Source organism: Bactrocera oleae, chromosome 4, assembly GCF_042242935.1.
Source record: "Bactrocera oleae isolate idBacOlea1 chromosome 4, idBacOlea1, whole genome shotgun sequence".
NCBI classification, from domain to species: Eukaryota; Metazoa; Arthropoda; class Insecta; order Diptera; family Tephritidae; genus Bactrocera; species Bactrocera oleae.
In genome coordinates, this window is record NC_091538.1 from 18,795,479 (window position 1) to 19,083,836 (window position 288,358).

Consider the following 288,358-nt stretch of genomic DNA (forward strand, 5'->3'; position numbering starts at 1 on the left):
GTATTTCATCATTTCCTTACACCCAGCGCAGCCATATATGCCATGAAGCGGAGCTTGTGATTTCTATGTAAACATCGGCTAACGGTTTGTTGCCATTAACCAAAGAAGGCTGTGTCTGCCGCATGCTTGAACGCTTTTATTGTTGTTGCCGCTTTGATTGACCACTGGCATTCGGTCTTCATCCACTTTACCGTAATTGGGTATAATGACAAATTTCATTGCCGCATTTTTCATGGCACTTTATGCATTTGTGGCATGCCGCAAGGCAATGCAGTGACAAAAACTGAACAACCGCATGGTGTTGTAAGATGAATTGCAGGTGAAAATATTGGTTGAAAAAGTGTATTAATTTTTATTGGTTGCATTGCCCCATTCGTTTCTGAATTTTATTTGTAATTTTTGGATTTACTTATCGGTAGGCTAAAATGTGCGGGGGGATTCTAGGCTAAAACTACAGACTGAAACTTTTAAATGTCAAAAGGAGTAGTACGTATTATAACAAGGTTACAGATTTCAGTTGTTTGGTGGGTACATAATATCCACAATATGAACTCCTTCTATGCCTATGCGATTTTCAAATCTTCGGGATAAAAAGTTGTAAAGCTTGCCTATGATGTTGGTAGAACTCTGGCGGTTTCATGTTTTTGATCCAAAGCAATTGATAGACATTTCGATCTAAGATTTTTCGGAAAAGCAGCAAGGGATCGGCTGATCTTTTTGTGCTACCACTTCTCGTGGAGCTAAAGTTTTGTAAAATAGTTTTAGAAATTTCCAAATCGAGTGACTTCGAGTTCTCAAATTATCGCATATGACTATTTACTTCTCTATAATTAAATTTTTAAAATAGGAACTGCAATTCTAAGGAATAATTGGGTACACTTGTGAGGACCCTCTTCTTGAAATATTTAAAGTAAGCTTTAAACTATCAATCTCAACTGAAGACACATACTATGTAAATCTTTTCGTTATGAAGCTCTCGAATTACCCGCATTGAACAAACACTCACTATACCTGAAATTACCCACAATTTTCTACAACGAAAACCATTTTGACCACGACCATCATTTGGTATTCAGCGCACGAGCGATTTTGCGTTATGTGGCAACTTGGATAGGACAATAAACTTTTGTATCAGGTAAAACTAAAATTTAGCTGATATACTTTTTGTACTTTCCTTAGCTTGTTGACAATTAAAACGCGTTCGAAGTTTTCATGCACCAGCAATTTTCGCCTTCATTTGCTTTGATTTGTTTATGATCGTAACGCTTTGCGTGCAACACTTGCCACATGTGCTTGACCATGAATTGCGCTGGTGATCGAGTGGAAAAACCAATTATCAATTGACCGCCGTTGGCGACGATGAAGGCGTTTGTTTATCGGCGCTTTGCGTAAGCCGCCATGGGTTTAACGTTGTTGTTTTTTAAATATTTCTTTGACTTTTTCCTTTGTGGTTATTTACTCGTTTTGTTGTTAAGCTTTTGTTGTTTTGCTGTGAATGGTTTGTTGTATTTTTGATATGACTCAGAGACCTGAGTTTTGGAGTGTTTGGCAGATTTCAATTGCATATTCTGCTTCAAATTCCTCATAGACTTAATTATATTATATTATATAAATTTCTAAGAGAAGTTTTCTCGAATCTCCTCGAATATTTCGAGACGCGTTTTCTTTATTATTGTCGTCGTCATCATTTCTGAATCACAATCCTACCACAAATAAACTTAATTTCAAGTCTTTTGTCAGACAGTAACCTTGCTTTACAGCAACCTAATCTTTCTAAATACAATTTTTTCCCTTTGTAGAGGGATTTACAAATTTATATTCTTGTTGGTAGTGATGTCAGAACAAGCTCGGTTCTATATACCATTTCTTTCATTCTTCGAGGGATTTCTCGTTTAATATTATATTCTAGATCCTTAACAAAATTAAAGTTACGATCAGCTCCAGCACAGCCACCCTTTAATTTTATTTTTGAGCTCAAGAGATCTAAAAATATACGGCCTTATCTAAGGTAGAAATGAAAATTGGTATCACAAAGAAGGGAACTTAAGCATTGATTTGGGTTCAGGCATTTCGACTTTGCTTTTTTTTAACATTCCTAGAGGTCAGGTGAGATTATTATTTTTCGTATAATATGGCATTCACTTTTGAGACACTTTTTAAATATATACATTTTCCTTCCATAATTTGTCGCCTTTCGCCTACAAGTGACGCGTGCCGCTAGCAACCGGTCAGTCACGCACATATTATGGATGATCGGCTCGATCGGCAACATCACCATTATTATCAATGGCACTTGCTACACGCGCACCATTTACAGTTGCTCAATAATATGACTTGACAACTTGCCATTTCACCGTGTCTCTCTTAACCCCTGCTTCTCCCACTTCACACTATTAACTTCCCACTCCTCTCGCTTATTTTGGTAATCTGACTTTGCAAGCTGCCAGATCTAGTTTAGTTCATTTCATTTTGCCACTCACTTAACATTTGCGCTTTGTTGTTGTTAATTATATTTATAATTTGCAGTGGTTTATCATAGTTATATGTTTACAAGCAGTTAGTCTTCGAAAGCAAGCCTTGCTTGTGGGCAGCACGAAGTTCATTCCACTTTCCTTTAGTGGGACTCGGTTAAGTTTGCTTGCATCGCGCTGGGTTCGCTAATTGGTTTGATTTTTTACTGGTTAATTTTTATTGCTATTTATCACGCACGTTGTATGACAAAGAATGGTGTGGCCTTGCTCAGATGGCCAATGGACTTGAGATTTGTCAAAGTTGTGCCTGAAATTGGCAGTGGAAACACGAATACTAAACAGTACTATATATTTTGTACTTGACTCTTTATTTAGCACTAAATGCATATGTCTCTTTATTTTCTAGTTCTCATAAAACCTTTAATATATTTCTCATATCTGTGAACAATTTTTTGCGACAGCTTCCCTTATCTGCGGAAAATTGTATTTCCTTTGTACCGAAGTTAGAAAACCTTTCACAAATAATGAAATTTCCACACAATCATTTGATTCCGATCGTTCAATTGTATGAGAGCTATATGCTATAGTAGTCCGATATCAGCGGTTTCGTCAAATAAGGAGCTTCTTGAGGAGAGAAGGATGTGTGCAAAATTTTAGATCGATATCTCTAAAACTGATATTATATACATGTTATAGGGTTTCCGACGTTTCCTTCTGGGTATTATAAGCTTCGGGACAAACTTAATATACCCTGTTCAGGGTGTAATTAATGAATCGTAGGAGACTCAGGATTAATTTTTTACAATTGTGGCACAATGAAGTCATTCCGTATAAACAAAGTTTACTAAAATCATTTGTCGAAAATTCTTTACGAATTCCACTTCTAAGTTTATTTCCGATACCAAAAAGGTATATATATCTTAGGATATAATATCTGGGAAAACTTCGCTTCAATCGCCGAAGAAGAAGCTGCATAACCGACGTTCGCAGTCTATGATCTCCCAATTGCGACAGTGATTACCATGTAGTAAGGTAATACAGCGACATAAACTCTCGAATGTGATGAAAACCCAAGGAGTTAAAAGAAAAAAACAACTGACAACATTAACGAAGAACGAAGAGAGTCTTCCGATTAAGAATGTACAAGGAAATTCTATAGAAAAATTTAGGTGGAACGAGGATTTCAACTGAAGGTGATTAATTGATTTTAAATTATTGGTTTTAAACAAGCATTCGATAGCTTGAATTGGATGGCTATCATAGCAACATTTCGGAAAAGCGAGATACTAGAAAAATTGTTAGAATTGTAATGATGTCTGTACGCAAAACCGTATCAAAAGATATAATACAAGACGGTGTGTCCGAAACCTTTAGAATTATGTCTGGAGTAAGGCAAGGAGATACGCTGTCATTCACAATATTCTATTGTACATAATGCTGTGCTGCGCCATTGATGATGACTGACGTAAAAAGCACTAGACCCACATTAAATAGAACTATGCAAATATTCGCATACGCGGACGACATTGCTATAGTAAGCAAAAACATCCACCTCTTGTTCAAAACTTTCACTGATATTGAAGTGGCAGCTGTTCAAATTGGCCTAAAAATCAATGAAGATAAAAGGAAATATACATGTCTAGAAAAAACAAAGCAGTACCAGTAAAATTTTACCAATATGCACTTGAAACTGTGAAAGCCTTTATTTTATTGGGCTTCGACCTCAGTAGCGGTAACTCAACAAGCCGAAACAGTATCGAAACAGTTGTATCGAAACAGTAATACAAGCCGCCAATAGATCATACGTGTCCCTTATCAAACTGTTCAAATCAAAACTACTCAGTAGGCAATGTAAAGTGGCCCTGTACAAAACGGTCCTTCGACCAGTATTGCATTTGTGGAGTAGAATCATGGATGCTACACTAAAATGATAAAAGTAAGCTGGAATTCTTCGAAAGAAAGACCCTAAAAAATCTTTGGAGCAATAAAAGATAATGACGCGTGGCGTATAAGATGGATGCATGCGCTAGACCAACTTATAAGGAGTAGCCATCTAGATCTCCAGATTTGACTCCCTTTGAGCAAACAAAGTGCTGTTGTGTTAATTGTAAATCAAATTATACGATAGCAATCTCTTGACGAATTCGAGGCAAATATTCGCTCCAATGATCCGAGACGTTTAAAAAAAAAATTAAACACCATGTAAAAAGTGTAAATAGCATACTCTCGAAAGGACCGCTCTCTTTACCGCCTACCAAAAATAAAACACTATGTAATTTGTTTTTCATTTCTTTTATTTAAATTTGTGTTTGTTTTTGTTGGTTCATTTAAGTTATGTTCTGTAGTTATTTGAAACATTCGTCTTTGCTTTGTTATGTATTCGTCTGTTGGCTATTACGCACTGCTTCAATGAGTTATCGGCTTTTCTTTTATCTAAATTGGCTATTTTTCCCCATTTAAATGCAATCAATCTATTTATTTCATAACGGCGCGGTTTTTAGTGTTATTGTTGTTATTACTGCCTTACTGTTTGTTGTAGTTTTCTTATCTCACATTTTTATTGTTGCATACCAAAACATTTTATTTACCAAATTTTTTCTTTTTCGCGCTTTAAGTATTTTGTTTTTGTTATTATTTTTTATGTATATGCACAATTCTTTTATTAAATATAATTCTTAAATATTAAGCATTGTAAATAATTTACTTTTCATTCAACTCAATGTTTTATTTCTTTATTTTCAGCTTTTATTAATTCTTGTGTTCTTTTTTCATCAGTTAACATTACGACTAGCTTTTTGTTGTCTTTATCATTGAATTTGTGTACTTAAAGTCTATTATTTCTTATAAGTTATTAATAGCTACTTATGTTCACATTTAATTTTATTTAATATTTTGAATTTTGAATTCATTTGCTTTTCATTAACATCTACATAATACCTATAATCAACATCTTGTTTTGTATGTCTTCAAATTGGCGTTTTTTTGTATTCCGTTTTACGTTTGCTAACTAACTCCCTTAGCTTTTACTAAACACCTGTAATTAAGAACTTTCCTAGTCTTGAGAGATTCAGATTTTCAACTGCAGGTTTCGGAATTAAAAAATTTCCACAGTTGAATCGTGAGAGCTTTCACTTTATCCAAAATATTGTTTAAAATAATAAAATACCGATAAAGGTTTTCACTCACTGCCAGAAAACTACACTTATAATTGAGAGCTTTTATAATGTTGAGGGCTTTAGATGCTCATCTGCAAGCTTAGGAATTAAAGTTTCTTTACTATTAAATAATGAGAGCTTTACTTGCATCAGAAACTTTAAGTTATTGTTGCAAAAAAAATATATATATTGTATTTCAATGAAATAAATATTGTATTCCAATGTCAGAAATCTTCATCTATGAAATAAAATAACAGATTTGATGTAACTTGAAGGGTTATAGCCGCAATAGACTAGCAATAAAATTGCCATTGAAGCTTTGATTACAATATGGGGAAACTCTTAAGTTTAGACATCAAAACCTTTGAAATTATTTATGATTAAATTCCATAAAAATGTTATATATTGCAACCAAGCGAACATATGTACATTTTTGTAAAGCTTTTTTGCCCGTTAAATGATTCAAAGCATTAAATTGAGTTTAAAAAAATTTCATCGAAGCATCTTTTACGTTTTTGGCCATTTTCAGATAGGATAGGACTTTTACGCAGAAATTTTCCAAATTACTCACCAATTTCACGCTCAATGCTTTGAAATTTTGACCACCTTACTATGTTCGATTACATAACGTAGCAAACTTTCCTTAAAATAGCTTTCATTTTGGTCTGTTATAATCTTTATTAATTTACACCAAAGTTTTCGCTATAAAAAAAGTTAAATAAAAGCTCTTGTTATTTGGCGGAACATTGAAGTTTATGTAAATCGAGTCCAGTAAAAGCTAAAACAGTTTGTTGCTTCGTCATGGCTTCTTATACTACAGCTTCCAACTTCTTCTCCGCATTACGACTTTTTTCACCTTTATTTTGTTTCTGTCTTAAATACCAACATTCCTTTATAATAATTTCAAGGGCGAAATTAATTACAAAAGCGTTTTTTTCAAAGTTTTTTTTTCATTGTTATCTTATTGTTGCAACATCATTTGTTAACACATTTATGCAATAATTTAAAACTACTTTTAACCAACCATTTTACATGCTTTTTAATTAGTTTCGCACCGCACATTATACAAAAAGAAAAAAAATATGTATATATATATGTATGTATATTTCAATTGCCTTAAATAGCTTTTGATCGTTTGATTTTATAAAATCAGATTTGCAATATTTTCCCTATGAAATATTTTACAATAGCAGCTGTTTTTATCTTCTTATAATCCTATATATTTTATCCAGTGTGCCTATAGGTTTATTTTTCATGGCAATTAGTCAATTTTAAGTTTTACTATTAATTTTCATGTTACATTCAATACTTACCATTTACTCTTAACTACAGTTAATTTTTGTTCTTATTTTGCTTAAGTAAATATTTTTACAATTTCCATAAAGTAATTTCTTGTTGCTACAAACATGACTTTTGCGGTTTCCCTAGATAATTTTTGCCACACTTAACATTTGCTTGGAGTTTTATTTCTTTTGCTGTTTACGAGTATATTCACAATTATCATAAAAATAAATATTTTTTATTTTACTTATTTGCTAGACATAAACAACATTTAACACAATCCTGCAATGCACGCTTTTCCTCTATTTACAACTTTGGAACTTTTGTGACTTTTTTAAAGTTACAAACCAAAAATAACGTCTTTGGAGGGCTTAATTTCGACTGTTTTTATTAAAAGTCCATAAAGCAAAGTCTTTTATTTTATTTAGTATTTTCAAACCAGACATGAAAGTTTGAGCTTAAAAAGGTTTAACTCAGCATTTTTCAGAAGGCGTTATTGCAAAAGCTTTCTCAGAGAATTGTATAAAAAATTGTTTTCAAACTTTTAAAGTGTAAAGGTATTAAAAATATTAAGAATTTTATATTATTTATTATATTAGTATTTAATAGTAATGGGAATAAGAATTCATATGCTTACTAATAGGTTATGCGCACTGAAAATCAGACAAAGCTCTTTCTTACAGCTTTCACTTTACTTTTTACTTAGTTTAAAATAAATGAAAGCTTTCATTAACAAAGCGGGAAGAGGAAATTTTAAATAAATTGAAAGCATAATGCCAAACTGATGAGAATGCAGCGAAATTTCTAATTAACTTTCACTTTACTTTTAACTAATTTTAAAACAAATGAAAGCTTTCATCAACACTAGAAAAAATATTAAATAAATTTAACACTTAACACCAAACTGATGAAAATGGAATTAAAGCTGTTATGAATTAAAAAATGTCTGTTATTTTTAAAAAGTTAAGAAAGAGATTCCGAAGCACATTAAACGTGAAATTTATAATACAATAAAGTACAACATTAGACTTAGAAGAACACATTTGGAGGAGATTTAAAAAGTTGAGCAGAACTCGAAAGTTATTCTTAATACCTCAAGACTGTTGGAACTTTTCTGAAACATTGAGGATGCAATATTTGTCCAAAGTTTTTTCAAAAACTAGAAGCAAAGAAAGCTTAAATCAATTATTTGAGCCCTTTACAATTTTGTACCGATAAAAGTTCACATTTATTATGAATTCTTTTAATCGTAGATCTTGAACGGTTAATAAATATGGAAAGCTCATTTAGATGTTAAAAGCTGTTTATATATATATTAAGCTGAAGAAATGCAATTTTTAACTGAAAGTTAAAATTAAAATGAGCTTGAATTGAATCTTCTAAAGTGTTCAAAACAGACAACTCAAATATTATTTTTAAAAAAAATATGCTCTAAAACTTTTAGCGAAATTCATACTATTAGCAGTAAAAATATTGCTTTTATTTGGAAAGTAATTTGTATCAGTAATATTTTTATGCAATTATTAAGCAAACGTAAAATTAGCATTACCTGTATTATTCAAAAAAGTGTTCAATGTTTCATACTCCTTTCGTTATTTCTTCATATTTTCCTTTAATTTTTGTAATCCTACACAATTAAATCAAATTAAATTTTCTTGGAAGGAATTTCTTACCACATTTTGCGTATCAATTTATTATTTTTGTTTTTACCAATAACATTACAAATAACATTTTCTTATTATATACAAAATACACTAATATTATTTCTTTAATTATAATATGTTGTACGCCTAAAAGTATGCAATTTTCTTAAATGCGCTTAAATATACATTATTATTTTTTTAAATATTTTTCAAATTAAACTTACTTTTGTTGTAATTTACAAACGTACAATTTTAAAAAAATGCTTTAACAAAAATCAGTCAGTTGCTAAATCTTTTTTAATTAATTTTTCTTTTTGATATTTAATTTTAATTTAAATTTTTTAAATTTTTACCTTTCAACTTTATATATTATGATATAAAAATTTATTAAAGAATAACCATTCCAAAAGGGAACTCAACGATTATTACTTTTTAAATTTTGCAATTATTCTTTTTTATCTAATTTTTTACACATTACACGCGGTTAACTTTAAAACTTTTTCATTTCGCTTTAGAGGCAAATATATTTACAAAGTGAACTTAAGTATTTGGAGTTTTGGTATATTAAGGGCTTTTTATACAAAATGTTCATGAAAAAGTGGGAATAATATTGAAAAAGAAACTGGTTTTGTATATTTTGAAACTGTTTCGAAATTTAGATTTGTGCGAATTATATAATTTTACTAAAATTTTGTATAGTTTTATAGATAGTTTGATAACATATTACATTTTTTCATGTTTTTTTCTTTAATTAAAATTTAAAAAAATTTTATTCCAAATAGGTATGGTTAAAAGTTTTTTTGAAAATAACGAAATATGTAGCTTGCGTTAAAAATTTTGAAAAAATGTAATAAATACTACTAGATAGTAATTAATAAAAAATTTAAGTTTTCAAGTTTTCGTTTTTTTTACTTAAAACGCACAATTTAAATTTTTATAAAAGAAATAATATTCGTGATGTTTGTCTTTATTTAAAATGTAAAAAGTTTTTTTTAAAACAGGTGTAGTTAAAAGATCGATTGGAGATTTTGCAAATTACGAGAATTAAAATCTATGAAAAAAGGCATTCAATACTATACGTTACGTTTGTGAAGCTTGCAAAAAAATTCTAGCACAAAAAAATGTGTTTTTTGTTTAAAATTAGTTTTAAGAAATAAAAAAGTTTTATAAGCATACATAAAAGTTTAGAAACCTATAATGTTGATCTTTTTTGGTTTTTACGAAAATGTATAATCATATTTTTATTATGCAAAAAGTAGAAAAATTTAAAAAAGCACTAAAAATTCTCAAATTAAAAATTTTTTTTATAAATTTCAATACGATTTTATTTATAGTTTTGGTAAAACATAATCTGTTTTGAACCCAGCACTATTTATTTAAAGAGTTTTGATTTGAATTTAATAGAAACAAAAGATTGTTTAAAAAACTTTTAATTTTTTATAAACAAATTTTTATGAATTTTCCGAACGAAGTTTTAACTGTGAAATTCAACTCATTTTTAATTTAAAATTTTAAAATCTACATACTTAAATACTAATTTAAAAATATATTTAAAAAAAAATGTAATACGAAAAAATTAAATGAAACTGAAAAATATACGAGCACATATCCCAAAAGAAATGTGAATACATTTTAGAAATTTCGAAATTTGAAATTTTTATTTCGAAAAATATGTTTAAAATTTATACAGAACAATGTTTTTTAATTTTTTGAAATTTCGAAATTTGAAATGCTTAGTACGCAAAATATTTTTAAAAGTTATGATATATATTTGATATATTTTACAACTAAAATCACTATAAAAACTAATTTTTACACTACTTAATTTAATTTGGCAGCAACTTCGTTATACAGGAGCGTCCTTCAAGAGCATAGACGCTGGTATGTAGTAACAAACTGCACACAAAAATCTGCAGCCTACAACAATGCTTACTTGGTGCATAAGCTGAATATTGAAAATTGTAAACAAACAATTAAAAACTAATAGGCGAAGCGTTATTTAATAACGGCTTACAGCTATATGCAAATGATGTACGTACACAGTTTGCGATAAACTCAATGCTTGGCACACTTATGGGCGCCAAGCACGCCTTTTCTGAACACCGATGCGCTAGTCTAATAATAAAACATTTATTTGTATACGCAACTAGTAGTAAGTACTTTTGCTAGGTTGATAGTTAGTTTAGTAGCCCAAGAACCTAAACATAAAATGTCCGCAACCTTAGAAAACTAATTACCGAAGTCGTCACTTAACTAGGTAATGTACGTATGTGTAATGTAGTTAGCAAGTTCTTAGGTTGTAAGTAGTTACTGAAGTAGTTACACTTTGTTAGCGGAAGGGGATTAAGTTATGCATTTTTGATTTTTTTGTTTATGTTTTGAGCTACATAGTTCAATGCTAGTATATAACGTACTTAAGTATATACTTAGTTAACTAAGCATGCATGTATGTAATAGTTGGGGTATGTAGTATGTATACAATATAGTTTAGTAGAGGATAGGATAGCACACATATTCATTTTGGAAAATATCATGTTTTTCTTTTCTTTTTTGCTCAAATATACGCTTATATAGTAAGATTTAGGATATTCTAGCATAGTCATATATATATAAATATATATGTGTATGTATATATAGTTAGACGTTAGTAGTAATTTGATTTTATAGTATTCGCTAATACTTTTGCTTTTGACATACAGTTGGCATTACAAGCTAGTTTTGCAGTTGCATTAGTTAGAAATTAATAAAAAAAAACATAAAAATAAAAATATTTTGAAGAAAACACTAAATTAACACCCGCATCACCTAACTCCAGCCACGCCTACTTAGTGCGCGCCCATTGCATAGTAGCAACACAAATATCGCGAGTATGCACGCTATAGCGCCGGCGCCGTCATGCTGGCGACGCGCACTACGCGCCGCTGCACCCGCACCGAACACCGGAAAGTGTATCTCCTCGGGTTCGCTCAGCTCTTCTTCCTCATCGTCCACTGTATTGGAGACGGCGCGATAACGCATGGTAAAGTTCACTTTGAATGTCGCCTCGGCCACGCCACCCGGCGAAGAAACGATGAAGTAGAAAGTGCGCGGCACACGCTCGTGCATGCTGACGTAGGTGAGGCGCGCCTCCTTGCAATACGGTGTGGGCAGGTCCTGTAAATTAAGTAGCGAAATATTTTTGTTAGCTTTTAGTGGACTTTTGGGTGTTTATGCATATCAAATTTACCGTTACGCCATAAGCCAGTACAGTGCTGCCATATTGATTGCCGGGCGTGTAGACACGATCACCGTGCAGCCAGCGCGCGGCATGCGCGGAGGGATTGGCACAGAATTCTACGGCTAAATGCAGCGGCGAGCCGGGATAGGCGACTGGTGTGGAATTGCGTGCCACTACGGTGGGAGAGCCTAGAAAATTCAACAGAGAAATATTATTATTTAAAAAGTCTAATTCATAAATATAATTAATTAATTATTTTAATTACTATTATATATATGGTATTTGTACATATTTGCAATAAAATTTGGCTGTGGAAATTTTTATTGGAAAGTTAGTAAGTTGAACTTTTAGCCACTCTAATAGAGCTTTTATTTCTCTAATAGAGCTTTCAAAGCACACTTTATCTTGTAGTCTTGCTAATCATAGATTTTTCCAGTACATTTTTTGGAAAGGTAGAAAAATCGGTAATATTTTAAAGTTATGGAAAAGGGCAAAAAGAAGTACAGCAGTTAGTCCTGAGTTCGGAATGTTACGTATTTATTGTCACCCAAGGGAGATTGGTATTGCAAATGGGCGGTATCGGACCACGGCTACAAAATGCCATTAAGCGAAAATATATAAAAGGCTTTAACCAAGATTCAAATTAAGATACAAAATCGTTAATTAGTTTGGTGAGCATATCGTATACAACTACAATATTTCTACCAACTAATTCTTAATTTACTGTGAAAATGGGTTAAATCTAAAAATAAACACGCCCACTCCGTATATAACGATATGTTGAAAACTACTAAAGGGACGAAAACTCAATAAATAATCACGTCAGATACATTTTATTTTACACCCGCAACAGCACGGAAGGGTTTCATGGGACCTGGTATAAAAATTGGACAATGGGCATGACACCGACCAATTTTGGGCGAAGTCTTATATTTCAGGAACTAATCAAGTAATTTCGATCACATTTGGCGCATGACATTATTTTAACATTCGTTTAATATATTCTGAAAATAGGCGAAATCGGACAAAAACCAGCCTACTTTCTATATAACATATACAATTTTCAAATTCGATATAAGTCTTTATCAAGCGCCAATAAAGTGATGGTCATTTAACCTTGAACGGTGCATCCGAGGTAGGTTTTCTCACGTCCAAAAATAGTCCAAGTGGGACCATAACTTTTTAAGTTTCCTCATATCGAACATGTGATCCTCAGCGCTTAAATATGAGTCTATACCGCTAATGTCATTAAAACGCTCCAGTATATTATTGAAATTCATAGACAATATATTAATGATAATAGTAAGTGCTTGAGTTCAATCATAGTAAAATCGGGTAAATACCTACATTTGACCCAAATACCTATTATAAAGTTTTTTAAAGTTCGGGTTAGCTTTATACCCTATATAACGGTCAACATGTCAGATACTTTAAGGAAATGTAGAGAGAAACTCTCTCTCTCTAATAAAAATTTAATGAAATTGGCTTAGGGGGTATCCCTCTAAACCCCATATATCTAAAAAACGAGCTTCAAGCTCTCGGTAGAATTTATACCTCATATATCGATCACCTTCCGATCTCAGATCGCCCGCAAATTATTTTTCCTATCATACAATTCCTAGTTTATACACATGTATACAAATTAATTCTTTGGATAACGATTTCGTGGAAACGAAGTAGACTTATACCACAACTGTTTCAAAGTAAGTTTCACTTCAACTCAATTAACACAATAAATTTAAAAAACTGAAGAAGTAATAATTCCGATACATATTTGTATAGTTTTTTGATGTCTTTTACTCTACGGAAGCTTTTAAAGTAATTTAATTTCATACGTCTTGCTTTTGCGGTTTAACTTGGCGTACCACGAGCAAGAGACTTTTTATAGCTCCGATTCGCTGACGGTGGCAAGCAACTCAATCATACTATATATTTATAAACGTAACAGTACACATATATATAGAGTGATACACAGCTTAATGGGATTAAGCCCGCCTTATATACAACTTCATATAAGTATGTATATATGTAGGTATATATTATATACTAGTGCAATTCCACAATTTCTCGTGACAAAAATACACTTGGTAATGGAGTTTCGTAATTTTCTCAACTTTGACACAATAACTACACACACATAGGCAAACTAACATATACACTAACATTTACACATTTCTTATGTATATTCTCTGTGAAATGTTGAAAGATTTCAAACTTGAAAGTGAGTTGAAAAGTTTAAGTGAAAAACCACGACCACATTGTATTTTTACTCACATTTCTGATTTACGCTCGAAAATCTTAGTTGCTGTGTGCTTTTCTTGAACAGAAGAAGTCGTTTAAAGTGTGTCTACTAAATACTTTTAATTGGCGTGAAGTGCAAAACTTTGTAGGAGCTATCTATTAAGAAAGTATTATTCGTACAACAAAAGTTCGTAAGAGCTGTCTATTAAAAATTCATCATTATATAATTGCTGAGGATCTTTATAACAAATTTTTGTAGGAGTTGTAGCCTATCCCAATGGACTGGCGTTATGAACTGTCCAAGTGTGATCCGCCATATTTTTTAATATCGACTTAACCTATCCTAAATACAGTCATGAATACGAACTAAGTCTAGAAGCACATTTGGCTGGTATCTGCTTAACCATAACACTTTTTCGGCTCAACAGATGCGAAAACTCACGGCGTTCGTTATATTGAGCTTTTTCATCTGCAGTTTTTGTTCGAAACTCTAAATGTAATCGCACATCGAAAGTAGTGTGGACTATATGTGACAGCTGCTCTAGAAAGTTTTTGTGAAAGCTCGCTAAAGCTCCAAGAGTTGAAACTCAAATGAACAGAGCAACATTTAATGCCAAGTCCAATGTTTTCATTGTCTTTTTATGGCGTCTGTAAAAACTGCTCTAACAAGTTTTATGAAAGTTCAAATAAATATTTTGTAAAAGATTAAAAATTCAATCAATGTATCGGAAATATAATATATTTTATTTTTAGACGTTTTTTTAGCTTTATTTAAATTTTTTTAGCTTTGTTTAAATTCCAAATATTTTTTTTGGCAACCGTTGTCACTTTATCACCGTGGCGCAGGTGTTGGCAATAAGCGCTTAAGTACCATCAAAATGTCTGCACCTCAATTGACGTCAAACATTCACTTGAATAACAGCAATAACAACATATACAAATGTGCGCACGCAACCCTCTTATATGTATCGTTACTAATTGCTGTGTCGTGTGCAAAAATTCGTGTGTAAAAATTTAATTTATTTGCCTAAACTCCGGACCGCCATTATTTTGCAGTATTTCATACATATGTACATACTGGTATTGGTGCATGCCGGAAAGGCCTTAAATTACTATAAAATCATATTGGAAACCTTTGCATATGTTAGGGCGCAACAACGCTTTGCTGCTGCCCAACGAAGCATGTGGCAGCATTTCCAAATGGATGGTGGTTGTATCAAGGTTGGTTGGATCCGCCACTGCTAAGCCACCTTCAATGCACCCAAATACGCCAGCAATGCCCTCTGGCCTTGCAACAGCACTGCTCGTTCACTTTTGTCCATTGGTGAGATTTTTAATTTGATTTTCGGCAATTTGCGCGCGCGTACAACACCCCAAATACCCGGCACAGACACACGGCTGACCTCGGTCATTTTGCCCCTTCTCTTTCGTACAAAATATTATTAAGCCCACTCCGATGCGTTTGCTTTAGACTCTCAATCGCCGCACTTTCTCTTTGCTACCTTACAGTTTTCATTTTCATTTAGTTGTCTCGTTTGACTCTTGCACCATTTGCCTTTCGATTTCACCATTTTGTTCGATGAAATTTTTCATGCTGTAACTTCTGGCCACTGATTGCTTTCGGCTGGTGGTGGCTTTCCATCGTTGGTTGGATTCATTTGTTTATGCTTGATCGGCTAGCCTATAGTCTTTTACGGTAGTCCTTATGTCATGAACAAATTGCTCACTGGCTGTGTTTGCTTGCCAGTACATATATGACGGGAGTGCTACGAAATTACTGAAGTGCAACAGATAAATAAATACAAAACTATTTCATATATAACTTTGGAGGTGGAAATGGAAAACTCCAAGGGAAGATGAAATAGAATTTTCATTCAAATTTAGTTGAGTAATCACAACTGCTAAATGTGAAAGCTTTATTTAGGTAGTTTTATAAAATAAAAGATCATACTTTTGCAATGGAAATTCGAAATAAGTGTTTTGTTATGAAAGTGTTTGATTCATCTGGATACAGAACGAAAATGATTTTTCAAAATTTCGAATGAGTTTTCATAACAATTGGAGCTTTCGCTGTTTTAAAAAAAAATTTATATTTTAATGTTAGGAGTTTTTCGTTTAGTAATGAAATTGTTTGATTCATCTCGAATAAAAAATATTACCTTTTCAAAAATTTCCATGAGCTTTAACTTTTTTCAACAATTTTTGACATTTTATTGTAAAGATAATTGTGATTTGTTAAAGTAGCTTGTGTTGTACACATAAATACAAGTTATATATATATTTTTTTTTTTGAAAACTGGAATGTACTTACTATCCCTTTTTTTATTTATGAGAAGTATGCGAAAATATTGAAAGAAGAAAGCCATATAATTTGAAACGAATTTTATTATTTTATAGTAGATTTTTTTGATTTTAATACTAAATAATACTCCAACTTGACATATTTGGCAAAAAAAAATTTTGATTTCTGTTGTTAAAAAACGAAAGTTTTCACTTCTTTAAGCTTTGGTTTTTACCTTAGTCAGGGCAATTGTCGAACTCAATTAAACATTAAAAAAGGGATTAAATCATTAAGAAGAGTAACGTATCGTCCAAAAGACGCCATAAATTTATGAATTATTTTTGAAGAAAATATGAAAAGCTTACAATTCTTGTATAAGTATTTCTTTGAGACAATTGTGATTCTATGCTGATATAATGAAAACTGGCTGACAATTCTTATAAATGTTTAAAAAATGTAAGTGAAAGTTCCAAACAAAGCTTTAATAATACACCTCTAAAATCTTTAAGCTCGTAAAAAGCTTCAAAGCGTTGCACAGCTGCTGTGCCTTAGAGCTTGAATTAGCTATATCAGACTTCTTGTATACAATTAAGTGAAATGAGCACACACATACAAGAAATATGGCTATTATGAAATTAATTGATTTTAAGTACCCCAAAAAGCAGAAAGGCTTAACCGTCAGTTCAAAGTAATTAAAACTGGGGTCCCATAAGCATGTTATACTTCGCTAATACTCTTGCTGAAGTTTCTTTGCAAGCATTTCGCAATTTGAATTTTGGGTCGCAATAAAATCTGTTGTTGCTTTTTTCGGATAAACAACAGAAAAAATACGCAAAATGGTATGGAAAATATTCAACTTCTTTCTTATATTAATATGTACTTTCTCCCTTGTGAGTTGCTGATATGCTCGCATGTCAGCCACTAAATGCTAGACAACAGCAACTACAATAAAAATAATAATAACAACAATAGTAATAAAGAACAAGTGCAACTTGAGTATACACTAGCAGACACTTGAGTGATGGCTTAGTTTGTTGCAAGTTTATTTCTATGTGGCAGCAATACACATTTGAGCTTAACACTAGCAACCGTTTTGTTATTTTTGATATCTCAGTGTATTTGTGAGTCGGTGTATATGTATATATGTGTATGTGTGTACATATGAGTGCTCTTGCAACAAGAGTAATAATGAATTTTGTATATATACATATCTCTATTTCCAACTAATTGTAATTATTGTTGTTTTTCACTTTCTGCTTCTTCTTCTTCTTGCTTTTTGCAATAATTTTTACCACCCGTTATTATATACAGAAGCAGCAAATGAACAATTTATTTGTCTGCCTCTGCTGAAGCTTTTTTCAGCTTGTCTACTCCCTTTATTCTTCCGCTATGTCTCTCCTGCTCTGGTCTTTCACTCTCTAGCTCCATTTATTACTTTGCATTTATTTTGAATGCTCAATGTACTCAAGCTTGTACGCAATGATGTAGAAAATTGCAAATTTTTTGATTATCTAGTCACTATAGTTGTTTTTTGTTTTTATGCAGCTTCTTCTTCTCCTTCCTCCAAGCGCTTCTGCTTCATTGGTGTTGTTCGGCACTTGTGACCTCCCCCAAAAGTATGCTGCAATTTATTGCTTACTCTTGTTATTAACATGCGCACATATGCGATCACACATACACACACATACTCTCGTACACACTCCCTGACACACGAAATCACTTGTTTATTGTCAGCATTCAAATCATCTTGAAATATTCATGCTTCTTCTTCTTTTTCTGCTCCCGATCCGGTTTTTTGTTTTTCCACAAATTTGTGCGCTTGTATTTGTGCAAAGTTTAATGAGTTTTTGTGGGCAATTGATGGTTGCCAGCTTTTTTGACTATATTCAGCCATAGCTTGGGATTTGCTTATTACTCTCATTTCTTTTTTCATTTCAATTAATTATTATAGTTTGCTTGTTCGAAAAAATCCTATCTATTGGATTTGGAAATCAAAATGTTGTTTGTGTCAGTAAAATAACTTTTTAATTGAAATTCTGCATCTAAATCTTATGAAAGCACATATAATATAGATCTTTTGAAGCATTAACGATTTCTTAAAAAGTAAATATGGAATTATTTCGAACAAATTACAGTAGAATAAGTAAAAGCTCTGTTCAACATAACAATGTCGTTAAAAAAGCTTTTAAATTCAGCAACACTTTGATTGCAAAACTTTTTAAAAGTCATTCAACCATACCAAAGTCAACAAAATGAAAATTAAAAATTATGAAAGCACTGTAAAAGATCAATTTTGATCTCTATAACTGATATATGTTGACTCTTTCATACCCAAAGCTAGTTTATGATTAATTTGTTTATCTAGAAAAACTATAATATTCATAATATTCATGATATTTATACTTGTAGATTCAGCAGAGGTTCATTGAGTATACTAGTCATAATATATGAACTAAAACAAGCTTTAAAAATGTTTATTGACTAAAGAATTAGGGAAAGCTTTGTGATATCGCTGGTCCCGAATAAATTTTAACAACTGAAAAATAATTATACAAAACATTAATAACACATTTGGATGGCTTTTTGAAAGCATATTGTACAAAATATGAGTGGGGTGTGACAGGTTTTTCAAATAAGGAATTGAGACAGTTGAATTGAAGTTTCTGTGTTTAATTTAGTGCTCAAAAAGTTATCGAATTTTAAACTTTTATTTTTTGAGAATTTAAAGTATACATTTTATATTAGCTCAATTTAAAAGTGAAATTAAGGCTCAAAATTTAACAAAAGGTGTGAATATTATTATAACTTATTTCATTATGCGAGTCTGTTATTTAACTCATAATCAATATGCGCATAATCTTAATTTTTTTAGTGTACATTTATTTGTATAATTTAGGTTTATGTAGAAGCTTCGTAAGAGTTTTGCTATGTTATGGAAAAGCTTAATGTTTGTATAATTAAATGCCAACGGATTCGAATATAATTCTTGTTATCTAAACGTAGGTAATATGTTGTTTCAGTAACGTAAATTTTGTGGAAGCTTCCTGAAAGCTTACTACAACCAAGTATTTAAAGCAAACGATAAATGCGTTTGATTGTATGCAAAAGTCTCGTATACACTTTTGCATACAATCATGCACACATTATGGTGCATTATAAGGCCTCTATAATTACTTTTTCTTATATTTTGTCTTAATTACACATGAAAGCACAAAATATTAATAAAAGTTAAGCTAGTTTTAAAATTTAAAATTTTTTGTGATTGGAAATAATATTCGATTCATGAAAAGTTATTAATAATAAATGCATACATGTTTAAAGCATTTAAGCTGTCCTGCGCTTACTGTCTTTTAAGCTTCCGTTTAGAACAAAAGGCAAATTTCGGTAATATCCATACTGAATGACCTAATTCCTTCAGCAATCCGCCTAACTTTGCCAAACCATGTAAATGTCAGCAAATTCACTTAAATATGTGTTAAATATTCAGTTAGAAACAACCGTAACATAACAAAAACAATAATAATGCAACCACAACTTGACAGCGAAGAAATTTTTACAAGAATAAAACATTTCACCGTTATTCTCAACAGTTTCATTCCATTCGAGCAGGCAAATAGACAGAAATATCCACTGATAATTGTACAAACATACAAAAGCCATTATATACACGTAGTGTTTGTTGTTGTTGTTATTGCGTTTTGTTGTTATTATTTTTGTAGTTGTATGAAAATTAAATTTGGCATAGAAGGCTGGGCGGGGCAGCGTGTTGAAAACTTTGTTAAACGAGAATTGAGTAATTTGCTATGTTAACTTTATTCGAAATGCGAATGAGCGAGTGAATGGAATGGAAAATAAGTGGAAGTGGAAATTTTCGACAAAAAAACCAGCAGCAACAATAACAAAAACAAAGCGAGTAATTGCATGAAGATGAATGGCAGTACGAATAAGTGCAAGTATGTGACTGGCGAAGGAGAGCAAGTGGAGCAACAACAACAAAAGCAACAAGCAGTACGTTAAATGAAGGAAAATAATAATAGCAACAACAACAATCCCACTACGTACTGCCAAGAATACGAATAATAATAATAACTGCAACAAAAATAAACACAACAACAATAAACTGTTGGCATCTAGATATGCAAAGCAAGCGAGTCCGCGGTAGAGGAAAGAGCGGCGCGGGAAGCCGTTAAAGATGAATGAGTGAAGGAAAGTCGTGGCCGAAAATAGTCAAGTCAAATGAAAAGTTTTGCGCATAGTTGTTGTTGCTGTTATCTGAAGTGCGGATGCTTGTGCAATTGTTTGTTGTAATTGTTAGCGTTGTTACAATTTGTGTTATGCTCGTTGTATTTGTAAATATTTTATTGCTTGCTCTGGTCTTTTTTGTGACTTTTACACCCCCACCCGCTGCAGGCTTTCTAGCAATGTCTGTGTATATATGTGCGCGTATGTGTATGTATGTGTGCTAGTTTGGCAATTCCTCTACTTTTACGGCAATGTTATTGCTCTGTAAATTGTTAGTGCATGCAAAATACTAATGCTTCTGCTGTTTGCTTTGCTGTATTTGTGTATGTGTGTGTGTTAAACTGACTGTCTATTCATCTGTAAGTGTGTGTATACATGTACATATGTATCTCGCTTGCGCTCGTTCATGCAAAAGTTTCGTTGTTTCCAAAGTGGCAATTTGTTGTGGCCAAATTAAATTAGAGACTTCAGTGGCAATTTTCGAAAATGTTCTTTGAGCAGAATTGAAAAAAAAAACAACAACACAGAGCAGTAATAATAATAATGATATAAAGGAGATGGTGGGGAAGAGAAAACTGAAGATGATTGTTTAATGGTTTAGAATGAAAATTTTTGAAATATAACACATGTACATACATGTATTTATATACATATGTACACACATATATGTATGTATATCTCCAGCAGTAGTTTATTGTAGCAGGCGTATGAATTGCTGGCTTTCGAACGCGGCTTTGCGCTCTTATCCGAATCTCAAAGCAATCATAAATAATAGAAAATAAGTCATTCTACTTATGATCATGCTCATGCTTTCAAAAATCATTTCCTAACAATAAATTGTACCAAATATTTAAATAATCAAAAATGTTCCAAATCAAAGCTTTATTTTTATAATCAAACTTTTTGAAATAATTATATTATGAAGTTTGCCAAATTTGGATTAATATTTACTTAATAATTATATGAGTGTGCCAGCTTTGCTTTAGTTTTATTATTTTGTAATGATATATTACAAGATATATACATTTTAAAAGCACATAGTATCAACAATCAAAGCGAATAAATATTGGTTTTGTAAATATATATTTATTCAAAAAATGTGGCAACCATATGCCAAATTTTTATTTAAATAAATTTACTGAAACCGCTCTACTGAATTAAAAAAATTAAACAAATAGTTTGCTTTAAATGTTGTGTTTTCAAAAATTTACGGCTCCGGAATTGTTGAAAATGTTACAGAAGTGTTTTGAGGAGTCCACTTTATCACAAGCACAATAATTTGAGTGGCATAGAGCATTTAGTGAAGGTCGTCATTGAAAACTTGTATCAAGCACGTCGCCAATTCACCTCGGTTAATGACGATAAGATCGAAAAAGAAACAGTGTTTGGAAATGAAAAAATTGGCAACATCTTTTATGAATCGACTCAACACATTTCGGTTAATGTTTTAGGTATGAAGCAGTCAACGTAAGACTCGTACCAAATGACTTGAATCGTTTCTAAAAACGACGTCGAGTAGACGGTACAAAAAAGATGTTTGATCAGAGAACTTAGAAGAACGAGAAGATGCAGGTTCGATAGCGAACATTTTTAAAATTTTATCAAGGAGTTCACCTCACACGCAGGAGAAACAAATAACATTTCTCGCTTTTATAATAGCGGTGAATCTGTACACATACGCTCTCTTAACATAACCAACCGGCGAATATTGAAGAGAATATAATATGTATGCCAAACTGGGAATATTGATATGCCATTTGAAATATATTCCCTTTTATTAAACTATTAATTGTTTTATCAATTTTTATCATAAAAATCGTTTATATGACAAAAAATAATCATGCATATGTGAAGTGGCATTTGTATGTTTGTTTAAGGTATTTAATTTTTCTCTGTACGTTGGGAGATACGTATTTTGTCAGAGAACGTTGTTATAAATTCTCATTTCTGTTAAATAACTGCAAATATTACAGAAAATGGTAAACTCCTTGATCTCAATTTTTCAGCTCTGTTAGCCGTCCAATCGAGCATCGCACAAAATTCAATTTACACCTTCTCGTTCTTCTAAGTTCTCTGGTTCACCATGAACTCGTTCCACAGGGTCAAACGATCTATAAGGAATACCACTTGGCCATTTTGAGGTTTTTACGTCTGGTAACTCGATCCGATTTTTAGGCGGAAAATTCATTGATTTTTCATCACAATAAGGCGAACTTACATTCTACCATGATTATGACTGACTTTTTGGCCAAACACCAAACGAGAGTCATCGCTCCACCTGATTTGGCTTCTTGTGAGTTTTTTTCTTTCTTTTAAACTGAAAAATCCGCTTCATGGAACGTTCGACAACTCCATTGAAAACATTCGCTGAAGCTACTAATGGCGAGGCAAGCCGAGGGGTTAGGGGTAGTCAAAGGCACGATAAAATTAGAATCTTCATTAATCTTTTTTGCTATTAAATCACCTTATTTTACAAAAGTAGTAATATGGCATTATTACACAATGTTTTGACTTGAATTCACGAAAATTAAAAAAAAAATACATTTTAATTTCCAAAGTTATAGCTGTCTGTGTTGACCCAGTTTTAAAAAAGATATAAATAGATAATTCTGGGCCTGCTCGAAGCTTAAAAATTAATAAAACGGCGGCCTCATGAAATCTTTTTCAACATTTTTGGGAAAAAATCAACAGTTAATTGGTCTTAAAAATCCTTCGATCAGGCCCATCAGGAGTTTATTATGTATTCTAAAAGCTGTATAAAAATCATTAAAATCTACTGAGCGGTTTTCGAGTTACAGTTGTTACCAGTTCAAAAAACACAGCTTTGAGAAAAACGCATTTAAAGTTACACACTTGAGCTCCCGAAGCGCTTTGAAATGCCCGAGCGTTCTTTGTTATTTGTCGAAAGAAAAAGAAATACCAATACCTTATTGATAATAGTAACCGATTAGCTGATTTCATTTCTCTTAGATATATAGTTATATATTTTATTCGAAGCTTTTATTAACTGACTTAGCGACTGGTGTCGATCCCACTTGTACCAAGTCATCAGAGATCGTTTCAGCAGGTCAACGAAGTGGCTTTACTTAAAGGCTATATTACTAAAAGACTGACTGCATAAATTTTCTTAGAGGAACCACTCACAGGCTTTCGAAAAAATTTAACTGAATTCTAAAGTTTTGGTTATTGAAAATGCTCGTTTCGAAATCGAATTTCTTTAAGCATAATCGAGAGGAGAAGTTGCATTTTATGTCCTAGAATCCATTAAAGAGGCATATTTAACAAGGGCAAAAAACCAAAAAACTGAATCTTTTGTATGGGCTATCCTGGCACAATATAAATATTCTTAAAAAAATAGTTTATGGATTTCTGTCTTCTTTGACAACTGTTATTATTTAAAAGGAAAAAAGAAGGACGCGGTCACCTACCGACATGTCCAATGCCCACAGGGAGCAACATTCTTTCTAATAAATATGACAGCACTAGGTCTTAGAAAAAGCGGAAACTGCAAGCTTCTAACTGGCTTCTATATTCACAAATGGCTTTTCATATTCATTTGCTGCCCTTACGAACTCTTCTTAACACCGTAATACCGTTAAGCAAACTTTTTTCTAACTGTGCCACCAACTAAGTTTACTAATTGTAAATGTATTTTTGTTGTCGTGAAAATTGGTGTTCTCCATTTCTCTTTCACAACTCCCTTCGTAGTCGACTTTGTGACACTTTGGCAAAATGTTTCTCGCTTTTAAGGTCGTTTAATGTGCAGTCATGTTGCAACATTGGCATACTGCACTAATTCACTTTTCAAGTAGTTGCCACCAGAGTAAACGAACCAGTGAGCGGCGACAGTCAACTGTTAACCTACTAAAAGCCGCGCTCAACTGACCTAACCTAATAACAGAAGAAAAGTAAAGAAAAAAAATCAAACATCCAATGCACTGTTGTTGCTGACCTATCATGTATCAATGGGTCGGAGTGTGTCGCTCGGATCTCTTTTCGTCTATGGCTAGTTGCTGCAGCAGCGCTTAACTGTTTCTGCTGTTGATTACTTTCATAAGCTTGAACGCTTTTACAACCTTTTAGCCAAACCAAACTTATAGCAGTATGGTCGTCTCATACGAGCACATGCAGACTTTCATAGTTGTGTTTACATAGTACGAGTACAAAACTGGCAACTTGGCACTAACTAAATGCGAGCGCAACGATGGCACACTGTGAAACAGTTACAATTAACTTTTGGACTTCGAAATGGAACAAGTTAGAACTAGAGTAAAAGTAAAAATGGAGAGTATAGAAGAAAAAATAACGGACTGAGAATGCAAGTGGACTCTTCAACTCACCGCACGCGCCAAGGTCTTATGGAACTTTGAGTTGATAAAACTTAAGATGAATGAAAAGTAATTTGAGTAGTCGCTGTTTCAAAGTTTTTGAGCTGAAGAGTGCACCAAGAATCGACTTATCGATGTATCATCGGTGTCCTTCAAAAGTGAGCATGATATTGCAAAGTTGTTGGATTGAGCCAGAGCGGAAGTGACATTGAGCGTGGTCAATAATTGGTAGAATTCCCAAGTTTTTGCTTTTGGACACCAGAGGATTCGCCCGAAAATTCGAATTCGGAATAGAACATTCTACTTGTTGGAATTTTCGCAGTTGTATGGTTAAACTAAGGAAAATTGGCGTAGATTTGCTTCTAGATAATGCGATAAAGTTTCAGTATTGCATGCAATAAAATTGGCTTAAAACGATCACGTGTCTTGAAATCATATGCTGACTCTTGAATCTTTAAATCGCGCTCTCACAACTCAGCTACCAATGACTCGGGTGAAAGGTGTTTCATGTCAGCAACTAGGAGTGAATAGAGACTCATATTTAATTGCATACTCTTACAATGAACCTGGTAATGGCGAAACTTCCACTTGTTATCTCAGATACTTAGCTGAAGGTGATTTGAGGAGTACCTCTAAGTTGGCAGCCATTGACTTTGGATAAAAATATGTTGTTGTTGTGTTTGTAGCATGTTGACAGTCCTTAGCCGGCTAAAAGTCCGGGTTCATTCCGGCTACGTAGACCCGACTGTCGTAGGAACGGATGTATAAAAATTTAATAACTATGGGTTAGTTCAGATTACATAGACTCGTTTGTCGTGTGTATGGTTGCGAACAATATCGTTTATTCCGTTGAATTGATGGCTCGTCCCAACTCAAATTAAAATATGCTTAGGCGAGAGAAAGGTATTTGCCCCGATTGTCGGAAAGTTTGAGCTTTACTTCTAGTTAAACAGACTAAAGACGATTCACAGAACTTGAAACACAGCCACGATCAACTCTTGTAGGTATGCTTTAAATATTTTTTGGTACTTCACACAAAGTCTTAAGAAATGAAATTAAAATTTTTTGTATATTTTAACTATTAATCGCTCTTTTTTTGCAACTTTCTTATTGCATACAGCTTATTTTTATTTCGCCCACAAACAACTTAAGTGCACACTCGCACACACAACTTCCATTAACCATGCTCATGTAGCAAGGGAAGCGCCACAAAAATCAAAGAAAAAGCACCCACTACAACTGTTGCATACCCACCATACGCAGTTGGCTGGTTTGTGTTGTTTGCGCATAGCAACAGTTGCAATATATGTGGCAGCCACGCCACGCAGGCAACCGCAGCAAGCTCATGCATATGCCATACAAAGATAGCGCTATGCGCATAAAATCACACAAACATGCACACTTGCATAAATTTACGCATAGCGGCAGCATGTAGAAGCAGCTGTTGCCAAGTAACTGCCACGCAACGGCATAAAGATGTGCAAATGAATGAATGAATTTCAATGCAGGGGGCGCACAAAAAGGACACAAAATAAGGCAAGTTACAAGCACGTACCCACACCTATGCACTTGTATGTGCGTAAGTATGCGCAGTTATGTGAAAATGGCGATTCAAATAGGTAAAAAGTGAATTTCTAATAGGTTGGCGAAACTTCAGTGAGAGTGAGGACAAATTCATAAATATGCGTGTGTGCGGCAGTGCCGAAGATTGCATATGCAAAGTTGGGCTTAGTGCCGCACAGAAGAAATGTAAACTATGGGGTAAGTTCTCAAAAGAAACGGCTTATGAATAAAGAAGAAGAAAAATATTATGAAGAAGACTATGGTAAAGCAATTGGAACTAAAGAGCATTACGGTTAAGGTAAATACCATATTGCGTATTTACTACAAAAAAAATTTTAGGTTCAGTGAAAAAATTGAAAACAATGCTTGTTACATAATTTTTTAATTATTGACAAGATAACTGAGTTCCTAATAAAACTAGCAGAGCCTAAGAGTTGGCAAGTGAATATTACTTTCTAATAATTCAGCAAGCTTTTAAAAATAAGAAAAGCTTATTGTTTAGAGTTCAGTTTACTAACTCTATGTTATGTAAAACAACACAATTTGTAAGAGATGAGTAGCTTAAAATTAGGAAAAATGACAAAACTTGTTAAAAAACATTAATAAAAAAAAAACGATTTATCTTAAAAATGTGTCACTACGATTGCTTTAAAGGCTCAAGTGCCTAAAAGTAGCCTTCATGTAATATGATTATGTAATAATTAAACAAATTGTTCAACAAACTTGAGAAGTTTTTATAGCATACTTTTACAAATACATAAAATTGTTGAATAAAACAAAAAATTTTTAAAATTAACAAACTTTTTGTTTCAATAAATTTAATTTGTTTAATACTTTTTGTTGCATACTGAAAGGCTAGTTCGAAAATGTATGCAATTATTTGATCGGCCTCATTATTACAATTGTAGATTTCAGATCGATTAAAAAAGTATTATAATATGGCGGGCTTTCTGCTTGAAAAAGTGCATTTGCGGGAAGTTCGTCTTCATTACGTTAATAGAGAAGACCTTAGCTAAAAGCCATCGTATTTCGGTGGAAGCTTTTGGCAAATATACTTTAGCTGAGCGAATGTGTGAAAAATGGGTTGTACTATTTTAAAGTGGTGAATTTAGCTCGGAAGGCGAAGAGTGTCCTGGCCAAAAAAAAATTGAAGATGAGGAGCTGGAAGCATAACTCACTGAAGATTGTTGTCAAATCAAATAATAGGAGATCGCAAAATATTTGGAAGTCACTCAAGCCGTTTTAAAACGTTCAAATGCAGCCGGATATTTTCGAACCAAGGAAACTTGTTCCCTTTTTAGTTGAAGGTAAGAGATGTTGGAAAGCGCTTAGCATTTCGGAAATGTTTGCAAGTTACAAAAATAAGTCGTTTTTGCATCGGATGTTGACCCATATAAGAAACCTGACCAACCGGCGAAATCAGCGGCAAAGCCGGATACTCATGACACGAAGGCTCTATATTTGGTGGGATCAGAAGTGCGTACTGTATTAGAAGCTTCTAAAGTGAAAACATTAATGGGGGATGCTACCGAAAACAGTTAATCAAATTAAAGCGAGCGATTACCGAAAAACGCTCGGAATTTTCGACTAGACACGGCTGGGAATTTTTAACTCGCCTGCCTGTTAACCCAGAACTTGCCCTGTTTTATGCCCTGAACAGGGTATATTAATTTTGCCACGAAGTTTGTAACATCCAGAAGATAACGTCGGAGACCCTATAAAATATATACATAAATGATTAGCATGATAAGTTGAGTTGATTTAGCTTTGTCTGTCTGTCTGTCTGTATATACGCGAACAAATCTAGTCCCTCGATTTTTAAGCTATCGATTTTGCACCTGCCCTTTTCTCATTAAAAAGCTGCTCATTTGTCGGAACGGCCAGTATCGGACCACTATTGCATATAGCTGCCACACAAACAGAACGATCGGAATCAAGTTCTTGTAAGAAGCCTTTGTATTTGTGAATGGTATTATAGTTTCGGTACAACCGAAGTTAACGTTTTTTCTTGTTACTCCCAATTGTTCATCACACGAATACGCTTCATATAAGAACAGGTAACAAATGTTGGCTTGGCCGCCAAGCCGACGCAGTTTTTTTGGGATGGACTTCCCAAATCGTCAGAAAGATGATATAACTTCTTTGTATATGAAGTTAAAGAACTAATATTAAAACTAAAATTTAACCCACCATAAAAATATGCAGAGCTTTTAGTAAGCAAATTTAGACTAGTTTTATGGTTTTTAGTTAATTGCAAGCGTAAAATTTAAAATCATAAATTAGAAACTCATTTTCATCACAAATGCGAATGTTATCTCATCTGTATAACAAACTGAAGCGTTACTAATTAAAGTTTTTTTAATAGTTTACATACGCTTAGGCGTAAATAAAAATATGTGGCTCATAAATTGTACACTACTTCTCAACGGCAACGCTGGTAATAAATTGATCAGACCACTCACAACCAGTTACTCTAAGCTTTTTACGGCTTCCTGCTACAAAACGGCGCAAAAATGTATGCAACATATTTGCTAAGAGCACACTTACTTAAAATTATGACTTCAAAATGAAACTTCAGCGAAATTAAAAGTTTGATGCAGCACAACATTTAATTGCATGGCACTTCGAAACAGCTACTGTTGTAAGTAAATCTTGTTAGAAATTTCAATTTGTCACGTAATGATGCGCCTTAAAGTATACTACATAACTCACATGCGACGAGCGCTGCATACAGAGGCTGATAAGTGCTTACAACACGCTTACAAGTCATAAAAATTGTTGCAAAATCTAGCTGAGGCAAAAATGTGGAAACGCATGCAACAACAATAACTAGAGCGATAGTAGTGCCACTAGGACTACATAGTGCTTAATGTGTAAGCAACAACAACAAGACCACTTACACTTTTAGTCGCATTAGTAAGCTTCACATTGGCTGTGGCATAAGCATGACTGAGGGTGGTGGAGGTGGTTGAAGAGAAAGGCAGGTAGGAGTGCGCAGCATGAGAGAGGCAACAAAAATTATGACAATGTAACAAAAGCGTTGCCAAAGCCGGACATTGTGGTTGGAACTGGTTGCGGTTTTACAGTTTGCAGTTGAATTGTTGTCGACTGCTCTTTGTTTTTGTTGCTGTACAAATGTGTTCTCGTTGTTGGCAGCAGCTGCATGGGCGTTGGTGCTCATAAAATGTTGCATATTCTGCGCCAAACTGCCGGCGTCGACAACCAACTCTTTTGCAACGCATCATTTTATAACTACAGCCTGTAAGTATGCAACGTAAATTTACTGCCGCTGCTTAAAAGCGGCTGATGACGTTTGCAGATCTATGGCGTGCTGCGTAAGTGTGTCTGTATTTGTGTTTGCGCATTTGCGTGTGTGCGTTGGTGCAACTTGTGGTGGCAACACTTTATCAGCGGCGCAGCATTGTCGCTATTTAAGCATAAAATTGTCGGCTGATAACGCTGAAGCACATATCTCCACACACAAACGCGCATGTGTGCGTGTTGCAAGCCGACATTAACCGGTTTTCACAATGACGTTACAATGCGGTGTGCGCTTATGCAGGCTTTTAGGCACCATGACAGTGCGACTGCTGCTGCTGCTTAGGTCTTGTTCGCATTAAATGCGTTTGTGGCGAGTGTTGCAACAACTATAACGATCATGTTACTGCAACGGATGTCGACACACATAAATTCGCCTTTGTTTGCCCCACACAATAACAAATAAAGCCGAGTTCGCAAACACGGAATGGCGGCGCGGTGCGTTGCACAGCACTAGCTTAGCGGTGCTGTTGTTAGGAGTAGACGGCGCCCCAATGGAGGCGCTGAATGATTGTATTAGTGGCGCTGAAGGCACATAAATTTGGGGTTAAAGCCTAAGCACACTACACCCGCGTGGTAGATTTAGTTTGTTTATATATACAACTTTTTAGGTAGCTTAACAATTAGTTTACTAATTTTTGGCGATTTTGTACAATAATTCAATAATATAAATAATTGGTGAACATCTGTGAAACAAACGTTAATATATGTACATTATAAATGTTTGTTATGTCGCTTCATACTCTGAAAAATTGGTTGATAGACACCACTAAGAAAGGCTCTTCAAGTATGAGCTCTTAATAGTAACGGGAAGGTCGTCCACGGATTTCTAAATTTTGTAGAAAATTTAATGCTCTTAAAAATGGAATATTACGGGTTTTTCGTAAACCTAACTCTTTAAAGTTATTAACGGTTAAAATTTGACTATTTTAACGCATATTGGATTTTTTCTTTTGAATATTATAACTCAATGAAAAAACATCACTTTAAATTGCAAAGCTCATAGTCTAATATAATATAATTGTCTTCTAAAAGTCAAGACGAAAAATCTAGATGAGTTATTTTTTAAAAATTTCAGAAAAAAAATATAATAATAATTTTCCATTGAAGCTCTACTTAATTAGTTAAATATCATAAAAATCTAATTTTTTTTAAATTTATTTATTTTATTTAGTATTCCACATAGTTTCTTATAGATACATATAAATTAATTTTTTTATTTTAAAATTACTAAAAATTTTAATGACACGCTTTGAGACAATTTAACTTTTTGAAAAACGAGAAATCAAAATACTTTTGAAGGATAATACATCTCAACTAAGGTTTATTATTAGGCTTATAACAATATATTTCATGAGGTTTTTTGCTCAGGAATGGAAAATATTTCGAAATTTACTCAAAATCTTGCCTTAGAAAAGATTTAAATATTTAGGCTTAGTATGTTTGACTCCACTGCGACACTACTAATGATATAATTATACAATCAATGACGATCAAAATTATACCATATTTATAAAGATTTTAATTGCCTCTCTTAAGGCGCATATTTTTAAATTTTATTGTTTGCTAAATTTAATTTTTAGATTAGTTAAGTTATAAGTTGACAATTAATTCGATAAAAATATTGTACAACAGGCATTTTCCTACTAAACATTATTATTAAAGAAAAACTGTTAACATTTTAAAAGTTTAAACAAAAGCTGAACAATGCTGTCAAATTGCAAAATATTTAAAGTTTACCTTAAAGTGATACTCACTGTACTTAAATATAATATATTTATTACAACAAAATCGCTCCAACTAAAACACACACAGTTTTATAGATTCTCATTGCTTATCCTTAGGCATAAAACGTCTGTCAATTTTAAAAATTATTATTATAGATTTAATAACGATGTATGAACATAATTTTATAAATGAAACGACCGTGCGTTGTCTCAGCAATTTAATTTTCTCTGCGTTGCATAGCTAAAGGCGCACGAACAAGTGTTTTAATTTTAATTTCTTGCCTCAGCGCGCCATTACACATGCGGCGGCCATATTGGTTTTATAACTTTTTTATATGTATATATAGATATATATTCAAATATATATGTGTGTACGTGACCCTCACTTTCTATGACTGCTTACTGAAACTCATCAAATTAATGGCTGCCACCAATGCGAAAGCGACAGTTTGAATTGTTTTTGGCTTTTTTTTTTTGTTTTTTTCCAGAGTGTGAGTGTAAATTTTTGAATTGCTCTGGGACTTCTTGTGATTACACAAGTATCGGTTTATGGAGTATTTGCGTAAGTCTTGTCGCCATGACACAAACTTTGCAGACATCTCGCCGCAGCTCGGACAAATATGGAGCGGAAGACAGTGATTTGTTTGCTGACAGTTCAAAGCCAACTAGAAAAGGGCAGATCGAAAGGGAAAATTATCATAGTGTTATGTGAGGAGTGCGGGTTTAGTGGAAAGTAGATGGTCGTATTAGTGACTGAAATGCAAAAATGTTAGTTGCGGGTCTCAAAAGTTTTGAGCAGCACAGCAAAATCAGAATAATCGAGAGCTGATAAGAAAGGGCATTAGGCAGCTATTTTGAATAACGCAAATGCATTTTTGGACCTAAAAAACAATATATCAAATAAAATTATAGCGGCACATAAAGCCCTTTAAGCCACTGTGAGTACATGCAGCAAACGGAAATGAGTTCAACTGTCTGCAGTCGCGATGTCATTTTGCCAATTCTTTGTTTTGCCGGATGTGTGCAGTAAAATCTGTTTACGATTGGTATGACGCCGGTTTGTGCGCTATTAATTCAAAGCAAAGTGAGAAAATTTTTATAATTTCGTCATATTTCGGCGAAACCAAAAGAAGAGAGTTGGATGCAACCACTTTCCAATTTGTACGATATATAAAAGTTTTGTGGAAATTTTAATTATCTTCTTTAAATTCTAAAATTCTTCAATTAATTTTTAAAATTTTTATAAAATACATTTACTAAGAATATAAATTCATACTGCTTATGCGATTTTTCTTAATATTCTGAATTAAAATTTTAAACTCTCCAATAACATGACGCCAAAAACTGATCAAACTCAAATTGAGAAAATGAAATTGAAAAACAAAATAATTAAATAATAAAATAAGCTACTCTTATAACCGGAAAACCGAATATTCGAATCTCCAGTTTGTAAGCGTTCGTATGCGTTCTACTCCAACTATTCGAATAGTTGCTCTGCTGCAAGTATTTAAATAAATGAAAATTGTTTGAAATCCAAGCAGCCTTTTATTTTTGCACAAAATTTTAGTATTGATTGTTTTACCTTTTTTTGATAAAAATAAGAAAATGAATGAACGCTTACTATTCGAATAGACGTCAACGAACGGTTAACCGGAAAGTGAGCGGTTAATCGAATAGACCATATATAATATATTATTATTCGAATAATGCCCTATCTGGTTAATCCGCTTTAATTCAGATCTTCACTGAAAAATATACATATGTTAAAACCACTTAGCTCTTCTATTTTTCAAAACAATTTTCTAGATTCAACAAAATCAAAAATATTTAATTACAATTACATCCAGAATCTCTTTATGCACTTTTTATAATCTCTATTAAGTTATTGGTGTTTCATTTTTTGAAAAGATAAAAAATTAATTTAAATTAAATTTTTTTATCGTAAGAATAATGTTTTTGTAAAAATTAGAAATTTTTCAGTTTCGTTTTTGATTAGAAATTTGTAATTTTACCTCGTACTTTTCAACTTTTGTTTGACTCAAATTTTTTTTGGATTAGATTGAAAAAGAATAAAAAGCGAAAATTAATACCGTTCAAAAATAAAATTTTTCCTTGGCCCGATCTATTCGCGGAAAAATGTTTTTATTTCTTTTTGCAAATTAACACATGTTCAATTGCGATCACTGAATGGAGGAACCACGTGACAACTAAAAGCTATTGTTCTCTTTTTTGAGTAGAAACCACTGCTCAGTCTAAGAAAAGCTAAAATTAATTAAAAAGGGATATATCAAATAACACATTGGAAGAATGTTGCATTGGGCGCAGGAAAACATCAACAGTCATTGGAGCAATGTATTATTTACAGATGAGGAAATTTTGTATTATTAAACCCCTTGATATGTGTTTTGCGTTAAAAAAGGAAAACATTTCTTCAAAGAAGTGTTAAGCACCGCCAAAGGTGCTTCTTGATAGATACTTCTCTGATCATGGATTTGGGGGTTTAAGGTGCTTCACAGAAAACCTGAAAGCCGTTAGAATTATAAAATTGTATAAGGATGGTTTACTGAAGACAGCTGAAATGCCTAACAGTGCATGTTACCATGATCGGATACTAGAGTAAGATAATGATCCGAAACATAAGAGCAGACTCTCAATGTACTCAATGGAAACAAGGAAAGCATATTGTTACTTTAGATTAACCATCACAGTCACCAGACGCTAAAACAATCAAATATGAAGAAAGAATTTTATGTCAACGAAAGCATTCACTTCGCTACTCCGACATATTTGAAGGATACCTTCTGAGGAGTATGCGGAAAATTTAGTCGCAAGTTGCCAATAAAGTTATCAGGCTATAATAAACAACGCGGAAGATTGGAGCAATTATTCAATAAACGCTACAATAAAACAATGTGGTTTTGATAGGCTGTTTTCAATAAACTCGGCACTTTGGAAAACGAAAACGTAATTTTTTGAGCGAACTGCACATTAAAAATCATTTTTTTTTTATAATTTGAGAAACGTTCATTACGCATTATTCATTACGCAAGAACTGTAACAAATACAAATTCCCTTAATTTATAATTTAATAATGATACGAATTTTATGTTAGATAGCTAATTTTTCATGTTTTTTTTTTATTTTTATAATTTATTTTACTTTAAAATGCACTCTGTAAATTTTTCTATATCTTTAATAATTTTTTGGTTTGGTTTATCAAAATTTTTAAAATATTTAAATTTTTTATAATCTTAATCTAAAATTAAATTTTTTTGTAATAATTGGAATTTTTCACTTTTTACAACTTAAATTATTTTTAAACTCTATAAATTAAATCTTTTATAATGTACTCTTATCTAAATTATGAATTTACCGACTGAAAGTTGCTTGCTCGATATTGAAACACTGCACGAAAGACATTTGTGTTTCTCATATTTTAATTTTTTGTATGCGGAATGTCCCAACCGCAGGCATTCAGCAACTATTTCGGGTTCCACATTCCAGAGTATAACTTTCGTCAGTATTTATTTCAAGCTGTATTTTTCCTAGTTTTGCGCATTTTTAATACTTTTACAGTTATGTTGAATATATTTTGGAAGTTTGTTGTATTTATTTTTGCTTAGCGTGCGTTTAAAATACGAAAGTTGTGCAAACCCACAAAAATGAATTTTCGAAAAACATGCCAAAACACCAAGTGAGTGCAAAAGGAAGTGCAAACAATAAGCAAACATTTATTTTTCTAACAAAATAATTGCATTTGTGGTTAACCAAAATAAGCATGTGTGGCATTTCTGTTGCATACTTTTGGACATGCTTGGAATTAACGCAATGCAAGTTTTTGTTGCGTGAAAGCGAAAGTTAGGAGGAATGATGTAGAAAAAATATCACGTGAAATTAAAAATAAGGAACATTGAAAGACATTTTTAAAAAGCTTTTAAAATTAGTTTAGTTGCAAAAACATTTGAAAAATTTTAAAAATTTTTTAAATAAAAAATATTTTGTTTGATAATGTTATCTTTTGCTGCATGATTCTGATTATTCTATGTTTTAATGTAAAATTTTGCTTTGGAGATCTTTTATTTATGCCATAACAGCACATCCCTTACCACAGTGTTGTACAAACTCTTGACACTGCATGCTTTCAATTTGTCATTTACACATGCAATCAGCGACTCCACGTAACCAATTATAAATATAAAATTTTTGTGTGAGCGTATATGTAATTATTAACAGTACAATTTAGTGCAAAAAGCTTACACAAGCTGACCAGCGAATGTGGCAGCCTCCGGCGGCAATTGGTGGTGGAAAATTTTAAATACTTCAACATGCAGCACACACATACATAAACACAAGTATGCTTCAATGGAATTGTGAAAATAACTGTTTGCGTAATTACTTGTCATAATTTGCATGATTTCCGAGCAACCCTGCTCGTCATGCTCGATTAGACCGCGACGGCAGTGCACTTACGCCACATGAAGTCAAGCGTTTTGTGGCAGAAGTGGCATTTGTTTTTCTACTAGTCACTTAATTTGCTCTACTGAGTGCATACATATGTGGATAAATACTGTGCTGCACTTAAATTATGTCTAAACATCAAATGAAGCAAATTGGTGTGTTGCTTTTGTAGGCAATTGTCAGAAGTGGATACTTCGTTGAGTGGTGAACTGCGGCAAGGAAATTAGTTATTTTTCAATTTGCACTTAAATGAGAGAGAAGTTGAACTTAGAACTTCAGCGTAGAAATACTGTAATGTTTTTATCTAAAAATGGTTAAGTGTTGTTGGTGTAAAACAATCAATAACAGCTGTTAGACGCCTGCTGGTTTGTTACAATTTTACTTATTTTTTAAAGAAAATTCAGCTACAATTGGAAAAAAAAGTATGAATTGCGCTTTTATTAATAAAATATAATAAAAATATAATATTAAAAAATAATAATATTAATTTTTTGATTTTTTTGTCTTAAAGTTGTTTGGCACATTGAGAAAAACTTTGGAAAAGTGTGAATAACATTGAAAGCAATTCTAATAATTAAATATCTTACAGAAAAAACATGAAAAGGACACTAAAAGTAACTAAAGGTAGACTACGAATGTAATAATTTTAAATAATAAAGTGGATAGTGTGGAATTATTATATAAATTAAATGATCATCTAGGAAGTATTCAATAAGAGACAAATTTATGTTGATAAAAACTAGTAAAATATTTAACTTATATCAAATATACGGTTAAATCTAGCATATATCTGATGCTGACGGTATTGATTAGCTCTATTATATAGATGGGTTTACGCCTTCCACACATTTATATGAAATTATTAGTTTATTTTTAAACTTCCGGATTCTATCCAAGTCATACAAGGCAGCTGCGCAGCCCACATTTAGCACACTTTTACGACGCTTCGATTGAACATTCGCCTTCAAGTAAGAAATGAATTTATATCTGGTGGTATTTTGTGAAATTAAACCTAACTTTCCAAAAAATTATTAGAGACTATAAAAAAGTGATAAAAGGTGAAAATTATATAATTTTGAACTCTTGGACAAACCGCATGTTCTTGCGTTGTTGCGATTTTCATAGTAAACTACTGCTTTTCATATTTGTACGTGAAAGCACCAACTAACACCATTTACAGCAATTGTAAAGGATAAACCAACTTTTTTTTTAAAAAGGAACCACATTAATGTTGCCGTTGTCGCGTTTTGATCTCCTGAGCATACACATATTTGTTTTGAAAAAATAAATTGTTGGCTTCTTTACCAACTCTTTGAGAGTAGGCAAGTCAAAACGCTAATAGCTAGTTTATTACAATACATATTCTGTTTTGGTTTTGAAAATTGTTGCTGAATAATATCATATTAAAATAATATATGAGTAATTATTATTTAACAACTAGTCGATACTTATATATTTTAAAGCTCTTAAATTAGTTTTTATTCCTGTGAAATTGTAATTAATCCCAACTTATTTTTTTTTCCACAGAAGCGCACATCTCCACATATATATATATTATCGATGTAGGTGAATGTATAAATTTCAACATTTTCACGGCAACCTTTGACATGTACATGTGTCACTTTAATTAAATTTCATTTCATTTAACTATGAACTGTCTTCAATTTTAATACACTCGATATGTTAGATACTGATGTATATTATGTGCATATACTAGTATAGTATGCATATGTATGTGTAGTAGTGACCTACAAAATTAATGATGCTTTGATCTCTGCGCGGACATTGAACAAAATTTACTTTTACACACTTTAGTTTTTTATTTTACACATTTCTAACTTTTTCTACTTGGTTCTGCATCACACACGAGTGACCTGTGCACCTTGACCCGGAAATATTGACTTGCATTCTACAGCAGTGTGTAAGCGATATGCTTATAAAATGTATGTAGCTATATATAGATATGTATTGCATGTGTGGGTGTATATGTGGGTGTTGGAGGCCCAGCACAGGCGAAAAAAGTAATTTAGGTGCAACTGGAGCACAAGCGCATACTTATGCAAGGGCATGCAGCAGAGTGTACGTGCAAGTATATATTATACTTGTATGTATATTTATTTATATAGATATATACTTGTACATAGCATACTGCAATACATGGCAAGGCATACACCTTAATGACTGTTCACTGTTATGTTGCGGAGATCTCACACCTTCATAACACATATATTTGTGTGAATATCTGTTGTGCAGCGAGTAATTGCATACCATAGAATTGGAGACATTTGCAGCGTGTCAGGTTCAAAGGTGAAGTGGAGAGTGCTTGCATTTTCACTCCTACACCGCATTCACTAGGCGGTTGAAAAAGGGTATATTTTATTTGTCGGAATCTTTACAATTTAACAGAAATACTTGTACTGTAACTGTACTTAATACAATATAAACTCGAAACACTTCTGCTGGGAGAGGCACTTATAACAAAAAATATTGGTAAGCAATTAGTGGATTATCAATTATAATAAACTAAAATAAAATAAAATAAATCAAATTAGGTAAACCCAAATTAAATTCAAATTTTATTCCGCGTCTAAAGTCAATAAGTCAAATCAAAGCTTAATGGCATACATTTTGTTACATTAAGCATTTTCAAACCTTCTGATAACAATATTTTTGCAAGTTCTATCAGGGTGGAACGGATATTTCATTCTACATAGACTCAAGTATTTTGAAACTTTTTGATTTTTCAAAATAGAGTGCGACCGGACAAAATAGGCTTTTAAGGGTTTATTTAATTTATATAATTTATAACAAATTATTAATGCAAGTTTAAAAAGTTAGCTAAAATTTAAATACAAATTTATTAAGCTTGCTAACTGCGACAAAACTTATACAAGGTCTTACAATATTATATGAAAAGAAAAAAAAATATTTCTACACAAATATAAAAATAATAATAATACATGCTTAATTTTTTTAATTACTTAGAGTGGGAACACCATTTTGAATTTATACTTATAATAAATAAAATTAAAAAGTTTTTTATATATTACAACATTTTAGAAATTGTTAGGTTATTGTTTATCCATTTTATCCATCATTTACCATCGTTGATATCTATTTTGATATAGTATGTATATAATATAACGTCAGGTAGCTAATATATTATCTGAACAGAAAATATTTATCACAGGTACTGATTTTCAACAATTTCGGATTAAAAACCATAGGAATTAGGAATTAAAATTATTATTTTTTTAATCCAAGTTTTTGGGATTAAAAACTAGGTTTTTAGTTTATTTTATCTAATTTTAAACACAAGTTATTTGGGATTGAAAATGTAATTTTTTTAATGGGAAACTTTAATTAAAAATTGAAAATTTTATTTTTTAATTTAATAAAAAAAGTGAATGTTTTATTATTAATCCCAAAATAAGGCTTGAAATGAGATCTTTATAAAATATAATTTAAGCTCGCCGATCAGTGCTCTACAAGATGATAGACATAATTTTATAACATTTTCTGGTTATAATTCAGTATTTAGTATATTAATACAATAATAAAATTATTTCAAATGTTAATTCAATATCTTTTTAATGCAATATTATCGGAAGTGAATGACCTTGACTCTCGTTAGATTTCTTCAACTCAAGTCTCCGAATACTCTTTCCCAATTTATTATAATGACAGACGATTCTCAATTCGTAAACCCCGTTTTACCATTTTATTAATTCCTAACTTTAGTATTGTAATAACCAGACTTTTCCACTCACCTTTCACCGTCACGCCCACCGTCTGTAGCACCTCCAACTTCTTCTTATTCGCTGGCGATTGCCCGATGCATTTATAGGTGCCTGCATCGTGGTAGACAACATCTTTGAGTGAAAATTGACCGGTGGGTGTGGTTAGGCCGTGACCTAAACCTCGTAAGCGTGCGGTTACCGGATCTAAATGCGACCAGCAGCCTAAGGAACCTAAAAAGATAAAGTGAAAACAAATGATTTACAAGGTAAAAAAATGGGAAAAAGCTTTTTAAAAGAAGTATAGAAATATAAAGCTTGATACCCAATAATAAGAATAATATCTAACATAATTAATGATGCAATTTAGCACAGTAAGTGGATAATTCTGCATTACCTTGTGGACACTGTAAAGTCACTGCGCCACCTAATTGCACCTCCAACTGTCCCTTATTGGGATTATGTGATGCCGCTGCGACTGAGATATCCTGATCATCCGGCTCGGAAGTGACGTCAACTGAATCGTCTGTAAAATATAGAAAATATAATATTTAAATGGATATGTGGGCTTAAATTTTATTAAGGCGGGCCAAAAAAAAATTTTTTATTTATACTTATGAATACATATATTCGCAGACACTTCTCAGTTTATAGGGCATAAATTACTTGTATTAAATAAAGAAGATAAGCGGCAAACATTTTATTACAGCTTCAAGCGAATTCAATCAAACTTTTATAATGCAATTTCAAATAGTTCCTAAGTAATGTTAATAACTTTAAAGATTTTAATCAACGTAAGCTGCTTTGGCAGACAATATAAGGCCCATAAGTTGAAACGTAGCATACTTTTCTGCGCGCGAAATTACTTTCACCTTCTAATAAATATTTCACTGTGCCCTAATTTCCTTTAAGCAGATTTTCATATGCATAAAATGATAATACACACACACACACAAAGATATTGCCTAATCCTACATGCCCACGTTTAACATGCTGTTCACGCATAAATATTCCATGGAAATTCTAATACCACGCTTGAAGAGAAATGCAAATCCTTAAATGCTTCCCGAGTTGCAAAGTCAACTTATCGCTGCTGAAATATTATTTGTTAGAATTCCTTAAATTTTTTTCGACATTTTGAAATTTCTTTTGCATTCCTGTCACAATAATTCTAGCCTGAGTGATTTGATTGCCACTTGGCATCATAAATAAATACATAAGCATATGTCAAGAAGACATATAAATATTATTTGCATACATCCAGCATACTTTAAGGCGATACATATATATATATATATATGTAGTTGGGTACATATGTACGTAGAAGGCTGCTTGCCAGGAAAGCGCGTCAATCAGCGCGCGTTCAGCAGCTTTTCCTGCCTTTTCGCACGCTGCACAGGCGGAGCAAAGCAATTTCCGGCAGCAATCACATACTACGCAAGGCCGCTGCGAGGAGTCGCAGGTGTGCACATGTGCTGAGTTATTAGTAAATTTGTATGCTTAGCATTTTTGATAAATGTGCGTATGTATGTGTATGTTTATATGTGTGGGTATTGGTATATAATCTCTGCACCAAAGCATTCAACGTCGCAGACGCTCATATATGTAAATATGGCAACGCATAATTGTTGTTAGTGTAATTTCCGAAAACCAAGCACACAGTTGTCTACTTTTAGGCGCCCCACATTTACGCAGGTATGCAATATTTCAAAGCCAACCAGGTGCTACACTTTCACTGGCATTTTGCGAGTGTGTTCGCTAGATACAGGCAAATACATATGTACAAATACACACACACTAACATTAAATCAATATATTATATACACATTCAGATATTTATTCAAATTTCGGGGAAATGCTACAAAATGTTCGCGTCATGTCACAGACAAATTTGATTTACAATGATGAGGCTGTCGCGCCAGAAAATATGCAATATAATTTGTGTAAATATCCCTAAGTCTACATGTGTGCGCGAGTTGCTGTTTCAATGATATGGAAATATCTACACGGATAACGTGTGCGTGACATACTTGGCTCAGATTGCAGGTGGTCTCGACATATATTCAATTAATTCCGAAATTAAATTATAAAAAAAAGCGAAATGATATCGCGGCATTTTTCATTGCATACTTTCGTGGGGTTTAAAGTGGAAAATGGTGGCAGGAGGTCGAGATTGTTGGCTGCGATTGATACATTTAAAGGCACTTACTGAACTATTTTCGAAAAAAACATTTATATTTGTATTTGCATTCTCTACGATATTTACTGTTATTTGAAGCATACTTTTAGGTGCCATAAACAATAGTTTCGTTTACATGGTATATGAAAAACAAGAATTTCCCAGTCTCAATAACATGAAGAAATTGTAGGCTTGACGACGTTGCACAATATCTTGAAAACTTTGAGTTGTTTTGTCTTTAAAGGGGTAAAATATGGTTATGTTTTATGAATTCGAAGAATGTATGAGTTTCGATAAAAATGTGTAGGTATAAAGAAGACTCCTTTTCAGGTAATCTCATGATTTTCGAATGAGTTTGACGAGTCTAACCATTGGAATGTTTGTGAAAATAATCGAAGATTAGATAACAATAACAATATTTTTGGTAATTTGCATGTAACAGACTTTTTGTGTCTTTAGAGTAATCTCAGTAAAATATGACTCTTAGAAAAGTAAGAAGTATTTTAAGTGAACAATTCCTTCATTACGCCATATATGGTCACATTGCGAACGATTTTTTAATATTTTTTTACAAATTGTTCGATAAAGTATTTAAACTGAAAGATGACGGGTGGTACAGAAAGACTGGAAGACTTGCATACTATACTGGAACGCTTCGTTGCTTCCTTGGTCATTAATTGTAACGGTGAACACGATAACTTTAAAAATTACGTTATATGGGTAGTAGGCGTGATTGTAGCAAATACCACATAATTTCGACCTGAAAGTAGTATGTAGTATTATTAATATGCGTCAGATTTGGCTGAAATCGGTCAAACATCTTATGAAATTATATCCAAAATGTGCCATAATCACCGTCCAATTTTTCAACTGGTGCACATATAATTTTATACCTTCTAATTAAATTCAAAGCGTATATAGCTTGTTACCTTATACATAAAAAATTTTGCTAATTATGCCCTGAATAGGGTTTATTACTTTTGCCACGACTTTTGCAACACGTAAAAAAAACGACGGAGGCCTACAAAATATTTATGTATATAAATGATCAGCAGGGCGAGCTGAGTAGATTTAGCCATGTCTGTCTGTCCGTCCATGTATATATACGCGAACTAGTCATACAAACTGAACGATCGGAATAAAATGCTTGTGTTGCAAGCTTTTTCATTTCACAAGATATCTTCAAGAAATTTGCCATGTTTTATTTTCCAAAAAAATCGTACAATCTCCGAAGAAATAGTTCAGATCAAGTCACTATGGCATATAGCCGCCATACAAACTTACAGACCAAACCCGAGTTCTTATAAGGAGTCCTTTGTATTTGTAAATGGTATTTTATCTTCAATGCACCTGAAGTTAACGTTTTTTCTTATTTTTAGTATAATCATAAATAAAATACTATTTAGGATTAGTAAAAAAGACCAGTTTGGGTTCATATAAGTTATATCTATGCATAGTACATTTTAAATATTTTCTCAATATTTTCAAAAACAAAAATTTGCATACCGCTGCAATACTTTGATGATAATTATAATTTACATACTCCACAGCAATAAAATATTATAATTAATGAGCAAACTTATATAATTATTAATAAAAGTTGCATATCTAGAGCTTTTAAAATTCTGCTCGTTTACAATTTTGCTTTTCCATAACTAATTACTTGGTACTCCATAAAAAAAGCGCACAAAAAAGTTGCAGAGAAGTGCAATAAAAACTGTTTAATATGAATTACAGCATTTATGCTACCCGCTCAGCAGTGAAGTTTGCCAACTATAACTTAGGCAAATATTTAATAGCACAACAACCACTATTTCAGACCCCTTAAAGGAGTCAAGTTTTTCACTAGAAATTTGTGTACTCACCCGACTGCCACTACTACATAAGTATTGCACACTCGCTCATACATAACATATTATACATCAAAATATATATATATAAATATAAATATATATATATATATATATATATATAACCACACTCAAAGACAGCCAGTCAGCATTCAAACGCAAGTATTCGTTTTCATTTCCAAATACTCCAACTTTTTACATGATGATGAGTACTTGTGTATATATGTAAATGTGTGCGTGTGTGCTTTTCTTGTATATACATACGAACTACTTGTCTGCGCTTATGCACTTCATTTTACATACACGGAAGAGTACTTAGGCATGTTTGTGCACAAACAAGCAGGTATATCTTCTCACTTTTATTTCACTTTTGTAGTGCAACTCAACTCGTTGTTTTAAGTGCACTTTAATTATTTACAAATGACTCACTTTCTTAACTCATGAAGAGCGTATCTGGCGTACACTGTATGATAAACAAGTGCATAGACATACAAGATGCGATATGAGTAGTCATAAGTAAGTCATTTTTATATTTTGTGGCAGCACATATATGTATGTGTGTTGATTACAAATACACACACCTAACTGTAAGTATGTGTGAGAAGAACTTCTTTTGAGAGTGTTTCTGTGTATAAAAAGAGAAAAAACGGCATTTCAATTTAAGGAAGTACTTTTATGTAGCAAGAACTAACACATGGCCAAGTGAGTGTGGTCTACTTTTAGGCGTAGGACCTTCAGGCGCTTGTTGCATATGTAAAGAGCGGTTGCGATGCGCAATATGTGGGTTGACTAAGCGAAGGAGTTGAAAAGTTAAACGAAATTATCAAAGACATGCTACTTTGCATGCGCCTGTAAGTATGCAGCTGTATGTCTCAGCTAATCTGCACTTATGCGGGCTTTTGCTGCACTAGAGCTGTGCTAAGTAGCTATTTGCTTTACATTTAAATTATGAAATTTTATGTTAACCGTTTAATGTTAATCATTGCAGAAATATGTAGATGTAGTGTTGGACTAAGTTAATGTGGGTACCCTTATATGGAACTTATGCAGCTAGCATAAAATAAGTTAACTGTAGTAATTTTATTGTACTGCGTTCGATTGTTACTTAAAGTGGTTTTGCAGTACACAAATATATATCATAAGATTAACCAATAAATGTGGAGATCAAAAAAATATTTCGTTTCTACACGATAGAACCGTCTTTTGGATGCCACTAATACTATATTTTACCTTATTTATATATGATACACGCCTTAAATGTATGATTAATATATATTTTCAGAAATTATAATGTGGCATGTATTTGTTGAGCCCAAATATTAATTAACTGCAAGGCAGCACAATATTATATTATGTTAACAAAAAGTTTATGTGGGAGTTAGGCAGTGGATGAGGAGTTAATTAATTTAAATAATTAGAAATGTAATTCGGGTATACGATAACAGTTTATTGCACGTGTGATATATATACATGAGTTACTTGTGAACGACTACTATAGATATATAATATATATTTTGTCTTTTCCCTGTTTGCTGTTTCGGTAGATTGACGCCGTCGGGTTGCTCAGTAGCACTGCTCGCGGTAGTGTACGTGAATACGTTGCGTATATGTATGTGTGCGTATCACTATATTCCACAGTTTAAAATGTGATTAAATATGTGGAAAATAGCCTGTGGAACTTATTCATCAAAATTGTTATGTATCTACAGAATGCGCAAAGATTACCAAAAATAGTATTATATCAAATTAGTAGTAAAAGTATTTATAAAGGAATTTAACAGACATTAGTTTTTTCCTTTTTAAGAAATTATAGTTAGTCTTAACTCCATCCGTATCCAGTAATTACGTTGTGAAAAATGCACATGTGATATTATTATTGAGCTTCTTTGCGTTCAATTTTTCAATATGTTTTATCAACATTTTTGATAAAAATTAACTCAATATGTTGTTATCACAGCGGCTACTTAAAACTGTCTACTTAATTTTGTGGATTCTATTAATAATTATTTCAAATACTACACTTTAGTTTTTGTACAAATAACAAATTAGAAGTGAAATCTTGTGGAAACAAATTTTTTCAAAAACATTGATCAACGAGTATTCAATTCTTGAATTAATAATGAACTTCTGAAATAGAGATTTTAACTAAGTAGCAAGAGCTAAAGTAGCCTGGGATTATACTACAGTACAAGTAATTTCTTTACTAACTTTGTTTTTGGGAAAACAAGAAACCTATCCATAAACGGTGTTTAATACAGTCGGGAATGTTTGATACCAACTATTTTGTGGAACATACTTTGCGAATTCCATTTTTTGGAATCTAATTAAGAATTTCAATTTTTTTCAATTAAGTGATCCCGTGAATAAATTATGGTAATTTTTGTGGAACTTAATTACCTTCTTATTATTTAACGAGGAAGTGGAACGGTTTGAAAACCTCGATCTTCACACCGCTCGCTCAAATAGTTTCGTTGAAAAATATTTTATTTTAACGCAGAGTAAAATATTTGCTTAAAAAGCAACACATCTCCAGCTGTTAATATTCATCAACTAACGCTCTATAGCCATTTACACATATACTTGTATGTATATACTGGCATTTTACAGTTAATGACACACAGTGTGCGACGGGCGCTCCTGGCCTCGTTGCCAGTTGAAAGTGTGTTGCAACAGCACTCAATAACATTCAATAAGTTCCACAACCGATGATTAATGTCTGTCGCACAAATGCAAACAAACAAATCGAAGTGCAGGCTGACACACACATACAATCACTTCCGACACATCGTTCAACGCATTGAATATATCGGGTGATAACTGCAAGTGATGTGAATGACGTTAGTGAGACCCATATTTCAGCACAACAAGCAAGCAAGCAGAGCTACACCAATACACTCCACATTCCGATATTGCTATTTATGTTTGTGCTTATGGGTACTTCGATGCGACGATATGTGATTTTAACGTGCCTTACACAGCCGCTAGAGTGTGCTTGTGTTGTTGTAAGTATTCATTTGTTGCTGTTGTTGCGCCATAAAAAAGCATTTCATTGCCATTATGCACTCGCCCTAATGCCTTTTTATGCATTTGCGCTACTGTACACATAAGTGGACTTGGCGCACTACTGTGCACGTGTGTGTGTGTGCTTGCCATTCATGCTGACATTGAGTATTTTATGTATCAACATTTATTGGTATTTATGTTTGTTCACTATGACATTGTGGAATGTGGTAGTGATGACGCACTCAAAATGACGATGACTGATTCGAAAATTATGATGTACAGTTAACTACACACACAAACATACACAAGCACATAAAAATGTTTGTGTGCGGCTGCTGGGAACTATGCAGTTGTAAAAGCACGATTTTCACCATAAAAATTTATTTGCTCAAGTGAAATGGAAATTCGTGAAAAATATTGACAAAAATTCTTTGTTTATTTGATGGCGGCAAAAATAAATATTTTTATATGCATATTTTTATTAAATTTTGGGTTACTGGACATACATATATGTATTTATGTATACATTTCAAGATATTTCCAATAAGGAATTTTCTATGAAAATTTATTTTACTGCGAAAAAATGTAAAAAAATTCATAAAAATATAAGCTTATAAAAATTGTATGTGAAAAAAGTTAGGCTAAGTTGAAAACAGCTGCAGCAAAATAACATATTTAGTCAGCTACTATAACTATTGAAATCACAAGCTGCGCACATTTTGCAGGAAACATCCAAATAATAACGGAAAAATTTAAAAACTATTCAAAAAATTTTCATACACATATAAGGTACATATATTTTTTATAAAAAAAAGTCAAAAAAATGCAACATATATTTCATTGGCCGGCTAGTTGTTTTTAAAAAGTTAAAATTCATAACTCCAAAGTTTTTCATATTGAGTCGAAAGAAAAAAATACGTGTCGAATATTTTGGCTCAAAGAACCCAAAAAACGAAGTTTATTAAGAAAAAAAAATGGTGTATGTAAATTTTCGATGGAATGACCCTTATAGATACCATATATTATTTATACCAATGCATTGTTTTCCCAATTTTTTTACGTCGTTGGTAATGATACCGCTATGTGTTTAGCTTAACTGTGTTTAGCCTGGGAAGCGAAACTAGAAATGCTTTCACGATTTCATAATTTTTCTATTAAGGGGTAGCGTGGGTTTTAATGGTTCGAAAAAAGGGTATTTTTATTATTTTTTAAATATATACATCCACATATATAATTTCAGCAATTCAGAAAATCTAAGATACATATTTAAACAGTATTTTGTGAAATTTTTATTTAAAAGTTCCGAAATCTTTGCCATTTGTACCCAATCTCCCGTGACATCTCAAAAAAAAGAAAAGGTTCTTGCCGTAGACAGCATAATTCAATATTGTTTCATCTAAAATAAAAAAACCAAAAATATTCCGTTAGTATATGGATAAATCTCATAGAATTTTACTCAGATCGTTTTGAAATTTGAGTGAACCTTCTACACATATTGTACTATTTAATCAGACAAAAACAATAAATTTTTTTCATTTTTTTTTAAATTTTCAAAAACTCTTAACCCCTTGAATTAAAAGTCTGCCTAATAGTTCTTTGCTCTCTTAAACTAATTAAATAAACCCAAAGGGATTCAAAACCGACCGAGATCTGTTGCTGGAATTTAAAATAAAAGAAGAGCTTAGAGGTTTTCGCAGTCTCAGTCTCGGGGAAATATCTATTGGCGGAGGTTGCGTATGGCGCAGAAATTGGCGAAGGTCGGCCAACAATGCTTGCGGAGCTAGCAGAGAAACCTCGGAAAACACTGACCAACTGTAAACTCAACTGAAATCGTTGTTTTTGAACAAAGCAAAGATAGAACCATCTCTCGGCAGGAGCGAAGATTTTATCGCTTTTTTTCATTAACGCGATCTGAGGATCTTGTACTCTAAAAATTTGTGAGAGTGCTAGTTAGCAGCGCGAGTTTGCTAAGCAGTGAAAGTATCTCGAAGAAGGAAGTATCTAGAAAATAGCAGGGTTTCTCTTACACAGTCAATATCCCACTTCTTGCTTAGCCTCACGACAGCTTTACAGCTGAGTTCACCTTCCTAGAAGGAACTACTTATTCAGTTGACACATCTTCCTCTCCTCTGCCCGTTTGGGGAGATATTTGGCTGAAACCGAGAAGTCTCAGAAGACATTGGTTATCATTTCGGTAGGTTGATTTCTCGAATCCTTCTAGTGTATATTAAAAAGCTTTGATACAAATTTTGAGGATTTTCTTACACAATCAATGTTATCTCTATTGTTTTCGTCATATTTTTACTATGAGCAATCAAAATGATATAAAAACTCACAACCACTTTGCTGCATCACAACTTTGTGAAAATTCGATTAAACTGACTCAAATGCGTACTCACTCACCGCCAACACTGCAGACTCGTAAACAAAGCACCGCAGAATCATTTGATTCAGAAATTTGTCAAACCAATTTGACAATTTTACAACACAGCGACCCTAACCTCGAAACTTTATAATACCACCCAGCAGAACAGAAAAGAAAACGGCTTTGGAACTAGTTGTTTCAGATTTTATCATCGCTGTAATAAAGATTTTTTTGATTTTAAATTTCTTTCTCAACATTTATTGTCTTTTTTTGAGTAGCTATATGAGTGTGGGGATATGACATTTCGAAAGCGCCCACAAAATGATTCTCAAATTTATATAGAAATGTGTAAGTATGTGTGTGTATGTGTGCGTGTGTGTGCGTCACCAATTTTTGCTGATCTCAGCATCAGACATTCAAGCTAAAGTCCTCTGACAATTCAACCACTAACAAAAACCTCTGCTGAGTCACACGTACACATCATCTGCGCGTTATCCGATTCTTCATAATTTTCCCCTTCTCAACTCCTTTCACATCCCCTTTGGCCTACCTTCAACTTTGTCGCTTATGTCATCGCCTTTTAATTTGATTTTTTTTGGCTCGAGCGCTCAAAGTTATTCGCATCAAAACAATCAAACGAACAAATTGCAACCCCTCTTCGACGCCGCAAACGCACACAAACATATGTACTATAAATATATATATTTCTAAGTAACGATTGCAATGCGATAAGCAGCAATTGACATTTTATGAGCAACTGAGCTGTTGTGGCATTAGAGAGCGGAGGCAATGAGTGATTGACACGACGCACTGAAGCTGTTACGATTGAAAGTGCTTGAGCGAATTTCGGTTTAATGTACCTTCTAGGAAATTTACAACCCAAAATTGGAAGCCGAAAACTGCAATTAAAATCCCTCCTATTGAATCCACCTGCTTCCGAAAAAAATTCGCTGATAGTGTGAAATATATATATGTATGTATATATAGTGTCCTTAACATACGTAGATATCTCTTGGCATCCAGAGTTCCCGTAGTGTTTACAAAATATAATGGTTTAATATATTTTCATATGGTATCTTAAGTAGCTCCCGAAGTTTCTTATTTACAATCTTATACCTAGTACGTTTGTACAATATATCACTCTTTTCTTCAACTACTTCTCAATAGCGGCTTATCAAAAAGAAAGAAAATACACTTTAATCTCATTGTAATTGGGCTGAGAAAGAGTTCAGTATGTTGCTTGCTTAGAAAGGCTCAATGAGTGCTAATCAAAAATCAGAACAGTACTTGCGTGTTCGTCAGTTCCTTCTGTCACAAAGTGCCACGAGGTCGAACAGGTTCTTGCCTAAGTGTCTTTTCTCTATGGTTGTAGGAGGTTTGGCCGGCCATTGTACGATTTCCAGCGGAAATTTGATTTTATCTCAAATACATTTGTATCTTTATATACATGAAACATTTCATTCATTTGTATCTTTATATACATGAAACTTCTCTTGATGGTTGGGAAATTTTAAATCTTCATGGATGATTGGATAATGAGAGAAAAAAAAGTTCCTAAAGGGTTTCTTACTATAATGAGCTTTTGCGGTGAACTCCGCCCCTTGGTCTAATACTGCGTTTGTCAGCGCACCGCGTGTGGCCGTTTCCCGGTGGGTGTGCATATTTGCATGTGTGCGTGTGCGCTTGCATGACATACACGCCTTAATGAAGCTAAAATTTCAAATGAGATTTGCCAAATGAGACAGCCTTTCAACATTCATTTCAACAATTCAACAAAATCTTTTTTACTTTGATTATTTGCCTTTGTTTCCCTTGTATGGGTGTGTTTTGTATATGTATACTATATATGTAGTTGCGTGTGAGTACATAATAAATACAAAATTTAAATTTGACTTTGTTTCGGTTAATTGAGATCAAAGTGTTTTATTTCAAAACCAACAGACAAATGTGGGAAATGAATTGATAGAAGTGTCAATAGAACAGGCACAATGTGCAATTGTAGTGTTGTTGGTAAAATGAAAAGAGATTACAGTTAGATATACGAGTATATGGGAAGTAAATCTAAATAGCAGGTGTATACCAGTTTGGGGATATGCTTATTATATTATACTAACGGTATTGTAATGAAACGAGGGTTTGCCGACTTGTTACTGGTTTTTGGTTTGAATAGAGGAGTTATGGGATGGGAGATTGCAGGCTTGTATGTTGCAATAGTTGCAAAAAAAAAAAAATCAGTAAAATCAAATAAATTTTGGACGAAATTTATGCTGTTTATAAGAATGACAAGAATCTTGACTAAAATATGATCCCAAATTATACTGGGATATCCTCTATCCTGGTTATATGCTCATGATGAAAACTTTATTCACGAGAACAAATTGAGGCTAGTAGCACTATAATTGATTTCGCATATTTTTTGTAACCATTCATTTAGTTTTTAAGAGCGCAATCCAGGATTTTTCATGCCTCAGCTTTTAACAATATTTGCAATATTTTAAATTTTCCTTCAAAAGAAGCAAAAACAGCTGATTTTAACCACTATTGCTATTCAACGAATCGATAATGTATAAGTAAGGAGATATGCACTTACATAAGTCATTCAAGAAAGCTTTTGGTTCGACCAACGGGCTTATCTAATACCTTATTGTCAATATATTTCAAAAGAGCTAAGAGTATTTCTTGGAACAAACTTAATAGTATTAAAAGCCTGTACACGATGAGCCGGAAGTGTCAAAAGATTGTGGCTTCTTTTCCGGTGCAGATTTGGATCCTTAACCTTCTTAGGCTCTGTTACGACCTCTGGTATGACCTTCAGATTTCACTTTTCCCAGAAACTGTACAGACTGAAATTCCGATTTTCAGTAAAATTGAACAATAGAGTTTAAAAATTATATATACTTGAACTAAAAATATTTCAAAATTACCATTTTATGGTGTTGCCACTTTACTGTCCTTATTACTTTTTTTAAATAATCAGTAAGTTGAAATTGTGCAGATTTTACAATGTACCATAACTGTTTATTAAATCTTTAACTGGTGTAAAATTTGATATAGAGTTGCCATAATTATGCAATTTCTAACCTTTGAAAAAGTTGCCGTATATATGGTACATTATTTAATTACTATTATGCTATTCAATCAAAATTGACTATGGTATTCATATTATTGCAAATATAATATTTTTCGGAGTTGCCCCCTTACATTTTATAAAAAATATTTTAAAAATAATGTGAAATGTTTTTCATATAATACGATTGCTATAAGATGAATGTTTGCTAAATCTTGAACTAACTTCAAATTTTACAAAGGGGCCCATCATTATGCAATTACTAAATATGTCTTAATATAAGAATCAAATAGCACGTTCAGACTTTTTAGTATAGAAACTTTAATGGTGCATAACAGCCTTATAGTTGGCTAAATCTTGAGCTTACATATGCATTGTGGCATCATTATTCAATTTCAGAATGCTCATTTAATATATAATTTTTTTTTTTTTTGGGAATAAGCACTTGAGGTATCTAGAGAGATGCTTTTTCTTGGTCGATTAAAGGTTTCGATTGCTCCTGAAATCGAGGAACTATATTTTAGCGATCTTTCAACTTTATGAGTTAGTTGACGTAAAAGAACAATAATAATAAAAGTAACAATAAAATCATAGTTTTACAAGTTGGACTGAACGATTTGGTTCGCATATTTTTACTTCCAAGTCAATATCGAAAATATAGAATTCAAAAATTTCAAGGGTAAGCAAAGAAACTTGAACAATACCACTACTACACTGGCAATGCAGTGAATATTCGCATAATAGCAATGAGCTGCACTATGCAATGGAGCCCTGAGATTTCAAAGCACGTAATCGAAGCTTTATAGATATTTACACGCAAACATGGCGTCTGCACATTTTTATATACCTGCCACAGCAGGTGAGCGCGCAAATGTTGCGCAATACGGCTAAGCAATTTTCATTATTGCAATATTTTCGATTCATACAATTTCATTTCATTACACCTTGCAGTATTTTTTCTCTCTTTTTTTCTTTTTGTGTTCAATATTTTCTCATCTTCATCATCGCTTCATGCACACTGCTTATTATTTGCTCATCAAGAGCGCTCCGCAAGATAACTACAATATAGCAACGCCAAAACATCGGCAGCAACAGGGGCATGACAAAAATACAACAATAATTGTGCATAAACAACCAAAGCAAAGCGGTATTCCAAGCAAACAAATGCGAAATTGCAATATTCAATGCCGTAACCAGCTAAAAGTGTACGTGTGTGTGTGCAAAATGTTAACAGCGCTGATACTTAGAACTTATATCGGAAAATTGAATATTAGTTTGTATGTGTGAGTGGGCGTGTGTTTGTTGCAGCAATTGAACTGCATCTTATGAAAGTCTGTATTGATTACAGTTCCAGCACAATAATATGAAGGAGACGAGGCAAATCTGAGAAAATGCGAAAGGAAATGATTAATATTCGCTATTTATGCTTATTTCTTCCACAACCCTCTATCAATATTGTGCAAGCTATTTTTTTAATACAACTGCAAAAGATACTCTTGCAACATCGCTTGACCTAACGGGCAGATTAATACGTTTTTTCTTTACTGAAATGAGCAAATTAAATGCGATCGATGATTATGAGGCAATCAGAGAGTGGAAATTGCAGCAAAAGATATTACGCAACTATAAAACACACCCATATACATATATGCATGTGTGCAGAAGAGCAATATTTTATGTAAGGTAGATAATAAAAAAAATTTGACAAAAATGCATCAAATGAGGGTGGAGAAATGTGGATCATATTATGAGTTCAATTCTAGGAGAGCATATCTGTATATTTGAATAAATTGCATCAAGAATTTCTGTTAGCCAGTGTTGGTTTAATAACTGAAAGGTAAAAAAAAATGAGCATACCAACAGGGGCTGCCTATATTTTTCATAGCGCAACTAGCTTTTCAAAATTTCGAAAAACTCGATTCAGTATTTGCTTAAACGGAAAGAGCAAAACTGTCTTCTAGCAAATTTTAAACAATGATCATTATGTGATGAAGGTGCCACTTATATAAATCCTTTGTAATGTAACAAATCCTTTTGTAATTTAATTGCAATATATAATTTTTTTTTAATACACTACTTTACTCGCTTATATCAGTTTTTATATTTTTCTAAAATCGAAAACTTTCTAAACAAACTTTTGTAAACTGAATTAAAAAAAAAGTTTTGTTGCGGATAAAACATTATTGAAAGAGCATTCAGTAATTTCAAACAACAAAAATATTGAGAGTCTTTACTTTATATAATATTGAAATTTTGTCTTTGGTTTAAGTGACGTTACTTTAGCAGTGCCCTGCTCGACAACTAAGAGCAGTGTTGCAAATTTGTTAATAAAAAAAAAATATAATAATTTTTAATACAACATCGGAATTTTAAATTAAAAAATTCGCAATTCTGATCTTAGTTGTCGATCAGAAAGCTGCTTTGCATCAACGCAAAGACAAATGTGTGCGGCATTTATCATTGTAAGTTCGAAACGAATATAGCCAACAATATGTAACAAATTTGTTGTTGCATTGTTTGCCGAAACTAAATTTAATATAAAAGAAATCAAATCATAACTAACCGTTGGAGGTTTTTTCTTTTTAATATTAATTTAGATAAAAGATTCTGGGCACGGCACAAGGTTCGGCAAAAATCCCTCGCTGAAGCATCTACGATGGTGCCGTTTGATAATAGATACCACAGTATCACGTAACGTTGTCTGGCAACAACAATTCGGTACGACAGGAGCTTGGAAGGAGCTCCAGGAATCTGTTGACTGCGTACTAAACTTTAAACTTAAGCCCGCAGTAATGGCAGCCAAACGATAGAGGTGAGCTGAAGAGGCCAAGCCGTCAGCCAAGAATACCAAAGACAAAGAATGTAACGCCTGCAAAATCGTTTGCTGATGTGGCCCGAAACTGCATTGTGTGCTGGATGAGAAAAATCCCAAAGGAAGAATCCGCAAAGCGCAATGAAAATGGGTGCCAGCTGCGCTGACAAACATTGCGCTGCAGGCTAACTAGCAATCCGAGTCCGCCACCGTCATGTATAGATGCTGGCTGGTACCAGGGCCAAATCAAAATGCTTGCTTGCGACGACGAGAGATCGATCGCACTCTATAAAACTGCTAAAGCCAAGGTAGGGGAGGTATATCCCGGAGCTAAATTGGTAGCGGTAGATAAATGAGACATTCCGTCCAGACCAAGAGCAAGCCGGACCAGATAATGCAGCTCATAAGAACCTGTAATGCGAGTCTGCCTACGGAGGGGTGGAAATTAGGGCTTTCGAGGACCCCGTAGCAGAATCTGGAGACCAAATGGGCTACCGCTGGCGAAAAGTGGCGGGGAGTTCACCTACGGATTCGTGAAGGTAAAAATCACGGATAATCGGATGCCGATGCTGCGGACCACCTAGCATCGCAAAACGAGATGGGCGAGGTCGAGGAGGAGCCTATGAAGTCCTCGAATGATATTCAAAGTTTAGAACAAGAGCAAGGTGAGTGTTCTTCGGGGTCTGAGCTTGCTGACGGACAGACTCTCAAAAAAATATCTCAGGTAAAACATTTGGTTAAGCGTCTTCTACCAATTAATCTACAAACTAGCTTCATTGGCCCTAGTTAACCGCATGGCAACAGAACAGCCTCATGACGAGGAACAATTACCATCTCAGCTTTAAAGGGTGGCATCCGAGTGCATGGCTATACTTTGATGTGGCTTTAAAGCACAATCTGGGCCTGCCTGCCCCCTGTGTAACAAAGGCTGTATGCCAACGTTTATCACAAGAAACCGACGAGAAGTATTAGGTATCACACTTGTGTCGGTAGAACTGTTTAATTGGGAACTCAATGGAAAGTTCTTGAAGAACACTTTTTTCGGATCACCGATATATTGAATGTATTATTGAAGAAAGGGAGGATATAGTCAACAATTTCAGGAATCATAGGAAAGCGAACTGGCAGGTGCACATGCAAGAGCTGGAAAAATGTATTCCTATGATTCTGCCGTCTTAGCCTAAGAATAAGGAGGAAATCCTCAATAAACGATTCACGGAATCTTGCCGGCAAGCATTAGAGGTGGCTTGTCCAATAACATGAAGTAGGGTAGAATTAGGCCCTCATGGTGGTCTTCCGAACTTAAAAAATTACAGAAAGACTGCAGGATGAGGAAGATTGGGATAGTTATTACAACCTCCTAAGGCCATACAAAAAAGAGCATAGAAGAGCAAAAAGAAATTCTTGGAAGTATTTTTGCAATGATATCGAGAATACGGCCGAAGCGTCTCGGGTTAGTATACATGAGTAGTAGTATACACAGGACAGCGGCGCAGAAATGGACTCCACTCCTATAGATATAGAGTCAGAAAACAATGTAAGCTGGGCAATATATAGCTTCAAACCCTTCAAGTCGCTGGAGCAACACGGTTTTTTCCCGGCTCAATTACCGCAGTCGCAGAACTACGTAATAGGTTGATTAGTAACCATTCTTAAAGAGGCGCTGCAATTCAACTATATTCGTTCGTTATGTAGGAAAGTCAAGATAATATACATACCTTAGGCGGCCAGTAGTTCACATACAAGTCCAAAGGACTTTAGATCAATTAGTCTCTCCTTATTCCTCCTAAAAACGTTGAAAATAATAATAGAAATACACATAAGAAACAAAGTAAAACCAGAAAAGTTGACTGTTTCGCAGCATGCATATTCTAAAGGAAAATCCACAGAAACAGCATTATGGTGAAAATTGAAAAATCTCTGGAAGTTAAAGAAAACACTCAAACTGACTTCTTAGATATAGACGGAGCCTTTAATAATATCCAGCCAAGGGCCATACTGAGCGCGCTCAAGGATCTGAACATCTTTGAACCTCTTAGAAAATTAATTGGACAGATGCTCACGAGCAGGTCAATAATTTCAACGCTGGGAGCTTCAACGATGTGAAGGTCTGTTTAAAGAGGTACACCTCAAGGAGGCGTGTTAGCCCCACTTCTCTGGATCTTAAAATAAATAATGATTAAATTGCTGTTGGATTTAGAAAATAAAGGGGTAAATGTTGTGGTTGCTGACGAGGTGGCAGTTTCGGTTAGAGGTAAATTCTCGAACTTTCTCGTTAACCTTATGCAAACAATTTTAAATTTTATAAATCTTTGGGCCGTATCGTGCGTACTAAACTTAAATGCTGGAAGACAGAGCTAGTATGTTATATTACTGTTCACTAAGGGACACAATACTCCAGAAGAAATGGCGCCAGTATTAAATGGTATTAGACGAACGATTAGAGATAAGCTAAGCTAATTAGGACTAATCTTACACAGTAAGCTTTCATGAAAACCAAGCTTAGATGCTAGGGTGAAGAAAGCAGCTATAGCACTTTACTTCTGCAAAAGGATGGGAGGCCCCAAATTAGGGCTAACTCCTCGGGTAGCTCATTTGCTTTACACAGTAGTTATTAGATCGATCATGACATACGGTATATTAGTGTGGTGGTGCCAACAATAAAAATAAATACGCGATGAGGCGTATGAAAAGCATATAAAAAGCAGCCAGTATATGCATCAGCCCTAAACGTCATTTTACAATTACTGCCAACAGATTTGTTCTGTAAGCAAGTGCCAGCGAAGTCAGCTCTCAGACTGAGGGAATCCAACTAATTAGTCGCCTGTAATAAGGGGTATCCTAAGATACTTTATAAGTTCCCGTTTCTACCCTTTACCACGGATTTTCGAAATCCAATAGAATTGAAACTAAAGAGTGGGAAAGAGACAAGGTGGAAAGGAATGCAGCGATTGGCATTTATAATGATGGATCTAAACTAGATAAAATTAGATACCAAAATCGCCTTACGTTTAGCAGACCACTGCAGTGTCTTCCAAGCGGATGTCACAGCAATCAAATAAAGCCTTGTAGTTCTGACAAAAAGTGTGCTCACAACAAGGAGCTATTTATATATACGGATAGCCAAGCGGCTTTGAAATTCCTGAAGTCTCCTATGGTTTCGTCAAATATTGTGAAATATTGTCTTGATCTTAGAGGATCTAACATCCTACTTCACGATAGGGGGAATTCTTATGCCTCTGGCCATTTGTAAACATTTATTCGATGAACATGTTATAAACTTAGCTGCGGCTCGGTGGAGTCAATCACTGCCTTGCTCAACTAGCTGGCAAATGTGGCATGAATGGAACATGGGTTGCACAAGCCGACTGTTTATTTATTGATTCAAAAGTAATGACAGGTCACTGTCTAATTGGTAGACATGCCAGCAGACTAGGCGCACCATACAATGACTATTGTAAAAGCTGTCAGGAGGTATAAGAAGAGGAGACTGTAAAACATCTTCTTTGCAAAACATCTTTTTTGCGAAGTGAGGGAACATAAGTTCCGGTGGTCTCACAATGGCCATTATATAGGCCTAGGTGCGTCGTAAGACAGCCACTCTACCCACTTTTCTACTTACCCAGAAGATCGTCATTCTCAACTTTTTCCAACTTTTTTTCATCCGAAATTTGTCTCTTTCATTACAGTTGCCATAGCATCAATGCTTTGCTATTAGCAACATTATCACTGCTCATAACCACGCTTGCTTGCGCATAAACAAAGTTTTCACACATCAAACTAAATCCCAACCAAACATCGATTATTGGTCATAAATTTCGTTTTCATATTAAAGATAACGATGACAGTGGCATATTTAATAGGTTTTCATAAATGTTGGCAATTCACGTTTACACGGCAAGTATGTACTGCAGCTTAAGCTCAGCCACTTTACATGCAAGCGAAAACTTGTAAAAATCACTCATACGCTGTGTAGCACGACCCAACGCGCCGGCAGCGTAAAACTACTGTAAAAGCACCGTTATTATTAAGGCAAACAATATCGCTTTAACTTGCAATCAAATTAAATCGCACTTCATGTGGGATATGCATGTGTGTATGTGTGTGCGTGAAAGGGTTTGCGCTTAAACTTAATGTATTTCCTTATCATTTAATGCCGTGCTACAAGCAAACGGCGTGGCAGTTGGGTTTTAAGCTCGAGCAAGCGAAAGTTGTTTGCGCTTACATATTGCTACAATAATGGTAAATACATGCATACATACATAAATGCAAGTATTACACACACATGTTCGCGCATATGATAACATTTATTGCCGCTCATCGCTTGCCAATTTATATTGCTGTCTCATGTTGTTAGTTTTTATGCGCTCTTTTCGGCGCTTATCGGCGTTTCTGCGTTGTCGGTTTATGGCCCAATATTACACTTATGTCGGTTTGTCGGTTTTTGTCAACTCTGTTCGTGCGCTTGACCCATTTTCGACAGTTGCATCGCCAAAATACCATCAAACTTTACTGGCAAACATATTTGTATTTATTGTTATTTTAAGATTATTGTTTATTAGTGTGTGGTTTTATAGATATTTTTATTGTTGGTATGGAGAAGGGATGATTCAAAGAATTTATTTGTAAATTTATTTCGAAAGTATCGTTCATCCGAATTACTTGTTTATTGATACAATATTTATTAAATTTTTGTTCTATTTGAGGACCAGTCCATATTAAACAAACTCACCTTGTGTACCACTGTGTAAAACATCTTTTTAATGAATTGTTAAATTGCTCTAATTATCGTCGCAAACATCCTGATGGGTTTTCGTTGTTCAACTCTATGAAATTAGTTTCATTTGGTAGTTGTAAAGGACTGTTAATTTATAGTAGATTTCGACACAAGCTTTGATATAAAACCTCCTAATAACGCATTGCAGATAAACACAAGTTCCATGGTAATTAGATATGTGGAAGAGGTTATACTCAAGCCATCGTATAATAATTATGTAGTTAAAGGCAATTACAGAATTATATATATCAGTATGATAAAATATCAGTGAAAGGATATACCCAAATTATAAGAAAAAGTGATAATTCAATATAAGGTTTCTATCTATATTCCGCCATAGACTATATCTAAAATCCTACCACATTTTCCATGTACCATATATTTCTTTGAAGAAGCTTTCGTACTGAAATAAAAAAAAGATTTAGTAGTTTTAGAAAGAAATATTTAAGGAAAAGAAAGGATATTGAATTATTTCTGATGTCAGGGGAAGAATTTAGCTTCATTTACCAACACTTATATTTTGTCAAACTTAGTTATAAGGAGAAATAATTAGTCATATGACAACTTTTTGTAGCAGCTGTTTTTAAGGAAAGCTGATTTATGATCATTTTATGCTTGTTTAAGATTCTTAAAGACTTAGTTTAGGATATTTGAAAACTCTTATGAAATTTTAAGCTGCCAAATACGGTTCACAAGTGGTCAAGGATATAAAGATACTTATACAGCGAAGCTGAGAACTTATCTAATAGATCCGAGAGCTCCAACAAAACAAATAGAAAATTTCGAAAACATATGCATGCAACAAATCATCGAAATGATAGCCCATTTATTTGCAACACGTTGCACTCATTAAAAGAACAAGCAACATTAACAATGCTCTCGCGAGAGCCGACACTATGTGATGATAACGGAGAGTAGCAAGTGAACTGAATTAGAGAAAAAGTATTATTTTTGACATAACGACTTGGCAAAATGTTACACCACAAGTTTCATTGATTTATAGTAATTGTATGTGTTTTGTGCGCAAATAAGTAAAGGACGAGGGAGCTATGCCAGAAGGATGTGCCAGCGAAAAAAGCCAGAAAGCAGTCTCAGAGTGATAATAGCAAGAAATGTGAGTGACAAACATACGACCGATAAGCTAGAGCAAAGTGAGTTTTAGGTGTAAGAGTCGCGCGGGGTATGTGATACACTTTCTGCTGCACCCCTTATACGCTGCGTGACGTGAAGCTTGAACAACTTGAGCTCTATAGACGCTCAATCAGTCATACGAATGTCGCTAATGTGGCTCATTATCGTCAACCGGCAGGGAGAGTGAGATCCGAAATGCAGACCCATATAACGAGTAAATGCCTTATTAATATAAAAAATAGAAAGAAAGAAATTGCAAAGACACATACTTTTGCAACGCAAATGGAGGGGTGTGGCTATCAGATGTCGTTTATTACATTTTTTCTTTTGGACAGAAGTTTTGATATCTAAAACGAGTCATTATCCATGATTGATAGACGTCAACAGATGAAACTCAATGTAGTTAGTGAAAAGGAGGAAGAATATGAAAAAAAAACAAATATAGCTGAAATTATAAAAAGGAAAAAGACTAAGCAAGAACGAAAAAAAAGAAGAGCAGAAGACTGACGAAAGATATTTTATATAAACAAAAATAGATTTACGAATATATACTTGTGACGGAAACCTAATTTTAAGATATAAGACATGAATGACAGTTTTATAAAAATTTTCTGCTTATTTCTTCAGTTCCTTTAAATAAAAAAAAATAAAAAAAATTAACTAAAAATATTGTAACTAGCCTTAAGTATTTTTTGTATCCTCTTTAGTTTTTTCAGGCCAAACAAATCTAATTGTCTGCACAAAACTCGATTATATTAACACAAAAAAAATAATATAACAATAAAATCTCACAGAATGCTCGAATGTGGTTTGACAAACAACAAAGACAAAAGAATGGGGGTAGAAATTCGAAAAAATATTAGAGAATGCCTCATAAAACAAGAGGTGTGGTGATGTGAGCTGATAAGCCACCAGTTAGAATAATATGTCGAAGACATAAATCAATTTTTATAAGCATTTTGATGTGCCTTATTGGATTTTGTACCGAATTATTCAAACAAAAAGGGGGAGAAGATTTAAGCTCTCGTTGTTTGAGAGTGAGTGATGCTGACAAGGGTGATAATCTATAAGATGTTGGAAACACAACTAGTTTGTGTTATCTCTAGTATCAACAGGGTGCTACTATATACCGTATTCCTAACTGTATAGTACTTAGGTACTCGAAAGAGGAGAGAACTCCTAATACTTATCGAGCTATCTCGTCAATCGTTACTACCATTATCTTCGATTGTTTACCTATTAAATGAAAATCCTCATATTCCAATATTTTTTTTTGAGAGAGGTGGACTTAAGAAGCAATATCTATACACGTACTAATGTGTTTCGTATAAAAAGTGAACTGTTACTACATACTTGGATAATTGATCTCAACATATAAAGAGTAAGTAATAAACCATAAAAAGCTTATCTAATAATTATAGAAGACAAGATTACGCCAACGGTAAATACCGTCATTTTTTCGGTTTAGGCTATGACAGATGTGAACAAGAATTACAAAAACAAAATTGAGCGGTGACGTCATAAGCTATACAGATTTGTTTTTGTTTCCCTGTATTCTATTATTCCTCCACGTATTCTATATCTATAGCTTATGACGTCATGATGGCACATTTTGTTGAATACTAATCATCCATCTTGTAGGAGAAAATAACGCTAGGACTGGGAGTAATTTCAGCTGAGTCTTTATAATTATATCAAATGTTTTACGGGATTCGCTTGAGAAAGGGAAATATCTCAAAAAGGGTTTCCTTATGGGCTCGACTGTAAAAAATGAATAACGTACAAAAAGAGCTTGACTGAAATAATAGCGTATCTGATCACAAATTTTGCAGTGCTAACGAGAGTCGGGCCATGAGTTCTGAAGAGATCTTAGTTTAACTTAATTAGGAGAATGGTTTATTTTTTATGAGATCTCAAGTAACGTAGAATCGAAGATAAGCTGAATCTTGGCTAACTGGACTTTGTAAACACAGAAACCTAGATGGATACAGATTCTCGGAACAAATTTTTTTCTAAGGAGGCATAAAGATTGATTTCAGTTATTGGAGAGAATAGATTAAAAGGCTGCTGGAGAAAAAAGATGACTGAAGATAAAAACTTGGTGATAGAATGTCGTAGATATAAATGTGCCAGCTGACCTCCACAATCAGATTTCCTCAGAAGCTGGACAAATGAGTGTGGTAAGAAATGAAATAACTTGATAACTTGAAAAAAGGAGGATGATAATCACTTTGCAGACAAAAGTCTTATTGGTAAATGATCATCTCTGAAAAGCAAAAGGGGCAAAATATAGTCCTCTCAAAGCCATAACATACAAAGAGACTTGAATGTAAAAAAGAACTTCGAAGCCACTTCATGTGGTGCTATATATTAAAAGATCAAAAGGAATCAATGTAAATTTTTCAATACAATTACAAGTGAACTTGAATAAGCCACTCAAATCTTTGAGCAAATCAAAGTAGCAATAGAATAAAGCTATGATTGGGCGGCTAGGAGAAATCAAGCGGTAAGCACCTCGCTTCAAAGGGCAAAGCCACTCAAAAGTTTATGTGGTACTATTACTATTGTTATTGTTGTTGCGTTAACTGCCACGTGCTATTTTTATCGAATTTGAAATTCAAAATTAAAACAATTTCATCCACGGCACATCAATGTCTGGAAGATGGCAAACTGACAGGGAGCAGCTGGGGAGTTGGAACCGGCCCGCAGCCAAGGAATTTCGGAAACTTTTCAAAGCAATAAGCAGAAAAATAAGTTGTTGATGAGCGAGCAAGTAGAAGTTACGTTAAATCAACAATTGTGCTTTTCACAACGATTAGATGAGAGGGGAAGCGCGCTTGTGTATGTGTGCGAGGATGGGTGTGTGTTATGTGTGTAGGCACTTGCTTTCTGTCGTGCGAAACAAAAAGTTTAAGCAAGCAAATAAAAGAAGAAAAGAACTCAACAAAAACAATAATAAAACAACAGCAACCGACCGTTAACGGTGCTCTAATTTAATCTGATAAATTGCGATTTGATTTTAATTTGAAATTTCTGACAAGCTACAAGCGTTTGTCTAACAAATAGCTGCCTGATAGATACATGATTGTAAAACAAGTTGATAGAACATAGGTATTAAAAATTAAAAGGTACACACATAAGCACACATAAATACATACACACACATACATATGTATATGTTTGCTTCAATTTGATTGCTAGTCGATTTCTACTAAGTGGATGATTGGGCAAAAGAAAAATGATTGGCGTCGAAAATTTTGAGAGTTTGAAAAGTTTTGCTTTACAAATCAGGCATAGAAATCGGCGAGGATAGAGTAATCTAACGGCTGTTATGCACAATGCTCACTTTCATATCGTGATTTTAGCCATGGATAATTGCGTTCTGGATTAGGTCACTGAGCTGGAACGCAAGTTGGTGAGCAGAGGATTTTTATAATTTCTGCTATCTTCCGACGGACAAAATGCTGTAGGAATTTAATTTTGTTGCGGAATTTAATTGATTATAATTTTTGTGTTCTGCTTTTCGCTCAACGGTATTTAATGGTAATGTAATGCATGCCGAGTATACAGCTGGGAATGTTAAATTTGGTACTAAATTGTACTTTTAGACGCAGAAATATATAGTTCTGCAAAAGTCGGAACAAATTTTAAGTATTTGCAGGTGAAAAAAAATTAAAATCACCGATTCAAAAGCATTATTGGTAATCATTACTTTTTAAAATACTTTTAATTAGTTAAAATATTTACATAAAAAATAAATATAATAATATATTAATACATTTTTCGGATACTTAATATAATTAATTACATTTTTATTTACTTTTTATAAATAAATTTATGTTTTATTGGATAAAATGAATCAGGTTTTCATGTCTGTCAAAAAAAGGGCGTTTAGTAAATTTTGTCAAAATATAGGGTGTTAATATTTTATTATTATATATATAATTTATTATTCTTGACAAATTCAAAATCTTGCTTACTTATCAAAATTGACATTTTATCAAAATTTTTCTATCCTGTGTCTTAAACAATAAGTTCTTTTCTTCATAAATTGTCGCGACGTCAAATGCTTTTGACAGCGCTTCTTACAAAAGAAAAATTTGTTTTGCCTTTTGTGGATAGTTGTGAATGTCAATTGGTTAGAATGGCAGATATTTTGCTTTTATAGTTTTCGTTAAACAAAGAAGAAAATTGCGAAAACAGGCGTGACGTTTGTGCTAAATTTTTGTGGAGTGATAATACGTTAATGCGAATTTGTAGTCACTCTCTTCTTCTCTTTAATGATAAACTGCCCCTACATGCTAACCAAAAAACCTCACTGCCTCTGCATATAAGTATACGCTCGGCTCATACCAAAAAGTATAGGGTACAACAAACAAGCATAAAAAAGCTGTTTCTGTTTTCATTATTTTGCCACCATACGTGTGGGGAAAAATGCTGCGTACTAAAGCTTTACGGTTTATCAATACAGCCACAGAATAACAAAGCGCTTTCGACTTGATAAAAATCTTAGTTTTGAATATTTGCTTACTCTGTCAAGTGCACAGAAAAGAGGTGTAGATAAAAATTTTAAAATTATTTTATTAACACTGATTTAATAAGGTACTTTTCTCTAATTTGATTTATATAAATTTGATTTCGTTGAAAAAACATCATTTGACAATTTTCTTGAGATAAGCTCTTTTTCATGACAAATGAAAGCTAGTTGCAATACAACTTAATATATAAAAATCGATGTACCATATATAAAGAAATTATAACTGATAAGAAATGAAATAAAAAAACCAAAGGCAGCCTTAAAATTTACACTTTCAAAGGTTTAAAGTTTTATTCTGTGAAACTGATAAGAATAACAAAAACATAGGAATTAAATGATATGAAATATTTTTATAAAGGTTTAAAAATGTATTGTTTTTTATTTAACTGATATGTTTAAAAAAGTTTTTAAGATCTTTAAGATTTTAATTACTAAAAATTTTTAAGATAAATTAAATAAAACACTTTGGTTGTCAAAAATTAGATGTTTATAAACTTGTCAATAATCTGCAGAAGATACTAAATTTTTATCACATAATAATATATTTTATGAAAAAAAAGAATGAATGCACAAAAAGCAAGAAAAATTTTGACTTCGACCGCACCAAAGCTATAATACTCTTTACAGACTAATGTTTTTGGCATAAAAGGGTATAAAAAGATTTTTATCCTGATTGTAATCAGTCAGGTTGTATGGTAGTAAAAATGGCAACAGTGGCCCGGCCTAAACAATTTATTCGAATATTAAAGCGTTGTCTTGGGTAATAGTCTGTGCCAAATTTCGTGAAGATATCTTAACAATCAAAAAAGTTTCACATACAAGTACAAGAACTTGATTTTGTTTCTTTAGTTTGTATGGCAACAAGTAATTATTATTGACTCTAAACCATATAACTGTATATAAGCATGTGGCAACCCTATGAAAAACAAGTATCACTAAAATACTAATTTCATATTTGAAACAAGCTTCAAACGCTAACACATTAAACATCTATTCTCCATAAAAATCCGTTCAAATATTTTCGCTCAAATATTTACCAAATATTTAGTTTGTTCTCTTACTACCACAGCCTTATCGGCCTACAGAAAATCTAACAACAGCAAACGGAAACGACCTTAAAAATTCTCCCACTTCAAGTATTGACTTCTTTCATTTCGTGCTTATGCTTATATTTTGGCTACACACGTTTCGATTTGCCATTTACCGCTATTAGCGCAAGCATTGATTTGACGGCGCCATAAAAAGTGTTGTCGATGGCATTAAGCGCAATATGTTGTCTACAAGATGGCTCGAAATACGAAGTTGTAAAATTGTAAGGCAAAAGAGAAAAAAAAAAATTAAATTGATAAAAAATACCTATACCAGCGTTTCAACTGTCGGCAGCCGTAATGTATGCTATATTTTTTGTTCATTGTCAACAATTTTACTTCGCATGGCAGTTGGTGCGCTTAAAAAATGCTGCTGTCATCAAACCTACGTTTACGCCCTCGCAGCTTCTCCTACCCCACCGTGTTTGCTCGCGCCTACACCCACTCACACCCCTGCCAAGCATTTCGCTACATATATTCTGGCCGCTTGCGTCATTTCGCCGTTATCTAAGCGCTCGCTTTTGGTGGGGCTGATTTTTTTATGTATAAACATGTACTTTTTATGCATTGTTGTTGTTGTCTAACTACTCAAACGCACTTTTTGTCAATTTTTTGCCATTTCCCTATTTGGCGAATTTTGCATGGGCAATTTCACGCATTGGCGCTAATTTGCTTATAACTTGCGATTTTTACGCGTGTGAGGTGTTCAGCATAGTGGGGGACTTATGTATACTCACATATATAGAAATATACGCATATGTATAATTTTCTGTATGAAGCGAGTGCCTTGAGTCGGCTGGAAGGGAATATTTGTTAAAGGCCATTTTCGAATATGAATATCTGAAACCATTTTGTTATAGTAGAAATTGAATATTTATAATGTCGTTAAAGGTTCAAAGAAGGGGACTTGGGCGATTAATGTGTGGAGACAAGTTGAGTGAGAGCAGCACTCTTTTATATGTTCACCATCCTTTGCCAACATAATAGAATCTTTTCCAGATATATATGTATTTGCGTATTTATAAATGTATGTATGGATGTGTGTGTAAATATTTACTTTACTACCCTTGTTTGTATTTACTGCCATACCCTTTAGAAAAAAATAAAAATTTCGCCCTTGTGTCCTTCAGTGTCCCACACACACACAAACTTTTTTATAGTAAAAATTACATTTCATCTTCTACTTACATCGCACACTCAAATAATAGCCAATCGATGAGTATTGGAAGTTCAAATGTCGTGACGTGCATTTATACCAGCCGGAGTGTTCGTGACGTATCGATGTGAAATTCAGGAAACCATCACCAGTTTGTGGAACCTGTATGAAGAGGGAAAAGCAAAATATTTGTTTAATTTGCATGTTGGTTGGCCAAATAAAAAGAAAAAAAAAGTAAAAAAGGAAAGAAATGCGAAGTTTATAGAAAAATGTAAAAATGTTACTAAATACATGTGTACATATGTATGTACATGTAATAGTTTATGGTATTTAAAAATGAATACAAATGTATATCGTTTGCTTTTTAATCAAATATTTCAACTGCTATTTAAAAAATGCAAAAGTATAATGTAATTAATATAAAAAAAAAGTTTAAAAATTTCGACTACCTTTTCTACTTCTGTTTTTAAAAATCATTTAATTAACTTTTCTTTTCACACTATATTAAAAATATAAACAAAATACTACACAAAAATTTTAATTACTTTTTCTACTACTATTTTTATGGCCTCAACCTTTTCAATTCTACCCGCTAAAATATATAAAATACATTTATCTCCTCATTTTAGATTTAATGTTATTTTATTTATAAATTATATAATATGTATGACAGCTCTTGGCGGACATGTTTGTTTAGGAATTTATGTCAAATTTTGACAGTGTGTTCAATAACATTTGACATTGCATCATGTCAAGTTTTACATTGGTGCAAAGTTTATAAATTGTCCAACATTATTTAGCAAATTCACTTTCTCCGGTGGCTACTGTTTATCGAAAAATCATCTTAACTTGCCGCTATTGGGGTGAATAAAATGTTCGGGTGGTTCAGAAAAAGCAATTGTATTCCAAACAAATTGGCCATTTGGATTGTGGTATGGAAACATAAAAGGGCCTTATTTCGTTCGAAATGAGGCAGAAAATGTCGTTACATTCAATAGCGAGCGTTATAACGCGATATTGACCGCCTATTTTTCCCCGATATCGACTCGTTAATTTCACCATGATCAAGCGATTAAACTCCTCTAGATTATCTTCTCTGGGTGTATGTTAAATCAACCAACAACACTCAAGGAGCTCGAGGAAGGCAGTTACTACTGTACTTTTATTTCCCCCTGCGGGTAGGGGTAAGAATTTACCCGCGGTAAGGCATGCCTGTCGTAAAAGGCGACTAAAAGCCAAATGCACTATGACTGTCAATTTACTTTGCCCAGAATTATCAGCATACTAAATGATGTCAGAAATAGTGCTATAATACTCAGCTTGAACTGATATTATAGACTTTAAATGAAATCCCAAATAAAAAGACATTTGAAGTTCAAGCGACAAATGTCACCAGTCATTGAGTAATGGGTTGCTCAACTGGCAGTAGTTTCGGCTACACAGTCTTACCGGAGACTTTCTGGTACTACGGGGAGCAGAATGCCCTTGGACTTCGGTCCAATCTGCTTATTGGGTTATGGCCATTTTGGGGAGATTCGTGGTGGCTGTGGTTGAAACCTAAATGCAGGAAGAACTGAAAATTCAGCCTAACTGTTTTTCAGTTCTAAAAAGAAGTTGCAAAAAGCAACTGAGTTCCGTACCCGAAAACGGAAGAGGTTTTAGGTCGGCCTCGAATCTTACCAAGATGGTAGTGTGAGCACAGACACACTGCCACTGGTAACCAAATTAATACTTGCAAATAGCTCGTATTATTTGGGGCGCTTATCAACACATTGTATTGATACGTTGTGCTTTGGAGCACTGTGAGGTAAGGCCGTCGCCGGCAGGTACTCACGTAAATCAACAACGAAAGTTGTACTTTTATTATCCTTCAACTGAAACAAATTCAAAATAAAGTATGCTACTATTTAAAAAAATATTTTATTTCTTATTCTACTACACTTTTTTTACTCATAATAGAATTACCTCTGATTAATGCCGTTTTTATATCATTCCCTAATCCAGGCATCTTCCATTTGAATTACATTTTAAGTTGACTTAAAACTACAAAATTATTTGAAAAACTCTCAAAACTTCTACACAAGTGCACTCAAAAACTAAAATAACAGTTTCAACTAACCAAAACTAAAATATAAATACAAGCTAAGATAACAGACAGCCCACAAACAAGTAAAACCAACTGACTACAAATACAATGACAAAAGTGGAAAAGCAAATTTGTCGCTTAAATCAGGAATTGTTTATAGTCGGCTGTCGGCTGAATTTTGGGTTCACTCCTCGGACTTTTTTTTGTTGTTTTGTCGAAAAAAATTCCATGTTATTTAACTTTACCGCAAAGTACAAAAACTATCAGAGTAGAGAGGCTGAGTAGGCACATATGTAATCACATATAAACATACATAAGTGTGGGTAGATTTAGCCATATGTGCGTGTACTTAGGAGGAAATTTGGAAATTTGCATATTTTGTATAAACACTTGTAGTATTTGCTCGTACTTATCTATGTGTGTATATGTGTGCATACATTCGATGGCGAATGCCCGAAAAGATGAAGGGATAAATTGTGTATATTAGGGATGCTAGCGTTATGGTAGAAAGTGGTAGTTACTATTTGTCTTTCGGCATGGGGAGTAGACGAAGTCTCTTATTTGAGGACATATTTATACACTAATGTGGATGTTGTTGTGGAAGATGGTGGTGGTGTAAATTATCAAAATTTTGGGTAGACTTTGTACAAGTGAGTAAACTCATATATTATATATATACAAATATACAGAGATATGGTGGCATGGCTAAGTATATATACACAAATTTAACGGTTATTGACCGCCATGTCTACTCTTATTTGAAAATTTTTATTGCGAACTTTTGGTAAAAAGGGCGGAAATCACCGAATGTATTTGAATATTGTGAAATATAGCAATAAAGATAGCGATTTGATTGGATATCCCTTAATACAAGTACAAACATGCACAACGCAAAAACAATTTTTGGCAAAAAAAAGCTTTTTCTGCAGACGATTGACGTCACTACTACATATGCGTGCATTGAATAGTCGGCGCTAAGCTTACTCTATGAACCTGTAGCAACAAAAACAATAAAAAACGTTTTGAATAATTTCTTCGGAGATAACGCCAATGCCTTAGACAATTATTCGTGCCAAATTTCTTAAAGATATCTCGTCGAATGAAAAAGCACTTGATTCCGATCGTTCAGTGGTCCGATATCGGCATAAAAATCAAGTTCTTGTATGAAAAACTTCTTGCGTTTTGACGAAATATCTCATAAATCTTCACGAAATATGGCATGGATTATTTATTTTAACGCCTGTAATCTTTACGCTAATATATTAAAGAAACTATTTTAATTGTACAAACATAAATGCATGGTCTACTTACCGGCGTGTCACCATCGTCCTTCTGCCAACGAGGCGTGCTCGGCGGATTTGAGTCAACATCGCATTTCAGCGAAACTTCTATGCCTTCGCGCAGTGGATAGCCGAAACCGGGTGTGCGTGAAATGGCGAACGAAGGTGTGTCTGTGGAAAGGCAAAAGGAAAGGAAATTTATACTAACGTATGTTGGTGTGTAAGTAACAAGGGCTGCGGCAATAATATTAAGATGTAAAATTCAAATAACTACACGGGTAGACGTGAATGCGATAGAAAATAGTAGTTAAGACATTAAGGTAGAAGTGAAAGCAAACTTTCCAGCCTGCCAGCCGCTGTGTGGCTGTTTTTGGTCTTTTCGGTAGGTGTTGCCGTTAGTTGGCGCACACACGATGCGACTTTGCACCGTTTTGTCGCTTTTTAATTAAAAACTTTATTATTATTATTGTCACACACATACACACACGCATAGTTACATTGCTGCCGAAAAACTTTTATAATTAAAGTAAATGTAAATGCAGCGCGTGTTTAGCGCACAAAAAAACAAATACAGCGCAAAAACGCTGGTAAATACAAATACAAATGGAAAATCAAATAACAACAACAACAGTTGAAATCAGCGCGACAAAAGTTGTCTCCTCAACAATTTGCTTGAAGTTGTATTGTAAATTTTGGCCATAATGTCATCTCTCTGCACCAGAATGAGTGCGTGCCAACGTGTATGTGTATGCCGGATATCCGCCTACCGAAAAGTTCTATCGTAGTTGTTTTTGTGGCACTCATGTAATCGTTTCGCAAGCGTTCACTTTTGTGGGGCAGAGCGGAGCATTTCGGCACGACTGACAGAGCAAAGGTGCAGTCAAGTGGAAGGGTATAGAAATTAAATGAAATTGGTGTGATTACGAAGTTATAAATTCTTGTATTTTATGGATGATTATGAAATGAGTTTTGTTCGGAGTTACAACAAAATGGAATCTACTCGTCGCTAGTTAATGACAATGGCGTCAAGTTTTGACTTGGAAGTGACAGGAGATTGTGACACATCTGAATATTAGTTTCTTTAACTAAAGTCGAAGGCTCAGAATAAATACTTCAAGGCTTAGTGGACTTATTATCGAACTTTGATGCTACCTTTTGCTTTTGGAAGTTAAAATTTTTTACCGACTGAAATGGGTAAAATTAGCCCGAGTTCATATTTTTAAAGGATGCCTAACCAAACTTTAGCCCAACAACTTGAAACCTTCCTCTAGAGAAAATAAAATCTCTTAGTGATCCGCTCATTTAAAAATTTCAAGAATACACTTTCAACACACACTGAGGGCTTCACAAATTTTCACCATATCTGGAGCGAAACTGTCAGAAGAGATTACTAACAAGAAAAAACGCTTACTTCGGTTGAACGCTTACTTCTCGAAGCTATAATACCCTTCACAAATAACAAAGTTTCAATACAAGTTAGGTAAGTTTGAATGGCAGCTATATGCTATATCCGATCTAAACAATTTTTTCGCAGGTTGTACCGTTGCCCTAAACAATAATCCATGTCCAATTTGGTGAAGAAATTTCGTGAAATAAAAAAAACGTCCTCACAAAAAATTTATTTTGTTTGTTTAGTTTGTATGACAGCTACATGGTATAGTTGTTCGATATCGATTCCGATAAATAAGCAGCTTCTTGGAGAGAAAAAGACATGTGCAAAATTTCAGATCGATATCTCAAAAACTGAGAGACTCGTCGCGTATATGCAGACGGACAGACGGAAAGGGCTAAATCAACTCAACACGTCCCGCTGAACATTTATATATAATATATATATTTTATGGAGTCTCGGATATTTCCTTTTGGGCGTTACAAACATCGTGGTAAACTTAGTATATCCTATTCAGAGTTTAATAAAAATGTCACTTTGTGAAGTATGCAACTTCATAATGCCATTCCCATAAAAATCCTCGTTCCTGTTAGCAAAAACTTAACAAACTAAAAACCGCGCAGCTAAGCTCTCGCTGCTTCTGGCAAGTGACTATCGATAGAAAACAACTCCTAATTTATAAATCATACCAGTCTGAATTTCGGGTTAAGTCTGTAGTCTCAGTCATACAAATAAGTTGTGTGGTGGGGTGTGAACTTCCAAGTTAAGAGAGTTTAAAATATAGTTACTACTTAGATAGAAGCATAGAGTCAATACCAGTGTTTGGTATGGCTTATTTAGTTGTTTAGTATAATTTATATCGGAATGTATGTTAGAAATAGTTTGAGAATCATTGTTGCAGTTTTATACTTAGATATACCTTCAAAATATTAATTTTCAAGAGACTATTCATGATTTAAGGCTTCTGTCGAGTCAATTTGGTGAATTACTTTTCTTGAAAAAAAATTCTATAGAGAACAGAGAACGACCTCTCTGTAGTATTAAAATTGAGATAATGCCTTACTTTTTGTTATTTTGAATAACTTTCTGTTTTCAACTAATATTTGGAATAAGTCCCATATATCCAAATATTTGGATTGACCCTTTTCAATTCATTCATTAATTCTCTTAATCATCTCTAATCCAAAGGCTAGTCTGACTATTAGAGATAGTATTTTAGCAGCCACTTAACTCTTCCTATATCACTAATCAGATACTTGACGACCCTGCAACTGTTACTGTGCTTACTGTTTACTGCTTACTAGCACCTATAAAAACTACCTCTTCAATTTCCATTATCAAACAGCACTCACTACTTTGTAAGCTATAACATAACAATAGGGCCTTGTGTTGCACGCTAATGAGAGTTTAATAACTTTGCCACTTGCAACTTTTAAAGTCACTTGACTTTTCTTACAGATTTTTGTCACATTCTCAGTGACACATTCTGAATAAACTGTGACTTGCGTGGAGCCTGTCGATGATGTGAGAAGTTTACTTGCTATTATATGTTGCAAGTCGTCTTATGTGTCAAACTTGTTTTTATTTTCAGGGAAAAATGTGCTGGAGAAAAGTAGCAAATTGCTTTTAAAGTCACTTTTGTGAATATTTTAGTGTGGGAACTGTTGTGAGCACAAGTGCACATAAGTAGATGTGAGAATAACGGTATCATTAGCAGGCTTTTTTGCACATTTTCCGCTAGAGTTCGTTTACTTAAGACTTAAAGATTAGAGCTTCACAGAAAAAAGAACTCATTTCTTTTTGATAAAGCCTGATGTCGTTAAGTAGTACAAATTTTGGTTTTTTGTGTCGAAGAAAACCAAATAAGAATTTAGATATTTTTTAACACAAAAGAACATTAGCAGTTAAATTATTACAAACTGTTATATAATATAATATATTAAGTAAGCTTAACGCTTTTTGAAGAAAGCGCATTTATACCATTATATTAACAAGTTTTGCAATGTAAAAGCTAAAAGCTAATCAAATTTAATTATAATTAAAAGCTAAAGATTGTGGTAATAGTTGTACACGTAAAAAAATTGTTACCTAAATATATATAAGTAGATGTTATTTACATTTTCGAAAAGCTCTTATACTCTTTCAAGGCTTGTAGATAATGATCATATAATGACTTAGAAATATAATCTCATAAACACTTATGTATTTTGAAAAAATATACTATTGGTATATTTAACGAGCTTAAAGCTCCAGAACAAGTTGAGACATTTTTATAAAGCGTGGACTGTAAAACTGGCTAGCATTCTGCCGTAAAATGTCCATTAAATACTATAACAGACTAAAAGATTTGGTTCAAAATTTTTAGCTTTTGAAGCCATAAGCCTAGAGCTCAGAAAGGAAAGATATTTTCTAAGTTCTAGTTCTTTTTATATATTTTTGCGTGAGAACAAACACTTTAACTCGAGATTTGACATTAATAAAGCAACTAAGCCACTAGAAAACTTGTCTTTTCATTTACTTTTGTAGCTCCTGAATAGATTTTGCGTGTTTTTTTTTAATAATTATGGTATTTCTAATAAACAGAATACCGTTTAAGACAACTTCTGTCATGTCAATAGTAGAATTGATATTGTTTTAGTGAAAGCTCCCAAGTGCCATTTTTTTAGTTCTACATCTGTATTTTCGTTTTATCTAATGTTTGGAATCACTCCTTAGCAAATGTTTGCAACGTAGCCACAATTTAGATTTCGATGAAAGCTCTTTAAGTTCACTTTAGTCATTGAATTTATTTCTGTGTAAATTTTCAGTACTGAGAGTGTTACATTTTCAGTATTTTTTTTGTTTTTTTTTTTTGGAACGAAATACCAATCACCTGGCAGTGTTTGCGCCTAAAAATATGCCACAAACAAAAGAACTTTAGCTATTTCAAGTTTTCAAAAATGCATGCTTCTCTTCATCAATGCTTAACAACCCATTTTTAGTTGGCCCTCTCTCTACCCTTCTACTTACATTGCACATCGAGCAGCAGTGATGCATTTTGGCGTATCTTCAACGTCGGATGCTCCATGACGCACAGAATGCGAGCATTGTGATGGGCACGGTAGACAGCAGGCAAGCGGGCTTCACTTTTCGCGCCGCCATTGATTTTGTATGCGTTTTTATCCTGAAAAGAGAAGAGCACAAAAAGTAGCATAAAAACGGTGAGTAGTGCAAAGATAAACAAAGTACCGAAAAACAAAGAGAACCATAACACAAACACACACACTCACGTGTACTTGCGAGAATGCAGGCAGTGGCATGTGTGAAAATACTTTTGGTGTTGGGCAAAAATTTTCGGAAACATTTCGTATGCAGTAAAAACATTTACATAAAACACACTGAGGCCACCTACTTTGCCCACCTTGCACCCCCGGCTCGGGCCACCGCCCTGCTTTGGACTAACATTTGAGGTGTTTGCAAAATCGACATACTCTCCAGCACACATACTCATGCATTGCATTACTATGGTGCCACATGTGCATGCCACACACATCCCCGTACGCACGCTCTAAAACCAGGCACATTGCAAAATGCCAGTGTTGCATTTTGAAGGCGAATTCCTGTAAAGCCACATGAAAATGCAACTAAAAAAGGAAGTACAAAAAAAAAATAGTAAAGATCAGTGAGAGCGTGTGGGAAGCTGAATTTTCTGGCGTGGTGATGGGCGCAATGTTGTGGCACCAAATGAAAATAAATGACAGCGTTGAAATACTTTTGGCAACAATGTTGTATTTTTTATGTTACAGGTTGGTGTGTGGTCTTTTGAGAGCTGTTGGTATGGAAATTTGACAAAAGCCTAGCAAGAGGCGTGAAAGTGTGCCGCTTAATGTCAGACGAATATTTTTTTCACAGCATGTAAATAAATTATGGCACCGTGAGGAATGAGAGTAAAGTGAAAGCGAATGGTGGTGAGCGAGTGCAATAGGGTATTAAGTGAACGGTGGCGTTCATTGGGTGCGGAATACAGAAAGTAAAGGAATATGTGCATGTTAGGTACTAAAAGTCGCTCAACATATAAATTCAAAAACGTGCGTAAAATATTTCGTGCGCTGAAATGCGCTGAATTTAGCTGAATAGCGCCGTGTCGACCCCAAAGCTGCTTTGATAAGCATTAAGAGTAAGCTGAATTAAGCCGAGGCGCGCTGAATGATATAAATTGCCAATAACTAGTAATTTTATTGAATAAACATAAATATTTACCAAACAAATAAAATTTAAAACATAAAGTTTTATATAACTGCCTATCTTAGATATTTGAACTCTGGGAAATAGAAAGTTTTACTAAAAGTAGCTCAATATTAATTTCAAAGATGTTCGAAGAATGTTTCGTGCGCTTAATTGCACTGAATTTAGCTGAATAGCGGCATGTCGTAAGAAAGACTGTTCCGGCAAGCATTAAGACTATGTTGAATAAAACCTAGGCGCGCTGAATGATATAAATTGCCTATAACTTGTATTTTTATTTAATAAACAGAAATATTTAGCGATGAAATGAAATTGTACAAAATATAATATTATATAATTGGCTATTTAGTTTAGTTATTTACGCGATGTAAATTAAAGATTCCCGAAATAAGGAGGCTTATATACTGTTTCCTGATTCCTTTAGAGAGGGTAGCTATTTTTATTTAGTTGAATTTTAGATAAGCTATCTACCGAAACATGTAAAAATCGAAACATTTTGCATTGACAATGCTTCCAATTTTACCAAAGTCAAGTCAGAGTTCCTCCAATTGAATAGGTAGACACTGTGAGATCAATTCAGCCAACTTTACCGCATTTTGGCAGATTTATGAAACAGGATAATGTGAAAATTAGTGTTTTTTTCAACAATATATTTTAAAGAGAATTAGTCTGAAAAAAATGTATCAGATGTATGCGCATCATGTGTACTTTGTGAGTGGAAAAGTATATTTCGGCACTACATAGAATTTAATACGGCTTAAAACTCTATTGTAGTTTTTGTCCTCACTCTGGTTTCTGTCAAAATTAGAGCGCTTAATTGAAAATATCTGTACTGAATAGAGCTGCATAGCTTTATATTTTTAAATTGTGCACACTTTTTATTAACTGTAATTAGCCGCTGAATTTCATTTATTGCAGCTCAATTAAGCAGCTTTCATATATAAGCCATTCATTTTTCTTATTTCTACTCAGTTACAGTGGTTAGTATTAAAATATATATAAACAATTTTATTTTAATTTTACAGCTATGTTAAGATAAACACTTTAATTTAACTAAACAATTGAATTGAAAGTAATAAGGTTTCACTGCTTAGCTTATAAAATATATTATGTAACGTTAGGATATATTTAAGTTTCTGTTTGTGTTTTTGTTTTAGAGTATTTGTGGTTGTAGAACGACATTGTACACGTTGATTCACCACAATGAATTTTCATTAGTTAAATTCACCAAACTACAACCGCAACCAAACAATTTGCGAAAAACATACATTCAATTATATTAAAGAATATACTATAAATAGTGAGGGCGGAGAGATTCTCCTAACATCGGTTGCAAATTGAACGCAGTGAAGTTGTTACAAAAGGGTCCATGTGGCTTGCATCATATACTCGAGCATGTTTTAGGTTACGGAAAGAGTGGGATTGGTAATTGACTGAGTGAAAATGAAAGGTAGTTTGAGTTTGAGTCGGTCTTGTGTGCGTTTAATAAAAAAAACCTTGGGATTGGTAGAAGCCATACGATAGAATAGTCGACTAACTGATCAAACAAGATATATTGCTTTGAGTCGACTAGTGCAGCACTGAAAATAAGCCTTGCAAATATGAGCGAACACAATGTAGTTTGAGTTATTTTAAAGTTGAGTAGCCCTCATCTAATTATATCGAAAAATAAAACATTAATCGGGAAGTAGAAGCCAAAAACTATGCACGACCGATAGTTAACTTTTCGGAGTAATTTTTTTCTTTTCATATTAAGCTATCTGTGGTGAACTTCTAGCTTGGTTGCTTCTTAGAATGGAAGATGAGCGAATAACCTCGTATTGAAAAAGGCTTTATTAGTTCAAATCGAAAATAAGTACGAAGAGTTCAATCCAATAATCCAGCATTATTTTTTAGTATTTTTCATCAAAATGGTGTCTATGTTTTACGAGAATTCTCATTAGGAGCAGTTTCATTTACAAAACATATGTCTTACTAGTACCGAAAAGCGTCGTCGATATTGACGCCGCTTAGATAGAGTACTACAGAGCTCCTTGCGTTATAATAAGATGTTACTTCATGTTTCCTTCTAATTTTTTGAGATTCTACTTCTCTTATGAGCACTTTTGAGAATCTAATTCTTACAATTTAAGTCTTCATATTTATTAAATCATTAAAGGACTGAGATGATTCGCTAAGATAGCATAGACGAGCAGATCTATAACTGCAAATATCTATCAAAATATTCGAATATCTGGCAGCTCTTTTCACAGGAACTATTTGGAACTATCAGTATTTACAAAAATTATGAATTTATGAAGAGAAGTCCAGCTCTGATTATTTTAGATCAAAAAAATCTACTCGGGAATTGCTATTGACAACGAAATGGCCTACGGTTGAGATCGTCATGGCGACTTCTTCGGTATGTGAATCTAGTACATCACTGATTAAACGATTAGAAAGGACAGGAAATACAAATTTAATAAGGGAGTAAGTGAAAGTAAAAATTATCGGTTCAGTTACCTTTAGGTACATGTAAGAAATTTGTTGAGCGTGTGCGTAATTGTTTACGACACTGAAATTCCAAAAATAATAATCTTAGAATTATAGAAATGTGCGCTGTTGTACATATACATGTATATATTACCAATTGATAAATTCATTGAACTTGCTTGAGTTTTAATTTGAGCAACATGTGCACTGAGGAGACAATGTTTGTCCAGACAGCGTCGTTGCCACAGATTTGTGGCCAAGTATGCCAAATGATTTGTTTTACATAGAAAAACATTGCTAACTGGCAGTAACAAGTGGCGCGAAACACTAAGACATATTGTGTATGTCTAACTGTATATATACATATTTAATTGACTGTATCAACGGCAAAAGTGTGCGTTAATGGAAAAATAATGAAGTGGCAAGCCATGAAAACTAATAAATTAATATTCAAGCAAGTGGAAATTAGAGAAAGAAAAGTAATAAATTTCTAATTAGACATATTAAACGGGAATAAACTATGCTCATAGAATTTTAGTTAGTAGAAATATTTTCCCCATACACCAGCTTGCCATATACTTTGGCTCAATTAAAAGTTTTCTAACAATAATTAAATGAAATATAAGCGAAATATGCTATAAAGAGGTCATTGGTGTACAAGCTTATAAAACTTAGAGGATAATGAAAACAACAAGCACAAAGTCAGCGGTTAGCTGAATAAAAAAATATGTACAAACATATGACTACCTATATGTATGTATATTAGAATCAAACTTTTGCTTACTCTCTATGAAACTATGAACTTATCACTTTCATTCACTAAAAAATTACAGCTCTCATATGTTGCACGTTTCCTTTTAGGATCCTTCGGCGCCAAGCGATATATAAAACACTATGCAAATTAGTCACTTTATATAGTCATTTATGCATACAACCAAGCGACGCATACTTGAATAACCGCATATATACTAATGTAAATATACATATGACTTTACTTTATTATTTATATTATATATTTATACAAAGCCATACGGATATGTAGAAGTCGAATATGCCACATACAAGGTCGACCGCCAGCTTCGTTCACTAAATATTTGTATGTATCTAAGCCCCCCAGTACGTGCACTTTCATTTATGAGTTAACCCTTTATGTGCTGCGGTGACGTCCATTCAACTCTGCTTGGCTCTTGTCCATTCAACTGTATATCAGCTTGAATATGGGCATGGTGGCTTGTAAAACTCAAATTTTATGTGGATGTGTTTTTGAAAAGTTATGTGCAAATAAATATGGATCAAAAAGGCATGCCGGAACTTTTTCTGTAAATGTAAAAATAAACATTCAGCTTAATCTATACCAATTCAGCAGATCAATTAACGATAGAAGAAATTCACATTTAAGGCATGCTATTATAATTTACTTATTTAAAGCTATTCAGCCACAAATAAATTAATTCAGCGCATATTTGTACACATTGCTTATGATAAGAGTCTTATAATTTCTTTGTTTGCTAAAGTTTTACTTGCAATAAGATAAATTTAATGAATTTTTTAATTCAGCCCCTATTATCTGCATTCGACAGAAAGCATTAAGCTAATGCAAGTTTATTTGGAGCTATTTCAGCTCACATTCGCATTACATTTTTGAATTGTTTTAATCAAAAATTGTTTTAAATTACTGTATTACATCTATATAAATTTATTCAGCACCTTGAAATATACAAATTTTAGCTTTGCTCGAATTCAGCAAATTTGTTTAACTGTGTAATGCATTTATTACTACAATAGAATATTATCATTGCATCAATTTACATATTTAAAAACTCGGATAATAATTCAGTTAACCAATAAAAAAAAATATTTAGTAGCAAATTAAAAATACATTTTTCATATTCAGTAGTGGTAGTGATAAATAAAATGCATAAGATTTCCAATTTAATGCCAATTCAGCACCAAAAAAGAGCATTCAGCGCACCGCTTCTTTATCCCAATTCAAAAACTCGGCTTATAACAATAAGTTAACATAAGAGTTAACCTATTAATAAGAATACTCAGCAGATTTGGTACACAATTGTCATATGCAATAGTTCTAATGACAAATGAAATGCATATGATTTAAAGTTTAATTCCAATTCAGCACCATAAAAAGTATTTAGTGCGGTATTTTTATATAATTTTGTACATAAAAGTTGATTTAAGACTAAATTTTGAACACCTTCAAAAACGATTTTTTTAATAATATTCCACAACTTTTTAAGATATATTTTCTACATGGTTTGCAATAAAATATATATGTATGTACATTTATGTATTTACCACATTTATATCCAAATGTGTATGTGTGTTTATGTTATGTAAGATATACACACATATCGCCGCCCAGCTCGGTATTTATATTGCTGTATTATAAAATAAATAAAACCATAACCAGTCAGCCATTGAATCCGCACTAACTGGGACATAGTGGACATAAACATTTTCTCGAAAATTTGTTACATTTACATGGCAAATTAAAGTTGATAACATATGTTAACACAAATCTGCTGTAAAATGGAAATTCTTGCTAACCCACAGCTACACGGAGTAATAAGATCCCGGACATGATAGTTTATGGCATAGGCGCGCATATACACACACAGTTATGCAAATGCTTATGTGTCGGTGTAAGTATAAGTAATGGACATCCACCATATTTATTGACATGCCATGCGTCCATATATTCATCAACTGCTTTCAGTAACGTCAACTAGCAAATAATTCGCATCATCCGACGACTTCGGCTACGATGCTTCTACACACCCACATATACACACAGAAGTAAGTAATTTTGAATTTATATAGAAGTTTGTACACAATCATCTTCATTTCAGCTTTTTGCATGCGTTTAGTGAGCGCAAGTGCTGTTGCAATTTGCCATCCGGTCGTAAGTTGCAAGTATATACAATCTCTGGTGCGATTGTTAGTTCATTCAACTGCTGTATTGCCACTTAGTTGTTGGCAATTAAAATTTCAACTTTTACAACGAAATTGTATGATTTTTTGCGTATTCAAGACGCTAACAAAAGCAACAATTGGGAGCATGTAATTTGAAGTAGTCTGTTCTAATATAGCGTAGACTGTTGGGGGCGCCCTTGCGTATAAGCGAAGAGGAGTATATGAAAGGCTTATGCAAATACGAGCATAATATATAATACGGCGGTAGCAATAAAATATGTCTTGTTGATATAAGAGTATACGAAACTATATGTATATGCGTATTAATGTATACGTATGTATATACAAAAGCTTAATTTAAAAAGTTTATCACTGGCGAACTTTTGTAAGTGTTAATTCCTTAACTGAATTTAATAGAATAAGTATTAAAGTTTAGAAAGAAAATTTGCAAATAAGTAATAATTCAACGCACACTAACCACAGGTTTTGCGCTCTTCGTCGAAACCATTTTTGTAGAAAAAAAAAGTTCAATTCAATGCAAGAAAACGTAATTCAGCACAACTTTAATTGGTTAATATACTCGTATTATTTATGCAAATTCAGTCCTTTAAACATTAATTCAGCACCTGTTTTTCATGTGTAATTTTGCAGATTTTAATTTACTTTGCTAATTTAAATTACTTTACTACTTCGAATTTAACTCGCTATGGAATGGAGGGAAAATAATTTGCAAATAAATAATAAGTCAGCGCACAATAACTCCAGTTTTTGCATTGTGTTTAAAAATGTTCAATTCAGCGCCAGAAAACTCAATTCAGCACAACTTTAAATAATGTTATTGTTATAGAAAATCAGAGCTTTTAAACATGAATTTAGCAACTATTTTTTTATATAAATTTGCATCATTTAATTTATTTCAAATATCTTGAATGTGGTGTAAACTAAGTTCCAACACTAAACTTATTTCTTATTTACTGGTTTCTCTTTGTTTGACCAAAAAATATAATACAACTATTCTACTTAAAATCAGCTTACTGAACATAACAAAATATGAATGTAATAAGACTTGTTAGGATAAAAATATTTACTAAAAAGCTTTAAATTCTGTGGATAGGATTCGATTCAACTGCAAAGTGTTTCAATTCAGCGCATATATTTGAACGCTACGTATTACAATATAATAGTTGTTGCAAATTAACTTAAATGTGTTCAATCTGCTATTCAGCGGCCCATATTTCTATTCAGCACAATCTTGTTTAATGTTAATCATCTTATGCTTTTATTTTTTATACCGCTTACAACTTATTCCCCTACTCACCTTGTCATTCTTCACTTCTTCCAATTCCAACACTTCAGCGGACACTTTCTGCGCATGTCGATCCACGCCGGGGCTGAGTAACACCTCCCATGTGAGTGTCGGTTTAGGATTGCCACCTTCACTCACACAGGCCAAATTCAATTCAGAATTCTCTTTGACCGGTACAAAAATATTGCCTGCATCTAGGCGCCGTGAATCGATCAACAGATACGGTGGCTTGGGGCGATCTACAAGTAATTAATATGACACAAAATTAATTGAAGTTGAAATTTCAGTTTGAATGCGTTTTATAGCTAAAATAGTAAAAAAAAGGGTTATCTGGAAATCAAAAGATAAAATTAAGAATATGAAATCAGAAAAAGAAAAGTTTTCGAGGAAAATCTTTTTTCGCTTTGCATAATAAGACTAGAAAATGAAACACTCATAAGTTACATTGAAGTAAACCTGCTGCAGTGGTTGTGCAACATTGATGCGCCCAAAAGTATGTCAACCATAAATTTTGCTGAGATAGCTGGGACAAAGCTTCGGGTATAATTTTTGGTCATTTAAAAAGTTTTTATGGCTCACTTTTAATTTTACGTTTTTTTTTTTTTGCAACCCACAAGTTTCCAAACTTTAAGGGCATTTGGTGATGCCGTTTGTGCCGTTTGTGCTGCTTTTGATTATTTGTTTTCCAGCTTTTGGAAGCGTGGATATGAGAAGGTATGAGTAGGCGCTTAATGCGGCTACTAAATCCAACCAGCCATTCATGGAGACACCCCTGATTTTTACCAACTCGTCTGAATGACTGCTCGGTACACAAACTGGAAAAACTTTTCATGCTTTTCTCTTTTTCCAGCCTCATTTTGCAACTTGTACTTGAACAAGAAAAGTTTTCGCAACATGCCGGCACAGCGCGATTGTATTCGCAACAAAATGTGTATGGGTGCGCTTGTTGGCGGTGGCATGTCCTTTGCCGCGCTATGTGCGTCATTAACAACAACAGAAATCCTCGCCAGCACAAACGTTGACCGAACAGAAGTCAACACCAAGTGGCGCCAAAGTGCACGCTGTAGCCAACTTTTAATTTCAGGTCATTTCATTCAGCTACAGCAGCTAGCATGAGAGATTGAGGTCGGTTGGAGGCATATTTTCGAAGCAGAGCTAAAAATGTAGTGTATTCAGTGTGTTAATTGTCGTAGCTGATCGTAGACTGGTCTATTTTCCAGAAACGGTTTATTTTCTATAACTATTTTAGGATGTACTGAATGCCTAAACTTTTATTATAATATTTAAATTTAAATTTCAGGACTATTCAGCGAATTCAAATAATTTTGTAATTACTTGGTTTAAATCGATCGATTAATAATTTAAAAAATCTTAATATATTTCTTGCAAATGAAAATTGAAAACACATACATGTGTTATTATTATATTGGTTTAGAGAACTTTCGTTATTTCTTTCTCACAAAGAAAGTTTTTCACAAAGCATTATCGTTAGTCGCACTATATCAATACGAAGGATTAGGTGCGGAATGTCTTTTAAATAATACAAAATAAACAAATAAAGAAAAGTTTATTTCAAAATTGGACCCCAATATTATATGAAAATTAAGAAACTCAGTGGCCATGAAGGAATGCAGTGGGATGCCAACAATAAGTTTTGGCTACATTTTTCGAAATATGATTTTAAAATTATTAAATCTTTGTATTCAGTACATGATTTGCAAATTTCATTTCATTAGTTGAATTCAACAAATCTTATTGAGAAAAGTACAATTAGTTCATCGCAGCTGGCCTTAAAATTGCGTAGTCAAAGCCGCGCGGATGGCTACTTGGTGGCTGTTATGTTGGTATTAGCGAAAACTTGTGCCTTTTTTCTAAGCTCTCTTCTTATAAAACACTTACACAGCACAAGTATTACTCAACTTGAGTTTCAGCTTATTTAGGATACTCAGTATCACCCTCTTTCCTACTCTCCCTTTTATAACGCAACATAATTCACTTTGATACTCACCTAATACTACCAATTTGACGGGTCTCGCATTCTCCGTGTATCTGCGCGAATTCTCCGCCTCACATTGCCACTTGCCATCATCCTCGAGCATGACATTTGTGATGGTGAGCGCACCATTTGGCTCTTTAATGAAACGATAATCGGTGGCGCGTGAGGTGCGATCCATGGCATGTACCACCTGCGGATTAAAGAGAAGAGAAAAAGTTGTGAGTAGAAGAAGAGACATATGAAATTGCATAAAACAAACGGTATAGCCGGTATAAGTGCCGGAATTAGTAAGTGCGTGAAAATTCTAGGCGTCTCACTATCACGTTGCCGCTCGGCGCTGAGCACTTGTGTGCGTATGTGTATGCCGTGGTACGTGGGAAGCGTTTAATGCCGTAAAGTTTAAGTCATTTATGAGCTGCGTTAATACCGCTGTGTACACAATATTGCATTTGTTTGTGCTCGTGTTTTTGTAGCGCGACTTAGTCCTATCACTGTTTATTTGTTGCTTTAGTTTGGCTCATTTTCGTCCATTGTTATCTGTGTAACTGCAGTTGCTGGCGCTTGTTTTGCGAAAGTCTTTAGTTTATTGTGTGCAATTGCGCACTTTGCATAACTAAATAGTAATTACGGACGGTGGCATTAGTATTCCGCTCACAAGCGCCGAAAATTATGCAACGCATAATATTTTTGCAACTTTTTGGCTTAATTTAGTCTAGTATTTCCTGGCTCATTGAGTACTTTTAAGCCGTTTGATACAATAAAGCCAATAAGCTAGTGTTGTTTAGTAAGCTCTTCTTAAATTTTATAACTTTTTGTACACGCCTGCATATTTGCCAGCAACTACTTAAGTGAACTGAATAGCTGCTTTAGAAAATTTACGCCAGTGTTTAAGGATCAAGTTTTTCTTGAAACTATTTGTTTTGACAATATTCGCTTGCAGAGGAAACATCTTATTAACAACCTGAGATTATTAAAAAAAATTAACTTTAAAATGACATTCAGCGCCACTTATCTAAGCCTTGGTGTGATATTTGTGCTGCAAGAATGTATCCCATTAAATTTAAAAGATATTCAGCGGCTTGAAATATAATTCAGCGCACTTTTTCTTGTGCAAACGTTACGCATACTTCATTAAAACGTTGTCTATAAGCTTTAGTAATAAGAAGTCTGCTATAAGCACTGTGATGTTCAATTCAGCCTAGCAACAAAGTTGGTAGTTGATTTTGTGAACAGGGTATATTAAGTTTGCCAGGAAGTTTGTGACGTCGGCTACCCTATAAGCCACATTCTAGTATTGTAGTACTATATTCAGCCCAACTCAGCACGTCTACTGTATTTGGTTGCCAATCTAAAACCTCTTCACATTTTAAACTTTTAAAAATTCTTAGACGTCCTAAAGCAAATTTCGTAAATTCAGAGCTCTTTGACGTCATGTTCTTCTAGAAAATCTACATAAATTTAATGTTTGCTCCAGATTTACTTTCTATATTTTTAAAAATTTTGCAAATATCCAAGTTTCAGCTGCCACTTTTCTCATTATCATTTTAGCCAAAATTTTAAATGGAAATTGCATTTGCCCGAAGCGTAAAATCCCTGCGCCTTTTGGAACTGTGAGCGCACATAAGCATGTAATCCACATACATGTGTGTGTTGGCCTATGGCGCTGAATTTTGATAAGCCGCATTAGCGCGAATCGAATTAAAAAGTAAATTAAATTCTATTTATTTTTAAATTTAAATTAAATAACTGAGTTAGATACAAGCTTTTGAAATGCCTGTACGGTTATTCCGACATATTTAAATATAATACAAGTTCTAAATATATGTGAATAGTAGTATGTTAAGATCTGTTCCTAAAAAATCGATGGGAAATTGTTTAAAGGTATATTAATGCTCTGGAATGTATAGTAACCATAACTGTACATTTAAATATATAAATAATTTGATATTGACTTTGGTTGTTTAAGGCAAAATTTCGCGTAGATGTTTCTCTATGTGTTACGTTACGTTACATTTCCTCCCAGCAAATTAATAAATTACATATAGAAAAAATTCAGGTCTGCATAATACACGCATGACTTACAGAAGCTTAATTTTAATTTAAAAGCGAGAAAACTTGAAATGCCGCACTATTCAGCTCATTTAAAATTAATTCAGTGCTATTACTTTCACTAAACAATCTCTAGAAATAAAGAATTTATTGAAAATTTTGCTTCATTAGAAGTTTAGGTTATTATTAAAAAAATTTTTTGACGCTTAATTATGTCAACGGATAAAGTAATTCAGCTAATTGTTAGTTACAATATAAAACAGTATGCATTTTACCGAGTTCAAACTTACTTGGGTTTCGCCATTTTTAACGAGTTTGGCTGAATTCAAGAGCAGTTTTTTATAATAAAATAATATTTATAAGGCCAGAAATTTATTTCGTCTATCTGATTATATTATATTAAGCGGCAGCACGACCAATCTGTGTTCCAATTTTTGTTTACATAAAAAATTTCTATAATGATTTTTCTCATTCGCAATGATTTATTAATTTGGTTCTATAGTGCGCTATCTATTCAAACTTTCATTCAACTGCTTTTTTGAAGTTCATATATTTTCCAAAATCCAAAGACAAGACATTTTTTTTTGTTTTTTGAAAAAGTAATACTGTGCGCCCAATTCAGCGAGTTAATACAAATGTGCAATAAATAATATATAATTCAGCACAACTCTGCTACCAAGCCATACTATAACAAGTAAGGAAAGGTTAAGTTCGGATGTAACCGAACATTTTATACTCTCGCAACATCAAATGGTATACTCGTTTGAGATTTCTTTGTGGATTGACTGATATTTTCGGTAGAAGGTCAACTATAGGCAATGGGGTCCACATATTTAGTACTTATGGGCTTGAACAGTTTTGGTTCGATTTAGACAATTTTTGGTCACAAGGTGGCATACTTTAGACGTATTATTCACGCAAAGTTTTACCCCGATATAGTCATTGCTCGTTGATATGCATAGTGGAAAGTGAAAGAATCAGATGGAATTGAAAATGATGTTCTATGGGAAATAGGCGTGGTTGTAGTTCCGATTTCGCCCATTTTCGCACTATAATATAGATATGAGAAGAATGTTATGTACCGAATTTGGTTGAAATCGGTTAAGCAGATCTCAAGATATGGGTTTTCACCTAAAAGTGGGCTGTGCCACGCCCACTGTCTAATTTTGAAGCCGGTTCCTATAAAGTCATCTCATACCATCACAGAGATAAAATTTAATGTCTGCGGTGTGTTTAGTGGCCCGATTACGCCCATCTGCAATAGCAACCGTCTCACGGTACCAAGAAAAATGTCTACCAAGTTTCATAAAGATATATTAATTTTTACTCAAGTTAGAGCTTGGACGGATGGATGGACGGACGGACAGACAGTCACCCGGATTTCGACTCGTCTCTTCATCCTGATCTTTATATATTTATAACCCTTTATCTAACTCGATTAGTTTTAGGTGATACAAACAACCGTTGAGTGAACAAAACTATTATACTCTGTAGCAACAGGTTGCGAGAGTATAAAAACTAACTCAGCGCTATTCCGCGGCACTGCTCATAGCATTTTTATATAATTTGTTTCAATATTAGAAAGTTTTGCACAAAAATTATTTCAGCTACCATCATATTATGGTTGAAAGACATGTTGCTATTATTAGCTGCTAAACAAGATGGCCTCCAACGAAAAAAAATGTCTCTCAAAAAGCAGAGACAGTCCGATACGTCTTGCTGTATTGAAACGGAAGCGCAAATATATGCTTGTATGCATATCTGTGCGCACCATACATCCTGGTGGTGGCGGCATATGGCACTCATAGCTGCCACACCACTCATTAATGCAAATGCCCATCAATGCGTTCATCTGGAAATTTATGAGTACTAAATGTGGCGGCAACAGCAACAGCGGCGCTAACTCTATTGGACCAGCAGCGCCGCCACATAGCATACAGCATATCACATTTGCCACAAGTGCAAATAACTTGCAACATGGGGCTAGCAAGCAAGTATTTCACGTTAGTATTTCTACCACAGTTTCATGTTGCATACTTTTAGGCTGGCTGGCCAAGCATGGCTATGTGTTGGTCTAGCGCTTACAGCTAAAACAATACCAACAAATACACTGTTCGTGCAATACGTGATGTTGCGTAGAGTCCAGTGCCTAAATTTATGTATTATTAAATTTGTTGACATTTCGCGTTTCGCCTGGTTGTTGATGCAACAGAGTGAAATGTGGCAGCAAAGCGAAAAGAGTTCAATGCCTAAGGTATTTCAGCCGATCGAAGGGGTGTTGCGTTGCAAGTGTGGAGCTCAAATTGTTAGACGTCAGCTTTTTTCGGTATGCAGCACAGGCATAAGTAACTGTTTGAGTTGATGCGGTGTGTTGCATGTAAATTTATTGGCCGTTAGCCAGATGCTGTCAATTGGCAGCGCTGCAAAATTCACCTGCCACATGGTTAAAGCGTTAAATGAGCGTAGTAAATCGCTATTTACAAAAACAACAAACAACCGTTAGTTAGTGGAGCCATGTTGCATGTATGTGCCCAATGGCAGCACATGCCACATTTTTATGTGCAGTGATGTGTGCAGTAATGTTGCGGCAGATTGATTGCGTTTCACTTGGTGACAGCGCCGGGTTTTACTAGGCTATTGGTGGTAGCACTTCGGGCATATAGCATATTGGATGTGGATGCGGTTTGCGTTTTTCAGCGGATATTTTTCGAAAATAATAATATTAAAAAAAATTACGAAATACCAATCGCATACATGGCGCATGCGAGAGCGGTTTAACTGCAATGAAGCGCACTTAATAATGAGCTTATCAGCATAATGAGATGGCTGTGGAGTGCAAGAGTATTAGTGCGAGCGTTTATATTAACGCGGACAAGTGTGCAACACGTTATGTCTGTTAAATAACCTTAAAACCAATTACTGTATTGATTTGCTAAAGTATATGGAATATTGAAATATGCTGTGGAAATGCAATTCAGCGCAAATCGATTATATTCAGTTCACAGCTTTATGGCAAGTCGTGATAACAAAACATTACGTAAACTAAATAGATTAACTCGCTTAGTCACTATTCAGCCGATTTTTAGTTAATTTAGCGCACATTTTCCTTACAAAAAAAATAACGTTTACAGTATAGTTAAAATTTCTTAATGCAGCTGGGCCATAATAACAATAAGCATGCTACACGAACAGCAGATATACACAAGAATTCAGATTTTTTAGGAAAGTAATATCTATTACGTAACATGGCTTATATATATATAATATATATATATTATATTCTCAAATATTAGGTTCGGTTTTTTATTGATTTTTCAAAAGATGATAACTTTGTGTCCATTTGTCCGATTTAAGTCAAATATGCGTCATTTTGTTTGTAAATTTGGTGCCAACGAGATGCCAACTTCATTATACCCCTCTCGTAGAAGGCTGCGGCCCTATTGGCGAAAAACTCGGAGAGCCAATTTTCACAGGCCTCTTTTGATAATCACTTGGTGCCAGGTCCGGACTATGAGGTGGGTGGATTAGGACCTCCCATCCGAGCTCCCGAAGCTTCTGGCGCGTCACCAAAGACGTGTGTGGGCTAACGTTGTCCTGATGGAACACAATTCGGCCTCTGTTGATCAAAGATGGCCCCTTTTGAATGAGTGCTGCCTTCAAGCGGTCCAGTTGTTGGCAGTAGAGTGCCGAATTGAGTGTTTGACCATGTGGGAGCAGCTCGTAGTAGATGATTCCTTGCCCATCCCACCAAACACACAGCCAAACCTTCCTGGCCGTCAATTCGGTCTTGGCCACCATCTGGGCCGCTTCCCCGAGCTTTGACCACGACCGTTTGCGCTCGATGTTGTCGTAAGTGACCTATTTTTCATCGCCAGTCAAAATCCGCTTCAGAAATGGGTCGAGTTTGTTGCGATTCAGCAGCGACTCGCAGATTGAAATTCGGTCCATAACGTTTTTTTGCGTTAGTTCATGTGGCACCCAAACATCGAGCTCCTTTTTGAATCCAAGGTTATGCAAATGGTTCCAAAACGGTTTTCTGGCTTATTTTTAGTTCCTCAGCAATTAAATAAGTGCTCACGTGACGGTCTGTTTCCACTATTTCCATAATTTTATCGCAATTTTCGACGACAGGCCTCCCGACGCGTGGTGCATCTTTGACATCGAAATTACTGGAACGGAACCTAGCAAACCACTTTTGTGCTACACGTTCGTGTACAGTATCGGGACCATAAACTAAATTAATTTTTTCAGCCGCTTTGGCTGCTTTTACGCCTTGATCGAAGAAAAATTGTAAAATATAGCGAATTTTCTCTTTGCTGGTGTCCGTCTTTGACGAGCGCTCACAACGTACTGAGTCAATCAATCGAAAAACTGTCAAAGACAAACTTTTAGCGCGAATACGTTTTCAGCGCCGTATAGTATGACATGATGCGACACGTAACACTAGTACTATGAACAATAACGCCATCTCTCAGATAAAAACCGAACGAACTTTTTACTTGACCTAATATTAAGATAGGCAAAATATTATAAATGTCTTGCATTATAAATATTGTTTTATTAAAAAAACTTCTCTTGAATTCAGCCACTTTCGTTAAAAATGGCGAAACCCATTTAAGTTTGAACTCGGTAAAATGTATACTGTTTTATATTGTAATTAAAAATTAGCTGAATTACTTTATCCGATATCCTAATTAGCTTATTACTTTATATATAACACAATTAAACGTCGAAAAACATTTTTTAATAATAACCTAAACTTCTAATGAAGCAAAATTTTCAATAAATTCTTTATTTCTAGAGATTGTTTAGTGAAAGTAATAGCACTGAATTAATTTTAAATGAGCTGAATAGTGCGGCATTTTGAGTTTTCTCGCTTTTAAAGTAAAATTAAGCTTCCGTAAGTAATGCGTGTATTATGCAGACCTGAATTTTTTCTATATGTAATATGTGTAACGTTTAATGAAATCATATAGAGAAACACCTACGCGAAATTTTGCTTTAAACAGCCAAAGGCAATATCAAATTGTTTATATATTGTATTTAATTGTACATATATATAATATTTACGTTTTATTTTCAATATGTTTAGTAATCTTCGACAGTAGAGTAGAAATGTTTTAAAATATTTTAATAGTAAACTATAGTATAAAATATTGGCTTATTCAGCGCTTTATAAACATATTCAGGCAAAGTTTTCTAGTGAATAATGTTATGATAACGGGTAGAGTAATCACTTTCATTACCTAGTTTTCTAATATAGGGTTTTCAAATTCTATTCAGCGCACTATATATTATTTGGTTTTAAAGAATCTTTAAAATTAATTAAAGTTGGTAGCTATCAACTAAGCTTATAACATCCTGTGAAAACAATTTTAATTTCTTTCTGTACTCCGTATGTACCGCAATACTTTCAATTACATGCAATTCTCACTTGCCTCATCCATAGAAATCGTATTTTTTTCAACGCTCCCTTATCTGTTGCAAGAAGTCAATTTCTTACACAAGTTCCTTCTACTAAGGCTACATGCATCGCTGGCAGCAGATCAAATTTCACCACCCAAAACATGAAATTTAGAAGTTTTGCTCAATTTCACATTTGCCGCTCAGCGCAATGTGGCATGTGGCAAGTAACAAGTTAAGCAAAAACGTCAAAAAAAAAACCAACCCAATCTACGTGCCGTTCATTGCAATGTGTTGTGGCATATGAAGCAAACTATGCAATTGGCAGTGCTCGAACCCTGCCATAAGACAACAGGCGAGGCGAGGAAATCGAGTGAAAGGAAAAATGATAAAAAGAGAACATTAAAATAATCACAACAACAGTTGTTGTGTACAACGAAGGAAAATTCACGCATGCATTGCGCTTTAGTTGAGCGTAAGTTTTTGCGCTGCAATTCGGTGTATGCGCCTGCAGTATCTCCTTGAAGCTCTAACTCTACTTCTTTCCCTTCGGTTCTGCTTCTTCTTCTTCTTATGTTTCTTTAACCGCTTGATTGCTGCGCATTGTTTGTGAGTTTGTTGTTGTTTTGCCAAATTTTTCGTTTTTCCTTGGTTGTTATGCTTTTCAAGCTGACTGCTTGTTATCTGCTTGAGCATACAAAATATTGTGGCAAGTGTTGCAAGCGCATGTTGCCAAGGAGGCACATAGACAGATATATATATGTGTATATGGGCTTGATTTTATTTGTTGGCAGTTTTGCTGCTTGTTTCAATCGCTAAGGAATTGATGAGGCGAAAACTATTGGCATTAGATAGCGAAAACGAAGAAAAGATCAGCGGAGTTGAAAAAAAATGTTGAAGTCGCTACAAATGGTGGCATACCAATGAGGTAGAGCGTCACAACGAGTTTTATAGTTCTAGAAAATTGGTCTTTGTGCCACTTGAGGGAAGTAATGATACGTTATGCTATTGTGAATGAAATATATGCGCTGAATTTACTTTATTTTAGCTGACTTAATATACGGTACCACTATTGACGATATCTTGCCTCATACTTTATAATACACAAGATCCGGCTGAATTTCATATATATTTAAAATATTATATTACTTTAAAATATATGAAAAACTAACTGCTTAAAAACGCTCTATCAAGTTACTATTTTTTGTGATGAATTTATAATGTAATAATAATTTGCAGAAGACTGACGCAAATCAGATAAACATCTTATCTAAATTGATTGATTCATATTCAGCAATGACAGTTAAGTTCGATAGCGCTGAATTGTGTTTGCACAAAAAACAAAAGATTTGAAAAAGTGATGTTTAGTGTTAGCTGAAAGAAATAAGAAAATTATGAGGGAACTGCGATAAATGATGATTGAGTTTGTTTAAGTTCAAAAATCAGCACGGATGATGCACTGAATTTTAAAAAAAAGTGTATCTGTATTTATCTAAAGGGAACTGAATTGCTCACAAAACTGTCTTTGGAGTTGCTGAAAGCGCTGAATTATAAGGGAACTGCGATAAATATTGTGTCGAGTTACCTTTATTTCTAAAATAAGCGCATATGATGCGCTGAAATGTTGTAATATAATAATAAATAAATCAAAATATATATATTTTTTAATAGAAATGCCAAATTTTTCAATAAAGTTGCGCTAAATATATCTAAGGAGCGCTGAATTGCTCATATAACCTTGGAAATGGAACAGTTATGTACTCTTTTACATGTTGAAAGTAATTTTTCTTTGTTCAATATATAATATCTTATTAGTTGTTTCTCAGTTACCAACCATTATTCTCATAAATTGCCCCCACATTACCACAAGCACAGGTTACAAACATAAGCAAAAGCAGTACCATATTTCTACGGGTACAAAAATAAATTTAATTTTTAATTTTTTTTTTAAAGAATATGTTAATTTTTTGTTGATAAATACATATGTAGTTAACCATTTATGTATTTAAAAAGTTTCACTACAAGAAACTGCTGATGGGTTCTCCAATACATAAATTAACAAATGTACAGTAAAATTACTGTCAATGCTTACGACTTTTCCAAAAGCAACTTCTGTGAACGTCGATAAAAGACAGCATACGTTTCCACAGAAGTTTCGAGAAGTTGTGAAATACCTTTGTAGTTAAGCGATACACCAAAAGTGTTTCGTGCTCCTGTTCAATAACTCTTTTTGGGTGAAAAAAAAAATAAATAACGAAGGAGTTTTCAAATATAATACACGTAAGTTATTGTTAAGTTTTAAATAAAATTATATTTTCAGATAATTTTAATTTTTCTTTAGGAATTTTTAAACTCCGAAACATACATGAACTGGAGAAACACGTACAGCAGAGCTTTTGAGAGGAGCAAGCATGGAATCCAGTGAAAATTTCTTTTCATAATTTATTATTTAATTATATCTTTGTTGCACTTCTTTTTTATATTTATGTACTCGTAAAATATTATAACTAATTTTAAATAAAAGTTTTAAATTTATTAAAAAAATTAAAATTGTATTATATACTGCGCAAAAGAATTTTTCACTTTGGAAAAGCCATGTGAGTGAGCAGTATATATATATAGTGAATCAATTCTAAATATTCATGTGTTAAAGGGAGATGCAAAATCACACACATGCATATGTTTACATCAGTTTTTGCATAAGGCTCTTAAGAAAATGATAGAAACTTTGTTCTGCGCGCTAACAAAATTTTTTCAGCTATGACTGTCATAGTACCGGTCAGATTACTGTCAGTGTTCTTGTAGGGTTCCATTTGATTTTCACGAATTTAAGTTGCCATGACGCACACTTCTACTGAATTCCACCTTCTTTAATTTTAAATGTTATTTGCTTTATAATTATTTAATTTTTTTACCGCTACAAAAAAAAAATAACTAAATTCAACTTCGATACCTTCTGTACAAATACCCTACTGATTTGCTCGCGGCAAATATACGTCAATAGTCGTATTGCTGATCTGTTGAAAAAGTTACAGAAAACACTCCAGCAAATTCTCGAAGCAACAAAAAATAACTGAAAGCAGTTAAACTATCTCCAATTATACCACAAACGTTGTGTCAACTGCATACTTTTTGCAGCCACTGTCTGCTACATAAATTGTACCTGCAGCAGTTGGTGGCGCGTGTGATATGAAGTCATTGCAAAAACAAAATTTTGCCAAAAACAAAAACCATAAAAATAAAAATAAGCGAAAAAAGCACAAAACCTTTGTGGTGCCAACTGACCAACTGGCAAAAAACGCAAAGGTAAATAACGGTAAAGCATATGCGGGTGCTCAACGCCCACCTGAGTCATTATTACAGCGAATTCATTCATATTTCGACAATTGCCATGAGTTGCCAATTCGTTGAACGCCGCAAACTTTACAGCCAAATTTTCGTTTTTAACCCTTGCATTGTTGTTGTTTTCGCTTTGTTGCACACAATAAACTTTTCACCAACTAACAGCAGCACAATAAAAATTATACGAACGTACAGTTATATATATATTTTTTTTTTCATTTCACATTTGTTCAATGCATCAACGCAGTTACCACACTGAAATATAACTGTAATTACATTTACGCCTCGCTGCTGCGTCGGAAATTATGCAATATGCTCGTTTTGTTGCTAATATTTGTTATGATTTATTATTATTTTTGTTATTTCTATATTCCGTTCATTTATGCCTTTCCGTGTTTATTGCAGTTCAGCGCTGGTTGTAACAATTACAACTTGTTCACAATTTTTATTGAGTTGTTGAAAAACTAAGTGGAAATTTATTTGTCAGTAATTTTTTCGGTTTTATGGTACACTTTTGTTTTTGTTGTGCTATTCAGCCTCAGTAATGATTATTATTTTCGTAGTTGTTATTTGTTAACACTGATTTCCGTTGATTTCCTAGCTATGTTCAGTACATAAACGCAGCTAAGTATGCAATTCAATATTTAATTTGTGAAAATTTTCATTGGAAATTAAATTTTCTCGAAACGTTTGTTAGAAAAAATAAATATCAGTTGAAAAAGTTGGAAAGCGTATCAAACTATTAAAAAAACATTTTAATTATTTTGAATACAAAATTTTACAATTATTTCTAATAAAATAAAGACTATTCTACTGCACAACGAAAGGTCAAAAGATAACTTCACAAGATAGGGTTCTGTCCCCTTTACACTGGATCGTTGTTGTAAATGACCTTTTGAAAGAGCTCGTGGGATGAGCTTGTCAGGTGACAGCGTTTGCAGATGAATTTGCTCTCATTTCTAAATGAAAATTCCTAGATTCCGTTTACGAGTTAACCCAACCTCAATATGGTAGCTAGTTTGGCGGAAAGAAGCGGCTTAATTGTCATTCCATATGAAACTGTTCTGGTATTATTAACTAGGCGGCCAGATGCACACCTTCCTTCATTGTGGGGTTCTCGAATTCACCCTGTCGAAAAGGTAAGAGAAATACTTGGGCTCCATCCTTGATATAAAGCTATCATGGATGCCCAATGTGGAGGATAGAGTGAAGGAGGCATTGGTTGTACTATATTTTTGTGGTTTGGAAAGCGGTGGGTGAGTTGTGCTTTGGCTTTATGAAACCATCGTTAAGCCAATACTGTCCTGTGGTGTATTTGTCCGGTGAAGGAAGCTCAGAAAAATCCCACTCGCTCAACAGCTAGAACGCGTTCAACGAACGGATCTTATTCGTATCAGTGCGTCGCGCAGTCTATTTCTAGTTTCATTTTCTCTGCACACATATCCCCGAGGGATATGTGAGTGGGGCAGAGCGTCTGGAGAAGAGGCACAGTGGGCTTTTTCATGGGTGAATCGAAACTCAAGGGGAAGGTTGGAGGGAGAGTCTTCTATCGAAAGCTCTCAATCCGTTCATGTTGCAAACTGCCATACCACTGTTGTGTCTTTCAAACAGAAGTGGCAGCCATTAAGGTAGCAGCTTAAATACTTCTCTCAAAAGCGGCTTTTTTAGGGAGGTATGCATCTTCTCCGATAGCAGAGCTGTTATATAGGCCTTGAGATTAATGACAGTGAGCTTAAAGCTAGTCATGGAGTGCATGTTCTCATTAGCTGTAGCATCAAACCACTGCCAACTTGTCACCCATACCAAATTGAAAGATCTGTAGTCTATCTTAGAAACAGGTTTGCAAAATTATTAATATAAAGAAAAAATATTAAGAAAAAGAACTGGTAAATGCCTAGAAAGAGGCTGAAAATCTAACTAAACAACATTTGGTTTTCAAAAAATCCCTTCTCATACTCATTTTTATATATGTATATATATACATTATCTTCTATAACTTCTTAATTTACATTAGAAACTCACCTGTCCATTTTTGTACCAGGTGCTGGACGCAATATCCAAGTCCACTTCGCACATCAGCCGTATCTCGGAATGTTGCTCCGCATAAACTACTGACATTTCTTCATCCTCATACGGATTGGGCAGCACTGGACGTAGCGGCAACATACGCGGCTCAATTGGCTCATCGTGCGAGTAGTCTTCGCTTTTGTCATCTACTGTGGCCATAGCAGTTAAGTCGTGTTCACTATTTGTACCGCTATCGAATTCCTCCACATCATCGATAATGATAATCGGTTCTTTCGGTTTACGAAGCACTTCGGCGGGCACACTAACACTAACAGCCGAGCGTGCGCGCTTCGACTTGAGCGCAACATATTGAATTGGTTTAGCGGCATCAGCGACAAACTGATTCGTTGTTAAGTTGCGATAGATGGCGCTAGGCTGAGTTTCAACAACGGGAGAGGAGAAACTAAAATCCTCGAGGGAGGATGTAGTCAGCGAGGAAGAGGAAGAAACCGCAGCTGACGTAGACACAGCAACGTCAGTGGAAGCCGAAGAAGGGGCGGTATGGGCTGACGTTTCTACTTGTGTTGTGGCGCTCACAGCCGCTACACCGGCGCTCTCACTGCTGCTTAAACTAATTGAGCGACGCGCCAAATGCACACGCTCGTCGTCCAGTATTTCTGCACTCATACTGTCTGTTTGCTCATCAACGTCCAAATTAAGCGCAGGCAACAATATTATGGCTTCGGTGGAACGTCGTAGGCGACGTTTAATGGCAGCGCTAGTTTCATGCGCCCAGCGCAGTTTCTGCGCGCTCTCACGCGCTCTCCAAATTTCGCCAGGCGCGCCGTGCAGCTTCACCTCCTTATGTTGGCTTTTGTGTGCCACATGCACCTTCTGTTGTTCTTTAGATTTTGACTTCAGTAACTTCGACCATTGCGCTTGCACTGCTGGCTTCTTATTACTATTGCCCTCATGGCGCTCTTGTAAGTTGGCCGGAGTTTGAAGCGCAGAAAGCTTTTCGCTACGCCGCAGGACAGGCGCCCCTGTTGCATCTAAACGCGTGCGCAGCGCGGTCAATTGAGATGGCTGCAAATGTTCTTGTCGTATTTGGCTATTATAATTGTAGTTATTTGATTTTGTTGCTTGACTGCTGAACGCAGCATCTGCAAGAGAGTGCGCAGAGTTTGAAGAGGAAAGAGTGGATGCATAGTGTTGTGCGCCCACATTTGTCTTTTCGACGGCGACACAATTAAATTTGGCACATTTTTGTAGGGTTGGTTTTTTTTGCTGCTCGTCGACAACTAGCTGAGACACTGGCAGCTTATTGTCAACTACTGATTTCCACGGAACGGTTTCGCTGCTTGTCACACGATGTGCTGTTGATATGCTGTGACCTGTAGATGCCGCCGACGGCGACGCTGAAGCAGACGCCGCGACAGTTTGACCGTCTCGGCGTGCGCCTACGTAGATGTAGTGCGGCTGTTGTTGTAGGTGGAAATTCTGTGATTTGATGATGTTTTGCTGATTTGTAATAACAATACCTATAGTAGATGAGAAAATAGAAGTAGAAGGTAGAGTGAAGGAATCGGGAAATACTTTGACTATAAAATAATGTATTGATATATATATTAATGATTTTTTGATATTCTGATTTATGTAGCAAACTGCGTTGATTGCTGTCCTTTCATTATTTGCTAAATGTAAGAGAATGGGGATCAAAAAAAGATATATAATGTTACAATATTGGATTCAATACTATAACGTTAATGTGGTTAAGGATTTCAAATGGCATTAAAGGAAAAATAAACTCTGTTATAGGTAATGAAAAGATCTATAACTTTTGTGTATAATCTTTTTTCACCTAAACTCAAAATTCATGTGAAAAATTCAAATAGCCAACTTTTTGAGTTTTTTATTTTTACAATACGTTGTGCAAACATTTTTTTCATTCACAAAATTTGGTGTAAACTTACCTTCTTATGTCTCAAACACACTGCATTTCTTTCATTTAAAATATTTATATGGTCTCCTTATTTTGACACCCTTATTTTCGATAAAAAAAAATCTCATGCCAAAATTTCAGATTTGTTTTAAATGTTAGTAAGTTTTATGATTTCTGAATTTTTTTCTTTCTTATGGTATTGTATAAATTACTATGTTAAATTTGCTCAGAAAACACAAATAAAATGACCCTATTCAACGATTCAAACCTTCTTTTTTTCTTCTGCTACTACGAAATAACAGGTAGATGAAATAAAAAGCAGTTTTGAATCGTTTTTCAGCTGTTTAGTGGGGTATTTTTTGTTGCCAAAAGTTCAGAGAGGATCTATTTTAAGTAGAGTGTAGTGCTTACACAAGTTTTTCTTAACATTTACAGTAATCGATCGATCAAATTAAAAATTGAGCTGGGATGGCAATAGTAAGAACGCAACACCTCTGTCCGAATATGTATATATAATACACTCAGAGAAAGAAAAACCCACACAGTCGGAAATTTTCTAATATTCCATTTTTAAACTGTCACTATTTGCTCAAAATACGATATTTGCTTCATTTGAGTTTTTTGTTATGTGACTACATTAGTTTACCGTTGTTTCTGAAACCGTTAGTGTCTGCACGTGATTATTTCAGTACTTGCCGTATTTTCTTGTGAGTCTGTTGTAAAAAAAGCAAAGTTGAATTATTTCAATATTGACAACACCATGTGTCAATAGAGAATAATGCGAAAATCAAAGCTTTATATAAAAATAAATTACCCAAACGTCAAATAGCTCGTGAAATGAAAATAAGTGATTGGAGTGTGCGCAATATTATTATAAATTATACGAATTTTAATTCTAGGATAGCGTAGGAAAAAAGTAAAACCTCGTCATGAACGACAAATTAAACGGATGTGCTTTACTGATCGCTTTCAACAACTGTACCAATCAATTTAATTAATTTTAATATAAAAAAAAGTAAGGAAGAGCTAAGTTCGGATGTAACCGAACATTTTATACTCTCGCAAACTCAAGTGGTATACTCGTTTGATATTTCTTTGTGGATTGACTGATATTTTCGGTAGAAGGTCAACTATAGGCACTGGGGTCCACATATTTAGTACTTAGGGGCTTGAACAGTTTTGGTTCGATTTAGACAAATTGGCTTATCGCGTTTTTAGTATTTTTTAACAGTACCGTTATATGGGGAGTGGGCGGGCTTGTCACCCGATTTCACCCATTTTCACACCGTCAATAGAGGTGCTAAGAACATTTGCTCCCAGTGAATTTGGTTATTATCGCTTTAGCGGTTTAGGAGATATGCACATTAAACTTATTAGGGGCGGGACCACGCCCACTTAAAGACAAATTTTTTAACTGCAGATGCCCTTCCATAATGTGATTGTTGGGTCACCGATTGAGAGCCACTGCATTATACAGTGTTCTATATATTTTTGCCATTTCTTGTTCTCTACTTATTTGCCTAATATTCAAGGGCAAGCATTAGAAGGCATTCACCTCAATGCAGTTAATAATTGTATTTGCATTGTGTACATACTTACATATTTATTGCTTGCTTGCGCTTGCTTTGTACACTTATGCTACCGCTATGTTTTCGTCCACGCAATTACATGAATATTTGTTTGTGCACATTAGCTAGTCCCATTTAACATGTGCTAAGCTTTAATATGTAAGCAGCCTCTTGCAATGCTGCGTTCCCATTTTTTTATATTTCTCTTTTGTTATTAACTACATTATATACGAAGGAGCAATAGAGAAAATTATGTACTTGGGTTATTCTCCTTTTATGAACTGTTAAATTTATATAAGTTACATACTTATGTATATGTGAACTAATAGAAAACGAAACTATGTACTTAGCGGAAATTATGCATTGGACGGTATTGCAATATTGCTTAGAATATTATTTAAGGAGAAGAATTTTGCAAATAAAGTTAGTCTAATTGCCGACCACACATAGCAACATTACTCGGCCTTTTGTATTTTATCGCTGTTACAGCTTCGCTTAAATATTTCTCTTTTTCGATATTTGCGTGGCTACAAAAAATGCTTTGTAGCCCTTTGTACCAAATAACAGTCTTGTATCTTATTTCGGAGCTTAGTTATGGCAATTTATTTGTTTTTGATTAATGGCGTTTTGTGGGTGTGGCAGTGGTCCGATTACACCCATCTGCAATACCAACGGTACCAAAAATATGTGTACCAAGTTTCATGAAGAGATCTCAATTTTAACTCAAGTTACAGCTTGCACGGACAGACGGACGGACGGACAAATGGACGGACGGACAGACAGTCACCCGGATTTCAACTCATCTCTTCATCCTGATCATTTATATATATATAACCCTATATCTAACTCGATTACTTTTAGTTGATACAAACAACCGTTAGGTGAACAAAACTATTATACTCTGTAGCAACAGGTTGCGAGAGTATAATAACGCGACGTCGGACCAAAAAGCCACTTCTCATTATCCAAATGAAGAAACAGCGGCTATGGTGGGCAAAATAACACAAAAGTTGGATAGCAACAAACTGGGGAAATATTATATTTGCCGACGAATCCAAATTTAATTTGTTTGGACCCGACGGAAATGTCACAATGCGTCGTAGGAAAGGAGAGCATTTTTTGGAAAGCTGTGTTTTGCGCACCGTCAAGCATTCGCTCTATTTAATGGTATGGGGGGCTATAACTAATTTTGGGTTTGGGCAGCTTATTATTCTTAGAGGATCTGTGAATGCCGAAAAATATATTAAAATTTTGAGAAATGCGTTTTACCAACTATTGAACAGCTGTTTGAACATACTCAAAAATTTGGAAAAATTATTTAAGCTGTGTGGAATGTAGAAATTAATTAAAATTATATTTAACGGTTGTAAGAATCTATGTCTAAACGAATAGCCGAGGTTATTAAAAGGAAGGCGTGTTCCACAAAATACTAAAGCATTTTTTGTAACACATAATTTTATTTCGCTTTGTTATGTATTCTATTGTTACATACAGAACATATAGACTACTTTGCTTATAACTTGTTCAAAAATTATATTATTATTCGTAACAAATTCTGCGGTTTGTTATGTGTGTGTTTTTACTAAATACAGTGTTAAACTATTAATTTATTATATCATATAAAAATGATTTAAACATGAAGTGAATAAAACGGTTTGACTCTCAAAAAAAGAACTGTCTAACTTAAGATAACATAACCATAAGTTTTGCGCTATATATAGGCACTCTGTAAAGTGCGTGGGCTTTTTTCATTTAATTATCATTACATTATTTTTAAAAAATCTTATTTCCCAATCTTTCGTCGAAGTCTGATTAGGAAAGAGCACCAGCATACAATCAAGCCGCAGCCTAAAATCAAATAAATCTCGATAAATCACTTCAGGATTTCTTGATAGCTCTTTTAAGCAAGTCTTACAACATTATATACGACGTTTAAACTCTAAGACGAGCAACCGACTAGAAATTAAACTTAACTAGTGTTTAGATATAGTGAAATTTTCTCTCGTAACCGACATTCTCGATGAGAGCTAATAATTTAGTTAATGAAAGCATTTGTTAACGGATATACGAGTCTTGTAGTGTTTGGAAATTCCTCAATGCAATGCTACTTAAACCATACAAAGATATCTACAATTAGCATATGAGGATTTCATTGGTCTCTTTGGACAAGGCAAGGCTTGGAAGTGTCAGAAGTTGAAATCGTTAATTAAACTGTTTCGAATATTACATTTTTCTAAATAAAAAATCGAGTGAAATTATATTTTTAATTTCTCTTAATATTCAATATTTCTCAAATCTCTGCATATATGGTAAAAAAGGTATTATTTTACCTACCCAAAATCTAACCATTTAATTCAAAGCTCGAAATGTTTGTAAAGATTTATTGCTTTCTATGTCTTAATGCACAAATCGATGGTAATGCAATAAATAATCGCAAGAAAAGAGCAAACGACTGCAGTCCCTCTCTAGAGAGAGACAGCACGCCATCCCAGAGGACAGCTGAGGCACGCCACTCTCAAAGCTACACATGAAACACACACTACTATATGTAAATGCTAAAACTGCACCGAGTAGTAGAGCTGCCAAATGAGACTGATATAATACTTATATAAATATTTTAGATTTCATTTTTCATGCATACAATTTGTTGTTGTTGTTTTTGCTGTTGTCAGTGGCAAGGCCATTGCATGTCTCTGATGAATATTAATTACCATTTGAAAGCTTGTCATGCACTTGTGTAAATACTATCAGTTGCAAAGCAAATACTCCGTCAAGCCTATACATATACACAAACATACGGACACAGACAGTGCTTTATGCAATACATATTTATATATGTGTGCGCATTTGTAAGTTATGTGCTGCATCAACACTTTTCCACTTGCAATTGCCACTGCCGAATTCACGCAAGTCTATATAAATGTTGCACATGTCATACAGAAAAGCAATTTGTTGTGTTTGTTGTTATCACTACTTGCTGTGCTATTAGTTTTGGGATTTTACTGCAGTCTCCATACATTTCTCACTGTTACTATGGGATACGCCGCAGCGCCTGTTGGTATGCAATGAACATAGTGTTTAAGAATTTTAGATATATATTGATGCACATGCATATAACGATATATATTAAGAAATAATGCTTTTAAAGGGTGATTATGTGAGAGTTAGACAATAGGAAAGACAAAAAAATGTTTAAGGGAAAGAAAAATTGCAATACTGTTATCTAACTGATGCAATTTGAGGAAGATTACAATAATAGCTAACTTTCTCTGAATGTTGCCACCTCTTAGAGGAGTACTTTAATTAAGTGGTTTAAATAAATTATATGATGATATTATATAATATAGCTATCAAAATAAGAAGAGATTTAAGGGCATTTAAGTTGATAATATTTTTCTTAAGACTTGCCACCTATTTAAATTTTTTATTGACCAAATTTATAATGAGCTAACAAATATTAATGGTGATGTCAGTGATAGTTTTTACATAATATTGCCACCTATTTGCATCCTTTTTTACTTTAAATAAGGTGATAATATTATTAAATTTAATTAGATTCGTCAAATTAAACAGTTATTACTATATTGACATCAAATAAAGTCAATTATTTCGGAACAAATTTTGCCATATATTTAATATTTTCATTCAATTAAAGTCAAAAAAGTTATTAGGGCTGGAAAATATTTTTAGAATGAGGTTGCCATATAATATTTTTTTTTAGAGAATGAGATATAAAAACTGTTACAATTAATAAAATTGATATTGATGTTATAAACTATGAGGTGGTTTAAAGTTTGCAACGATTTTGTTAAGACGTGCAACTTGTTTAAAATGTTAACATTCCGTTAAATTACAACATACGTATACACATACATGCATATACAACCGGTTATTGACAGAAATATTTTTGAATGACGTTACCACCTGACTTTATTTTTTTGATTAAATCAAATGATACCACTATTAAACATTTTGAGCCCGTTGTTGTAAGAAACATTTTTGCGTAAGGCTGCCACATTGTTAAGAATTTTTGTTAAAAATGGACTCAAAATTAATTAATAACTATACTCTTTAATAAGTTTTGAAGAAAACATTTCATTTTCGTTTTTTGATGAAACTGTTTTTAATATTTTTGTTTTGCTATTGGCAACCTCTTTTGTTTTTACTATCCAACCAGACCAGACTGCACTTAATAGCAATCCGTATAATTTTCATATACCATACGATTTGCACGCAGTCATGCCATTTGAGTGGTTAACTGTTATATGAGCTGTCTATAGCACGTACACAAACGCACACGCATACATTGTTGTAGTTAAAAACACATACAAATGTTGTCCACGCGCTAGGCGTCTGAGTGCTGTTTACATAACAAAATGTATATAGCCGCATACATAAGTATGTGTCTGTGTGCGTATCCCTAAACTTATTTAGTATATACAATATATGATGATTGTTCATAAGTGTTTACACAGTTGCCGTTATTGCAATGGAAATCAGCCAGATCACGTGTGCAAACGCGTGGTCTTCAAAGCACTAACAGAAGCACACGCATAAATGTGCCTCTGCGTGGATTAAAATTCAATACTCAAAAGGCGCCGCTTCATATCTCATAGCAGTTAGCGCCAGTGGGTAAGCATTATTTTTTTACTCTCGCAACATGTTGCACAGAGTATAATAGTTTTGTTCACCTAACGGTTGTTTGTATCACCTAAAACTAAATGAGTTAGATATAGGGTTATATATATATAAATGATCAGGATGAAGAGAAGAGTTCAAATCCGGGTGACTGTCTGTCCGTCCGTCCGTCCGTGCAAGCTCTAACTTGAGTAAAATTTGAGATATCTTTATGAAACTTGGTAGACATATTTCTTTGTACCGTGAGACGGTTGTTATTGCAGATGGGCATAATCGGACCACTGCCACGCCCACAAAACCCCATTAATCAAAAACAAATAAATTGGCATAACTAAGCTCCACAATAAGATACAAGGCTGGTATTTGGCACACAGGATTGCATTAGGGAGGGGCATCTGCGGTTAAATTTTGGTTCCGCCCCTAATAGGTTTAATGTGCATATCTCCTAAACCGCTAATGCTATAATAACAAAATTCACTGGAAGCAAATGTTTTTAGCACTACTATTGACGGTGTGAAAATAGTTGAAATCGGGTGGCAACTCCGCCCACTCCCCATTAAACGGTACTGTTAAAAACTACTTAAATCGCGATAAATCAAGCACTAAACACGCCAGAGTCATTACGTGGCACAGCCCACTTTTAGGTGAAAACCCATATAACATAATATTCTTCTCATATTTCTACGTTATAGTGCGAAAATGAACGAAATCGGATTACAACCACGTCTATTTCCCATATAACAGCATTTTAAATTCCATCTGATGTTTTCACTTTCCAGTATGCAAATCAAGCAACAATGATTATATCGGCGTAAAACTTTGTGTGAAGAATACGTTTAAAGTATGCCACTTTGTTACCGAAAATTCTCTAAATCGAATCAAAACTGTTCAAGCCCTTAGGTACTGAATATGTAGACCCCAGTGTAGACCCCAGTGGCTATAGCTGACTTTTTGCCGGAAATATCGGTCAACATAGAACAAGGCGGCAAGATCCACAAAGAAATCTAAAACGGGTATAATATTTGATTTTGCGAGAGTATAAAATGTTCGGTTACATCCGAACTTAGCCCTTCCTTACTTATTTCATTATGGCTTGCAGTAAAAGGCTTTATATCACTTTCGGTTACATAAGCATTCATTGCACTTCATTTCTCTACGCGCACATACACATACACATTTTAATAAATATCGTTATTTCAAAAAACATTTTCTTTAAACATAAATTATTATTATTATAAAAATAATTTAATATAGAAAGCGAATAATTTTGAAAAGGTACAAAGCATTATTTAAAAAAAAAACATTTTCCATTTCCTTTATAATTTTTCAAAACTGAAAGATTAAATAAAAAATTCTCGAAGCAAAATATTTTTTTTTCTTTTAAATGCATCATTTCAGAAATTTCGAAGAACACATAAATTTTGTTTGTAATTTGGATTAATAAATAGGAAAACACAAAAAAAAATTAGGTTAATATTTTTAAAATTTCAAAGTAATTGTTACGATAATACATATACATATAAAACTTAAATATTTTTTTTAATACATTTTTGATAATTTGTACTGTATAATTTGTAACGAAATATTTGCAAACCACTTTTTAAACCCTGAACAGGGTTTGTCACGAAGTTTCAAACACTTGGAAGGAAACGGTGAGGACCCTATAAAATATTTGAATAAATGATCAGCATCACGAGCTGAGCTGATTAGCGATGTCCGTCTGTCTGTCTGTATATACGCGAACTAGTACGTCAGTTTTTCAGATATCGATCTGAAATCCAAGAAGCTGCTCAGTTGTCGGAACCGTCGATATCGGACCACTAAAGCATATAGCCGCCATATAAACTAAACAATCGGAACCAAGTGCTTGTATGAAAAGCCTTTTCATTTAACGAAATATCTTCAAGAAATTCCGCTAGGCAATAATTAAAATATTATATATCTACGTATTTGTTTTCACAAATTTTCGAAAAATTGGTTGATAATTTTCATAATAAATTAAAAGATTCCAACCGCTTTTCGTTTTGATTTCTTCTTTATACAAATGTCTACTCCTTTAGTTAAACCATCCTCTTATTGATTACATATTCATTATATAAGTACAACAGCTATCCAAAGCCCAAATCACCGATTTACTTATCTAGTCAAACACCAATCAATATTATTGAAGCATTCAAATATTGAATGGAAAAGCATAAATTCAAAATTCGACTGCCAAATGAGTGCCTTTGTGTAACAAATTAATTACCGGCGTCATATGAAAGTCAGGAATTTACATTTAATTATGTTATGTATATGTGTGTATGACAATGTGTGCCCACACACCTGGCATGCTTTTAGGCGTCGAAGCGCAGTAGTAAAGCTGAAGCAGTAAATGCATTGCCACATTAAATGCTCCCTTATGGATAATTTTGCCATTTCGTATAGATGCTGTTGATGTTGTTTTCTTTTACTGTTGTTTTATAGTGTTATTGTTGTTGTTGGCTGTTATAGTTGCCGTGCTTCGAAATTCCCAAACGCAATTAAGACTTAAAGCATAAATGAATTTAGCCAAAAGGCAAGGAATGAAATGAAATAAGCGAAGAGAGGTAAATGCGAAAAGAGAGATGAAAATGGCAAGGCACAGCACAGATGAAACGAGACAATAAGGGGCATTTGCTGCTCAATTGCATTAATGAAAGAAAGAGAGGGAGAAAGATGATGTGTGAAAGAGTGAGAGAGAGAGAGGGACAGCAAGAGAGAAATTCGGCAAAACTCTACACCATATGTGAGTACGTGTGACAGGTTGTTATAAATATGTATGTGCTTATGTCTGTATGTATGGCAGGGAAGAACAACAATTGTGGCATAAATTATTCCACTCGGCATGATTAACACTCAATTATGCAACCGCTAGTATGCATTAGTCAACGTGTGCAGGTGCATATGTATTACTCAAAAGCAACAGTATACAGTTGGCAACAACAACAATGGTATTGCTACATGGCAAGCAGCGCAGATTAGCATAGCAAATTTACAAACATTTAAAATCGATTAAAAGCTTTTTAGCATAAAAAGACTCTGAGGACTTCATATGTCTGTGTGGAGACAGAATTTTCGGGATATATTAGAAAAATTGTTTTTTGCTCTTGCAAATTAAGCGTTTACTTTGATGCCAGCATTAGAGAATGAATGTTTTCATAATTAAAAATTTGTTGTTTTGACTAGAGAGTATAGTAAGATAGGACGGAATATAGATAAAGCAGGGAAAAAAAAATCGAAAAGGTAAAAATTTAAATACTCAGCCTTAAAAATATTACATTTCACAGGCTTGTTACAGATGGATACCGAAAGATACGGACATTTACGACTTCAAATCTTAAAGTCTTTATACAGAAAATTTTGCTGAAATAAATTTAAATGGATCCGAGCTCCTTGTTCACTAATTACCGCTTGGAATAACTGAGAGTCTAGCAAGAAATAATTGAGTAAAAGTGAGTAATCGAGTATACTTATCTCTGTACCAAAAATACTTAAAAATTCACGCAAAAAGACTTTCAGTCGGATCTCTTAAATCTCTAAAATAATTCGTCATCAGAATATGGTATATTGTCCAAAATATTTTGGGAAATGCTACCAAATATACAGTTTTTGATCAGATACAAATTCCGATCCGATATGATACGACTATTGTTAAAATCGATTACGTGATCGAACCAGGCGATGAACCGACCACACAGTGGCTAACTACCTCGTCTCAACTCCCTAATATGGCTACATTCTAAGTGTTTACCTTGGAAAATCTGGTAATAGTCTCTAAGAGATTTATACAGATTATTTGCTAAAAAAATATAGAAAAAGAAGAACTTGAAAGGGAAAAGTTTAAATCTGCACTAAGATCAACCATTGTTACAAGCAAGGCTTGAGACTGGGCTACATCTGATTTTCAAGCACAGGTGTCTCTTCCTTACATATACGAAGCTTTCTGTCCCTCCCTGGCGAAACTACATACAATTACATTCCCTTTACTTTCACACAACTAACATACATATATCATTTACTAATGTCGTCGGCTCAGTTTTCACTTAGTGTCGTTTTGCCATCTACCCATAAACGGTTTAGGTGCTCGGCAAAGGCCACACTTACGACTTGTTGCAATGATGACAGTTCACAAAACAACTTGAAGATACATTCAATGGAGCGAAAAAGTTCGCAAAAATGTATATTAAAAGAGAATGTGGAGGTGTGAATAAAAGTGTTCAAGTGTAGCATAGTGTTGTTTTTGAAGAATTTTTTTGCTCTCTTGTTATGACACTCGTTGACAGTTTTAAGTCGTTCAACAAGATTTTCCAATCAAAGCTAAGTTTTTCATTTCTATTGCGAATCTCATGAGTGCTTACTTTGTTTAATTTAGAAGAACAGGTGCTGATATTTTAGCTTTACTTTTACTTTTATTGGAGAGAAATTCTTAAAATAAACATACGTATATTATATAATATTTGGAACACTAGAAAAGCTATGGCACTCCCTTGCTGTTTAATACAATTATTGAAAAAAGAGATCAAGTTTAGGCGATTAGTTCATTAAGTATTCAGTTCTCTACAAACAGGAGGTTGAGGAGCAAAAATAGAGAGGATAAGAACTATGCTTACTAAGCTCGACTGCGGTAACATCTTTGCATGTAATCTATATCTCCGAAGGTATTCAGTTCGGTACGACCTACTGGTACAGGCAAAATTCTAATGAAGAAGAACTGGGCTCTGTTGGTTTCTTTAAAAGTGGTCATCTTCAATCTGAGCTGATGTGTCCGAACTGCGCGGCTGTTGTCCCAGTGTTATATAATCCTCTCTACATCTTAACTGATTTTTTCCGGCCTCTTCAAGGTTATCTCTCCAGTCATTTTTGCTAAACTTCTGCAATACAGGTTTCACTGTGTGAGCTCTATACTCTTTTTATCCTCTCCTATGTCTCTCTTATATAACTTCGGAGAACTCTTAACGAACATATATTGCTATTCTTGGTAAATATTCGATAGAGTTTTATTTATTTAAAACTAAAAGCTTCTAGGAGCGAGGTTTATTGGCGCTTAAAGAAGAAGACAAGTTTCTAATTAGAGAAAACCCATACAAAGTATTTGAGGTGATCAGTTAAGCAGGGTATACTCGTACAACCTTAGTGAATATCTGAGTTGTACGCTTAACTATAAATAAATCAATTGAAAGCTAAGAATATACTCAGGGCTCAAATGCAATGAGCTGTGAAGACAATGAATTTATCAGAGAAAAACAAAAACACATTGAATGAAAAATGTTAAAAATTCTGTAAATAACCAAAGTAAGATTGATGGATCTCGCTTATTGACATTGTAGTTGGAAAGTGAAACAGAAGTTGAGAGTAAGGGTTGCCAACTGAAGGTAAGCCCAAAATTCGCTTAGAATGCGAAAGAGAAACGCTGCGTATGAGAAAGCACAGGAGGCAGTGACAAGGTTCACCAGCGGTAGAAAAGTTTACGACTGTTCAACTTTAGGTCGCTGTTATGATCCGTCAACTGAAGTGAAACAGCGAAAGGGTGTTAGGTTGCTGGTGTTTAAAGTATATTGATGCAAAATTTTGTAGTTTTAATTTCATTGATTGCAGTTTTTCGAAGACTTGTAGTGACTTCCAAGCTTCATCTACTTATCGTCATAACACTCTTACCTTGTGGACTGACCAACTTCAGTTTTCGTTTCAGCGCTGAAGCTATCTAGAGACCTGGCCGAATAATAATATGCTCGGATGCCCAAGGATCTGTTTCTTCATTTTTTGCGCAGAGCATATCATACCTTACCTCTCTGATAATAACATCTCCCGCGTTGAAGAACATTATACTTCAGTCAAGAAGTGATTGTCGTATACACTTAGCTCTAAATTTTCGTATATGATTCTTATTTGAAATGCCAATCTTGACTTCTCCAACTCTTGCTCTTTCCAATGTGAAATTGAGATAAGCAGTCGTTTATTATATTATATTTGTCCCAAAAGGATTTTAGATTTTTTTTAGCTCGAAAATTTAAAATTATCAAGTTTCGGGCTCCGTTATTATTCCTGAAAATTGGCTTAAATTTCTATTTTTGTCATATTTGCCAACCTACCTGACTCAACTTCACCTACACAACGAACTTAAGTGATACTCTCAGCCCACAGTAAAGAAGCACAGAACCAGCTTCTCCTGGCAATAGCGACCCAAATTAATGCCGCTTGATTAGACTTTCATCATATTTGCTTTTGATTTTTGCTTCTTTCGCTACCCTACCGTTCGCTTATGCTCGCGTAAGCACAGCCGAACACCCACACACAAGCACACTCATATAAACAGTAACTCTTGGTATTGCTTACGCTTGACTCTTTGTTGTCTGTTTTGTACGTTTTGCTTTTTTTTCCTGCCCTTAGTGCCTTTGTTGTTGCTCATCAACTTGCTGGGAAATTATCAGCGGTCGTGGGCACTATGTGTTAAGGCAGCGGAAGTGATTGAAGAAAAAAAGGTTAACAACAGTGTGTTGGCATTTGTGACAGCGATTTGAGTGTTGAAATGATTTATTGGCTGGCGACGACAAGATATGAGGATAGAACGGAGATAAGGAAATTGTGGAAATGATTTTTGAGTCTATGCGAGTGAAGAGTAAGATTTGTAGGGGAGTTGTTGTAAATTTTCTAAATTTTGCTTTCCATTTCGATAATTGTAGCGAATTTTCGTGAAAAGCTCTTTCAGTATGCGGAGTAAAGCGTAAAATGTCTGCCTGCTTTCTGTTACGGAAAGTTATTCTCAAAATTGCTTAAATTAATAACGCAAATGTAAGAGGAATTCCCTTCAGAAACCCATTAAAGCGATTTTCTTCGCCTTTATTCGTGTTTTGTTATGTCAAATTGCTTTGTTGTTGCACTATAATATTTTAATTGAAATTCTCACATACAAGTAAAGGTACAAATAAGTGAGTGTTCCTACAGTAGGTTGGAACTCAAATGTGGGAAAAAAATTTTTATATGAAGAGAAAAAAGCATACATTTTTTGGTAATTTTAAAGACGTTCGACCTTTAAGCACCTATTCAACTATTTGAAATTGGAAACTTAACTTAATTCAATAAATGACTGAAGAATTTTTTTGTTTTTAGTTTTTTGAAGAACCACCCTAATAGGAATTTATATCTATTTACAAACAAAAGTAATATTTTTTCTTATGTATAACATATGTTTGTCTGACTTTTTCCGCGAGCTATTTTCATCATTTGTTCTTTTTTTTTGGCCATTAAAGAAGAGAAATATCGTTATATGTAATTTGCCCATAGAAACACATTTAACGTTTAGCTCTAAGGATGCATTAGCAATGACACGATTACCTACATTATAGGGTTACAAAAATGTATAAATATAATAGATAAACTTGCGAAGAATGCAACAAAATTAGATATTCAAGGAAGGAGCGAAGAGAATATATGCTATAGTGTTCCGATATCAGCGGTTTTGACAAATTACAGCTTCTTGAGGAGAAAAGGATGTGTTCAAAAGGGCCTCTGAAGTATCTTCTGAGTGTTACAAACTCAGGGTATAAGAAATAAATAAATTGACACAAAAGTAAAGCGGATTAAAGAAAAAAATTGTTTAAGGGGAATTTCTTCGTATGAATTTTCATTGCACCAAGTTATAGCAGATAATCGTCGGTTATTATGAGCATATATAAGATTATGTGCTGTTTATTCATTTTCATTTTACCATCATTTACAATAAAGAGTTCTAAGAAATGCTTAGAGCCATTCCAAAAATAGTATCCAATAAAAATAAATAAGGAAAGCAATGCCGATGGAGTTCTTAAACATAAAAGAGGCAGCTCCAAAGTAGTAGATAAAGATTTGAAGCAAAATGAAAGTGGCTTTGTGGCATATTTTGCAAAGTTTTCATTGAAGGTGGTGAATATAAGTATATACAAAATAATTGCAGTTTCCTGCTATAAATACCATAAAGTGTCCAAAGAGACACAAAACAATTATTTTTGTGCTTAATTTCGAAAAATACTTTATTCGTAGTGCAGAAGGAGAGGGAAGCATGGTCTAGAAAAATAATGAAGAATAAAATAATAAAATTTGTTATACGATTTGTTTATGGAAATTAACTTTCAGATGAGCTGAAGAAAAGCTTTTTCTAACAATACACTTTACAATGCAAAATATTCGTTACAAGAACTTGATTTTGATCGTTCAGTTTGCATGGAAGCTATATGCTTTAGTTATACGATTTGAACAATTTCTTCGCAGATTTCAATATTGCCCTAGGCAATAACCCAAGTCAAACTTCTTGAAGAAATCTTGTCAATTGAAAAAGCTTTCCATACGAGACATAATTTCAATCATTCAGTTTGTGGTCCGTTATCGGGATAAGCTTAATATACTCTGTTCAGGGTATAAAAATAAATTGAATTGGTATTCAAGCATATTCAGGATATAATTCCGTATCTATCAATAGAGTCGCCGCCTATTGAATCATTTTTTGAAAATGTCCGCAAACGTAGCGTAACGTAAGGCGTTATGAAAACCACGTGGAAATAATCCTAAATTATTCAGTTGAGACATATTTTTGAATAGAGAAAGAGACAAAGTGCACGCGATGTTACACTATATTTGAAGCCTAAGAGAGCCTCGAGGAAAGCATTTGAGGAGGCTTTACAATGAACATATTTTGCAATAAAGTTAGTAAAGGCCAATTCCAACATGAAATCTACATACCCGCGGACAGATCAAAGGGTCAAGTAAAAATAGGATCGGCTTCTTCTGTAGAAATCTATATGAAGAGGTAGAAGATTGCAAACTACAATTCAGTCTGTTATAATTTTTAACAGAAAGTGCCAAGTGGGCTCCTACTAACCAGCAAATCCATTATCCTTATAGTGAACAGCCAATCGGCAATTAACGCTATAACAGCGCCAATAAAAAGTCTCATAGTGTTATGTTATGCAAGCAGGCAATAACTAGTCCTTCGGTAGATAACTCGATTAATAATATCTGGGTGCCCAGTCATATAGGAATATGAGGAAGAGAAAAGCAGACGAGGTAGGTTCGCTCGAAGGCAGCTGGAAACACAATTCCCCTAACCTTCCCCAGAGCATACATTTCCTTCAAGGGTTTTTCGAAGAAGTGTACCCTAGAGAAACACCTAAGGTCGTGTAACACTAGCAACACAGGGAATTCCACAAAGTTACTTTGGGGTACTGTTACTGTGGACAGCCCAAAAAACTCCGACTTCTAGGTAAAAGGGATCTTAGTGATATTGCAGGGGTCATCAAAGTTCACTTACCCGTAAGACCCCACCTAAAAAAAATTAGAAAAGTGGTTTCGGCGGAACGCAGAAGATGTGCGGATGATGGCGATATGCTGAAACATTTTCTTTGAGAATGCCAAGTCTTCAGGCGGATGAGACGGAAATATACGTCGAATATACGGCTTCCAATGCTCCTACTTAAGAGACATTGGGCAGCTGGGGTGGAAAAAACATTTTTTTTTTCCAAATCCACTGAGTTGTTGGATAAGTCTTAAATTTTTGATACCACACAGGCGCATAACGTGTTTAATGAAAACCTAATTGCCTGCGGTCTGGCACTCCTGTGCCTCCTTTTTCAACCAATCAATGAATAGAGTAATACATCGAGTTTCATTGGCATTAGTGCACGAAGCAATTTCACGAGGACTTTAAAAAGTGTCTTAAATACCTTACTACAGCTTAAATTTGGAAATTTGAAAATTTGGCTGTTTGAAAATATTAAAAACATACATCAAAATATGTATGTACATAAAATATTAGCAACCCTAAAAGCACGCAAACTTTTGACTGTGCTTTTAGTCGAAATCACTAAACATAAAATATTGTCGACCGAGTTCATTCACTTTTGCTACCAGTTGGCGCTGACAAACCAAACAAAAATATTGCACCATCCTGTACAACAACTACAAGCCCACACATACATAGATATACCTATTTAAAGATATATGGCCACACATATGCAACATTGGTCCTGGCGCCTTGCATTGCTTATATAAATTCTAACGTAATTTTTCTATATGCTATGTATGTCGTTGACACGTGTATATGTATGACTGTATATATTTCTAGTGATTTTTTGGCAAACTTCCACACTGTCGTTTCCGTGTTGCGTAGTAGTTGCAAAAGCAGTAATAATAATAACAAGCGACCAAAAAGAGAAAAATAAATGAACGACGCTTTCAACCGCAAAGTCAACAAACTCACAGACTGTTGCAACTTGCTGAAGCTGCAGCATGACATTTGCCATGCCACAAGCCAACTGGGCGAAGATGGTGGCACCGAAACGTTTTTTGGCTGCTTGACTTCCGCCGGCAGGATGGCGCGCAGCTTGGCAGACTCGCACAGGGTGACAGAGACGGCGGTAGATAGTCGGTCGGAAAGTCTAAGTATATATCTATGAATATGCATTATAATTGCCAGTCAGCTATTTTGGCAAACAGTCACTCAGTCAGTCATTCAGCTCGGCGCACTTGAACTGCAATTGTGTCAGTGACGCTTGCAATTTACGGTAAGCATTTCCAAGTTACATATATTTTTGGCTGGTTTTGTCCTCTGCGCTCTCCCCATAAATTGTATGTAATGACGCAAGCCCCCTCTAACTGTTCTCATCATGCCTGACGCTGTTCAGTCGTCTCTTGCTGGGCTATGTCCGCTCACTTTAATGTGCTACTGTAGTTGTAACTGCTGTACTGTTGGTACGCTTGCCTGTCTGTTTGCTGCTCTGTCTATTTGCTGTTATCTGTTTATCTGTAAATTTGCATCGGTTTGCCCGCTCTGCTTCTCCCACAATGCCGTTTCTTCTCTCTCAACGTTTTCCACTCTCCGTATTGTTCCCACTCTTTCGTCCATCTACCATACTTCTCCTTGCATGAGTAACTTTCTTAACTTATACGATGGTATGCCTGTAAGTATGCTTAGATTTCGGTTTGCCTGCAATTGCTCCCAACTTCGCAAGACTTTCTTCACTTCCTTTGACTTTTTGGCTTTTTGCCATCGCTCCTCAAGTTTCATTTCGATTTGTTCTACATATGCAGTAAATTGTTGGCAACTGACTGTCTTCTCATTTGTTGTTTTTGCTATTTCATGCTCATTGTTATTTTTACACTTTTTGCTTTTACATTGATTTCACCGCTGCTCCTTGACTGCTTTAATTTCCCACATTGCTACCGCGAAGTTTCAATAAATTTTATTTTGGCAGTATAATTCGTTTAGTGTAGGGAAATTATTTGCTGTTATTGATTTATTCTCCAAAAGTTCAATGACGTTTTAAGTTTTTATTTTTGTACGATATTTGGTTGTTACACAGAACTAGTATTTTCAACGTTAAGGCGAAATTGGTGAAATTTTGATTTGATATAAGTTAAAGTTAAAGTTAAAGTTTAAGTTAAAGTTAAGGTTAAAGTTAAAGTTTAAGTTTAGGTTTAAGCTAAAGTCTAAGTTACATTATATACAAGTTAATTTTGACTTACTTTTGCAGAGTTAAGTTAATATAAATCTTGTTATACTAAGTTATGTTATTTTAACTTAAGTTGAATGAAAATTGTATGGCATATTGAAATTTGAGGAATGTGCTGCTGCGACCTGTGTCTCTTGTGCCCACTCCTGTTATCAAAACACTTCTTTTAATGTGTCAAATCAATGAGGCTTAGTAAAGCCTCTGGTTAAATAGTTGTATTGGGCTCTCACCGGATTCTTTCAGCCGATAGCCTCACTCCTTCTTGCGATTGCGGGCTAATCTAGGAGTATGTGCTCAGGTGTCTTTGCTCTTTGGTCACAGCAGCAGCGGTATAAAATCTCACAAGCTGCCTTAATTTATTTCTGGGAAAAACATATAATTTTTTTAACTAATTTCTATAGAACTCTCCTAGAAATAGTCTTGCCTAGAGAAGCTGAGGCACATATTGCCTTTGACGTTTACGACTAGCTCTTTCCTCTTTCCGTAGCTCCTTTCGTTTTAGGTACACAGACAAAAACGGTTCCGGCCCTATCGGACTGGTTGCCGCTGTTAGTTTCGCGAGGAGAACTCATTTTTATTGATGCCGTTATGCGCAGGAATCCAATCTAGTAATATATTATTTTCAGTGACAACCCTTCCCATTAAGCATTCTTACGCACTCCAGTACCATTGTTTATTCGATTTTAATAGACCACCGAGAATGAAGTTCTTCGTGATAGTTTTACTCCAACCTGCCGTTTTCGAGCCATCTGTATGTCATTACAGTGTGCTCCTACGAAGATACTCCTCGAAAATGGAGTCCTCTCATTTATCTTTTTTTTCAGTAAGCTTTTAAATATCTTTTTAAAGTAAATTCCTTAGTTATGTCGTCTCTAGGAAAGGCTGCCAATGGTATACTCTTACCAAAGACACTCTGTTTCTGAGAGCTTATTACCCTGTTCTTAGAATTATTTCATGACAGCAGGGCTAAAATACACCTCTTTGCTGTCATCTCCACAACTATAAGGAGCAAAGTGAGGTCCAGAATCCCCTCTCCTTCAAAGGAATGGCAGTTTTTGATGAGTTTATGTTAAGCCCTACGCACCATCTTTTTGCTTGGGTGAGTCCTCTTTGAACGATGTCACACAAAGTGATCTCAAACTTTCTTCTTGCTATAACGACAATGTCGTCTGAGTAGCCTTGGAAGTTAAGAAAGCCAGAAGCTCATCTACAACTAGTCTCAACAGCAAAGGTGAACGCACTCCCCCCTGAGGATATCCCTTTGTCCTCGTTCTGAAGCATTTACCCATCTAATAATGGATGGGTACCTACCTTCTCTCCTGTGCTCGGGTAACACTGGAATGGGAGGTGTTGTCAAATGCTGATGGCACCAAGGCAGCGCATAGTACTACTTCCCCGTTTACAGAAACATTCCCAATGTCGGTAACCAGACTATACAGAGAAGTGACCGTGGAGCTACCAGCTCTGTGTGCGTGCTGGTTCGGATGCAGTGTATTTTTTTCCAGAGCAGTTGTCCTTTTGTAGTTATCGACTAGCCCTTTAACATGGCGTATTTGTCTCATTATGACGATTATGGTTAAGCAAAGCCACGTAGAAGTTAATCACGTGATGTTAAATATAGCTTTAATTAAGTTTTAAAAAATTTAAGTAGCTAATATACACGTTTCAGACAACTCTTGATACAGCCAATTAACAACTACACAAAAAGATTTAAAAATTATTGTATAATAAAAAATCCTTCTATAACAGTTAAGTTCATCTAAGTTATGGTAAAAATTTGTTCAATTAAATTAAATTATAATATTTTAAATTATTGCTGATACCTTAACTTTCGATCATTTCATTTTAAATTTCGTAAGGAAAATCGGTGAATGAGGCAGATATGTTTTTAATTGAATTATAGCTTACTGTACCTGCATACGTACATACATAGACCAAAACTTTGCTTTTTAATTAAATCATAAAATATAAAAGTAAATTAGAAGCAAAGTCGGTAGAGTTGCAAAGGATATTTACACAATTAAAATGCCATCATATAAATGATTATCACAATTTCGGTTCATTAACATTAATTATTTTAGTTACGTTAACTAAAGCTGGCTAATTGACCACGAACTTATAAAGTTCAGTGACAATTATAAAACAGCATGAAAATCGAGACCACAGCTAAAATGAGAGCAGAAATTGCTGTGCTGATTTTAGATTATCTTTATCCAGGTAAGAAATTTTGAAGGATTTCATATACCAATTTTTTGCAAATCGAGCAAATTTATTACCAAAATAATGGTTCGGTTCGAGAGACGCATCGCGAGCTGCATCCAATATACGGTCGAGTTAAGCGTCCAGCAGAGTAGAAAACTCGAGCCGGCACAAATTGGTTTCGCATCACTTTTATTATAGTGAAAAATGCGCATCCTCAAAAATGTCGTAGATTGCGCACCGAAGACGTTATTGCTGCTCTGGAACAGAGTAGCGAAGAACACTGAATGAGTCCATCCGCCAATTGAAGGTATGCCCATCCACTTAATTGAATTGAAGCCGAACGATCATCAAGCGCGTCGCACATTTGGCGAATGGGCTCAAAACGAGATGCTCGTTGCAACGTCGTAATATCCTCAAAAAGTCACTGTTTGGTGTGCTCTATGGGCATAGCGTCAATGGGCAATGCTAAAGAATGTTGATGTGGATAACCTTTGGTTCCAACAAGGTGGCGCTATATGTATGTCATACAGCCAATGAAACAATCAATTTATGGTATTTAAGGAAACTTTTGTGGGCATTGACACCTTGAAAAAAAATATTGGGTGCATTATTGCTGACATATGACCCCATTGCTGCAAAAGTTTTTGGAAAATTTGGCTATAAGACCAATTGAAAACATACAAGAGAGAACACATGCTACAATTGAATACCAGCAAATGTGAGTAAAGAAGAGATAAATAAAATTGTGAAGCAGCAAACTGAAATCATGAAGTGATATATTGTAATAAGTTATTTAAATAAAGATTTACTTTAAATAAATTTAATGTTGGGCTATTTTGTATTTTTCAGAGACACTATGATGTATATTATAATAAAATATATGCTCTTAAATTGTTTTCACCCAATGGTTGCCCCACTCACGCATGAGCAATGCACTCAGCCAATAACTTACTATGCGTTTTAATATCCGCTCTACGGTAAATGTGTAGTAGGTGGACCGAGGGTTCACTTTATACGTTCGCCAGCTTTGTGCCGAAAGTGCATCTGCTTAGGTGTGTTTGTGTTTGGCTTGGAGAATAGCTCATTTGTGCAATGCATTTATTTTGGTGCGTTCGACTTGAACAAACACATTCATATATACGTACACCAGCCAGCCGGAAAGCAATTTCGTTGCAAGCTGTAGTTTCGAACGCACTCTCAGGAGGTGGCAGCTCCCATTTTCCTCAATTTGCGTAATGTCACAGCGTTTGTTTTCGCACTGCGAAGCTACAGGCGTTGGCTTCCACCATGCAACTTGCCAATGGTGACTAATGGCTGCTGCCGTCGCCAAGTTTGCGCTGCTAGTGGGCATGCCCGGCGCAATGTGTCAGCTGGTGAATATTGCTTGACTTGCCAGCTAGCCAAGATAGTCACCCAGCCTCCCAGCAAGCCAGCCAGTGTCAGCGCGCGACCAAATGTGACTTATACAATGGCAATAAATTGATTATTTTTTCGAATTCGAAAACACCCTTTTTATTTCGAGTAACGAACTGGCAGCTAAAATATGGCAATGCGCATATTTTATGTGTGAATATAGTTGCGCAAGTTCTCGCACGAATTGACTGTGTTGTTTCAAATTTATTCCGTAGATTTCTTGTCCCACTCATGACACTTTCTTTGGCTTTTATTTATCGCCCGCGTTACATAAAAATTTCAGCATTATTTCAGTGCCTTCGGACCACTTCTTTATTGTACGCATACATTTCCATATATAATTAAATGAGGTTGGAACTAAAATGGCGTAAAAATATTAAGAAAAAATAAATATATGGACCCCGTCAATGCTTACGTCTGAAAATAGAGATGGCTTCAGTCATTTGGTATTTACAGAATATCATTTGGTCAGAAGCAATCAATTAGTAAACTAGATAAAAAGTAGAGTTGAGGAGTTTGGGGGTTGTAATGCCAAAGGAGAACAAGAGTTGAGGAGCTTCAGAGTAATGAAAAGCTGAAAGTTGGTGAAACAAATCTTTTTAATGGTGGAAAACTTTGCTTGAGTATTCTTGAGTTTAACTAACAAGACTTCTTCCCGGCCTCATTAGAATTAGAGTTCTCATAGGTGGAGCGAAACATTTTCTTTTTTTGCCTAGCCTGAGGGTAAAATTTGTAAATTGTAAAAAAAGAAAATTTTTGGAAAAAAAAATTTTTTTCGCTCCACCCTAGTAAACAGTAAGACAGTATCGGCTAAAGATGAGTGAGAGGTAGTTTTAATGAAGTCAATACGATTTGTTAGTTTTAAGATATGACTAGACTCTAAAATGTATAGCATCTATGCGTGATGTACGATATAACTGTTCCCTTTCCACACGAACTTCTCAAACGAACATTTGGTTTGATAAATTCTTTGATCTTCCAAGTGCATGACATCAAAGAATCATTTTATGGTCAGGTAAACGATGAGCCTTTACTGGGGTGCGATTCCCTTCTGTACACTGAAACAATGTAAACCCATATTGCTCTCATTCACAGAAGCGTACTAAATTTTTTTTGCGATATCTCGAAAAATAAAATGTTTTACATACAAGAACATGCAATTTATCGTTAATTTTATATGACAGCTATATGCTATAGTGGTTCGATATCGACGGTTCCGACAAATGAGCAACTTCTTTGGGAGAAAAGGACGTATGTAAAATTACAGATCGGTATCTCAAAAACTGAAAGACTAGTTCGCATATTTGCAGACGGACTGATAGACGGGATGGTCCCAAATGGACTCAACTCGTCGCGTTGATCATTTATATATATATTTTATGGGGTCTACGACATTTCCTTCTGGGTGATAAAAACTTCGTTGCAAAATTAATATACCCTGTTCAGGGTATAAAAATATTCAGTTTATGTTAAGTATGCTTTCATTTAGGTCTTCTAAATTGTAGTTTGATAGAAATTATTTCATTGCCACGTGATTTCGGTGAAATAATCCAAAGATTATTTGTGGTCAAGGTCTATTGAACCGAAATTAGCCAGTTAGATGTTAGTATACATAGGTATTAGAGTTAAGTGAATAAAAGTTCGGTAGTTTCCCATAACAAGTGCTAGTTTAAATTCTTTAATTAAGGGTCCCAAGGTCCAAAAAAGATATGTATGAGCCCCAGAATGTTACAATTTGCTTATCACACATACACTATATCTAAGTTTTTACGAGTAATGCTCCTTCCGTACAGTCGTTGTCGAATTTTAAAAATTTAATAAAAGAAAATATAGTTTCAAAAGTCAATTGTGAATCGAATGGTATCTGAAAGATGACGATAGTGGTGATAAAAGGGTAATTTTGGGAAGAGTGTAAGTAAAAGATAGCTTAAATTGAAACCGCACAAGAGGACAAAAGTGATCCAAGTCAATTGGTCTTATACTGTGAAGGATACCGATCATAACAAATAAAAATGAATGATGTAAACGCAATGAAACAGATTCATAACCGATTATAACATTTCAGAACTTGGATAAACAAGAGAGAGGTAAATGTAGTTTCTAGATTATGCTGCTATAAAATTTCATTCAAAGAGCGTGCTGATTTCTATTAAAACCATAAATGATTAGAGACAAAATTTATCAACTCGATATGTCTACTAAGGTCGAACTGGTTCATAAGTCACTTAGAACTGTTTATAGGATCACCAGCGAGTCTAATTAGATGATTAAACCACTAATCATTCGACACACAATCCATTTTAATTCTCCATACGCTTTCAACTTCCATATTATTTTTGACTTCGTTATACCGTGATTAACTTTATGAGCTTAAAACTAGGTTTCCAAGCTATTTGCTTACAAAGAAAGTTTCATGTTTGGTAATGCATGAGGTAATTTTTCATTTTATGACTTAATTCAAAACAACTATATAACGCTTTAGTTCATTCACTTTATTATTATTTTTGTGTAGCTGATAACAAATCCATTAAATAAATGTGAAATCCTTTCAACACTACTCTGTAATTTATTTCGTATTAACTATGTAAGTAATCCCTTAAGTGGCATTGTGGCATTGAATGCCTCCGTTTCAAGTATTTATAATTAGCTTTGCGCGCCATTGCGTGTGAATATTCAACGAAATTGTGATTAATTAATTATGAAAATTTATGTCAATGGCATGTAGTTGCAAAAATGCTATGAATAGCTTGAACTGACATTTATTTAAATAAAAATTCACAAAAATAGTGAAGTGTCAACCTTCATATATCCAGTAAAGTCAAGTAGTTAGCTGATAGAGACACTGATGACATGTCAATGTATTATATATGATTTCCGAAGTGGTAACTCTGGCGCACGCATGCGAATTAGCACAGAAATAAATATTTAATTATAGAGACAAGTTCGAGTAGGAGGTTTTGAAGTGCGTGCATTTATTTATAGTGTGCTCTCAGTGGGTTATATCACAGACATTTATACAAATATTTGACAACGTAAAGTGTATATTTTATATATACTTTAGTTAAACATTTTTCCTGACCCAAATTGAGCTTTTAAACCAGTTCGTTGTGGTTTGAAAATTTTGTAAGGGCCGTAACCGAAGTCCACAATATATAATTGGTATTCCGTGGTGACATTTATATTATAGTTTCTAAAATACGAAAAAAGCATTTCACACAGCGCACTACAAAATTGGTCACAATGCCAAATGTTTAAGCCTACCAACTAGTAAGCGAACGATGGCTCAGAAGACAGTCAAAAAAAATGTTCGGCTTGAACGGCAAAAACTAATCACAGCCAAACTGTTAGATTGTTGGATTGCAGAAACTATTTCAAGGCAATCTAAATGTTCCGAGAAAGTCTAAAAACCCTACACTCCTTTAAAAAATAAAAGTCTCAAAAACAGCAGTAATGCCATTATTGATCTCTTTTGAATTTTTTACGGAAATATCATGCAGCTATACATCATATTTTTTACTAAACGCTGGAAATCGATAGAATTAGAGAGAGTCTTAAAACTGGAGCTATAAGGTGCCATACGCAGGCAGATGGATTTTGCTTTTGTAGTTAAATTTTTATAAGATAATATTGGTATTGAAACACAGCTATGCAACTTTTGTGAAAACTCAAAATCTAGCTAAAGTGTGTGGACTATTGGGTTAAACTCCTGGTTAAACTAACAAACAACCATTTACAATTTTTTATCATAATAAGATTTGAATTGCCATTATTTAATCCAAGCAAAAACAATAAATTAAAAATATTTTTTTAATCTTCCACGACAAATGTATTTCTCAAAAGTTTTTGTGATTTTTTAAAAGATCTTTAATTAACTTACCCCAATGTCCTGTTTATTTACTCCAAAACCTTGCATTTGAAACTACTCATAATGTAAATACACTGATACCTAAATGGTCACAAAGTCCCCTAACGCAATTTGTGCTAATAATTCCCATTTGGCGACACTCACGCTTACACACCTGCTCACACAACGTTACATTTTAATTGGTTCGGTTCATATTGCGCTAATTGAAGTGCATTAATTTAATTAGGTTTTTGTTGACAATTTATGATAATTGTGAGCGCACATGAAATGTAATAGAAATTGGCAAATTTTCAGCGTACAACGTGCAACATGCAACATGCAATGCCAAATTAGTGAAATATATACAATATATATATGTATATGTTTGTAGGCATAGCTTTTAGTGATAAACTAATTGATATTGATAGGCACGTAGGCATTAAATATGTGTGTATGTATAAAATATTTACATATACATTTATATTTTCACACATAAACGCTTATAAGTCAAAAATATCTAAATTATCGGCAAAAAGGGCACTGCTGCGCACGTGGGTGCATTAAATATGATTACATTTAAAAGCAGCTGCATTTAATGGACGGTTTAGTGGATTTGAGAAATAGCCTTTTAATTTATGGTATATGAATAACGGCAGTACGTACAAAATGTATACTCGTATACTGATTGATGTGTAGTATTTATATATGAATTTTGGCAGCGTAAGCTGGAATCGAAGAACTTTAAGCTGTAACAAATATTACATACGTGAATTGGTTAATGCTAGGGATGCCCTTAAAGTTATTAAAACATATATGATGTGCTTTGAATGAAATAATTATTTGGTATAAATAATATTATTAACAATAAAATCCGTTGTTTGTACCGAAGCTATAATACCCTTCACAAATACAAAAGATTTCAAACAAGTACTTGTGTTTGATCGGCCATCTTTTACGGCAGCTATACCCTAACAATATATATAAGACCCATAGAAACAATTTTTTTGGAGATTATATAACTTACTGCCATAAGAAATAATATGTGCCAAATTTCGTGAAGATACCTCGTCAAATGAAAAAGTTTTCCATACAAGCTCTTGATTCCGATCGTTAAATTTGTATGTCAGCTACATGCTACACGATATATGCTATAGGACACGATAAAGGCAGTTCTGCTTAATGGTCAGCTTGTTGGAGAAAAATAATTGGTGCAAAATTTCAGAGCGACATCTCGATAATTGAAGGACGACTTTGCGTATATACAGATAGGATATACTCAGATGGGGTCTTCGACATTTCTTTCTGGGTGTTACAAACTTCGTGGCAAACTTAATACACCCAGTTCGGAGTATAACAACGGTTTTTATATTTCAAAAAAGTATCATTTGACCTTTCACTTTGGTTGAAATTTTCAATAATTTCACTAATAGTAATTTTACAGTGTACTGTTGCGTGGAAGGCTACGATCATTTACTCGCTAGTAACCGGCGTAGTAACCTACAGTCTTATAAGTGTAACATGATCTATTGTTCCTATTTAACGGAACACAAAATTATCTTAAATATTTGGAAAATTCTACCGAGCTGACGTCCCTTACTTCCGAGTAGACACGTTCAAAATGTTGCATTACACCCTCCTTTCAACCGTTACCTATTTTAAAGACGTCATCTTAAATGAAATCTCTTCACACGGCTGACATTCTCAGAGCTGAGAAATCAGAAATAGTCTCAAGTAACAGCACTTAGAGAAGGCTTAAGTTGGCGCAGTCAATCGCTTCCATCGAAGTTCGTTAGTAATCTTCTGGACATAGTAAATAGCCAACATAACTATAAGCCATATCTTAGGCCCGTTAGGCGCCCGCTAACACTGCTTCAGAGATAACTTGTGAATCTCAGGTTTATTTTTATAGTTTGATGGTCAATCTATCAAAATTAAATTATCGAACTGGCCTCATACAGTGGGACTTAATTTGTGCATACCATTTTAATCGCCTATCTAATGAGTCTACTAGTACCTATACTCACAGCACAAATATCTTTAGACTGGGTAGTCTACAAATATATTAAACAGTAAGCAGACATTTACCGTAACTACCTGATTTTGTGTGTGTGCCATGTGTACTTTGACACGCACAATTAAACATTTTACTGTCAAATTATCAACGACTTGTCACTTCTCCTCTCGGCAATGCAAAGCTTTGCATTACCGTCATTACTGCACCAAAGGGTGCATATGTCTGTTGCTGTTGTTGCTGCTAGTGTTGCAGTTGATGTGTCACTAACAACAGCTGTCAACAGTTTACGCGCTAAAATGGCAATGCGCCTAAATGTATGCAATGCATATTAATTAGGGCACTTAAATGACAAGACAATGCGGCAAATTGATTTGTGCAATTGGAGCAAAAAATAACCGAATGAGGTGAGAAGAAATGAAGATGAAAGCGGAAAGAGACATAGATGGGAAATGAATAAGGAGTTTACATATTAGTGAGTATACAAAGAGTCCTGCCAGGAATGTTAGAGGTCATTAAAAACTGACTGTAATGGCGCGGTGTACCACCGAATCAGAGTCTTAACAAGAAAAAAAGTGAAGAGTTCTGTCTCTTTAGTTAAATCAGGTCTTTATTTTTGATTCTCTAAAGCTGAATTAGCTTATAAATTCATAATTTATTATATTAAGCAACCATCCAGATCAATTAAAGAACCTTGGATGAGATCGACTGGAAAGGAGGTGATTTTTGGTCTACTGAAGTGTATTCTAGAAGTGACGAATAAGTGACTGTACGGAGTAAGAGCCAGTGAATACTCTACGACGTTTAGTGACTTTTAATCAAACAAATCTTCCCATATTTTTTAAAAAGCCGTTGACTTATTCGTTAAGTGTTTAAATTAACTTAACGATCAAAAAGAATAATAAGTATAAAACTATATATCAATTTACTTATATAAGAGGCTGTATTGATTTCACTTACTCAAAAGTTTTATTTTACATACCTCCTATATTACTACCACCCCCTCCTTGCTTCTCACATCACTATGTTTTCGCACTAAGCAAAACTTGGTTAGAACTCATAAAATATATGTATCAATATATCAGCGCAATATTTTTGGAATTGTCGCTTTGAGAATTAGTGGTTTTGTTGCATTGCTAATTAAATTTTCCCGTTAACTTTTAATTAGCAATATGTGTTTGTGAGCTTAACAGAAAGTGACTGCACAGGGCTCATAATTAGTTTAAACAAACAATTATAACATATTCATTTAACTATATTTAATGAAATTATATGACACTAACCTAATTAATATCTGCCGATGTGCAAAAGTTAACTGCGGAAAAATTATATTTAAAGCTTAATTGCAATAAAAAATTAATTGCAATAAAAAATTATTAAAAAAAAGTAAATAATTAAACTACTTTGAATCACGATAGGAAGGCCACTTTTTGAAGGCACTACAGGTGCTCAACTTTGACCATATTAAGGTAATTTTTTCGAAGCATATTTCTCAAAACTATCCGTGACAGTTGAAATTGAAAAGAGTTGTCAGAGGAGGCAATATTAAATTGTGGTTCTCGATCACTACTTTGTATACAGTTCTATTTAAATACTGTGTCCTCGGGCATTTGCATCTCGGGATGACTCACCCGCGGAACCGCTCTCAGAACGAATCGTCTTTATAATTGAGCAAGGAAAACTATTCAAAAACTTGGGTTGATTTATCTATGCTTTTACGAGGTGGACCATTTAACTACAATTACTCAAAATTTCTTCCATGTTTATAGTGTTAATGATATTTGGAGACTTGCTGCAAGTAAGGTCAGTTCAACCTCAACAAGAGCTAGATTTAAAAGCTTTTGCGACAAATGAGGCACTCTGAAAATACATTGTATATGTTATATATACATGTATATATATGTATATATTCTATATTACATTCATAGAACATAAAGAATGGAAAAAAGGATACTCCAATGAATGACTGAACAGCTAGAATGTTATAGTTAAACGTTTTACGTATGACAAACTCGGTAAGAAGTTGTAAGCCGCTTGAAATCATTGATCTGACAGGGATATACGAGTTAGATAATTCTTTGAGTTGAAATAGGAAACAGGTGTTAAAATTAGTGACGCATTATCCCTGATTCTGAAGTCTTGACGAAGACTTACCATGACTATCAATGGAATCCAAATGTTCTACAACACCAAGTATGGAAATAATCTCAAATTACAATACTACACTAAATAAGCTATAAATAGAATTCCATTTGCCATATCGTCAAGTCGGGTTTGGAACATTTTGAAATTTTTGTAGAAACTAAACTAAAATTCCGAGTAGTTTTGTTTCATGGCATAGAACTATAAGGAAGGAAAAAAGGAAAAGGGTTCCAAATAGATATTGGTCAATCCTTCTACCGCATCTGATGTTGTTGGTTTTTCGTGCTCTTAAGCCTGGTCGCTTTATGTCGGACTCAGGTTTGTGATCTCACAACGACCCCTAGAGCGAATAATCATGAACATTATAAATAGCCGTAAGTTACACCCCACTAAAGAGTCGCGGTAGAATTAACCCCACAAAGTTTTAATATATCCAGGTCATATTTTCATAATAGAGAATACCAAAGGTGGATTGATTAGGCACTCTCTAATATTTATATATTTTATCAATGAAATTTTTTATCTCAAGCTCCCTACAGCTATGATCCTACCCCAAAAAAAACTTTTTTGTATTGTAATTGATAAATCTGAAGTTTAATGATCGACTGTGGCTCTAGCCTTGAAAAATTAATAGGTGTTGAGGCCAGGATTTCTTATTGAAAAACAACAAACACAAAGGCTTCAATTGAAAGAATATTAACATACAGGCAGATACCTTCCTAAAATTCAGGAACTCCTTTCCCATTACAATCTAAAGACCTAAGAATAAAATTTATTATTATTACTTTCCCTTTTCTTATTTTTATGTACGAAACACAAATATTGATATGCAAACATACGCAGAGAAATAACGCCCTGAAATCTACAAAACTCCTTAACTTATGCAAGAAAAAAAAAACTGAAAACACACCCATTTGCCAAAAGCATAATGAAAGTGTAAATTACTAAACACAAATACATATGTATCATGTACAACTGTGCGTCTACAAAACAAAAACTACAACAATCTATGTAGTTGCAATGAATGCGCAATATTATTGCTGCTACTCCCAAAGGCTCGTTACGAATGAGTTGGAAATTGTGCAATTTCATTGCCAAAAGACGAGGAAAAGCTCGGCTGTAAGAGCAGAAGACGTTGAAAAAGATGAAGTTGTGCAGCGTGAGCAAAAAACAAACAACAACAATGGTAATTTGTTGCCTTGCAGTAGAAATTTACACATTCATGCTTTTATGCGCCTACAAATAGGCAAACGATTTGTAAAAGCATTTGTTTGCGTTAAGACAGAAACTCCGTTACGTAGGGGGGCTGAGGAAATTTGGGGCCTTGCAAGCTAAGAGAAAATGAAAATTTTGTTGGTAGAGGAGAAAAATATGTAAAGCGGTGAATGTACAAATTGCGGAAGCATAGTGTTGATTGGATACTGTGGAATAAGGGGTTAGTTCAACGAATCAGTAATGCCGAATTTATAAAACCTAGAAAGAAACACTAATAAAATATCAGATATGGATTTAAAAGAACTATTGCATTCAGAAGTGAAAGGGAGCAAAATGCCCGAATACCTGATAACCTGAAAATATTCATAGGTACAAGAACGGAAACAATGAACCAGAACCTAGAAATTAAAAACAATTGAAAGGAAGCGAAAATCAGGGCACAGCGAATATAACCACCATTTTACACCAAAAGGATAAAAGAATATTAAAGTAGAACGGTACGACATAAAGTCAGATTCAAAAAAAGAATGAGAACCAGGGCCAAAGTTAAGGAAGACCTAAGGACAGAGACTACAACGATTAACTCTAGCAATGAGGAAGAGAGATATCATAAGCCAAAAAACGGTAAGGAAGACTTGAGAGCAGAAACTAAAGAGACCGACACTAAAGAGCAGTAATACCGGAGGAGAGAGCCGAAAGATACAAGGAAACAATGCCAAAGAAGTTCTAAGGGCACAGTCCAAATAGAGCCAATAATAGAAACCAGAGGCCGCAGACAACAACCAAAAAACGGATTGTCGAGTCTAATAATTATTGTATCAATTATTAATATCAAGGTCGAATCCTATGAATCAATGAAAGACATGTTAGATTAGATTTCCTTGGTTTAGACGAAGTCTTCTTAAACAAATCATATAATCTTAAAAAATTACGACAATCTGCATCGGATTCATCGGACTCCGTCTGTACGCGCCCCATTGCTTACAAGTGTAATAGGAGATTGTGCTCGAATGTGTGAATTGACAAATAAGCATTGGTTTCATCTCCAGTGCACTGAGAAATAAATGCGAACAAAACGATAGAAGAGGCGGAGATAAACGGAAACATGAAAATGGAATGCTGAAACTGATCATTGCAATTGCAATTGAGCACAATTTTCTTCGGTCTTTTTTGTGAGACAAAGCAAACTTTTGTTGTTGATTTCTACAGAGCATGAAATGTTGACTTGTTTGCATTGTAGTATTGCGCTGTAGCACTGCAACCACTACGTCGTCTTACTGGCTGACTTTTTTTGACCAGCATTCGGCTGGTTCGCTTGCATGGTCTGCTGTTTTTCGGCTTTTGTTTGCATTCGCATTCACATGCAATTTGCAAACAGAATTTGATTGGAAATGGGAAATGTTGTTTTGTGCATGTGGCATGCGGCATGTGGTACATACTCGTACATGTACATATCCTCCTTCATCTGGCTGTTATGAGACATTAGCATTGCGTGTGGCCAACATGCTGCGTACAGAAGGAACTGCCGAGGGCTCGGAGCACGAAGGGTATGACGAAAATTGGTATTCCGCACGAGAAGGGTGAAGAAAGTGAGGATTTGCAAGCGAAAAGAAAACCTGGAAGAATATTGTTGTTGAAGAGAGAATAAGAGAGCAAGAGAGGAAGAAAGAAATCTGGGGGCGGTATGTGGTGCTCATTCAAATAAAAATGTAATACAGTGGAAGCTACAGACGGAGAAAGAAAGAGGTTCATTGATGATGCAGCGAATCAAGGGCCGAATGAATGGTGAATTGATTGAACAAATACTGGACAGAATGAGCGAATGAATGGTTGTATGAATGGCCAAATCGAAGATTGTATTGCATTGCGAATGTTGCAACCTGATTGTAGCGGAAATGCGAATAGCAGTGGGCGGGCAAATGCGCATCTAAATGTCAGCGGATGCAAGTCCGTGCAACACAAATGTAAATGAGTGAGTAAGAGTATATTTTTTTACCAATATCGCTGCTGGACTCATATACTTACATACCAGCGACGCCTCGCTGCTACGTGACAGCGCCGATCTCGGGATATCCCGTCCAGACAGGAATCCACGCTGTTGTTAACATATACATGCATGTACAAAATTGATATTGCTTGCCTCAATTGCCTTTCCTATGTCCATTTCAATTGCAATTTGTTGCATTGTTCGCGCTGCCAGTTGCAATCGAATCAAATGCGCCATTGCAAGCATATCCGCTAGTTGGTTCATTCATTTACCGGTTTGCTGCAGCACACAATGTGACCAAATGTCCTTCGACATGTGCCACAATGTGTAACCTATGCTGCCTTTATGGGCCGCATGTGTGGTTTTCCCGGATAGTGTAGCGCTGTTGTATCATAGATACCATTAAGTGTTACATAGAATACAGGAAGTATTATATGTTGTTTTTTGATGTTCTTTGATTTTGCTTTAATAATATTCAATTTTATTATACCTTATAATAACGCTATACTATTATGGAAAATTGCGCAAATTAAGGTTAATTTACATGTTTGTATAGCAAAACATAAAGTTGATCGCATACTGCTCTGCTGCCTTTGGATGACTTATAAGGCTTTATCTTTATCTTTACCTTTCTATATCTTTATACTCTTTCAACTTGTTACTGCAGAGTATAATAGTTTTGTTCACCTAATGGCTGTTTGCATCACCTTTCACTAATCGAGATAAATAAAATGTTTTATACCAATAAACACAGTTAAAAAAACTAAAACAAAACGCTTTTAAAGTGCTTCAAACTAAAAGTAAAAATTAATATTAATATAAACTGACAGTAATAATTACCATATTATTGTGAGAAAAAGTGCTCGATATACGAAATTTATGACAGAAACCATTGCTTAAATGTATTACATCTCGAGTCTAAAAGTTGTAAAAACCTGATCAAAACTGTTCAAACAAATACCGAAGATGTGGACTCCACTGCCTATGATTGACTTTTCACTAAAAATATTAATCAATGTGTGAGATAAATAATTGAACTTTGGAGAGAACCCTTTTATGATAATGGTATGTCCGTATGTCAAAAACGGGTGGAATCGGGTCAATCATTACCTAATAATAATCATATACCTAATAAAAAGATTTTCTTACTTCCGGTTGACTTTGCACTGCAGATATCGCTCAATGTGCGAGTTGTTTTAAATAAATAGAGTGAGCGTCTTTTTCTAGTAATGCAGCGTCTTTGTGAATAAAATTAATAAAATAAAATGAAAACTCGCCTTTACCCCCATATAAGTTATACTTGTATCAGGATTTTCAAACATCTGGTTGACTAGACCATTGTTCAAACCGCATATCGCTAATTTCATCAATTATGATCTTCTGGTTGACGTGCATCAACTTAATATATTTAATTTAAAGATAATTTAAATATAATTTTAGTTGACGCGAAGTAAAATATAGCAATACAACGAAATGAGTCTATTACCTATGGTATTGTATAAAATATTAATTTGATAGTACTCCCTCAAGTTTTCGTCGAATAATGAATGTTTAATTCTTTCGGAATAGTTTTTCAAATAAATTTTAAAAATATTGGGTTAATTTATGAATTTCTTGTATTTTTGGCAGAAGTGAGAAAAGCAAGAAACATCGAGTTCGGATTTCTTAGTTACCCTCCATTACTTCATGCATCATCATGGTCCTTCCACCTCGACCTGGCAGCTTGCTCCTTCGACCGACACATTTTATTAAGCAATTTGTAAAATCTCGAACAAATTTACACATGTGTTTACACTAAATTTATTAAAATGTAAATGTTCTTGTGTGGCGTTAATTGGTCCCTCGTTAAACAACTGAGAGACGACGTGTTTAGTTTAAGCGGCAAAACACCAAAGAAAAGCTCGCAAACATACACAAACACATGACAAAAAGGACTACACTAAAAAGCACACATACACCCATACACAGACATATACACTCAAACACACTGGCAGGCAGAACAGTGCACCCGCTACCACTCAGCTATAAATTTATGACGTCTGTCGTGTGTTAAAGCTGAGCACGTCTGCGTCGAATTACCGTTAAAGCATTTTACCAGGCAGTCATGCCAACAATTTGCTTGGTCAGTGTGTGCGCACAAAAAAAGAGTATGTGTGTGAGTGCAACCACATACATTCAAGCGTATGTGTGGGTGCTGGAAAATGCACAGAATTTATCACGCACACACAAACACGTTGGCATGCAAATATTTGTGAAATTGTTTGTTAGCTTTGATGGCTCTTTTATGCTTGCTACCGTGCCACAATGCCTAGCCAAGTGCACGGAAAGGTCACTCATACGCCGTGTTGTCATAACGGCGCTAAATGGTGCTGTGAATGGCTGGCGTCGGCGATGCATAGCGACACATGCGGTGGATGGGTTATATTTTGCGTTTTTAGTGGCAATAGCAAATGCTGATGCCACAACGGAAGTGGTGCTTAGTTACATATGAGTATAGATGTACATATGTAGTATGTATCTACAAGTATATTCACGTATATGCGAAAATTTTTTATCTTAATTTTATAAGCGACACATCCGGTCGAGGTTCGTGCCCTTTGTGGCAACTCTGATATAAAGCAGTGGAGCTCAAAATGCGTTAGGAAGAGCTGCTGTAGAATTCTGCAGCGCTGTCTGCTATGGTATATATGCATGCAAAGCAGAATATTCAGTAAAAATAATAGGGTTACCAGCTCTCCCAAACAAATAAACTAGTATAATTTAATATTTTAAAAACTTGCTTTTTCAGAGAAGGTCTGGCAATACTGAAAACTTTTGCTTTAATACTTTCAGTAGGGTTGGCTAGTTGTTTAAATTGTTATAAGAACAATTGGAAAATAACTTAGCGTGAAAAAAATTTGTGATATTTTGCATGTTACGAGATTCTCTTAGCATATTCAGACATTTTCAGAAATATTTTTAACAGATTTGCCTAGTTGATTATATCAACAATAAAAAATGAGAGAAACTAAAACCATGTTCGATATATATAAGTATTTTACCTAAATTAAATGTAGTTACAAGCAGTAATACCAAAAACAAAAGTCCACGATCATGGTTGCCATCTATCTATCGATTGCTATCGAAATAAACGTAGTTAGCTTAAATATTAAATGTGCAAATTTATATTTTAAAACGCATAAAATATAAAAATAAATGTATATAAACCGGATTGCCATTCCACGTCCTTTTAAGTTCGCTTATATACACATAGACGGAAATTCAGACAGACAGAAGGACATAGTTATATCGACTCAGCTGATCATTTATATATAATTTTATGGGATCTTCGACATTTCCTTTAGAGAGTCGCGGCAAACTTAAGAGGTTACACTGGTTTCACGGCGTAAAACTTTTTTTGTCTTATTTTATTTTTTAAGATCTTTAGAATATTGTCCTTAATTCTTAAGTTGATCCGAGTAACAGTTTTGGGAATGTAGCCTTCGAAGTTTTTGCGCTTCAGATCACCTATTTATGTTAGTCACTTGAGACTTGAAAAGCGTTTTTCTCGAAACTGTGTTTTCAAAGTCGGTTGTCAAGATTTCCCGCGAACTACTAAACCGATTTTAACGATATTTTTATACAGATCTTTGAGATATAATTTGCAATGTCTTGAACGAAGGATGATTTTTTGTTTATTCTATTACAACTATTTCAAAAACAAAAACGTAGAGTAATTTTAAACAAACTTGGCATATTTTTGTAAAACCATCTCCAAAAATACAATTTTCATTTTATTTGTTTTTTCTTCGTCCAATACCAAGTTTATGGTCTTAGTTAAAATACATAATTTTTTATGACCTTTGATGTCTGTAAGAAGGTTTGCTCTCAACGCGGAGATATCTTTTTTCCGAGGGTCTACCGGAAATGACTCCGTAATGGCCGAGTGTTGAATATTTTCCTTTGAAAATTTCAACTTTTGTAAAATATGTATTTTTGGAGTAATAAAAAGTTGAAATAAAATATTTCATATGTATATGGAAAAAAAAAATTAATAATGAAAATAGGCCATAGACCATTTTTGGCTAGAGTAAACCCATGTACCCCTAAGGTATGTTCACAGTATAAACCGCAACAACAATAATATATGTTCTTTAAAAGCAGTCCGAAGGGAAAATGCTCAGTGCACATGCCACGCATTCATGCTACTAAAGCCCATTGACGGTGGTTTTTGATGTTTGAGTTCGAAAGTGTAAGCACACGGTGTGCACTGAGAGTGCAGTGTCAATAGGCACGTGTACGTACGTGTAGATAATACCCAACAGTTGTTCTCTTGAGCAGCTTTGCATTATTAGTCTGCAGACATGAAATTACGCCACTCTTGCTTTTGTTGCCTTTATTGCTGCTAAGCATGGTTGTATGTGTTGCCAACAGTGGCGTTATCGAATGTTGCACGTGTTGCCGTTTGTGCCATGCACGAACGCCGCATAATTAACCCAAAATGCCGCGATCCAACGAAAACGCACACACATACAATCACGCACACGCATGCGTACAGGTGTTTGTGTGTCAACTAACATAAAGCTCATTGTATAGGTACGTGCCACATGTGCATGCAGCAAACTGGCATTCGGCTTGCGCTGACTAAACTTGCACAGTAAGCGTTTGATTGTTTGTTGCAAAAGCACAATTTCTGTTACTGTCGGTATGTGGCAAGTAATACTGTTGTTTTATTGTGCGCGTAACATTCAGGCATGCAACTGCAACATCTGATTTATTGTGCAAGCAATGCGCGATAGTTCTGTCATAAAAGCTGCGATTTAGCTAATTTCATGGCTGATTTACGGTAAGCGCCTTATAGTATGCAACGTAATTGTTCATTTTCGGGGCCTGAAGCAAACCAGGAAGGTTTCGAGTTTTTTATTTAATAAAAAAAAAAATTATGTTGGCTGAGGTAGATGTTTGGAAAATTTAGCTTAAAATAGCTTTAAAGAGCTAAAGAGCTTTCATAAAACCTTAATTTTTTAAATTTATTATTTTTAATTCTACTTTATTTTTAATAACGCTAATCTTTTGTTCCAGTCTGAGCTCAGTTAGAAGACTTTCACCAGCTAGCAAGTTTAAAGGGTTAGACAATGTTGTCAAACTTCTTAAAGAACTTGAAATCTTACATTATTATATATATTAAACACAATGTTTTAACAAAATATATCGTTGCCGATTTTGCCACATTAGCGATCTTGTGATATATGATATTTCAGAGTGACTGAACTAGTTCAAGCTCTGCAATGCATTCCTAGCTCCAAATTATACTTTATATAATCTACAATAACTTATAGTAAATATACTAAAACAATTATTGTTAATAAAGACTTATTGTTAGAAAACCAACTACAACTCCAGTTTTCTAGTATTAGTTCTATTAAGCACATCTTTTGCTAAGCGTATATTAATTTTTAAACTATTTTCAGTCTTTATGGTATTAGGATTTATGATAAGTGTCTTCTAGAGTTCTGAAAACTTAATATTCTCATATGCCTAAATAAGTTTGCAGAAGTTTCTTGGTTAATATAGATTTTATAATATTCTTCGCTAAAAATTACTGTTTTCAGCTTTAAGTTTTTTTCTTTTAGATAATTTGGGATTCGGGAAGCCAATATATGTTTCTTATTTCGATAGGAAATTGCACAGCCATTAAGATTTTTCTGTGATCGAGAAGTCGTTTAAAGGTCGTTTACTGAAAAGTTGCAGCTTTTGCTAGTAATATTAAGCATAATATTGATAATTTCGTATTCTTAAAGCGTTTTTGGATAAAAACGCTTTTTGGAGCGCAACTTTTTTCTGTTTATATTTGCCCTAATCTAAAAAAGGTTTTTTATTATTTACATTAAATAGTAAATAGCTCAAGGTAGAATACTTAGTTGCTTTGGATATCACAATGGGCCTCCTAAAGGCCTAAGTGTGTCGAATGACAGCCACTTTACCTACCTAGTTGCTTTGGAGCTTTCAGAAAAGCATGAAAGTAATTAGCTTTCAGTACATGACCGTTCCGTTAAACTTTTTTTAGTTAATTTAGTGGTAAGTCATATTTGATTTTGTTCTTGCAATATCAGCAATAAAAGTTAGAAATTATGACAATAGTACCGACTGCAAAAAAAGGTCAACCAACTCTACTAAAGCACAGTTAGGTACTTCAATTTGCCACACTAATAAACTACATTTGTCATATTTTCCAAATGATAGAAAGTTATTACTTCCATTACTCTTTATTTTTCTTATTGCTATAAAATGTTAACAGTACTTTGTCCAAAATAAAAAGCAACCAATCAATCCACACTCCCAACAAAAGAAACAAAATACACTTGGATAGACAAGTACTTATTTATTTTGGTAACTAGTGAATTTCGATTTATTGAGCGCCGGCAGGACGCCGTCCAGAAGCCATAGAAAACTTTGTCCTTCATCTTTGGCGGTCGCTCGTTGAAAATGCAGCATTTTCAGTTGTAGATTCATGCTTTGTACAAAACAAATTATTTACTGTTAAAAGTACACTTTTGATTGCAGCTATTGTTGTTGCGCAAGTTGTTGTAGTAGTGGTGGATGTAAGTGGTAGAAGTGTAATAGTAGCATAATAATAACGGTAGTTATGCTGTGTGATACTACTTTTATGTTTTCTACACTTCCAACAACACCGTTATTACTTTGGAAGGCTTGCATTTTGCCGCTGTTCCAGTTGTGGTCATAAAAAAGTTTGTTATTTGAATTATGAAAGTAAATTGTTGAGTTTTAAAATATAGACCGAGGTTTACGAAGAGGTTCATAAAGTGTGAGGTTGGCTCAAACACCTTCAGCTCAGTTCATATTTTGTAAATAAAACAAGGATAGATGTATATACCGAAAATGTGGCAATGTCAAAAAAAATATTGGAATTTTTTCTTCAAATTTAAACTTCTAAATTTCGAGTTACTACCAACAAGTGTAGTTTTTATTATGTTCTCGAACTAACTTGAATGCAGAGCTATATCCTTTGCCAAGTAGTCACTGTATGCGGAGCACCTGTCCGTATTAAATTTTATATACCGAGGAATCAGTTCGGATAGTTTTGATTATATAGAAATGGCTTTTATAGAGGCTGCTTAACCCGATTGTATTGAAATCACGTGAACCCTCAACTAGCAATTTTCACTCTTTCAGGAAATAATATCAAAATAAGCTTGAATCGTTTATTGTTTTGATTTGCAGTACAAGTATCAATATACCTAAGTTTCTTAAAACACAAAAGAGTCTTTCTTAGTACGTTTCATTCATGAAAAATAAAAACATATTGAAACACCCGTTATTTGAGTACCTTGTCTACAAGCTAATGCCATATATATACATATATATATGAACGAGTATGTATGTAAAATCATTTCATTGGCAGAATATCTCTCAGGTAGAAGAATGCTTGATTAGACTAGAGGACCTTTATTCTTCCAGCAATTTTGTTAATTTTACGGGATACTTAGCCCTTGCAGCACGCAAGCAAATTGATCTTGCTCATAGTTTACTCAAGAACGTCACTATTTCAAATTCTCAGTACTCACTGCTTTCTGTCTCTCCTCTCTTGTCTTTTTCAAGTATTCAACTCTTACTCTACCATCACTACACTCAATAGCCCTATATTTACATTGTAACAAATTTTTCTTCTCTCACTTTTCATTTCCATTTAAGTTGAAGTTTTATTTTACTAAAATGTATGAGTGCCTGAATTGGCACAGAGCACAATAATTAGCCTAGCAACTACATTGTAGATTGGTTATATTTGTCAGGCGCCAGTCAAGGCTCCAAAGCTGAAAGCACCAACTAACAGCCCGCGCCAAGCGTACATACTCAAACATAGTCCAAAGTAAATCAACTTAATTAGTTTCGCAGCTCGAGCAAGTAGCGTGAGAGGGGCGGTATGTGCTCAGTTTCCCTTGGCACGCTGAGAGTTTGTATGAATGGACACTGGCGCATAACGGAGAGCAGGAATGAATGAGTGCGCGTGAGCGGAGCGTTGGCGGCGACGTGCTTTGAAGGCCGACTGGCCGGCTGAGTCTATTTACACTTGCCTTCCTTGGAGTTTTTACTAATTTTACTATTTCTAACACTTGCGCTTGCACATCTACATTTATATGTATTAGGGTGTTCCTCAAAAAATTCTTTGTATGGTTTTTTGCGCGTTTTCTACCATCAAGCAATACGACTAAAATACTATTTTTTTTTCTGCGACTTCATTGAAAAATTTTCAACTTTTTCAGCGTTTTAGCTTCACCCTAGTGCTTATAGACAACGCTGAATTATTGCCACTGCTGTTTCTATTTAATATGCCTTTTTGAATCTTTCGCGCAGTTCTTCGCTGTCTCCCAATTGACATAAAGTAGCGGTGCAATGTCCTTGCCGCGCTGCCTTTGTTGTTTTTGCATTTTTGTGAAAATTTCAAAAAACTCAACGAAATAAAAAGTAACAGCGAAGGCTGCTTTAATATACTTTTTTTTTAGCTAAATTCCCGCAAGCGACAGAAGCTACGCAGACCACCCAAGAGGCGTTTTGTAGAGCGAGGCGCCAGCATGACTGACCGAATTGAAAGGACATTTTTCGCGTGCTCTTTTTTCTAGGTTATACCACGCATTGTTGCTGTGCTACATTCGATAGAATTTTACGCGCGCTCACTGTGTTTCTCGCGAGCGCTTTTGCACATATGTACTTATGTATGCAGCGATCATCCCAACGGGAATTAAGCTATTCAAATTTTTGCTTCACTCCCAAGATTTTCTCTTCCTTTCCAGCACTTTTCACTTTTCTGTCCTTTCAACAAATAATCAGCGCTGAAATGTTGAATTTTTCAATTTTTAATGAAGCGCACGGCGTGCAGTACTCATAGAGCAAAAGTTAGCTAGTAGAGCGAGTGAGCGGGGGGAGCGTGCGGTAGTGGGTGCGCAAACTAACGCTGGCATTCTTAAATATACATGCCAGTAAAACTACAGTGCATAACATTTAATTATTTTTCAAAATCACATTTGAATTATTGTGTCGTAGCATATTTTGCGGCGCTTTAATGAAATTTCATTGTTGGATCACCAAAAATTTTGTGAATTATATTTTGCTTTAATGTGCTTTCACGAAATTTTGTCTTTGGCGAGTGTGTGCGCTGGAACACTTCAACTAATTAATATAGCAAAGTGTACCGAAAGTTGAAAAATTTTTAATTCCATACAAAAAGCATTTTTGTTAGAAAAAATATTGAAATAACATTAAATGAGTTATGAGCTGTGTAAGCCCATTGAGAATACATGAAATAATTCTGAAATAATTAGTACTCGTGAATGCACTTAGTTTTATCATTTAACTCATAATGATTTGTTAACTTTTGTTCTTTAGAATTATGGTAAAGAAGTATATTGGTGTAAATAGATTAGTCACTTCGAAACTACGCCCGTGACATCAAAATATGTAACATTAATATCTTAAGCCTAATTTGTATAAAAAATAAATAATTTCTTAGAAATTTCTATATCTCTTATATTGGGTTGGCAACTAAGTATTTCACTCATAGATGGCTTCAGTTGAATCTTGAGATTTGCTGGCGTAGTCCAAATGTAAAACACATTTTGTCATTTGATAATTGGCAATTCCGCTGTCAATCAGTAAAAGAAAGTTTTTTGATCGGTTGCGTAGTTTTCGTTTGGCGTTCGTTGAAAAATGGTTCGTTGAAAAAAAGTTATGTGCTGTTTATGGCGACGAAGCCATAAAAGAACGGCAGTGTCAAAATTGGTTTGCCAAATTTAAAGTTTTAAAAGTTTTAAAGTAATTAAGAAGTTTTATGAACGTGCGATTATCATGCGGCCTGAAAGATAGCAAAAGGTCATTGATCAGAATAAAGTTATTTAGTTCCATGAAAAAATTGTCTTTGATTTTTTTTTTTAAATCCGCAATTATTTAGTACTATCATTAGTAATATCATTTTTTTTAGACGCACAAAGAAATTTAGATCTATGTATGAAGAAGACTTTGCTTTTGAATGTTACACATTTAGCGTGTACAAAGTTTAATGCAAAACTTTTGTATTTGAAGCAGTTATAAAAATTTTGTTGGTCTCTAAAATACAAAATCTGGCGTAAAAATTATATTTCCTGAACAAATTAATGCCATTTTCAATAATTTGAATAAATTTGATGACAACATCACAATTTGTTTATTTAAAATCCAAATTCTTCAGACTCTTTGAAAATATCACAAATTTCTAAATTTTATTGAGTATAAATTTAGGCGCGAGAAGAATTTTTTGAGTTTTTCATTCATTCAAAACTTGTTTAGTTTTTTAAATATAAGTTCAGAAAATGTTAATCTTCAGATTTTAATGAATTTTTTATATATATAATCTTATATTTTTATTATAGCATACCTTGAAATAATATACATTTTTAATTACATTCGTCCCTCACTTACATCACACTAAAGCATAATATTTAGACAAACGGATTATTCTTATTAAACCATCAACAAGGTATAATTTTGTATACCGAAAAGATAACGTATAGGGTCTCTTAAGTATATATACATATTTACGTCAATGCATATCGTGACGAGCCAAGTCGATTTAGCCTTGCCCGTCTGTCTGTATTAACGCAAACTAGTTCCTCGGTTTTTGAGATATCGCTCTAAGATCTTGCACACGTTCCTTTTTTCTTAAAAAGCTTTTAATTTGTCTGAATCGCCGATATTGGATCACTATAGCATATAGCTGCCATAGAAACTGAACGACTTAAATCAAGTTCTTGTATGGAAATTTAGTTATTTGTAAAGAGTTTTTTATCTTCGGCTCTACTGAAGTTATCATTGATGGACTGAATATCTATTGTAAATTTTTTTATTAAAATAACTTGCTTTATATTATTGTTTAACCTCTTCAAATTACGTCTTCTTAAATTATACTCAGAATCTCATATTGCTAATGTCTTTTCTAATGACAATTATATTTCGAAATTAAATGCGGCTACCACAGAGCGTATAAGTATATGTCAATGAATTAAGCTATGCAGCACATTTTTCACGCTATTAAATTACACTAAGTATGGAATATTGTTTATACCGATAAATAAATCGATCAATTGGTGTCAATGACTGGATATCTTAATAAACTTCAATGAAATTATAAGACCAACATATAGTACGTAATCGGTATCACGTTTTTGTATATACACGTCGTGCGTCAGCAAAGAGACGTATAATTAACAGCAATAACAAAGTGCGACTAACAGAAATAGTAACAGTTAGACGAACACAATTTAATTGCGCCTAATTATAGACTATAGCAAATAATGCCATAGAAAATCGACGAAGTGGAAGTCAGTGAATGGAGTAACAGAGAGGAGGTGGAGGGAAACAGAGAATAAGAAAGGGTCTGAGATATGACAATGTAAATGTACATATCTTAAGTATATTACAAGTATATAGCATAAGGCTTCTTCTTCTTTTTCTTCTTGTAGCAAATTAACGGCACATTAGCACAAATGAAATGCATATAGTGACATAATGATGTGCACAAAGCCATAAACATTTTACTAAAACACTCATTTGATTGTGTTGGTTATATGCCGAGGTATAGTTTTGGGGGCTCAGTGTACATGGCGTATACGTAACTTAAGGTTGATGAATGATGTCTGCGCTAACCTTGACAGTGGACAAATTGAAAACCAGTCTCCAACTGACAAATAGTCCGCACGCATAAACACATACATACTAACAAACATATACACTAGGCATCAATTGAAAGTATGAATATATTATTTACTGGCAACTTTACGGCAATAATTTACTTTCTACATTTTCGCTTATAGCTAAATTTAGAAAGCATGCCATGATGATGTACCGTTATGTAAATAAACATTTCGAATAAAATTTACAGCTATTACTTGTACGCAAAAAGTATTTACTCAATAGAGATTGATTAATTTTTGCTGGTAAGCTTATACGCGCGTGTCATATGAAAGTATAAATTTAGTTTTTGTTGAGTTCTTTCAAGGTAAAACTGAATTTTACTACAGTTTTAATAAATTTGCATTTAGAAAGTGAACTTCTATTGTGATAAATATATTTATGTTGCATTCTTAGTGAAAAATGAGGAAAACTGAAAAAATTCGGAACTTAATTGAAGAAGGTATGAAAAAGGGAGAAACATATTAAATAATATCTGAAAAGCATTCCATTTCGATCGGAGTAGCAAGAAAATTTTTAAAAACTTCAAAAAAAAGAAACATGCAAGACTTAGTACGATGAAGGTCCAAAGCTCAACATTTCGATTCACTCTGAGTGACTCATAAGAAGAAAATCTCTGAAATTTCATCGAAGGACCTGATTGAAAGTTTTGGTTTGGATGTTTCTATAAGGACTATGCAAAGGAAATTGCGGACTTTTGGTTTGAAAAACTACGTCGCAAAAAAACGACATATGATTTTTATTGCGAATAGGAAAAAGTGTCTGCAGTACGCAAATAAATATGTAAACATGCCAACCGCATTTTTGAACAAAGTGATTTGGTCCGATAAGTCCGAATTTGAGGTAAGGAATTCAAAAAAAACGAAATCGAGTGTGGTGAAAACATTCTAATCGCATAAACCCACAGTACATACAATCAACAGTGAAGCATGGAGGCGGTTCTCTCATGGTTTGGGGTTGTTTTTCAAAAGTCGGTATCGGTAGTTTAGTTCAAATCGATGGGTGAAAGATGGGTGCTACATATGTTAACATTCTTAGCGAAAATTTGACAATAAGTGCGTTATCTTGTGGGAATATAATCGATCCCAAACACATATCTCGCCTGGCTACTCACTTTTTTGAAGAATAATTTATTGAAAAACTGAAGTGGCCAGCTCAATCGCCGGATTTAAATCCATTTGAGCATTTGTGATAAATTTTGGATTCGAAAATACCAAAGAGCCGCAGCATAAAATTGCAGTCATTCTTAATATAAATAATAATTGAATTTACTTTTAAGCTAAGTTTTTAGCAATTTTATACTTTTATTTGACGACCTTTGTTTAAGAATCCTTATTTTGAAGTAAAACAAACTATTTTTGTTTAGATTTTTGAAAAAAGATATATACATAACATTTAAACACCCATGGAAATATAATAACATAGTATGATTTTTTAAATATTTATTTAATTAAATCTGCACTGAAAAAACTACTATGAAATTTATACTTTCATTTGATGCGTAGTGTACAAACACACACACAAATGCACTCACATACATACGTATACTGTAAGCAAATATTTATGTTTATGTACGCGTAGTGTGTGCGCTAGTCTACTCACAGGTGGCCGCCTACTCAACGCAAGTCAAGCGTAGGTCAAATCGTGTAGGCGACTGTCGTTGGCGTTGCCACATTTATAGTCATAACCACAGCAAGGACACTTAATTGTAAAGCGTAATTGGAGAAGCCAAGGAAAGGTAGTCGCGCCACTACGTATTCAGTGTTAATGAAAATTAGATTGTCAGTGTGAAGAGAGGGCATAAAGTAGAGTGAGTGCTGGAGGGGAAAGCTATTGCTAGTAGACTGTGAGGTCTGGCCGTAACTGGAGCATAGGTTTAACTATTATTTGCCGGTCGCTGTGCGGTCTGTGACACTTACGCACACCTACCCAACTAAATAGCGTAATTATGACGCAGATATGAGCAGCTGCATCACATGATGTACTGTTGTTCATACGTGCATATCCCTACACATGCACACTGTGAGTGTATTCAGGTGTGACCACATGTTAGTTTTGGTTGTTTAGGCTGTGTGGTCAGTTGGGTAAACAAATTATGAGTGAACAATCGGAATAAGGTTAAATATAATGGTATTTTTTTCTTTCTATTTTAATATTGTGACACGGGCTATTATGTATATTTCATGTCATTTCCAAATTTTATTTGAATATTTTCCACATCCAAATAGTAAATGTATAAACTAAAAATTGTAATCTTTATCTCTATGGACTATTGAAAATATTATTTTCATTATTCAATATCTTTTTATAAATATTTTCGTATTTTTTATTATTATTTGAAGTAATTAACATAATTTTTCTTTTACTAAAAAACAGTTTATTCGTTTAATATAAAATTATTGATTAAATTTTCAAAACTAATTTCATCAAATAATAACAAGTAATTAGTGTTGTATAAATTAAGTAAATGCTTTTTATTTAATTATAGAAAAAATAAAATATAAAGCATTCTTTCATTAAAGTATTTTCTGTATAGTTCTAAATTATTGAAACAAATATTATTGTTATAATAATAAATAATAATCTTAAACACGTTTGGGAGTCTTGAAATTATTTTTATACATTTTATGTAATACGTTGCTAAATTTATTTCATTTAATCCAAATTTGAGTGACTGTCTGTGTCACGACTTTAGGCCCAGTCGAATTTTCAATATATGGTAGATTTATATTTTTCTGCAACTACCAGTTTCCATCCAAGACTTGAAGGACTAATCTCGGAATGCTTAACGAATCGATCTCAAGCTCAATCTCAGCTTCAGTCTCGAATATCGGTATCAAATACATTTTGATTTTTAAATTCCGATTATTACAATTACAAAATCTAGCTCAGTCAAAGTAGAGAGTGATATCTAAATTTCAATAATATAAATCCTGAAATGCGAAACCAAATTTTAGTCGCAATTTCAGCTACAATATCAAGCTTAATAGTACCAATTCACTTTAAACTGAGTTTCAGCCACAACACATAACACAAACTCAATTTAGGTCGATATTGAAACGAAATTGATCTTATCTATGACAGTCCGCAAAGCAAGTTTGGTCTTAAACTTTAAAAACGTTTCAATATCAGTTTTAACCGAAATTTAAATTTATACAAAATGAGTCTGTTTAAATGAGTTTAAACTCCCTCCTACAAGTGCACCACTCAACTCGGGAAAAACTGACACACTCTAATGAAACACACCACACCTGTGAACACTCAAGGAATTTCACCCCACACAACGACACCACCGCACTCTGCCTCTGAGAACAACATGCACGAAGACACCTAAGAAAAAAGGATGGGATCATCGCAAAACGGACATTCGATTTTTGGACAGCTGCTACAGCGATCCTATATATTGGTTTTCGCTAAACGAACCTGGGCGCTACCTTTTTTGACGCATTTTCAATTCGTTATATAAACTAATTTGTGCTTTTATTCATTGTGTATACAACATATTGTATAGAAGTGAAATAAATTGCTTACGCCCCATATGCGGGTATGATTAAAAAGTATTTGCGAGCGTTTCTCTGAAATAAAGCAAGTGTTAATTTTAGATAAATAGTGTGTGCTCCCCAATATCTTGGGTACAACTTTAATCAGAGTCCCAAGCTTAAACTTAAACTCGAACTCTTACTTACATTTTAGCCCAGTGAAGAGTCAAATTGAATTTTCATCCCATTCTGGAACTCAATTTTCGACTCAGTTTCAATCAAAATTTGAAACTCAACCGCAAACTCAAACAATTTCAAACACAGACTTGATTTCTAAATCTTAATTTCAATGTAACTCTTTAAAACAGGTTTTATTTCATATAAATACAATTTCTACTCATTTCAACTTTTTTTAGATTTACATTTCAAACACAATAATCTCAAACGCAAACAATTCAACTCGTCCTTAGTTGTTTCCTCAAATTTGATTTCAGCTCTTTACTAACTTCAATAAAAATCTCTATCAAATAGTGCCTTTTGTTCTTTATTCATCGTTAAGCAACTATGTTGACCTAATTCGTTGCATGTGTTACATAACTCTTAGATAATATAATGTAATGTATATGTATGTAATATTTAAGTGACCAAGTACTTTGAACTCAGTGTCCCACTTTCCAACAATTTGTCGTTGATTTATTTCACTTTCATAATTAAATGCATTTTAAAGAAGCGGAATTCCGCTCAAAGTGGAACAGCAAAAAATTCGAAACTAAATGAAAGCAAATTTGTGTTGAATGCTGTTAAGAAAAAAATCTTGCCAAGAACTTACTTAAGTTACTCAGTGTAAAGAAAGTGTGCTCAATGCATGAAAGTGAAGCGAAGTGTAACAATGCGGCGCCTTAAAGTCGGCAATCTGTGAATTGAAATTGGAGAAAAATGCAAATGTATAAAAGGCCAGGGGCGGAGCATATTCATTTTTTTAGGGGGAGTTTTGTCTAGCGAGAAAAGCTACGATAAGATTTAACAGTCAAAAGCAATTTTGCTATAGAAGCACGTTTGCAGTATACATTTAATGTATATAAAATGCGAAACGCGAAAGGCTTACATTTATACATTTTTATCAATTGATTTTTTGATAGAATCAATTTCGGGTTTCAATTTCTTTCTGATCCAACCTCCCTACCAATATTGCGACTGTTACTTTTTTGTTCCATTAAATTGTTAAAAAAATACACTACTGTATTGTTGACATCACTGTTTTTAACAAACGGTTGCCCATTTCCAAAATTTGTTTTGAATAAAAGTAAAATCATTACTAAGGCGGCTGTGTTTTATATTTTAGGATTTCACTACTTTTGTAATCTGGCAACAATTTTATCATAAAATGTGACAATTTTGATGTCATACACACTCGGAACGTTTTAACAGACGAGCGCTATTTGTGTTGGTTACAGTAACTTAAAATATCCATTTCGGCAAAAAAAGAAATTTTTCACTGCAAGACGTATTTCGTGAAGGTCGTCTAAAATCAGTTGTTGTTACGGAGGCTAATGATGATGTGCGAGGATTGATGTCGCAAAATCGTCATGTGACCTATCGTGGAACTAAGACTAACTCTTGGTAATGCCTATATAATGTGGGACTAGCATACATTCAATATTGCAGGAACATTTGATTGTAAAAAAAATTTTTCAACGTTGGATCTCACAATTTGTCAATCGCTCAAAATAAGATTCGTGTCGATTGGTTGAGGGATATGTTAAAAAATAATGGTTCTTTGAAACACGTCTATGACATCGTGACGCGAGTGATGAATTGTGGATTTACGCGATCCAAATAAGCCGAATTCAGCAAAAGTTCTTTGCATCGAAGCTCTTTTTTTGATAAGTAATTCAGCGTATAGACCTCATGTTTTGGAGAAATCTTAGTCACAGTGACAACAGTGGTTCTACAATTGGTTGAAACGCATGCAAAAGTGTATAGTACTTAATAGAGAATATTTTGAAAAACAATAGTGCGATTTTCGATGCTCATTATTTGTTTTTCTTCCCTAATCCTGAAATAAAAAAGGCAACCCTCGTATAATATAGGTACGAAATTATTGATATTTCAGATACCTGTAAAAGTATACAAGATATTTCGCAATTAATGTATTTGAAGAAAATTTTAATTCTGATTTGAATCGCTAGAATTTAGTTTATTTCTAGTTATAGATATTTTATATTATTAATGAATTCTTAGTTAATATAAAAATAAATTGAGCTCTATCTATTTTTCTTAATTAATACTTACACGTTTCTTTTTATTTTTTAATTTCTAAATATATTTAAATCATTTAATTGACATTTAATTTGATTTAGTCAATTAAATTGTGTGTGTTTCCACAAATTTTTTATAGTTATATATTATATTAATTTAGTCATGTTACAAATTGTTTTCAATTCTATGTATAGCGCAAAATAGTTTAAAAAATTAATAAAGTGGTAACTGAGAAATTTTTTGGTAAATTGAAATAATCATAATGAAAATAATTATATTTGCTTTAATTTTAATTAAATTAATTTTGTTTTTTGAACTACTAATTTGTCGTAATTTATTGTAAATATTTTGTCTACTGTTTGAATAATTATTAATTAACTCCATTAAATTTAGTATCTACCCAACTTAATTTAGTTATCGTAATGCAAATATAATTAACTCAATTTAGTTCAATTAATTTGGTTAGACAGCATTTAGTTTACCCTTACATGCAGTTAAATAAGTTTAAAACTAATTTTTAACTTCAATTTGCTTCAATTAAATTTCAAAGTAACTAAGCCTAATAAAATTGAAGGCAATTTATTTTAGTCAGTTATGTTTTAACAAAGACACACATAGAGGCAATACACTCAAGCTTAAATGTTTGTGTAACACTGCAATCTGTATAAGTACAGTGCGAAATTTTTAAATTTATGTGACAGCAAATGATAAATGCCGTCTAGCTTAGCTAATAAATTTGTTCTGTGGTAATTGCGCAAAACCACGAGTTTGTTTGTGCAGAATACATATATCATAGGCACATTAATGTAAAGCACTAAATTCCAAATTATTGATGCATTAGCAGCATCTATATTTTATTGAGTATCTTTGGGAGATTTTTTATTTTTATTTGTTTTGAAATTGAATGAAATCTGCGTGAAAGGGCTTCAATTCCCATTACTAATTCATCTGAACTACTAGTATTTTACAAAAGAAATCTATGATTAAATTTACTATTTTTACTATTTAGTAAATAACGGTATTTATAGAACGAAAAAAAATATATTAAAATCATTTAATTGGAAAAAAATGCCAAGGAAATTTTTTCTACGAAAATACTGAAGTCGCTGCAGACTCATATTTCGAAATGATTGAATTCTCTGCCATTTTTCAAGCGAAATTAAATAAATATTTACAAAATTGGAATCAAAAAAAAAAAAAGACAAAAACAGCATTAACAAGCAGGAAACATTGAGCAAATGTTACGCAATAATTGACTGACGTAAGAAAGAGAAGAGGCACAAAAAGCAATCAAAAATATTTATGTTTTGAAAAAATAAAATAAATAAACAAAATTTCGAATTTAATGTTCAAAAGCTGTGTTCAGGTTCAAGCAAGTGCTTCAGCGAATATATGCTCAATAAATAATTATAGTTAACAGATGTTTTGAAATAAATAACGAAAGTAAATATGGGACAAAAAAGAGATCAAATATTTAAAAAAATTTGTTCAAGTCTCTAATTTCCAATAACATTAAGATATGCGAATAGTAAGCAAAAATATAATTTGGGGGCCTGTTGGTTAGAGTTTTTACAGAAAAAAGTTTACTCTGTAATATTATTAACTACTTCACACATGCAACCTTTCCTATTAATTTTCGTCAACGTTTTATTATTACTGACCTATAATTTTCCGATTTTGGGGGTGTTTTGACACCCAGAGCCCCCGGTGGATCCGCCGCTGACCTTAATCTAATATTACAAGCAAATAATATGTAAGCTTAATCAATGAAAAATCAATAATCCTTTAAGTCCTATGGAAGGCCTGAGTAAGGTACATATTATTCTATTTCTGCGAAATTGAATTTTTTGCTGAAATCAAAAGTACCAAATAACTTTTATACTACACCAAAAAGATCGTTTGATATTCTCCTTAAATGCGCTTTTACAAAAATAGTACTTTGTATTATTACTCTGAATATTCTTATATACCATCATCATTTAAACATACCATATTTGCTTTCAACTCAACCTAGACTTCCTCGTAGCCAAAGCAGCGACGAAAAATAAAGTAAAACAATGTAAGTTTTGAATTTTTCGGACTGCTATGAGCATTAATTTCATCTCACTCCCACACATACAAAAATAGAAAAGAGAAATCGAAAACGAAAACGAAAACGTAATGTACGCTCTCTCATAACCGTAGCAAATTTTTAAATAAATCAAATTTTAAATAAATTTAATATTGAATATGCGGTTACAGTACAAGGTCGTCCGACAGTTTGATATATAAGGCAATTTATACATACATACTTGTATATACTAGAGTAGGTAAAAAAATATGAATATTTTTCTTCAGGTAGTTAGAAAAACAAGTTCTTAGGCACCACTAAGAATAGCTCTTCAAGTATGAGACCCTAATTGTGACGGGTAGATTCTCCGCCTTACAGTTTCCTATTTTGTTTCTTATTGTCTGATAGAAAAGTTATCTCTCTTCCAACTTCTTGAAAAAATATTGCGTTGATAGGTTTTGTAGAAAATTTATTGCTCTGCAAAATGGTCTTGTACGATTATTTTGTAAACCTAACCGTTTAAAAGATATAAGCGGTTAAAATTTGATTATATTAACGCACTTTTGTTTCTTATACATTTTATAACTCAATGTAAAAAATTATTTTAATTTGCAAACAGTTTTGTAAGAAACTGACGGCTCTAATAAACATAGTATCTTTTTTTTTTGTTTTTGAATTTTTTATTCTATTGATATGTAATGATGTTTGACGATAAACACCTCGTTAAAGCTTAACTTAATCGAAAAATTATACGAAACCATTTTGTAGAGCAGTAAATTTTCTACAAAACTATGAGCTTTAAAATTTAGAAATTTTTTCATCATAGAGTTATAAAATTCAAACGAAAAAAAAATTGCCTTAAAAGAATCAAACTTTAACCAACCTTTGAAATGCTAAGGTTTACGAAAAAATCGTAAGAAATCGGTTTTTAATTTCCTTCAAAACCTAGGAAACGAATTACTTTTTTAAGCAGTTTGAAGCGGAATTTGAATTTTTTATCTGATAATAAAAAAAAAAAAAAAACTATAGTAACAGCTCATACTTGGAGAGCCTTTCTTAGAGGTGTCTAAGAACCTATTTGTCTGAGTACCAAGCGAAAATAAATATTCGTTTTTTTGAGCCACTTTAATATATACGATATTTATATGTAGACATTGGTTTTTAATGACAGGGTTTATATGGAGCATTTTCTTACTTATTTACTATAGCTAGCGAATTTTTAAATATTATTATTTTCTCAAAATATACGTGTATTTTTCTATCTTTTATGAATTTCTGCGAATTTTTATTTGAACTTGCCTCCCGTTTCTAGTTGTTTGCCAAATATTTCAAATGCCAGCAATGCTGCTTGTTTTTGGCTTAGCATATATTTAGGCATGAGTGTATAAAATTATTTAACTGAAGTTAATTCTTGGGATACTCAGCTGTTCTGCAGACGTATTTTTAATTAATATATGTATGTATAAAATTATATAAATACTTAATAAAGTTTTTATTAATTCAAATTACCTACAGTTACCCATATAGAGGTTTTAAAAACATGTTAAATATATTGATAATAACCTAATAGGTCTGTATGTCAGAAAACTTTTACCTACCTACTTTTTTTGAAAACGGTGGCGTAGGTCCCGAGATATGACTTTGCGCCTAAAGGTGGGCAGTGCCACATCCATTGTTCGTTAACGCAATAAGCCTCAAGGATCGATATTCCGTCTACAAATCCCTGCTAAATTGCAACAAACTCAATCCATTTCTGCAGCCGATGGTTACTGGCGTTGTTTTAAATAACAACAGTCGTGGTCAAAGATAAGGCAGGTTTTGCAATGTCTTGGTGGGATTAGCAATGAATCATCTACTATGAGATCCACCTCTATGACTAAACTCTTTACTCGGGTGTGTACTATCAAAACGTGAGTCATGTGAAGTAAGTGATCAGGTTTGTAAAATTCAATCAGGACAACGCCAGGCAATACACATCGATAGTGACTCGTCAGAAGTTCTGGGGCTTTAGTTTGGATGTTTGTATGCATCCATCTTATATTTAGTTTGGATCTGGAACCAAGTGATTCCTATCTATTGGCATCATAAATGCATTGATTTTGTTGGTGATAAATTCAACTCAAAGGAAGTTTGTGAAAACCGATTGCCCAGCATTTAGGGACGAGGGTTGCTATTAGAGCTACGAAATTACCTTCAAAATGCCAACAAGTCAACGAATAAAACGGTGCATATTTCGCCTGAATCATTTTACATGTAAATCAAAACTGTCTGTAAAAAAAACTTATGAAAATCTTGTAATACAGGAAATACCTTTGTGAAAGTGTAAAAAAAACATTATTTTATAAAAAAAAAAAAACAATATTTTCATATTTGTATATAAATATTATACATACTCATATACAACTACATCAAATAAAAGAAATGACGGATAAGTTATATTTATAACTCTTATCCAATAAACAAGACTTTCTGTGTTACTCTTCCTCTTTCCTTTAATTTGTCACACTTTCTGTGAGAACTTCCAATTTTAATTCCTTAATAATTTAAGAGTAATCTTTCACTTCCCTGCAGCTATTGTCAACGTTTGCTTGCAACAACTGTCAACGCTTTGATTTTCTGTTATGAAATGCTAACAAATTTGTGGAATTTTTCTATGTGCAATTATGTCATATGTGTATGTATGTGTGTGCGTGTGCTCATGTGTGAGGTGATACGTACGTTTTTCTTATCTTCATCGGTGACAAGTGACATTTGCCAGTATTCAAAACCGACAGCTTCGGTGGAAACCGCAAATCATTGCAATGTGGTGAAATGGAAAAAGATAAATTTCTGTAATGCTGGCAGGAGTAAGCAGAAAAGTTGAAGGTGCGTGACATGGCGTGCGAGAGGGAGAGGGTGAATTATGCCATATACCTTGCGGTTGCGTGTCAGTAAACGGTTAAGCTACCACAGATTGATTTTCTTGTGAAATATTACAAACAATTGTTTATGGACATTCAAGTGTTTGTCGCACGTAGTAGATAGAATTTATCGTTTACATATGTACTGGTATGTTAAAATTTGAGACGTTAGATGAATATTTAAATATATTTATTATCAGTGCCTTTAAATGTATACTACAGTGGTTAATCGCCTCAGCATTTTACAGGTTTACTTCTCTGGATCGCGCGATTTTATATTACGTATTAAGCACTAAAAATTTTCAGATAAATAATATATTAATAATTTTTACTAATTACCAACTTTACAAATATTAATTTATTGTACTGCGTGCCCGAATAGATACTTTAAACTTTTTTATATATATATTGCTTAGTTAGAAAATACCAAAGCAATGTATGCAAAACATTTAGACTATGACATTTTTCTGCGCAAGAAAATGCCACATAAAGTAGACCACATTTCATATATCGATATTTTTAAATTACCTCCTTATATTTTCAAAAAGAGTTTATGTATAACTCTTGTACAATATATTCTAAATATTCTTACACTGTTATGGATAAAATATTTTACAAGAGTTAACCTAAATCACGTCAGATTATTAGCTCCTCAGTGTTTGCTTTAAATTTCGCTATTTGCTAAAATATTTTTATTATTGTACACCTAGATGGGATGCGCCTAAAAGTAGTTAACTTAACCTTTGTCTCAGCACAAATTTTAAATTTTATATTCAGTACTCACTGGCTCAGTTGTTTCATTCTAGAGCTTATTTGATACGTACCATAATTTTAAAGTTTTGGCGCCTGCAGGTAGGCAAGAAATATCTTTATGAACAATTTTTTTACTTTGTTTTATATTTCTATAGCAATGTTATTTTATATTGACAGTGAAATGAGTATCTTTAAAAAACTTAAGTCTATATTATATATATACATATACATATAGAGAGAATATAAGAAAACTATATCTTTACAGGTTTGCCAATAAAGTGCCGATAGCAAAGTAAAACATATATCTCTCAAAAACTGAGAAACTTGTTTGGGTAAATACTGACAGACGAACATAGATAGATCGACTGATCTTATGGATATACTTTATAGGGCCTTCGACGTTTCCTTTGAGGTGTTACAAACGTAATATACCCCGTTCAGGGAATAAAAAGGAACTCAATTAACCAATATTTCTATATTGGCTGCATACAGGACATTACAAGTATAAGGTAGCAGCTAGAAATATAATTTTCTATGTTAAACATCTCAATAACCTTAGAATACTTTTAGGCCTAATATTATACTATTATTTCAAAATATATTTAAAGCTCGTAAGCTTTTACTTATAAATTCATTTAGTTTTGAAATTTGATACTTGACTTTAACTACTTAAACAACTAATTTTATACGCCATTCTATATAAGCATACATAAAAGTTATTATTAATGCGCCTTAAGGTATGCTATTACACATATGCAATACCAGCTGTGGCGTATTTGCATTTCCAGCACTGCAAAACTTTTATGTCTGCTCATTTACCATTTGTAGTGGCGGAAATAAAAGTTCACAACCAACAGGCAGGGTATGCAACAGCTGCTTGCGCTAGCATGATTGCTACTGCAACTTCTAGAGTTGCTGCAGCGTAAACTTCGAGCCATCAGTAAACGTGCCACATATTCATAGCGTTTGCAAGCCTGCCTGTAGTCGCTTATGCTATATGCCCGCATATTCCTCATATGTGAAAATCAAAAAGCATTGCCTACCTTCCGGCTGCTGCAACGCTCATACTTTACTCAGATTAGCAACATTAGCGGTGGCGCACTGACGTTGTGACGCATATAAATAGTTGCAGCATGTGTCTAAAAAAAATTGTCGAGCTTATGCATGTCAAATTGAAAGGAGCAAGACCTAAATGTGCAAGAGCCGCCTAAATGTAGGCATTGCCGTTGAGGCAAGTTAGGTCGCGTTGCTCGGGTGTCTGTACCGTTGTACAAGTATTTATGTGTAATTATATGTGATTAAGTGGAACTTCTTAATGGTACAGCAGATTTGATGCCAACTCCGTGGAAGTAATCGGCATCTTTTGGGGTACAACAACAAATGACGGCAAGTTAAACAAAACTCTGAAGTAAGTACATGCGCACATATGAGGCATGCATATATGCATTGTACCGCCGTAAGAACTAGATGCCATTTAATTGCTATGCCCATTCAAGCATACGCGGTTTCACACTCAATTTACTAAGTAAAAACGAGTTTGCAAATTTTCGCAAATGCTCGAACATCTCGTGAATAGAAGCAGGAGTATTAGGGGAATAATTTGGGTTTAAACAAATAATTAAAGTGAAATGTGCACCGTCTCAATAGTTGATGAAAAAATTATGAAAAAATCTGCTTAATGTAAGCAATGGAATGTGAATATATTCTGTATAGCGCATTCAAGAGTACATATTTCTCTGAAGAGACACATCCTGGCCTTACTCTATCTAAGTGATATAAAAATGACATTGGACTTCAATAGCAACAATTTTTTCGTCGACCTATATTTGACTGTAGTAGAAATCCATGCGGCTGCATTATATGCGGCTTGAAAATGCTTAAAATGTTAGTTTTCTTTTTTAAACTATACAAGTATTTTTTTTTTTCTAGCTGTATAATTCCTAAAGATAATAAGAGACTAATGTTATTCCCTGAGGAGTCTTCCATTAATGTGATCATTAAAACTAGACAAGTTCTGAGCCCTTTGTACTATATTGCTGAACAGCTGTCCGTATGTGACGTCTAGCAGAGATCAACCTATGATATTGAAAGCCCCGACCTATCACCGTTTCCGCGTTCTCAAGCCCATTCTATCTTAAATACGTCATTACGGTGAGTTTATTACAGTTCTAAAGAAAACAGAATTTTTTTTCTGCTTCATCTAATTACAATTTGTACAACAAAAATAATTTGTTGTCTTCTCATATGAGTAATGCAGCGACATTTTTAATAGCTGCCGAAAATGCTTTATCTAAGAAATCCACCATCTTCAGGAAAGTCAATGTGCCACTGCAATAAACTATGCATTATACCCAAAATTATGTAGACTTCATTACACTTCATGAGCATTGTCAGAGGTGAGTAATAACACCATACAAATATACGCTCATACATGCTTACGCTCCCATATAGCAGCCACACTGCCAAAGAACAGCAGCTACTCCTACGCTCTGTAGGTTCACCATTGTAATAATTTTGCCAATTTTTTTAGCATACATTTGGGGGCGCACGTATAATAAGCAAACGCAGGGAAGCAAAATTGAAAGCAAATAATAGTGAAGCGCGTGAAAATGCAAACGCGACAAAACGGAAGGTAGTAAGCGGAAGAAGCAGCATACCTGCAAAAATAAAGTTGATATGCGTACATATATCTAACATCCGAAATATAGAACAAACGAGTGCATTGAAAAGTCACTATGGCACACACACACATTCCGCACACAAATATTTTCGGAGAAAAACTCATACATACGCACAATTGTGTTGTCGTTGCTGTGGCACTAATGGGGTGTTTTGCTGTGGCTGCAGCATCTTGTGGCAGCATTTTACCTTGACACGTCTATGTCTTCTTACTGTTTCATTGCGTTGCGTACGTTCATCTCGCTTGTTTGCGCGCGATAAATGTGCCACAATTACTCAAAATAAAGTAGCAAAAGTAACATTTGGCGGGCGCTTGTTGCATAATTTAGGGCAGCTACAAAAGTGAAATTTGTTTGCATATTTTTCATAAAAATTTACTCACAAACTATGGGAATGCGTGCGTCTTAATCAAAATGCGAATGTGTGTGCGTGTGTTGTTGGATGTAACTGTCAGCACATATGAGCGTTTGTATGTGCGTGAAACTGACAAACGCGCATTGTCTGCCAAGACACCCGTCTGATGAGCTTATTACTCAGAGCGCGTCAGTTGGCTCTGACTTTGGCTTCTCCATTTCGATTTCACTGACACTCAGCCATTATTTGCGCCATAATATGTGCCCGTTACTTTTCGGTGTTGTAAGTTGTTGCCTGTATGTATCTGCTAAGGGATAGCATATTATACTTAACTAAATAATAATAATATAACAAGCTGAGAGAAAAACTTGAATTTAGTGCGCTTTTAGGGGTACACGAAAGTTCTGGAAAATTTTATATTCAGTAAAAAAATTGAATGTAAATACATTAACCGCACATTGTAAAGGCGTTTCAAAGTTCCCTGCATATTTTAGACTTTGAGTATACTTTTGAAATTTAACTTTAGTGTTACAACAACATGCAACAAGTACAGCTTAAACTCCTGCTCTATGAAGGCTTTTTCCATGTATTCACAACTCATAAATAAATCGTCATCTACACCTCCTTTATCTATTTCTCCGTAAGTTTAAGTTGCACCTCTATTAAATCTTTTATGTGCTTTACGCTTTCGCTTTCCCCGCGCGCTTATTTTATTTTGCTTTGCGTTAATTAAAATGAAATCTTTGTTTATTTATTCAATGCTAAGTATTTATTATGATAAGCCTCTGGCTGCTTTTACTTGGCTGTGTGCCAGGCGTGTAGCGATAATGAAAACCACAAACTTGAGTACTCGACGCCCTTTAAATAGTTGCGTATACGCCATGCTGAGCCGCAGGCGGTTTAAGATGAAATTTTGAATTTGTTTTAGTTCTGAGTAACGAAAATAAAATTAAAAATATACTATACGATATTTTATTATAATCTGTTGAGACAGTTGACTCAAAGAATCTTACGATAACAGATCTTTTAAGATAACAGATTTAGCTACTGTTTTGAAATTTTTAGCTAAAAATTTAAATTTTTCCATATTTAAATAGTTTTTTTGATAAAAAATATTTTCAATATATTTTTTTCCGTTTAATTTCTGTTTTGTTTTTCAGCAGGCGTCAGAGTTTTTCAGTCTTTGAAAAACATAAATATTTTATAAGTTTTTCAAATATGTATATACATATAATGTTCTTATAACCCACTAATTTTTTTTAGTAAAAAACGAATCTTAAAATTGTAAGCTTAACTGATTTCTTTACGTAAGATAAAATAATTAAAAAATTTTGAAAAAAAAAATTAAAAAGTTTTCAAAAAAATATATATGATAATAAAGCCTTTATAAACCATTTTTTTCAAACGTAATAGTTTCATATTTAAAAGTAATCAAATCAAACAAAGTTGATATTGTAATAAGCCATAAGTGGTTTACATAAGTAAGAAGTAGTGATTTTGGCGTTCTTTGAAATTGAGGAGCTGCGCTACAAAAAGAAGTAGTTTTTGCCCCAAATTGTGACTGCTAATAAAAAGTGAATCTATTTCGACAGCCCTAAATGCAAAAATACATATGTGAAACTTGATCAACGAGTGAAATGAACGGCAAAGCTAAATATTCATGACGCCCAGAATATGTAAGTGTTTCAAGCGATAAATAGAGCGTGCTGTATTATGAGCTTCTAGAACCGAATGAAACCATTAATGGTGAACGTTAACTATACCTTATCAAATTTAAACATGCGATTGCCGAAAAAGGCCTATAATTTGTGACTAGACACGAGGCAATAGCCCCTTTATAGCCCAGAATTTGCCTTTGACTTCTAAATTTTTTATGGAGCTAGAGAAAGTATTGACCTAGTTTTATCTATTTTTGTCACAAGGGCACATTATCAGCAGCAAAGATGCTCTCTTAATTTCAATAATAAATCACACATATTGACCGATATTTTCAGCAAAAAGCTGGCCATATACACTGGGTCCATGTATTCTGTATTTGGAAGCTGGAAAAATTATGAATCGATGTCGACAGCTTTTAAACTTAAGATGGACTACGATGTAGGCAGGTTTAAACCGCAAATGCCCCTCTCTTACAAGAGTCATTACATCGAATTACGGTCTTATATCTTAATTTGTAGTTTCGTTATAGAACTTTATAAGTTTTCGATTAACGACATTTGGTGTGGGCGTGGCAAAAGCCCGATATCACCCGTTTTCAATACCAACCGCACTTTGGTGCCAAGGAACACGCGTAACAAGTTCCATTGCGGTATCTCAATTTGATCATTTATGTATATAACTTAATATCTATTATACACTTTTCTTATTTAAGACACTTTTCGAAAATCAATCATAAATCTAGAACAAAAAACATTGGTTTCATAAATTAAAATTTATGTAAAAAGATTTTTTTAATAAAATTCTGACTAAAACTAACAGAACTTTAAAAAAATATCTCCCTTTTTCATGCAGCATACTTGTTACGTTTTATTCATACGCAGTTAATTATTTTCCTTAATTCTCGCTCCGTCCCAAATGGTGATTCCATTAATATCTCCGTAGTGACTTTTGCCGCAGCTGCTCCAACTACGACGCCCTTCCACCCTCAAAGTAGCCAACTACTGCAACCTAAGCAAATCGATAGCCACACGCTCTCAGCAGATTAATCAACTCGCTTAGTAAAAGCGATGTAGAACGGAAACGAAGTGGGAAAGAGCTTTAGTTGGGACAGGGAATGGTAGAGCAGTTGTTAGGGGAAAGGAGACAGTGAACTAAATAGCATGTACCTGAAAGTGAATTAATTTATTTTTCCTGAAAGTTAATGAATATACGTGTCTACATAAGCAACAACAAACAATCACTATAATGCACACGAAGCAAGTTAGGGTTGAGACGTGAGGAGGACCATCTATACTCATCTTATATAAGTACACATCTACCATGGATCAAAGCAACATGTGCGGCATTAAATCAACAATTGAGAGGAATATGCCAATATACCGTTGGCTAAAGGCATTCAGTATCTCATATATGTGTGTGTCCCAGTGTGTGTGTGTGGGGCTAATTATCTCCGCATGTTTGTGTGGAAACATATTACTTTCGACTTTTGCTATTATCGGTTTGCTTAAACCTCCCTTTCGTATATTAATAATTTTGCAGTCAAAGCTTATCAATTGTTCGTTGCTAAGCACATGATCACACGCACACGTACGCACATCAACATGGGAATGTGTGTGCTGTCAGCTTTCACTTATTACGTTTTGATACTGAATTGGCATATAGCTGCATTTAATATACATGTCACATAAGCACATACATTTATGTATAAACCATATTTGAGTCTCACAGGCATTTAGTACGAACAGCCAAAAATATTTCTAATATATCCGCCTCTTACACTCCCATTCAAGCTCTTATTGCAAATAAAAGCTAAACCGAGAGCTTCAAGCCCAAACCTATACATAAACATACTTTCTCATAGCTGACTCTTATCCTATCTACTTGCCTACTACCTCGCCTTCCCTCCTTTCGTACCTTAGCCTTTTCATTTCAGTCTCACTATCACAATCATCTCGTCCGAGCCGAATGTTATTGATTAGCCGCAAGGCCATCTGTCAGTTATCAAAACTTGTAATACGCACTATCATATGTGTGTGTATGCGCTCAAAATATTTTTACAGGCCAGTTATATATATAGGTATATATATGTGTGTATAAGTGTTCAAAATATATGTTCATTACATGTATATGTGTGAGTCTGTGTGTGTTTCTTCTATATCAATGTATCGGCAGCGAGCTCTTACTGATATGCAAGTGAATGACACCCCCTAGTTGGGTAGGATATTGCTATTGAACTTAGTAGCGCCATAGTTTGAGTTGAGCAAGATAAACGATATAGGTATTCACGATGCAAATATGCCAGAACATTTTAATATTAATATGAAAACCAATTAGAATATTTTTTTTATTAAATCTTTCAAACTATTTCTATATAAAAGCAAACAACATAATGTTTTAGGTGGACAATGAAAAAAAAAAAATACAAAAACAAAAATAAAATTAGGCTAACAAATTTCTATTTTTTGTCTTCTATTTTTCTGCCACTACATTTTTGCTTAGAGAAATGGTAAGAGTATTCACAATGTGTAGTAATAAAAATTTATTTAAGTACTTTATTATTTCAAATACAGAAAATATTTTATAAAAATTTCAAGACAATTCCTTATCTTGTATAATATGCCAGTAAATTACTTCTTGTTTTTATATTTTATGTAAAATATAAACTTCTCGGGTACTCCCGATTATGAGCAATTGCGTTTTTCTAAGAAAAAAGGACAAAAAATTAAAGCGCAAGACTTAGTTTATTTACTCTTTTCCCCAAAAATGGTATATCGAGTATTCACGATACCTAGCCGTATGAATTTATATATGTATTAAATATGATTTCAGATTTTATTAAAAATTATTATTTTTCTTCATTTTATATTTAGTTTGACAATCGCACATTATAATTTTAGAAGGTTATTCGCGATATTTGAAATTATTTTGCTTATAGTATGATAGTGAATACAGATTTTTTTTCACTTTTTCGTATATTTTCTTTGTACAATACAAAGAAACAAAGAAGAGGAAAGTGAACAATTTAAGTTTTCAAAACAAAAATATGAAACCGGTGATAGAACAGTTTAATCCAGAAGGCGTTTTCAACGTACCTGTGATCCTTCTAGGTTAACTAGGTTTCATAGGTACTTTTCTAGGATAAGGCATAATAAATATTTTAATATCCTGGGTGTAAAAATTGTTGTTTCATAGAGCTCTGAAATTGTAGTATTAGAGAGAGCTAAGGATATTACTTTTGGAAATCTGAAAGGCAAATAGTGAGATGGTTGCAGCTTTCCGAGCTTTCTGGCTATGGCTTAGAGAATGAAGTCTGTTGAATGAAAAATGTTGAAAATCGCTGAATCTATTTAAAAATGAATAGCCTTAAGAAAATGAATGAAGCCTGAATTAGAAAGCTCTTACAAATTATAAAAACAGAACTAGTCTAAGCAGCCATAAGCATCTCCGTTATAGCAATTTCGAGCTCTTTTTGAAAGAGGAAAATGTATTTTGACAAAATGAAACTGTTAGATAAAGGCGCCAGTTGCTTACACGATAAGCTTTATGCGAAATAAATATGTACACAAAAAAACAAAAAAAAATATTTTAGTAAGGGACAGCAACAAGTGAAACCTCAACCAGGGTTTGGACAACAAAGCAGTTTAAAAGTCAAACTACTTAAAAAAAATAAACGCGATAAGCAGAGCAGCAAGCGCAGAGCTCTTACGAAAACGACAATCCCCATAACAACCGTGAATGCGACTAAAACGTGAAAAGCCAAAACCATAACAACAGCAATAGTACTAAGAAAATTTAACAACACTTTTTGTAGCTACTAGTGATGCCAGAGTCAAGAAAATGAAAACATCGACATGAATACAAAAGTTTAATGATGCGAGAGTAAAAACAAGTTAATAAAATGAACTGACCAAGCAGGTAGGAGTGTGCAAGTTAAAGTATAAAGAGGGAGGTAAAGAAGTAAGGGAACAGCTAAAGGTGGCAACGACACATTTTTCGTAGTTAAAATCAACAGAAAAATCAAGTGATACAAGAACGGAAGAGGAGAGGATTAAGTGTGTAAATTGAGCGCACCAATAAAACAGGCGAGCAGAGGTGAAAGTAAATGAGAAGAGTACCAGAAAGTGAAATGTATTTACGGCATACTGAAGCTCGATCGCTTGTTCCGCGTAAGAAGGATGTAAAGTAAAGAAAATGAAATTAGGTTATCTTTAAGATTTTCAGTGATTCTGTGGCCTAATAGAGTAAATATTTATTATTTGGACTTGTCGTTTTCAACAAGTTGTAATAAAGCTATTTATAGGTATGTTTAATTCGGATACAACAATAATAAACTGAAGTGGCGATTGTTGTGTGTGTTACTTTTTTCGGCCATTCGCTGTAGCTAAACTGACTATATTATCTGTTCTCCAGTAATTTTAATTTACAAAATTGAAATTGAAATTCATCTACGTCATTTATATGCTAAGCGCCTAAAAGTATATTGAGTTTTTTTCTTATATTTACTTCGGAAAAACGTCAAAGCTTTCTGATATATAGTGTACAAATCTTTAGCAGAATTTCTTTTTCCTTTAACAGATGATTTTCACTTGTTGTTGCCCCACAAGTTGAGGATCACAGAAGTCTTAATCCCACTACATTCGGCTAATTTGAGTTTCGATAAAATGTTGTAGAAACATTTGAATATGTAGAGATAATTTTAAATTTTACCTTTTGCTCAAACTATTCCGAAACTCTAAAAGTCGACACGATATTTCGTGGGTTTTTCGAGGATTATAATCAATTCTATATTCTTAGCATCTCGAATTTCAATAACATAACGAAAGCAAAAAAACAAAAACCAAAATGACACCCAAAATAAATATATTTATATTTTGTCTCCCAATAAATATTGCCGATAAAAAATACTACAATTTTGCACACTCCATCTCCTTAGCATTTAAAACTCCATATTTGCACAAACTTTCTCAATACAATTTAATCCCAACCTTACAAAGAACAAACGCATGGAGCTTAAGTCAGCTTTGGCCTACTTTTTGGCGCTTTACCTACATTTTACCTAAGCAAGTGTTGAGCCAAGCCCTGTCGCAAATACCAAGCAAAGGTATGGCACGTAGCAAATGGTTGAAAACCTCCAACAACAACAACAGCAATGCAGAGGACGTGAAATAGTAATCGGAATAATAAAATTAAAAACAAGAGCGCGGAAAGTGAAAGCACTAGCGACTCACAACGCTCAGCCAGATAGCAGTTAGCAAGAAATGAATGCTTTGCGCTTAAACCTCATAATACCCATAGACCATTGTGCTTGGGAAACTAATGTAATGTGCGCGCGGGCTGTCGCGGCCATACTTTCAGTATTTCCGACACGTAGCCCACTCACGCCCACTCGACTGGCGCTTTAAGCTCGTTCAATTGTGGACTGATACAAACAAAGAAAAACTGAAACCAAAAAGTAAATGCGCGACAGTTAGACTGCGCTCGGAAAAGTGTAGAGGATTGCACATCAATTGAGATGTGTGGCTGGTTGTGTAGGTGCTGCTTGAGTATTCCTATCATTTCACCATCATGTTGCGCAGAACACATAAATGGCATTCTGGTCATGTGCCGAATGTTCCAAAATGTGTGCATAAAAATCCAACTAAATTCGCCATTATTTATGTGTTAAGTACGCTCCTGTATTCACTAATCAGTTGGTAAAAGTCAGAGGTAACGGTTTCGTTATGGCGATTGTATTCTGTTTTAATCATTCATATAATTTTGTGGACTCTTTTAAGCAAGATAACTCATAATTTCAAGAAGTATATAAATTAATAAGTCGCTTGAGAGTTATAAGTTTTGCGCGCACGTGAATGAAATTGTAAAGTATGGCACCCTTTACACATAACCTTTGGCTAGTATGAAGTTAGTTCCAATGCTGTAATACAAAACATTTTTTAAACTGAAGGGGTTCACCTCCATTTATACTACAATATATTTTAATTCCAATTCTTTACAGTTTGTTGGGGCCAGGGGAAGTTCTGAAATTTTAGACTGATTGCATTAACTTTTGACATTACCAAATAGCTCACACACTAGCCGACATTTTCGTCATCAAAAGCTTTTGCTCTCTCCAAGAAATAGCGCTAATATCAATTAATTTGAAGTTGGGGTGTCAGAGTACTTTTTCATTATGAAAAAAAAATTGAATTCCGCGCTGTGATTAGATTCTTTGTTTTGAAAGGTTTAAAAGCAAAGAAAAAATATGAACAATTGTTTGAAGTGTATAAGTAGTCCTCACCTTCCAGAAGATTCTTGAGCAAATTCATTATTATTAGTGAAGATGCAAGTTTGACTAAGCGTTAAATTGCTAATGCCATAGACATTTCAGACGAATGAATACTTCATATTTTACATGGAGAATCACATATGAGAAAGCTGTTTGGAAAGCTAGTGCCGCACACGTTAACAATTCAACCAAAACTGGATAGAAAACAAATTTCTCAGCATTTCTTGCGTCGTTTAATAATTATGGATGAGACTTATTGTTATCTGTTCTGATCCTAAATTGAAACAAGAACATTTATAATCGACTGAAGCTGGTTGTTCAGCTCCAAAATAGGTGAGGTCACAACAATAAGTAAAGAAGGTTATGGCGTCAGTTTTTTGGGATGCAAAAGAAATTGATGACAAAATTGTTGAGAAAAGAGCAGGTTTGCAGCCCAAAGAAATTATTTTTAATCAAGACAATGCACCTTCTCGCAAAGGTGTTTTAACAATGACAAAATTCAACGAATTAAATTGCGAATTAGTTGAGCATCCACCGTATTCACCAGATTTGGCTCCCAGCGACTACCACCTTTTCAGAAACTTGAAGCAATTTATTCCGGAAAGTCATTATAGGGATGGCATAAAACGATTAGGGGGTCATTGGAATAAGTGTAATGAAAATAAGGAAGATTATGCTGAATAAAAAAATATATTTCGTACCAAAAACAGTATATTTTCATTTTGAGCGTGGAAACCAGAAATTCGAAAATCTTAGGTGTAGGTAGCTAGAGAAATAATTTACCTAATTAGGCATTTTCGACACAAGGAAATGCTATTAACATACAAATACGCTCTCTGAAATTCAGTACAAGAGTTACAGAGTTAGAAGTACAGATTGACTGATATTTTGGGTAAGAAGTCAATCATAACCACTAGAATCCAGCTATTCCGGATTTGAAGAGTTATATTCTGATTTACACAATTTTTGAACTTGAGATGACATTTTTTAAAAGCAATATTTGTGTAAAATTTATACCGATTTCTTCATTGGTAATTAATTAGCATACTGTAAAGTGAAAGGATCATATGGAATTCAAAATTGTGTTATGTGGAAAGCATTCAGTTAGCATACAGGACGTGCTATTGAGTTGTTGTAAAATTTTAGTATCGAATTAGTTTGAAAGAACGAATAACAAAAATTTATTAGCTTTAAATTTTGTTTTTTGTATTTTATGGGTCTTAAATTGAGAAATTTAAGCTTTAAACTAAAAAAGCAGTAAGTTCTTAAAAGCGAAGCGTTCAACACAAAGCCCTTGCTGACACATTTTTGAGCGCAAATTTATATTCGCAGTTGAAAATTTACACTCCTAAATTGCTAATAAACCAAAAAGCGCATAAAAAGCGACGCTGAAGCGACACCAAAGTGATAACAAACAGCAGCAGTAATATGACAATAAATAAGTCAGCAGTGACAAGTAGCAAACACACACGCATACCGGAAAAACGCATGCCTGGATGTGTGCCTACCGCGCTGCAGAAAAAATGTAGCAGCTGACGAAGAGATGAATAAGAAGTGGAGGAATAAGCACGTTTATCGCGCCACGGAAAGGCAGCAGACACACGTATTAATGCTTAGACAGCGCAGCATACAAATATTGAAATCTTTGTATAGTTGTGTGTTTGTTGGTGCTTCGAGAAAGCTTATTGTTTGCGTATATTTATAAGCTAATGCCCCGCGTAACGGCATTAAATCAGAAAGGCGACAAAAAAGTGAGCACCCGAAAAGGAACGCCAGCAAACAAAGAAATGCTGCACGAAAGAGATGTTTGTTGCCAACATATAGGCGCTGGAACGCAGCAGCAGTTGCGGTGCGAAATTTAAAACTGCCTGCCATATAAATGAAAACTAACTAGAAAAAAGTGCACATAAAATATGGTGAAAGAGGCAGCGTTGCAAACGCTTAGTCTGTGGCGACTGTCAGCTGACGCCCTAAATTATGCTACAACGTGTGCGTTTTTATTCCAGCTCAAACGAGTGGCAAATATGGCGTGGTGAGTATGATGGCAAGAGTAGATGAGGAAACGGGTTCAAAAGAAGTTAGAGAATATATAATATATATACTTATATAATATGAAGTAAGCAGTGATAAGCAAAGTCGGAAATAAAGAAAGAGCCGTTGTAAATATTGTAAAAAAAACAGAGAATATGAAAAAAAATTTGGGTAGGGGAATTGTGGCTTTTTCCTGCGAATGATGTAATGGAAGCAAAGCCGACGAAAAGTGGACTAAGCGAAATCGTGGAAAGTAGCGTTCCAATAGCTGTGCTCCGCTTTATATATACTTTTAGGTGTTTATATGCATATATATGTGTTTATGGGTGCATTTCTTTTTCACCCATATTTTCTTTTAGAATTTTTGAATCCACGCATACACTGATAAATTTCTTAGATGCTGGGTGTAATTGTAATAGTTTCATCGGCTTTGGCCTAAGGCAGATAACAAAATGCGACTCAAATGGCTGCTTTTGTTTCACGTCAATAAGCTGTTTACGAAGTAGGGAGGTACAAAGATACTAGCCGGAAGCACTCGTGGAGAGCCGCGCTGCACATTATTTTCTGACATGTGACTCGCTAGTACTTACATTTTTAAATTATGTTGAATCCATTTTGAATACTAAGTAATTTATTTTGTTTGACATATGATGTTGCGAAATATTTTGTAGATAGATATTCTACAATCAATAGTATTTGCAGCGCATGCGATTTAAGAAATTTTTTAGATAATTTTTTTACACCTTTGATTACATTTTTTTCACCGGCGACGGTGTAACTTCCCAATGGTGAAAGAATTTTTCAAATCCGTCAAGTAGTTGTGGAGCAAACAAACAATCAAGTCTTGACTCTTTATACTATTAACGGTCTATATAATAATATAATATAAATATAGAAATAAAAAATATGCTTTTGTACTCACATTGTATTAGTAAAATGTACAGTAATATCCAGAGGCGTCGATCAAATGTCGGTCTCATGACTTCATCACTTACAGACTGCGGTTTGTTGTTGTAGCCTATTAGATTGCTTCGAAGTTTTCCCCAGACTTCAAACTACCCTTATAACAATGCAGGTTTGCAAGTTATAATTATGTACAGTTATAGTTATGTACTTTTGAAATATTTATTCCAACAGCAATAATTTTAATTTAGTTGAGTTTTGGCACCTCTTTTGTACATTTTTCTTTAAAAGGTTGTGTTTTCTGATATACGGCGAAAATGTAAAGTCGTTGCTCGGTTCTAAAGTAGGTAGAGGCTGTAAAGAGGGAAAATAAATGAAATTTTTAATATATTTTTGAGTTGAATGTTTTATCTTTTTATTATTTTCAGTTATTTTTTGTTTTTTGAAATTCATGCTCTGTTTTATAAAATATAATTCAACTCTTTGGTGATAAACGAAAACTTGAATAAAATTCGAGTCGAGATCTTAATGAAAATTGGTATACATATTTCTTGGTAATATCTGAAAACTGTGGTCGTCGTTTTACCCCCTTAATAAATGTAAAGTACATATCAAAATCACTAAAGCCAAAAAAACTAAAACAACAATAACGGGATACAGTTTGTAGGTAGATCCAATCCGAAAATAGTGGTGAAATCGGATAGTAACCATTCTACACAACGGTTAGGTTGAAAACTACTAACAGTGCGATAACCCAATAAATCATTATTTTCCGGTGCCAAAATTGGATATCGGGCGTGGTACCCTACCTTTAGGTCCATATCTTAGGATCCGCTCGAACAATTTTAACCTTATTTGGTGAAAAAGGGCGCAATCGGATTAAAACCACGCATAATTCACCTGCAAAATATTTTCAATTCCATATGATTCTTTCACTTTACCGTACACAAATCAAGTACTAAAGAATATGTTGGGATAAAACTTTAAAAAAATACTGCCTTTTTGATCTCAAGTGTAAAATTGGTCATAATAGGATAATAAATATTCAAGCCCCAGATACCGAATATGTGTACCTTAGTGCCTATGTCTGATCTTTTACCGAAAATATCGGTCAATCTGTGAGAAATATTGTTGATATTCGGTGAGAGTATTTTCCAGATAGTTTTGTACGCTCGTATCAAAAACGCAAGAAGTCGGGTCAATACTTTTTCTAGCCCCGAACTTCCAGTTGACTATGCACGTATAATATTTGATATACAAGTACAAAAGCTTAATTTCGAAAACGTTTGAAACCGTTTCCTGCCCCAACTGGATATATGTTCCTGAATACACTTCAATATACACAATACATTTAAATAATGTCACAAATTAATGCCATCAGTTCAAACTTTCCCATAGCCCAAATACCACCATGTAAAAACTTCGGGCTTTCTACCTTACTTTGAACCATTTACGAATATGTTGGTCAATATATATGATATATACATATACTCATAAAAGCAAACATATTATTTTAATATATGAATGAAATCGGTGTATACCGTGGTCAAGTCTATATCTCTACTATGTGTAATGGTTTCTTTTGCACTGATCGATTTTTCCCTCATACATCCAATGTATTAAATTTTAAGTTAACTAGGTTGATTTTAGCACCAAAGACAGAATTTATATTACAAAAATTTTTTTCGTATGAAATAGTAAAGCTGCATTGTTCACAAACGCTTTGTTGTGCCAGATTTTCGTTTAAGATTTTCCTAATTTAAACGCTTTTTCACGAAGTGTGCCATTAAAAATTAAAAGCATGTCAATATTAGTATGTTCTAAGTCTACATGCAATCTAGAAGCGCATCCACACACATACATTTGCATATTTCCGCACTTCAAAGTAACAAAGCCACTGCAATCTCAAGTATTCACAGCATAAAAGTCGTGCTCGTAATTCTTCTTCGTCGCCAGATGAGAGTGACCTAAATTGTATAAAACGTCACTCCAATTAATTAATCGCCCGGGCTAATCATTGGCAGCAACACCAAAACGTCAAGAGATTTCGCATTTTCATTTGGCACATGACGATAGAGACAAAAGCTTGCGAGAAAATCCAGAAAATCTGCTAAATCAGAAATTATTCAGAAATTTATGGCACAAACACAACGCCGCAGGATATGTACATATGTGTTTTATATATATATGAATGTGTGCGAGTGTGCATACAAGTATATTTAAGCTCATGCTATAGTACGTGTACGTATGTGTTGGTAAGTAAGTGCGTGTATGTGCTAAGCTGAAAGCGTTTACTGTGCGGCTATCAAAGCAAGAATGCATTTGAGTGCATAAGTAAGTGGATTTACTTATATGAACGTAAGCTGTATAACATATAAACACGAGCGCACCTATACAGCCACAAGCGGGTTTCACACACACTTTGCTGTGAATTTATGGTTTATACGTGTAAGGAACTCGCCTTTATATGTGTGCTTATTATGAAATTACATCCATACTAACACAAATAGGTACATACATATACACTATAGTGTTCATTATTACTTTGATTTTTATTAAAGTGTGTGTGTGTGGGTGTGCAACTTTTGAGTACCCTCCTGTATATGCACGCTTTGGTGTGCCATAAATTCTCGCCGCTTATGCATATATCACTTGTGATAAATTGTGCAGTGATGACAGCAGCCTGGTGGAGTTAGAGCAAATGTTTCGGAAAGAGTAAGTATGTGTTTATTATAAATACAATAAATTTTTAAATTAGTAAGTTTTCGGTAGTTTTTCTGATGCTACTTCTTAGGAAATTAGGTGGTGGGGACTCTCACCAATAATGGTGTTCTGGCTCTACGTAACCATAGTGAAGCCAATAGTATGTTATGGGGCCGTTGTCTAGTGGAAGGCGCTCGGAAAAAACACACTAGCTAGGCAGCTGGAGCGTATTCAAAGAGCGGCACTCATCTCACTCTGGAGTGCACAAAGGACGACCCTAACAGTGGCACTCAATGCCATTCTCCACACTACATCTGTAGACATCGCTGGTAAATTCTGCACTGCTTCGATTAAATTTTTTAAAGAGGTGTGCATTCCCTCCATAGCCAAGCAGCTGTACTGGCTTCGAGCTCGCTGACTGTACGGTCAAGAAGTGCATGACCTCGTTAGCAATAGCTTAAAGTTTCTTCAATGTTAGATTTGTAATAATTCACAATATAAAAATTGTTTCACCTCTATTATAAAACTTGAGTTATATTAAGTCTAAAATTCGACTGCAGCTTTTTTCATGAATTTGTGAAAACCTAATAATAAAAAATCCGATGAGCACTGGTAACACTGTTTTGATATCAACACATACCACAACCAGAAATAACCTTACCTTTGAACAGGTCATACCGAGGGATAACCGGAAAGGCATTTGCGCGGATCTGCAAGAACTACATCTCATTATCTATGGGGTCTACCAATTTGTTGTAAATGTAGAGTGCTACTTGTCTTATTTCTATTAAGATCTTACTCTATCCGATTCAGAAAGACCATTCCGAATTTGATCTAATTATTCGCGGTCTTCCTTTTAAATAAAGAGATGAAATCTGAATACGATTGTGCAACTAAATTCATCGATTTGAATAAATTCTGCTTTAGGTGTTTTCAAAAGGTTCACTAGTATTTAGATTATGCATTGTCAATTGATAGAGATTATATTATATTCACTATCGGATAGCTTTGTTTTATAAACCGATACTCGCGACTTTGAAATGACTAGCTTTGGACTCAAGAATTTGCAAATCTGAAAATATTGGCTTCAAAGAAATGCCGTGCCACAAGTGTTTCTTCATTATTTCACAAATCCTTCCCTACTTTGATCAATCCAAACTCTCGAGCCTCAACCACGAACTTTGAGAAATATTTGCGAAAGATGCTTTGGATAGCAGTTGAAACTTTTGGTTTTATCTCTCTTTGAAAGATCACTACCTTAGCAACTAAACATTTTTTTTCCGACCGAACTTCACTATCAGTTTCCCTACAAGGCATATCTATATGATACAACATTTTTGGCGCTCAACATCTTTCTATTATCTTGCTGCTTGGGCAACCTCAAATGTGGCAACGCAGAATTTATTATGTCAACTAGCAACACATGTGACCCAAGCGACTATAGCAACAAAAGAAACACAAATGGCGCAATGAGAACACCCAGGCAAGTTGCAGCATGGGGTAACCCAAGAGAACCAAAAATTAGACAACAAATTGCTGACAATATCACATTTCGCTATAGAACACAGACATTGGTACTCTGGTCACTAGAATAACAATAATAAACAATGCAACAATAACAAGTGAGCATCTAAGAGAGTTCATTGTGGGTGCAATGCCATGTTAGTGGCGCACGAAGCATAGATGCCACAGGGCATATATACAAATGAGGGTTGATTGTAATAGGTATATATGTGTATGTGTGTGCGGGTGCACCAGTTTATGTTGCATGTACGAAATTGTACATAAATAGTTGGGTGTTGAAATTTATAGGCCACCGTTGCATGTGCTTGCTTCTAGCTCATTGTATTTAACTTCAATTTGCCACATAACAAATACTTGCAACCAAGCACACACACACACCCTTAAACACATATAACTCACACATTGACAGCAGCTTTTGTCAGACAATGCATGTGGGCATATACTCTAATGTCACTGCGTGACACATTATGAAATATTAGAGCACCTTGCAACATCGTGTGGCCCTAGCTCACGCAAGCTAACTGCATGCTACGTGTGACATGCCAAACGTATCAATAGTATGTATGTAGATGCGTATGTACATTTCCGTGAATAGAGTACGACGCCATTTTGTTGTTGCTACTATTTGAATGTGGCATGCCACTAGGCCTCTCCATATGTGCGATATTGTGGAGTGCAAGTTTCATTGAGCATTACATGCCTGCAGTGCGATTAATGCGTGCTTCAAAACGTGCCTCTCCTAGCAATGAAGAGTTCACATGGCTACTTGCAACATTGCAGCACAAATTTCTATGTGCTCAGTATGTCATTGGATGATATATATGGAATTTCTTAATTGTTGCACTTGCAACAGCATGCTGAAATGCTGTTTTGCTTTTTGTTGCACGCGTATCGGTGTGACAACATTACGTGTTTGTCCCTTTAATATCGTGTATGCTTTAGAAACTCAATCGCATAACAGTTACGAAAGAAAATTGTCAATTACTCAGCGCAATATTGTTCGCAAAATAGCGCTACAATCACATTTTTTGCATACAACCAGGGTATTTTTGATTTGTGCAACATAAGACCAGTAATGCGCTTCTTAGGATCTTGCATCATTTGTTTTTGTTGTAACTGTAACAACAGTTATTGAAATTACTATTGCCGTGTAAATGTGTTTCAGTTTCGTTGCAGCAGTAAGCTGCATGCCACATGTTCTGTTTTCTTCACTATCAATAATTATGAAATGGATGACTGTCTGTCCATCCGTGCAAGCTGTAACTTGAATAAAAATGAGATATTGCGACAAAATTGGCACACTTGTTCCTGGACACCAAACGGGCTCTAGTATTGTATATAGATGTTAAGCAAAAAACTATAAAATTTCATAGCTAAACTGCAAATTAAGATATAAAGCTGTTTTTGGAACAGTGAATCGCTATAAAGAAGGCCATCTGTGGTTTGAAATTTTTAAAAGTGGTCGTGGCTAATAAGGTTAATGTACGAATCTCAAATCTCACTAAAGCTTTATCAATAAATCTTACCTAAAATAAGTTCCTTTCATAAACTGTTAAAATGGATGAAATCAATTAAAGACCACGCCCACTTCCTATATAAGGGTTATGGTTAACTATTTATACTGCGATAACTCACTAAATAACGTCAGATGCATTCAATTTGTTATATGTTACAAAAGATCCTCATAGAAACCGGGTCCGAAATTAGACACCGTTCACTTTTAAGTGAAATGTAATATCTCAGTAAGTACCCAATTTTAACGAAATTTGGTACTCAACATTACCTCTTCAGGAGCTCCAGGCTCCACGTATGATTTTCAATATTTGTTCTCGTGAAATAATTGAAGCCGAACGACCATCAATCAAGTGAGTCGCATGCTCGTTAAACAGACCTAAAGAGGGATGGCAGCCGATATCATTTTCACAAAAAAATTTGACACGAGTTATTACCTAATGCAATCGTGCAACCTCCGCGGAAATTGTTTAGATCGGATTACTATAGCATATAGCTACCATACAAACTGAGCAATCGGTGATCAAGTGCTTGTGTGAATAACTTTTTAATTTGAGGAGATATTTTTTGGAAAGTTTACATGAGTTATTGTCCAAAGCAACTGCATAACATCCAAAGATAGTGTTGATATCGACTCACTATAGCACACAGCTGCCATACAAACTGATCGATCAAAACCATGATCTTGTAAGGAATCATTTTTATTTGTGAAGGACGTTATAGTCCCGGTGCAACCGAAGCTAAGATTTTTTCTGGAGTTGTAAAATTAATATAGATTGGACGTCTATAAAATGCAGCGTACAACCGATTGTTCAGATTTGAGGTCTTTAATTCATAACTATTTGAGTGTTACGGCTAAGAACACAAAATTTGGTGAAATACTTTTTTATCAAGAAGGTAATGCGCCTAAAGAAAATCATAAAGCTTGTTCAACTTATAGCCCCCATACAACCGATTATTCAAATGTGAGATCTTGCGTAGTTTGTTTGCAATTAAATATTGGAGAGTGTACAATACGGTGAGGTTTTATTATGACTACGAATTCATGCTAATAAAAACTATATGCTTTATATACTCGTACACATAATTCTGTTTTTACACGGTCTTGATTTAACACGGTTTTATTTTATTTAGCAAAATTAAATTTTAGAATTTATTAGTCAAACTTAATTTTTACGAAATATATATCACAAATATAGAGGATTTGGATACAACAAGTTTACTGACCAGAGCAATTGGATAGAGCACAATGCATAACAGAGTTCACTGTTAAAAATGTCGAATGTGAGTAACTAATGATGACAGTAATTAAATTAAAATTATTTTTATGATTATGTTTTTAATTTTTTTTCTTGTTGTTTTACTTAATTGTGTTTAGTTCTTGAACTTGTCATACATTTAATTTACATTACTATTAAGATGGGAGTGCATATTTTTTTGATTTAATAAAATAAACGTTATTATTTATTAGTTAATAGATTTTAAAGATAAGGAACCAGCTACCTATTTTTGAATACGTGCAATGTTTTTTTTTCGTGATTTTTCCGGAACCAATCTGCCGTGTAAAAACAGAATTAAGTGTACATATTTACATACATATGTAGAGTATGCCATGTTCAATGCAGTTACTCATACGCCATGTCGTTCACTATAAAAACCACTCATTTAATTATAAGTGGCTTTGTTAACACTTTTGTTTAGCAATAATTGTTCAAATTGATTCCAATACATTTGTGCATTGTTTTTTATTTTTTTCCTTAAGTTAACAGTTTCGCTATTCTTCTTGACAATTATATGCCACCAATATTTTTCTTTGACGTGCACAAATTGGGTTAAGCCTAAGCCAATTTTCTACTGTTTTACTTTTCCTACCAATGCTAGCAAGGTAGTTGTTCCGAATCGCTTAACTCTCCTGCACAATACCACACACTGGCCACTATTTGTACGCATCCACATGTGGGTGCGTTTGTGGTTTGGCGATGCGCGCAACAAGCTGAGTAAACACATACGGAGGCAAATGTAAATAATTATATGTATATGTACTGTATAAAGGCACTGCATAGGTAATAGATAGTATGTTATGTTGTTTTTGCGGTTGTTTATATAAGTAAATTTCAGTGTGTGTGTTTTATATAAAATGCTTGCCACACTGACACTCACCGCAAACAAATGCTCACAACTCAGCAACGCAGCGCTAATAAATATATGTATGTACTTAATCCTAACTGTTCATATTTATACAAACACATATATGCATTCTCCTTCCCCACTCCCCGCTGACTTCATTATTCTCATGCGTCACTTGGCTAATATATTTGTTTCTTGGCTTGCCCTAAGTCAACTCGGCGCTGACTTAACTTGGCTTCAACACACCGGTTTGTTTGCCTTGTGCGGTTTAGGTAACTGGCACTACCTTATATGTCTATATATATATCAACTTTGCTATGTACTCTTGTATTTAGATTGGAGAGTATTTTGTGCGCAATTGAAGGTAACCTAAATGGAATATTGCCAAACGCTTGTAAGCAACTCATCCACTTCGGCTCAGCTGCGTGCAATACAACCACAGAAAGAACAAGTCTTTGTGGCTTCTACCTTTGTTTGCTTAGCTAAATGTATATAGATACTGTTATATACAAAACTATCTGCTAAACAACTGCTTATGTAGTGTTTTTCTTTTAACTTGTAACCGATAATATAAGAAGGCTTTAATATGTATCGTTACCTCTATACACTGGCTATACAAACTGTAGAATTGAAAGTCTTCTGCACGCATATGTAATGATATAAGTATGTCTGCAGGTATGTAGTTATGCAATTTCGTATTTGGAGTGGAAAGTATTCCATTTCACAACTTTCATGTGTACACAAATACATACAAACCTGCTCTGCACTATGAACATATATATACGCCACCTACTTAGGCGGTCACATAACCATATTATCATTCGCTGTTCAGATTTACCTTGAGTGATAGAAGCAAAAGTGGAACAAATGCTATACAAATGCAAGTCAGCTTTGTGTGTGTGTGTGCTTTAAATGCATACTAAGCGGTTGGCTAAATGTCGCAACTACAGCGCAGGGCTTTTGGACAAGTTACCTCTTTGAAGATGCACATAACTATTACGCGAGAGAAATGCATAGCATACAATTTTTGTGAATTTGGCTCTGAAAGTTAATCGCTGTCATCTCTCATTTGTCAACTGTCATGATCGAAAATTAAATTTATGTGGAATGGACATTGAACTCAATTCCAAATCTTTCAGCACAACTCTGTTTTATAAATAACTAATTTGGTTTATCATTTTCGTATTATTCATCTGTAAATTGTCATTTGTAGCTCGTCAGCTATATTGAGTCAAAATTTAAACAAAATTACATATTTTGCGGATTAGTTTAGAACCTATTTCGACACTTTATATTTTGAAGCTGTCTCGTCACAGTTATTTTTTATGAATTTAAAAAATGTTGCACAACTATTTCAAACAATTTATGTGTTGGTTATCATTTGTTGTCCACCAACTATCAAGGTCAAAATTTTATATGAAAGATATATATTGTCTTTAAAAAAATAAACTATTTTTTAGATGTCATTAGTCAGCTGGCCTCAGTCAAAGCTATACTTTACAATAAATTTAAGCATTCTGAATTAACAGTTTTATATGATATTTTGAAATCTGTCAGCTGTTAACTGCCTATTTTAATCTGTGATCAGTCAGCTGTCAAGAACCACTATATTAATTACTATCTCTTGGATTTCTCTTATAATGTTTATATAAAATACGCCAGAAATACTTTGCTTTCAATTTTGTATCTCCTTGTCCATCAGTTACAATATGTCAGCTGTCATAAATCAATAGTTTACTTATCTGTACGAATTAAATATTTAAAATATAGATACTTGGACGCGCATATTTCCTAACAATGATTGGTTAAGACTCATAAGTTCGCGATTATTATGTATATAGCAGCAAGCTGCTTATTATTTATCCTTTCGACTTTTAAATCGTCAATATTTTATCGCCGACTGGGTTTAATTGAAAATAACTGGGTTTGTTCCTTTTCCATGTTTATCTTATTTTGTAAAGTGTTTCTTAAGTTTTACAGAGTTTATTTTGATCAAAAATGTTGTCATGTATCAGCTATCATCTACATATATTTTTGTCGATTCGAAACAATGATAAGTTGGTAGTTGTCATTAGTGATGATTCAAAGTATCATGTGTCATTGTTAAAACCATACATATCGTTTATTCTATATAATATCTCAATTTAAAGTATTTTCTAGTTAATAATTTAGACATTTCAGTAAGAGTTTAAGTAAACACAACACAAAAGTTCAAGTTAATAGCGGGACTTTGTCGAAAACTTAATAAACTCCTTGTCAATTGTCTGCTGTGCTGTGTTCTTTGGAAATATATCTACCATTAAGTTTCTCTTTGATTTCCAAGTCTGTTTGGATCTCTTCAAAAAACTTTTGTTTAAAATTATGGGTCTCCTTATCTCCTATGACACATTATTCTATATTGTCATTTGTCACTTGTTATGGGTCAGCCACTAAGCCTTAAAATAAATAATAACTATTTTGTTATGCGAATAAGCTTTTTATTGAACTCGTTTCGACCATTAGTGAAAATATTTTAAAACAAAATTGCTTGCGCTCCCTTAAGTATACCTCGTTTTTATTCTAAAAAAGACAACACCACGGTTTTATATAATGTTATACAATTCAAACAATAATACCGCAAAAACTTGACAACCGATAATTATTTTGCGAACATGCGAATTTTATAAAAATCAACCAAATAACATAGCAGCGTATTAGGCGCTAATTAAATGCGAAAATTGCAAGTTTTACGCAAAAATCAATTAAACAGCCACAAATGTTAGCGCCAGTGGAATTAATTACGCTGTGGCATAATCAATGGCTTAAACATGCCACGCCTAATTTTATGCAATTGAAAGCGGCGACCTAAGCAAAAAGCAACAACAAACGTGATTGCGCAAATGAGTACCGCCACTATTGGCGGTGGTGCGCATTAATATATTATATTACTATATTTACTGTTATAAATTGAAAATGCGCCTGTAAATGCATTATTCAATTGATTGTTTTATTTTATTATATTTGCATTGCATACTTCTCGGCATGGCAATTTATTTCATTTCATCTGTGAAAAATGTCATTGACGGCCGATAACGGTTGAACAGCGCTGCGGTCACGCGGAATGCGGTTAACCCAAAAATGTGCCATTCATGCTGACACGCCTACCAGCCGCGGAGAGCGAAAAACTTTCAAGCCAAATACATCTCTGTGGTTAAGGCCGCACACAGAGACTAACGTTTTAGTTTGAGCGTTATGTGGGCGTGTATGCATGCGTCGGGAGAAAAAAAAAAAGTAATAATTAATAGCTGCGCAGTCATGGCAGATTGTGCGCTGTGCGGTCACTTATATGGCAAACTGAGTGGCAATAAAATATTGTATTAACACAATAAAAACAAAACGAATTTAACAACAAGAACAACTAGCAAATTAGAGCATGCTACACGTGACCGCCCCGCAAAGTGCGCCGGTTAATTTGTTAATCAAAGTGCTTATTTGTTACCATGCTATTGCATACTTTTGTGGGCAATTAGAACAATTCGTGTTTTTCTGTACTTTAACAAGCAGACATTCTGTTGGCTTTTAATTATACTTGTAATATATCAGGATTATGTGTATGTAAATAGGTATATTAATGAATTATATTGAAACTATTTTTTCTAAATGAAATGTTGCCTAACTTAGGCACACAATTTGTTTAGGCCTTGAATAGTGACTACGTTAAGGCTAGTCTTAAAATAATAAAGTGCAATATAAGTTGAAACGCAACATTGCCTAAAATTATGTAATTAAGCAAAGAGATGAAAATTTTTGCAATTGTTTTAAGAAAGAACTTTGAAAAGCGCTTGTTATCAATAACATCCTAAATTTCATTTCTTTAATGAGTTTTGTCAAATAATCTCAACTTGAAGTAAGTCAGTAACACAATAACATAAATTAAAATCGAAGTGGCTTTATTAAGTTTTTCCACTGAACGAGTATTTAATTTAAATATATTGAATATCATATGGTCCGCGCCTAACGGCGTTATTCATTAAAAAAAAAAAAGCATATGAAAAGCGATTCGATGCATTAGCTATCACCATGAAATGTAATTACTGCTAAGCTTAATTCTAATTATCGCCTACGGGCGTGTTTTAAAATTAATTCATTGCAAAATGTCTACGACCTACCCTTTTTTAATCCAATTATGCTGTTCTTTCAAGAAACTAATTGAATAATAGTACTTTAGTGTGCGCTAAAAAGTAGGCAACAATTTTTACATCGAAATTAATAGTATTAAATTACTCAATTTTATATAAAGGAAAGCGCAATTGGATAGTATGCACTTCGATTCAATAAAAGTGAAGAATATATTAATTTAATATTAATTAAAATCCGCCTAAGGGCACAAAGAAGATATTAATAAAAAATTTCAGCTCAAATCAAAGTTTATATATCTTAAATTGATATTTGAATTTCTTTTGTAGAAATGTTTTCTTATACTCTCGCAACCTGTTGCTACAGAGTATAATAGTTTTGTTCACCTAACGGTTGTTTGTATCACCTAAAACTAATCGAGTTAGATATAGGGTTATGTAAGTATATATGTATAAATGATCAGGATAAAGAGACGAGTTGAAATCCGGGTGACTGTCGGTCCGTCCGTTCGTCCGTGCAAGCTCTAACTTGAGTAAAAATTAAGACATATTTACGAAACTTGGTAGACATGTTTCCTGGTACCGTGAGACGGTTGACACAAAACGCCATTAATCAAAAACAAATAAATTGCCATAACTAAGCTCCGCAATAAGATACAAGACTGTTATTTGGTTCACAGTATTACATTAGAGAGGGCCATCTGCAGTTAAATTTTTTTTTTAAGTGGGCGTGGTCCCGCCCCTAATAGGTTTAATGTGCATATCTTCTAAAGGGCTTAAGCTATAATAACCAAATTCACTGGGAGCAAATGTTTTTAGCACCTCAATTGACGCTGTGAAAATGGGTGAAATCGGGTGACAAGCCCGCCCACTCCCCATATAACGGTACTGTTAAAAAATACTAAAAACGCGATAAACCAAGCAGTAAGCACGCCAGAGACATTAAATTTTTTCTCTGGGATGGTATGAGATGACTTAATAGGAGCCGCGTTCAAAATTAGTCAGTGGGCGTGGCACCGCCCACTTTTAGGTGAAACCCCATATCTTGGGATCTGTTTAACCGAATTTACCTAAATTTGGTACATAAGATTCTTTTTATATTTCTATGTGTCATGGTGAAAATATGGGCGAAATCGGATTACAACCACGCCTATTTTCTATATGACACCATTTTAAATTCTATTTGATTCTTTCACTTCACAGTATGCAAATCAAGCAACAATGATTATATCGGGGTAAAACTTACCCCGCGTGAATAATACGTTTAAAGTATGCCACCTTGTGACCAAAAATTGTACTAAATACTAAATATGTGGACCCCAGTGTTTATAGTTGACCTTCTACCGAAAATATCAGCCAATCCACAAAGAAATCTCAAACGAGTATACCATTTGACTTTGCGAAAGTATAAAATGTTCGGTTACATCCGAACTCAGCCCTTCCTTACTTGTTTAATTTCGGTTAGGTTATATGGTTTTGAATAAAAATTATTTGAAAATAGATAATTTATTAGTAAGCGCCTAAGAGTATAATAATTTCACAAAAGGTTTTTAATTTCGAAAATATATTTTTTTAATTTTTTGTTCTTCGAAAGTTAACATTTTTTTTGATATTTCGAAAAAAAATGCAAACTTTCAGAAAACAAATACAAACACAAAAACCAATACTAATATTACAAATTTATTAGAAAGTTGCAATTTTCGCAGCGAAAAGTCATTACTGCGTCTGAGGATATGCTTTAGTTCATTACTGGTTTAAATGAGTAGTAGTAAGTTGTTTGGTAAACTAATATAAAACTATAATAACAAAATACTGTGCAATATATGGCACACACTCTTACGCCAAACTTTTTAATTAATGTTATAAAAATGCATTGATTGGTTTTGACATTACAGACCAATATATTTTTTAATGACTTTATCTTTGCCAGATGTAAAACATTTAAACACTGCAGCGTTATAGTCTACAATTGTTCTAGCGTGCTTCGCTCACGCAGTGTTACTAAACACTTTTGCCTGCATTTAGGTGCTATTATAAATTAAAAATATAACTCCTTAATCACCACTCATTTTATACATACATAGATGCACTTTGTTGACTGAAGAGAGGATTAAATTGCTTTTGTGCCTAAATTCAATTTTCATTCCCCACTTCATGCCAGCTTATGCACCAAATTTTCCCTGCTCACGTAGCATTCATTTCACAAATCTGACCCAATTTTCCGAAACAATAACAATGTGACAAATGTGAAAAAACCGCAGCTATTCGCATTTCACAGTTCAGTTGCAGCGAAAGTTCAGCGTGAAAGCGACAGCTGGTTGAAAATGGTGACTGCCGTAGGCGCCAAGCGCCAAGTGTATAAGCGCGCAACAAACTATAGGAAATAGGAAGAAAAATGCAACAAAAATTCGCTAAAAACAAAAGCGCGTCATGCGACCAAGTTTTTGAGGTGTCAGCGGCAGACATGCAGCGGTAACCGCATGCAAGCAAATAACTGTACTCTAAAGCGAGCAATTATATATATATGTTACATGTATGCGTGTCGATAAACATATATAGCTGCCTGTAGTTACATGAAAGCACACAGTAACGCCTAAATGCTATTTTATTTAACACTACGTCGTCGCAATGGCAAATAATAGTTGGTGCGCCTGCAAATATGCAACGGTTTTTAGCGCTATACAATGAATTGCTTTTAATACTTCACATTACCCGTGCTGTTGCAATTGTAACGGTATGCCAACGTAACCTATATACTAACAAATATTATGCTATGCCTTTGTTTTTATTGTTGCGTTTTAGGCGCATTTAAATTGAATTTAATTGTATTTCCGCAGGAGTCCGCGTTTTATCTTTCTCTGCCAATAGATCTATTATCGCGTATAGCGAAAATGATAAGGCATAAAAACAAAAGTATAAAATCACATTGCCTACATCCAGGCGCACATTCACTCCAAGTAATTTTTCATTCATTCCTCAGCATTGAATAAATCAGCAGTTGATCAATGAATTTAATAAATTTTGTAACCCACTATATCCGCGTTGGAATTGTGCTGCTTCTTGTTACATAAGATTTTCTTTGCATAAAATATTGTTGGCCACATATGAGAAATATTGCATACTTATGGGTGCACAATAAATTTATTGCTTCACTTGTTTTTTGTTATCACAGTTTCCATGCTGTAAGTTATGCCATACACTCTATTTATCAGCGCACTTGCGGCGGTTTCTGCTTCTTCTCCCTTTCTATTCAGTCTTCTGTCCTCTTTGCTCTTCACTGCTCTCACCTACAATCTCTCAACTTTTCTACGTTGCGAGTAAAATATTACGTATTTTAAATTATGAAAATAATACTCGAGTGAAATATGAAAAATGTGTTTGACGGAAAGCTGCTGCTTCTATTTTATGATAGCAGAAAGTGCAAGCCAAGCCCGGCTTCCTCTTACTCATGAGTATGAAATATTTGTATCAATAGCTAGCGGAAAATTTGTACATTAATTCAATGGTGTTGGAAATTTTTAGTGCTCAAATGCGATAAAATTCATCAAGTGCTCAATACTCTTTTCGCTTTGTTATTATTTATTGGCGGAAAGGATTGGCAATGACGGAAATGTGGAAAATTTCTGGTTTGCTGATTAATGACAAATGCGTGGCAGCGTTGTATTTCATAGACAAAGTGTTGCTTCTGCATCTTTGTCATGTGATGGAGTTTCATTTTTGACGTCGCTCGTGATAGATACAAGCATTCTACTAGCTAGAAAGAACTAGACGGTCTCCTACTTTCTTTTGATTAAATACTATGTACCATAAAAAGCTTAAATTTTGCGGAGAAGGGTATACTCATACAAATTGGTTTTGGGAAATTTAAGTACTAATTAAGAGAAGACCCATACCAAATAACCAAGCTCTTATACTGAGGTACTCTTTAGTAACCAATTTCAGAACTATCATCTTAGGCTAAACACATATAGGTTGAGCTATTCACCTTGAAAATCGGGAAAAGAATCGCATACCTGTGATTCAACCTAAACTTGTAAAATACTTTTTTTCTCTTAGTAGGAGTCTTATTCGAAATAACGTCCTAAAACTTACGATAAAACTTTAAGCACGCTTACTTTTGACAATTTCCTAAAGCTTTCTGTCTTTCGAACAAACGTTGAAAGAGCTTACATTAAATGACTTCTTAAAGCTTTCGATCATTGGAATACAACTTCTGGGGAGTTTACATTGGATCAACGCGTTTCTTAAATGTCTTAAAAACTATCGAATAATAAGTCTAATAAAAATTTTGAAACTCTTACGGACAGTTACTAACTCTTCCTCAGCCTTCTCGTACGGTTCTTCAATCCTCACATCGAGCTGGATTTCGGTATCAACAGAGCTAAAAACCCGAGAAAGATAAATACAGACCTACTGTATACAGTAAAGTCTGAAAAAGTTAGATGTTGTCAAAGAATATTTATGGACTATTTTAATTCGAAACTATTTAGACAGATTTAAGACTATCAAGGCTGTGCAGTTCAAGAAAGTCTCAGTATGCTGACTGCGACTTACTTTTTGACATATATCGTTTAGACTTCTTCGCCGATAGCTTATGACCCTCAAATTTATTTCAGGAGAAATCTTTATAAGCTTTAGAAACTCCATCAAAAACCTGGTAATCCTACCTCAAATATTGCTTAAAGATATTTCGCATGAACCACGCTTCCTCCGAAACCTATTTAATAACTATTCGACAGTCCTATCCTTATTACCTAAATCCTCCACAAGCTAAGCTAACATAGTTTATTACCTATACTTCACGCCAACAACAATTAATTCGACATGAAGCGCAATTAAAAGACATCATTTTTCAATCAGAATTTGCCTAAACGCTCAATCGGGGCAACAAACGCTAAAAAGAGTTGAAAGAAACGCACGCAACAATTAGTCAAAAAATTCAAGTTAATGTTAAACTCGGTCACGGTGTAACCCTTAATGACGGTTGCGTGACACGGCAATGCGAGGGTGTGCCGTTATACTTTATGGATGGCAAATGAGTGATTTCCGTTTCTGTTTTATTGCTAGTTGGCGTGAAGTTTAAAGTACTTCTTTCGAGCGCGCAATGGACAACTAATTGTTAACGTTGCTTTAATTTTTTTCGATTGTTGTGTATTTTTATACTCTCGCAACATGTTGCTACAGAGTATAATAGTTTTCTTCACTTAACGGTTGTTTGTGTCACCTAAATCTAATCGAGTTAGATATAGGGTTATGTATATATCAGGATGAAGAGACGAGTTGAAATCGGGGCTGTCTGTCCGTCCGTCCGTCCGTCCGTCCGTCCGTCGTCTGTGCAAGCTGTAACTTGAGTAAAAATTTAGATATCTTTATAAAACTGAGTACACATGTTTCTTGATATCGTAAGACGGTTGGTATTGCAGATGGGCGTAATCGGACCACTGCCACGCCCACAAAACGCTATTAATCAAAAACAAATAAATTGCCATAATTAAGCTCCACAATAAGATACAAGCCTGTTATTTGGTACAAAGGATTACATTAGGGAGGGGCATCAGCAGTTTAATTTTTTTTAAAGTGGGCGTGATTCCGCCACCTAATGGAACTAATGTGCATATCTTTTAAACCGTTTAAGCTATAATAACAAAATTTACTATGAATGAATGTTCACCTTCATCGACAGCGTGAAATGGGTGAAATCGGGGACAACCCCGCCCACTCCTCATATAACGGTACTGTTAGACACTACTAAAAGCGCGATAAATCAAGCACTACACAGGCCAGAGACATTAAATTTTATCTCTGGGATGGTATGAGATGATTTTATAGGACCCGAATTCAAGAGTAGACAGTGGGCGCGGCATCGCCCAGTTTTAGTTAAAATCCGATAATCCAAAGTCGGTACATAATATTCTTCTCATATATCTGTATTATAGTATGAAAATGGGTGAAATCGGATTACAACCACGCCTATTTCCCATATAACATCGTTTTAAATTCCATCTGATTACACTTTCCAGTATGCAAATCAAGCAACAATGATTGTATCGGGGTAAAACTTTGCATGAATAATGCGTTTAAAGTATGCCACCTGAAGACTAAAAATTTTCTTAATCGAACCAAAACAGTTCACGCTCCTAGGTACTGAATATGTGGTCCACAGTACCTATAGTTGACTTTTTACTGAAAATATCGGTCAATGAGTAAGATATATTATATAATTGAAATTCATATAATATAATAAATAAATGAAACTCTCGATAATAGCATGTTTTTGTGTTAAAAATGGGTTGAATCATATCAATACTTTCTATAGCCCTCATATACCTAATACAAAGATTTTTGAACTTCCTGGCTACTTTATAACGCATATATCGGCCAGTATGTGAGTTATCTCAATGAAAATGAGTGGGCGTGTTTTGCTCTTAACAAGGTATCTGTGTGTCTAAAATGGATCAAATCGGGTGAAAATTATACCTAGCCTCCATGTAACTAATATCCGGATTTTCGAACATTCATCTCAACAGTGGGAGCATTTTATTAGTCTGTGGCATGTTACTAGTATGTGGTATTGGCGAAAATTGATAAAGTCGGGTTAACACTACCCTCAACTTCCATATACTACTTATAATGCTTTTCGTTCTTGTAACGAGTTTTATGCCGAATATGTCGGTCAATGAGTATTAATATTTTTTTTCTCAAACGAGTACTTGACTTTGCGAGAGTATAAAATATTCGCTTTCATCCGAACTTAGCCCTTTCTTACTTGTTATTGTTGTTGTTATTGTTTGTTTCGCTGTTTTTGCGTATATGTATGTGTAAGTGCGCTTCCCTTTCATATCAAAATTACTTACAGTTGTTGTTGCTGTAATTTTCACTCTATTATTTTCAGTGCTTTTTTTGTTGTTGCTGCAGCCGTGGTAGCCATTTACACCACCAAAATGTAACTTCATTAACACGCGTTGAGCGGGTCACAAATATTTAACACAATAAAATGCTGTCAAACAAACAACATAAACAATAAGCGGCATTAATGTCGCAATTAGTTGCAACGCATGCGCCTGAAAGTATACTATTTATGTTGTTTCGTGTTTTCCACGCAGTATACTAAACAATGTGAGGTAATAATGGACGTGATTGCAGGTGAATTCAGGGTGTGTTGTCGGTTTTTGTTTTTGTTTAATGCTTATTGTTGTTGTTGTTTTTTTTCACTGTTTTTGTTTCACTTTCGGTTGTTAGTCAAGCGACAAAAGTCGTTTCAACATGATTGCCGACACTTTCGTTCATTATTTCATGTAATATGTTATTTTTGTTTTTGTAACAAACCGTATTTTTTGCGAGTTGCCTACAACTACATGAATATGGTGAAGCATGGTGAGGACAGCAAAAAAGTGTCGCATATTCGCTAAATTATGCATAATTCGTCACTGACATGCGAAAGTGCCGCGAAAGAGGTGAGAAAAATGTGGCGGACAAACAGAGAAAATAATTTTGTGTTGTACTTTTTTTTATGTAACGCTCACAGTTAAACTTTTTTGGCATATGTAGGTGTGAGTGTGTGTGTACGGTGCTCAAATTTGCCATCATACAATTTGTTAGCAAAGTGCAACAATTATGTTGTTAAGCGAGCACATGTAAAAATGGCGGATATGAATGCGCTAGAAGCTGTAGCATAAGCAATAAAAACAACAACAAGCACATGCATATAATTTACATGAAAGTAACGCCGGCACTCGTCGTTTGTTAGCCGAACGGAAGTTGGCTGTCAGCAACTAATTTGCAGGTGTCGTTCGTGACATGTTTGTATGCACAAACACACACATATACATACATACATAGGTACATATATACAGAATAATATGTGTTATTAGTTAAGCGCGCGTGTCGGTGGTGACAAGCGGAAGAAGCAGGTAAGCGAGCTGGCAGTTAGCAAGTTACAAATTAGCGACCATTTGTAGGTGGAAGGAGGTGCAACAGTCTTTAATGTTTATTTCTGGTCTAAGGAGAGAATAAAAAGGGTTGTCAAGCATTTATTTTATTACCAACATAAAAATAAAATTTTCCTTTGCAATTAATTTAAGTTTTAGTGTACAAGTTTTGCATGCAATCTTTTTGAAAAAAATTTTTCGAAAAAAAAACTATTTAAAAAATTTAAAAAAGATATCCCATAAGTTTAAAATACTTATATTTCTTTTTTAATTTTAAATAATCTTAAATAGTAAAATTCAAGTTTTTAAAACAAAAGAAAAGTATTATATAAATACACGTTTGCTGCAAATGATATTAATATGTATAAATTAAATTATATTGTTTTTGTATTTTATTGTATTTGTATTTTCTTGCAATTCTAATATAAATATTAAAGTATAATTTCTGTTTTTACTTTGCATGCTATTATTTATTTTATTCGGAAAAAAATAATTATTCACAAAATTTAAAATATATATTTCAAAAGTTTTAAATACATTTTTTATTTAAATCTTAAATGATAGTAAACAGTAAAATTACAGTTTGTAAAGCCTGTACACTTAAAATATATAAAAATAATAATTTCATAAATATTTTATAATTTTATAAGTAATTACATAAATGAAATATAAAATATAAATAAATATATAAATATTCTTTTTGCAGTATTAATATTAACATTAATTTTTCTTGTTATTTAAAAAGTTATACTGCTACTAATATCTTATAAATAATAAAACAAACGCAATAATTTTTGTTGGTATTAAATATTAAATTCGAAAGTATTTGTTTATTGCGAGAAAGGCTAAACAGTTGAAAACATTACTAAAAAAAATCATAACTGAATTTTTAGGATTTAATTTTAGTAATAAATTTAAATTGTTTTTGTTGTTGACACAAAAATTGGAGGTGGTAAGATTAATAGTTTAAAAAAATTAAAATAGATAAATATTTTCTTTTTAATTAATTGAAGTTATATATTAAAATTTTTTTATTTACCCTGTGTATAAAACTACAATTTTGTGGAATTTTTTTTTTATTTATATAATTCAATTTAACATATACTTTGAATTTGTTAATATTAGTCCTAAAATATTTAAATACAAATAAATATTCGGAGACATTTGTTACCATATTTACTAATTTTGTTAGCTATGTGAAATAACTATTGTACCTTTATATAAAAAACAAAATCTTGAATATAAAATTTTACTTTTATTAAATAAAATACAAATATAAATTCTCTTTGATTTGTTTAATACACATAAATATGCATTTAAAATTATATAATAATGCAAAGGAATGTTGATCCATTAAGTGAATGGTATTTTATAATAAAAACTATATATTGATTTAAAAAAAAATTACATAAATAAATAATTTTATAATTTTTTAGATTAGTTTAAAAAAATAAAAAACACTCAAAATATTGAATGGGACAAAAAATAATGAAAATATAATAGAAAACTAGAAAAATAAAAATAACAATTTTGTCTCTAATTTTCTTATTTTTAAGAATGTTGCGATTGTTTTTTGTAAACAAAATATTTTTTCCGAAATTAATATTTTCAATTAACTTTTTTCTCAGAGCTTTTAAATGCGCACTATTGAAAAAAGACGACCTGATAGTTGCGTCAGCTATCTCAGGCAATGTTTTCTTAAGTTGGAACCCCACAGGGCTGCTAGGCTTAACATATTCCTGTTGTTGTAGTTGTATAATAAAGTGTTGCCTGTTAAACATTTAAATTACATTTAAATGTCATAACGGTTTTTCACAAGCTTTAACTGCAGGTCGGTCACCGGCAAACCAAAAGTATTCTGCAACGCACTCGTGTACATAGCAGCAGTATAAACACACACATACACACATGCAAGCATAATCTACTACTATTAACGCTTAGATAGTTGAGTTTAGTTCACCTTCTTGCCACCGAGAGGCGCACATATGTATATCATATTTCAGACTGTCTGGCAACGGAATGTGCGAACTTGCCACATGCCTGCCTGGTTGCACGCACGCACGCATTTACGCCAAAACTAAATGTATGGAGAAATTACTGAAATTATACACCTGCAAATTGTAGACATTTTCGTTGGGTATGGCATGTGTCTATACACATAGTATATGTATGTGTTAGTTCATGTCTCACCACTTTAGACGCTACGCTTGTGACTGCGCATGAAATTATTTAATTAAGTGGCACATACACGGCTCGTTAATTGCATAATTAGTGCCATATCGCGCATATGACTACATGTTGCATACAATTACATAATGCACACATACACAAACACATAATGTTTCTGTAAGTGCAAACAATGGGTGGCATGCATTTGCCTGCCCAACTGTGGTTAGTTTGAAGTGCGGTGGTTAGCACATGCCTCGTTGTTGTACTCCACCACTTGCTGGAGTAGTGTGTTTAACCCTTGCCTCAAATAGTCCCACTTTCAAGTTTCTGAAAATTTTTTCTTAGTTTTGCATTTGTTAAATTATTTGTTAAGTGTTGACTAGCTGTTACTTTGCGGCGATTTTTAGCGGCGAGATTTCTAAGCGATTTCAGAAAAAGCTAAAGAGGAAGAAAATTCATAAAGTAACTGTTTTCTGGGAGCGCGTTGACTTCAGGATATGACATTGTGTTATTCATATAAAGTAAATTAAGACCGAACACAGGTGGTATTTTTTTGAACCATTTATATAATTACCTTGGGATATTTTCCTATTGTATTTTAAATTTTGCATATCATTTTAAACTCACACTAACAAAATAATACTTATATTTTACAAATTAAAATGCAATTTACATCATATTTCATGAAACTCGTTTAATTGTTCACTAATTGTCTGCTTGAAGTAGCAAACCTTATCTGATAGGCCTTGTCAACATTGAGTTATGGCTGTACATTAATACCATGTTTAGATAGGTCAATAAGCTTAGACAATTAAGAAGTGAATTTATAGTAGTAATAATTTCGGTATTCAAGCTTATCCAGTGTAACTTCAATTAATACACTTAGTAATTTTCATTGATTTCATTTACAGATAGTTTCTAGGTAAATAAAATAAGTATTAACTTACTTAATCCAATAATTTTTCCCCTATTTGCTTCTGGTCGTAGTTTTCTTCTCAATAAACACAATTCACACGGTTTTATAAGGACTTTTATATTAATTTTTCGACAATTTAAATTCTAATTAAACAATTAGTTAATTACAGTACGATAAATTGTTTAACTTTAAAATGTAATTTTTACAGGTAACATTAAAAAACAAAAAAGAACGTTAACTTCGGCAGCACCGAAGCTAGAATACCCGTCACAAATGAAAACGTTTCAATACAACAACTTAATGGTGATCGATCAGTTTGTAAGGTAGTTATATGATATAGTTATTTGATCCAAAAGATATGTGCAGAGGTTATAGCGATATCTTTAACAAAAATTCATGCCGAATTTCGTGAAGGTATCACGTCAAATAAAAAAGTTGTTCATACATGGACATGAATTTGGTCTTTCAGTTTGTATGGTAGCTATATGCTATAGATAGCTGCTATATTTTATAATCAGTAATATTTTGGCCAAGCTACGATATCCGGATAGGGAAAACGTGTTTTAAATCCAAAGTCACAATTAAGCTATTTATTTATTGCTGGAATAAATAGTATTAACAAAAAAACTTTTAGTTTTAAAATCAAGTTTTCAAATAGAGCATCCACTGCTGTGTATCATTTCACAACTTATTATCATTGCACCACCTATCCAGTTTTCGTTAAATTCGATCAATTCACCCACCGACACATTTTTTCCATTTCATCCGTGTCAACAAATATTTTGTATACTATTTACACTGCTTTATTGTGACAGTTTCGTGAGCGCGTTAAAATTGAGTTGACGCTGGAAAGTATGCTACAGTACGACAGCACTGCGCAGTAACGGTGGAAGAAAATTGCATTTATTTGCAAAAATGTAAAACAAATCAGTGTCAGTGTATTCACACCCTGAGCGTAAGGACGAAATAAAATGAAAGTTTGTAGACACTTTCGCTCCGCTGAAATGTATGCAATGCTTTTCCGTTAACACCTTTGCATGCAACTGTATATTTTATTTAGATATTTTTTATTTTTTTTGATCATTGCGGTATTGCTGTCAATCGACACGTGATACATTTAAGTGTAAATATATGAACCACTTTGTAACAATGTATGCGTGTATGTATGTATATACAATATATACAAATATATGTTAATATGACAAAACTTTTATTTTGATTCTTTTTATCGCACAGCTCTTAGTTTTTCATAAGCTGAACGTTGTTACCGTTTCGCTATTGCAATTTTGTGCTTACACTCCTAAAAATATTCAACATTTTTAAGAAGAAATTTTACGCAGCAGGCAATAAATGAATGAGCTTTTGTGACAGGAGAACAACTTAAAGAGCGCTATATGTAGAGTATAAAAATATTCAAATGACGAAAAATATATATTGAAAGCGACATTTTGTTATTTTTTCGAGTTTGTGTCAAGTTGCCTTTAAGCAATAATATGTTGATACTTAACTATATGTGTACATATATTGTATGCTATATACCTATGTATGTATACTCGTGGAATAAAAAAAAATTTACATTTCAGCTCATCGTTGTATACGTTTGAATGTTTGATGTACACCTTGCTATGGCAAGGTGTGCTTCCGAATATTTGCGGCTACCGAGAGATGCTGAAAATTGATGTTTCAACGCAAATTTCGCTCCATGCTGTATCCAAACACTTGCTATTATTATTGCTTTTATATATTTTGGTAATATTTATTACATTTGACTTGTTTTACTTTCGTGTTCACACGCTTAGCAACTTGAACTGCAATAAATAAAAAATTAAAAATTTGTTCATCTACAGATTTTTTATTTCAAATTCTTTGTAAGCAGCGTGTGTTTCGCAGAAATCGCAAAATATTGCGTTGATTGAAGTGTTAATGACAGGCAGTGAAGCGTACTTTTTACATGCCAACAAAATTGCACCTATTATAATGAAAACTCACTATATATCATTTTTATACTTGTATACCTTGCATACATTTGCGCGTAAATATCTTTACTTTTGCATTGACTAAAAAAGTACTGCTAAATGTAATTTAAAGTGCAATTAGGTTTGTAGTCCACGCTTGACAAGAGCTTTGATTGATTTTTGAAATTGTCAATTCACTAATTGCTTTGCATACATTTAGTTGCACTAACAAATTAATTGGCAATCATTCAATTGCAAACGAAGCTAATTAAAATGGTTGTATTACTGTAATATTTCATTGGCCGAGCAGCATGAAGTGCATATAAGAAGGAGAAATGAAGCAATGATTGCGATAAACGTATAAATAGACACCTGTGAGACCAACTAAATGTATGCAATGCCATAGCAAACTGATCGTTTTGTATAGGTGAGTGCACACTCAACACCATTGGATGGACTGGTCAGGCATGGTATGACTATTTAATACCAACTAACTGGGTCAAACAGTGATAATGAAGGCAGATTGCGGGAAGGCGAAGTGCCAGAGGTGCTTGTCTTCAATGTAGCGGTATGTGTGAGGCTGATGCTGAGTGTTTAATTAATGTGAGCGATTAGAAACAGTGTAAGATGGCGATAAAATGAATGTAATGTGAAAGTAAATTAATCAGTTAAATGTAGAAGTGCGAAACTTTAAGTAAAGCTTCAGGTGGTGAGGAGTAAAGGCATCATCTACGCAGTCATATGCATATTTGCAAAGACATCTAAAGACGCATAATTAAATTACATATCTTATTAAATTATACTCAAATGAAACTAGAGTAGAGCGATAATAACTTGATTATGACGGCTACTTATAATAAATTGAGACTTTTGAGCTTTACAGCGGTGTTTCCTTATGAAGAGCATGAGCATTAAGTAAGAGTTAAGAAAGAGATACATGACATACTATACTAAACTATTGGGACCAGTGCATTATATTGAATGGTTGGTGCAGTCTAAGGCATATGTACTCGTGGCGCACGAAAGTAGCACCAACTATCAAAGACATCATCAGTGTATATACTGTGGATACTTCACTGTATTGAAATGTTTGCCATAAAGGATACACAAATTCAAGAAACAATTTACTTTCGTAACACTTCCCAACCCAAGGCTGGAAACTATAAAGTTTCCTATTTTGTCTTAGCTTGTTGAATACCTTAATACCGTTAATGCTAAGCTGGTTTTTCTTTATGTACCCTTATAATAATAAATTATACCTTGTCACATATAGTCATGATGTGTTTTTAAGGGTCAAGTATCAATAAACGCAAGCGAATCCTTAATATCCAATAAGTAGACACACAAGAGCCAAAACTAATTTTAGAAAGGGGTAAATACCAGATAATTACACTGATCAAAACAAGCGCAAACCTCCTATTGTTACTATTGCGTTGGCTTTCGGTGAACTACCATGCCTTACATTGGCTTAAGTCCCTCTGCTACCACATCAGCTTAATGGAAAGTCTTCACTGAAGCATTACAAAAGCACTTTTGTGTTTTCTTAGCAAAAGCAGTCAAGTAAAATGTATTTGTATATAATCTGCTCAGTTGTACTCTTACGTGTTTTAGTATACTTTTAGAGCACAACCTTTGCATCGCTTGTCACCTTGACATATACATGAAGTTAAATGAACTTACCACCATTTAACTACCACGCTAGTAAATTGCAATGACGCTTGCTGTGAAACAATTTAAGTTGCAAGAGACTTAAACAACATTTCGAAGTCGACTTTAAGGCGCTTATGGTCGCTGCTATCTACTTGTTTGTACACATTGTACTTGCTCTTTTAAATAACAACATAAGCTGCGTAGCACTTGTTTTGCGAGCATACTGCTGCGGTAAGTTATTGCCAAATGAGACTAAGTATAGTATATATGTATTGAAATATATTTCCGGGAAAATAATGGTAACGCAATTAGTGCTACTCGGATGTCGGCTTGGCATCAAAAAGCTAACGAAAGAGAAATATAACTAATTTGTATTGCAGAAAATGGTATGTTTTCTTCATCCGAATAATAAGCGCCTCTATGTAGGCAACAGTAATAACTAAATAATACCTTGGCGAAGTCATATTTTAATTTTTTGTTCGTTTGTTATCCATTCACATTATTGAAGTACCTGCAAGTATAAATAATAAGCGTTTGTTAATTTTTTAAATTAAATTATCTCATATTCTTAAATATTAATAATATCAATTTCAAAAGTAAGTCTCTTCAGTAACTCAATCCAAACATTAATAAAAATATGCTCAAAGTTTCTTTTGCAGCAAAAAGAATCGCACAGTAGTATTGCAATATTCATTTCTTATAATCTACTGGGCTCGAAGACAGGGCGATAAATTAAAGATAAAATATATGTTAAATGTAAAATGTTAAATTTGGCGCATAACAGTAGGCCACATATTTTTTTCTCTCAGTGTATAAGCCACCAATCTGTTTCTTTTCAATGTGTGATAACTGAAAAATAATTGTCCCATAAGTCCAGAATGACGTAAGTTTAAATATTTTACGTGCATTTAGTAGAAAAATACCTGAACCTTTTCCCTAAGGAAAAACTTTACGCCTTTAAATAGACAGTTGAAGTTAGATTCGTAAGCGCTTACTTACAGATGACTTACTTAATTAGGAAAAGTATTTTGGGTTATTGTTGGTCTGATTCTAGGTCATGAAATCAGTACACCAAAATTAAGGCAACAAAAAATTAATATTTGTTTTTATTATGCTATTTAAAAAGTCAGCTGCATATATTTCCTTTAGAATTTGATCTAACCCATTTACAGCTAGTGGTCGTTTCTGTGACCAGTATATTTGAAAAATCCCCGAGTCGAAAATGACCGAGATATGTCCTGAAGACAATATTTGTAAGTCATGTTGCATCTTTCTATGCTTGAACAAATTGTTATATCGCTAATTTATTAATTTTTAAAAACTTTACTAGATTATCAAAAGACCTATTTTCCCGGATTCGGAAAAAATTTAAATAACTATTTAAAAAAATTAACCTTTCGATATATTGTGGTGTTTGTCGCATATTTTACGCAAAATGTTTTTTTTTCAATAGATTGGTTGTAGCATAGAATGATGACGAAAAATGCACTGGTCGATAAATACACCACTAGCCGAAAACAATACAACTAATTTTTCCATTTCATTATTTTTGTTTCGTGTGAACTCCAATGTTCAAGATGAATGATGGTCACCAATACACTATAAATTCAACAGAAAACTGTTATGTGGACGTTAATTACTACTGCGTACGTTTATGAACAAATTATCGTAGAAAGTATTACAATGTAAGCACACAAGACGGGTAGTTGCCTTACAGTGCATATACAATAGTTTTTCGTGAGTACGGAGCAGAAAATGTAAAAATCTACTGAAAACTTGTTTTCAAGTCATGGTATATTCGAGAAATTTCTTTCCAAGTATTTCTGGAATAGAATTTCCCAGAAATTCTCTAGGTCATGAGTATGAAAAGGAACCCTTCCAAGCAGGCAGTTAGTGGGTTGTTATCCACGAACAGGTCTTTTAGTGTGATTTGCAGATATGTTTTTCGTTCTTGAGGAAACTATTTACAGTCGAATTTCGATTTCTCTCCAAAAATATACCCAATTCAGAGAGAGACTGAGAAGGTTATGGGCCGCGCTGATCATGAAATCGCAAATCTAATTCTCTATGCGGATACGGTAGACTTAGTGGCCTTGTCTCCAGATTCTACAGATGCAGTAAGCGGCTGAGAAATATCGATGATGAGGTTCAAATACTGAACGATGGAAGTGTTTTCCTGCTTCACGAAGTAGCACATTGCACTATCGTGCGCGTACAATGAAGACAATACAAACGCATCAGCCGATTGCGACGAAATCGAGTAACATTCTGCTGTATTTGAAGCTAGTTCAGGTTCCCGTGTGACGTCCGAGCTCAACAAGAAAATAAGTAAATCTCTTCGAATAGTGCAATATGACGGTCATTTATATTTCTGAATAGCTCATTTCGTGTGTTTTATCGCGTTGCTAGAGGCTATTCACCAATTCAGCTCTTCAACTTCTTTATCGATGATGATTCAATCGAATATTTGGTTCGATGAACGATGAACTACGCGAAAATCGATCACCGTTTCACCGTAACATATCCTTTTTTAGGTTTTGGATAAAATGTAATGTGAAATTGAAACATCGAAGAAAATAAATAATAAATACTAATAAAACGCTGTTTTACATTAGCGTGTATCGTTTTCGGCTGATGGTCGACTTTTGGACCCCCCCTACCAAACGGTTTAATGTAAAAATCTAACTAAATTTAGGCCGTCAAGTTGTTTTCATTATAAGCAGAATATATGATAAAGTTTGAATAAAATCAATACAGCGGATCTAGGTGCCGCCGAAAATGGATTAAGCCAAGAAAGTACATTGCTGAACTAAAGTATGAAAAATGTTTATATTGCGTTTTCGTTACTATTAATTAAAAAACGTTTACAAAATGTTGAATTTAACCTCAAAAATATATCATATATTCAAAAACTCTAAGGTGTTTTTATTAGACATCATTATTTTTGTAATTATGTAATTTGCAGATGTATTATTAAAGTTCCCTAAAGTTTTATTAAATTCAAAGCATTTTTATTAAAAAATATTGAAAAAAATGCAATAAAAATCGATTTAAATATTATTAACATACTTTTAGGCTAACAAAATCATTAATTTCTCTTTAACTTAATCAAAACATAAAATTTAAAGAAGAATCTAGCGCAGTTTACTTTAAAATTCCAACAATTCCGCATAATTGTAGTGAGCTTCTAGGCGCCATAACGCTAACAACGCGCAATGCAAGCAATTTATTATCAAGCCGAAGGTCAGCAAAGCAGGTCACTTTTTCCGTGTGCGCATTTAATGGGAAATGACTGCACACAAACGATACGCTGGTGAGCGCCACAAAGTATGTTTATGCATTCGGAGTAACTGAAGCGGCAATGAGCGAAGAATGTGCAATAACGCACAAAAATTGCAACAAATATAAAGTTGCCTTGATGGCAATTATATATATCAAGTGTGTAGCATCAAGTGGATAGCGCTATATATATATGTATATATGAATATCTATTTTATTTGCACAAATATTTTGATTGCATAGATGTTGGAAAAAACGCGCATTCATTTCGCATTTTCATTGTTGGCTATTGCATTTCTCGTGCTGAAAAGTATTTGCAACCGCAATATAAAGTTTTTTTTTTTGTTGTTCCTGGAAATGCGCAAGTAGGTCGCCGTTAAGTAGACTAAGGTTGTTGTGGAGTAGTTAAATGGTTTGCAGTTTATGTCTGTGGTGAGGCGCAACAACTTTGATCTGTTTAAGTAGTGAAATTACAGTATTTTAATAAAATATCAACCAGTTGAGAATTACGAACCGTAGGGAAAGAAATTTATGTTAAAATTTCCAAAACATTTTATTAGTAAGAAAGGTTTGGTTTCGACATGAGTTGAGTGAAATATTACATGGTCAACTATTTATTTCATAAAACACTGGCGACAACAAGCTTGCAACGGTAAACAATTTTCAATCACTTAACTATGCATGTATTAAATTTTTAGCATGTTTCCTTTCATTTCGGAAGAAGCTTTTTCACCTCGAATGCGGTGAAAGCTGTTCGATGTCGACCAAATATATTATCATCATTGTTTATTACCTCTTCTTCTACTCCACCTTCTAGATTGCACTTGCCATTATTACCTTTGTCACTTCGTCAATATTTATGTCACACATCTTGAAGCCAAACAAATCTTATTACAATCAAATTGCACACAGCCACTGGAAAACTCTGCCACACCAGTCAAACAAAGTAAAATCTTCCATGCACTCAGCCTAAAAGGAAGCAGAACGAAGCCAAGAAATATCAGAAAATTGAAAGCTCGCTTCTGAAATTTAAAAGGTCTGACAAGAGAAGAGCAACAGCGGAGGAAGGAAGGCTAAGAAACTGAAAGCTTGCAGAATCAGTGTGGCAACTAAATCAAGGTGACATTGCAGACGACAATAAGAAATTAGAAAACTATAAAAATAAAGTAGAACAAGAAAAGCAAAACAATCTGTTTGAGATTGCAGCGCTGACAAAGCTCCGGAAGGTGACGATGCTTATGAGAGTTGATTCGATTGAAATGGATGTATGGTGCATATATCAAATAGCAGACGTTGGTAGAACGATATATCTATGTGTTCAGTGCAGAACCTGATTAGTTTTGATTCTGTGGAATGAAAATAGTAACTTTTTGCAGAAAAAAAAAAATACAAACCAAATTTATTATAAAGAAAGGTCGTCTTCAGTCTTTTTAGCAAGAGTTGGAAATTCTGAAAAAAGTGATTAAGCGATGAATAGAACTAATACCTAACAAGTATCGGCAAATATTTCGTTTAAACTATGCTTCATGGCCATAAAAATATATTTCAATTTGATTTGTAGAGAGAAAAATGTCCTCAAACGCCTTTAAGCGTATATAACGAGTGATCCAAGTATACTTATTTTTTCCAATATCTTTTTTTGACAGATCACGCGTGAGTCGTGTCTAGCTTTCATATTATTTTTGTTCAGTATTGTTTGGCATTTCATCATAGAAATACTTACGCTAGAACAACGTTTACAAATTGTTCAACTTTATTACGAAAATTCAAGTTCTGCAAAGAATGTGTCTCTCGCGCTTTGCTCAACTTGTGGTCGATATAATTGGCTTACTGACCGTACTAATCGCAACACCATCACCCATCTTGAGACCCAGCATTCATTATTGGATAACATGTCCAACATGCAATGAAAAAATTTTAGCGGCCGTAGCTGAGAGTGTACACGAAGACCGTGGAGAATCGATTCGGCGCCGTTCGTAGCAACTCGGAGTGACGTATGGAACGACTTGGCGCATTTTACGACGAGATCTTAAATTGAAAGTGTACAAAATATAGCTTGTGCAAGAACTAAAGCCGCTCGACCCTCTTAGCGACAAAGCTTCGTTTTATGGGCTCTTGAAAAATTGAAAGACGATCCGACGTTTTCGAGCCAAATTTTGTTCAGCTATGAGGCCCATTACTGGCTCAATGGGTACGTAAACAAGCAAAATTGCCGCAAGTGGGACAAAGAGCAACCTTAAGAGATTCAAGGCTGTCATTTCATTCAGAAGAAAACACGGTTTAGTGTGGTTTGGCCCACAAATCGGAATCATCGGTCTTTATTGCTTCAAAAATGATGGTGAGAATGTAACCGTCAATGGTGACCGTTATCGCGCTATAATGACTGATTATTTGATGTCTGCAATTCACGCTCGTAATCTCGGCGACATTTCAGTTTCAATACGACGGCACACATCGCATCAACCAAGGGATGTATTGAGAGAACACTTCGGTGAGCAGATAATTTCACCATTGGCCAATAAGATCGTGAGATATCACACCGTTCGACTTTTTCCTGTGGGGTATGTAAAATCTAAAGTTTATGTGGACAATCCCCCTTCGATTCAGGCCTTGGAGCAAAACATTACGCGTGTCATTCGCCAGATTCCAGTCGAACGAGTCTTTGAAAATTGGACTCAACCAAGGACCATCTTAGACCTGGCCGCGGCCAATGTTTGAAAGAGATAATCTTAAATAAATGCCAATATATGTTCTATCGAATGATAATAAACATTATCCTTTATACGAAAATTGTGGTTACTAAATGTCTCGCCGCGACGCTTAGAAAAAATACGATCAAATAGACATCTCACGATTTTTATACTCAACAAAATCATCCAAAAAATAATCATTTTTCATCAGCTTGAGATACAAATACATAATACGCAAAGAATAAGTATGTAAGATAATGCTGTGTGTCCGCAGTGGCCTGGTGATACTATTAATAATAGTAATTTAGTAAAAGACTCTCCGCCCTCTTTTTCTTCTAGGTAAGGAACTTCTCGTGTCAGAAAATTTTCAGTAAAAAGTATTTTTATGATATAGGTATATACCCAAATTCAGTTTGTGTATGTTATTTCACAATGCAACACCTCAACTCCGACGCTTTTTTTCTTACCTAATGATGTTTGCATACACTAAAATGGTATTTGACGTCACTTTCAGATGAGAGTTACGAGAGTGTGTGAGTTTTATCTTGGATCATACATTTAATAATTGTGGTTACTTAAGTATTTAATGTTGGCGCCTACGTACTTAAAGTATACAATAGTATCTGCGAGAAATGCAATGTCACAAAAGGGATATTCGTAACAAATTTTTCGCTCTCAAATCAACACTAATGCTCGCTTGCATTAGTTTGCTAGTAATTTACAGAATTGTATGTTATATCTTTCCCACTTTCCATTTCCTGAAACACATTTTGCAAATCTATACGAATACATCTACGAGTAAATGTATGTATACAGCTGTAAGCCCTGATGTGTGTATCTCTTTTGCTGGCGAGAATTGATGATGATTGAGCATTTTATTATACGCATAAAAAATTGGATATTTAGCAGACAACCCGCCTCCTACTAAGCAGGCAGACCACCACCTCGTGCTTCAGATAAGCATGCTTCTTCTACTCATTCATAACACTACTTTGAGATTTTCTTTCTTTAACTCTCACAGCTTTCGATTTGCTTCGAGTGTGTTCCGTTATCATCTGCTTTCAAAAGGCGAGACATACTTATTTAATGCTGTTAAATATTTTGCTGGCAAATAGGTTTTTCTTTTTGCATGCTTTCGACACGCTACTATATTAGCTTGATTGGCTTGAAGCTTGCCACTGGTTTTGGTGTTGTTATAATTTTTTTTTTGGTTATGTCCTTATAAACTTCGTGGCGTCGCGTGGACAACTAAAGTGTCAACCATAAATAATCTTATCTTGGCGATTTCACTGGATGCTAATGTGTAGTGATATTTACAGCCAGCAAAAAGTGTAATACATAGTCATGTGCAAAATAAATGTAGTTATGTTTGTGCAAGTGTGTGCATTTTGTTTATATTGTGGAATGTGGTTTAAGTGTAGCCGCATTTTAGGCGTTTAGTAGACACGATAATGATGCGTAAGCGAATATGAGAATTTATGTTTATACATACATACATATGTACATAACTATATATGAGTGTACTTAGACGAATTTATATTTTCATGAAGTATCTTTCTTTTCGTGTATGTATTTATATATACTAACATGTCGGAGTAAAAGGAATATTGCATAGAACACAAAAATATATAAAAATAAATTAAAAAAAAGTTCTGCACAATATCTTTATATATGTATATGTGTAAATATTGTGAAATCAATTTATTTTTTGCTTCCAATTTACTTGTGTCACCTCGAGCTGCAGATGTCACTAAGTATATACTTAAGTACAATAGGATTGAACTTCTTATACAGGAACTAGCTCATTGACATAATTACTATATAAATGTAAGAATATTGTAAAAAGTATATGAATATATTTTACTTCTCAGACATACCCCAATACTCGTATCAAAAATATCACAAAACTTCTAACGTATTTAAAGGAAAAAACGAAACGTATTCCCACCTATACATTTATAAACAGCAAATATTTATATATTTTTTTAATGTTCAGACACCCATGCAAAATATAAACAAACTTACACACAAGTTTTTAAAATCAAATATTTAAGCAAAAATGCGTACTTTTTCACTTCAACACCACCCACACCCTAATGTGCACATGTGCTACACTCGCTGCACCCCAATACCAGTACACCAAAAGCATGCTCCAATAAATCATGATTAAATAAATATCCACTTGAGTTTGTATTGGTTTATGCATTTTTATTTATTTTCTGTTTTCGTAGTTATGTTGCGCATATGTGCTGTAAGCCAATAAACATAGATTCCATAAATAAATGATAAGTTAATCCAATTTCAGTCAATTTGTAGAAATTATTGCATGTTTGCACATATTCTGTATTAATCTATATAAACGTGAGAAGCAGGGATATATTTAATTTATACGACGAGACGCACTCAATTACTGTTATTATATTGATTTTTTACTAGATGTTGCATACATTTAGGGTTACGAACAAAAAATAAATGCACACTGAAGCCACTTAAAATCAACAAATTTGAATTTGTTACACTGAAGTGTTTATGCATTAATGCATATATTTACAGCAGTGCCTAAAACGGTAGAACTTAATTTTTAATGTGAGAAAAATAATAACTAAATATAAGAGTTAAGTCCACCTGGGATCTCGTGAAGTTTTCAAATTACTGCTGACGAATTTAGTTATTCTTTGTCCTCAGAGGGCCCTTTATAGATCAAATAGAGAAGGGCAGGAAAAGATTTCACCCGAAAACTATGTAAACTGTAACTAAATAGGAAGAATGGTCATATGAAGGCCGAAAAAGCTCAAGCGATTTTCCAAGCATTTAGGTAAATAAACGATCATTGAGCTTAGATAAAATTAAATAAATATCTATGAAGCATAAAGTTTGTCAATCTCACAAAGCTTTTAGTTTTTTGAGTTACTACCTAAACAGTCGCTATTGTAGGAAAATATGTTCTTAACAGAGTCTTAAGACGCCCATAGACCTGAGTTATATTCAATAAAAATGTTCAAGTATACAAAACAACTCAAATATCTTTGAAAGCAGAGATAAACTTTGCCGTGATTTAGTTTTCCTAGCCTTTTGCAAACTTCTTTTCAAGACCAGTCCCAGAACTTCTTTTACAATTTGGCTTTCCTATTGTTCTCACACCAATACTTTTTCCTCCTTCTTTGAGTATTCACAAACTCTTATTTATAAGCCATTCAGTTGGGCCCTGAGACTGAGTTAAAAGAAAACACAAAAAAAAAACAAAATTGTTACGAGCAGCATTTCAGGGGCGTTGATTTGTATAGTCTCTACATTTGCGCCTAAAACGCTCGCTGCAACGCCTTATATTCCATTTTTCTACGTCTACAATACATTGCAATGTAGACTTTTATGAGCAAAGTTTCTTATTCTACCTCCCGACTGGACAGCTTTTTTAGGGCTTGTTGTAGTAATTGCATGCATTGTAATTATTTCTCTTTTTTCTTATTTTTGTTGCTGCTGTCGGCATCTTCCGAACTACGGCTAATATAATATATGATAATAATGATTTACATGCGAAGGATTTTATTTGGCTGTCTTGTTTATAACTTCATTGAGTGTACTGAATGAAAGGAAAGTGACGGAAATAATAAGAAACACAAAAACCAGAAAGAGCACGAGAAAAGGCCATCCAGCAAATAAATAAAACGGTAAGATATGGCCAAAACTGAAGCTGAAGATAAGGATAAAGATATGTATAATATATACAGTTAAAGTTAAAGTAAAAGTAAAAGTAAAAGTAAAAGTAAAAGTAAAAGTAAAAGTAAAAGTAAAAGTAAAAGTAAAAGTAATAGTTAAAGTAAAAGATAAAGTTTAAGTTAAAGTTTAAGTTTAAGTTTAAGTTTAAGTTTGAGTTTAAGTTTTAGTTTAAGTTTAAGTTTAAGTTAAGGTTTTAGTTTTAGTTTAAGTTTAAGTTTAAGTAAAGTTAAAGTTAAGGTTAAAGTTAAAGTTAAAGTAAATATGAATACAGTTTAAAGTTAACTATTACAGTTTATTACTTATTTATTGTTTAATGTCCGCGATTCTGAACCTTCATGTTTCTCTAAACCAAAATACCTCGGCATAACCTCTTCACAGGCAAACAAAACAAAAAAAAAGCTTCAGTCCTAGTGTTTTTCACATGTCCTAAATAATTCGAAAGCTTTACGTAAATACACTCATAACAGCCTTTCGTGTCACATTAATACTGCATAAGCACTTGTTGGTGCTCACGCCGTTCTTATTGATTTCGTAATCCCTTAGTTACACATTTAGCAAACTTTTCCAATTTCATTTTTAGTTTTATTTTTTATTTAGTTTTTTTTTTCAATATTTAAAACACATTTTGTTTCACCAATTATTCTTACATACTTAACTCAAATATTTTCACAAACTTTGTTTATCCTTTACACACTCATACCAACACAAGCTGTCGACTGCACTCGTTTGCGCAAATTCAACTCAAATTTATATGCTAATACCTAGAAATGTATATATGTAAATATATAGAATATTTGCTTTGAAGGGTCCCTAAGCGCCCGTAAGTTGGACCTTGTGAGCGGCAAGCTTCGTTAGATCGCAAATTTGCATAACGGAGCGAGCAGTAGCAGATGTCGGTAAAGACAAAGTAATCGTAATAAAAATGTCTGTATGTATATAGGAGAGAGCCGGGGAATTTATTTTGTTTGTAGGCAGTATGTGCTTATTATTTATTCGTGTCTTTATTTATACTGCATGTCCCTTAGATTTGTCATACGTTGCAGAAATCACTGCCATCAGTGGATAAATCGCGTGATTTGTGCTGATTCTTATTCTCGTTCGATTTTGTAAATATTTTAGACGAGTTCGAGTTTTTAATTTTATGTCGTTATTTATTTAAGGATAAGTGCTGAGAATTTGTTTCAAGTTTTTAGTTTAATAAAAGCGGAATATAGTTCAAATTGGTGAATCTATGTCTTCGATTTCGGCATGAAACTTCCACTGTTAAAAATGGTGCTTTTATGCTTCCTATGAAAGCTTTCATTATGATTGGCCGCTTTGCTGTTCGAAAGTATTAACAATAGAATAGTGATGGCTTCAAGATTTTATGAATATCGTTTTTGTTTTATAATTGAACTACAGTTTATGATGAATCGATATCGAGATTTTAGACAAGGTTAGTCTGAATTGTAAAAATTAACTTCGTTTATTTCTAATTCTAATATCCCGTGAATTAACCTACCACCATTCATGCAAAATTGCATTAGTAGAATAGCACAAAAGTGGAAATGGTTATTTTTCACTACAGAAAAAAATTAATAATCATAGATTTCACTATTTATACAAAAGCTTTCGTGAAACTTTGTCATCTTAATAGCATTCCATCGTTTATTCCTTACGCACCCAACTTATCAACACATCTTCAGCAGACCCTCAGTTACTCATAGAACATTAAAATGTAATCACTTTCACTACTGTAACATTTGCGGTAGGTGGCGCTTCTGAGAGAATTTGGTGTAATAATTATTTTCTTGACTTACAAAACAAAAACAAAAAACCAACAACACAAATATCTGGGACTTCCTAGTAAAGTATGAAAATATTATTTTTACGCAAAAATTGTGTTTTTTGTTTTTATACTCTCGCAACCTGTTGCTACAGAGTATAATAGTTTTGTTCACCTAACGGTTGTTTGTATCACCTAAAACTAATCGAGTTAGATATAGGGTTATATATATATAAATGATCAGGATGAAGAGACGAGTTGAAATCCGGGTGACTGTCTGTCCGTCCGTCCGTCTGTCCGTCCGTCCATCCGTGCAAGCTCTAACTTGAGTAAAAATTGAGATATCTTTATGAAACTTGGCAGACATGTTTCTTGGTACCGTGAGACGGTTGGTATTGCAGATGGGCGTAATTGGACCACTGCCACGCCCACAAAACGCCATTAATCAAAAACAAATAACTTGCCATAACTAAGCTCCGCAATAAGATACAAGACTGTTATTTGGTACACAGGATCACATTAGGGAGGGGCATCTGCAGTTAGAACTTTTTTTTAAAAAGTGGGCGTGGTCCCGCCTCTAATAGGTTTAATGTGCATATCTCCTAAACCGCTAATGCTATAACAACAAAATTCACTAGAAGCAAATGTTTTTAGCACTTCTATTGACGGTGTGAAAATAGTTGAAATCGGGTGGCAACTCCGCCCACTCCCCATATAACGGTACTGTTAAAAACTACTAAAAGCGCGATAAATCAAGCACTAAACACGCCAGAGACATTAAACTTTATCTCTGAGATGGTATAAATTGGCTTTATAGGAACCGCGTTCCAAATTAGACAGTGGGCGTGGCACAGCCCACTTTTAGGTGAAAACCCATATCTTGAGATCTGCTCAACCGATTTCAACCAAATTCGGTGCATAACGTTCTTTTCATGTTTCTATGTCATAGTGCGAAAATGGGCGAAATCGGACTACAACCACGCTTACTTCCCATGTAACACCATTTTCAATTCCATCTGATTCTTTCACTTTCCACTATGCAAATCAGGTAACAATGATTATATCGGGGTAAAACTTTGCGTAAATAATGCAATTAAAGTATGCCACCTTGCGGCCAAAAATTGTCTAAATCGAACCAAAACTGTTCAAACCCCTAAGTACTAAATATGTGGACCCCAGTGCCTATAGTTGACCTTCTACCGAAAATATCAGTCAATCCACAAAGAAATCTCAAACGAGTATACCATTTGACTTTGCGAGAGTATAAAATGTTCGGTTACATCCGAACTTAGCCCTTCCTTACTTGTTCTACCAATTTTCGTAGTTTTGCCATAATTTTAGGCAAAATTACAGGAAGTAGAAACTAAAAATGTCAATGCGCAAAAAATTTTATAAGAAATAATCTGCTAATAAAATTTTTTTTTTTAATAAAACAAAACTCATTGTATTTACTAATTGTTATTATTTTCACTGGCAAAAATTCATTCAGTTCTTCTTATTTGCTTTCCTTTCACTTAAAGACTTCTTTCATTTAATTTGCACACCTTCAATTTTTGCCTTTCTCTGCCTGCCACCTTTTAAATGTTCACTGACCGCTGCCGCTCAAAGCTAACCTCAACGGTAGGCCGTACCGACCTACAATTATTCCACAAACAAAGAACAACGTTTAGTTTGAGGCTTTTGTAAGGATTCTTGCGAAACCAACATAATTTAGAAAAATTTTAAATTAACAGCACTAAGTATGGAATCCAACGCAATTTATGCAAAGCGCCCAAAAGCATGTAACAAATATACGTAGCTTTTACACAGCGTGCAGTTAAACAAAACAAAAGCGCAGAATGTCAATAAGAGCGCAAAAAAATGCGTGGAAACATAAAAAAACAAATCGGAAAGGAAGAATATATGGATAAGAAGCTAGTAGGCAAACAAAAGAAAAGGAAATTTTTACAAGGAAGTTAAAACACATGAACCAAAAAAAAATCGTTACTTGCGTACAACGCCCTTACACATTATGAATAATGCAGAACTGTGCTAACGCCTTAAAATATGTTATGCGCTTTCCACGTAGATTTCTTTATATGTTTCTATGTGTGTGAAACGAGCGTGAGTTGGCGGCTCTCAAGGTAGCACAATGCAAAATTTCAATTTACAAACAAAAAAAATAATAAAACTGGGGAAAGTGGCAGCTGAAAGCCCGCAAGGAACACTTCTAATACACAGAGGCATAGTTGATGTTGCCCAACCGCCTTAACCCATGATTGCGCCAATCCCTCACTAACATGCGTGCACTTCTCTCCACACTTCAACGCACAGCAACACAATTCGGGCGCTGAAGTAGCAAAACAATTGACGAATGGAAAGGGAAGAAGAAGACTAGAAAAAGCAAATAAATGAACAACAACATACAACAAAGGAACTAAAGAAAGCAAAATATATAACGCAGGGAAACCGCACTAAAACTCGCCTAAATAAGAAAAACGCAATGCAATATGCGCCTGAAAACGCTCAGTCGCCTAAATGTATGCTGAGACGCAACACTAAGGCATTGAATGTGCCAACGAACAAACAAGAAAGAACAATACACATACGTCTCACAATTTTTTTGCGTTTTTACAGCACTACATCTCATGTGCCCCTACTGCACTGTTCGCGCACATAACTGTTTGCAATTTAGTGCGCTAAGTGCTCTAAAGGGAGATCGCTCGCTGCCAACAATGGACGTTGGCAGCTCAGACACATGTGCCCCATGGTGCAAAGGTGCTAAATTGCCGCACATTGTTACTTGTTGCCACTGAGCACAGGCTAGCTATACCAACTGACAGCAGGTCACACTAGGCTAGGTGAAATCAGCGTAGAACATACAAACGGTAAGGAAGTAGAGTACCAGCTGTATGGAAACTACTAGTAGGATGCTGGAACCTACGGAAAATTTATTCGTTGGGAAAACTAGAAAATTATGAAAGCATTATTTTCTGCTTTCCATACTTTTAGGATTTTAAAGTTATTTTAAAAGGAGCTCATATTTGATGGATTCATTGCTATATTAAAGGCAGATTTTTTAAACCACATGAATGTTAAATAAATTATATCATTGCATTCAGCAGCCAAGGGTAAAAACCTTCATTAAATACTTTGTGGCAACACTTAGTAAATATTTTATTTAATTTTATTATAATAATTATATTAAATTTTATTTTAAGTTATTTAGTGTGCTTTATCTTTCAATTTCCTTCTAAATAATTTCAAATTAATAAAACGAAAATACGTGGCAACACTTAATAAATCCACAATATTACTTATACCTTTATTAATTATGTTTTATATAATTATATATAACTAATTCAATATTCGGTATTTGTGTTTCTATATAAAATAGATAAATTCGCTGTTGGTTGTTTAAAACTAAGTAAATAATAACTTAAGTCAAGTTGGCAACCCTACCGAAATGAGGTTAAGGAATTTTTTTAAGAATATTAAAATTCTCAATAGGTAAACTTCAACAATCAAATATTATTTGCATACTTTTAAGCGCTTAGTAACAATACCAACCTTTGCAGCGTAAAAACATCAACAACGGTTTAACCGTTTTAAAGAAACCTGTATTTTAATCTTAAATAAATCTATTAATTTTTAAATCTATTTTAACATTTCCTAATCGTTTTGGAAATAGATAAGCCTAAAGTTATGCTTTAGGTCACCGTATGATTCCCGGTAAATCTAACTTCGCAGAACTCCAAATCCAAAATCAAGAAGTAATTTGAAATATTAGATTTTGAATGAATTAAGTAAATCAATTATGCGGGTGCTGAAAAAAATGATGGAAATATTTTCAAGAAAAGTAAATGTTCAGATTATAATAAAATAAAAGGAAAAGTAAATTATGCAAAATTATAAAGAGCAACATAATCTACAATAAACACAAAGCGCTGCTGTCAGCACAAAAAACTGCAAATCTGCAAAGTATAAAACGCTTTTGATTTGTTCTTTGTTTTCTATGAAAATTGGGTGTAGGCAAATTGAAGTTCTCGGAAGTTGCCTACAATTAAACTCAATTGTGCGCTTTTCATTTCCTGTTGTTAAGAAACCAATTTTTTTTCACTTTATTGTTGATAGGTTTGGAGTACATGTTTTTACATTCCCTTGCTTCCTGTCATGTTGGTCGGTTTTGCTTCAAGACTTAATACTCACTTCTCGAACTTTTTAAACAATTGTTGCATACCAATAGGCGTGTAAGGCATACATAATACCGAGTTGGAATGTGACAACAGAGGGAAAATGTGAATGAAGTTTATCCTGGCGGCTTCACATCAAATCTCGATGAAGTAAACACAAAGAATTTACTGAGGAAAGATTTAACAATTACGTAGTTCTTTAGAAGGACAAAGAAATATTTCTTGTTTCGAAGTCACATATTTATAATTATGAATATGAATGGTGAGATAATTAATTCAAAGAGTGATTTTTAGCCAATTCAATTCAGTGGGTGGAAAGAAAAACTCACTGTTTTAATAAGTTTGTCTTTTCACGAGAAAGACGAAAATCACATACTATAATCCCTCTTTTCTAAGAGTTATAACTAATCTAATACTAACTAAGTAATTAACATCACTCTTAAGCATTCTAAAATATCTTTGTGTCGTCCTTGATTCTAAGTAAATAAAAGCTGGAGAGAACCTATTGTTTGTAGAATCAGCGCTGATATCCATTGGATATAACTGATGCTACAAGCTACAAGAACTAACGCGGAAATAGCCCAGAATATTATGCCCGTGAAGATTAAAGAGATAAGAGAATGCACCAAAAGTACAACCATAAAAAATTATATGAAGAGGTCAGTAATGCAGTGTGTTATAAAATAACCTTTAAATAGAAGAAAGCTTCTACCTACCTAGGGATATATGCAAATATATCCCTGTAACAAAAGATCGAAGTTACCTTAGGACCAAACAAGTCGAATTCAATCCGCACGGAGGAAAGAAAACTCATAGGCTATTCTTTTAAGGACACTTATATATTTTGTACCTGAAAAACCCTCAGTTACTACTTACCAAGTGTTAGGTAATTATAAGACTCCATAAGACTTCATATTACTCATTTATTCTTGACTGATAGGTTGTCGAAAATGCTGTACTGAGAGGTCGAAATTATAAGCATGGTCAGAGACAACAGGAAGGATCTGTGCCTTAAAAACGGTTCTAGTAATTGACTGGTGTTCACTTCTTACTTCTTTTTTATTGTTTTGTTTTTGACCTTCAGAAAGAAGGTACCTAAAACTGTACATATTTTGACGAACTCAATTCATTACAACCGAACTTAAAATTTCAGTTCCATAACAAAATGGAAAATTTGTGAACATTTAAATGTGTGGAAAAATTATTTTAAATTAAGAACTAGATTAAAAAAAAATTAATAAGAAGCATAATTTTTTTAATAATATATTTAACTTTTACTTTTAAAATAAAAACTTGGAAAAAAATAAACACAATAAAAAATCAAAAGAAAAATTTGAAAAATCAAATTTAAAAAAAGAACAATATATTTTTTCTATTTAAATTTGTAATTCTGTATAAATTACAAACATTGTAATAATTGTATTGTAATTCTTGACATTAAGCTAAAACCAGTTATTTGTTTAAATATTAATCAAATATGAAATCAGTTATATATAAGAGGTTAATACTTATATTATGAAAAATAGTATATATTTAATTTAATATTACTTAATACTATTTTGCTAATAAAAGTAATGTAATGAAAAAATTAAAAATTAAATGTCTTAAATAACTTGTTCTTTGTAAATGATATATATTAAAAATTATATAAAAGTCTTCAACTCCTCCCATCGTTAGAAATATTTTAAATAAATTTTAAAAATACCATATGAGTGAGCATAAATCAGTGCTTCCCTTAAATTTTCTTCCACCCCACCACCCTCTTGGAATATGACACATTGTTGCCATAATTACGCTAGTATATCTTCGCGGGCAGACAGCGTGCTGTAGCTGGCAATTAATGGCGCGTCATTTTCATATATCGCACATTTTAATTTATATATTTTTGAAGAGCACTTAATTTAAACGAACGCTGAGAAGCAAACTGCAACGCGAATGCGTGTGCGTATGTATGAGTAAAATTTTAAATAAATGCAAAAGCAATATTTACAAGTAAATAGCAAGCAAGAAAGCAATTTAATGAAGTAAAAGAAGTTGAATGAATCGAAGGAAGCACAAAAATCGCATAAACAAGCAGCAAAAATCAAGGAAACAAGCAATAATAAAATAAAAACGCATTAAGCATTAAACGAAAGCGAGTAAAACAATACAAATGTATAGAGAAAATGCGGTGCCAGCAAATAAGCTGACTGTGAAAGGTAAGCGGAGAGAGGAGTTGATGGAAGGTAACGGGGAAAGACATTGTAAAAGCTGACATAAATTATAGCCTGATAATCCTTACGCGCGGGCATAAATGGAAGCAGATGAATGGAGACACGCAGGAATATACATATATACATAAATATATATGACGGTATGTTAAAGAGAAGAGAGAGCCATGCAATGAAATGCTTGTAGCATATTAATGGCGGCTGTGGGGTACGACTAATACACATACATGTATACTCTCATATTCATATATATGTATACACAAAAGAAGCAGGTATATGTAAGTATATATACATAATATATGTCTATAAATACGTATAGGCAACTATGCCTGAATACGCTTGAATGTGTGCGAGTTGGTAAATAGCCTTTGCTACAAGTATGCGCGTAAGTGCATAAGCAGTTAAGTAAACGCCTTACTTACGTTCAAACACACACACGCACACATCTATATATATATATATATATATGTATCTACTTATGAACACATATATATACTAGAACGTACGCTTGCAGCGCTTGCCAAAGGGTTTTATATGTGTACACATCTGCTGTAAGTGGGAAGGTAAGTGCGTAAGTACGCAGTAGATAAGAAACTAAGTAAGTGGGTAAGTAAGTAGGTAAAAAAGTGCGCATGTAAATATGAAGAACGAATTAAATTTTGAAATATTCATATTGCTTTGTGCGAGAAAGTTTAAAAAGTGAAATTAAAAGTGTAGGTGAAAAAACATACTTTTAGTTATTATCTGAAAATGAAACAAGAAAAAACTCTTAACTTCGATTGCAGCCAAAGTAGGTTGCGCTTAACAAATAGAGAATTTGCCATACAAAAATTTGATTTTGATCGTTCAGTTTGTATGGCAGCTATATCATGTAGTGGCCCGATCTAGAAAATGTCTTCGGATATTTTTGCGTTGCCTTAAACAATAATCCGTGGACAATTCTAAGGTAATAAAAAATTTTTCTACAAGCTTACGATTCCGATCGTTCAGCTTGTATTGAAAAGAGGAATATATTTATTTCAACTCGGCATATTTGATATAAAATACTTCGGAGGAAGGATGTTCCACGTCCAGCCAATTGATTAAACCAGTAATAACTCTACAATTTCTGACAAAGCCTGGAAGTATGCAAAAAAATTCATATATATTTTTATTTTTAAACTTAAAACTAAAGTATATCGTTATAGGGTAAAGTTAACGTAAATCATTACAAAAAAAAAAAAAATTATAGGAAATTTTAAGCAAATTGTATAATTAAATTATAATAAAAATTATATAGTAGAAAACAAGTTTTTTGAAATGAAATCAATTACGCCTGATTGATGAATAATAACTCCTGATCAGGAATAAATAAGTAATTTGAAGTCTTATTATTGGCCAAGTGTTAGTAAGTAGTAACTGAGGGTTTTCCAGATACAAAAAATATAAGTGCCCTTGAAAGACTAGCCTATGAGCTTTATTTACTCCGTGCCGATTGAATTCGACTAGCTTGGTCCTACTGTAACTTATAGAGACCGCGCCCCCAGCAATACATTAGTGGTTTCCTTCTCCGTTCTTTTATTACATTCTATGTTTACATATATTTACAGAAAGCTTTCTTCTATTTAAAGGTTATTTCATTTTCGTTAAAGTTTAATTATACAATTAGCTTTACAAATTTTCTATAACTTTTTTTATAATGTTTTACTTTAACTTTACCCCATAACGCTATACCTTAGTTTAAAGTTTAAAAATAAAACTATAAAAGGTTAGACAATTTTTAATTTTTTTGCATATTTCCAGGCTTTGTAAAAAATTGATATCAGAACACACGAATTAAATATATTATATTGTTAAAAAATTTTTATTTTATTACGAATTGGTAGTAAATATAAGAATAAATAATTTGAATAGAAAAGAAAACAGATTGTCTACAATAAATGTGACGACTTCAGATGGCTATTAAAAAGGGTACTAGCAAAAAGATATTATTAGTATCATACTTTTTGAAAAAATTTTGCAAAACTGATATTGGCTAAAATAATGATATAGCAACAATAATACGAACTTTCACCAACAGCAGCAAAATTTTAGACATTTAAATCAAAAAAAAACCTTTGCTTGTGTAATGTATTGTGTATTGTTCAATATTTACAATCTTCTACGTATGAAAGGACAATAAGATTAAAAATAATATTTTGAAATGGTCAAGAAATTGCATTCACTTTGCTTAGAGCTTACTGTTATGCAAATTTAGAGAGTCAGATATATTGTGGTTGTCACATTGCAGTTTTTCTTTAACTGTATTAATATCGCATAGAAAATGTTAAACAGCGCTTTAAAAGTTGCAAGAAAAATTAAAATATTGTATTATAAATTTAACTATATTTAAAAGTTTAATATACATACATAGTAAAAACAAGCAAAAGGCAGCAACTATCTTTCCACTTATTTTCACTGCCTTGTTAATACGTTGCGATAAATGATTGAAATAATATTGGCCTACTTCATGGCGCTTTCGCCAGCGTTATATGGCAAAAGAGCCATTAATGCCAACTTAATTATCTGCTTCTGCGTATTTCACTTTTCAAAAGCGCCGCGTTTTAACGAAAGAGAAACTACAAGTGTGCATTATGGCAGCCCTGGCACAATACCAACAATAAGCGTTGCATATCGGCAGGCGCCGTGCAGTACAGCTGCAACGCTACTGGGCGCTTACATTGATAAATGTGCACAATAAACGCATTTTAATCTATGATTAACCTACCTTTTCTGAAATTATCGTTTCGCGTTTTATTCCCTTTTAAGCGTCGAGCTACCGAGCTACTCGTAGATGCGCCAGGATAGTGAGCGCGTAGTTAAATAGTGCAAGCAGAAATATATGCAAAGATTTTTTTATTTACTTGAATTATTTTTTGAGTTTTACAAATGACTGCTGCAGCTGGAATGGAGAGGAGTGTGGAGCGTAGAGCTTTAGCGGTGCAGTTGTGTAAACTTCGAGTGCACTTTGGAGCGGCGCGCTTGTCTAGTGGGCATTGATTGCGTCTAGTGCGTGTGCTGAGGCAGCTGTGGGGGTGGAGGGGGTGCAGAGTGCTGCAGCAGTATTGTGAATGTAGGTTTTGTTTATCTTTTTGCTTTGCTGGCGCTTAGCGGTGGCTGCTTGTAATTGAGTTGTTGAGTTGAGTTGAGCTGGGAGGGTCACTTTTTCTCTCGTCTATTTGCTGCGAATGTATTTGCTTTGCGATTTTTTTGCACACACGTCGATTTAATTAATTTGCATTTATTTTAACTTTTTTTGCACTTTCATTCACTGCGGAATTTTCAGTTAGCGATTTTTTTTTTAATTTCACTTTATTTATTTTTCGCTGTACTCGCATTTATTAGCAGCATTTGCTCACAGACGCTTTTTTACATAATTTTTAATAACTCACTTTTGTTTTGTTTATCGCTTGTTAGCCTACTTTTGTTGTTTGCTTATTGCAGAATTTTTTATGCCTTTTTACTATATTTATTATGTTTGCATTCCGGCTTTGCTTTTGTAATTATTAGTTTCCACTTATACTCCAGTGTTTCATTTAGATTTTTTTCTGCATACATACATATATTCACCTTAGCGCTATATTAGTGGAGCTTAAGCACAGCTTAAGCTGAAGTTGCAAAATGCAGGCATTAGTTGGCGTAACTCATCAAGCGGAAATTCGAACAGCAAAACGACCAACGCGTGTTTTGTTATTCGAGTTAAGGTTGCATACTTTCAGCGCTTTTATCAAGCACTTTGTCCTGTTTATTATTTCAAAAAATTTTTGCACAATTTATATTATTTTATTTATTATTTTTTATGTTCTGCGCATAATTTGTTTTATTTCTGTAATATCGAAATTGTATACTTTTATGTTTCACATATGTTCAAGTTTCCACACGTAATTTTTTTATATCACCACCAAACAATTTTCACAAATTACACTTTTCGCTATAAAAATTTTACCTTTTTTAGTCAAATATTTGGTTGTAGTAAGTTAAGTACATTTTTGGTTATTTTCAGTACATTTTCAGTTCTCTAAGTATCTTCGTCCATGTTTTTTTAAAAATATCTGAAATAGAAAATTTAAAACAAATTTTATTATTATTTTTTTTATTTAAAGCTAAACCAATTTGAATATGTGTAAAAATGTTATTGCCGTTTATCATATTTATTATAAGATAATGCAAAGATTCTTTTATTGTATCAAAATTTCAAAAAAAAAAAATTCTTTGGTGCAGAATTCAAAATTAAAACAGATACAGATCTATTTACTGCTAATATGAGATACAATACAGATTTTATAGCATATTTCAAAATTATATGTAACTGAAAAACTTAAAAAGAGATGTAAACAACTTTAAATAGTGTGCACCAAATATTCTAGCAACGAACTTTAAAATGTAGGCGTTTTTAATATTATAGTACAAATAAGGTCAAAGAAATAAAATTCTAGCTAGTATTAAAAAAAAAATTATAAATAAAAAATCTATGAATGAAATGCACAATATAATTTTAGAATTTTTGTATTAAATTAACTAAAAGTGATTACAAGCAAATTAAATTTTTTTAAATATTATACATACATATATATATATATATTTCATAATTTCAGTTGCAGTTTTAAAAAGAAAATTTTTAACACATTTAAAAGTTATAATAATTTTTGAAATTATTGTAGTATATATTTAAAAATTACAAAAAATAAATAATATACCAGGAATTTTTGGGTGTTATATAAGCACATATGTTGGTGGGTAAAAAATTTCTGTATTCTAAAAAATAAATTGTGTGTGTACGCATCACTATAATTCGTATTCTACGAACACTGTGCTCTTAAAGGTATGCTATAAATTATCAGTCATTATTTATATGAAACGCGCCTAAAACTTTAGTAATTTATATAATTTCTATAACACGTTTTTCATAAATTACGATTAAACTTTTTAAAAGTGTGATTATTTGAAAGACCCTATACATATATTCATTATAAATTGATTAAATTTGAAGTTCACATTAATGTCTGCAATTTTTTTTAATTTTTTTGTAATAATTGTATAATATTATAATTTTTATCATCTTCATATATTATTTTTGAAAACATAAATTGTTATCCCATTTGCAATTGTAATTAAGCGATTATATATGATAAAAAATCCTGTTAAATATGAAATAAAAAAATTTTAAAATTAAAATCAAATTTAACTAAATTAACTTAATATTTCACAAAATTTGTTAAATGTTATCAATAACAAGACATAAATATTAAATCTAAAGTGTTATCTGTATTGCAGTGGTGTGAACTAGTGATAATTTTTTTCTAACAGTAAATGTAAAAATATATGTTTTAAACAACTTATATACAAATGTTTTAAGCTAATTTAATTTAAAATTATTTTTTTTGACAATTTCTGTTTTGACTTTCAATATTTAAGCAGTCAACAATACAGTGCGAAAAAAAGGAATTATTTACGAATAGTTTATTTATAAAATAAAGCTCGTTACCTTTTTTTATAAATAAATTATGTTTTGATGTTTAAATAAAGCTGTTCACTACTGAATTGACTTCTGCACATTAATCTCATAAAATAATTAAATTAATTAAAAGTCTTTTAAAGACTTATAAGTGTATTTATATGTGCCTGAATAACTCAATGAATGTGGCCTATATTGAATTAAAGTTTTGAGAAATTTCTGATTTAAACTTAAATTTCTTGCCATCTTTTTATTAATTCTTTTTTAATTTTTAAAAAACCTACAACTAATAAATTTCTCGAACGATGAACACAATAGAAAAATTTAGTTGCCATTATTTTTAGAATTTTGTATATAACTCACAAATCACTGGTACGTCGTATATGTGTAATGTTAAAAAGAAAATACAATTTTTATTCCAAAAAAATTTCACACATATCAACGTTTATTTTTCATCAAACATTAAAATGTGGCATTTTTTCAAATCTTAATTTTAATAAAAAAAATTTCACATTCACAGTCACACCTTCTCCGCTAGTTTCGCTTTGTATAAAATTGCTCAATGCATTTTGAACACAGTTTTTAATAAAAATCTGAGGATTTACACTTTTTGTTTCAGTTCATTTCCCTCTAGGTTTGCAATTTGCATAAATAAAGCAAATTAATTGGCTTTTTATGGCGCTCCACAGATTAACAGAAACACACACTGGCGCACATACCTACAAGCATTGCCACTGACAGCGCTCAACAACTAAAACAACAACGTCAGCAGCTGTCAGTGTTGGTAAGCAAATGGAACGTCGCGCTTTTCCGTTCGCGTTGTTTGTTTGTTTACAATGTTGCCAATGTAATTGATAAGGAAATGCAATTGCCATTGAGCGTGCTGTTTTTCTTTCTTCTGCGCTATTTTAATTGTTGTTGTTTGTTTTATGCGACTTTTAATTGCATTTATTTTTTGTGCTTTTGTTGTTATTTTAATTGCTTTGCTCACTTTTTGTTTGCTACTTTGATTTTGCAATTAATTGTTGTCATTATTGATTTTAACGATTTTACGAGGCACAGGCGCCTAAAAGTAGGTTAAAATAATAAATACATAAAGGTTTTAAAAATTTAACAAACCGCAAAAATTAAATTTAATAATATAATGCACTTTTAATATATGTGAAAAAAATGTAACTTGTTCACAAAAATAGCGCCTCTAATCATAAGGTTTTAATTGAAAAATTATTGCTCTTTAGTAAAAATATCTAGAATGTGTTACTATTCTTTACTACACAGAAATAATGGGGATTCTACGTTCACTGCTTTCTTAAAAGTATGTCATAAATTTTCAGACGTGTTTAATATAAACTGCCAATTGCGCCTAAGCTTCTGCAATGTGTTGCCATGGGAAATAACTGTGCATCTGCATTATAAATTTCAATTGCCTTAAATTAAAAATTCTATTTAGATTTTCGAAATCAAATGAATCAAGATTTGTATAGGCCGTGATGACTGCAGGAATTTATTAATAAAGCTTAACATGTCATGACAAAGCCTACCAATAATATTATACACGTATTTCTTTTGGTTTAAATACTTTGAATAGACTTCAGGTGCCTCAATGTATGCTACTTATATATGCTGGCTTAACAGCTTAAAATCTGCTTTTTGTATTTAATCCATTTTGTTAAGTTCTATGTGTCTAAAAATTTAAGCAACTACTTTAAGCTGTCTGTTTTGTTTATTTTTACACACAAGCTTAAGCGATTTCATTTGTTTTGTACCACCTTCAAGACTCATTTCGGGTAGCAGAATGATTCAGCTGCCAAAACTGCGCTAAAGTGTATGCAGTAATCTTTATAATACTGAAGAGACCATCCAAAAAAAATTTTACTCCAAATTTAAATACTGCTTTCAGTGGAACTTTTTAACTTCTATATTGGGTTCCTATAAATATGCAATACTTTTTTAAAAGTATAGAAATAGGTATTTTTTGCAATTTGTGTTGCAGCAATCGTCATTTCCTTGAGGTTTTTTTATTTATATAGCGCATCTCAAGTGGGATTCAAATCGGTAAAACTTTAATGTGTCACAAACATATTCGCTATCTTTTTCACTAAATGTTTTATTTAAAATAATCGTGCCAAAAATAGAATTAAACCTTTTTTAAATTTTTTTAAAATAAATTTGAAGTAAAATAAACAAAAGTTTTAAAAAATTATGTATGGAAAATTATAAAGATAAATTAACACTTAGTTAGCTTTCTGTACATTTGTGGCGCCTAAAAACCTACTTTAATAAAATTTAATTTGAAGTTAGATTAAAATATATTAAAGTATGCCATATTATTTGGGTAAAAATGTAACAAAGTTTCCAGCGCCTAAAAGAACACTTTAATAAATGTATACATGGCTTAAAATAGATGTAGACATAATCACACCCACGTGTGAAAGTACATATTTTAGTATCAAACATATTCTAGATTTCAAGTATCTAATGTGTCTGAACGCCTTAAAGCATGATTTGCTTAACAAACCCGCAATGATTTCACTATTTCAATAAACTACCGAACGCTGTAATTTAAATGATTGTCACTGTTTCCTTAATAGCAAGTTACTAGCGCCCCCACCAGCTCTGATTTCAACACATCTGCTAGCTGTGCACAAGAAATACGTAATAAATCTTACGCCACGATCGACAAGTTAAAGCGCCGCGTATAAAGTCTACTGAGAAGAAAGCTTATGCACGTCAATGCTGCTATATTTACTTGCCTGTAACACAAAACGGCGCCGTCTTCGCGCTACGCCAGCACAATGCCAAGCATTAACGCCTTAAAATATGCAAATGCGCGTATAAAATATTTCACAGCAACATAGCGGAGCATGCTGGGTGACAGCAACCAACAGCACGACAACAACAAACAGCCAACATGACAGCGCCAATAGCGGAGACAACAGCCAGCGACAGGGATAAGCAGCTAACGCCGATATGAGTTATAGTGACGCGGGTGGCAAAATCTACAGAGGACTAGGCTAACGGTGTTATTTACATACTTATGTGTATGTTTGCGTATACCATATCTGCAGCAATTTGCCTATCTATTCCTGAGCGGCTAAACCCTGCAGCCACTTAAATGAATGTCTTTATGGGCGGCTTTGCCTGTTCTTCCTTCTTCTAGCGCAACTGACAGCTAAAATACAAGCCGGATATTCAAAAATGACTTCCGCCTCAATCTTGTAAAGCGCACAAACACACACACACCCACATATTTTCATATACACATACACCCACTTTTCCACTTGCAAAGGCCAGCACATTAAGGAAGCGCAGCAAAATTTGCCATAACATTTTGTGTTTTTCGTTTTTCTTGTTTTTTCTTTCGCCTTTTCACACGACAGCACTGTCTGCTTTATGTTTTTTCGCTGGCGACAGCAGCAAGAAAACGCCTTTTTTACAATATAGACGAAATTGTGGTAATAAAATGAAATGCTGCACACCAAGAAGTAATACCTTTTTAAACTCGATTGAATGCTTGAAACACTTTTCCAATGCACAAGCCGATTTTATTATTTATTATATTTGAATTTCGATCATTTCTTTCAAGCTTTATCACAAAATCCAGTTGGCTATTCACTTGTGCACTTAGCTGGATTAGCAGTGTATTCCATTAGAAAACTGCACGACGCGACCGAGCGTAAAACGTACGATGTTGTACCATTACCGATTTTTCCCGTTAGCACGTCCTTTTCACACGACAATCGCTGGCAAACTGTTCGACACAACGGCTCCGACTTTGTGGCCAGTTGGGCGACATAACGGCGTGTGTGTTTGTAAGCGCTACGATGCGCTCGCACAGCTTCACTAAAGCAGCAGCTGCAGCACGAAAGGCAAGTGCCAAGGCATACAAACAGTTCATTACACATGTGCACACGCGAGTAATTGCAATCGCGCGCCGATAAAAATGCTCGTCTGTCGCCTGCCTTTATGAGTATCGCGCTGGCTGCGTTTCCCAACTCTCTACATGTACAGCAAGGACTCTTCCGCCCCTCTAGCGCTAACAAAAGTCATTTACGCTTTGCAAAAATAGTTTCAGATGCTCTCATCATCGTATAACGGCTACGCATAGCGGCATGCTGTATACACATACAGAGAGAGAGAGAGCACCGCAACTGTGACTCGCATGCAGTTTTGTCGCTTTGTCGCGTGTGCGCGACGCTCAGCTGTTCGCGCTCATATACTGTACACTGGATTGGTCTCTCATTCTGCTATGACCATTAAGTAACCATATACAACACTCACAGCAAACAATTATCGTATAACAGTTAGAATATCTCTCTCGCCGAACAATTTTTACTTCTATTGTTTCTCTCTTATCAATCTCGTCGTAAGCCGGCTAACTTTTTGGTTTCATTGAGGAAATGTGGCGTAGTGTTTATGTCTGTTGCGAAATAGCTTTTTTTCGTTTTGTTCCGAAACATTATGGCAGACGAGAAGAAACGTGGAAACGTGTGGTGAAATGGAATTTCAATAAACATTTTCACCAAACGTAAATACGCGAGAAAAACAAACGAAAATACGAGCATATGAGTAGAATTTCGTTTTAAATTAAGAGATCAAGACTTAAAGGTCTTATATGCCTAAATTAATGTTTAATTATGTCGCAGTAGATTCCAAACTCTTGCCTGGCTTCTTCTTGGCATAGTTCAAAAAGGTGATTTTATGGTTATTGTTATAACAAAGGGACGGACCACCTAAAAAATATATTACATCCAAAATACTATTTATGTATATATTTGGTTATAAAACAGTCCAGGCGAAAGACATAAATTATTGAAAGATGGAACATCGAGGTCGTCTAATTTTAAGAAGCTAAATACATAGCGGAGGAGGTTGGCCCAGCGATACACGTGGACAGAAACCATAATCTCCAGGATTCATATGAGAAATAATGTGTTCAAAGTACCAACAGTTTCTTTCTCTCACTCTTTCTCTTTCTCTCTCTCTCTCCTTTTCTAGCCTTAATACTTCCATCAACATATTTGTTGACTAATATAAAAAGTGAATGCAACGACGAATGCGGGATCGTACTTAGACAGATTATAACGCCGGTCCATTGTGGAACCTAGAACTCCTTGGTCATAAAGACCCTCATAAATCGACAAAGTGCTTTCAGAACGGAAATCCAACTAGTTCCCAGTCGATGCAAGCGGGATACGGGTGTCCCGCCTCGTGGCTTTTGCAATTTCCAGCGATTAAGGTATGACCAGGCGCCTAAGCGAGAAATGATGAAGTTACTTCCTGCTATTCCTAGTGAGGACAGACACTCCGTCAGAGAAGCTGCACTCTGAAGCAATTAGTATACTGCTACCTTAATAGCAGCCACTTCTGCCTGACAAATACTACTGTGGTCCGATAACCTAAAGCTAAGCTTGAGGACCTCGATATGTGAGCGGAGCAACAGCCACCCGGAGTAGCCTCTGTAACGCAGTGGTTCAAGTTTCCAGTGATGTAATTTAAGGAGAAGAAAATTTCATCGTGACGTTGATTAGTAACCTTCATATAACCAGCTTCTTTGAGCCTAAGAGCGGTCTTCGCAGCAATGCACATGGCGCATATATCCACAAGCATTTTTCCCCATTGCTTCTCTATGATATATAAAGCAACCTTGTTTTTCCTTTTTTACTCTCTACTTAATATTTGGTCATCCATGGAAGTTTTCAATCAAGGATAAGCCCTAGGTATTTCGCCGTATAAACAGGTTGAAAGTGCGAGCCTTCGAATAAGGGGAGAAGGAGGTCTGGGATTTTGTAACTCCTAGTAAAGAAAACCATTTCAGTGTTACTTGGGTTGACAGCTAAGCCGCTTCTATTTGCACAGTTGGATACCACGCTGAGATACGCTTGGTTAGCTCGTAGACGGTATTTCGAATTTTTGTTTTTAACTATAGGAGCAACGTCGGCAGCGTAGGCTGTTACCCGACAACCTCGTTATTTGAGTTTTTTAAGTAGGTCATTTAACACCAGGATTCAGAAAATAGGGAAAGTACCCAACCTAGGAGGTGCCTCTATTAACCTTTGGGAATGCTTTTGCCCCGTGACACTACATCGTGCAAATCAGTGGCGACCGACCAGTTAAAAAGGAAATTTTACGAAAGGATCTTCATATAGTAAAACCACAGTTAAAGATAAACTTAATGGATTGCCTTAGATAATAAAATACTAAAATAAAAAAATTTTCCTTAAAATTCACAATTAGTATTCAACGGCGTTGAGCAAAACAATGAGTACGACATTCGAAATTTTGTTATCTCCGAGCGTAAGTAAACTCATTTGTCACAAGCACTTCAAATTGACAGGCGAGTACTCTTAGGCATGAACGGCGTCAGCTGCTGCCACTTCCCCGTCGAAGCGCAAGTACTTCCTGCTACTTGAGTTGCATTAGACCGCCAGACCAGCAGAAAAAAAACACAGTAATGAATTTTAAAGTAAATGAGGAAGAACTAATTTCGGCTGAAACCGAATATTATATACAATATTTTTCAAATCAGAATAATATTTGTTCTTGGGCGGTATTTTGAACCAATTGCTCTCAGATGGCTGCTGTCAGAAGGTTTTTTACTAATGGCTGCTCTCAAATAGCTGTATAATAACTTGTGAGATAACTGTGGTTAAATGACTCACAGTTGGTTGTCAAATAGCTGTCAGGGTTTATCTCACGCCCAATTCAACATATTTGCAAACAAGCGAGGAGGACTTATACAAGTACTACGCACCAAGCTTGGTTCAACAGAGACCGGTGCCACGCTCGTTTTTCATTATTCTTAAACTATTTTCGCTCCTTTTGGGTAATATAGATTTACAAGTTTTAAACATTATTAAAATAAATCCAGTCGAACATCACTTTACACCAACTATTCGAAAATGTTTAAACCACAGATCTCATTCCACTAGGATTTTCTGTACCAAGTTTTTGTTGTTCACATGCTTTGGCGATATGCAATACGAAGCTCCGGAAGGCGCCAGACTGTTAAGTTTCTTCAAGACGTTCCAATTTTTACTAAAGTTAAATATCGGAAATAATCGTCTCGTCGTCCTGACCATTTATGTATTTATAAAACAATAATATCAGTTTTTACAAACAATCGTTAGCTGCACAATACCATTTTACAATGAGCAGCATGTTGTGATAGTATCAATCTATATTGACAAGCCACAAAGCCATTAAAAGAGAACATTGAGCGATAAAATTAAAAAGCAGAAGAGATTAAAAAGAAATGATAGACGAATTGTTAATACCAGCATTTATACAAGCGGCGCATGAAGTGACCGTGAAAGATGTACTTATACAAATAGGTTGCCACCCGAGGAGTGTCAGTGCACTGGTCCATGTTTGTGTGTGTGCCTGTGTGAAGGCAAATGCCGCATGTGGAATGTTGAAACAATCAAAGCAAATGACTTGTGAGGCAATTGGGTGCATGAAAATAAATCACCCGAGCAAAATGCATGGAAATAGACAAGGAAGTGTTTGAGAGAGAAGTGCAAGAGAAAAGGAGAGATAGAAAGTATAAAGAGCATAAGTAAACAGAGAAATTTCTTGTGGTTGGTCGTGCTATTAGCGTGTGGCATAACAACAGGCAGCAGCCAACGATCATACATATACAAACACATACAAACATAAACAAATATCCATACACACACATACGTTTGCCAGTCAGTTTTGCGTGCAGTGACATCGCACTAACGCAGCATAATTGCATTCAATGCACAACATTTGACATGACCATAAACATCATTAAAAATAAACCCAATTAACGCGGGTAAAAATTCCAATGAAAAAACAACAACAATAACAACTGTATGTACGCATCAACAAACAGTGCTCGCCCGCCTAAGTACTTGAGCCTCTCAGCTCAATTCAATGCATCGCAGCGGGTGTGCAAAATAGCAGGAAGCCGACACAGGCCCATATACATACACGTGCATATATTATATATATATAAACATATACAATCACATACACACATGCATGTAGCGAATGCATGGCGAAGTGGCCGTCGATTGGCAAGGCAGGAATAGTTTTGATGATTGAACAATTGCTGCTTTGCTTTTTTTGCACTACTAACAACAACAATGAAGGGTGTTGTAAATATTACAAAAAGAAAAATATTACTGCGCTGGTTGCTTGTGACATGTATGCGTAGAGGGCGCAAATCTCTGTGGCAATTTTGGTGGTTGCTACAATAACACAGTACACAGAGCGGATAAGAAGAGGGCAGCAGAGGCACAAAAACGAAATTATTTATCTGCATATATAAATCGATTCATATATATCTCAAGTATATGTATATTTGTATGTATGAATCGATGCTTAGCTAGTGCCGTTTCAGACAGGGATTCAAAAGAGTCTGAGTTTTTTCAAATTTTCTTTTGGTGTCGCTCTGGGCATTCACACGGTCAAAAAGAGTCCATCAACTCGAGTCTAGTTTTTCTGCATTCCTTTTCACAAAATTTTTGTAAATATTTGTGCGGTTCGACTGCGCAACACCGCGCAACACTGCGTGCTGCGTATTTCATTTGTATGTTGAGATGATGGTCACACATTTTGCTTGCAATGAATTACCATGAATATGGTAGAACAATATGCATAATACAAGTACCTACCCGCTAAATAGTTTCAAAGAAATACTAAAGACGGGAATTCCCTAATCCACAAGAATGTATTGAATATCCGCAACTAATATTTTCAAGGCCAAATTTATAATAGGAATTTCCTAATCTTTAAGTATTAAAAACTCATAATTTCTTTACTCCGTATTAAAAATTCATAATTTCTTTACTCCATAATCTATATCTTAATTTTCTCCTTATTTACAGTTTGTCATAATATTTCTATTATTCTATGCATACGTATTTGCATATTACATACAAAAATAGATAACAGAACTCAAATTTGCGATCGAATTCATTCGAAACCGAGCGCTCTTGCAACCATTCAAAGAATTTGAAAGTGAAAAGGAATGCTGAAAAGGGTAGCAGCGAGCTGTTACGAACAAGAACACAAAGCGTTCCACCCGAACACGAGTGGCACGGTCCCTTCGTCTTTCCTCGTCGTCCCCTCGCCCACAATAAACTGGTATGAGACTCTTTTGAATCCCTGTGTGAAACGGCACCTATACAACCACAATTATATCGGGCCGGAGCGGGAGCCTCTTCAGGTATCAAGTAATTTATATTTCAGTGGTCGATATATAATATATGCAGACCCATATGTATATGTATTTATGTATATATAAACATATTTACATTTTTATACTCTCGCAACCTGTTGCTACAGAGTATAATAGTTTTGTTCACCTAACGGTTGTTTGTATCACCTAAAATTAATCGAGTTAGATATAGGGTTATATATATATAAATGATCAGGATGAAGAGACGAGTTGAAATCCGGGTGACTGTCTGTCCGGCCGTCCGTCTGTCCGTCCGTCTGTCCGTCTGTCCGTCCGTCCGTGCAAGCTCTAACTTGAGTAAAAATTGAGATATCTTTATGAAACTTGGTAGACATGTTTCATGGTACCGTGAGACGGTTGGTATTGCAGATGGGCGTAATCGGACCACTGCCACGCCCACAAAACGCCATTAATCAAAAACAAATAACTTGCCATAACTAAGCTCCGCAATAAGATACAAGACTGTTATTTGGTACACAGGATCACATTAAGGAGGGGCATCTGCAGTTAAAATTTTTTTTTTTAAAGTGGGCGTGGTCCCGCCTCTAATAGGTTTAATGTGCATATCTCCTAAACCGCTAATGCTATATTAACAAAATTCACTGGAAGCAAATGTTTTTAGCACTTCTATTGACGGTGTGAAAATAGTTGAAATCGGGTGGCAACTCCGCCCACTCCCCATATAACGGTACTGTTAAAAACTACTAAAAGCGCGATAAATCAAGCACTAAACACGCCAGAGACATTAAATTTTATCTCTGAGATGGTATGAGATGACTTTATAGGAACCGCGTTCAAAATTAGACAGTGGGCGTGGCACAGCCCACTTTTAGGTGAAAACCCATATCTTGAGATCTGCTTAACCGATTTTAACCAAATTCGGTGCGTAACGTTTTTTTCGTGTTTCTATGTCATAGTGCGAAAATGGGCGAAATCGGATTACAACCACGCCTATTTTCCATATAACATCGTTTTAAATTCCATCTGATTACACTTTCCACTATGCAAATCAAGCAACAATGATTATATCGGCGTAAAACTTTGCGTGAATAATACGTTTAAAGTATGCCACCTTGTGACCAAAAATTTTCTAAATCGAACCAAAACTGTTCAAGCCCCTAGGTACTGAATATGTGGACCCCAGTACCTATAGTTGACTTTTTACCGTAAATATCGGCCATTGTGTAAGATATATAATTGAAATTCATATAATAGAATAAATAAATGAAGTTATCGATAATAGTTTGTCTTTGTTTCAAAAATGGGTTGAATCGGATCAATAGTTCTTGTAGCCCTCATATATCTAATATAAATATTTTTGAACTTCCGCGGGACTTTATACCGCATATGTGAGTTATCTCAATGAAAATGAGAGAGCGTGTTTTACTCATAACAAGATCAAATCGGGTGAAAATTTTCCTTAGCCCCCATGTAACTAATATCAGGATTTTCGAACATTCGTCTGACTTTACTCCATTTGAGGTATATATGATTTCCGTCTTTCCACCTGACTTTACACCGTTCCGGTTGATCAACGTGATATTTTAACGAAATTAAGTGGAAAAGATTTCTTAAAAATTATGTGGTTTGACGCTGAATTAGAATGAAATTAGTATATACTAAGTCTAAACCTCACACCTTCATATAATGAATTCCGATTCTCTGGTTGACGTTTGCTAACCTAAGCTGATAATATAAAATTTAGCCACTTTGGTGGAGTTAATATCACATTCATACTTATGTATATCTCACTTCAAGCAATAAAACTGAGACTAAGTTTATGGCCTTTAATATAAGTCAAGAAGATACCAAATTTGATTGTAATTTAATCACGATATCATTTAATAATGGATGTTTAATCAACATTTTTTAATATACGGTTTGGAGGAATTTTCTGGTCTTTGATTTTCCCAGCTCACATGTACTACTTATGGTATAATTTTTTTCGTCAATTTGATAATTTAATGAAATTAAATGGACAGTTTTTCTTAAAAATAATGTATATCGCTGCATATGAATGAAATTGGTCTAGACTTTGTTTAAACCTTATAACCCTAATATACTGATTTCCGCTCCTCTGTTACAACAGCAACCTTATATACCCCACATATTAAATCTAACCCATTTGGTTCAGTTTATATCACATATACCATGTTTGAGTTAAATAGCTTCTTTTTATAAAAGTTAACATTTCGGAGAAAAAAATAGTATTGACACAAAATAAATCTATGATCAATAACATAAGTTAATAAGATACCAAATAATAATCGAGTAATGAATGTTGAATTCGCAACATTTTTATACTTTCGCAACATGTTGCAACAGAGTATAGTTTTGTTCACCAAAGAGTTGTTTGCATCACCTAAAGTGATAGATATAGATTTCTATATACATATATTTCTTCTAATATTTGGTGATAATCAGTGGTTAGGTATATTTTCTCAGCCATTATGTTGAACTTATTATAAAATATCCCAGACAACAATGCTAAAAAAGTTTCTTAGAGTGGTGGACTTTGTATAGAGCAAAAAAATCTTTCTACAAAAAATTGCATGAAATAAATATTAGTAATGTATTATCAAAAGCGACACATTTTAATATGAAGGTCATGAAGTGAGCTGTAAACTCAAGAAAATTACATTTTTACCTAGCGCCGTTGGCAGCTTATGAAAGGTTTAGATATTAAGACAGAAAGAAGAAAATCTACATACCTGTTCTACATATGTGTATACCATAATTAAATTTATGTAAGTTATTGTTAATTTAGCCTTCATGGGTAGACCCTTCAAACTATGGTACCTGTTTTAGAAAGCGTTTAACAAAAGTAATTTACGGAGGGATTTTCCGAGAACTTAATTTCAATACAATGAAATAAACTACTAATTTCTAAAATATAAATATAACTAAATATTATGTATTCTTATGTTAGTGAATAGCTAAATAATATATAGGTATACAAAAGTACGTAAGCTGTACCAACATGTTGCAAGAGTATAATAAATATCAGTACACTGTGTTTGTAGTTTCAGTTTCACTAGATGTCTTTACAAGCAAAGTGCTTAATTCAAACTAATTTTAGTGTATTACACGGTACAGTGTACAGTGACGAGCAATAGCATAGCAAGAACTTACAAGGAAACAGTGAAAGAGAGCAGCACCTAGGATCCAACTTTTAACACCCGGACGGACTGAATTATATAAGTATTATCCATAAGTATTTTATATATTAACCCATTTATTATTAATTAATTATGCCTAGATTAAGTAGAAAATCTATATTACTAAGTCGTCTTCAGAATAGAAGACGTATGAGAGTTCTTCGTGCGAACTCTTTATATAGAGATAGTGAGCAGTCACAAAATACTGTAAGTCACGCTAATCGTAGATTAGATTCCGATGTACGTCTGTCCGAACAAATAATCAATACAAATCAACATAGAACCAGGCGGGAAAATCCGCAAATTCGCTCTGAAGAGCAAATAGGAAATACTCGAGGTCATAGGTCTCGGCGTGAAGACCCCGAGTTTCGATCTGTTGAGCAAATAAGAGATACTCGAGGTCATAGGTCTCGGCGTGAAGACCCCGAGGTTCGATCTGTTGAGCAAGTTGCAAATACTGTTCAACATAGAACAAGGCGGCAAGATCCCCAAATTCGCTCTGAAGAGCAAATAAGAGATACTCGAGGTCATAGGTCTCGGCGTGAAGACCCCGAGGTTCGATCTGTTGAGCAAGTTGCAAATACTGTTCAACATAGAACAAGGCGGCAAGATCCCCAAATTCGCTCTGAAGAGCAAATAAGAAATACTCGAGGTCATAGATCTCGTCGGGAAAATCCTGAGGTACGTTATGATGAACAAAGTAGGAACACTAGGGATCATAGAGAACTTCGCGCAAGAAATCCTGAGTATAGGAATTTAGAGCGCATTCGTGATCAAATGCAAAGGGAACATGCAAGAAGAAATCCTGAAATAAGGAGAGAGGAGCGTGATAGAGAAACACCACGTCGACAGCTTAGTAGGAGGGGTATGAGGGAAGAAATTTTGAATCAGAGACGTCTTAGACAAGGTCAAGTTCGCCTTCGTAGAGATAACCCACTCAATAGACAAATTGAAAACCAAAGGCAGTCCCAACGAATCCGATTAACGAGAGAAAATAATGTTATAGAAACTGATAATAGTGGCAATTTAACAGATTTCAAAAACATTTATTTCCAAAATATAAATAAGGGCCCTACTGAAATATGTATTTGCTGCGGCGGCTTATGGTTTTCACACCAAGTTCGCAAATTAAATTTCAAAACTATTGCGCAAGGTCACCCGAATGCTGCATCCGCCTTCTTTTTAATGCAAAAATTTCCTTCAGAAGATGGAAATTACAATTTTTGTGCTACTTGCAAAATGCGATTGTTAAAAAGAACGGTCCAAAAATATGTTTAGCTAACGGTCTAGACTTTCCTGAAATACCGGATTGTTTGAAAGGTTTAACTCCAATTGAAGAACGTCTCATAATGCCTAGATTGCCTTTTATGACAATCCGTCCGTTAGGATATCAAGGTCAGAGTTTGCTCAAAGGTGCTGTTGTTAATATACCAATTTCTGTTAACAATATTGTGACATCTCTACCAAGGTCCTTTGACGAGGCTCATGTTATACAAATTCACTTAAGAAGGCGTTTGGAATACAATCATGATTACATGATCGATACCATACGCCCCGCAAAGATTATGGAAGCTTTGCAGTTCTTAGTGAATACCCCTCTGTATCGTGAGCACAATATACATATTAATGAAAACTGGATTTCAGAATTTAATAACCAAGAAGAAGTTCCGTTTGTTGCATCTGCAGAGGATTCCCGATTGGTTCAATCTTTTCATGCGGGACAAACTTCCTATGATAATCCCTCAGGCAATAATATTCACACGGGTCTTTTACTTTCAGAGCTAAATCCAGGCGGTCAAGAAACTCTTTTGGACAATATTCCTGTAGAAAACTTAGACTATAACCGTTTAGTTATAGCGCCAGGTGAAGGACAAGACCAACCACGTTCTGAAATTCGTCGTTTTGACAGAAGAGCGTGTACCATTCCAAAGTTGTTCTATGATTACAAAAAATTAGAACTGCTACAAATTAAGAATAGTACATCCATTTGCCTTAGAAAGTTTTCAGGTCGCAACCGAGTTACGGCCCAAAATCTATTAAACGAAAACTTTGTTCAAAACTTGATTCAACACGATGATGGTTACAAGGTTTTGAAAGGCGTTAGATCCTCACCTGCGCACTGGGAAGCTGAGAAGAAAAAGGCAATCGCTATGATTCGCCAATTTGGGCTTCCAACCTTCTTTATCACTTTATCGGCTGCAGAATCTCAGTGGGTTGAGATTTTCGTCATCCTCTCTAAAACTGTTGATTCTAAAGATATTTCGGAAGAGGAAGCCAACAGTTTAACAACCCAAGATAGATATCGCTTAATTCGGTCAGACGCGGTTACTTGTGCTAGATATTTTGACTACCGCTATCGACAAATTCTTAAGCTTTTTAAAGATAACGCCGGCATTTTTGGAGAGCATTTTGTTACAAATTTCTACTGGAGAGTGGAGTTTCAACAGAGAGGTTCCCCGCATGTACATGGCATGTATTGGCTTAATAATGCTCCCAGGATCAACCTTCAAGATCCTCAGACATTCCCTGATGTCATTAGTTTTATTGACAATTATATTTCTACTGATGGTTCGATCAGCCACTTAGAAAATTATTTGGGTTATCAAAAGCATAACCACAGTCGGTCTTGTACTAGGGAAATAAGAGGACAACAGTTTTGTCGTTTTGGTATTCCATATCCACCAATGCCTTCAACGCAAATACTGTTACCTCTTACAGAAACAAGTCAAAATTCAGAAAGACACAAGGAAAACTTTTTCAAAATTCAAAACGTTTTAAATTCAAATATGACTACAGAAGACATTTCTAATTTAAACGATTTTGAACACTTCCTGTCTGATAGTAGAATAAATATGTCTTTTGATGACTATTTGTTAGCCCTTAGGTCAAGTTTAACAAAACCCAAAATTTTTCTAAAAAGAAAATTACAGGATCGTTTTATAAACGCTTATAATCCTCTGATTTTGGAACTCCATAGAGCAAATATGGATATCCAATATATACTGGATGCATATGCTTGCTGTTCATATATAATTAATTATATTAACAAGTCTAACAGGGGAATTTCTAGGCTCTTAAATGAAGCTATATCAGAGGTAAATGCTGGAAATTATACTATTAAGCAAAAACTTAAACATATAGGTCACAAATTTATATCAGGCACAGAAATATCTGCACAAGAAGCAGTATATTGCTGCATTGGGCTCCATCTTTCGGAAGCAAGTAATGCAGAAATATTTATAAATACCTCTCGACCTGAGGAACGTGTTCGAATGGTAAAACCTAGAGCGGAACTTCAGAACCTTCCTTCAGGTTCGACTGAAATATTCGTAGCCGGTATTTTAGACCGTTATGTTCAAAGATCCGATCAGTTAGAAACTCTTTGTTTAGCTGATTTTGCATCTAGGTATAAATATTTTAAATCTAGTAGAAGAGCACAAGATAGTGATCATGAAGAAGAAGAGAGGGAAGACGATAATTTACCAGAAAGCGGGGTTGTCATACCTCTTAAAGACGGTAGCGGTTATGTGAAAAAACGTACCAAACCTTGTATTATTCGGTATAGAAGGTTTAACCCAGATTTGGCCAGAGTTGAGTATTTCCGCGAAATGTTAATGCTTTACTATCCTTGGTGGAATGAACAGCAAGATCTCATTGAAAACGATAATGAGCAGACTTGCATAACACATCGTATTATAATTGAGGAAAATCAAAGTAAATATGATGTTTTTGAGCAAAGAGAACTTGAAAATGTTCTAGAAAGTCTTTATAATGAAATAGACTTGGACGAAGGTGCTCAAAATGAACTACCTATCGTGGAAAATGAGTTCAGAGTGTTGGCACTTCCAGAAATAAACCCAAATATAAATTTGCTAGACTTGCATGGCGAAGATTCAACAGATAATGGCACTGAATCTGATTGCAATATTAGACTTATTAAACTACCCCCTTTAATTCCAGTTGAGGAATTATTTTCTTTAGTTCAAAGTCTAAATACTAAGCAAAGAACCTATTTGACACATTTGATGCACCACCTAAAAAGAAATCTCCCATTTTATGAGTTCATTGGCGGCGGTGCAGGTGTAGGAAAGAGTCGTTTGATATCTGGAATATATCAAGCTCTTAACCATCGTTACAATTCTACACCTGGATCCAATCCAAGTTCCTTAAAAGTTCTTCTTTGCGCACCTACGGGTAAAGCAGCATTCGGAATTGGTGGAATGACCCTTCATTCAATATTCTCTTTACCTGTTAATCAGTTGAATAGAGAGTTGAGGCCACTTAGCAATGACACAGTGAATTCATTGTATTCCAGACTTATCGATTTAAAATTAATCATAATTGATGAAATATCGATGGTAGGTGCTCGTATGTTTTGCTCTGTTGATGCGAGATTAAAACAAATTTTCAAAACAGACAGCCCCTTCGGTGGTATACCGATCATAGTGTTTGGTGATTTGAAGCAACTCTCACCTGTTGGAGATAGGTGGATATTCTCTCCTAATCCCAATGATGCATACAGCACTTTAGTTGGTTCCCCTTTGTGGGGGTTATTTAAACACTTTGAATTAACAGAGATAATGAGACAACGGGAGGATCAGGCCTTTGCAATTGCATTAAATCATATGGCATCTGGTACTATGACAAATGAGGACATATCACTCATTGAAACTCGAGTAGTTAATTTCGAAGAAGTTCCCGATGATGCCATACATTTATTTTGGTCCAATGAAGAGACAAATAATTTCAATGCCCTTAAGCTCAGTCGAATCCCAACAGAAGCTTTCCTTTCAACTGCAAAAGACTCAGTTAAAGGAATTGGTATAAATGAAAGTGATAATATTTTGGAAAGAGTTAAACTTTTCAAAACTTCTGAAACGCAGGGACTGCCCTATGAATTGACACTAAAAACCTCCGCCAAATATATGATTACAGTGAACATAAACACGTGTGATGGCTTGGTTAATGGGGCAGCTGGACAACTTATGCAAATTAATTTCCATTGTTCTTTTCCAACAATTCTGTGGATTAAATTTTTGGAACCTTCTGTTGGTTTGATAGCACGATCAAAAAAGCCTCATCCTCTAGAAAGTTCTTGGACACCAATTGAAAAAGTTCTAAAATCTTTTCAATATAAAAGAAATGAACAAATTTCAATTGAAAGAAATCAGTTTCCAGTTGTGCCGGCTGAGGGAATAACTATTCATAAAAGTCAGGGTGCCACATATAATAAAGTTGTAGTTCATACTCGACCCAGAATGCCTAGAGCTTCAATATATGTCGCTTGTAGTCGAGCTACTTCTGCAGAAGGTCTATTCATCATAGGAAATTTTATTCCTCCTAACAAATTTTCTGAATCGGATCCCGTATTTAGGGAACTGAGGGAATTGAACACAAATAAAGCTTTGACAACAAGTTTCAATTTTATGATTTCCCGAACATCAGGACATCAAATTTTATTCCATAATGTTCAGAGTCTTCACGCTCACATTAATGATATAAGAAGCGACTGTTTGATGCTATCTTCAGATATTTTATGTTTTGTAGAAACTTGGAGTTACTTGGGCATTATAATATATGCAAAGCATAGTATTGCTTGCTCTATAGAATCAAAGGCTGTAGACAATTAATTGTAGAACTTCAGGAAGTCCTTACATCTGAGTTAGGCAATCAAAATGTGCTAATTGTTGGAGATTTTAACATTTGTTTAATGTCTACAGGGACTGCAATACGAAATCTGCTCCAAGAAAAAAACTTTAGTTCCCTGCTTGGTGCAGAATATTCAACTACACCTGCCGGTACACAAATTGATTGGGCATTTTCAAACATGGATCCTTCCCGTGTAAATGCAATTACTTTTGAGACAGTACACAGCTATCATGATAGTATTTGTGTCTCTATTTCGAACTAAAGTTTTCAGACTTAGTGCAATAGTTCTTCATATATGTGTAAGAATCTCTACAAAAATTTATGTTTAATATTGTAAATATTATATACAAATTAATATAATAATATTATATCATTTTTAAAGTTGTTAATATTTATTATTTTTAAGCTAAACATGTATAATAATATCGATATAATAAATATAAAATGTTATTCATTGTTCAAAACCGATTTCTTTTCATACTTCTCAATACAGTTGTAATGCATTCTATATAAAATCAATTATAAGCGTATACAAAAAGCACAAGAACGATTTCTCATAATTTGAGTAAATTTAGTTTACAAATTGCTCTAATTATTTTCACTGTGAGTGAAAAGTAAATAACTAAGGCAACAGTTCCTTCTTCTAATTATTAGAATACATATATAAAGAAGTCTTAAACGAATATACCATTTAACTTTGCGAGAGTATAAAATGTTCGGTTACATCCGAACTTATCCCTTCCTTACTTGTTAAAAATATATTTTTCTTCGAAAAGCAATCTCTAAAAAATATTATAATAAAAAGATATTAACAGTTTTCACGTATTTCACTTGTATAGCGAAAAATAATAAGCTAAAGTACCCCTCACAGGTCCATTTTTGATATCATGAAGGGTATAGAAAGATCTTTATTCTGATTTTGATCGGTCAGTTTGAACGGCAGCTAAAATTTATGCTATAGTTGTCCGATCTGAAAAATTTCTTTGGAGATTAATGCAATGCTTTATAAACTTGTTTTTGGCAAACTTCGTGAAGATACCTTGTCAAATAGAAAAATACAAGATTTTGAGTTCGATAATTCAGTTTGTATCGCAGCTATGCACTATAGTTGTCCAAAGAGACTAGTTCACGTATATATAGACAGACTTACATGGCTATATCAACTCAGGTCGTTATGCTGATCATTTACATATACATACATATATATATTACGAAACGTCGTGGCAAACTCAATATATCCTATTATAAAAAAATCGAAACATGTAAAGAAGCTCTAAGTTCGGGTGTAACCGAGCATTTTATACTCTCGCGACCATCAAGGATCAAAGCTCGGGAAATTACTTCAGGTGTTGGCAAAGTTTTATATTAAACGAAGTATTAATCATTATACTCTCGCAACCTGTTGCTACAGAGTATAATAGTTTTGTTCACCTAACGGTTGTTTGTATCACCTAAAATTAATCGAGTTAGATATAGGGTTATATATATATAAATGATCAGGATGAAGAGACGAGTTGAAATCCGGGTGACTGTCTGTCCGTCCGTCCGTCTGTCCGTCCGTCCGTCTGTCCGTCCGTCCGTGCAAGCTCTAACTTGAGTAAAAATTGAGATATCTTTATGAACCTTGGTAGACATGTTTCTTGGTACCGTGAGACGGTTGGTATTGCAGATGGGCGTAATCGGACCACTGCCACGCCCACAAAACGCCATTAATCAAAAACAAATAACTTGCCATAACTAAGCTCCGCAATAAGATACAAGACTGTTATTTGGTACACAGGATCACATTAGGGAGGGGCATCTGCAGTTAAAATTTTTTTTTTTAAAGTGGGCGTGGTCCCGCCTCTAATAGGTTTAATGTGCATATCTCCTAAACCGCTAATGCTATAATAACAAAATTCAATGGAAGCAAATGTTTTTAGCACTTCTATTGACGGTGTGAAAATAGTTGAAATCGGGTGGCAACTCCGCCCACTCCCCATATAACGGTACTGTTAAAAACTACTAAAAGCGCGATAAATCAAGCACTAAACACGCCAGAGACATTAAATTTTATCTCTGAGATGGTATAAGATGACTTTATAGGAACCGCGTTCAAAATTAGACAGTGGGCGTGGCACAGCCCACTTTTAGGTGAAAACCCATATCTTGAGATCTGCTTAACCGATTTCAACCAAATTCGGTGCGTAACATTCTTTTCATGTTTCTATGTCATAGTGCGAAAATGGGCGTAATCGGACTACAATCACGCTTACTTCCCATGTAACACCATTTTCAATTCCATCTGATTCTTTCACTTTCCACTATGCAAATCAGGTAACAATGATTATAACGGGGTAAAACTTTGCGTGAATAATGCAATTAAAGTATGCCACCTTGCGGCCGAAAATTGTCTAAATCGAATTAAAACTGTTCAAACCCCTAAGTACTAAATATGTGGACCCCAGTGCCTATAGTTGACCTTCTACCGAAAATATCAGTCAACCCACAAAGAAATCTCAAACGAGTATACCATTTGACTTTGCGAGAGTATAAAATGTTCGGTTACATCCGAACTTAGCCCTTCCTTACTTGTTTTATTATATGAATTTCAATTTCATATCTTACACATTGACCGATATTTTCGATAAAAGTTTAACTATAGGCACTAGGGTCCACATATTCAGTACCAAGGGGCTTGAACAGTTTTGGTTCGATTTAGACAATTTTTGTTCTAAAGTGGCATACTTCAAACGAATTATTCACGCAAAGTTTTACCCCGATGCAATCATTGTTGCTTGATTTGTATAGTGGAAAGTGAAAGAATTAGATGAAATTTAAAACGGTGTTATATGGGAAGTAGGCGTGGTTGTAATCTGATTTGGCCCACTTTCGCACATAACATACAAATATAATAGGAATATTATGTACCAAATTTGGTTGAAATCGGTTGAGTAGATCCCAAGATATGGGTTTTCACCTAAAAGTGGTGCCACGTCCACGGTCTAATTTTGAACGCGCTTGAATTTTGTTATTATTATATAACTTTAGAGGTTTAGGAGATATGCGCATTAAACCTATTAGGGAACGGGACCACGCCCACTTAAAAAAAAATTACTGCAGATGCCCCTCCCTAATGGAGTTTAGTTATGTCAATTTATTTGTTTTTATATCATCCGTTCCACATCAAGCAGTATTTATTCGCTCAATGATAATATAATATCAGATTTAGTAATTACTAAAATTTTTTAAAATATTTTTCTTATATCGCATTTGGTTTAACTTTAAGTGATTAAAATTTAGTTCAACCTACTCGGTTCAATTAGCGGATCAATATTCTAAATATCTCTGTTGGTTTTATAAGGTATAAATTTAATAAAAGTTTTTTGATATTTTTGTTTCTATGTAACATTTAAATATATAAATCGATAAATTATCGGTTATAAATTTATCGTTCACTTTAGTAGTAGTAATATCAAGATTATTAATCGAATTTATTTTATGCCATACAAGTATTTATTAATTGATCGTTCAAACAAGTTATCGAATTTTTCACAAAAATTTACAATAATATTGTATAATTAATACAAAAGGGAAAAATAGAATATAGTCTAAAGAGCATAAAAATAAGTCGAGCGAATTAATAGAATTTAAAATTTAAATGGTTTTGACCACAAACTTTACCGATTTGGTATGTCTAGTAGAGTGTAAAGAATTGTTAATATTTGTAAACACATAGGATTTGAAATTGATAACTTTTAAAAGTGACTATATGGTAGATATTAAATATCGAGAAGGATTTTTTCAAACTCAAAAATCTAAAGTATGTATTTTTGTTTAGTAATATTATAACTGTTGTTATCGATAACAGAGCGATTTGAACTAATAAATCGGTAAGAAAATATTAAAATTTATGGACACGACATGCAGATTACATAGCTCCACAGAATACAGAATATATAACACCATGTACATTAAACATTAGAAAACGCAATGAAAGTAATACAAGGTAGAAAATATGTATATGAATTATCAAAGCACCTATTCACCAACTCCTGGAGAGCAGCGAATCTAACATCTAAAAGGTATAAATCCCATAATCGAGAATCACATTAACAAGCTTAATATGTAGACTCTTGCACTGAACTCAACTTATAACTTTGTTCGCGCTTTCTTAAGTAATTTTTTATATTTTCGCCACATGTTGCTACAGAGTACTATAGTTTTGTTCACCTAACGGTTGTTTGTATCACCTAAAACTAGTCGATATAGATATAGAGTTATGTATGTATATATAAATGATCAAGATGACGAGACGAGTTGAAATTCGGGTGACTGTCTGTCGTCAATCAGTTTGTCCGTGCAATTGATAACTTGAGCAAAACCTGAGATATGTTCATGAAATAATAGTTATCCGATTTTCTATATATTCACTGTCATTTCTAAGTAATATGTATAAGAGGAGATTTATGCAAAATTACGTGCTCTTAGCTGTTTAATTAGAGGCAATATACCGGAAAATAATCGGTTGTATACCCCATACATATGTGATTTGGTTTTCCGATCTGGCCGATTCCCGCAAACTATCAATAGTGATATCAAAATGCAAGTACGTATTGAATTTCATTCGGATATCTCAATAATCCCTAAAAAGTTAAACTTCGCCATAAAAATCACTGGCTCGAAACCGGTTTTATACTCATAGTCTCTCAAGCAAAGTTCTGCAATTTTATAGAAAACAAAAATCGACCCGCTCTAATAAACACACACCTTCAACACATCGCGTCATTTAGCCCCGATATTGAATTACAAGCGATAATATTTTTAGGCGAACTTTTTTACACACTGCCTCCCTTGCAACAACATACATTTTTTGCAACCGATATGCCATAGACCGGATCAAAACAAAATATTTAAGGCGCCTGATCCCTTGTTGTAGAAAATCGAAGAGTTGCACTGCTTAAGCTGCCAACTTGCTGCTTAATACTTTGTTGCTACTGCACCTCATGCGACTACACATCCCGCACCGCCACCCAACGCAAAATATCGCGCGGCGTCCGCGAAATTCAACGGTGTTAAGTCAAGCAGCAGCAGAGTTGAGTCATCATGCAAGCGATGCTTTGCTTTCTGCTTGTTGTTGTACACATAACATGTTGGTATATGGGTGCTTTGTGGCATGCAACATGAGCGTTTGCAGTGACTATGCTTGTTTTGGCAACGAGGATGCATGCAGCGTGTGCCAACGCATTGAGGGTGCGGCAACTCCTCTGATTTCTACATAAAAGTACCCTATGTGTTGTTGTTGTAGCTGCTGTTGCACGCGTTTTGTTCATTAAATGCTCGTTGCTGTTTATTTGGTAATTTATTTCTGTTTGTTTGTTTTTGTTGTTTTTTCACAACTTTTCAACGCCAAAGCGCAAAGTGTCTGCGTAAACAGAATTTCGAAATGACAATGAATCGTCGGAAGTTTCAAGCGACTGTGTAGCAGTGTGTGTATAGTTGCTGCGTGTTGTAAGTGGCAAGTGACTTAACGCAATTGTATAGTGAGGTGTGTCTTACGCTCACTTATTTGGAGCCAACGACAGACTGTTCTTAACATATAGCACATATACTCACTCACACCAATACACATCTACACTTTTCACTGCTTTAATCCCTTTATTATGCTTAAAAATCGGCGTAATCCAGGGCACACTCAGCATCGAAGACCTGTTTTCTGATTTGTCACGCAAGTTCCGTTATTTTTAGTGTCATGTGCTTACATGTGATTCGGCGGTGTGAGCATGTCTACTTTATGCTAATGACTTAACTTAGTTATATTTAAATGAGTTGTTGTATTTTGGTTCCAAAATGAAAATTTCAATTTAATTCTCACTATCAGCGTGCGCTGATACATTCATATTAATTATATTTACAATTGGAGTATGATAGCTAAAATAAGATATGAAATATTTAATTTCTATATGATTAATTTTTCTGGCGAAAACTGCCTCACTAGTTGCACGCTCCTTTTGTCGTTGGATTATCTTGGAGAAAAATTATTTTTATTATTGTGGAGCATTAAAATATGTTTTCCGCAAAATTTTAAATTTAAACACGTACAAATAATCCCCGAATCAACAGAAACGTACCTTTACATAACCTCGATTTCACTGCGTCTCCTGTAGGCTCTTTTTCACTCATTTTAATTATATTCAAATTACAAAATCAGCACACACTATTATTAAACTCCGAAATATTTCGGATTAAAATTAACAAACTGATTCTAAAACTGAATTCATTTCCAGCAATTGGTTGAGTAATGCATGCTTACTCAGAAATATTCAACGAATTCATACCTTTCATCAGGTAAACGTTCATACCTAATTTAATAAAATTGGAAGCAAGTCTTAGGCTTTTCGCTGAAGGTTCGTCTCAACGTTAAGTTGGAAAGAATACCGCTATTATTCTAAATAGAAGCAAGGTACGAGATGTGTTCAAAAAATAAAGGGAATTTTTGTGTTTAAAAAAAAAAATGGTTAATCATTTGTCTACAATAATGTTGTCGCTTTTAAAATGGTCTCCATTCGATATTATGCACTTACTAATGTCAGCGCTTCTTCTAATCGTATAAACACTTCCTAAACTCGATTTTTGGGATAGCCTTTAGCTCTTGCAGTGATGCGCTTTTAATATCATCTGTGCTGCTAAAACGACGGCCCTTTAAGGTTCTCCTTATTTTTGGAAATATAATACAGTCACATGGAGTCATGTCTGGCGAAAATGGAGGCTTTAGCATCGTTACAGTATTGGTTTTGGCCAAGAAGTTACGAACAAATTCTTTGATTAATTTCTTTTTAACAAACGAAATTCGTCAAGCGCATAAAAACACGTATAATTTTAGCGGCTGCTACAGACAAAATAAGCAATGAATACAGCAAACAAAATGTTATCGTATTTCATGCTCATGTTAGTACTACAAGTATATCAACATATAAAAAAAGGCAATTGTACTCTTTAAACCGCAAAATTTTATTCTTAAAATTCCCATTGTTTTTTAAATGCAGCTCGTATTGTAATTTTATCCGCAATGATTAATGTTTTGGAAAATATTTTGCGTCCTAAGTAGATTGTCTCAAATGTCAGCGAAGGTTCGTTCATGCACACTCGTGGACTTTGTGCTGATCTTTTTGCTTGTCTGAAGATGTTCTTCCGATTCATTAGTGTAACAAGTTGTTTTCGCACTAAAACTTCTAATCTTCAATAGACTGCAAAAATTCCACAAATCCTGGCAACATATTCTCCATTACTTGTCGATATAGATATGTTTATTGAAGTTCCGGCTCCTGTTGCTCTTGAATCCAAATTGATCTGAGTAACCATTGTATCATCTTTCCTAAAATTTCATGTCAAATCTGTATATGATTCCATAAACTGGACGAAAGTTACCCCTTGCTTGTAATTTTTGGAAGTTGGAAGATTAATGAAAAACTTTCACATTTGCAAATTTTATATTTTTTACTTATATATTTAATTTAATACTTACGTTCTAATAAATATTACTAAAAAAAACCGTTTGTGATAATTTACAATCGCTATCGTTTAAGTTGCCGATTATTAAACAAGAAAATTGTAATCACTTTTTTGGGAAGCAGCCATTTTGTGAATCATCTGTAGTAATAATAAATTGTTTTTGTACATTAAATTCTGTAAGTTTTTATTATTTGTAATTATTTATTAAACATAATGTGTAATTGAAAATTTTAAAAATGTCTGCAACAGTCTTAAGACCTATACATATCCTGAAATAAGTTGTTTCTCTACTTTGCTTGAAGTCAAAAACGTCCTCGACCCAACAATGCCCCCACTAATGCCTAAGCGTGTATATATTAGTCCCTACAATAAACGACTTTATTTCTTCAATACAAAAGAAATGAAATGAAGTAGGATTTTTTCCAAATAGGCTTGTGGCTGCACCAAAACGAAAACTACCACAGCAAAATTTAATTTTCTAGCAGGGAAAAAAAGTTCAGTGATTTACGAGCTACTTTTAATAGTATTTTATGTAATCCACCATGAAACCATATTGCAACTCAAAGGAGACAATAGAAGACATATGTAAATAAGCGAAAAGAATAATGTAAAGTCGCCTGTGTTCATGTCATCAAAGGCCATGCCAAATGGCGAAAGCGAAGGAAAATAAAAAGGGTTAAATGATAAAAGACAAAATCGAAACCCATGTCGAAAATCAAGAACACAGCAAAACCAAAGTATTCACACCAAATGCAAGAATCGGAGCAAATAAAATAACGAATTATATGAAGCAGTCGGTGATGCAAGCCAGCTTTCACTGCAAACTGTATCCATTGTTTACAGCTGAGCAAAAAATAAAAAATACGAAGGAAAATGCCTGAGGAAGCCAATAATTTTCAAAGACCACCCGTGGTTGCTGTTTCGGTGAATATTTGATTTATATATTGGTGCCTACCGATAAAGGCTCAGGGGGGCAAAACGATTGCGGCAAGGTGGGTGCGAGGAGAGTGTAAGTAGCGGAGATGTGGAAATGAAAATGGAAAGTGTAAAAAACTGTTTGCGAAAATGTGGGTACATATTTATGAGGTGAAGTTTTAAGAGGGTTAAGAAGATAACCATTTCATTTATTCGAAAAAATAAGTAACGAAGCTGCTTAGCAATAATCCACTGATTGAAACTGCACATCAGATATAAGGACTTTTCTGTGGTATTTTAGACTTAAAGTAAATATCTTAACTTAATGTGTGGCAAAGAGTTATTTTGGAAGGTCTTTATAAAATTGTAAATCATCAATTTTGGAATTTTCTGCGAGATTTATAATATAAAATCTGAAAACCCTGGCTAAGATTTTATACCACTTTCAGTTGATATCAAGTTAAGCGCTTTTATATTCGCGCAAAATACATTGATTGCTTTACTATACGCGAAAAGAATACTCTTATATAGCTACACTCACTCATTCAACGAAATAAATCAAATTATATATGTACATTTTTACCCTTTTCAATAAGGTGTCAAAGGAAGTCAGGTTTTGGCAACAAGAAAAAGTCACACGTCAGCAGTTATCGCGGCGGTAAATACCTGCCACGCCCAATAAACATACGCCTTCATTTTTAGCATGCTGCTTTGCAGTACTTATAGTACTCTCCGGTAGTCCTTCTTTCAGGCATTCATATACTCCTATCAGCCGCATTGCCAATTCTTTGGTTGTTGTTTTTTTATATGTATTTTGACACTTTGAACCACCACGTGCTAGTACCTAGATTTCGACTAGTATGCCTGCTTGCCTGTCGACCTTACTGTGTACGCATATTTTTTTCCTGTTTGCTTTATCCTTTTTCACACGCATTGACATGTGTACTAGTGCGTGTGTGTGTTCTGACGCATTATTAAAATATTGTTTTTGTTAGTTATTTGCTTGCTTCCGCCCTTCCCCTTTTTAATACCCTTACCCGTCAGCTGTTTTGTTTCATATTACTTCCTTGTTTTCAACTATTGGCTTTTGTCCTTTAAAATGGTTATGCAGTTGTTGTTCATATATAGGCATATCTATAAATGTATATGTGTGTGCTATATTTTTTTAATGCTTATCTGAGTTTAATAACTTCTCATATAGTTTGCAGCTAATACAGATTTGGGAAAAACTTAATTAAAAAGAATTTAACAAATAAGAACGAGCTAAGTTCTAATGTAAACGAATGTGTTATACTCTCACAACTTTGACGGATTAAACACTATTATTATTGTATACCATAAATTACATATTTAAGAAGAAATATGACCCTTATTTTATCAAAATATTGCCCAAAATAAGCGGTTTAAAGCCAAATGGAAAGTCGCAAATTACTATATAGGGTTAAATGTGGCAAGATGAAGATTCGAACCGATTGCATTTACTTTTGGCATTACTAAAGTATGCTCATGAATATGTTTCCAAGCAATTTTATGAAGATAACGCACACAACGACCGACATATTTAGCATGTAGTACTAGTATATGATAGCAGGGGTAATTCGAACGATATACCATATCCAATATTATACGTTCTCTTCAATTTAGATATAATACATATTAACCGATATATATGGTATAGAGCCAACCGGAACTTTGAAATTTCTAAATTAGGTATGTAGAGGATAAAGTCAGTGAGTGACTCAATTTTATCCGTTGGCATCAAGACATACTATTAACAGAAACTCACCGAGTTTTATTAAAATGCCTAAGAGATTGATCGATATGCACGGTATAAAGGCAGTCGAAATTTTTTAAATATTTCTTTTATGTATATTATCATCATAATTGTTTACTGCAATTTAATTTTCCATTTACTTCTGTCTGTCGGTTAAGTTCGTCAGCATCGTAGTTCCAGCGCTTCAGCGTCCTGGTCCACACGATCTATCCATCTGAGGTTTATTCTGCTTCTGCTTCTGTTATTTTTGCATGTTCCCAAGAGATTTAGCTTAGGAGGAGAGTTTTCGTCCGCGCGAATAATATGGCAAGCTTATCGTAGCTTGTTTAATTTACAATGGTAATTGTTGTTACAAAATATACAAAGAGTGTAGTTCGTAATTACACCGCTTCTTCCATAACACATCATCACAAATAGTTCCAAAGGTTCTGCGCAAAACCTTGCGTTCAAAGACTTCTAGCTTGTTTTCTTCAACTTTGAATAACAGTGTTCGCTGGCGTATGTTAGCACCGAGCAATCAGTGCGCGGAAAATTGAAATTTTCACCGATCTATCGAGGGTGCGACGCTTTAGGTGTTTGCTTAGCGCGAAATAGCGAATATATTATTCTTAACATATATTGTTCATATTGCTAATGTTTACTCCTAACTACTTAAACTCAACTTAAAGTTCTGCTTGCAAATTACTTCAAAGTTCTGCTCGGCAAAGCTTAAGTTTTGTCCTATAATATAGTGCACTGATTTCCGTTAAGAATACTTTCGTTTATTGTAAGATCCATAATCTTTGCTGCTTTGTCTATCTGTATAAATACAATTTTTAAATGGCCTATAGATATCACAACGTTGTCTATATGGTCAGCGTAAGCCCAAATTTTAGTAAATTTGAAAAATATTGTCCCTTTGGTGCTTACTCTAGAGTCTCATATCACCTCTTCCAGCGGAAGATTCCCACATTGTTTTTCAAACTTGCCATTTAGCACACGTCATCGAACCATGCTTTTTGTTTCTTCAGCTGCATCTTGGCTACGAGGGATGTTTCTTGAATAATCTTCATTTGTCTATCCCACATTTGCGTTTATTTAATTGCGTAAGGAAATCTTTCTCGACGTTAGGTTCCTTTAGTTTGTCAATATTTATCGTATCAATTACGGATTTTTACTTTTCCTTGAAAGGAAAACCCGAACACGTACTTTTGTGCTCACGAGAAAGTGACCAGAGGCAATGTTGGCTCCACGAAGGTCCTCACGTTCATAACATTACTGACGACCTTATGCTGTCGATCGATTAGCACATGGTCTATTGGTTTTTCGTATCACTGTCTGGCGATATCCATGTCAATTTGTGAATATTTTTTTATCGAACATCGTGCTCCCTATTATAAGGTCCTTCGAGGCGGTAAAGTTGTTCAGCCTCTTACCGTTGTCATTCATCGTGTGGCTATGTTTTCCTACCTGTTTTCTGTACACTGTTTTCTTACCGATCTTTGCATTACAATCATCAATAATAATCTTTATGTCGTGTTTTGTCCACATATCAAATACATCCTCCAAGTTGTCATAGAAGTTTTCTTTTTCTTCCGCAGAATATTTTTACTAGACGCAATAATACTAATACTGCAAAACTTTGAGCGTATTCATATTACACACATTCTGTCACACATTATACTCACAAATCTATAACTTGTTGTTTAATTTTACCGTAGACTACGGAACTTAAGTAAAAAGTATACATACGGAAGTATAGTAAAAATTATATTTTATTTTGAGAATAATACCGCTCCCAGTCCACCGCACTTCTTGGGCAGCCACGAGGTCTGCTTTGTACTGTCTTACTGTTTCTGTTAATTGATGTAGCGCCATGGTTTGGTGTAGGGTTCGCACATTCCATGTATATATGTAGCTTTACATCTTTGTTTTTAAAACGTTAGTCAAGTTGTCGTCATTGGGAATTATTTATCCGAGGCTTAGCTACAGCTTCTACGGCAGAGACTTTTTTTGTGGAACCAGATTGTCAGCCTTGGGCCCAACCCCTCAAGCAGGTCCAGACCAAACTTTCGTTCGTATTTAATCTCCATTTCTAGTCTAGACGTAGATCTGCCCTACGATGCACATCATCCTGCTTTAAGACACATATTATATACATATATGGGTGTTAGGAAAAGTATTGAACCGATTTAATCGTCTGGTACGAGAGTAGTATAAAACGCTCTTTTCTCTCCACGAAGTTGCTCATTCGTCGGAATCGCCGTGTGACCGATCAAAATCAAATTTAAAGATCTTTTTATACTTTTTTATGCTTTAGTGCAGCCGAAGTCAACATTTGTCCTGCTTTTTTTTATCTCTTTCCTCCTTTTCATAAAATCTGCTCCTGATTATTTCATTACAGTCCAAGAACAACAACAGCAACGGCAATTTTAACAACTCACGATTTCAACTTTCAACACTTTCTTCCTCACTGTTCACATCTACTCAGCTTTTGCTTATCATCGCTTATCAGCCCTATATTCTTCGTATTTCCACCACCTCCCTGATGTGTACTTGCGCCTTTCAATATTTTTATCAGCGAACATTTTATTTCCACTTATACATTTATCTCGCACACATTTATTGTCATTTGCGGTTGCGCTACCGCCTAGTGCACCTTCTCGGAACTCACACTCTCCCGCCCGAATTCACCCTTTATCTGCTGTATTCTATGTAGACGCGTTCGTTCTTTCGTTTAATTTTTCGTCATTGTATTATACTTTTTCATATCAGCGCGTTAGCTTTACACTAACACATTGGATGTTCGCTTTTGTTGGCATGTGTTGCGTGACAAAAGACATGCAGCTTAGCGGTAAAGCCGGTCCTGGCACCCTGCTCTCAAGCCTACCCTGCTGCCTTCGCTCGCTAGTAAAGTGTTTTGTTGTCAGGCGATAACGAACAGCGATTTTTGTTGCTATTATTTATGTATGTTTTACAATTGTTTTGATTTACACATTTTGTGTTGTTGTGCATTTTTTTGGTTCAGGTTTATTTGTTTGTGTCAACACTATACCCGCGGGATTTTAAACTATTGTTTGGTTGGATTTTTGTTATTTGTATTTATGGCCTTAATTGCGCTGATTTTTGATTTTCAAATAAATGTGCCAAATGCATGCAAGTAACGGTGTTTAGCAGTTAAATGCAGAGGGTTGAGCATTCGATTTGGTTAGGACATTAATTTGATAGAAATTTATTGTTGCATTTTTAGCGACATGTTTGGGTCATTTAGGTGGATTAGAAGTGTTGTGGATAAATAATGCAATGAAAGTAGATATATGAGCATATAATGCCACAGTATGAACTAAATAAAATAGAGATAGTGATAAATTTTCAAGGAAGCAAGTGAAAGTTGTGATATTTCGGTAGTTTAGCTGCTAGAAAAATATGTTAAGAACTAAAATTATCTGTTGTGAGACAATTTTACTCTCGTATTATATTAATGAGAAACATTCTTTTGATGCAGTGTAACGTGTTGAGAAATAATATGATGAAGTACCACGCAGAGAGCATAATCACGTAATTAACTGAATTCGCATAAGAATTAAAAAATATATATATATTCATCATATTTGTAAATAAATTACGAATTAATAAGGTTTTCAAAAGTAACGGGAAATAAGTCTTGTGGTAAAGTGTCATACAGGTGTCAATGAAATTTTATAAAAGTTATTTAATAGTTATTTTTTTCTTTTTCTTTTTATTTTATTTATATTCACTTTAAATTGAAAACCGTATTGCCAATCATATGGAAAACATTATATGATCAGATAATTTATAGTGAGATTTCAATAAGTACGAGCTGATATTATGGCAAAAAAGTTGTTCTAGTCAAAAACTGAGAAAATATCGTTTTCCCATAAATCAATATGATCATGTGACGAAAGATCATTCGATGTTCGATTACCTCAAATTGAAAAATATATGTGTATATAGCTACACAATTTTATAATATAAACAGTTTTAGTATTTTTAAATAATTTTAAATAAAAAACTTTAACTAAAAAATCGTAAGATATGTGATCTAATGCATTCCTAAATTATGTCAATATGCACGTACGTAGATTTTATTATACTTAATATATATTTTATTTTATAATTAATATATTTTAAAACGAATTTATATGTACTGTGCAAAAAAGCCATATGATAACATTAATATGACTGAATGTCATGAAGCAATCATAGCACTCAACTCAAAATATAACCCACAATTCAAAATATATACCAGATAAAAATACAGGTAGATATGACTGATAGTCACATTACTTAAGGTTATATGATTAGAGATCCCATGACATTTATTTCCTTATGTTGCGAAAAGTTTAGGTTAGTTAAAGTGGATAAAATGTATAAAAGGCATAGGAGTTGAAAGTTTGGGCTGTTTAAGTAATACATTTTAGCTTTTTTTCCGAGATTTCTTCTTTATCTAAGCTTTATGTACGAGATACTGAGAGCTAAACTGAGTCTGAAACATATTTTCTTTAAAAATTTAATATTTGTCAACCATATCTAAGGGTACGTTCCCTTAGTCTAAGGAAGGGCTATAGCACATTGGCATTAAGAACAACGAACAAAATGATCACAGCAAAGAAGTTCACTTGCACTGGCGCCGTTTGATTAAAACTAACCGGATAGCAAACATTGCTTTGTGGTTAGTTCAGTTGAAATATAGTTTTTAGTTCACGTATATTTTTGTCATTATGAGAACTATGTTGTTGTAATTATTACTGATGCCTTTGCTGGGTGGCTCCGGAGTTGAATTTTGTTGGCCCCCTTGGTCTGCTTATGGGCTTCGATCATTGTTTAGGAAGAGTTATCAAAGGCGTAATGTTTGTGACTAAGTTTTACTAAATATTTTTCATAATTGCAATATAGATATATATATATATATATATAGGCTATATATATATATAAAGCCTATCCGAACCGCAAGTGTATTTCTGGGTTACGTGGATACAAATAGCTACAAAAGTCGAGCTAAGGAGATCTCCGCTAAGCTTTCTGCAGAAAGATGACGCCAATTAAGACTGAGTTCTGAGACAGATAGGACTTAGTCCCGAAATAGCTTTATATATCATGATATTTTCTTAGAACAACTGTGCATATTGTAAATAAATGACGTTATCAAAGGCTTAGAAGAGACTAAGGAAAAGCGAATATAAAATCAATAAATCGAAAAAACAGCAATAATAACAACAACGTAACAAACTTAGACTTCAATAACAACAACAATTATGCAGCAGCAAAAAAGTAAAGAAGGAAGAACAAGTGAATTGCATTGCCGCAATAGCCCCAAACGATGCCACGCAAGGACGATTGCAAACAAGAGCTTGAGGCCTCAAAGGACATGGCAGAATAGCAGTGGAAACTAGAGAAGTCCCGAGCCAGCGTACAGTACTAAGTTTGCCGGGGTAAAGGGTGCGAAGCGGACATGCGGAGTATGGCAGACAATTGCAATAGCAAAACATTTATTGTTGTTAAGCAACATGCGACATAACAACAGCAATAACAACAATAATAATAACGCAATGACAATAGCAACGGCAATTGCAAGAATATGAAGAAGCAAGGCAGCAAGTGGGAGGCAGGAAGGAAGCAACCAAGCAAGCGAGCAAGGCCAGCCAGCCAGCGCTGCAGCACTGTGAAATCGGAGGGGAAGCAATGACAGCCCGGGCGGGAGTAGTGCTAGCAGCACTGATAGCGCCAGCAACATCGGTAGTCGGCAATTGAACACGTCGCAAACTTTTTACTGCGTGATTGGAGCCGGCAAAAGTGTGGTCTACACACAAAGTGGACAGCGCAGTGTAGGTGGCGGGGCTGAGGCGGCGGCAAGTTTAGGAAAATGGTTGCTGGAAAGTTTTTGTGCGCATTTTGCAATGGCAGGCAAAAGTTTTGTGTGTGTGCAATGGGCAAAAGTGCAGCGGCAATAACGAAAGGACAACAATTACAATTACGGCAGTAATAAAAACAACAGCAACAGCAACATAGTTGTGTTTATTTTGCAACAGTCGTTTTAGTTGCTGGTTCTCTTCTTGTTCTTGCTGAATAATTGCAGGCCAAACGAGTTCGACCCACAGCCATTGGCGAAAGATCGCCTGCCTTGACGGAGCGATTAAAAATGCTAAATTGTTAAAAATTATATATTGGGTGGAGGTGAATAAATGGAGTGGGTGCAAGTTCTGGCGAAAGAACTGTGAAGAAAATTTTTATAAATGGCACGTGCCGCGTGAGAGTCATTTCCAAGCGCCGCATGTAATAGATAGAGTCGAAGTTGTAAAATATGTTAAGAGGTATCAGAAGCCTTTAGTGGGATCAAAAGAAAATCCATAAGGTTGTTTCCTTAAGGAACCCAATTATTATTCGAAGAAATATGGGTTACTTCGTCGTTCCGTAAGAACTCAACTCATTCGAACTTAATGCGGTAGAAAGCGATGTATAAAGACAAAAAAGGCGATTTCACTTTTGGAAGAACGATAGAATGTAAAGCTGATAACTTTTTGTCACTGAAGTGAGCAAAAAACGTATCATAAATGGTCCTCAAACGCTTTGAACATCAACCTAAAATTCTGCAAGCATAAGACTAGCAATCGTTTGGACTTTGAAGAACAAGCTTCATCGAGCAATGGAACTGAGGTCCAAGAGATTCGAGTCTCATAGAGTTCTAAAGACTTGCGAGTGTCACTTTGCAGAAAGATTTACTTCTCTTAGGAGAAATCTAAGTACATTTATTTGAACTAGAGCTTTAACTGTAAACCATGAGAAGCTCGGCCTTATACCAGCATGTCAATTTAAAGGCATTATATAATAATAATCAAATTTGGTTGGCAAAAAGAAAACCAGATTACAGTTATTACATTAAGTAGAAGAAATAACAATATGAAAGCGTTCGGAGAGTAATGGAAAACTTATCAAAGAATATGAGAGCCGAAACATTTCGAAGAAAGTGAGCAAACCTAAAAGTTGTGGAAGTGCCTGACCACATACGTTACTTTTTGCTTTTTTGTTAATTTATATGCCTGCGTAAGTTTCTGTTTGCATTGTTATTAAGTAACTTTCCATATAATAAAGAAAAAATGAAAATTTAACTCCTAATCAGCATAAATCGACCCACTCTCCCTGTCCGACCACACACTCCTAACGAAGTGTCCTTCAGCGAAGCATATGCAAATGTAATTAAGCTAATAATTTCTGGTTTGCGCTACAAGTACGACCATACTTATATTCACAAACATGTATGCTTATATCTGATTGTGTGAATTTACATGCGTAATCCCTTGCTGTCAACACTTAAGGACACGGCATAAAATATTATCGCCATAAATATGCCAATACAAAAAGGATGTGAAAAATATTGTCACAATAAAATGGAATAATTAAAATGAGACAAAAATTGTGCTTAGATTATATATAAATCTTTCTTTTCTTGTTTTTTTTTTAGATTTTTTCGCCCCCGTACTTTTATTAGGGTGGTAGGTCATACAAATAAAAGGAAAATTATAGGTTATATGTTTTAAAAATTTGTCCTTAGAAGTATTTTTTGGAGCTGTTGAAATATTCAAGCACAAGTATTATTTTAAGTATTAAACTAAATTGAACTTTCTTTTGTGATCAAATAAGAAAACTATTATCTGAAGGGGGATGTTAGAGATCCCTTTAACCACATCATCAAACTTGTTTTGTCGATGAATATATAAGCGAAACGATTCTACAAGCCGATAACTTAGTTATCAATTTTGTTATAGAAATAGGAACGTGATCTGAGGTTCTTTCCAATGAAGTGCTTTCCAGCTGAACACCGGTTTTGTTGGCGTGTACAAGAAGATACTTTTCCTGGATAAGTGATATGGCGACGTAATAAGTACATACAAAGGGTGTTTTCAGACATGAGGAAATTATATACGAAAAAGTCATTAATCATGGCTCCATAGCGCTCCCCACTGACTGCAATAATATGGGCTGCTTCAGTTTTGCATAAATATGGAGCAATGATGGCTAAAAATCGGGATGGATGGTCATTTTGTTTTTATCACATACACCGAACGTGTAATGCGCTTGATGATCGTTGGGTTCAATTCTTGTACGAGTTAGATTTTGTAAGCTCGCAAAACAAGATCCTTCCGCTAAATGTTCTATAACGTGGATGGGCATATGAATGGATTAAATGCGATGGCGGATGGACTCTTTCCTTCGACACTTTACTACACAGCGCCTTTAGTGTGTACTGTATGACGTCTCTGAGTATGCGCATTATCTATTAGAGTAAACGTAGTTCAAAACCGATTAAAGGTTGTTCGAAAAACTGGCTCTGATGAGCGATTATATCTATATGTGGTCTTCGTGTTGATGTTCTCAAAATCAAAATCGTGTTAAAGGGTATTACTCAAATACTAGTTCAAGGCAGTAAAACAAACTAACTCCTTCAGATTAGGTAACAAGAATTCAGAATTCAAAATCACGGATTTAGTGCACATTTCCTTGCCACCCTAATGCAAAAATATTAATTAAATTTGCAATTCAATAAACATTGACACATACATGTACATGCCTAGATCCACTCCGTTTGCATCATTTACGGGTATTTATTTGGGTTCAAATGCTTCTTTTACAAAATTTTTGCGCACCGATTGCTTTTAACCAAAAATCACATTAATCTTCTTAACACCCAGAATGGTGGAGCACAAAAGTGAATGCGGATCAACACGCACACACATACATATGCCCATATATGTGCGTATAATGTATTTGTATGCACACCAATACATATGCACGCCATCAAATTCAATCTGCTTAATTAACGTTTTGCTTGCGCTCCAGAGAGGAAAGGGAGTGAGTTATTTCGAGGAATACTTGAAACGTCAAATGGTTCAAATGACGCCTACATATATAGTAGCGCACTTATGTATGTTAGAAAAATGTCACACACACACACATATGCAAAGAGAGAGAAAAAACTACTATGATGTGTTAGCCGCTGATATCCTTGTGATCCAAATGAAAGCGTGCTTTGCGAATGCATTTGACAAAGCAGCGAGAAAATAGGAATTAGAAAAAATTTGAGCTATTTAATTCACACACACACAAATACATAAATGCGTTCTTCTCCTCTAACACTAATCAAGGTATTCTAAAAGCTGCGCTCATACTGTTCAATACTCAAAAGCTTTTTTGCTATGATTTCGCTCACTAGCCCTTAATTTGTACTGATTTCGCTGCCTTGCCTTTGCCTTCCACTTTCACTTCATTTGAGTTTATGTCTTTTTCCTCCTCTATACTTTTACTCATTAGAATCATCCTCAAAGCTATCATGACAAAGCCATTTGAGCAAATTTTATGCGCGAAATCAAGCTCATACATGTACATATATTTATATATGTTGTATACGTATATAAGGTACATATATTCCTAAGTATGTGTGTGCTATATTCCTTTAAATGACAACCACTTCATTAGCTAAATGAAAGCGATTTAGCCATTGCGTCGCTGGAAAGTACATTTGAATATGCATATCCTTTGACACTAAGTCTACGTTACATATATACATATACATATATACGGTACATACAAGTTTACCGGAATATGTGTCTAAGGTATGTTGAGGGGCTTATGTGCTATAAATGATCCCTCTTAGAAAAAACGCTACTTACTTTTCACTAGAGCTTTTACTAATAACATATGTACTCTCTTTGAAGAGCACATACATTTTCAATACAAATCATGATAGTTTTTCTTCTGACTTTGATCTTAGATATCATTCTTGGAAACTTATTTTGAATATGAAACCTTCAGCCGATAAATCTCTGTTGGTTTTCACTCCATAAACTTTTATATATATATTCGGTCGTGACGGAAATTGTGTCTGATTCATATTCCATCTAGGAAATACAAATTTAGCGTCCGCAGTGAACAGTGAAGACTTTGGCTACTAAAAAATGACATTTCGCCACTTAGTAGTCTTGAGCTGTCCCCTGGTCCCTGTCCTAGTCAAACTTAATTGGAATAGATGTCAAACACAGTACCGCAGCTAACTCAATTTTCTAAGAGTCTAATTAACTGCCTTTCTGGTGAAATGAAAGTCTTAACTTAAGGTAAATGTTAAGCTTCTTACAATAATACCATATCACAAAGATTTTGTTCGTGTAAAATCGAAGACACTATGGTACACCCGTAAATGTCACATCACCTCATTCCCACCGAATTTATTTTTCAGCCCGGGATCATCCGTAAAATAACTTAGGGCATCTCGATCATGAACTACACACATATTACAAAACATTATGGAGGGTATTAGCTCTAAAATTAGAGAGAAATGATTATCGTTCACTTGAACCTGCTAAAGATCGAAGCCTAAGCCTTTGACTTTTAATCAAATCGTCAGTTAGAATCAGTTTGAGCCTACAGCATTTTACTATTAGATCTTATACGAAGTTCACCTTATCAGAATAGTGCAAAACGAGTTAATTTTACTGCAAAACAAGAAAGAATAAAACTTAAGTGGAGTATTGATAGGCAGTAATCAATAGCATCCTTATAGAAATTGAGAGAAGTAAAAGAAAAACGACTAACGTCAAACCACACAACAGCTTATCCTCAAGAAAAATCGTAAATTAAACAGAAACGATAAAGCTTAGTTCACCAAATTTTATCTGGCATTAAGATATTCATTAATAAGTAACTCGGTTAATAGCAACTAGGTACCCAGTCTTATAGTAATAGAAGGAAATGAAAAGGCAGGTCAGTCGGCCCGCTTTTGAGTAGTTAGGAATACAATTCTTCTAAGCAGTCCAGGCCATTCAGCTCTTTCAGGTTGTTTGATGCAATGGACCCTAGAGGAAGACCTCACGTCTTGGAACACTAGTAACACAGTTCACATCACAAAGTTTGTTTGGGGTGGTGTTGATGGTGGAAAGACCTACAAACTTCTACTTCTAGGCAAAGGGAACTTATTCATATTGTAGGGGTCATTGCAGGGCACAATGTGCTTAATGATGGCCTAAGTGCAGTCACCGGCGGTCTGGCGCTCATGTGGCCTCCGTTTTTAACCAACTAATCAACCCAGTACTTCATCATTTTGTATACACTCAAGAATCGTAGCATACATTCTACATATCTTCTTGTAAAAAGAAATATTGGTTCTTTTACGAACAGGAAACATGTTCTTCAAAGGTTTGATGAAGCTTAAAAGCAGCTCCTTCGACGACTTCTGATTAGCTACTTATAACCTAAGCGAGAGACTCATGACTCAGTGCTTGTTGAGTAAACAACTTTTACTTTATTACCGCATATGTATAACCTAAAGAGACGAAAATATACTTTAAATGAAGCCAAGCAAATAAATCCGAATTTTCATAAGCCGCTTGCAAGCAATGAAGCGATTTTTTAGTGCCACATTTCAATGTACTAATTTCAGTGTGGGAAATATAAGACAATAAAATCTTACTATAACGTAATTTCCAACTTCCACACCATCAATCGTGGCCACTTAACGGTGCACTTAAAAGATTTTTAATTACCCATCAACCATTTCGAACCGACAAATACCACTTTCGGTATTTTACGGTAATTCCTCACGTACCCAAACGCACACATATATAACTACACAGCAAATATTTAAGCCAATGCACGCACAATTAAATGCAAGTTGAAAGCCTTATATCTTCTTGGATCGAGATCACCTTAGTGCTGCCCTATACTTGTATGTGAGGGGTAGAAAGGCCAAAGTCATAGTAAAGTAATAAAAAAACAAAAAGTACGAATGTGTGTGTGAGTGCTTCTATACACACCGATTAATGCAAACTTACTAATGTGCGCCGGAGTTAATAATAAATTTTCGCAAGGAATAACAACAAAAGCTTCACCATTAAGCTTATATATAAGTATTTTTGTATATAAATATATATATATGAATGCGTGTGTGTACTTAAGTACTGCTTGAAAACGCAGGAAATAATCAAATTTGAACGCATGAAAACTATATATCCTTGTAGTATTGTCAGGCAGTAATAATTTTGCCAATTCCAAAGCTTTTTCGCAACCCTTCATAGTTTTCTCCACCCGTACGTAGTTACGCACGTACACTCAAGTGTCTTTTAATCTACAGTTGATGCTGCTCTCCACACTCAGCACTTGCAAACGCAGCGTAGGCAAAGGGTTAAATCACCGCAATTTCCTTTTTAAGGTACATGGAAACGGCCGCAGCTGTAAAAGCTGCAAACCAAATGGCGAGGGTTGTTCAAAAAATACTTGGTATGGAGAAACATGTGCAACTTTTATTATGAAATATTTGTGAACTATGTGAGGGGGTTTGATGCCGCGAAAAAACGATTGGACGTACGGTTTCTCAAACCTTGTTAAAAACTTCGTCAATGTTCAGACAAACTTTTATGAGAGATCTTATATAATAAGAGAGATTTCTGACGTCTGGTTTACCGAAGAACTATCATTTTATAAATTTAAATGCTTCTTATTAAGCGTGCTAGACTGCTTTAGTACAACAAGCAATTCTGTATCCTCTCGTTGAAGATCTTTGACGTTATTAAGAATGGCCCTACTTCGGTCCAAAATACAATTTTATATTGACTTAAATAATTTGCACTAAAGGATAATAATTAAAGCTGAATTTTCGGGGCCAAACCTCTACTTACATATCTAAGACCCATAATTAGATTTGGATAATAGGGACCAATAAATGCAAGGGTTTTATGAGATAATTTCTCATATCGAAATCGAAACAATAGTGCGGAGTTCATTAGACAAGTCAAGCTTAAATATAAATCTTACGATTAGTCTACTACGTAATCTCAACCCAAATCGGAATATTTACCAAACTCGGAAAACTGTAAAGATCAAAGGAGTAATCCAAAATTTACAACTAGTATAACGTCGAGTATGATAATGTCTAATGGCGGTACTTCGAGAGTGATGGCTGTACTTGTTTTTTCTTAAAATATTCTTATTTCTAATATCTTCTGAATTCTTTTTTGAAGGGTGCTGCTTCTTTGCTTGAACTAGAACTGTTTTCTACATTTGATTTCCATCTCCTTCTATTCTCTAAAACCTACTCTATCTAAGTAACCGATTCCTCCTATATATAATTTACGAATATGGCTGAGACTCAGTCCCTTTTTACTTTACATCGTTAACCTCAGCTCGCATAGATATTACGTGTTTAGTTTTTGATGTTATTGGAATACTGTTTATCGAATTTTCCCCCTTACCGGGGAAAATGTCATCTCTAGGATAAAGATACCTGTTATTTTCACCAACTCTCTAAGAACATTGCATCTCATTTAAAAATTTCCTTACATCCATGACTTAACACCTGACTCATCTAGCTTATTGACTTCCCCTTTTGCAGCCCCCGGAACAACACACCAGTATCTACCGTCAATCGTCGCTCTCGTAAGTCTCATAAAAAGGTAAATACTCACAGTTTATGCGTAACCCCTGAGGGTGACCAGATTGCACTGAACTATTTTATGTGTTTACCCAACCGCACTTTTTATTGTCTTCAACTTTACTTTATTGGCTTTAAGTTGAACTATGTAATGCTGCATATTTTGTAACGGTATTTAAATGAACTAAATGTGTCAGATATTTGGAATTTATTTTGCTTTTGTTTTCATGCAGTTAAATCCAAGCAAATTAAAGGACACCTTCAGAAAAGCTAAGTAGCGCCAAGGCTTTGTGTTCTCAATGTTGAATTCAGCTTCAGTTAAAATTTATACTCTTTACTATGTTCATTTTCCCGCTAATTGTCGTTGCTTGTGTTGTTGTGGCTGTTGTGCTCAAACAAGCACTACAAATTTTAGTTTGAAATATTCTCTCGGCAATTTACTTCAACTCTTTCCTTTCAAAAGTATGTTCGTTTTAACATCGTTTTGTTGTTATTAACTTGGGTTCTTGGGAACCGGAAGTTGCCGCGAAAGTTGTTGTGGGTTTCGCAAGTCAATGTTGCAAAATTATTGTATATATTCAGTGCGGAGTAAATATAGGGAGATGATTTGAGAATATTTCACGGAATTCATGTACAAGCATTTACGAAAAGGATGAACGGAAAAAAATAAGAATTTGGATTTAGCTCTCGTCATTCATTTAAAGAAAGGATAGTGCGAAGAAAAACGTTTCCCTTCAGTACAGTTCTGAATTGAAAGCACTATTAGATTCGCTAACCTGAATAATGATCAGACGAATTTCATATCAAACTTCTCGAAACGGTACTGCTATTTGCTTTCCGGAAATGAGAAGATGGGTGCAATAACGATATGTGTTTTGAGGATATTGTTATCAACTTCTGTGGTCAGAATATAAAGTAGGTACAAGCGTTGCGAAAACTCTCTTGTACAAGCCAGTCAAAATTTTAAATTTAAGACGCTAGGAGATCTACGTCCAAAGTGTCTGTTTATATAAGATTATTAAAAATATTAGTAAAAACTCGTTGACTTTGCAGAGGTTTTATTAGGAAATATAATGGCATGCTTAGTCGCAAACGTTCAAACTATATTTAAAAATCTTCTGAGTTGATTCTTTTTGGAATTGCTGTTAATGAAAGGATCAAAACTGTGTAATGTCCATGCACCTTGGGTAAACTTCGGAAAAATTTTTACCACCAAATTGCTTTATAGAACTCAGGAAATTGAAAACAAAGAATTGGGGTGGGGCAAATTTTAGGTTTGTGCGGATTGGTTATGCTGAAGTAGATCTGTTTTTACCAAGCGATGGCGGACTGGTGCTGTGATTAAATTTAATAAAAATCAATGTTAAATCTATAAACTGTCTAACCAGCGCTCAGGGGACATTTACTGAAAGAACAATAAAAGTTTTGAAAGCTCATACGCGGCTGCTTCGTAGCTGACAAATCTGGATTACCCTTTTAACTAACTAATTCGTTCGGCAGTATTATAGATATATATAGTCTCAAGAGGCTTGATTAAGTGGGACGATTTTTTATAACTCCAACTTACACAATATTTGTAGAGAAGTGGAACAGTGTTTAGTCGTATTTTATAGCCATCCGAAGGAAATTAATAAAAGGTTCAGAGATCTATTCAGAAAATGGTACGAAGTTATTTACGAACTATCATTTCAGTTTGTGCTCACAACCTCAACTCAAAAAAGGTTACCGTGTATATATATCTATCTATCCAAATCATCCAAGGCCCGTTATGACTCAGGTTCAGAAAATCTATCATCCGATTTTTCTAACAAAACCGCTATAAATATTTCACTAATTTGTCACAAATTTTTGGTTTTAATTAGTTTTATTGTTTTCAACATCACACTGCCCGCAAAGGTTTCAAGCTTTTCCGCATTAGTAGAGTTGAGCAACTCAATGCGTTAACTTGCCACACGTTACCGAAAGTTGTGAACAATTAAAATAACAACAACAACCAAAACTATGTAAAACGGAACGCCACCTAGTCGAAACGACAAAGTGACGAAATGTAACGGTATAAAACAATAAGCAACATCTACATAACACAAACAAACAACAACTGCCAAATGAAATAAAAAACCACAACAACAAACAACCGTCAAAATACTTAAACGGGAACAACAAATTTGCCGCAATACAACCGTGTGGCATGCTTTCTAGAAAAAACAACAACAAATTCACATAATACAAATTCGCCACGGCTAACACACATAGATGGCCGAAAAATTGCCACTTTGTAACTTTTCGACCGAACTAACTTTGAATTCACCGTCACTCCGTTACCAACGTGTCAGCCTTTTAAGGGCCGCCCACATCCGCCGACAGTTTTGGCTTCACCGGGCGCAGGAAACATTTTAGTTACAATGTTTACTACAACTAGTTCGAAATTTCAACTTTGTTGTTGTTGTAATTTGTGGTTGCCACGATCACCGCCAGGCAGCCGCCGCAGCCCACCCCGCAATCGCACACACATCACACATATGTACGATTGAGTATGAACCATAGCTGCAGCCCACCGAGCTGTTGGCTCCAGGTGTCACCAAAGCAACCAGCCAGGCGTAGCCAACAATGGCTCGTGGACTTTATTGCACGTTTCCATTTGCGGTGCGTAAAATAAAAATCACATTGGAACCGCACAAAGAAGTTTTCAGTTGTTCGCAGCGTACATGCGAAGCCAAACGCGGTCGCACGGCTGTGGTACAATGGTTTGTTTTGGTAAAGGAAGTTGAAGTAGTACGAGGGTGAATTTTGCCCAGCCTTCGCATTAAGAGAGTGTCACAAGATCTCCATAAGACTAATTATTTGAACTTTTTGATTCGTACTCCAGCGATCAACCTGGCTCTCAAAGAAATCTGGGATAGTGGTTATGCAATACTCAAGTCAAAAGTTTCCATTTGACCTTCGAATTTTGATTGAAATCGCACTCAATCGTGTAACAAAATCATAGATATTCTTATAAATCTGTAGGACTTCCTTCCTGACTACGGGATTATTGCAAACCAGCCATCTCTAGCTAAAAACTTTATAAAGCTTTATCATTCAAACCTTTCATTATTTCGAACTACATAGCATTCATCCGTTTGATTTGGAAACCGAACAAGTTGCATGTTTTTAATAAGTGAGTCTTGCCGAGTTCCCTTAAAATATGAGCATTAGAATATATTTACTTATTTTTTTATAAGAAATCTCAAAATACTCGTAAGCTAAAGTTAAATATTGGCTCAATTAGTAATCCATGGACGTTGGTCTCCATAAAATCATCGGAAGAACTTAGAAAATCGGTTATTTCCTCTGATAACGTTTTTCACCTCAAAAATTCCATCTGTATGTGTTTTTCGGAAACTATGACTTAAATTGTTTTACACGAAGCATTGGACCGGTATTTTTCAGGCAGATGAGCCGTGAGAAGGAGAGACCTAAATCACGACTTCAAAATATTCAGAGTATGATGTTTGACTTAAAAATTTGAATTGTTTTCCTCTTTCGACAAATTGACAATATTCTTACAATCTTTCCCACTGTACACTTGAACACTTGTCGGGCTGCGCCTAATTGCATCAGCACTGCTTCAACTAATTTTAGGTAGTTGTGTCGATTGTTTCAAAGGTTGACATGGCAGCAGTGACAGTTAGAAAATGGTTGCGTCTAAAAGCGATTCGTGCAAAAAATTTAGTTTGTTATGAATTCAACAAAAGTTTAGAAACGAAAAATTCTTAAAGATATGGGAAAATATTTGCGTTATAATGTAGCCGGATTTGTCTCAAAGTTTTCTTTTCGAAAACTAAGTTATCTTAAGAAGTCCCAGTGTAAAAGGCTTCTGAGCCCTTTTTATCTTCACCTCATTAGTTAGGAAGGTTGGAGGTCAGACTTGCTTGGAATTCACTCCAGGACAGTGGAATCATGATCATTGGTTACAAAGTTAGATAACCCTGTTTTAAGGGACCATGACTTTCGAAGATTTTTCTACCAAACCGTTATTTTAGTTAGATTCTTTAGTTCATCCTCAGGTAGTTTAATATGTGTTACACAATTTCGTTCTCACTCTCCCAAACTTTACTACGAAATCCAAAACTCATACAATGACTATAGCTGTTGCTGCATGTAAGGCACGAAGCGTGCCTTATTATATTTGCAGATTTGAAAATATTTTACAAAAAGGTTAAGGTTATGATGATTGCTATGTCTCCAATCGTTTGGACGACAGTCGGTGATGTGTTATTTAACATACTTGTACAAGTAGTTCTTAATATCTTTTGTGGTAAAATATGCAGACGTATGCAGAGGTTCTTTGTTTTGTTCTTTCGCTCGTTTGTCGGCTCTGGATTCTGGCACTGGTATCAATATAATTTTGATTACGTTGTTGTATTTGGAAATAAGGTTTTTTATTTTTGTGATCAGGGGGGCATAGTTTGATTGGTAAAAATTAAAACATCCATGGCGGATTTGTGGTCGCTGCAAATAATGGCTTTTCGGATTCTTATAAAATTGCTTTAATATGTGATGTTGGGAAGGCACGAATACCTCCTAGCTGCCTCATGGTATGGTGCGTTTAAGAGTTTGGTGTGGGTTTTTAGTGTCTCTATATTGAAAGTCCATAGTCAATTGACTAATAACAATAAGGCTCTTGAGACATTACTGAGAGTGTTTGGGTGACCAAAACAATTTTTTGATGATAAGTACTTTATAATATTTAGTCTTAGTTTTAGGTTTAATCGGATATACATATTTCCAATGTTCTTTATAAGAAAGAGTTTTGTCAAATATTATGCCTAGTATTTTTAAACTATGATTATGGAGAATTTGGGTGTTCAAAAAGGAAAGGGTGGGGAAAGAGCAATTGTGTTTTCTACAAACATGAATTGTGGAGTTTTTGTTTAATAAAATTTTTACACCGGAAATTTCATACAATTTTGTGGGATCATTTAGAATTTTCAAAAATGCATGTTTAACTTGTATTAAGGTTTTAATTTTTGTATAGATCACGACGTCATCTGCGTAGATAAAGTGTTTAATTTGTGGGTTAGAGCTAATTATTGAGATGATTTTATTAAAGGCTATGATGAAGAGGGTTGTGGAGAGTGGTGAACCCTGAGGTATATCATTGTTCCATTTGAAAACCTGTGATTGCCATTTATTGGCACATACGACGAATTTTCGATTGTACAATGGGTCTGAAAGGAGTCTGTAACTCTCAATACCATAGGGGAAAGTTTGTGTCAGAGGAGTATTATGACCAGGTCTCTGCAAATTTTTCCATATTTTCTTGAGATGTTTAAATGGGTACTAGTGTTAATATGGGATTTACTAAGCCTGTGTGTGGATCCTGTTAATATCTTTATATCGGACCATATTTGTTTGGGATTCGTTGGGCTTATATTGGCTTTTAGCTTTTCCAATGATTGCCTTTTAGCCAAACCTTAACTAATTTTTAAATTGAGCAGTAGCCTTTTTTTATTTAATTAACGTTAATTTAGTCAGTTCTGCAACCGCGATAATTGATTTTGACAAACAACCAAAAGATAAATTTAAGATAATAAACCTTGCACTGACTAGTGGTATGACGATTCCACTTTTTCGCTGTTAAAAGAAAGCTCAGTGAACCCACAGTTTGGTAGTAGTCGTTGAATTAATTGTTAGACCGCTGTTGATCCTTATAGTTGTTGAACCAGGCACAAGAATAGCATGGCAATGAAAATTTTGAAAAAGCATTTCGAATAAAAAATTTTCAGCAACATTTCCTTCGATTCGTTTGAAGATGATACCTCGGAATCATCCAATACTGTGAATGTTATTCCTTCAAAATTCACGTCCTCTCACAATTCGTGTACCACCATATCAATCTACTCAATTATTTCAGTCTCTATAGCTCAGCCCTCAGCCTGTTTGTAATCAAGTTTAATGTCAATGATCCCCGTAATATTAACTAGCATACACGCCCTCATATAAACCAAACCTCACATTATGCGAAGAGCTTTAATTTCAACTGCTTAGTTACCCTCAAATATGCACTTCAATTTATTGTATCGCCAAAACGTGCAATTGTCGCCCGAAAGTAGACTTCAAGAATCGCTTTGAAGAGTCAAAAATGCGTGGATGGGTTCAAGTAGCTAGACACGGAGAACAAACCACAAGGGAGGAGTAAGAACGCTATGTATGTGTGTACTGACACATTCTCCATGGCCTTAGTACATGCAATTTAGCGCGTTTTAATATTTATCCGTCGTATGCTGTGCGACAGAAAGGTGCGAGTTCATGCTAATTTCGGATTTGCGTAAATTACATGCAACATTTCACTTGAGTTGCATTTACGTGCCTTTGTCTGCTTAGCTGTTTTTGACTGTCGGCAGCACAAGTCAGCTGCAATAAGTAAATGACGAAATTTCTTAAATCTCCCTGAGAGACAGTCTTCTGGCGGCTTCTTTGTCAATTGCCAGGCTTCTGACTCCAACACATCGACACGTCTGCAGGGTTGCAGCATTTCGGTTTTTGATTGCCGAGTCGGTGTGGCGATAAGACATTTTCTCATTACATATAAGACGCAGAGGTGATGTATAGTTCTCGCAAATGTGGGCATGTGTGATTATCTCACCGCCCGTATGCATAACAATGATTGTTTTATGTGAACTAGTGCTCCTTTGTGGCTCATAAGACCAAAATATAAAAGGCGTAAATCTTTAGCAGTCTCGAAGGGGTTGCCAGCCAAGACTATTGCTAAAATTTAGACAAGCAATTATGTATAAGGGAATGAGGAGATAAATGGATCCATAAAATCACACAAAACTTCGTGCGAGTTTAATTGTTGAATGTTATGATTTGGTTGATGTAAGCATTAGGTGAAAACTAAAAGGAATGAACTGGAATGGAACCGAAAAGAATATAGGGGCCGTAGGAAAAGTGAATAAATAATCAATAAACACTGACAGTATTTATAGAGAAATATATGAGATGGGCTTATGTTAAAAAATTAATAAAAGGGAATGAAACGGCAAAGAATGGGGGCGGCATAAGAAAAATAAATGCAATAAATACTCACGCACTGTTTATCTAATAGAATAAGATTAGGTTGTATGAAACAGTCTGAAATAATATGAAACAGGATTGGAGTGGATATGTATTTTTTTTTTAAACCGAAAGAGTGGAGTAAAAATAATAACGAACGTTTCAGAATGGATCCGAATGGAGAAATTGAAATGTAATTATATGTGATTTATAGAAATGGAACAGAATAGAATGAAATAAAATGAAACATGAGGAAGTGAAACACGAAAAGAAGTGATCTAAAATGCAATTGAGCATGTGAACTAAACATAGTGAAGTTGATTTTATTATAACAACGTGAAACGGGCTAGCAAGTATGGTAAAATATGGACAATGAGGGTTTGACATTGAAATAGCGTAAATATGTAAAATTAAAAATTGATACAGAATATTATGGACCAGTAATGTAATAATACAAACTAGATTATAATGAAACAAAATTCAATAAAAATGTAAAAAAATTAGAAGAAAACACCGGAAAAGAGAGAAGAAATGGGAGTGCTTGGTATTTGACAAAATCAAATGGAAATATCGTGTAAGAATATCAGAAAACAATGTACCATATAGTATAGAAATTAAAGTAAGAGTCTAAACTGCAATGGAACATATTTTAATTCGATAAAATGAAATGCCTTTAATAGTAGAAAATAATGCGATGTAAACGAATGGAAGTAAAGGGATAAACTGTAATTAAACATATTGGAAGTCGATGGAATCTAGGAAATAGAACAGATTTTGCGAATTTCAGCACAATATTTCAGTCATTGTGCGAAAATTATAAGCATTGTATGTTAGTTGACAGGTACATTATAGACACGTGTCCACACTACAAAAGATTCTTATACCAATTCATATCTAGGGTAATGAGAAAATATTGAAAAACGCTTTTTCACTGTTATTTAGTGAAGAAAGATTTCTAAAATAAGACATTGCTTTTGTAACATTATTGGGAAAATTTCTCGCAACACTCAAACTGTAAGAATGAGTTTAAGACAATTTTCTTGATAGAGAATTGTTACTCGACAAACTAGTTTATTCTCATATCACATTATCCTAGTACATAGTGCCATTTGAGGTAGGAGAACAAAGAATTCATAAAGAATGTAACCCTGAACAAAGTATATTTAAGTTTGCCACGAAGTTTATAACATCCAAAAGGAAAAAGCTGAGTCGATCTCTCTCTCCACCTGTTGGTCCGTCTGTGCATATGCGAACTAGTCGCTCAGTTTTTCAGATGCCCATCAGAAATTTCGCATACGCCCTTTTCTTTCTTTACAGAAAACTTTTTCTATCAACGAGGTATCTTAGCCTAATTTGACATGGGTTATTGTTCAAAACAACTGAGCAATCTTCGAAGAAATTATATAGATAAAAGCGCTATAGCATATAGCTGCCATACATATTGAACGATCGGAATCAAGTTCATGTAGGAGATTACAGCCGAAGTTAACGTTTTATCTTGTTAAAAAATCCAAAATGTATAAGTGTAACGCAAAATTTTCTTCAATATATTTATTATATATTCTTTCAAGGTAAACGGTAACTTAGAAATGACAAAGGCGTATTCCCAAATATATTTCACGAAAGATCCCTAACTTTAAGAGAAAAAATCTTTCAAAACTATCTCACAACTTTTAAGCCAAGTTCTCTTATTAACATTTTGTTACATTCCTTGGCTCTTCATTTTTTCCTATTTCCGTCAAAGCTGATAGCTCATGCACAGTTAAGCCATAAAAATTGCCAAGGATTTGCGAAGGATTTCAGTTTTACCTGAGCATATTAAGACAAAACAAAAATACCAGGTAAGAGGATGCTATACAAGGAAGTTAAAATCGCAGCTAAAACTGGCAGAAATATACACATAAGAGAAAGCATCAGCTCTTTGACAGTTTAGCTGTGAGGGAGTGCCACAACGCCACCACAAAAGTTGTTATGACAATGTCATAGCGTAATAAAATTAGACTCGCTACACTTTTTTGCCTCTTACAGTCACGTCGTAGCCGTTGGGATAAAGGAAGGGATAAAGAAAAAGGTAGGGATAGAAATAGTAAAGGAGAGCGATGAGCTATTACAGAGGAGAGCAGATAGAAGGCGGAGATCCTTCATAGCAGCGGTGGCTTCCACGATAACAGCTCTCATGTCAAGGGACATGCAGCACGAAGGGTGGCAACGACAGTTTTATAGCATTGCAGGTAGCAAACATGGAAATCATATGCAAATTATAAATGATGATTTTCATTATTCCAAAGTACACAAGTGCTCTTTGCTGCTGCCAGAAATAAACATTTACAACACAAATGGCAAGTAATTAAAAACAATCCAAAATTAAAATTGTCCCGCAACTGTAAAACTAAAATAGCTTGTAATGTAACAGCTTGGCATGCTTTAAGCGCCGTGACAACCGATGTGTGGATTTATCGTTGGCTACTAACAATGTTGCTGCTGTGGCTGTCTGTGTGAGGGCTATAAAGACGAACTGACACCCAGACAACTGTCGTCCACTGCAGGCTACTTGGTCCATTTGTGACTTTAGTAGGATAAACAATTTGTTATTTTTTTTTTTTGCTAGCCACCTTCGGCAGTATTTTTTCTCTGCCTATTGTAACATATTCGTACATCCTTTGTCCTGCAACAAAAATAATAAATGTTTGCAGACATTTTAATTCGAGTGAGAGAGGCGAGGAATTGAATTTTCAAACAAATTGCAAACAATAGGGGAGATAGAGAAGCCGTAATCTAGTGGTTGAGCATGTGGAAAAGTTTGAAGGATGTTCCTGGATTGGAAGACCAAAAATCAACAACTACACAGGAATTAAAAACTTGAAATTTATAGTCTCTCTTCATACACTTTCGAAGGATCATACTCATCTTTGCCTATGTTTCGTTAAGCTGGTATTACAAAGCACTTCCTAAATAAGGATATTGCTTGGAAGCGTAAGTTGAGATTATGAATAGAGTCTGTCTAGTCTTCTTTAATAATAAGTTCACCCCAATTTAATTTAAAAATAGTGCTCCCAGTCTCATACACCTTTTGTTAAAACCTCTCTTAACACCCTCTATATAATTTGTACTCATTCTAGATATCTGGTTGAAACTTTAAATATACTGTCTAGTGAAAATAAATGCATAGTTTTAGCATTAATGTATAGATTTTATTTAATATAGTTAGAATGATCCGATCTAATAACCATCGTTTTGTTCAACAACATGTTGTTATTTTGTATTTAATTTCTTTCTTATCGTGGAAAGTTTAGCGAAATGAATTGGTTGGTTTGAAAGCCTAACGGTCTGTTACATATTCAAATTCCTTTAAAGGGATTAATTGTCAAAATGGAAAACAACAACAAATTGACGACAGGCCTTAAAAAGATCTGTCGTTTGTGATCCTGAATATTTCTAAAATTTTACTAGTACCCTGAGATGGTATTGAAATCATTATTTATTAGGACGTCCGCGGTAGCCTTGTAAATTTTAAACTTTGGTATTTGGTAAACTCGGAGTTTAATTACAAATTTATTAGGTAAATGATAAGCGCATGCGATTCTAAATTGTTAAAACTATTTAGAAAGTTTTTCAATAGAACGATTATAAGTGGATGGAGTTCAGGTTTGCATCTACTTAAAACCCAAAATCATCTAGTATGTACGCATGCAGATGGATGTCCGTAGTTATAACCGTTTTAATTTCACCACATTCAAAATATTTGCCGGCAGTTTGCTATGTTTTCACTAACTTTCATATGCATTACCTTTCGAAAAATGCATTAGTGAATAACTTTTATTATTGCTTCCAACATTTGTGGGGTGACGAACCGCTCTCCTTGGAGATTCATTAAAATTTAATTAAAGCTTGGTAGAAACTTTTACTTCGAGCATTTTTAACAGAATTCAATTTTGTGGTACATGAGGTGAAAGAAATCTCTAATTGTGGTGTGGTTTTGTATGCAAATCATTTGGAATTTAGAATTTTCGAAAGTGGTTTTGTGGCAAAATAATTACACTTCGGAACTAATTGAATTTAATAAGCGAGATTGGATTTTCAATGAGCAAAGGAGTAAAAAAACTATATATATATTTTTTTATAATTATTAACATGTTGGTCTAAAAAGTCATTAACAAGTATTAATAAATATAAAGTGTGATCAAAAACGAGGAAGCATAATTCTGTAAACTACTAATGTATAAGTTGGGGCCATGAATTGTACTGACATTTACTTATGGCCAATTTAAGAAGGCTGTTAATATTTTTTTGGAATTGACTGGTCATACGTTGTATTATTGCTCGAGATTCGGCCTAATAGAATTCACGAAACGACATAACCAACGAATAAATAAACCTCATTAATTAAAAGCAAAAAAAACTATTAACTTCGGATGAACGAATCCCTTAACAGTTACATTTTTTTTATAAAAAAGGGTATAAAAATATATTTGTCTTAATTTTGATCGGTAAGTCTGGATGGCAGCTTATGCTATAGTTCCGATCTCAACAATATGTTTCGAGATTGTAGCGCTGCCTTGAGCAATAGCCTATGTAAAATTTTGAGAAGATATCTTGTTAAATAACACAAGAACTTGGTTTGATCGGCCAGTTTGTATGGCAGCTATATGCTATAGTAGTTTGATCTGAACAATTGTACCGTTACTTGAACAATAAACCATGCCAAATGTCGTGGACATACCTTGTCAAATTAAAAAGTTTTCTGTACCAGAATTTCAGTGCCATCTCCGACGTTTCCTTCGGGGTGTTACCAACTTTCGGGCAAATTTTATATACTCTGTTGAAGATTTAAAGAGGTACTTATATCTTTTGGGGCATTCAGCTCTAAAAATCTCTCATGGTAAATTTCTTGGCACTTGGGATGCCTGCGTCTTTTTATACTCTGAACAGGGTATATTAAGTTTGCCACGAAGTTTGTAACACTTTAGCCATGTCCGTCTGTCTGTCCGTCCGTCCGTCCGTCTGTAAATATGGAAACTAGTCCCTCAGTTTTTAAGCCATCGATCTGAAATTTTGTACCTCTCCTTTTCTCACTAAGAAGCTGCTTATTTGTCGGAACGGCCGATATCAGACCACTATAGCATATAGCTGCCATACAAACTGAACAATCGGAAGCAGGTCTTTGTATGGGAAACTTTTTTATTTGACGTAATATAGCTGCCATACAAACTGAACGATCGGAAGCAAGTCCTTGTATGGGAAACTTTTTCATTTGAAGTAATATCTTCACGAAATTTGGCATGAGTTATTTTCTAAGGCAAAAATATAATCTCCGAAGAAATTGTTTAATGGAAAAACATTTTATTTTTTATTACCGATTCACGAAATAAGATCTGCATCAAGCTTTTGTAAGGAATGTAGAGCAGGTTCGCCTCCACGCGGTGTATCCTGTGTAACGCTAAATGACCTGCGGCCTTTACGGCCTTGTCTAGAACTCCTACGGATTGGACCTTTGCTCGACACGGACATAGCTTGGACTCTTAGATGAATCGGTTTGAACCCTGGGCTGGTGGTCGTGGTATTTTGTCACCTGAGTGTTCAGGGGTGACACCCTGCAGAAATGGCTGATGAGCTAAAGCCAAGACCGCCTCCGTCCCGTTAAAACCATGGCAGGCCTCAGAGTACGTTCCCCTCCTGTTATCATTAAGTTGGTGTGGTAGGTATTTGTTGAATGCACTGCCTCATAAGGGCGTGCGTCAACCCTCGCTTTGGCCTCGTAACTGAGACAACCTTGGGAACATTTATAGGCGACTACCTTTTCAGGAGACGGATAGCGACTCTAAGTGGGGACCCAATCAAAATTAATACTGACAACTACACAACCAAGGACGAGGGAGGAAGTAGGTCGAAACCGACCTCTTCAAAAGTGGACAGTTCCCTGGGGGGACATCCTCACCTATGGGGACGAAAACGTCCCCGCTAAAGGGTTAGTAGAAAAATTCCGAGGGTGCCTGGCTTACCGTCACGACTACCTTTTCAGGAGACGGATAGCGGCTCTAAGTGGGGACCCAATCAAAATTAATACTGACAACTACACAACCAAGGACGAGGGAGGAAGTAGGTCGAAACCGACCTCTTCAAAAGTGGACAGTTCCCTGGGGGGACATCCTCACCTATAGGGACGAAAACGTCCCCGCTAAAGGGTTAGTAGAAAAATTCCGAGGGTGCCTGGCTTACCGTCACTAGGGGCGGTAAGGCGGGGGGAGTGGGCAGGAATCTGCCGATTGACACCTTAGGCAAAGCGGAAGTGCGCGACGGAATCGCCAGCACTAGCAGAGTAACCTCTGTTAAGTTCATGGGGGGCGCGGGGTCCTCAGCGAACGCTAAGGGCTCCGGGGGAAATCGGATCTTTCGATGCGACCTCGTGCTCGTGTCTGGCTTCCGGCCGAACCCTCTACCCCGACCGAAATTGCAGAGATATTGCGGTATTGCAATCCATCTCTTTCCACCCAAGACTGGAAGGTGGTTAGGCTGAAGAGGACCGAGGAACCATATCGGCGAGCGTCTTAAACAAGGAGTTCCTCGCTCCTCTCAGCATTGCAAAGGGGGCCATAAGCTATGGCTTCAAGAGGGTCGTCCTTAGGATTCTCCCAACTGAAGCCAGTGCAGATGGCTCGCTGCCTCTAGCTGGGGTGGAAGAGAGTGGGAGAGCGACCCACTCTAAAATGGACATCGTTCCCATCCTCTCGGATGTGATGAGTACGGGGGGCGGATCGTCAGGCGGTGATGGATCCGTCTGCAGTCTCGAGCGCCTATTCGAGGAGGCTGGAGTCGATAGTACGGATGATGTTGTGGAACTCGCACTGCTGGAGAGGAGTTTAGAGGATGAGGATCCTCCAAATTAACCTCCAGCACTCAAAGGCGACCTCCGCCCCTCTATTTCTTCGTCCAGGACGGGACGAAGCCAACGTTGTCCTTATCCAGGAACCGTGGCTGAGCAGCAACGGTATCTCTGGTGTAAGGACAAAAAGTCGCAAGCTCCTGGCGGCAAACAGCACAGGTAGAACCAGAGCCTGCTTGTTGATCAGAAACGAACTTTACGTTTTTCTTCGTGTCGTCACTGCTATACTGGAGGACAGTGCTGGATAACTCGCAAGAGATGAGTCACTTTTTGATTTTATTTGTAGTGTAGACCTTTCTATATGTAATAGGGGGAACAGTCCTACCTTTTTGACTGCTAGCAGGGCGGAAGTCCTTGACGTTACGCTATCCTTTAGGGTAATTGCTTCCTTGATTTCGGAATGGAGGGTTCTAGACGACCATTTCTTCTCCGATCAAAAATATATTGGTTTCAGCTTGAAAGCTTCACGCCCGGAGCTCAAAATCTATAGAAATTTCAGGAATACCAACTGGGTCCTGTACTGCAGGAAGCTTCGATCAGCTCTTCCAACCGCACCCGATAGGGATTCGCTCTTATTTGCGGATGCGGTCGATGAGCTCGTCGAGGTTTTCAGCTCTGTTAGTAGAACTACTCTTGACAGCTCCCGTCCTCTGAGAACCAAAAAACCTCAGAAAATCAAAAGGAAACACCCTTGGTGAACTTCGGAGCTAACGGAGATCAGATCTTCGAGCAGAAGACTTTTCAACAAAGCCCGTAAAAGTGCCTCTAGTGACGACTGGGCGTTGTACAAGGCCGGACTAGTCATTTACAAGTCCGAGTTGAAGAAAGCCAAGAGGGCTTTGTGGAGAGCCTTCAACCGTAGTGTAGAGAGCTGTCATGAGTCCTCATGGTGCAGACGCACTCTTGCAAAAAATCCTACTCCAGTGGGGTATCTAAAAAATGCAGATAGTAGTTGGACAACGAGCAGCGAGGAGTCGTTGAAAATACTCCTGGATGCTCATGTTCCTATGAACGGTATATCTCCATTTCCAAAACTACGTATTCTATATAAAAAAGTTATATGGTAAAGTTGTAGATAGTGAAAAGATCTATAACTTTTGTATTAAGACCTTTTTCACATAAACCCAAAATGTATGTGAGAAATTCATATATTATATATTTCAAGAATTTCGCTTCATTAAAAAGCTGAAATAAATATTAATGGTGGGTCTGCTTTGGTAGACCTTTTCCACGATCTGGTGCTTGTTGAATTTTGTCAAAGATGATTTCAACAGACATCTTATAGGATTGGTAGAGTACGTTACCAAGAGACAGTCAAGCTGTCTTCACCTTCTCTTCTGAGCATGCTGAAAACCTACGATTAAAAAAGGAACTACGTTTTAGATATATTTATTTCAAAATATTGATCTATATATTTAATTTTTTTTAGGCTTTCCAAAGTGGTGCAGCCTAGACTGTCGATTATAGTTCTTCAATGGAAGGAAATTTGATACTCAATACTTGCACTTTAAAATGTTATTTTAAATGTTTTCCGATCAATTCAATTCTTAAATAAGTTCTGCTTGATTTATGCTAAAATATGATTGCAGAATAATTAAAAGATTATACCTTCTAGCAACTTGTTATGTGACCTAACCGAGTACAGAATTTCAGGTTCGTTGCATCACTTCGTTTTGCAGATCTAACGAAGAATGATTTACTTGATGCCACGTTTAAGTATTTTTTTTTCAATAATCACCTCCTTGCTTGCACACTCATTCGTTGAATTTAATGTCTTCACTTTCACTACTTAAAATCTCACAGAATACTGTGATGTGCCCATTATTTACCTTAATTACTAAATACATTATATAATCAAATGAAATACCAAAATGCAAATGTATTCGTAAGCACTCACGCGTTCTTGGCTTTTGGTGACTCAATTAAAATGCCGCAAATGCTCATCATTGGCCGCACCGAACTCTCCCCTCACACGCCACAAGCCAACACGCGCCGATTTCGACACATACAAAGGTAGGAATTATTAGTAACTTGCAGTCATTACCACCGCCATTGCCATGCAAATATGAGTGAAATGCAATTATGCTATCTTCTAATAAGACCAGGCATAATTTCCATATCATACAAGGCACGTAGAGAATGCCGTTGCATAGCTTCCTGCAAGGCAAAGGCAGCGATACACGTAGCAACGACGGCCGAGCCGCACACGCCTACCTTGCCAGCTTAACACTCCATCTTAATGCTCTAGTTTAGGCTGTTACTTCCGATTGGTAGGTTGCTTAAATGAGCACAGAGAGCACCAAACCACCTAAGCTCGAGAATGGGCAGTTTGAAATTTCGTATTTGCAATCGCACGTTCAGCTATTAATTTCCGTTGTCCCAAATATTACCTTGACTTAACGACCACAATTCTACAAACTCAAATACTTGCTCGAGTATAGGCTTCGTATAATTGTGTGAATACTCACAATAAAATACAGTTACAAAGACATATTATATGAGATTAGAAGTAATTCTTAACCTTTTCGAAGTTACAGTTTTTAAAGATACATGTTATAAGATCTTGAGCTATTAAGAGATGTTAGTTGGCGCGCCTGTAGGGGTCGGCAAAACTTAAATAAGTACTTTTAGTTTCAAGGAAAGGTATTACTATTACTTCTTTCAGTATTAGTTAAAGTTGTCTTATTTGAAATTTTTCACCTTATAATTTCTAGCTTAATGCTACAAAATTTGAAGTTCCAGAATTTGTTTTCACAATTTTTTTAATAAATCAACATATTTCTTTTTTTAAATAGCTCAACGTTAGTGATCTGGTATTTCAAAACTCAGTTTTCAATAACGTCTAAAATTTCTATAGTATCCTTGGTTTACAAATCGACTCGGTTATTTTGCAATCGTCGTAAAAAAAAGGTAGCTACTGAAGCTTACAAAAAACGATAAATACTACCAAATTTCAATAAAACTCATTATCAGATTTAATCACATGAATAAAACTTTATATCATATTAAATAAAATTTTGAAGGTAAAACACTAAAGAAGAGTGTGTTCTTAAAGTAAATATATTCGGTGTAATTTCGTTTTTGTTGTGCACAAATCACCAATAAATTACAAGACACTTTATACTTCTTCTTCTTCAATTAAGACAAACAGCAATCAAAATTGACGAGATCGAGTGAAAGCCACGCCCTTAAATACATTAATTTTATTTTCATTTTATATTATTCTTTATATGTCACTTTCATTTTTCGACTTAAATGATATCAAAAAGCAAAATTACGAGTAAATTTCTTTTGCACCGAAAGGGTTAAGCCTGTCTGCACTTCATTTGCAATTAGGTACACGCTTCGAAAGTGTTACGTTATTTAGTTATTAAGGGAAGCGGCTTGCAAAGTGAAAGCTTTTCCAATAGTACTTAATATCCAGCAATATACATTGATACTTAAATGTATGCGGAATTAAATAGAAATATGAAAATTTGGTGTGCTGGGTGTTTAAGCATGCATACCTTTGCACACATGTATATTATGTATAATATATATATATATATATATATTTACATTTAATTACTCATATAAATATGCATATAGACTTCTTAGTTCACTTAACTTTTGGCACCAACTAGGCCGTAAACTATAATTTCTACCGATACCCCAAATCTGTAACAAAAGTGAGTAAGTACTTAAGTAAGTGGCTAAGTATATGTTTAAGTGAGTGCACAAGTCTATAAGCACAAACTTGCATGCATGCTTGAATACTTTCTTGCCTTTAACTCACATTCATAATTCGCTTTCAAAACCATGAGCTGGTCAGCCTACTTTTGTGAGGCTCTACAATTCTCAATTAGAAGTGGAAATTAAGCGGTTACAGTGTATAAATGTTGCGGATAAGTTTGTGAAGTGTGTGACTAAAGGTACACTGAGAAAAATGCTAATGAACATAGTTTAAATCAAATAAAATGTATAAAAGAATATATGGTAGAGGTGCAATATTTAGCATCTCCTTTTTGAAGTAATATACACACTATCGACACATTATACAAAGACATGTTCTCAGCAGTCCATAGTTATCTCATTTCTCCTTCAACATTTCATGCTATTCTATAAAACTTAAGGTCGCAACGCAAAATTTGCCGTACTTGAACGAGCTTAAACCGAAATTTTGTGGAACTGTTTTTGTGCTGAGAAATATCTCCGTATTTGAAAGAGAGCATATTTCGATACGTATCGATCCCAAATGTTAATAGATCTAAGTAAAAAAATTGTGGTGGTTTCACCGAGTTTTTTCTCTCACCGACAAAAAATATTTGTTATATATTTTTTATAAATTCTGTCTTATTGACAGTCCTTGATTTCATAAAATCCGGTTGTGGGACCAACCCAAACGGGTGCCAACAGACAAACTTTGCGAGAAACCAGAATTTGCTTGTTGTGTCTTCAAAAAAAAGTTGTGTTATTCAGAAACACACAGTTGACCGTCTTTACATTCTCTCAGTACCCATTTTTCTGCTACCTAGATTTTACCGTCAAGGGATGCAAAAACTATGCACAAGTTTTAAAGATGGCTTGCTGCCTAAAAACCTTTCTCAGATTTCTGGTATCTTAAATCCTTTAAGAGATCAATATCTACTGATTCGTCGTGGCATGCAAGATAAATAGTAACTAGTAATAGAGAAAAAGTTCCAGGTTGAGAGAGTTCTAGAAGAAAGTTACCTTAAGCCGCAAATGCAATAGATATGCGACAAGCCTCAGCAGCAAAATAGGTGGGGAAACAAATTTTTGTACATAAATTCTTAAAAACCACATGAAGGTTGTTTTTATGAAAAAAATAGATAGTAATTATTATCCCAGAACAGGGTATATTAAATTTGCCACGAAGTTTTTAACACCCAGGTAGAATCTTCGGAGACCCTACAAAATATATGTATGTAAATGATCAGCGTTACGAGCTAAGTTGACTCAGCCATGTCCGTCTACATATAAGCAAACTAGCCCCTCAGTTTTTAAGATATCGATCTGAAATTTTGCACACGTTCTTTTCTCCCCAAGAAGCTGCTCATTTGTCGCTGCCATTGTCGGACTATAGCATATAGCTGCCATATTAGCTGAACGTTCGGAATCAAGTGCTAGTATGGAAAGCTTTGTCATTTGACAAATCGTGGTATTTTCACAAAATTTGGAATAGATTATTGTTCAATGCATTCATAGAAATTGTTTAGATGGGACCAATATAGCATAGCTGTTATACAAACTGACTAAAAATCATGATAAAGATTTTTTCTACCATAAATGAGTATAATGCTATAAAAAATGCACCTGTGAAGGGTATCCTTTTTTTATTTTTGTTTAAGTTGCATTGTAAACAACACTTGATTCGATGTGCTTCCAGGTCAGCTTTCTAGACGACATTCCCAAAATGGTCTGTTGTATGTTTGCCTTAATGATCTACATGGTTAACGTACAATTCATAGAAAATCACAAGTTAAAGTTATCATGGTGCCGTCACCAAGATCACAAATAACACGACTTTCGAAGAAATATATTAATTAAAATATGTGTTTGGTAGCTTATCACGTGAGTCGTTGAGCTTAAATCATGCCCCTGCAGCACTTATTTCTTCCAGAAGTAGAAGAAGTAGAAGAAGTATATATAAAAAAAAGATAATTGCTATTATATACTAACCTTGCTTCGGACTAGGTTTAAGATGATTTTGTCTCACAAATTTTGGGTAAGTGTACATCGGACCGATAGTTAAATTAACGAAGGTTCGGTGAACACATACTTCGTAGGCACAAATTCTTTTTTTTTTTTTTGATAAAAAAACTAAGTGCTCAATAAATTATTTTTGTATCCAGATTTTTAATGCTAAAACTCCAAAACTTTTGAAAATAACTGTCGTCCTTGTACAAGTATGTATGGTACTTAAGGGGTTACATGTGTTTCGAAGCTTCAAAAAATAAAAAAAAACTTTTTATTGGCTTATTTAAATATTATATTAAATCTCTAGAATATTTTACTATATTCTCCTTGAGTTGATCCCAGTAATAGTTTTGGTGGTACAGCTTTGCAAAGTTGCGCACTCGAGGTCAGGTATATAGACACTCAAAACTTTAAACGCGTTTTTTTCGAAATTGTGTTTTCAAAGTCGGTTGTTAAGATTTCTTGCGAACTTTTCAACCGATATTAATGAGAGTTCAGACAGATCTTCAAGATATTCCTTACAAGGTCATGAATTCAATAACATTATCTTCTTTCAATTTCAATTATTTAAAACAAAAAAACGTCGAGAGATTTTCACACAAATTTTGATTTTTTTTTAATGTCTACCAAAAATACAATTTTCACTTTATTTATTTTCTCTCCGTCCAATGTCTAGCTAATGGCTTTAGTTCAAACACGTATTTCTTTTTACTTTTGATGAGCCTTTCAGAAGTTCTGCTGTCAACGCGGAAGCACTTTTTCTGATTACCGGAAATGACGTCGTAATAGCCGAGTTTTGAATATTTTCCTTTGAAATTTTCACAGTATCTTTATCAAACATGTATCTTCGGAATAGTAAAAAGTTTGGATAAAATATTTAATTTCTTATATAAAAAAAATTATTAAAAATATAGAATTTTTTGCTCGACGAAACCCATGTAACCCCTTGATAAAACTAACTCAAGTATCCTTTTTTTTATTTTAAAAAACTCTATTATTTCGCACAACTTTTTTCACAGTGTCACAGTTTTGATGACTACCGAAACCCGTTGCCTAAGCATGTGATTAAGGTGGGCACAATGCCAAAATCCAATTAACCTTTAACGCACATTAAGATAGTCACAATCGCGCACCCACACACTAACATTTATATATATTTGCAAAGCATAAGACCCGTTAATAATTGCCGAATAGTAGACTAATAGTTAGTTAGTTGTCCGACAAGCAAGCAAACACGACAAAGTGGCAACGACAACGGCAGCGATTGTGGCAGCAACAAAATTAAATGGGTTAATACGCTGATAAATGGCCATGGAGCAGCTTAATGAGCGCCAATGGCGACAAATGCACACACGCATACACTTGTAATTATTGCTTTTAGACAAAACGATATATATTTATATATAATGTACATGGGTAGGTGATACGCCTTGCTAACAGTGGGTGCAACACTGCGTATACTTAACATTATTAGATTAGCTTACTTTTCGCGAAATTCAATTACATTTTATGCAAAATCGGTACTTACTTCGAAAAACAATAATAATATTATGCTCCATAAAGTTAACTTTGTTATTGTGCAACAATAACAACACTTACGTTCTCTCGCCGCCTTAATTTGCTCACTTTGGTGATAACAAATAATTCAGTTCGGTTGTTTATGTTTATGTGTACGGTTGTATATGTGTGTTTTAGCGCGCGTAAAATGGCAGCTTGCCGACTAAATTTCGCCCATTTAAGAAGCGAAATTTGCGCAAAGCTAAAGTGGAAATCATTTAATGACATCAACAATTTCCCATTATGGCACGGCGATAAAGCAAAGGTGAGAGGCGCCAAAAATAAAATATGAAGATAAAAACAAAAAAAGTCTTTCTTTGGTGAAATAAGTGAGGCGGCAGTATCATTAATGCGGTTAAAAAGCTGTACGTTGAAGAGGGTAACGGCAAATTTTGTATGCTTAATGGCTATGGGCTTATACATATTTTATGCTTCTAATTTATATTATACTGATCTCACTTATATTTAACTTAAATGATATAATAAGAGTTATTTAGGAATATTTAATATATATAACAACGCACATAATTGCCATATTTTATCCAAATTCAACCAATAATTTTAAATCACAAATCAAATTTCAAAAACACGTTGTAGTTCTTGCAACTTGCAAAGATCAAAATAAAAAAATGTTTCCAAAGAATTCAACATTCTTTGTTCAGCGAAATCGTGGATGGATTACAATTACAAATATATATCACACACTGAATGACATATTCGCCCTAAAACTTGTTAGAATAACGAAAATCAATATATAATATCATATGGGAGTCGGGTTAGGTTCACATATTTTTATATATTATACGTTCATTTAATTTTGTTAAGATATCTTACATATTAACTGTTATTTATGGTATGAGACCATGAATGGAAGGGGTAATATTGACCAGATTTTATCTATTTTTGGTTTTAGGACATATTATTAACAGAAAAATATGCTCTCAGAGTTTCATTAAGGTACCTCACATCACCCATCCAGTAAAGTTAACCGGATGTTTCAAAATTCTGTGATTAGTTATATGCGGGCTATGGCTCGGCTTTTCACCCGACTTATTTTAAAACCAAAGATGCACTATTCATATGAAAACACACCCACTTAATTTTATATATTGTAGTAACCTCATATATTGGCAGATATATACGGTATAAATTAAACCGAAACTCGAGAATATTTCGATTAGGTATATGAGGGCTAAAGGAAAATCCCCCTTGCTCCATCCCGGATGTAAAATTCAATGTATCTGACTCATTTAGTTATTGATTTATCGCAGTTTTAGTAGCTTTTAATGAAACCGTTATAAGAGGAGTGGCTGGGGTTTCACCGATTTTTTCACTGTCATAAGAAAGGTCAAAAAGTTTTGTCCTGTGCGAATTTGGGTCATATAGCTCGAATGGTTTTTGGTGACATATGCAATAAATGGGACGCAGCCACTCCCCCTTTTATAATATTTTCAAACAACAGGTGTCTCTCCTTAAGGTGATTCGATGTACCAAATTTCAGTTATATTAAGTAAAGTAAAAAGTTCGTTCGGTGTTTTATTGATTTTTCAAAAGATGATAACTTTGTGTACATTTATCCGATTTAAGTCAAATATGCGCCGTTTTGTTCGTAAACTTGTTGCCAACGAGATGCCAACGAGATGCCAACTTCATTATACCCCTCTCGTAGAAGGCTGCGTCCCTATTGGCAAAAAACTCGGAGTGCCAATTTTCAAGATGGTAATCACTTGGTGCCAGGTCCGGACTATAAGGTGGGTGTATTAGAACCTCCTATCCGAGCTCCAGGAGCTTCTGGCGAGTCACCAAAGACGTGTGTGGCCTGGCGTTGTCCTGATGGAACACAATTCGGCCTCTGTTGATCAAAGATGGCCTCTTCTGGATGAGTGCTGCCTTCAAGCGGTCCAGTTGTTGGCAGTAGAGGGCCGAATTGAGCGCTTGGCCATATGGGAGCAGCTCGCAGTAGATCATTCCTTGCCCATCCCACCAAACACACAGCAAAACCTTCCTGGCCGTCAACCAGGTCTTGGCCACCATCTGGGCCGCTTCCCCGAGCTTTGACCACGACCGTTTGCGCTCGATGTTGTCATAAGTGACCCATTTTTCATCGCCAGTCACAATCCGCTTCAGAAACGGCCCGATTTTGTTGCGATTCAGCAGCGATTTGCAGATGGAAATTCGGTCCATCATGTTTTTTGCGTTAGTTCGTGTGACACCCAAACATCGAGCTCTTTTTTGAATCCAAGGCTATGCAAATGGTTCCAAATGGTTTTCTGGCTTATCTTTAGTTCCTCAGCAATTAAATAAGTGCTCACGTGACGGTCTGTTTCCACTATTTTCATGATTTTATCGCAATTTTCGACGACAGGCCTCCCGACGAGTGGTGCATCTTTGACATCGAAATTACCGGAACGGAACCTAGCAAACCACTTTTGCGCTACACGTTCGTGTACAGTATCGGGCCCATAAACTAAATTAATGTTTTCAGTCGCTTTGGCTGCTTTTTCGCTTAGATCGAAGAAAAATTTTAAAATATAGCGAATTTTCTCTTTGTTGGTGTCCATCTTTGACGAGCGCTCACAACGAACTGAGTAAATCAATCGAAAAACTGTCAAAGACAAACTTTTAGCGCGAATAAACACGTTTTCAGCGCCGTATAGTATGACATGATGCGACACGTAACACTAGTACTATGGACAATAACGCCATCTCTTAGATAAAAACCGAACGAACTTTTTACTTGACCTAATATATTGTAATTTGCTGCTTAGTTATGGTAGTTTATCGGTTTTCGATTAATGGCGTTTTGTTGTTGTGGCATTTTTCCGACTTTTTGTGGTACAATGGAACATGTGAACTAAGTTTCAATAAGATATCCTAATAGAATAAGGGATATAAACAACCGTTTAGTAAACAAAACTATGGTATTATACTCTGTAGCAACATGTTGCATGAGTATTAAAAACGCCTAAAGCTGCGCTAAGGATTGTGATGATAATGTATGTATTATAAAATGTAGTTTATATACTGGTGTTGCCGCTGTAACAAAATTGCAAAATGCACGTAATAAAAATTTTATTGACACCTTTTTAACGATAATTCCGAAAAGGCTAGGACATGGCTAAATAGGCTCAGCTCGTCATGCTCATCATATATATATACGATATATATATATATATATATATATATATATATATATTATAATGTCTCTAACGCTTTCTGCAGGGTGTTACAAACTTTGTGGAAAACTTAATATACCCTGTTCAGGTTATAAAAATTACTAGGTACTGTTAAGGGTTGCCAGACATATTTTAAAACTAAAACGATTTTTGTTTATAAGACTACTTAGTAATACTTTTAATATACATAAAAATATCCGCTTTCAAAGTCTAATACTTACACTTCTAAGTAACTGGTTAGGAAACTAGTTTACAACCCGATCATTTTGATATATTTTATGTGCAAATAAATTCCAATACACCAATGAACTGATCTCGGTTGATGAGCTTAAAATGAACTTTAAAGAAACACTAATTTTACTTAAGATATGAAAACATAATTACTAATTCAAGTATTCCTAAAAAAACAAGTTGCTTACTAGTTAACTTCAAACTATGATTATTATTAAGTTTGTTTAATTTGTTATTATTTCGAACAACTAAGAACTGTTTAAAAATGGTCTTAATTTATTATTAACTTCACGTCAAACCGGTAAACATCATCTTATCTTATATCTGTAAAATTTTACCGTAATTGTGTGTTACGGTAATAGTTGGAAGCTATGTTTGGCTTAGGTAAAGGAGCTAATGGATCATATTTAGTATTAAATTTTCATATTCTTATAACGGATTTTATTTAAAACTCTTAAATCTCTTGTAAATACTTAATGTGTTGTCTGCCAACACCTGTCACCTTATCTAATTCAGTCGGCACCGTTTTGACCGTTTCAACCTTTTCCCCACTACTTTATTCCAAATGTCTCAACGACATTCCACTCGCCATATTTGTGCGCCATAAGCGCCCTCACCTCCGGCGAGGCCAAATACTAAGTGGCATATCAGTGTCACTGGGTAAACTTGGCAGGTGTTGCAATAGTCCATCACAAAACACTATGTCACTGTCTGCCATAGAAAAGGAGAGAGTAAAAAGAGAAAAGAAGAATTAAGAAAAACTTGATATAAAAACTGAACACTAAATCACTTGACTGGGTTGAGGCGCTAAAAGGCCCAGATGATTGTCATATCAGCACAAAAAGGGTAAGAGGAAATGAAAGTAATGAAAATAGAGAAATAACGGTAAAAGTCAAAAGTGTAAAGCAGATACCTAAAATCAAATAAACTAAGCAAGGCGGACAAAAAGAATAGAATGTAGAAAAGTGCTTCAATTGTAAGACGAAAAAGAAAACTTCGAGCGGAAATGGAGGTCGGCTGTCGCTTTCACTTCGAGAGCTAGATATACGGGCACACACATAGTAGTAAATTCGAGTATATAAGTGTTCTGGTAACCTGTAGCCAACATGTCGCCCATATCCGCTTTGTAATAAATTGTTACAAAATTCATGACTTTCTTCCGGTAACACATCCGCGCGCTCCTTTCCCTTTGCCGCTTAACCCAATTTTCATTTCGATAAGCATTCTTCAATTTACTGCCACTTATTGAGTTACAAACACAGACCCACACTCAAGTATATAACCAAACGCCACATGTGACAATTTGTTCTTGGTTGACCGCAAGTGTAAGTCCGTATAGAAGAACGACATGTGTATGTGTGTGTGTTAACTAACCGGAGGTGTACATTACTAAATCATATTATTTGCGCTTTGATTGAGAATTATTGACTTATTGTAAGGCATTGTCAATAATTTACAGATAAGAGACTTTAATTCGTTTATATTGAGAAATCCATCACTTATTCTGCTGACCGAAGCTCTTCGGTTAAGTGAAGTAATCAAAAGAAATGAAAAATAAGTTAGTAACACGCTTGGTCAAACGAAATAATACGCTTCAGAGTGCTCTCATAGTAATGCTTGCTTTCAAGCGAAGCGAATATTTTATTTTAAGAAAGGGAGCTCTTGCCTTTCGACTTTCGAATATTAGACCAGGGCAGATAATTTTTTAAACCAAAAACACAAAAATCACTGTTGATTGAAACCCATTGAAAACAAAAGACAAACTAAAAAAATAAAAAAACAAGCAAGGAAGTGCTAAGTTCGGATGTAACCAAACATTTTATGCTCTCGCAAAGCAAATGGTATACTCGCTTGAGATTTCTTTGTGGATTGACCGATATTTTCGGTAGAAGGTCAACTATAGGCACTGGAGTCCACATACTTAGTACTTAGGAGCTTGAACAGTTTTAGTTCGATTTAGACAATTTTTGGTCACAAGGTGGCACACTTTAAACGCATTATTCGCGCAAAGTTTTACTCCGATACAACCATTGTTGCTTGATTTGCATAGTGGAAAGTGAAAGAATCAGATGGCATTTAAAACGATGTTACATGGTCTTGTATCTTATTGCGGAGCTTAGTTATAGCAATTTATTTGTTTTTGAGTAATGGCGTTTTGTGGGCGTGGCAGTAGTCCGATTACGCCCATCTGCAATACCAACCGTCTCACGATACCAAGAAACATGTGTACCAAGTTTCATAAAGATTTCTCATTTTTACTCAAGTTACAGCTTTCACATACGGACGGACGGACAGACAGTCACCCGGATTTCAACTCGTCTCTTCAACCTGATCATTTATAACCCTATATCTAACTCGATTAGTTTTAGGTGATACAAACAACCGTTAGGTGAACAAAACTATTATACTCTGTAGCAACAGATTGCGAGAGTATAATAATGAATGGGCGATCGGTATGTGTCACTATGTTGTACATAGGTTCCTGAGCTTTCGTCGTAGTACACATTCTAGAACGGAAACCATACACATGCAGATCTCACACAAATCGCATCCAAAGTAATAGTTTCAGTCAAACTTTATAGTCAATTTTGGAAAGAACACTTCAAATTTATACCCACGAAACAGAGTTATGTAGAAGT

General features: G+C 34.3%; 1 protein-coding gene across 1 annotated transcript; it reads right to left on the reverse strand.

Moving 5' to 3' along the window:
- Positions 1-10,223: 10,223 nt before the first annotated feature.
- On the reverse strand, positions 10,224-223,571 carry tei (teiresias). Its single transcript, XM_036375805.2, has 13 exons — positions 223,024-223,571; positions 216,805-218,128; positions 169,646-169,980; positions 98,129-99,654; positions 85,325-85,502; positions 83,329-83,555; positions 75,393-75,546; positions 71,025-71,164; positions 67,660-67,789; positions 40,060-40,188; positions 39,696-39,896; positions 11,777-11,955; positions 10,224-11,703 (listed from the first exon to the last, which is right to left on the reverse strand). Exons 3-13 carry the CDS (start codon positions 169,701-169,703, stop codon positions 11,356-11,358), a joined length of 3,270 nt encoding a protein of 1,089 aa, XP_036231698.2. The 5' UTR covers positions 169,704-169,980; positions 216,805-218,128; positions 223,024-223,571; the 3' UTR covers positions 10,224-11,355.
- Between the last annotated feature and the right edge of the window lie 64,787 nt (positions 223,572-288,358).

Coding starts and splice junctions, on each gene's coding strand:
- tei (XM_036375805.2), bottom strand. CDS start 169,703: ATGAGACCGACATTTGATCGACGCCTCTGGATATTACTGTACATTTTA. Junction 85,503..98,128: donor CCTGGTACAAAAATGGACAG/GTGAGTTTCTAA, acceptor TTTAATCCGCAG/GTGGTACATGCCATGGATCG. Junction 75,547..83,328: donor AAGAAGTGAAGAATGACAAG/GTGAGTAGGGGA, acceptor TTCTCTTTTCAG/GATAAAAACGCATACAAAAT.